General features: G+C 39.1%; 1 protein-coding gene and 1 non-coding gene across 2 annotated transcripts; both read left to right on the forward strand.

Annotated features, from left to right (window-relative positions):
* The first annotated feature begins 70,817 nt into the window (after nucleotides 1-70,817).
* GADL1 (GAD like acidic amino acid decarboxylase 1) lies at nucleotides 70,818-228,877 on the forward strand. Its single transcript, XM_019745229.3, has 15 exons — nucleotides 70,818-71,038; nucleotides 96,342-96,514; nucleotides 100,968-101,094; nucleotides 103,373-103,463; nucleotides 107,078-107,184; nucleotides 107,938-108,053; nucleotides 113,806-113,885; nucleotides 114,008-114,062; nucleotides 119,152-119,268; nucleotides 124,249-124,313; nucleotides 124,562-124,643; nucleotides 155,130-155,329; nucleotides 165,062-165,113; nucleotides 174,506-174,595; nucleotides 227,390-228,877. The coding sequence occupies exons 1-15, from the start codon at nucleotides 71,002-71,004 to the stop codon at nucleotides 227,561-227,563; spliced, it is 1,566 nt and encodes a 521-aa protein (XP_019600788.3). The 5' UTR covers nucleotides 70,818-71,001; the 3' UTR covers nucleotides 227,564-228,877.
* Nucleotides 171,890-171,994, forward strand: LOC141567399 (U6 spliceosomal RNA). Its single transcript, XR_012489983.1, has one exon. It is a non-coding gene; the product is annotated as a U6 spliceosomal RNA (small nuclear RNA).
* Nucleotides 228,878-254,284: the final 25,407 nt, after the last annotated feature.

Genomic DNA, 254,284 nt, shown 5'->3' on the forward strand with positions numbered 1-254,284 from the left:
TTAAATGATTTTGCCATATATACAAATGCTTTGGGTGAATGGAATTTCACAATAGTTTAAATCTAGGTTCATTTTGATAATAGAGCATTGTTCAGCTATGGAATGACTAAGTATCCTTTTCATATGCCCTGTGAGAAACACAACAAACAGAACGTTGTGTTTACATGATGTCTGTTTTCCTGAGCGGGAATCTCAAAGCAGGTCATGGGCATTTCATTGATCTCCTCAGCATCCTCAGGTTAATACAAAAAAAAAGAAAAACCAAAAAAAAAAAACCCTCCGACTTTTGGGGGTAGTTCCCTCCTCTTTTCTCAATGACCTTTTCTCCTCACTCCTGACTCTCTTCCAGCCTCCACTTCCCACAACTAACGTTCATAGTTTTCCCCTGCTCACTTTCCTCCTTCCTTCCTTTGTCCTTTTATTTTCAGAATGGGTGTCTCCTTTAAGAGGGTTGGATTTACTGGGCAGGTCCCGTGCCAGCACAGCAGCTGAGGATCACCAGCTACATAAGCACTGGCTTATGGTGGTAGCACAGCTTTAATAGCTAAGTTATCCACTGGAATGTATGGGAGGGAGGGGGGAAGAAGGAAGGAAAACTTAGCATAAGAATCTAAATATACTTTACTATATTTGTTTTTAGCATCAAAAATCATTACAATAGAGAACAAGTTTTAATGAAACGGTACCAGATACAGATTGGCACAGCCTCTCCAAAAACTCACTGTGATTTATTCCTTCCCAACTTGCCTTTGATTGTATTTTCTAAGTTTGCGGGAATCTTTCCCCAGGGCTTTTTGTTAGGTTGGCCCTCTGTCTCTGTGCCCTCATGGCTTCTGAAGGACTGTCCACAGTAGAAAGACCTGTTTGGCATGAGGGTTTGGCATTTGTGCCCTGTCCTTCATGCTTCTGCTAGTCTCCTCTAATGACTTCTGGGCACCAAATCCTCTTCCCTCCATCATTTCGCTTTATTGGAGGGATGGCCTTCAATCTCTCTGCGAGTTGGAGTTGCTATTCAGTGTCCACAGTGGTGTTCAGCCTGCAAGGGAGCCCCTCGACTAAGCTTTTTTCTGAAGCCAGATTAATGCCTCAGCCGTTCTGTCCTGCTTTCCCCTTCCCATTGGTCCATATATTCCCAGGACACCTTCTCATCATGTACACACACAACTTCGTATTTTTCCCATTCGAAAAACTATTCTTTCTCATCAGCACCAGCTTTGAGAGGCACTGCCTTTGATTTTAAAATGGTTTTGCATAGAATGATGGATGTCCTTTCATTTCAAAGGACAAGCAAACACATTTACTGACTTTCTCAAATTTCTTAAAGGGACCCAGCCCCCAAAATATTAAAACCAAACAAAACCCAATTAAATTGTGGTTTCCCATTACACACTTTAAAAAAGAACACAAGAAAACTATAGTAAGTTATAGGTAACAGGAATAAAACATTCTAACTTACAAATTTGTGACTCCTTCTCCCTTCCACTACCATCGAAGGATAGGAGATTTTATCCTGGGGCTCCCTCGGTTGCACAGAAACCAGTGTATCTGTGAGGGTATCTTTGCTTCCGAGTAAGAGAAACCTGATTCGAACGGGCTTGAACAGGATTTGTTATCTCACGTTTCTGGAGCTCCGTGAGTAGGATGGGCTCCTGGGAAGGGACTCAGGGCTCCAGCACCAGTCCTTTGGGCTCTGTTCTTCTCTGCTTCAGACTCTCACCCTGTTACAACATGGTCGTCAACAGCAATGGTGGTAACTGCTTCTTCCTTGGGGCTGGAAGGTTCTGCTTGTTCTTCAATGGAGGTGTGAGGCAAGAAGAACAGTAAGACAAGTTGTGGGGAGACTAAGTGGACTGATACAGTAGAGACCAGAGAGTGGATGGCAGAGGAGAGATGGGAGGCTGCACAGATGGAACAAGAGAATTTTCTGGACTTAGGATGGAAGAGAAGAGGCACTTTAAGGCACCAGCCCTAATGCTGAAGATATTGGCAAGCCAGAGACACAGGAAAGGAAAGATGAAAGAAGTTTAGCTTTGTGTTATACATGTACGTTCCTTTGGTATTTTCCTGAGAGACTGTAAATTAAGATCTACATTGATTTTCAATCATTCTGGTTACTGGAGTACGACAGATACTAAAGGTTAGTTTGCTCGGCACATCTCTTGTCATTCTCCATTTTAGAAAGGTTAGCAATATAATTTATCCCCCAAACAGAGACACTTGAAGCTGAAAGAGATTCTTATTAATGGTTGTGTTGGTACTGCTCGTGCAAACCAAGACATGATTTAGTCCAACGTTTGATATAATGTTTTAGTTAGAGATGCTGCCATAATAATGGAAAATGGGATACTCAAATTTCCAGCCTCCCTTGTACATAGGGCGGTCAGTTTTTACAGTTCTGTGCACAAGATGGAGGCAGAAATCCCTGCAGAAGACTTGCCGTCCTAGATAAATCCATACCAGGGAAACACTCTGGCTTCTGTCCCATTCCTCCTGCTTGGACTACACACATGGTATCTGAAGATGCTTCAGTATTGCATGAGCACTAGGATGAAAGCCAAACACCCAGGATCATAAAGAGAAAGATGGAAGGGACCTGGGATACTGATGGTTTCATGACCTGCTGCACAGGCCTGGCCTGCTTATCTCCAGACTTCTTGTAACAGGAAGAAAAAAATAACCCTAATTTGTTTAAGCCAATCTAATAGGATTTCTGGTCTTCATACCCAGATGCAATTTTGCTGATTAATGGGCTTGTGTGTTTTTTTGTGTTTTTTTAAATGTCAGGTTGTATTAAGATGGAGTTGAGTTATAAGGCAAGTAGATTTATATGGCAAACATTAATACTTTTTCTGTTGTAAAGGAACCACACATTGGTTGAGAAGATAATCTAAATCTTTGTGTTGAGTTTTATTAAATTATGGGCATTTTCAGACACACACAAAACTAGACAGAACAATAGAATGAACCCTAAGGTACCCGTAATTGAATTTTAATAATTCTTGTTTTATTATTATTCTGGGTGTGTTTTTGTTTTAAGCACATTAACATTGTATTGAAGGATACATATTATAAATTGGATCATTCCCTCTCTTGCTAAGGTAACAAGGAACTACCATCAGAAATTAGAAATTGATCAAAGTCTATTGACTCTAAGTCGTGCTGGGCCATGTGGAATCTCTACTAAAAACAAACAAACAAACAAACAAACAAACAAACAAACAAACATTTTCACAGGATCGGTCCTATAAATGAGAAAGTAAGGCATGGTGCTAAAAAGCCCTGAGGTCACTCCTAGTCATGTGGTCTTAGACATTTTACTTAATCCCTCTAAATTTCAGTTTACTCATTTGTGGCATAGAGATAATACTCACCTCACAGGAAAGTTGTGAGAGTTAAATAAGATAAAGTTCTTTGTATAGTTAATGGCATATAGTAAGTGCTTAATAGTTGGTAAATATTGTTATCATTACTATTAGTTGTCTTAACTTGTATGAGTTTCTTTTTGTTTTGTTTTTTCTTCTTGGCCAGGGGTAAGTGGGGAAGGCTATAGAATGACAAGAAATACAAAAGCTTTATGAATGTAAGCTTTATGAATGATTTGTTATATAGTGGCGGGGGGTGGGGTGGGGTGACAACCCGAATTCCATTGTCTATACTTGGAGACCAAGCTGCTTTTACCAAATAGAGACAGGTGGTCACTATGGGTCAAAATGGATGACTGGTTGCAGGTATATTTGTTCCAGATACTAAGGTTGTTTAGATTGCCATAGCCATGAGTGCCTGTGGAGATGCTGATTTCTCAGATCAGAAGAAAGTTTCTTGTAATTGGATCCCGCAAAGTTTTTGGAAATTTAAAAATATTTAAACGGAGTCATTTTGGTTTTAAGATCTTCACACAAACTACGAGTTGGAAATCCTTACATTTCATATGCTAGAGTTCTTTGGTTATTAAATCTCATTTGGGGATATTTTCCAACATGTTCTGGAGAAGGAGATATGTGTCTCCTACTTGTGGTAATGGGGAGAGAAGAAAAGAACCATTTCCACAGAGACTTCATGTGTGCCCTATTTCAGTGCCAAGTGGGTTTTCTGTGGATTAGAAGGGTATCTTAGGTGTGGCTCTCTAGAAACAGAGACTTAGATGGGAATTTGGCTGTATGGTAAGTGTGTGCTCTCAGGAGAGAAAGAGTGAGGGAAACAGAATAAGAATGAAAGACACTAAGCAAGGATGTAGTTTCATCTGGAGTCTGGCTTCTGCCTGATCCCATGGGGAGCTCCACAGCGTGGAGTGTGCCGTAGAATTGGATCCATCTTGAGGAAAGGAGACTGGCCTTTGGAATCCCCAAGTCAGCCAGAGAGTGGCTGTGGGGATGCCCCCAGTAGGCAGAGGAAGGTCCAATTTCTCACACGTGGTCATAAACCAAAATGCAAACACAGGCATTTAAATGTCATGGCCATCCGCAGTGAGTAAGTCATCCATAACGTACTCATACAGTTTTATCAAAATGAAAGTATAACATGTTAAACTTTAGTCTGAAGGCAGTTTCTCCAGAGAAGGAGGCAGCTATGAGCCCTTAGCAGCCGTGATTCACAGCAGCTGGGGGACAGGCCTAATAAAGCAGATCTGGTAGAGACACCAGCAGTCTCCTACAGACAATGCCTTCATTTGAAATGCTGCTTTGACTGAGGATTTATTTAGAACAGAGTGGGTAACATCTCTAAAGAGGATGTTCATTGTTTCTCAAGCTTGACTAACACATGGGTCCTCTCTCAAGAGGAGAACATTTTTATAGTTTCCAATATTGGCTTAAGTTGTTTTTATTGTAACTTAAATATAGTTAAACCTAAGAGTTTCAATAAATTTCTTATGCTTGTTTCTTCAAAAGGCATGAAATCAAAACAAATTGAAAATTAATTTTTTTGAAGTATAAGACCATTAAAAATCAAATTGATGACATAAATCCAATGGGATAATGATGCTTTTTTCCTGAAATGAAATTGCCATGTCAAAATAAATATGTGACTGTGCAGGCGCACATTGCCTTCCATGTGTCACAGGGCCTATGTTACAGGATGCCACGTGAAGGACCAACATCCCCCCACTCTATTTTAATAGAACTTCTGCAAAACCGTAATTTGTAGAGATCATGAAGTTCTCTGACCTTTACTTGGCAAGAAGAAATTATTTCGCATTTATATGCGGTAGGTCTGTACTCTTATCATTAGCCCACAGTAATCAAAGCACATAGTGGCACATTTTGGTTTATCGTGATCATAAACCAAAATACAAACACAAGCATTTAAATGCGATGGCCGTCCTCAGTGAGTAAGTCATTTATAATGTACCTACACAATTTTATGAAAATGAAAGCGTAATATTTTAAACTTCAGGTAAGGCTGTTTTGGAGCACTTTGGGGCCCCGGAGACTATGTCTTCACATCCTTTGATAGGAAGCAGGAGCTCCTTCCTTTTGGAACGGGAATATGTATAGGGCGAATTCGCCCAAGTGATGACACTTGGAATACTCAAGAAAGCACCATTCTGACGCCTGCTGGTTGGGACAAGAGGAGGGGCATAAGGAAGGTCAGCAAACGGTGGGGTGAACCACTGATAACCTGAGAGACCATCATGCCCCATGTCTAATTACAATGGTTATGATTTAACGTAAAGGTAGTGTCCCTGGCTAACCTGCTGGTTTTGCATTTGGAAGCTGCTCCTCGTGCTCTGTATCCTCCTGCTTCTGCCACTGACTGAAATCAGTGAAAACAGCAGACGGCCATGACCTCCTGCCCAGGAGAGCTCAGCCAGTGAGCTGGGACCCTGGAATTACTGGTGCATCCTGGGTGATTATGGGCATAGCCATGTTGCCTGCAGGCTGTTCCCGCTGGGGAAGCTCAAGGATCAGAGTGCCCAGGCCACTGCTAAGGACAGTTCCCAACTTTCTCGTTTCCCCCTGCTTCCTTAGAACAGAACCCTGCTTCCTTAGATTCCCTGAGGCAATCGAAGCACCACCTGAGCAAGGAACTTAATGGGACACATAGAAACGGTAGAAGATTCATTGTTTAGGTGAGATCTGCTCTCTCAATTCAGGAACAAGACCTGCATTAAATCAGAGAGCCCAGTGTGAGCCGCAGCAGATTAAATAGAGTCTTGGGGTAAAGGAGACAGGTGTTAAAACCCATGTTTTAACACAAAGTCAAAGCTAAAAGAAAGCCAGGTGGGCAGCTACAGCTATAGGTATATTCTGTTCCAAATCATCCCCTAATTGAACATGGGAAAGAAAGAATTCAGAGAAGTGACTCGCTCAAAGGCTCATTCATTTACTGAATACATATTTAGTGATCAGTGTCCACTAAAGCCTGGATACTCTGCTATGTGCCAGGTACACAGAAACAGTCAAGAGCAGACCAGTCCTCAGGAAACTCGGGGTCTAAAAGGGAGCTAGAGGTGAGAGAACAGATGGTTATAATGCAGTGAGACCAGTGCCATGAAAGGAGAGGGAGGCATGGATGCCTGGCAGACCTGCAGGATGGTCACCTCACCTAGCCAGGCACAGTTGGAAGGAGCTTCCTAGAGAATGAGATGGAAAGAAGGCAGTGAATGCAGGTGTCCTGTTCTGTTTCTGTGCTGGTCACACTGCCCAAAGTTTGGCAGGGATTTTTGGGCCCAAGGCCCACACTGCCTCTCTGTAGTGGATGAGCAGCAAGAGATCCCAGGGGAGGGAAAAAAACAACTGGCTCCACCTCCATGTTCTTTCAGTGCCATTGACTGAAAGAAGGGAACTGCTGGAAACACTCTCGGACAGTTTCTTCTATTCCAATTTGGTGCGAACGCCGTGACAAGACTGCTTCCTAGATCTCCCTTCACAAGCATCTATAACTCTCAGTTTTCTTCCATATAAATCCAACCCTCTGCTATTTTTTATTAAATTTATTGGGGTGACATTGCTTAGTAAAATTATATAGGTTTCGAGTATACAATTCTATAATACATAATTTATATATTGCATTGTGGGCTCACCACCCAGAGTCAGTTCTCCTTCCATCACCATATATTTGAACCCCTTTACCTTTTTCTATCACTCCTTTCACCCCTTCCCCTCTGGTAACCATTAAACTGTTATCTGTGTCTATGAGTTTTTGCTTGTTTTTTGCTATCAGTTTTATATCTCTCATATGAGTGAGATGATATGGTTCTCAACTTTTTCTGTCTGACTTATTTCACTTAGTATGATAATCTCAAGATCCATCCATGTTGTTGCAAGTGGCAGTATTTCATTTTTTCTTATGGGTGAATAATTTCCACTGTATACGAGGTCTGACAATTAAGTTCATGAACTTGTTGCAATGATGTTGCTAACCTTTTTTGATATCAGAGGGATTATTCATTATGAATTTGTACCAACTGGACAAACAGTTAACCAAGTTTACTATTTGGAAATGCTGAAAAGGCTTCGTGAAAAAGTTAGACGACCTGAACTTTTCGCCAACAATTCATGGCTCTTGCATCATGACAATGCACCAGCTCACATGGCACCGTCTGTGAGGGAGTTTTTAGCCAGTAAACAAATAACTGTATTGGAACACCCTCTCTACTCACCTGAGCTGGCCCCCAATGACTTCTTTCTTTACCCAAAGGTAAAGGAAATATTGAAAGGAAGACATTCTGATGACATTCAGGACATCAAGGGTAATACGATGACAGCTCTGATGGCCACTCCAGAAAAAGAGTTCCAAAATTGCTTTGAAGGGTGGACTAGGTGCTGGCATCAGTGCATAGTTTCCCAAGGGGAGTACTTTGAAGGTGACCATAGTGATATTCAGCAATGAGGTATGCAGCACTTTTTCTAGAACGAGTTTGCGAACTTGTCACACCACATCTCATTTATCCAGTAATATATTGAAGGACACTTTGGTTGTTTCCATGTCTTCACCACCGTGAATAATGCTGCAATGAATATAGGGGTACATATATCTTTATGGATAAGTGTTTTCAGATTTTTTAGTTAGACACCCAGGAGAAGGATTGCTGGATATGGTAATTCTATTCTTAAATTTTTGAGGAACCTCCATACTGTTTTCCATAGCAGCTGCACCAATCTATATTCCCACCAGTAGTGTATGATTTTTCCTTTTTCTCCACAGCCTCTCTATCACTTGTTATTATTTGTCTTGTTGATAATAGCCATTTTAACAGGGGTGAGGTGGTATCACATTGTGGTTTTGATTTGCATTTTCCTAATACCTAGTGAAGTTGAGCATGCTTTCATATATCTGTTGACCATTTGTATGTCTTCTTGGGAGAAGTATCTGTTCATGTCCTCTGCCCATGTTTTAATTGGATTGTTTGTTTATTTGTTGTTGAGCTGTATGAGTTCTTTATATATTTTGGATATTAGCCTCTTACCAGAGGCGTTGCTTGCAAATATCTTTTCCCATTTGGTTGGTTGCCTCTTTTTTTTTTTTTTTTTTTTGATGGTTTCTTTTGCTGTGCAGAAGCTCTTAAGTTTAATATAGTCCCATTTACTCATTCTTTGCTTTTACTTCCCTTGCCTTTGAGGTGAAATTCATAAAATCCTCTCTAAACCCAAGGTCCATAAGTTCAGTACCTATCCTTTCTTCTGTGCAATTTATTGTTCCAGGTCTTATATGTAGATCTTTGATCCATTTTTATTTAATTTTGGTACATGGTGACAGATAGCAGTCTAGTTTCATTCCTTTGCATGCGGCTTTCCAATTTTCCCGGCACCATTTATTGAAGAGGCTTTCTTTTCTCCGTTGTATGATTTTGGCTCCTAGGCATTAAAACCATCCTACCTGCTGGTGATCTCTAACATTCATCTGAGAATGACTGAATCCCCGTGGGGGGATGTGAAGTACACTAGAAGGGCCTTCCTATGCAAAGCGTGGTCCCTGGATCAGTGCCGTCAACATCACCTGGGAGTTGGTTAAAAACTTAGGCCCCCACCAGAACTACTGACTCAGAACTTGAAGCTCAACAAGGTCCTTTTACATATTAAAATTTGAGAAATTTTTCTAAAGACACAGTGTAAGTAGAGTTTAATTCTAAATGACATACGGGTAGACTATAGTAGCTTTATTTGTAAGCATAGCATCACTTTGATCATTCTTCTTACCTTAAGTTAAAAAAACAAACAAACCCAAAACCTGGATTTATCAAGCTTTTCATTGTTGCTGATTGATGAATGATTACAGCATTTCGGCAATTAACTTGCGTAATACTGGCATTATTACCACCTTTCCAAAACATGTTCAGGATTCATACAATAACCTACAAACAGCAACTGAATAGAAATACATTTCCAACACAAAACGTCTAAACACATTATAAAATGTTTAGAAAATTGTAAATGTACTTAAAATATAAAAGCTAAATATATATTAACAGATAAAATTAAAAAACGATGTATTATTCGAAAGCACATTACATGAGAAAGAAGAAATGATAAGCATAAAAAATATTAAATGTAATTTGACTGTTTTTAAAAAATTTAAAAGTTAACTCTGAAAATAGTATAGAGGCAATGTGTATTAATACCATAATTGGGGAGTTGGGAGCATATTTTTGCACAGGTTTTTCTGGTGTACTCATCAGGGAATATAAGAAAGAAGACTTCATTTTCACATAGTTTTATAATTGTATCACCTGTTTGAGGGGAACTTTTTGAATAACTTTCAGGAACCGAAATTATATATAGATGTGTGTGTGTGTGTGTGTGTGTGTGTGTGTGTGTGTGTGTGCGTGTGTATGGAGGGGGGAAGATATTGACACTGAGAGAGTAAAAAATAGAGAGAGGGAGGGAGGGGAGAGGAAAAGAGAGGGAGAGTGCTGTATTTTTTTGTTTTAAAGAAAGCGTTTCTGGTTTATCTCTGTCTACTTTGGTTTTATCTTGTACTGCTGACACTCCAAGCAGAGTTACCTGTTTCAATTTCAAAACTGTCAGATTTATATGCCACTTGTTCAGGAAGGCTTTGAAACTAGATAAGAATTATTCTTATGAATGAAGCTTTACTTTATCAGTTGTCATTTTCTTCCTCTTCTTGAGGATTCTGGAGCTTTAGAAAAATACTTTCTAAACACAAAAGCTTTGTTCAATAAAAAACTTTAATGCAGCAGAGAACTCTTTAAGGGTGCAGTCAATATGCAAATAATTTTCAGATTTATTTAAATTCTGAAACAATGATGTTACATCAATAAGAATGTGTCACTTTTTAGTATCAGAGAACGCCAAAATGCCAAAACCAAGAGGGTAGTCAATAATAACTATAGCAATCCTGACAGATCAGATAGAGGTCATTGTCCACAGAGTTATTGAAATGGAAGAGCAGGAGATCATTTTAAAAATGACATCATGGAAACTGTCTTTCTCCCAGCTTTTACTGTGCAAAAATTATCCATTTATTCATACTGAATTACAATAAAATTTTCGAGACAGATCACTCTAATTTTGAATTCAAGCCTAAGATGCCTAAAGCAGTGACATATGCCTCTGCTTGCTACAGGGAAATCTGCTAGGAAAAGGCATTTATCTTCAATCCAAACTTCGTTGATTCATAGTTTAACAAACTTCAACAAGACTAGTGCATGAAGCCAAACTTATGTTAAATGTTTTTTAACATGAGAAATGCTTACAATAGCTTATATTTGTGTCCCTTTCGTGTATTGTGTTTATTTTGGTATTTTAATGGAATTGTTTTTCAGAAATAAAATGTTACCCCATTTACCTGTAGGAAATAGCTTAACTTGTAATCGTATGACTTGTAGGTTTCTTCTAGGATCAAATTTAGCCCAAAGTGAAAGGTCTTGTGAAGACATTGTGTAATGGGGTAAAGATATAAACCTCCACTTTTCTCTTCATAAAGTCATAGTGAAAACCTTGGAGTGAATAGGAAAAGTCTTTGTGGATTCTGGAATGTTATTTTTTTTTTTTCAGACTCTGCTGGTCTTTCAGTGTCTCACGTTGGGGTGATTGGAGGCAGAAGAGCCAAAGGCATCGATTTGGTGGCCACCTTGCCTGGTTTTGAATCCCGTATCTGACAGTTACTAATTGTGTGGCTTTCAGCAAGTCTGTGAACTCTCTGCACCTCTGTTTTCTCATCTGTAAAATGAGGAGGAACAATGGGATCTCCCTCGGAGGATTTGACGTGGATTCAATGAGTATATACAGAACGCTTACAACAGTGCAAACTACATTTTAAGTGCTACACCTGTGTTTGATGTTATTATCATGATTATAATAGCCAGGAGATGGTGACCGTACCCTTCTATTCTTTTCCCTCAGTCCCAGGAAGAATTGAGGAAAAAAGCATAATTTCCCATCTCTATCTTTAGAAGCAACATGGCATGGCAGAAAAGTGTTAGAATCATACACACCTAGCTTCAAATCCCCTCTCTTACTAGCTGTTCAGGGTGTATTACTTATGCTTTCTTAGCTTTAGTTTCCTCATTTGGAGGAGACAATAGTACCTACCTCAGAAGGATTTCAGGAATATTCAATTAATTAATATGCCTTAAGTATGTAACACTTACATGGATAGTGGGTCAAATTTGTCAATAAATGTCAGTTTTTATCCATTTCTGTAGTCACCAGCGCATTCCATGACTTTTGTTTTGTTTTGGCTTTTGCTTCTGCAAATAACTTTATGTCACCTTCCAATTTCCTTTGCTCTTCAAACTTACTCATCCTTGTGAATGCAGCTTTTTATTTTAAGATTTTTATTAAAAATATAGCTAACATACAATATTATGTTAGTTTTGGGTGTACACCAGAGTTATTCAACATTTATATACTTAAAGAAATGATCACCACGATAAGTCCAGCAACCATCTGACACCATACTATGCTATCACAATATTATTGATTATATTCCCCATGCTGTATATTACATCCTCAGGACTCATTTGTTTTATACCTGGAAATTTGGACCTCTTATTTCTCTTCCCCCTTTCCAACATTTTAAATCTATCAATTACAGTTGACCTTCAGTATTATTTTATATTAATTTCAGGTGTACAGCATAGTGGCTAGACATTTATATAACTTAAGAAGTAATCCCCCTGACTACTCTAGTACCCACCTGGCATTATTCATAGTTATTACCATATTGTTGACTATTTTCCTTGTGCTTCATTTTATATCCCTATGACTATTTTATAACAACCAATTTGTACTTTTTATAATTCCTTCACCTTTTCTATCCTGCTCCCCAGCCCCCTCTCATCTATCACCTCAAGAAATCTAGTACCCATCTGACACCATACATGTTATTGCAATATTATTGACTATATCCCTTATGCTAGACCCTGCATCCCCATAACTACTTTGTAACAACCAATTTGTACTTCTTAATCCCTTCCCCTTCTTTCACCCACACCCCCAAAACGCTTCCCATCTGGCAACCATCAAAATATTCTCTGTATCTATGAGTTTGTTTCTGCTTTATTTGTTAATTTTGTTCATAGATTCCACATGCAAGTGAAACCACATCGCATCTGTCTTTCTCTGTCTGATACATGCCACTCAGCACAGTACCCTCCAGGTCTGTCCATGCCACCGCAGATAGCAAGAACCCACTCCCATCCATCATGCGGGATGTCATGCGGGGTCCCGAGGCCACCACTCACTCGGACACCATCCATGTTCGAGCAATATTCCATTGTGTGTATGTACCACCTCTTCTTTTTCCATTCACCTATCGACAGACACCCAGGCTGCATCCACATCTTAGTCATTGTAAACAATACTGCAATGAACGTACGGATGCACATGTCACCTCTAAATAGTGTTTTGGGTTTCTTCAGGTAACTATCCAGAAGTGGGATTACTGGATTCTTCATTGTCTCTTCTTATAGACTTTGTTTTAATGTCTGTTTTGTCTGGTATAAGTATTGCTACTTCAGCTTTTTTTTTTTTTTTTTTTTCATTTCCATTTTCATGAAATGTCTTTTTCTATCTCTTTATTTTCTGTCTGTGTGTGTCTTTCACACAGTAATTCACAGGAGTAATTCTCTTGTAGGCAGCATATGTAAGAGTCTTATTTTCTTATCCATTCAGCCCTCTTATGTTCTGATTGAAGCATTTAATCAATTTAATTGAAACTAATTGTTGATAGATATGTACTTATTGCCATTTTATTATTCATAATTTTGATTTTTTTCCATCTTAAAGAAGTCCCTCTAATATTCCTTGTAATACTGGTTTGGTGGTGATGAATTCCTCTTTCTCATTTGGAAAGATCTTTGTATCTGCCCTTCGATTTTAAATGATAGCCTTGCTGGGTAGAGTAGTCTTGCTTGTCAGTCCTTACTTTTCATCACACCAAATATTTAATGCCAATCCCTTCTGGCCTGCAAAGTTTATTTTGAGAAATCAGCTGACAGCCTTACAGGAGTTTCCTTATAAGTTACTAGTTGCCTATCTCTTGCTGCTTTTAGGAGTCTCTCTTTGTCTTTAACCTTTGGCCTTTTAATTATAATGTGTCTTGGTGTGGGCCTGTTTGGGTTCATCCTGTTTGGTACTCTCTGCATTTCCTGGACTTGTATGTCTATTTCCTTTGCCAGGTTAGGAAAGTTTTCAGTCATTATTTCTTCAAATAGGTTCTTGATATCTTGCTTTCTCCCTTCTCCTTCTGGTACCCCTATGATACAAATGTTGGTACACTTGACGTTGTCCCAGAGGTCTCTTAAACTACGCTCAGTTTTTTGGATTCTTTTTCCTTTTTGCTGTTCTGATTGGGTGTTTCCTGCCATGTTGTCTTCCAAATTGCCGATTCAATCCTTGGCTTCATCTAGTCTGCTGGTGATTCCTTGTATTGCATTCTTCATTTCAGTTATTGTATTCTTCACTTCTGACTGGTGCTGGTTCTTTTTTATGGTTTCTATGTCCTTTTTTTATGCATGCTATCTCTTTGTTGAAATTTTTACTAAGTTCCTTGAGCATCCTTACAACCACTGTTTTGAACTCTGTCTCTGGTAAGTTGCTTGCCTCCATTCCATTTAGTCGTTTTTCTGGATTTTTCTCTTGTTCTTTCATTAGGAACACATTTCTTTGTTTTCTCATTTTGGTGTTTGTTTAGGTAGGGCTGCTATGTCTCCCAGTCTTAGTGGGGTAGCCCTATGTAGTAGGTGTCCTGTTTGGCCCAGTGTCAGTCTTCCTGGTCACCTGAGCCAGGTGTCCAGGATTGTCCCTTGTGTGGGTTGTGTATGCTTTCCTGTTTTAATTGAGCCTTAATTGCTATTGCCATGTCAGTGGGTGGGATTGACCCTCAGGCTGACCAGCTGTGGGATTTGGCCACATCCACAGATTGTGGACTGCTGTGCAAGATGCTTACCCCACTAGTGGGATTTACCCCAGTGGGCTGTGGTGCATGTTGAGACCACCCGTTGTATGTGCCACTTCTGAAGCAATTGGAAGGAGCTCTGCTGTGGTCTGAAGCCCACCTCCAAGTATGTAGGTTCTCGGACCTCTTTGGAGGATCTCTGGTGCAAGCTCAGGTTAGCCTGCTACTGAGCAGGGGTTACCTGGTAGGAGCTACAATGACATCCACAGTTGTTCACTGTCTGTGCTAAACCTAGAGGCATTTGGGAGAGGCCACACTGTGAACCGAGGACAGCTGTCACCAGTACCAGGTCTGGGGTAACTCTGCAAAAAGCCAGGACAGCTGGAAGCCTTCTACCACCTGCTGGCTCCCTTAAGGTTTAGCCACTGATAAAGCTTCATGCAGTACCGTGTTTCCCTGAAAATGAGACCTAGCCGGACCATCAGCTCTAATATATCTTTTGGAGCAAAAAGTAATATAAGACCTGGTCTTATTTTACTATAATATAAGACCGGGTCATATACTATACTATACTATACTATACTATACTATACTATACTATACTATACTATAATATATATAATATAATATATAATATTATAATGTATTAACTTTTGCAGAGTCTCAGGGAATCAGTAGAGTAGGAAGAGTTGTAATCATCAGGTTAATGTAGGTTCTGGTTTGGTGCCAGTGCAGAAGTCTCAAAGCACCTAGAGGTCATTGCCACCCACCTGGGGCCCATGGACTCTGATCGTTTTCCAAGAAAGAGTGAAATGTGGGAGGGGCTGGCTGCTAACAAAGGAAGTGCCTCCCGGGGTGTGTGAGTTGGGTGGAGTGGGGTCCCAGCTGAGTCCGCAGGGTGGAGCAGCAGAGCTCATCAAGCCAATCAGGTCCAGATTTGGCCTGTGGGGGCGGGGTCAACACAGGAGAGCTGGTGTCCTCCTGCTGGCTGCACAGGAGGAAGACCTCTCATGGGGAAGATGCCACCTGTCCTCCAGTCCTCCCCCCGAAGGCACACACCTCAGTCTGTCCCCCGTATGTCTCCAAGCTCCTCTGAGTCACCCACCCATCGCTGGAGCCCAAGGTGAGTGCCTATGAGCAAGTGAGTCTGTGCGCGGGGCCGTGTAAGTGGACGTCTGGGTTTCCCGCAATTTCCGTCCCACCTGGAGGGTCGGAATCCTCACTGTTTTTCACAGCCAGAAATTGTGGGTGCTCCTCTTCCTGACACCACTACTCTGGGCTGGGGAGGCTATTGTGGGGGTTGGGGTCCCTTGTTCTTCCAGGGGGAACCTCTGTGGCCGAGATTTCCTCCTGATTCTCAAATGTTACAGAGAGGTTTGGGGCTGGTTCTGCGTCTCTGATCCTCCTACCAGTCTTAATGTGGCTTCTTTATATTTGTAGTTATAGGGCTTCTGTTCACCTAGACTTCAGGTGGTTCTCCATGTTGACTGTTCTATCATTTAGCTGTAATTTTAAAGTGCTCATGGAAGGACACAAGCACAGTGTTTATCTATTCTGCCATCTTGGATCTCCTTCATTCAGCTCTTTAAATCTCTCTTTTTTCTGGGCAGGCATGTGTATCAATTGAGTTTGGGACATTAGCTAGTATATACTGTCCAGTAGCATTTCCTTAATCCCTCAAGGGTGGAGAGAGAGAGAGAGAGGTAGGGAGGTAGGGAGGAAGGGTGGGAGAGAGATAGAAAGAGACTGTGTGTGTGTGTGTAAGTGTAATAGTATATTTCAACTATCCATGCATTCAACCAAAATTCATTGATGTCTCACCATTGAAACTGTGCTAGATTCTAGAAATAAAGACATGAATTAGGCCTGGTCCTTGCCTTGGCAGAATTCCTATATTCTAGTGGGGGAGACAGACACGTAAATAGGTACTTAGAAAGCAGTGCAGCGAGTATGAAGGGTGTGAAGGAAGCATTAGAGAGGGATAGTTAATCCATCTGTCAGAGCAGCTGGCAGAATCTTCAGAGGAAGTGGGGCTTCCTGAGACTTGCAGGATAAACAAGAGTTAGCCCAGTGGGAAACGGGAGAAAGAACAGGGTGAGATGGATATTTTGGGCAGAAAGGTCAGCGTGAGCAAAGCACTGAGGAGAAAATAGCTTAGTGGCAGCATGGTAACCATAGGCTAGAGATGAGAAAAGAAAAATCTGAGATTGCAGACAGATCAGGGAGAGCTTCGAGGGACAGGAGCTGAAACTATTCCTAGGAAGCCACAACATAGGATTTTAATCAGAATGGTATAGCTAGGTTTGAACTGCAGAATTCTCTGAGGTTTGAGGGGGCATGATTGAAAGCCCAGGTAGAAGTCAGAAGGCTAGGGGTATAGATGAGTCAAGAGGTGATGAGGGCCTTGATTAGAACAGTAGGAGGAAGGACAGAGAAGAGGGGCGCGTTAGGTTTCTCCAGAAAAGCAGAAACAATATGCAGTGATGTACTGCTTAACAACGGGATACATTCTGAGAAATGTGTCGAATTCATCGTTGTGTGAACATGATAGAGTGCAGCTGCACACACCTAGATGGTCTAGCCTACTGCACACCTAGGATATACGCGTAGGGTACAGCCTGTTGCTCCTAGGCTACAAGCTTGTACGACACGTTACTGCACTGAATATTGTAGGCCATGGTAACACAATGGGAAGTATTTGTGCATCTAAACATGGAAAAGGTACCGTAAAATACAGTGTAAAAGATACAAAATGGTATCGGGCACTTACCAGGAATGGAGCTTGCAGGATTGGCTGTTGCTCAGGGGGAGTCAGTCAGTCAGTCAGTGATGAGTGAGTGTGAAGGCCTAGGACATAACAGTGCCCTACTGTGGGCTTTATAAACACTGTACAGTTAGGAGACATAAATTTATAGAACAACGTGAGATTAAATCAAACACTGGAGGAAATACTGCAGTCAAGAGGACGGTAAACGTGAGATGTATGAGGCTGCTGCTGATCTAACACGGCATATTGTTTTATGGCAAACTTTTTTTAATAAGTCAAGTACACTCTAACAAAAAAAAGCATAGTAAGTAAATGCATGAACCAGTAACATAGTCATTTATTATTATTACCAAGTATTATGTACTATACATAATTGTGTATGCTATGTTTTTATATGACTTGTAGTGCAGTAGATTTGTCTCCACCAGGATTGCCACAATCACGTGAGTCATGCTTTGCACTATTATGACTTTATGACAGCTATGACATCATAACAGCCTCGATGTTATGACAGTTATGACAACTCTGATGTCACTAGACAATAGGAATTTTTCAGCTCCATTATAATGGAGCATTATAATGGACCACCGTCATACATGCTGTCCATTGTTGATTGATATGTCAGTATGTGGCACATCGCTGTATATATGAGGAGGTTCCCTATGGGAATTGGCTGATGTGGTTATGGAGGCCAAGAAGCTGGCAATCGCCTTCTGAAGCTGGAGAACCAGGACAGCCCGTCTGAAGGTTTGAGAACCAGGGAACCTGTTGTGGGTGCAGAGGGCACTGCTGGTGTAAACCCAGGAGTCCCGAGGCCTGAGAGCCAGGAGCTGTGATGTCCAGTGTCCCAGCGCTGGTAAAGCCTGATGCCCAACCTCAAGAAGACAAGCAGGGCTTTCTCCCTTCCTCTTGCCTTTTCTGTTTGGGGCCTCAATCGATTCTGTGATGTCTGCCCACCTTAGTGAGGACGGGTCTCCTTACTCAGTCTGTTGATTGAAAAAGCTAATCTCTTCTGGAAACACCCTCACACACCCATCCAGAAATGTTTTACCAGCTATCTGGGCATCTCTTAGCCCATTCAAGTTGACGTATAAAATTAATCATGACAAGGGGATAAGCCAGAGCAATCATATGTGGTAAAATCTGAAGGACTTTGTAATCATCAGATAAAGAAAAAGTAGAGGTGTTGATTCACAAACTGGCCCATACAAGAAATGCTGCATTTTTTTCAAAAGAAATGAAGACTGTTTACATGTATTGAGATAAGGAAACGGAGCTATTTCTGGCAACTGATGGATGAGATGTCATGCCACCAAATGTATATGTATTGGTTAAGTGCTTGTTTTATATTTTCACTTTTAACATTTACATTTTGACAACTAAAGCCTCAGGTGAGTGTTAACTTCACTTATATGGTCTGATGACCCATGGTCCAGTAGAACAAAGATTTCATTCTATTTTGTAAATGTTTTGGATGATTCTAATTCCAAGACTAAGATTAGTGTTTTCTAACTGGAGAGCTAACACTGAGAGAATTTAAATCTCTCTCTATAGTCTCATAAGATGACGAGAAGGTTGGGATTCAGTTCACGTGAGGGTGTATATTCACTCTGAGTATCATTATTAAGTCACACTGGAAACCATTTGTATTTGTACTTGAATTGCAGAAAGGCTATGGAGTGGAGCCAAGAGACCCAGTTTGTAGTTTTGTTACTGAATTAAAGGGAGTTCATTTGCCTTCTCACATCAAAGCCAAACGAGACACGAATCGGTTTGCAGCAAAGAAAGTAGGGGTTTATTTAAGGAAATGGCTCTAAGCCCATAGACACAGGTGAACTAGCGCTCAAAGACTTGGCTCCCTGATGGCCTCTAAGGGATGGGTTATGTAGGTAAAAAAAATCATTAGTCATGGTAGCTAAGGGAGTTGGGGCCATGGGCTCTACTGATTGGTTGGGGCTGGGGTGGGAGGCAGTTGATCTTTGCACCAAGACCTGTCACTCAGGGTGTCATTCTGTCTGGTTTCAAGGGGATGTGGCCATTTAGGTCATTCTGTTTTCATGAGTCTGAGACTGAAATAACTGAGGTCAAGATGAAGTCTGCTCTATTCACGGTCGATAGACATGAGGCTTTATTCCTGAGAGAGTTTGACACTGGCCAGAGCCTAATGTCCTGAAGGCTTAATGATTAAGGGAGTAGAGGTACGGTACGTGCAAAGGTGGAAGGAGCTGGTTGAAAGAAAGCTAGTGAGTCAGTCCTATTAGACTGAATAAAGATAGCTTGAATTAGGGAAAAAAAAATCATACTAAAGAAATGGAGTTTGTGAGGTTACAGTTTCATTCACCTCCTCTAATCTGTATATTAAAAATAGTCAAATTCCTGAATTTCTCTGGCCTTGGTTCCCTCATTTAGATCAGGGGTCAGAAATACAGATACCTGCATGGACAGCCCAGGTGACATGAATGTTATAGCATCGCCACTTATTGTTTTCTTCACACTCACAAAAACAACTGTGTTAAAATTTCAGTCCCTTTTACAGATCATTAAGCTTTTCCTCAGCATCCTTTCCACATACTGGTCATGGTTTTTCTCATGGTTTGTTTTCCTAATGGCAGCTTAAGTTGTATTTTTTTGCTACAGACACACTTTGTTGGCATATTAAACCCAGAAATCTCCTTTATGTTCCGGAAAAGCATGTCTGGCTCACATGACATTTTTTTTTCTTTTTTCTTTTTTTTTTGGAACACGGGCCTTCGTTTCTTTCCCTCATTTTGGAAAAAGATATGGGTGTGAGTATAATTTTTCTTTTCTTTTCTATTCTACTATGAGAAAAGCAACAATGTTAAGGGAATAATATCTGCCAGTTGACACTCAGCCTCAGGATGGGGATAAATAGAGAAGGGTGGGGACTGTGACAAACAGAAAGCATATGCTTTGTGAAAGGGGTAGAGACATCCACCCTTCCTGCCGCAGGCAGCTACCCCTTAGCCCCTCTTGATTGTTGGCTCTGAGAGTGCGAGTCCAGTACACAGATGTCTTCCAAAGTATTTTCAAGAAAATCTGCTTTTTCAAGAAAACCTGATTATTTTGCAAGGAATTCTCCTGAATTTTAGATGTTGGCAACTAAATGTAAATTTAAATTAACATCAGCCGTAGCAGCACTTAATAGTGGTTCAAGTCAAGCAAGATTAGATGCCCACAAAGGTTTGACACTTTTGGGCCAAATGATCTTAACATTTCCTTTCCTCTAAAACTTTTTTTTAAAACAAATATTTATATATCCCTTCCTACGCTCTGGGCACACTTTAAATCACTTTACATGTCCCAACTCACTTAACCCTCACCACAGTGTTACGAAGTAGGTGCTGTTGTTATCTTCATTTTACAGAAGAGAAACTGAGTCACAGAGTAGTTGAGTGACTTGCCCAATGTCACAGAGCACATAAGTGGGAGAGCCCAATTCCAGCACTGGCCCTCCGGCATCACAGCCCAAAACTCTCTTCCTTTATTCACGTAAACTTCTAATTCTCATCTTGAAGAAAATGTCTCCTTAGCATTATTTTATGGAATTTGTTGTTGACAATGAGCATATACATATGGATTTGTTTAAAGTTGGGAATTTTGAGTACTTTTATTTTGTATGTGGGGAAATGATGGGCTTACTAGGTAAAGGAATATTTGCATGGGTTAGAGCAACACTGCCTACTTTAGTGAGATGGAAGAGAATAAGATGCTGGTTAAAGTCAGTCTCTTCCAATCAGATCTCATATGTAAATAAGTGGTTGCCCTTTGATTGACTACTAATGATCCTCAGAGGAAGTGATTAATGTTTTGCTTTTCTAGCTGCCTCCGTACTCAGTGAATGTTAATACAAATGGAAATTCAGCCATATTTTTAAGCAATCTGTCACAGCAAAGAGATTTCCAGAGCTTTCTGGTTAAAGAGGTTTTTGAATGTATGTATGAGCAATATATGGGCTGACTTTTTATTTCAGCAAATATAAAGATGTATTATCTCTTGAGGTTTGTTATTAACCTCAGTTTCACCTCCGTTAATATTTACTTCGCAGGTCAATAAATCTTGATATTCACTTCAACGGAAGCCAATATCTTCAGATTATGAGTTATTAATCTTGGTCAAACTGTAAAAAATGTGAGACTATTTTTCTTTTACTGGAGAAAATGAGGACTTTTTGGTCTCCTTTATCTTCAGGCTCTCTTCAAAGGGAAAGTTAATTTTTATCTGAATCTTCAAACTGTCTTTTCAGATTTAGTATTTGGAGCTGAAGGTATGCGTCTTTAGTATGAGTTTTGGAAAGCTCTCTGTCCCATTGAAAGCACTGCAGGAAGGCAGGGGTTAAACAAATCTCACCTTAAACCCTCCTGTGAAATACCGTCCTCCATCAGTATCTGGGGTGGTAACTACAGACCCTCTCAGATACCAGAATTTACAAAACTCAAGTCCCTTGTGTAAGATTGTGTAGTGTTTGCATATAACGTGCACACATCTACCCTTATACTTTAAATCATCTCTAGATCATTTATAATACCTAATACAATGTAAATAATGTGTAAATGATTAATATACTGTATTGTTTAGAGAATAGTAACAAGAAAAAAATCTGTACATGTTCAGTTACAGACGCACCCATCACAGGTCTAACTACATAGTACACACCAGCAACAATGTAACATTTAAAAAATATTTTTGATCCATGGATGCTGAACCTGTGAATACAAGGGCTGACTGTACCCTGATTTCAGGGGGAATGAAGAGAGGACCATAGCCAAATTACAGCTGCCCATAAATTACTTTTCAGTTATTTCTCCTTAATGAAATAGGAGAAATGAAAGAGTGAAGCAATGAGAACAACTTTAAGAAGCGTCTGTAAAGGGTTCTGTCTTCTTTAGTAGCCTTGTGATTCCTTCTTTCCTTCCTTCCTTCCTTCCTTCCTTCCTTCCTTCCTTCCTTCCTTCCTTCCTTCCTTCCTTCCTTCCTTTCTTCCATTTTCCCTTCCTTCCTTCCTTCCTTCCTTTCACAAACACTGACCATCCATACTATGCTAGATCCTGGCTTAGGTTCCGAAGCAGAACAAATACAGAGGCTTATGTTCTTGAGTACTTCCAGTGTAACAACGTCCTTCTCGATCTGTTGACCCTCAGAGCAAGACTTTATTTACTACTCGTATTAGTTGTATCTTTGGCCATAAATTAACCATGACTTTTTGTCTTGAGTGCAGTGTGTGTGAAAGCCCTCTACATGCTGTGGGCTGGGGTGCTGTTTGCATAACGTATTCACTATGCATATTTAAACAACACCAAGGGGATTTCTTAATTAATACCAGGTACAGTTACTGAAATGAAGCCCCTGAGAATTTCTTCCTTTTGTAACATAAATTGTGAATTTTTGAGCCTTTCCTGCAAGGAAATGCCTAGTTTTCTTTTTACCTCTATTTTTAAGTTGTTTAAACCTTTCAACTAGTTAGAAGTGATTCAGCTAAGGCTTCTGAGCCATAAACGCAATATTTTCTAATGCAACGATGCAAAATCTGAAGAAAAATCCCAACAATAGGAAACCACGATTTGCTGACACAGAATGTTCTTTATCAATAAAGCAATTTAATAGGATTGTTGTTAAATGTAGCAGTTCTATGATAAGTGCAAGGTGTATGGTTAGTGCAGTCATACATACACAGCAAAATTTTCCTGCTGCCTTCATAGAGAATGTCCTCTTTCCGGGCCTTAGTTTCCATATCTCTAAAATGAGTTTGTTTGCAATTTAAAACAGAAAAGGAAACTGGTACTCTATTTTATGACAGGGGCTTTTAGGATGCCAGCAAAACTATTTCCTTCACCTGCATGCTCATTTTACAGATCTGTTCAGTCTGTGAAAGCTTATTGGGCTATACGTACATAGTACGTACATGCACTAATCTGTATGTATATATAGTTAATGAGAGCTAGAAAGTGAACACCTAAAATAATTAAGACAATTTTGAAAATAAATAAGGTACTCTATCAGATATCAAGACTTATAAAATAAGTCTTATAAATAAGACAGTGTGGTAGTGAGGCGCAGAGGGCTAATAAGTCAGAGTAGAAGCTACAAATACACACGCACGTGCACACACACATATGTATGTGTAACTTTGATAAGTGATAGGGAAACCATTACAAATTAGTACAGACATCATGTAAATGGTGTTGGGAGAGCTGGTTTTCCATCTAGAAAACAATAAAATTAGATCCTTGGTTCACATCATTCACAAAAACCAATTCAAGATGAATTAAAAGCTATATGTGAAAAGGAAAATGTTTAGAGAATATCTTTATGGCTTTGGAGCTTAGGAAGAAATTCTTAAAACAAAATCCTAAAACACAAACAAAAGAAGAAAAATGGTTTAATTATAGCATGTTAAAATGAAGATGTTGTGTATACTAAATGCAACCCTGAAAGAGAAACACAGACTGGGTGAAATTATCTGCAAAGGATATAATAGGCAAAAGATTAATGTGCAAATTTTAAAACTATTCAAGCAAATCAATAAGCAAAACCACAAATAAGTGAACAAGATATGTACAGAGGAACGATGCCAGGTATGAAAAGATGTTCAACCTACAGTTATTGGAGAAAAGCAAATTCAAACAAGGTACAATTTTATAACCTTCAAATTGCTGACATATAAAAAGTCTGAAAATTCAAACTGTTGGGGAGAATGTATAGAAATGAAAAGTAGCATATGCTGCTTCTGGGAGTGTAAACAGGTTCAACCTTGAAGAACAATTTGATTACATCTAATAGTTTCGAGCAATTTCACTTCTATGGTCTAGCCATGCTTTTTAAAATGCAGTTCCCGGACCAGGGCATCTGTATCACCTGGCACATTGTTAGATCTGTAGAATCTCAGGCCTTCCCGGAGTCCTACTGAGTGTCCATTATGACAGCATCCTCAGGTGACTCGTAGGCTCATTAAAGGTAACAGAAGCACTGAGATGGCGGATTTCTCACACAAGTACACAGGGGGCACATATAAAATTCCTCACTAAAGCATTGCATGATTTAGAGAAAAATGGATAATAGCCTGAATTTATGTTTCATGAGTTATCAAGAAAATGGAAAAACGATTAATTGATGTGTGGTCCTTCAATGAAATACTATATAACAGGCTTTGACCACTGTGGTTTTGGGCTTTTCTAGCCCACCATCTGTTTTTGCAAATAAAGTTTTATTGACGCACAGACACACCCACTTATTTGCATAGTACATGACTGCTTCCGCAGTACAACAGCTGAGTTTAGTAGTTGTAACAGAGACTATATGGCCTACACAGTGTCGAATATTTGGTTCTTGACTGTCTAGCCCTTTCCAAAAAATGTGTACTGACCCTGCTTTATAGAAATAACACCATATGAACCAGGGTGAATACATCACAAAAACTTACTGTTGAGAGAAAAGATAAATATATACATGATTATACATTTCCTATAGAGTTTGAAAGCATGTAACAGCAAAAACATACAAACATGTAATGAAACAGCACAATGCTGTTTATGCATACGTGTATGTGCACTAAAAGAATAATGCATGCATGTATGGTAAAAGTATGAAAGCGTGTTTGGAAAGGTTATACTCTCAATTAATCAGAGAGGGGAGAATGAAAATAGGGAAGAGATTGTAAGGAACTTCTACTTTTTTCTTTAAAATAAAATACTTGCTGCTAAATATTAGTATTTGTGAAAACTTTGCTGTGGGTCCACAAGCCTTTAGTTATATTATTCCTTCTACTTCCCTATATTTGGAATATTTCATAATTTGAACATTACATTAAGCATTGCCTCTGCTTATTTAGAACCATTCGATTTTCTTGCCCTCATTTTCATCGTCTGGTCTTTTTCTTAAACCAGATATTCAGACTTTGATGCCTATTGTAATACTAGCTTAGTGGTTCAGGTATGAAATCTCAGCTAGTAATAGATTAATACATTTATTGAACAATTACTATGTGCTTGGCACTGTGCTAAGCAATTTTTGTTTATATACTCATTATGGATGCTAGCATCCCAGATTTTACAAATAAGCAAACTAAGTTGCCATGATGTATTAAGTTACTAAATAAGCTGGGTAACTTGCCCATGTCCTGTTCTAAATATTCTAAAATAATAGGAGCTGCAGCAAAAACCAACAGGTTGGTTTGGGGTATTCCAGCAACTGCAAGTCAAGTTCACTGCTTTCAATACCCCCCCTCCCCCAATACTGCATGGTCTTTATTACTATTAGCTTAAAAGTAAACGTTGAAGGAAATATACCTTGTCTTCTAAAATGCACGAAGATCTGGTGTGGCCTTAAGGAGAAGTTTTAGTGGGAGTGTGGATGGTAGGAGAGTCAGCAGAGCTAAGACTGTGAGGCCAGGTTCAGGGTCGGGGCTAACCAGAAATGCATTGCACTCCCACGCTGCCATTCTCAAAACTGGGAGGGTCTGTAGGGTGAAATGTTTTTGCTTGACTTGATAAGTTACTTTTATTTTCAAATATTTATTTACTTATTAAGTTTATTGGGGTGACATTGGTTAATAAATTTATATAGGTTTCAAGTGTACAATGCTATATCATCTGTATATTGCATTCTGTGTTCACCAGCTAAGGTCAAATCTCCTCCATCACCATATATTTGACTGTCTTTACCTTTTTCTACCTTCCCCTTCCCCCCTTTCCCCCTGGTAACCACTTAGCCAACAAATATGTGTTGAAGGTCTACTGTATGTCAGTCATTGTTGTAAGCTTGGCATGCAGCAATGAGCAAGACAGACACAAAACCCCCTGCCTGTGTGGAGTTGGCATTCCAAGGGGAAAGAAAATAAACATGGAAAATAAGGAAAGGTTTTGAACGCTGCAGAAAAATAAAAAGTACAACGGCATAGAGGAGAATCTAGAGCGTTGAGGTGGGGGAGTAGTTGAGATATAAATAGGAGATAAAGGTCAGCCTCGCTGAGAAGGTGAGGTTTGAGCAAGGCCTTGAAGGAGGTAAGGGAGTGCGCTAAGGGGATAACTGGAAGAAAGGGCCATTTAGTCAGGGGACTGACTAGAACGAAGTCCCTCAGGTGGAAATGTCTTGCCTATTCCAGGAACATCAGGCAGGCCTCAGGGGCTTCAGAGTGACAAGGGAGACAGTGGTAAGACGTGAGATCCCTTGGGCTTTGGAGACCGCAGTGAAGATCCTAGCAGTGACTTTGAGGCACATGGGCAGCCACTGGAGGCTTCTGGGCAGAGGGAAAACGTGATGTATGTCATGTTTTAAAAGCATCACCTTGGCTGCTCTGTTGAGAGTAGACTGTAGTGGATACAGGCAGCGTGGGAGGATATTGCAAAAAGGAGATGGTGGTTGGTACCACGATAATAGTGGTGGATATGGTAAAACGTTGTCAGATTGTGGATCTATGTTAAATATGGAACCAAAAGGATTTTCTCACAGATTGGATGAAGCTCTGAGAAAATGAGAAGAGTCCCAAATTGTAATCCAATGGAAGGACTAAATAACTGGAAAGATGGAGTTGCCATCAACTGAGATGTGTAAGCTGTACATGGTGTAAATATTCTAAAGATTCAGTCTTGGACATTTTGAGATTTCAGTATCTATTAGACTTCCAAGTGGAGACAATTACATACATGAATTTGCAGCTCAGTTTGGGCTAGAAGTCTGAACTAGATATGTAGAAAGTCCCTAGAAATTTGGGACTTACGTTTATTTTTTTTCTCTCATTCTTCATTATCATTGCTCCCATTGCTATTCTACTTAATAAAGAAGTAGAAGGAGAGGAGGAATCTTTTTGTTGTTGTTGTTTGTTTGTTTGTTTTTGATCCCATCTTCCTAAAACTGGCAGTTTGATTTGAGAAGTAACAGCTATTTTGACAAGAGTTGCTTTGCTATAAAAAAGCAAACAAACAAACCTGTTTTGATATTGGCTCATGGAAAGGAAAATTAGAATTATTGGGCAGCCACAGTTTATGTGACAGCTGCATTACTGAGAACATCTGATAATTCATGTCATTCAAGATTCATCCTGTCCAAGAACGACAGGTATTTTGTTTTACCAGATAAACTGATAGCTCCAAGTGGTAATAGTATAAACACAGTTGACAAGTCACTTTGTCCCCATCTGTATAGAAGAAACTCTCCTGTGTGTCTACTTTACACAAATACTGCTACCACACTCACACGTTGCTGACACCAGCTGTGTGGGTTTCTCCCCACACCAAGCAATTTTCTGTGACACCAGCTGGGTGTCCTACGATTCAATTCAGTTCTGACACTAATTGGAGTTAGTGCAGACTCCACAGGTTAATGGCCGAGTCTCAGAAGATTGCCCTCCTCACTTTAGATGCCAGTTGCATGTCCCAGGTGGTCACTGGTGCTTCAGACCAACTGGTCATAAATCAGAGGCTCCTGCAGCTCCCTCCTCAGGTGCTGTCACTTGCTAGAGCAGCGCACAGTATTCAGGAAAGCACATCCTTACATTTCATGGTTTATTCTATACTACAGCATATGATCGAGGATACTGATCACCAGCCAGATGAAGAGATTCACAGGCTGAGTTCTGGAAGGTGCTGAGCACAGAACCTTCTGTCTGCATGGACTTGGGATGAGCCAGCTTCCTGGCACGTGCATATGTTCACCCAACCCAGAAGCTCTCCAAACCTCAGATTGGGATTTTTATTGTGGCTTCATCAGTTAGGCAGAGTTAATCGTTAATTCTATCTCTTGTCCCTCCCCTTCTGGGAGGATGACAGGTGGAGCTGAAAGTTCCAAGCTTCTAATCATGGCTTGGTCTTTCTGGTGACCAGTCCCCAACCTGAAGCTATCCAGGAGCCCGCCAGGAATTGCCTCCTTAGAACAAAAGACTATGAGCACCCAGGAAATCCCAAGGGATTTGGAAGCTCTGTGTCAGGAACTGTAATCAAAGACCAAATATTGCACCGAAAGATACTCACTAGTGTTATTATCACTTATGAAATTACATAGGTTTTAGGAGCTCTGTGCTAGGAAACAAAGGCAGAGGCCTATATGTATATATATTTTTCCATTATCTGTCTTTTGACATACCATGTTTCCTTGCAGTTTATATGAAGGAATTAGCATTTAAAAAATTCATAGATACCTTGAGATTTTAATAATATTTTAAAATTCAAATCTACCTAAAGTAAACTCGTTTCATAAGCATTCACCTGAAGACATTAAGAAGAGATTTATTTAGCCCAACTTGTAGGACAGATAATGCTTACTGTGCTCTGATTCCTCTTCTCCCTTTTTCTCTCAAAGTATTAGAAGCCCTGATTTTTCAGCTTGACATTTGGTTGCCCCAAATTAAGACAGTATTTCCAAGCCTGCCTTGCTACTAGAAGTTGCCATTAGACTAAGTTTTGGCCAGTGGGATGTGACTAGAAATGAGGTGTATAGTTTTCAGATTGGGCTTTTCTCCTTTCCTCCATCCTGATTTTTGGATCATGGTCATGCCAGTCAACTATCTTGATACATTGAGAGAAAGGAGCTATCATGGGGATGGTGAGCAAAAAGACGGAAGGAGCCCGGGTCCCCCCATGGTCCTGAGTAAAGCTGCCACAACAGTCCTGCACTACCTATTGTCATTCTATTACATAAAAAGAGAAATAGCATCAATGATTTTGTTTCACCACTGTTATTTGGGTTATCTGGAACATGCAACCTGTATTTTGATTAACGAGAGTAGGTAAAATATTCACTTTTCTGAGGTGTAAAAACATACAAAGGATATTTGCTTGGGGCAGCATAGCTTAGCAGAAAAAAGGCATGGACTTTGGTTTGGCATCTGACAACCTGAATTTGAATTCTAGTCTCTCTATCGGCCAGTTGCATGACCTTGACCAACTTGTTCAAATTCTTTGATACTCATTATTTATCAGCTATACCGTGTCATACAAAACATAATAAATATCTAACGATAGGTTTCTGTGGAAAATGAGGTAAAGAATATAAAGTACTAGAACCAAATAGGCACTCAATAGGTATTAGGTCTTTCCCCTACCTCTTTCTTCATATATTCAACTGCCTACTCCCATCCTCTACTTACAAGTCGAGTGGATATTTCAAACTCAACATGTCCGAGATGAGCTTCCCTCTCATAAATTTGCTCCACCCATAGGATTCTCACTTTATGGTGATTCCATCTTCCATTTGCTCAAAGTCAAAAATCCTGAGGGTCCACCTACATGCCTCTTTCTTTCTCATAACTTATTTGTCAAAAAATCCTGTTGGTTCTATCTTCCAAACAGATCCAGAATCTAACCTCCCACCACATTCACTGACCTAGACAACCTAACTTAAGAATGTTATAGGTGTCGTCCTAGTATTATGGGCTATACAGATGTTTACCAATTAGATATTGAGGAATTTCTTACATTAAGAATGGTTTTAGTTTAATTATATGTATCTATCTATATATCTATACATCTCTCTATAATCTATGTATACCTATATCATCTATATCTATATATATTTGAGTATGAGAATTGTGCACCATAATTTTGCCTTATAATTTAATTTCCAACACATTGTAAATGCTCTGTTTTGCTGAAACACGAGTGGCCTCTAAGTGGGATGGATTTTTATTGCACTCTTGGCACACCCTGCACTTTGTAAATTAATTAGTCTGTTTTTCAGTTGTGTTTTTAAGCTGTAATTGTTTGCAGCTGTCTGCTGTGGCACTTCTCTCACTCCTGGAGGCTTCATTTTGATGCTTTTAAAGATGAAACTGGCTGGGAAGAGGGCAGATTCTGTATTCTGTCATTTGTCCAACCTAAAGAGATTTCTAAAAGAATCAGAGTGAGGCACTCTTTTGTGATTAGAATGGAACTTTAGTTGTTTCTCTCTCCTTCTATTCATTTCTTTTAACTCCAGAAAGAGGAGCAGTTCTGGCTAGGTCACACCACCTCTGGAGCCTCAACCATTGATCAAGTGAATTTAAACAGTCTCTTAAATAAATCACCAAGGTTCTATTTACTTTCTTTGGCAAGAGTCAAATCCTTGAGCAACTCATTAGGAATATCCTACATAATTCATCTAATGCATCCAGCAGTTTGAACCATCACTTTCAAGTTTTGTTAATTTTTGGCTTCTCCTCATCATTGATCAGCTGGTTTCTCATTTACTTTCCCTCCAGGAAAGGCAAATGTTTCTATATCATTGATGAAGTTAATTTCTAGGATGGAACTTCTCAAAACATCAGGGCACATAATTATGCAAAAGAGTGAAAGATAGTGGAAGGAAGAGCAAAGCTAAAGCCGATTTTGAGGCGCCCTTTGGGGAGGATAGCTGTTTGGTCTCAAAAAGACACCACCACCATCCCCTTCAGATTTCTGAGTGATAAAGAGTTTTAACTGCCTTTCCTGAAAATGTTCTGCACCTAACTCTAAATAATTCTTTGTTTCCTTTTAGAAATGCCTCTTAAAATAAAAGAACAGAATTACCCATAATATGATGGTGTCAAAAGATCGAAGACCCGGAGTGATCTAGGTCTGTGTGCGTGTCTGTGTCTTGGGTGAGGTTATTTCACCTCTCTGAGCCTCACTTTTCTAATCTTTAATTTAGAACAGTGGTAACCAATTCAGTGTTACTCTCAGTATTAAGATGGTGAGATATATATATATATATATATATATATATATATATATATATATAGTAGTACAGCATAGTAGGTTTTCCACAAACAATGACCTCCATGACTGAGTATTTTTCAAAGATAAGTATTCTATTCCACTGTAAGAGTTGTTCAAAGTGGGAAAGATATCATGCTATATGGATCACATATGTGTATGTACAGTTTAAAGAACAGTGGCAAAATGAATATGTACACTATGCACTCTGTGTCTGGTTTCTTTCATTCAACATAATGCTTTTTGAGATTGATCCATCTTGTTGCATATATTGAATGTACCACTCAATTCACCAATTGAGTATTTCTTAATGAAATATTAAATTGACTTAGCTTTCTAATCAATAGAGCTGATTAAATGTATTTCTTACTGACTTACCTCATTTCTCTCAATTAATAATTTTCATATTTGGGAAGATGAAGAAAAAACATAGGGGACACTCCTGACCCCTGTTCCTTTCTCTACTACTTCAATACTGCGTTTATTCATCCTGGCAAAACTTTCATGACATTAAACGTTGGTAATGTCTTCCCCAGTCTTCATCTTCCAAGACAGAAGATCTTATTCTATTACTAGTCTTAGTTTAGGATAGTGGGAGGGGCAGCTTCTTGACAGAAGGTGGTTACCTTATGGGGAAGTAGCTTTACTCCTGTGTTAATACAAACCTCTTCTTGGGTATTTTCCTGCTTTGGCAAAGATTTTCTGAGTAGGATGAACAGAAATGCATGTGGGGTCTGAGTACAAGAATGCAGAAGCTATGTTTAAATGGTGGGTGGACATTTCCCTTTTTTATCTTCGTTTTTTCCAAATCTTTTCAAGGGCTTCCCAGATGTTGTCATTATAGAGCCAGTTGGTTTTGTTTGCTTCTGCACAGATGATTAATTTTTTCTTTGATCATAATAATGGGTATCATCATTCCAAAAGTCAAATGGTTCCACCACAATGTTTATCATGAAAAATTGCAGTAATCTACACTATCCTCTACCCAAGAGTCCCACTCCCTAGGGGCAGCTGGTCTTATTTCTTTTTAGCTCTCCCTCCTCATATTTACCTCTATTTTTCTAAATTTTATGCCTAAATTGCTATTTTTAACTTCATTAATTTATGTTTCTTTTTACTTCCTAAACTTCTCTCACCCATCTTCTTAATATGATTATATCACAATTTCTGGTTAAATTAACATTTTACATTATTATAGCTTTGTAAATATTGTTCATAGACTAGCTATGGATTATCATGTATTATTTATCCCTTTTCATACAAATTTTCAGGTTTTTTTTTAAAGAAAATAATAACTGTTATGATTTTGTTGCTTGTAAAGTATGCTATAGATGTGATCTAATTTTCTCTGTGAGAAACTTACAGGATCTCTCAGGATAGTCATATTCATCAGTTCCATAGTCTTTGCTTAATCCCATCTATGCTGAAACACTCTAAGGTTCTCTTATACGCCTGATTGGATGCTCTCTAGGTCTAGAGCAAAACTGATGTCCAGAGAGTTCCCTTTGTCACTATCCTGAGAATACGGGATTTTGTGTTTCCCAGTTCTCACATTTTCCCCTTTCTTGCTTACTCCCTCATTTCAATAGGGAGCATCTAGTGAACTTGTGGGAAAGAGTGAATGAACAGTAAATATTTTGAGTCACTTCATGCCTGAAAATGAGTATTCCTACCTCAAATTTGATTGACAGTTTGGCTGGGTACAGAATTCTAGGTTGAGTGTAATTTTTTCCTCAGATTGTATGACATTTTCTCTTTGAATTCTATCTTCCATCTTCTACTGTTGCTTGGGGAATCTTTTAAAAATTTTCTTTCTGGAAATTTTACCTTGTCTTTTTGGTGTTCTGATATTTCATGATAATGTACCTTGTGTGAAACTTTTTATTTTATTGGCTTCACTGAGCGCTATGAAACAGAAACACATATCCTTCAGAAGATGGAAAATTTCTAATTATTATTTTTTTAACCTCCCTCAATTTTCTCTGATAGCTCTTTCTTAAACAATTACTGCTATGATATTAAGCTCTCTGGACTGATTTTATAGTTTCCTGCTCTTTCCTATTGTTCTATCTCTTAATCTCTTTGTTTTTATTTTATGTGAGATTTCCTCAACTATTTTTTTTTTCAATTCATTTCCCCTTTTCTTGTGGCTATCATATTTTAGATTTCATAGAGCTCTTATTTTTTGTCCTTTTTCTTTTAAATTGAAATATGTTCTTGACTCATGGATGAAACATCTAACTTCCTGAAAATATTACTTTTTGAGATTTTCTTCTCCCAGCATATCAGCCCTGTTTGCTTCCAATTGATTTATTGTGTGTGTGTGTGTGTGTGTGTGTGTGTGTGTGTGTGTGTGTGTGAGATTGCTAATTGTCTACCGGAAATCTACTCTCTCCTTCCTTCTTAGGACAATGGTTTTCAGGACAGGTATGCACCTTGATGAAAGACTGCACGTACCAGTCTCCCTTGTAGTTACATATATGAGTATTTTCTGGCTAACGAAAGGCAGGTAGAAGTGTTTTGGAGGGCTCCTAGGGAAGCTTCCTAAAGAGAGTCAACTCAACTGTGAAGTTTGCTCTTTTGCCCTTCTGCCCTTTTCCTCCCCACTGCTTGGGGTTGAACATAATGGTGGGAGCTCTAATAGCCATCTTGGACTATGAGGTTAGTTGAGGTCAGAAGCTAGGTGCTAGCTTGATGAAACAGCTTTCTGTTATCTTCATAGAAGGCATTTGTGTCCCTGATGACTCTGAACCACCATACCCATCATGGAATGCCTACTTTCAGACTTCTTTTACATAACAATGATATTGATTCCTTTTATATTTAAGGCATTATTATTTTTGGCCAGCTGTTACATGCAGCCAGTCCACTCTGAGTTAGATGTTGAGAGCTTGATTGACATGATTACACATATCAGGCGACCCTTGGAGATCTAGTCATATTTTATATGAAGTACTGAAAAGCTGATTGGAAGCTCTGCATATATGAGTAAGACTTACAAATCTTTGTATTTCACTGAAGCCAAATCAGGGAGAAAACCAGTCTTTTCAGTAGGGAAATCTGTGGACCTTTCTCATACACTAGTTTATACTCACAGGAAACAATCTCCAGTCACCTGCCTAGTGTTTATAAGCCTGTAGTCTGCTATGCACTAAGCAAGTAGAGGAAGGAGGATGGGGGTCTGCCTGTTACTTATGTAGATGCTCTCCTAATTCTCTGTTTTTAATATAATGCTTCACCATACATGAACTAGAGCCACCTTTGTGAAATTTCTTCAGAGGAAAAAACTTCCATCTCTTTCCTGTGTAGGAAAATAATTGTCATTTTGTGGTTTAAGGGTGTAGGAGAGGAGATCTGGCTGTCTAACTATTCCTTATTTATATATAAACTTTATAACGATCCTTCTGCTTTTTGCTTTATCCTTCCCCTGGAAGCTCCGATATCTGAGTTTTTTTTGGGTTCTACAATCTGAATCCCTTTGCATATTACTGCCACCCTTTTCTGTAGACCTTTAGCATTATTGTTTCTCTTTTCTGATGCGTTACTTACAACTTACCTCATTTTTCCATCTTCTTCTAACATTGTCTTTCCGATATTTTTTGTCTTCATGGATACACCCTTCTTTTTGATCATCTATAGTTAACTATCTATTGAGACACTAGTGATGCTTTTTTTGTGTGTGTGGGAGAACACCATTTTTTTGAAACATTTTATCAGATTTTGTCAACAATGAATCTCACCTGCCACATTTTTGCCCTGTCTTGTGGGAACATTTTTCAGCTCCCTTATACTTGTTATTTATTACCCAGAAGACCTTAGTGTCATCCCAGATGCAAAGATTTCCCTGTGCAATGTTCCCACTTTGGACAATATCAAACACAATAGGGACTCAGGGATTTAATAGCTAACACTCATCAATCCAGAAAAGATCCCATTTACTTTGTCTAAGCCATATTCCCATTGCTCAACCTTAGCACCGGGTCCTGTGGTCCATCACTTTTTACACTCCTTTTCCAGTCCCCCCGAACACTTCTGCCCTTCTTGCTCTCTCAGTACTTCCTTGTGCTGAAGTGCAAGGATTCCATGGGATGGGATGCAGACCCATCTTCTGTTTTTACCACCCATCACTGAAGTGAGTAGGTTTGATGAGGCTGCTCTAAGCCCATCTACCTAGATAACTCTCTCAGTCACTGTGAATCTACTAATAAGGGGGCCCACTAGATGTTTGGATTCCCTGTGAGAGTTTTGTACCCTTTGGATTAAACAAAGAAAAAAGAAGAAAACAAATCATAAATCAATCTTATTTAGGCTTTTTCCTCATCTTTCTTTGTTGGATTCAGCTGGGCCTTTAAAGATCCCATGCATCTAAATTCTAGTCACTTGCCCTCATATTTTTTCTTCTTCTATCAATTATTTATTTGTAATGGGCTATCCTACTGTAGCAACGTAATTCCTTAGTACATGTTGCATAGCATAAAAGCTATGTTCTTAGTCGTCTAGGCAACTGCTCCTTAGAAACCACAAATTATTTCCTGTCTCAACAAACTTGACTCTTGCAGCTAGAATTGTTTTGCCATTGGATGTGTACATATACATTCAGCATATCAACAGATCTCTTTGTTCTTATCTGTGTCTTTCTTCGTCTCTAAGGGCAATGCTGACAGAACGCTATCCCCCTTGACAAGGAAGAGAGTAATGGGTAAAGGAAGCTTGACAGGCTATATCAGGTAACTGTGATACAGATTCCAGCACCACACAGCAATAACCACTTACTTAGTTCACAAACACATATACTGGTTGGCTAGGAGTCAGCTGTCTAGGTTGACCTTGGCTGGGGGTGGCTCTGCTTTAGGTGTTTCTCCTCTTTCTCCTGGGACCAGGTGATTAATATAATCATGTTCTTCTCATGGCTATGATAGAAGAACATGACAACAAGCCCAACAATGCAAGTATTTTTCAAGCTGTTGCTTGCATCATGTCTGCTAATTTCCCATTGACCAAGACCTGTTACATGGTCAAGTGCTGAACCAAGGTGCTTGGAAGTAGGGTCTACCTACTAAAGTGAGGAGGAAGAGGCAGCATTTAAATTTAAGTCTAAATATTTCCAGAACCTATGCTTTTGCCATCACACAACTGATGGCAACTCATTTTGAGATTTTAGAAGCAAAATAATTGGAAAGAAAAGACAGCTTAATACACCTCAGCAAAAATTTAACAGCTTTGTCTGAAATCCCTAAACTCATTACTAGTGGCTTAACTGCTAAGAAAGTTAAAAAGTGACAGGAGAATAAAAAATGTTTCTTTCCCATTCTTCCATCGCCCACCCCAATACAAAACAATCAACAAAGATAGAATTTACTAAAATTTTGTTTAATTATCCAGGAGTTTGATGGGAGAGAATGTTTCATAATTTACAAGCCAATTCTTGTTTAGCCAAATTAGGTCTTTAATTCTTGGATATTATAGCATCTATAAAATACAATTACATGTTACATAGGAAACAAACCCATAAAACAAAATGAATCAATCAATATAGCTCATTCCCCATAAAACTCTGTTTGGTATTTTAATGAGCCAAACTCCAAAACTAAGAATCAATATCCATTATGATCCTTTTAGAAAGGAATGATGGTCACATCTTATTACAATGAGTATTATTAACAGAAAGTCCCCTCTAGCCTGTTCCTCTAAAGCTGAGGCAGCAGCCCATGGCAATAGTACTTGGTTGATCTCATTACTGTGACATTTGCTACTACAAATAATTTAGTAGGTGCCCATTTATCTATGTCAGAATCTTTCACTTTGATAGAGAGAAAGGATGAAGTCAGTGGAAAGACGAGCTTAGCTCTCTGACTCACAAAAATGGGTTCTCTCCAAAGGGTGGTACGAGAGTAATATGAGCCCTCAGGCTCAAATGCAATAGTGGCACTGGGATAAAAAACCTAGAGAGACAGGGTATTTTACTAGGAAAACAAAACAGCAAAGGTGCAGTTATCAAATTATGACAAGGTGCCAGGAAAGTCTCTGGTGATGCTTCTATTTGGGAGAAAGAGATGGAGGCAGAGAGAAAGGGCAAGAAGGAAGGAAAAGGAAGAAAAGAAAGGAAATGGAGGGAAAAAGGGAAGAAAGAAGGGAAGGGAGGGAGGGAGGAGAAATGGGAGGATAAAGAGAAGAGAGGGCAAAGAGTGGTTGGGAACCTATGATTTGTATTTGTCTCCTAGAGGGAGATATGACTGAAGAGTTACAGATCTGATCAATGAACCTGAACCTATTTGGGCCTTGGAAAAAAAAAAAACTAGCCCTTAATCAGTACTTACTAAGTGCTCAGGCTGTACAAATTTCTGTGGAATGGAGATGTCTCTTCTGTGAAATGGAAATGTCCAATATGGTTGCCACCAGTCAGACATGGATATCAAGCATTTGACATGTGACTAGTGCAACCAAGGAAGTTAATTTTAAATTTATTTAAATTTAATTAATTTTAATGGAAATAGCCACATATGGCTAGTGCCAATCCTATTAGATAGCACAACTCTATATTAAGACTTTATATGCCATTCCTTTAATCCTCACAATAACTATTATCCTCTCCATTTGTACTAAGGAAAGTGAGGCACAGTGAAGTTAACAACTTGCTTGAGGTCACACAGCTGGTAAACATCAGAGCCAGGAATCACATAATATGCTTTATATTGATCTTCAGTCCCAAATGAAATAGATTCTATAGGAAGGGGCAAAATCTTGTTTTATGATGACAAAAGTGGAGCCAATAGATATTTACAACATCTTTGGAATTTGAATGGAAAAAGCTATGGTGGCCCTCGGGTACCATCCATGAAAAGCACCTCAGAAGTCCCGCCTACCACTGGCTTGTTTATGATCAGAACTGGCCACCGTGAATGGATTGGGCACAGGTTTTCCCCCACAGTATTTCTTGGAATATAAGCCTTGCAAGAATAAAAAGAGGGTGGTGGAGAAAGGGAAAATCAGTAGTTAAAAATATTAGAGAAAGGCTACATGTTATATTGCTCTCTTTGAGGCACATACAGAAGTAATTATCTTAAAGGTTCTGATTCAAAACTTTTTTTGCTTTTATCTAGTATTTCTGCCATTTACTTGACCACTAAAACATTTTTTTTTGGGGGGGGGGTTGGTAATATATCGATTGGCTGAACATACATCACGGAAAATTGAATTATTCTGACTCTGAATTCTGCCCTGGACCTGAGGGTAGGCAGAGGTGCATGAATATATATGTATGTACACTTTATAATAAGAAACTAGCTCATGTGATTATCAAGGCTGAGATGTCCCAAGATCTGTAGTCTGTAAGCTGGAGACCTGAACCAGCAAAACAGCCAGTGGTATAATTCCAGCCCAAGTCCAAAGACCTGAGAAACAGGAAAACTGATGGAGCAAGTTCCAGTCTGAGGGCAGGAGAATATTGATGTTACAACTCAAACAGTCAGACAGGAGGAATTCCCTCTTAGCCTTTTTGTTCCATTTGGGACTTCAACTGATTGGATGGCTCCCACCCACATTAGGGAGGGCAATCTGCTGTACTCAGTCTGCAGATTCAAATGTTAATCTCATTCAGGACACCCTCACAGACATACCCAGAATAAAGTTTGACCAAACAGCTGTGTACTCTGTGTCCTAATCAAGTGAACACATAAAATTACCCACCACACATTAAGATAAACTTATTTGTAAACAGTACAGAAATTACATTTTCTTCAACTTCCAGCCATCTTTGCAGATAAAATCCCTGTAAATTTAAAGCAATGGGTTAAAATGTTAATATGAAAAAGGTATAATGAGTAGACTATTTTCTTTGTGTGCAGACTTTTTGGATGCTCAATAGTACATTTTTAATTAGACCCATTGTTTTAAATTTAGGAGCAGTTTACTTGAAAAGATGTCTAGAATTTAAAAGAGAATATGTTGTGCATATTATTTGAAGATGAAGCTAACATTATTTAAAGATAAGTTTGCTTTTTGTATCCTGATTTTGCAGACACCCTGTCAGCTTTTTTCTTTTCTGAGCTCCTTCAAGGCCTTGATATAATTACATTCTCTGTCCGCTAGTTTTCTTGTTCTCCTTTCTCCTCAATTTGTCAAAACCTGCTCCTGGGGCAGTAATCTGATAACTACATTAATTTGTTCATTTAGACTGTCAGGAAGCATCAGTTGGAACTTCTCTCCGTGCCTGGTCCTGTGTCACACACTGGGATCCAGAGAAGAGTCAGACTTTATCAGCCCTGGTGGCCTAGTGGGGACAGAACTGCTGCAGTCATGGAGAAGACATCTCAGGCAAGGCTACCCCATTAGCTCGGAGAATGAGAAACGGAAATGAGACAATTCTCTCAGTAGCGCTTTGATTAAAACTGCTCAAGGGTTTTGAACGAGAATTACCAGGGAATGCCAGCTGGGGCATCCCTGTGTGAAATCCCTGGGAGCAACTGGTATCCGGCCTGCACTGCTGGCCTAGAGCTGCAGGATGGGGGAGGTCAGGGTAAGGGGAGGGAGAGAGAGGCTCAGGGCACTGGATGCACTAGGGGTAGATCCAGACTTGCTTGGTTCACTGAGAAACTCAAGAGAGCTGCCCAGTGGGGGTAGAACCTCTGATGCTTTCTTGGGAGAAACCCAGCCGTTTCCTCCCTAACACAGGTGACCATATAATTTATCATCCAAACCAGAACACTTCTGAGATTCAAAGGAGGAGCTCTTAGTAATCGTACCAGGGCAATGTTCATAAACCAGGACTATCCTGGGGACATTGGATATATAGTCACTCTGCCCTGGGGAGAGTTAGATTTTTATGCTAGTGGCCTTCTGTCACCTAATTGGAAAGGAAACAGCGTATGTAAATAGAGGGATTCAATTTGTTCTCAGTACAACGTGCCCAATTCCCAGGCAAACTACTGAAATACAGGTTTCTATTAGGTTGGTGCAATGGTAATTGCAGTTTTTACAATTATTTTTAACCTTTTAAACCGCAATTACTTTTGCACCTTCCTAATAGATCCCAACACCAGAGAATAAGATGCAATATGTCTGGGCTGATACCCAGAAATATGTATTTTAACAAACTTCCCATGTGATCACCTGAGGTTCACATCTTAAGAAATGCTGGGCCTTGGGGTTAAGATTGGGTATAGATCCGAGCTTTTTGTTTGTTTTAATTAAAGTTTATTGGGGTGACAATTGTTAGTAAAGTTACATAGATTTCAGGTGTACAATTCTGTATTACATCATCTATAAATCACATTGTGTGTTCACCCCCCAGAGTCAATTCTCCTTCCATCACCATATATTTGATCCCCTTTACCCTCATCTACCACCCTAGATCTGAGCTTTTTATTGCTGGCTGTGTAACCTTGGGACCCTGACCTTACTAGGTTTTAATTCCTCAGCTATAAAATGGACTTATTTACCTCATGGAGCATTTTGTGGATTAGCATAAACATTGCCAAAACATTTAACACAAAGCCTGGTGAATTACAAACACTCACTACGTGGTAGATAGTCCATTGACAGAGGAAATGGCCATTTTTGTAGTTTGAAAATGTTGAGTAGCAGTGATTTCATACAGTTCAAAGTAATAATTAAGGAAATATTCTGAAGGCTCCTTGAAGTTTGTTTTATTGGGTGTTTATCCTTGAGTGTTTCAGTGGGTGGAGCCCATGGCAGGTTCTTTGATGGAGGAAAAGGGAACTATACACTGCAAAGTGGAATGACGCATCTCGCTGAAGATCTCAGCCTGCCGGCCTGATCTAGGGCAGTTCCTCCAACCTCAGCCGGCACACAAATCACCTGGAGCCATTGTTATAATGCAGATTCAAACACTGGGGTTCGACCTGAACTTCTGCAATTCTAACACCTCCCAGGGATCAGCAAGGATCTAAGAAGCTTAAAGGGAGATCTATGTTTAAAGCTGGCCCCAGGGGGCTTGACTTCCCCGTGAAAAACAAGAAGAACTCATCTTCCTAAATTAAATGATTTGAATGAACATCTCAGGGGCGTCAGGGCACCCTTAAATTGATTTTTTTAAAAGTATTTCTAGCAAAATTACTGTGCATTTATTGTAACAAAAATCCAGGAATTTGAATATATTTATATTCTGATAGATGAAGCAACTTCCGTTTTCAAGAGGGCGTCCTCTGGGTTTGTTTCTTCTTCTTCTTTTTTCTTCTTCTTATTACTATGTAGAGAAGCATGGCATTTTAGAGCTTAGGTGCATTTATTCATTCATCAAATATTTCTTTAGCATTAACCACGTGCTCTGAACTCTGATGGGTTCTGAGATAAAGAGAGAAAATCAGAAAGGGACCTGAGAGAAGGTTCCAGAGTTAGTTAAGATGTTGCTATGGTAAGATCACAGAATTCTTGACCCACAGTGTTTCTTTCTTCCCATCAGGTCGTGCTGCAAGGGTGACAAAGTGATACAGCAAAAATTCTATGGCAGGGGTCAGAAAATAACGTTCTGCAAGCCCAAAATCTATTTTTCTCATTCTTTTTCAATATTTACACTGGAGAAATACTCTAATGTAGGAAGAAATGACGAAGAGATACATCAATTTTCCTCTATGACATCAGTTTCCCCACCTATAAGATGAGAAGTTGGTTTAGATAATTTCTAAGGCCACTTCTAACTACAAAATTCTGTAATTCAAAGCAGCAGTGGGAGTTTGGGTCTCAATCTACACCTCTTCTTTGAAACTGTGGGCCACTGTTTCAACTTAGGATTTCATTGATTTTTTTGTACCTGCCCTCATAACGGCATCATTCTCTCTCTAGGAAAGTGAACATCAAGTAGTAAAGGATAGCTGTCGTGTTGCTCGAGAGGTTTTAACCAATTCATAAAACCATGAATTGTATTGCCCATGTACTGAACAGTACCTGAATATGGATTTACATTCATGCATCTGCTCCTAGATTGTTGTACTCTGTAACTTAGGATGCAGCACAGCAGGCCACTCCATAAACAATGGAAGAACCAGAGCCCGATTGCTTATGGTGAATGTCCCCCGCCTGAGGATTTAGAGTGGCCACCCATTGCTTTCAGTACAAAATGGGGCTGCTGGCTTATTGGCCAAACTGTGTCATGCTGGGTCTCTGGAAGATCACTACAGTTTCATCTCTTCCACCTATTTTGTTCACCCGCACATGAGGCCGATTGTACACTTGACTCATTGGCCTGCCACACAAGCCAGCTAGCACGTTTGTCCTTTTGGGGTCTAGGATGAAGTTTCCTTTATTGATTCAGATCTGTATTTGCTCATCACCAGTTATATCTCAATTTCTTGTCTCTGTGTTATTTTATCTAAAGGTACCTAACTTTCCAGAAAGATAGCTAGGTAGCTGGTTAGATGGATCAACAGATGGATGGATGGATGGATGGATGGATGGATGGATGGATGGATGGATGGATGGATGGATAGATAGATAGATAGATAGATAGATAGATAGATAGATAGATAGATAGATAGATACATAGATAGATAGATAGATAGATAGATAGATAGATAGATAGATAGATAGATAGATAGATAAATGTAATACAATTGTGATTTCTCTTCTATGTACTTAAACCCAGTTTGAACGAAGACATTTACCAGGCCTGCAGGAGACATACTGTGACTCCTTGGTGCAGGGTTGTTCATCAGACATGAATTTTGACTATGAAATAAATGAACTTTTTCGGAACCATATAGTGAGCTGACATGGAACTGTGATTCCCTGCCCGGGTGTCATTACAGCCTGAAGATGGCATGCAGGGACTGTTGTTCATTAGAAGTTATCAGAGGGCAGAAAACACTTACTTTGTCAAGACTCATATAGTACCCAGAGGAGCATGGGTAGCACTTTTGATTTGTTAATGTCTGGAGACTGGCCACGATTTACCACCCGTGAGCACTGAATAGTCTGAGCTTCAGGAGGCGCCGCACAGTTCATCCTCATCGAAATCCTCCTTGTGACGACTACATCTTCCTGTCTACGTTCTATTCTAGACCAGAATCACCTCTTCCTGGCAGTCCCTCCTCCCCCTCCAAGACGCCTAACACCCCAGCTGACACGTGAAACACGCTCTGATCACTCCAGGGTGTGCTTTACTGCTCAGGTCATCTCTGCCATCCTTCCACCACTTCTCCAACCCTTTAGATCCACGTCTACGTTACTTATGCTTATTTGCTCCTCCCTGGTTTCAAACTCTTGTTTCCAACCCCCAGCTTGAATATTCATTTGCAGCCTCTGCTAGACTCAGTAAACTTACTAATCCCGTTCCTGGCAGCCGGGGCCTCATGCTCCTTAACTTTTTTAAATTTTTTTATTTATTTTAACTTTTAGCTCTGCCCAGTCCTTTAGCCTTTCTGACTCTATGAAGGCTTCCTGCTCTAGTCATTGCCTCCTAAGTTGGTACTCTTGGCAGATTTCTGGATATACTCAGCCAGAGGGATCACACACCTTACTGTATCAATCCCTAGAAATGTTCTCACAGTCAATACTTCAGTGGCAGAAAATCCATTCTACCTTAAGAGACTCCATCACCTTTAAAACATCTTCCTTTATTGAATCCAAATCTGTCTGTTTTACTTTTTTCCATAACCTAGCTTACCCCAACCCTCTGTCCACATAGAACAATTCTCTAGGTGAATGTGACCAACTGTATTTTACAAAAATGGCTGCAACAATATTTCTGGTCCAACAAACTCTTCCAGACTCTTTCCTCTCCTCTTTCAAGAGGTTGAGTGTATGTACCCTCCCCTTGAAAATAGGCAGGTTTGTAACAATAGGAACGCAGTGTGTGACACTGTGTGACTTGCTGGCTAGGTTAGAAAAGGCAATACAGCTACCACTGAACTCTCCCTCTCCCTCAGAACTTGGACCTTTCAAGCCCCGAGCCACCATATATGGAGTCCGACTACCTTGAAGCTGCCTTCCTGGAGAGACCGCATGGAGAAACCACCTAGAGAGAGAGGGAGATGCCTGAGGACACCCAGGTCTTTGTGTCTAAACTCAGGCACCAGACAAGTGATCCAAGAAGCTTTTGAGATGATCCAGCCCCCACCGCCACATACCTGCCACCACTTGAGAGATGCCGAGTGAGAATGATTCAGCTAAGCCCAGGCAGCTCCCAGAACCAGGAGAGAGAATAGTCATTGACTGTTATTATTTCAAGCCAGTGTTTTAGGGTGGTTTCTTATGTAGCAATAGATAACCAAACCTCAAGACACTATGAAACTTTGGTCAAGTGAAAGCCAGCCTTTCAGCAAACATTTACTAAGCATCTACTGTGAAAGGCGAACTTGCCTGTTCCTCTCGTCGGGTCTTATATCATGTGATTGTGCTTTCACCGGCTCTCCACTGACACTGTGTTGTGGACACAGGCTAAATTTTACTAATGCTCTTCTAAAGCACAGCCACCAGAACTAAACCCTACATTTAGCATTTTGTTGGACCATCCCAGACAGTTTGAAAGCAAGCATTTGTGTTACTACGTATCAATAAGGGTTCCATTTGCATCCCAGGTTTGATGCTCACTAGCTGTATGACTCCAGCCAAGTCACTGAACCACCCTGGACCCTAGTTTCTCCATCTAGGTAATGAGGTTCTTAGCCCTCACCTAGAAAGGACAAGGTGGCTATTGAATGAGCTAATGTATGTAAAATACCTGGCATGATGCCTCCCTGTAGTAAATGCTTACTAAATGGTAAATGCAGTTACTGTTTCCATTCCCTCTTCTCTTCTGGAAAAGTAATTGTTTTAATGTACCCTAAAATCAAATTAGCAGATCAAATTAGCTTTGGCAGCTCTTCCATTATCGATCATATGGAATTTACAGTAAGAGAAAATCTTTAAGTCACTGCTTCTCAGACCAGGACAGGATGCTGATAAAATTCAGAGGAAGAGTCCCATTCATCTGGGGCTTACAAGTGCCCTTAAGTGCACTTGGTCCACGGACACGTCTTTTCATCACAGGCTTTTTTATTAGTACATGCTTTTGCCTTTTCCTCATCTTGACTTTCTTGGTTGAGTGTTTGATAATAGACACTATTAAATGTCAGCCTGCTAACACTGGTTTTTGTTGTAGAATGTTGAGATGTCTTTAGATAATAATTCTGTCATCAAAGATATTCAAAGATAGTCCTTTGAACTTTATGTCCCTCTCAATTTGACCAAGACATTTTGTGTATCTTCATCTATCATCAATAAAACACAGTGACATGTTGACTTGGAGTCCTTCAGCTTTCCGCTAAAGAGCTGCCCCCAGCCTGATGTGGGCTCCTAAGCCATCCCTTTGGGGATGGATGTTCAACTAGTCGTAAATCCACCTTGCCATGCTATCATCTGAGCCACAGTTTCTACTTTTTTAAAAAAAATCGAGAGGCTTTGACAAATGCTGTGCTGAATCCAGAGGCCTTCTAGCTCCAGGATCTCTGCCAGGCCTGCCAGGAAGCGTAATATTAAGGGGAAGGGTCTGAGTCAACTGCCCGTAGGGGGGTCTGGTGATCTCAGCTTCCTTTTTTTTCAAGATTGACTTTCATCATTTCAATAATATGTCCTAGAATCTAACCTGGTATTGAAATTAGAATCACCAGTTTGCTGAATCTACTTATTTTGAACAGTAATTAGATGAGAAACTGTGTTCTCTGAACAGTTCTCTTTTCCCTCTTTCTCTCTTTCTTTCTCTCGCCTTCCTTCCTTCAATCCTTCCTTCATTTTTTCTTCCTCTCTTCCTCCTTCTCTCCATCACTTCTTTCTCTTTCTTTCCTCCTTTCTTTAAATATTTATTTACAACCTTGTACTGGGAAACTTTAAACACATAGAAAAACTGAGAAACTATTCAAATAACACCCCTCCCCCATTCACATCAGCAGCTTCAAGGATTATTTCTCCGGATAATCCATTTTTCCTGTACCCCCATAGACTCCTCCCTGCACCACTTCTGAATTACTTTGAATGCTATCAGATTTCCATTGTAAATACTTCTGTATGTATGTGCAAAACCAGGTTTGTTTGTTTCTTTAAAAAATAACTACACTGCCATTTTACCATTAAAACATGATAATTTCTTAATATCCAGTTAGTAGTAACATTTTCTAGATGTCTCATAAACTTTTTTTTTATGGTTTATGTGAATCAAGATCCTGACAAAGTTATTACATCCCATTTGGCCAATGTGTCTCCCTTCTTGTTTTACCTTTGCATAAATTTTGTTGAAGAAATCAGGCCATTTGTGCTGCAGAATTTCTCATGTACTGGTTTCTTGTACTTCATGGGTGTTTAACATGTGTGCATATTTGTAACAGTATTTATGTATCTCATGTACCTAGATCTCTGAATGATCTCTGATCACAATTTAGGGTTTTCCTTTCAGGTTGTCTCACATTCTTGAGTGGAATTTGTATCAGGGCCTTAGATCTTACTTGAAGAACTCAGCTAAGGGCTCTAGATCCTTACTACTCAAAGTGTGGCCCACAGACAAGCAGTGCTGGCATCACCTAGGAGTTTGTGAGAACTGCAAAATCTCCAGCCTCACCCAGAACTTCTTACCCAGAATCTTCATTTTAAGAAGATCCCCCAGTGGTTCATAGACACACTAATATTTGAGAAGCTCTTTCCTCGTCCACCAGACTCCTCCACATACACACTAAACAAAAACTGGAGTCCTTGAAGTTCAGGAATCTCGTGTAGATTTAGTCTGTGAGTGGGACAGCAGCTGTCCCACCGCTACTTACCAGTGAGTCTGTTCTACTGTGACATAACTTGAATGTCTGTGGACCGGGAAGTCTGTCACTTGTTTCATTCATGTTTCCTTTCTCCTCTCTACCACTCTTCCTATTAGTTGCCAGTCCTGGGGTTTGAGATTCAGAGCTCAAGATATCTCAAAATTCTGAACCCCTTTGGAAATAAAGGTGTCCCTGAATTTACATTTCACCTTATCTGTGTGGTATACAGGAAAAAAATACCAAACTGATGTGTTTTCTGGTCCAGACTCTACCACCAATTGTGTGATTTTGAGAAAGTCATGTAAGTTTCTTGGGCCCAAATGTCCTCGTCTATAGAAATGGTTGATCTAAGTACTGTGTTAGTTGTGATGATTTTTAGACAGACAGCCTAAGGATATGTCAGCACAGACTTGTGAGCCAGACTGCTGGTTCTGCTACTGACCAGCTGTGTGTCCTTGGGCAAATCATCTAATGTTCTATGCCTCAACACTTCATGGGGAAAATATTGATAAAGTTCATGCCTATCTCATCTGGCTGTTAAGAGAATTAAATGAATTATTATTTGCTAAGTGATTAAAAGAGTACCAACCCATAGAAAGCACTATATAAATATTTCTGCTTTTTCTTTTTTCTTTTTTTTTTTTTTTTTAAGTAGTGGATTCTATGATCATTTGGGCATATATTCTCTAGGAAGAAAGCCCCATGCTTTTTGTCTACTCCGCAGCAGAGGCAGAGAGGCAGGTCGTCACATGTATGAGTTGTCAGGCTGCGTATTCACTCTACGAATATTTCTTGAGCTCCTCCTGTGTGCCAGATGCTGGTAAGTGAGCCAAGCATGGTGTCTGTTCTCCTGGAGCATACAACTAGCACAGGACACAGCTACCGAAAAGCCTGCCTTTCCTCGTCTGGTACCTTCTGCATGCTTTCCACTCATGAGCCCCCACATGCCCTCTGAAAGAGTTATTGGTATCTGGTATTTAGGTACTATGCTTACGACTTATGTTTTGCATCTGGACATGCTCTGGTTCTATTCTCTGTTCTTTAGAAGCTTCAATTGTAGCACGAGAGCCAGAGAATTTGAGACCACGATCATTCATCTGGCCCATAGCCTGAACTCTCCCAACTCTTAGTATTGGGGTCAGGACACTTACCAGGCTTCCCGCCAATAACAGAATTCATTCTGAGATGGTGTGTCAGGTACCTATTGTGCATGAAAAAATCACCAGCCTTAGAGGCTTAACACAGCAATCATTTATTTAACTCATTCTGAGTCAACAATTTAATTGAGGCTTAGCCAGTAGTTCTGGTCTTTGTAGAACTCCTTGCCCCTGTAAAAAGCTGCAAGCCAGGTGGGCAGTTTGCTAATGTTAGCTGGGCATTCTCTTATCTCGGAGGCTCTCTAACTGGGACAACTGGGCTCCTTTGGCCTGGGTCCACGTGGTCTCCCGCCCTCCAGCAGGTCAGCTTGGGCTTACTCTCATGGTGGAGTCAGGGGCCAAGGAAGTGAGTGGAAGAGAGCAAGGTGCTTGAGGCTCAGGCTCAGATAGCACAGTGTCATTTCTACCATATTTTGTTGGTAAGGCCAGACACAGGTCAAAAGGAGGTGAAATAAACTTTGTCTCTTCATGGGAGGAGCTGCAAAGCCACAGCAAATGGAGGAATAAAAGGATTGTGGCCATTTTGGCAAGCAATGTACCATAGATGGTTTATGTGTTATCCTATCTGAGGACAAGGGCCTGGGAGTAAGCACTTCTTGTGATGTCCTACTGCCTGCATTGAAGCAAATGACCCGTCAGCGAACAAATGACCAGTTGCTCTGAGGATGAATCACTTCAGAGTGGAAACCATTCTGAAATTTAATATGCACAGAACCCAGGTGAGAGGGTTTCTGAAGCTGTAGACTCAAAACTGAAAATTCCCATCCTTGCCTCTCCAGGAGTTTCCAGACAAAGTTTAGAGCAGAGATACAAGACAACGTCTCTTTGCATTGATCTTGGGATAATTTTAAGCAAGTCACAGAAATTCCCATATGATAGGTCCCTAGGTGGCCCACCTGCCTTTGTGTGTTATTTTCTTCTAACATAACATGATTATCAGAGCAGCACAGTATTACAGAGAAATGGGCTGTGCAAATGCATATGAAATAGCATTTTATATTTTGATGCACCAGGAGTCAAAGTGAACATCATACCAGCCATTTAATTTTGAAACCAACTCCTGTGAAACTTGTTTCATTGCTGTTCAAAATTCAATTGCCCTCCTTTTGAAAACGACTTCTCCATCTAATGTTTTTTTTCCCCACTTAGTGTGTGGGGACTGGTTTAGTGGAGGACATACATTATGACCTGAGAAAAAAATCTCTCCAGGTTGTTGGGGAATTGATTCTGCCCAAGAGCCTTACTGTTACAATCTTTTCTTTATGATAGTCTTCTTGATGCCTCCCGATTGAGAGCAATGGTCATTTTATTATTTTTTATTTCAGTTTAGTGAGAAGTTGTGCAAATTATGCCGTTCACTTCTTCCTTTCTTGTTTCCCCCTCCTCCCCTACCCAAATCGGCAAGCAGATTTTGTCCTGGGGGTGACTTTCGCTTTGCTTCTATAAGGCAATGTTATCACATGTGGACCTGTTTGGGTTTTGTGGATTTTTAAATAAATTTTAATGATCAAAGTTGATAGGTCTGTCTCTTTAGGATCTATGCTGCTATCTTGTGTGCCTCTTGGGCATGACGAGGTCCAGAAGTTCCTTTGAGATGCAGCGGCATGTGAAGGTTAGAAGTTTAGCTTGAATGTCTCAGGGCCTGATTTGGAATCCCAGCACTGCTGTTTATGAGCAGAGCAGGGTGACCTTGGCAAGTCCCTTCATTGCAAAGCTCCAGTTTCCTTATATGGAAACAGGAATGGTATCTGCTCATTGGGTAATTGTGGTGATTAATGAGGTAATGCACAGAGGATGCTTAGCATGGGGCCTGGTACGTAACAACTCACTAAGTGTTAACTAGTGTTGTCATTTCTATTCTGGCGACCACGATGGTGGACTTATTCCTTCCATCTTTGAGTGAGGTCATTGGCTGGCACCGAGGCTTAGCCAGGAGCCACCTAAAAGAGAGTTTTTGGAGATGTTCTAAATGTCAGATGACAAACTTAATGTCATTCAGATGATATAATGTCATACAAATGGCCAAAAGAGAGACAGAGGACACATTTCCTTTCTTCCCCCTTCTTTTATCCCTCCCTTCCTCTTTCCCTCCATTCCTGCCTTCTTCCCTCCTATCCTCCCTCCCCAAATGTTTATTAAGTGCCCACTGTGCAGCACAGCGCTGGGCCCTGGGACACACACTAATATAACATGGCCCCTGCAGTCCGCACGCTCCCAGTTCCTATAGGGAGACGAAAGAATCAGCCACTGTAGTCCAGTGCTAAGCCAAGCACAGTGGAGGCCCATCTCCTTGAGCCTGACAGGAAGGGTGTATCAGGAAAAGCTGATGCTAAAGGTGAAGACAGGAGGGTAGCAAGATCTATCCAGGTAACGAGTGAAGAGTGGCCTTATGGGGAGGAGGAGAAGACACACAGAGGAAAGGAAGGGTATTTAAGAAAGACAGATGACATGCCCTGCTGAGACAATAGGAGGGAACCAGAAGAGCTGTCTCTGTAAGGGTGGTGGCCTGCTTGTGTCTCCCAGTTAGAACGGAACTGCCCCAAATCTGGGGAAACAGACATTCCCCACTTAGAGAACTTACATGTCCCTGTTTGACCAGGAAGGTGGGCTCAGGAGTGGTGGTGCTGGGTCCTGGAACATGGGACACTGGTAACAGGTCTAGAGTTTGCTCTTAGAAGCTAAGGTGAAGATCAGAGGACAGGGAAGTGACCCAAATCGATCAGCATTTAAAGGAATGGGCTGGAGCTGAGGAGACTGAGTTCTGAGGCACAGGGACCTGAAAGGGAGCAGGGAAACGAAGCCCATCACAGAGTGTCTCAAAGCATGTGAGCCGGAGGTGGCGCATAGCAACTCTGGAAAAATGCCACCCCACGCACAGGCTTGTTAGAAAGTTAAGGTCCTTTAAAAGGGGCAAAATGCAATGAACAGCCAAGGCCATGGAGTTGAGAAAAGTGCTTTTAAAATCAAAGTCCCTTGAGGACAAGGGAGGTGGGTCCTTTTCTACCTAGCATGAGACAGAGTACCCAAAACATAGCAGGTACCCGCCTGCTGCTGGAAAAAGAAGGAAGTAACTAACGAATAAAGATCTGGAAAGTTTTCTCTTGTGCCTGCAGGAGATGCCATTGCAGACAGGAACGAGGCTTTGGACCCACACATAGGGGTTTACGCCTCAATGGGAGCACATACCAGCTGTGTGACACTGGGCAAAGGATTTCTCATCTCTTCATTTCCTTCTCTCTAAAGCAGGAATGAGAATGCTAACCTTGCAGAGCTCTTCTGAGAATTAAATGTGATGTTTGCTTGTAACGTGCTGATACTCCAAGAGTGACAGCTCAGACTTTTTTATGTTAACCATATATAGCCTTATGGCCACATAGCCATATGGTTAATATAAAAACATCTGAGCTGTCACTCATAGGGCTGGCGATTTCTCTGGCCTCAAATTGAAAACCATTTAAAGAGTGCAAGAATAACTTTAGGAAAAAAAAAGAAAGAAAGATTTGAAGGTCATAAGCTATTGAAAAACCTCTTTAAAAAAAACAAAAAAACTTCTTCAAAGAACTCACACTTCAATTTTTAAGATTTAGGTATTTTGCCACTCTCTTAATTAGGGTCCTATCAGAAGACAGAACAAGGAAAGTTTTATATAAAAAAATATTAAGGGGGGAGTAGAGTAACAGGGAATTGGCTAAGAGGTGGGAAAAAAACTCTTAAGGATACCCTATGGCTGAGGGACGGTACCCAAGGAAGGAACAAACTTGGGAGGGGAGTATTCTTCCAAGGCTGGGGTTCAGGCCTTGTTGGAAAGGGTGTGGTGGAAACCCACTGGATGGTGGAGAAGTTGGCTGCATCGTGGTGCCCAGCGTCAGTGGGATGAGGCTGCCACTGGCAGGCAGAGAACCCACCTCCTGGGATGCCAAGGAAACTCACCAGAAAGCTTCCAAGGAGGGATGAGTGTTAGGTGCCACTGACTTTCTGCAAAGCTAGCTGGGATAACTGATGAATTTGCTAGAAAGATTCTGTTCTGGGCTGTTCTCTAAAATCATGCTGATATACTGCTTGCTCGATGGGAAGAAGCTGTCATTAGGAAGTTGCCAAGAAATGAGGTGGTGCCCAGGGAACCGGGTAGCCGCCTTCAGTGGTGCTGCAGAACTCCAGCATAAGTAGGTGACTCTTGCTGCTGGCTCTGGGGAAGACTGCCACAAAAAGCTACCTACATTGCAGGAAATAACTAGGACAATAAGAGGAGCACACCAGAACCAGGAAGCGGAAAGCTTCTCCTTCTCCAGTGTTCTCTCAGTGCCCTCTATTGACAAGGCTTTACATTATTCTGGCTGTCATAGGAGAACTATTCATAAAGTCCCCCTCCTTTATCACGGAGCAGGCAAAAAGGGTAACTTTGGAGCTGAGAGGCAATATATTGACAACTGGCATAGTCACATGGAAGGGAGAATAGTTATTGGAGATTTCAGCATCATTTGTGTTTTCTTCCCCAGGAAAGAAAGGATGGGTTTACACAAAGATAATACGTGTATGTCTTTGTCTTCCTGTATCTCCAAAGAAATTTCTCAGAAACTGCTTATAAAATTTCTATAACGTCAATGACTAATTCTTGTGAAATGATAAAGTTAAGAATGTGAGTAGAGAACATAGTTTTATATTAAAATTATTTACATGATTTGTGTCTAACATTTATGAATAAATGTTAGAAAAACAATGCATTGAAGCAAATGTTGCAATTAAATTTCTTAGACTTTATGAACTGTAACAAAATAATACTTTCCAGAAACAACATTCTAATTTTTAGAAAGGTAATATATAAACCTCAAAAGCTGTCTTAATGCAGCAATATGTCTTAAAAGATTTATTAGGTTTAATCCAATTTCTTCTGTCTACCAAATATTTATTACCCAATTGTCTTACCACTGATTCTCCAGAAATTTGCAAGTGATTTATTAAGGAAGTGCTCTCAGCGAAGACCAGTAAGGAAATGAGAAAACAGGGCAGGGATGGGGAGGAAGCGAAGCGGAGGTGTGCTCTCAGGTGAAGTCCCAAAGAGGGTAACTTGAGCCTGGTCCCATTGGGAGCTCTGGGTTATGGGTCACACCTCAGTGGTCACTTTCTGAGGCAAGAGAGCTCGAGCTTTTATACTCTTGTACCCAGGGGGAAAGACCCGTTCTTCTAGCACTTTCAGTTCTCTGTGCATGCAGGCAGAGTGGGCCCCAGTAGGTTGAAAGGAGTCCTCAGAAATAAAACTATTGGACGTGTAAGCACATTCATGCCCTTGCATGGGTATGGGGCCGTGCACATACCTATTCAGTAAATAATATATGCGAGAGAGAGATTTGAGGAGATCTGGACAGAGGGTGACATTATCCTCTTCACTATTTTATCTTTGTTCTTTTCTCCTTCCTAACTAGCTTTAAAATAAAACTGTTGACTTTGAAAAGCTGAGAGGTTTGATAAGGCCTTTCAAATACAATTCAGTACAGGGAAATGTGTACAAATGTGGTAAATCAAATAGGGAGAATCAATGAAAAATCAGGGAAGTCAATAAGAAAGGGACTGGTAATTGTCTGTTGTATATAACAGGTATACAGTAATTGTTTAGAGATAGATTATTTATTGAGTGGTGGAAACCAGATGACAGTAGTTGAGAAATTGCAACTGGTTATATAGACACCTACAGTAGAGAGGGCTGTTTGTTTGTTTTTTTTACCCAATATCCATTTTTTTTTTTTTACTTTTATAAGAGAACCCCAGTATTGTTAGAAGAAACACAAGCCCAGAGTAAACAAAACAAAAGCATTTTCAGTTTCCTTTGAACTTAAATGTGGTCTAAATTCTGGCCAAATAAGATATAAGAATAAATTGTTGGCTGGTGCTTTGGGGAAAGTCCCTTGATAATAAGGCTGCCATGGATCCTTTGCCTTTTGTCCATCCATGTCTGTTCTTCCTTCCTCAGACTTAGTGGTGATTGAGCTGTTTGGGGACCACAAGGTGCCTAGGACATGGGAGTAATGACTGTGTAGAGAGACAGAAGGCGCCTGGGTCCCGGATGACGTTGCGGAGCTGTGATAGCAGTCCAGGAATTCATACCTCTGATTTTTGTTTTCTTTTTTGATTCTCTGTACTAGTAGGAAAGGTAATTTCTTCATGATATAATTATTTCTTAAGAACAGTAGCAGTGATGGAGTGAAAGGGTGTGTGGTACCTAGATATAGACAGAAGGTCAAGGGAGGATGTCTTGGTTTGGTTTTCCCAGAAGCTGACTTTGAAATATGGGTTCAAATACAAGTAGTTTATTTGGGAGGAACTAGTTGTAGAGAAGTACTAAAGCGAGATAAGGAAAGAAGGAAGCATGTAAAAAGCATGTGTTTTGAAGCAAGTCACAACTGGAGTTGAGTTCTGTGGGAGAGCTCTTGGTTAAGCATGTTAAACATATGCCTTAGAGTTTATCCCACCTGATGGGTTAGGGAGTGTTTATGCACCAACTGCCATTAATCACTCGTGAAAAAGGTAGGGGGCGGTCATTCATTCCCAGGAACTTTTGCAGCTTACCGAAGAAAAAGAGATGGGCTCTGGTGGCCAAAGCCCTCGGACAAAAAAGATGCAGATCTCAGCAGTTTGAAGTCATGCTGGTGTCCCCTGACATGGAAAGAGTTAAGGGCATATGGATGGCATGCTCGCACTACCTGTTACACAAGGGTATTGTCTGTTTTGTTTTTGAGCATGAGAAACTTGAACATGTTTGTACATCAAGGGGAGGGGGCCAATAGAAAGGGAGAAATTTAAGATTTAGGAAGAAAGGAATTGATTCATGTAGCAGAATGTGTCAGAGGAGAGGCGATCTCTTGAACTTGGACAGGAGGATGGAACAGGTGTAGACACAATGGGCCATGCCTGGAGGTGGAAAGGAAGGAGAGAAAGATGGAAGGAGATGTAGGCAGTTTTTTAGGGTGAGGGTTGAGAGACGGAGGTCTGCCTTATGTCATGATTTCAAATTATCAATGGACTATGAAGTCGTTGTGTTTAATGGGTGTGGGGATTGGGTCTTTTCTCGGTAACTTGAGGCTGGTTCTGAAGGTTGGACATAACCAGTGATGGGAATGAGAAGAGACGCTGACCAACAGCACCGCCACATTGTACAGTCCCAGGGGCATCACTCACATGATGAAAAGCAACATAGATGGAGACAGTCACATCAGTAGGGCTCAGGCTTTAAACAAACAAACAAACAAACAAACACACACACACACACACACACACAAACGACTGGTTGGATTGATTCCCAGTAGGAAATGTTCAAATAGAGTTTAGTAAATTGACAAAGGAGCAAAAGAGTTTAGTATCTTATAAGGCTAATTGAATTAGTGGATTGTGGAGTCAGGCAGACTGGCAAGAAAATGGTGAAGCAATTGGGGGTGTTTCTGAAGAGAAAGGACAAGGGTGGAGGGGGCAAAAACTGAGGAAGACGGAAGAGGGGGTTGTAGACACAAATTAGAAAACAGGAGGCGTTAGATATGGTTCAGTCCTGAAAAATATGGTCCAGGAAGTGACCATGAGATTGGGTTGATGGAATTGGGTACAAGTGAAGGTTATGGTTAAAATGGAGAATAAGGACCCTGGGGCTTCCAGAGTTGGAAAATACACAGCATGTATATTTACTTGCCACTTTCCTCACCCATGGCAGATATTACCAACCTCTCACGACACTGATAACTTCATGATCTTTCTCAAACAGCACTAGTAATTGTTGTATAGTCATCTCAGAACCTGGGTATTTCATACAGATGGTGACAAATGCAGATTTTTGACTCTTAAGTTGCTATTTGTGCAAAGTGTGCTTGGACTAGTCATCTGGAGACTTAGGTCCTTCTTAAGTCGTGTAGGTGTGACTTAATGGATCTGTACATGTGAAAGTGTGTGTGTGGGGGGTCATTACACTTACTTGGTATACCCTCTTGGGAAGTTGTAAAAAGACTGCTCTTAGGAAAAGTTGAAATGCTATACACATATTTGTCACTGGTATCGTTAGCCATGTAGAAAGCTACATAAGTAGTGGCATAAAATGAAGCAAATATGGAACTAATTGAAAAAGACTACCCGTAAACTCAAAATACAAGGATAGATTCTGTATTTTGTTTTTCCTAATCTCCATTTCCTGGGTATTTTTAAATTCAACCTAACGCATTTGTTTCAATGACTGTAACAGTTATTAAAGGAAAATCAAAAGCTCCGTTATTTAAAAAAAGCTGTTTAAAAGAATGTTACAGGTTAGAGGGATGACACAATATTGTCCTATCATGCAGAATGGGATCATTCTGATATTTTCTGCTTTTTATTTTTCTACAAGTTTCCCGTCTGCCACAGAGACCCAGAAATTCCCATTGCTCAGATGTTCATGGTCAAGTGTAAATTAGACCTTTTCAGTTTTATGGTTTGGCCCCATTTGACTATTGCCATGTCAACATGACCACTCACTATTACATTTTTCCAAAGGGAAAGTAAATGCTATTATTCACTTCTCTCCTGCCAGGAACTCACAAATAGGGGGAACTTCTTTCCTGTACACCATGAAAGGATTCAAACGCCATGCTGATTTCCCCTGCTATGGTCTAAACAGAAACTTGCTTGTTTTCTCTCAAATTTATTTGAAAAGGGTGTAGTTACAACGATGCTGTTTGAATTATTATAGCTAACCTTTCCCAGTGTACATGCCCAGAGGCTTAATTGGATTCCCGAAATGACCTCCACTAAAGACACGTACAGACAGATGCTTCAGCTTGTTTGTTTTTAAAATTAATGCATTCATTCTCTCTCTCGCTCTCGCTCTCTCTGTCTTCTCCCCAAAATCTAGTACGCAGGTCTTAGTGAATGGCACATTTGTTATTTACAAAAATAATAACTAAAGGAGTACAGATATGGTAACCAAACTGACTCCAGTACGTGCCTTTCTTGCCCCCTCTCCTTTCATAGTGAATTTACTTGGATAATGTGTGTAAGCGGGTAAAAGAGTCCCATATTTCTCTTTGTACTATTACAGAAATCTCTTGCGACCTCTCAGATAAAATTTAGTGACATCAAGCTCTAGTAGGCACTTCTGCTCCTGGAGCATCATTGTTCTTACAAATTGTGCACCGTTATGCTTTTATGAGAGGGCTATTATATGTTGCAAATAGTACAAGCCCAGCAGCAGTGACCTGCTAGGCCACAGTGAGGGCACTGCCAGCTGAGTGGACAGGAGGATCAAGAGAAAAACAGCTCTCTGCCCTGAAATGCACATACCTGGTTGCTGATGGACAGGTGCCAATCACTTTGGGAGGCTGCGTATTAGGGTGGAAAATGCACTGGCTTGGAAGCCAGGCAGGTGTAGTTTGGTTTTCAGCTCTGTCACTGGTGAGCTTGAGCACATTACTGACCTTCTCTGCACTTGAGCTTCCTGGACTTTAAGAGGGAGATAATGGCCCTGCCTCATGGGAATGTGAAGTATTATAGCCACTTTGGGAACCAATGTACAGCATCTACTGAAACTAAAAATATGTGTGTACTTCAAACCAGAAACCCCACTTCTAGACTCTATGCCATTGAAATAAAAGCACCAGCGCACAAGGACATGTGTCCTCAGGTGTTTGCACAGCATTATTTCTAGTTCCCATAAAACGACCAGGGGAAGATATGAACGACTAGGAACATTTACACCCTGGAATATTGGGCAGCCCTCAGAGTGAATGAGAGTTTTTCAGGGAGATGTTTTTATGAAGTACGGTTGAAGAAAAAAAATCAAGTGCAGACAGGGATGAATAATACATGTCATTTTTGGTACATTTCAAAAGCCCTTCTATATGTATATATGCATGCATATAAATTGATGTGTATGTGTGTTTCTAATCAATATGAGTTGGAAAAATAACATAGAAATTAGAATATGCATACATAAATTACCTGGGGGGAGGAGAGAGCTAGGTGAGGACAGGGTCATGAAAAACAAAGTAGGGAATTAAGAAAAAAGGACAAAGCAAGAAAGGAAAGACCAAACGAAAAAGTGTTTATGATATTTAATGGGCTGAATAGTATCCCTCCAAAAATATTCACGTATTGAAGCCCTAACCACCAGTATTAAGAATGTAACTATATTTGGAGATGGAGCTTTTCGAGAGGTCACTAAGGTTCAGTGAGCTCATATGGGTGGACCCTAACCCAGTCTAACTTACTAAGAAGAGGAAAGCAGGACAGACACACACACAGGAAAGACCATGTGAAGACAGGGGAAGGAGATATTCACCTCCAAGCTAAGGAAAGGGGCCGCACAAGAAGTCAACCCTGCCGACACCTTGATCTCAGACTTCCAGCCTCCGTAATAGTGAGGCAATCAATTTTTCTTGTCTTGTGGTAACTTGTTATGGCACCCCCAAGCCAACCAATACATGGCCACTAATACACATTTCTTTGTAATTACGTGTATGAATGTATGGAACTAAATTAAATATATGGAAACACTTCTGGTTCACATATGAAACACCAAGTAGTCAATAAAAAGTAAATAAATAAAGTATTATCATTGCTGTGATTATTACTGTCATCTTCACTTAGCACTATCTAGCTAGTGTTTTCCGTATCATTATTTTATTTAGAAATTCCTAATTTTGATTTGTAGTGCAGGAGTTTATAGAGATTTTCCATTTCCAGGGTGAAGTATCTGCTTTGTTCTTCTATTTCATTGTTACAATTTATTTCTAGTGTTACTGCAATGAGCTTAGAGAATGTTCAGAGTCTTTCTGCTTCGTAGAATTTATTGTGGTTTATTTGTAAACTAACATGCCAATCATTTTTTTTCACATGTGCCTGGGAAGGTGTATTTTCAACGATTCAGGTGTCAAGACTAATAAGTCCCATAGGATCTATATTAATGTTACAGTGTTTTAAGGTCACCCTTACTTACATTTTGTCCACTTGATGTTATTTTGTTATATATGTTTGTGAGGTTTTTTTTTTTCCTCTCTAGGTAGCCTGTTTTTGTTTTTTTAAAAACATTTTTTTGGTGTTTAGAAAGGATTTGCATGTTTGTTTGCACAGTTTTTGATTTTGTGTGACTGCAGACTCAGCAACCATGGAGAAGCACAGACAAACAGGCAGGGGCAAAGTGGGAAACTTCCTAAAGGTAGACGGTGGATGCTTGGGGATGGGCAAGAAAGTGCCACAGCTCATGGAACACGAGAGTTCCTCTTGGGCCACGAGTCTGCACAGCTGTTGCTGAGCCTGAGACAGTCACTGCTCTCATAACAGATTACTGCCAATGTCTGACCTGCAGGTGACAGCTCAGCTCGCTACCTTTCCCATAGCGCTCCATTGACACCCCTGACATTCCCACAGGGAACTGGCTGTGATTGCAAATTACTGTGGGGACAAACGAACTGATAGAGAATCTGATTCTAGTAATCCAGTTTGTATGTATAAGGTACTTAATGATAACAACAAACATGGAAATGGAACTCCATACTCTGTAGCTAAGGCGTGAGCCTTGCTGGTTTTCTAGAACTGTGAGGTGCTGTAGGTGGATGTCTGCTCCTGGCTTCCTGGCTCTTTGTCTGTCTTAATCTGTTTGAGAGGAAGAAAAAAGCCAAAAAGTAATCAAGAGTTCAAAGATCTGGATTCTAATTTGTGTCCTGACTCTCATTAACTGTGTGACTTTGTCACTTCACCGCCCTGAACCTCAGTTGAATTAGACGAGCTCTCAGTTGTGTGATCCCACCTAATTTAAAAGGAATTTACAAAATGCAAAACTTGATTTTTTAAAAAAAATTCTGAGTGTTAAGCACCTTCTATATGTCACAATAATTAGGCGGGGTGACTAAGTGTTGATTTAATTCCTAAGCTGTTTCTCAGCCACAGTTTCCAGAATTCTCCTTCCTCCCATTAGGTGTCTTTCCCCTTGACGTATTTACTTTCTTACCTTAGCACATTATTTGCTCTTGCCTCCCTCGCATTTCTGCCTCTTCATTAAATACTGTGACTGTTCTTGTCCTTCTTTGATTAATGATTTTACAGGGTGCAAAGCACAGCTGACTTTCCTGAAGCAGAGAATTCGATACAGGCATACCTTGGACAGCTCTCTCCACTCTGCACCGCCACATTCACCTGCTCAGTGGCCACATGTGGCCTGTGGCTACCAGGTGGACAAGGCAACTCTGCTCCTTCACTAGCAAGTTCATTCTCTCCTATGTAGACTTTCCTTCACCTTCAGTTATGTAGAAACTCTCCCTTATACTTGAAAACCCAAACCTGTGAGCTCCATGGTCCAAAGTGGGGGGTGAAGTGAGGAAGGGCAGGGAGACTCCTTGTGACCCAAGACAGGATTGTGGTGCAAGCACATCCACTGAGGCATTCTTTGTTCTTTTTTCTGTTCTTACTGAGGTATAACTGACGTAGAACATTGTATTAGTTTTAGGTGTACAACATAATAATTCAACATTTGTATATATTGCAAAGCGATCACCTCAGTAGTCCACCCAACATCTGTCACCACACAGTTACAAAAATAGTTCTGTTATGTTGAGAACCTTCAAGATCCCGTCTCCCAGCTACCCTCAAATATGCAATACACTATTATTAACCATCATCAGGATGCTGTATATAACATCCCCATGACGTGTTCATTTTATGTCACCCATTTCACCCACCCCTAACCCCCCTACCTCAGGCAACCACCAATCTGTTCTCTGTATCCATGAACTTGAGTTTTATTTTGTTTGTTGTTTTCTGTTTTATCGTTTTTGATTCCACATATAAGTGAGATCATACGGTATTTATCTTTTTCTGTCTGACTTATTTCACTTGGCATAATGATCTCAAGGTCCATCCACGTTGTTGCAAATGGCAAACGGCTGGATAATTTTTAAGGCTGAATAATCCATTGTGTACATATATCAGATTTTCCGTATCCATTCCTCCATTGATGGAGCATTTCTTTTTTCTTATTACTTCGGGGTAATAGTAGGCAAAAGTTCATATCAATTAATATTAATTACTTTAAAAAATTTTACCACTAACATTAAATATTTTCATTAACACATTACTTAATTTACCCCTTACCACTGACTGAGCATTTCTTATCAGATAATGATGGAATCAAATCCAATAACTTACCCAAAGGGACAGGCTTCAGAAAAATTTGAAAGGCCTGTTCTTTAAAGCAAGATATAAGTGGTAATGGGTACCATAAAGTAGGTGAGTTTACCAGTCTGGGTCTTGGCCAGAAGCCAACACCACATTCACTCTCGAGCAACTGAGACTTTAATAAAGGGACTGTTCTCAGTGGTGCCAGCAGATGTTAGGGAAACCAGTGAAGGATGGTGTGGTATCCGAGGGCTGGCAATAGTGGGCACCCTTTGTCATCCCTTGACCTGCCTGAAGAGGCAAAGCAGGAAAGCAGTTACTGGAACTCAGAGAGAATAGCTGTTGGGAGAGGGCCATGTGGCAGGAGACACATGAGTCATTCATTGGTGGGGAGACAACCAGCCTGCAGTAAATCAATAGGGAGGGAGCACAGGAAACTCACATTTGCCCTCTCTCTCTGATCTCCCGCCAAAGCCCTTCATTGGCTGAATCCAAGTGGACACCAGACAACCGGGAAGCCCAATGAGACAGTCCTCACAGGTCAGCCTCCCTGGGACACAGAACAGGGTCAGGAAAGGTGAAGAGGGGAAGATAAATGGAAGATACCCAGCACAGTAAGATAGGTCAGTCCTTGGTGAAATGCAGCACCACCCCAGCTGGTGCAGACCTTTCTCCCTGCAGTTGGTTGCTCAGGCCCCAGCTTTTCCCACATGGCTGTTCTTACTAGTTTTTCATGGGAACGATCTTGTCTTGAACCTTTTGTTTATTCCCTCTTAAACACATCCAAAATTGTTTGAGGTTTTCTAAGGGTTTTTACTACTCGCAACTACAGGTGAAGGGACAGAGAATAAAAAAAGGGAGAAATCCAAAAGCTTCAAACTGGCGCTGCAAACTTTAACAAGGAAAGTATTCTGAGGTCTGTCATGCATTACACATTTGGCTTTTTCATGTCTTTTCCTCAGCGGATAAGTGTTGGTCCTCCTGGGATCGTAAATTACCCAGAGCCAGTAGTTTGGGACAGGAAGATACTAGCTCCCTTCGATTTCCTTTGCTTTCCAGAAGTTTCTGGATCTACTGTCTTTTGTGTGGCTTACAGAAAGGATCAGGAATGCAAATGCAAATGAGGAGCCTGATAGGAATTTTAATAAACTGGGCTGGGTGGAGACTGTGACACTTTTTATGTGTCAGGCACTGAGTGTCTTACGTATATAAGCCAGGCATAATTACCATCCCTGTTTTTCAGATGAGGACATTGAGACCCAGAACAGTTAATTCAGAGAACACATTTCCTATGTAAATGGAGCCCTGAGTGTTTGGCTCCTCATGGTACTCATGCAGGAATATGGGTCATAACCCTGTATTGTGTGTGTGTGTGTGTGTGTGTGTGTGTGTGTGTGTGTGTGTTTTAAGAGCTTGAAGTCTGAATTTAATGTGAACTCTCTCCATTAAAAAAAAAATCTGGCAATTATTTAGAAATTTTAAATCACAATACAGGGCAAGGAAAACACCTCTGTGGACAGCTGTGCCTTCAGATAGCCCATTTGCAACCTCAGGTCAATGATTGTGGAAGCCTCTTCAGCAGCAAAGCTAAAATGTTTTTAATCAAAAATTCAAAGAACCCTGATGAATAATTATGAATCTCCTATGGGTTGGGGAAGAGCAGAAGTTGACCCTCTAGGCCACTGCTTTCTCTCAGCAGGAGGACGGAGGATGCCCTCTTGTCTCCCAGGAACAACGTGAAAGCCAGCTCTCACAGGAAGTTAACTAAAAGTTGCCCAGGAAAAAAAAAAAAGAAAGAAAACAAAACTGAGCAAGTTAGCTTCATTTGCATTGCACACAGGAGACCTGACACCTGGCTTCTCTTTTTCAATTATCCTTCTTTACATACAGTTGCCAGGAGGAATCTAATTTCACCTCCAATCATTTTTCTATTACTTTTATTTAGGAAAATAAATAACCATCCCTTGTGCTGAGTATTCAAGTTGAAATTATAAAACCACTACCCAATTGGAAGAAACTGTTTGGTTTGCTGAACCCATTTACATTTCTTACAGTTCTTATTTTTTATAATGTCAGGTTTGAAAGCAGCATTCACAGTAAGGACTGTGCTATAAATACATCAAAAAAATGCCTCATGTCTCTGAAAGTTAATTCCTACATATACATCTCTCTCTCTCTCTCTTTTAATAAAATATATTGGGGTGACAATGGCTAGTAAAATTACTTAGGTTTTAAGTGTACATTTCTATAATACATCATCTGTATATCACATTGTGTACATACTGTGTTTCCCCGAAAATAAGACCTAGGCAGACAATCAGCCCTAATGCGTCTTTTGGAGCAAAAATTAATATAAGACCCGGTATTATATTATATTATATTATATTATATTATATTATATTATATTATATTATATTATATTATATTATATTATATTATATTATAATGTTAGATAAGACCCGGTCTTATAGTAAAATAAGACACATTAGGGCTGATTGTCTGGCTAGGTCTTCTTTTCAGGGAAACGGGGTATATCTCTTTTCAAAGTGCTTACTTCTCCACCCCCAAGAAAACACCAGTAGCAATTAAGGCAGACAAATGACTCATTTGGGTGAAAGTAGTTTGAGGGTCAATGGTTTTTTAAAGCAAAAGTTGTTTTAAAAATCTTCACAATTAGCTCTAATTGGCAACCCTTTTCCTTCTCATTGGATACCCTTGTGAGAGCCTCAGGCATATTGTCCATCTTGACTCTCCCCTGTGTGGGAACAAGGCACAGCCAGCCTGGTGGGCTTAATCCTACAGAACAATGATTCTGGAAGCGTTTTCCTGGTGCCCATTTACACCACAATTACCCGGGAAAAAGAGGTGCTTGTCTAAAATGCAGGCTTTAGGGCGATACCTCAGACCAACTCCATCAGAATTCTGGAGTTTCAGTAATGGATCTGGTATTTTAACAAGCTACCCCAGGTGATTTGTGGGCAAACAATAAACCAAGAACTATTGTGGCGGAAGGTGTGGAATAAAAACAATAAATGTTTATATTTCTTGTACATTTCCTACATTCTAGGCACTATTGTAAGTGCTTCCCATAAGTCAACTCACTCCTCACCAGTACCCTCTGTGATGGAGGTACTATCACCCCCATTTTTCAGAAGGGGAAACTGAGGCACAGAGAGATTTAACAGATTTCCCACGATCATATACCTGTTTGGTGACAGAGATAAAAGTTGAACTCAGGCAATTTGGCCTCAGAGGTCATTCTTTACTATTATTTCATAGACTTTCTCATAGATACTGGTTTCCAGAGATGCTGGTTTAAAATTCAGGTTCTGGGGTCCATCTCCCAGAGATTCTGATATGGTGGGTCCTGGGGAAGGTCCTGTCAGCCTCCTGAAGCTTAACATTCTTCTCCAGGGGAGCTCTCCCCTATACCGTGGGGCCACACCTTCAAAGACTAGGTTTTTCATGAGACATCCCCTCAAGTCAACTTCCTTCCCATCACTCTAAAAATGGCTGTGGTCTTTCCCTCACTCCCAGATGATGACCTCCCTTGGAGCGTGATCCAGAATTCCCTCTCTCCTGTGTTGTCAGCCCTTCTCTTCTCTAGGTCCTTCCCTCTCCCGCCAAATATGCTCAAGACATCCCCAGTCTAAAACACAAGACAAAACTGAAACACCACAACCACAGGTGACCTCATGCTTCTAGGTTAACTGTCTCCTTAGTGTTGACGTCAAACTTTTAAAATTCATAGTCCACCTTTTCCACAGACCTTTAGTTCACTCCTCAGCCTCCCACATTCTGGCTCAGGCCACCACCATCCCCCCGTCTCCTTGATGTGGCTCTAACCAAGTCTCCTATGACATCTTTATGGCACATTCTGGTTGTTTTCCACCATGTCCTCTGCAGAGCACAGCAGACCTGCCCACTTCTTGGCTCTCCTCTTCTCTCTAGGTCTCTATTGCTCTAGTCTTTACTTTTCCACTTTTCCAATTGTCTTTCCTTTCTCTTATTGCTGGATCTCTCCTCTGTTTGCTTCTTAAATTCAAGGGCTCCCCAAGATTCTTTCCTGGGTTTTCTTTTCTCCATATTCTGGGAGTATCAGCCTTCCATGTGGCTTCATCAACCATTTGTGGAATCTCTGTCCTGTCTCGTTCTCATTCTCTTTGAAATTCTAGTACCTTACGTTTAAGCATCTTTTGGATAAACCTATTTGAAGGCCCCACAGTTGTTTCAAATGTGTCCCAAACCACTCATTATTTATGTATCCTCCTAGCTCTTTATTTTGCATTTCTGCTGATGGTTTTATCATCTATCCAGTCTCCCAAGTCGTAAAGCTGAGTCACCCTCAAATTCTTCTGTCTCACGCCCACATTTAATGCAAGTCTTGAGCTTTCTAGGAAATGCCTCCCCACTCCCTTACTTGGCTCAGGTTTACAAACAGCCTCAGAACTGGGCTGTCTCTTTTCAGTTCTTGCCTAGTCCATCTTTAATGTATCACGAGATTTGACTTCCATAGAAACAAAGTTGATAATGTCATACCTCTGTTGAGTCAATATTCAACCTGCAAGCTCAAGTCTGAATATCCCAACCCTCTTCCCTGATCCCCACCATTCCCTTCACTCCTCTGTTCTTTTTTTTTTTTTTCTTTCAGTTTCAGGTGTACAAAACAATGTAATAGACATTTATCATTTATACCCCTGACAAAGTGATAACCCCCCTCCCCCAATCTACTACCCCTCTGACATTGCATACAGCCGTTACATTTCCACTGTCTCTATTTCTAATGCTGTATTCCACTTCTTGTGTGTGCACGTATGTGTGTGTGTGCATGTGTGTGTGTGTGTGTGTGTGTATAAAATATAGTTGACATTCATTATTATTCAGCTTCACTCCTCTGTTCTTGCCACCGGAAACTGCAGCTCATTTCAGAGAACCTCCAGGCTTCTCGATTTGCTCAAGCCAGTTCCTCTGGCTCATGACTTTTTTTCTTTTCTTCATCTGGTAAACTCTGCCTTATTTTCTAAGCCACCTCCTCTGGGAACCCTCAGTTTCTCCAAGCAGAGGCTAAGTTACTTACGCTTTGGCTGCTCCAGGAGCTGACTCACCCCTGTGAAATAGCACTCACATAATGTGTCCTAATTATCTTTTTACACATCTGTCTCCATCCCTCAGCTCAGAGCATCACAGAGCAAAGACCACTGATTGGCCTGATCTGTCTTTGGAGCCTCAGAGCCTGTGCACAGTAGAGACTCACTAAGTGTTTCTCTATCAGATGGCTGTGGCTCCCTGGCACTCAGAGTGCAATCAAGGTCACAGTGACTTATTTTCCTAAGGTCCATTGAGTTTGGCTCAAGCAGTCACTGGCCAGGTTGGTCAGGCATTCTCTAGTAGGGGATTCTTATGTCTTACAAGACCAAGTCATCGGTGATGGCAGAGGTCTTGGCCACCGGCTTATGAGGGTCATCACTGCCCTGGCAGATGAGAATCACCGTGGGAAGTTAGCTTCCAGTGGAATATCAGGAAGATCAGGCATACGGGGTCTGTACCCACATATACAAGTGCCCACCCTGCCAGCCCCTTCTGAAACCTGCCTCTCTCCATGGCCCACAACCTAGTTACTGCAACCATTTGACCTCTGACCTACCCTCCCCCAGGATTGGGGAGTCCCTGGCCCCATGTTCTTCTGCCCTCAAAAGTCAAATTCTCTGTCCTCTTCGTTTCTCCAAATATCCAGATTTTTGCTTTATGGGCTTTGGCCAGGCACTAACCACATGCCTGCATGTTCTAGAAAGTGAGTTGTATCAGGGGACAGAAGAAGAAGGCTAAGGACAGTCGCAGCTTTCAGTTTTGGCTGACACCATGAGGGAAGGCAGGCCCACTTGGCCAAAAGGTTCAGATTTTTCAGGAGATGCTAGGAATGGGATTTTTATGAAAAATAGTTTGGTAATTGATTAAAAAAAAAAAAAGAAACCTGTTTGTAGCCAAATTCAGCCGGTGGCTAGGCAGTGTGTATCCTCTGACCTAGGCCTTTCTGCCACAAGAATTTTAGGGTTTGTCTCTGTTGGCCCACCCCCTCCCCAGCAAATTCTCACCTGGGAAATACAGGAGAGCTGCTTACACTCACTGGAGGATGGAAAACCTAGTTCTGGCTGCTTTTTCTTTGTAGCAATGGTGGGAGTGCTGTCAGCTTTTCCATGGTGGTCTGCATGCAGGAGCAAAACCAAAAAAAGAAAAAAAAAAAAGGCTAGTTAATTTCTTAATAAGTCACCTTGTCATGTTTTGTACCTTGTTTTGTCAAGGTTGTACCGTTTCTTCCAAGGACCACTGTGTATTTCAACAGTGACCTGTATCAGTGTATTTTAAGCTATCTGTGGGGAAGGACCATTTTTTAAAAATCCGTCATACATTAACTGTAAAATAGGACAATAACAAATTACTAGAAAAAAAATGGAATAAAGAGGCATAACAATGTAAGCCCCAATTATATTTGTATATTATTGGAGACAACAGACCTAAAATTCGTCTATCAAATTGCTGTAAAGCCGTGATTCTCAACCGGCAACATTTTGTGTCATGGGGACATTTGTCAATGTCTGGAGATAGTCTTGGTTATCAAAACTGGGAGGAACTTGCTGCTGGCATCTAGTGGGTAGATGCCAGGGAAACTGCTAAACATCATACGATGCACAGGACAGCCACCTCCACAGTCACCAGACCCATGATGGCAATAGTGCCGAGGCTGTTTCTCTTCCAGTTTCTAAGTGACTCCCTCCTTTTCGATCTTTACCTTTCCGCGGACCAGTTATGAGCACTTCCCAGACTGGTACTGGCCTGCAGATCACACTCCAAGAAGTAACATTCCAGAGGTCGGGCCACCACCTGTCTAGTCAAACCCCAAGTGTGAGCCAATGGTGGGATTTCCAGAAAATTTAGCGTATTATCCAGGGATCCTAATAGAAAGTGGAAACCACACTGTTTACAACATAGACGTTGATTTATTTAAATGACATAAGTAACCGTGATGCAAGTCCTCTCGTAGACAAATGTGAATGCCTAGGTATGTCTCTAAAAGGAAGAGAAGAAGGAATACACATACCCAGATCCCATCACGGTACCTCACTGACACACAGCACCCTTTGTCCTTCTTGGCTAACAGTATTTTAATCAATTTAGCAGGTTTTTCCAAATTAATAATTAGTTTCTCACTACTTATCAATAGTGCTTGTTAAAAATATAGATTTCAGGTTCCCACAGAGACCTGGGAATTGGAGAGCAGGTACTAGGAATCTATACTTTTAGTAAGTGCCCTAGGTGAGTCTAATGATTGGAGCGTTCTGGAAAACAGTAAGGGAAGGGATACCCTGTTAGACATCCTTCTACCTTGTTAGACATTCTTCTACCATTTCCAAATGTAGTCACAACATGAGTCCCATTGATGCTTCCATTTAACAACTCTATTCAGTGCCTGATACTCTGTGTTGTGGCTTCTGCACTGGAAGAGGCAGATGGGCCCCTGGCCACACACAGCTTTTACACACTCCCCATTTACTGTCTCCTGTCTGTCTCTCCTCTCAGTTCTTACTGTCCCTGCCCTGGTGGCAGCACTTGCCATCTCTCACCTGAATTATTATGACTGGTCTCCTTGGGTCTGTGGCCAACCCTGCCTCCGGCTATCTTCCATATGCTACTGCCTCTCTCCTGTCCCCAGATTAAAACCCTTCACTGGGTCTTCATTGCCAGCAGGAGAAAGTCTAAGCTTCTAAACATGGTTTATAGGTCTTTCAGGACTTGGGGCCTGCTCCCTTCTTTACCCTTATCTCGGGACACCCCCAGCTCCCACTTTAGCCCTTCCAAGAAACACTGACCCAATTATTGGTGCTGGTTCAGATGCCAACACTTGGCCCATGTTGTTCCGTCTGCGTTGGAAAACTAATATGCTCCCTCATGTCCTCAACCCATTAATACGATCAGCTTGTATTCATTTTTCAAATACTTATGCTCTCCCAAGTCCCACTTTTCTGAAAAGTTTTGGTGAAAAGCTCGTACTACAGATTGTGGAAAGTGTCTTTGCTAATCAGTACCATCCAGTGTAGAAACTGGACACAAGTTTTGTGATTCCTACATTCCAATCATGGGTCTGAAACTCCTCCCTCTGTGTTTGTGGACAGGTAACTTAAGCTGAGCCTCTATTTGTCCATGTGTAAAAAGGGGACAAAAATTCTGCTACAGGTTATAGGAGGGAATGTCTGAAAAGCATTTGGCCTAGTTCATAATATGTGTTTAAAAATGATAGCAACTACCATTAGTGAGAATTGTCAGTTCTAGTTGGAAACATTTTTTAATCCTTCTAATAGAATTAGCCATCCCCTCAGCTGTGGCTCCTCAGTGCCCCATATCTTTCACGGAACGTAAAATATCTAAGACAGGTTAGTGGCTCTAAGCCTGTTTCTCTCAACTACACTAAAGTATTCAGAGGGCAAGATTTTTCTTTAATTCCCTGGTGACTGGCACAGGGGAAGTGCCCAGTAATTGAAGAATAAAAGCAAGAAAGAATATAATACAATGCCTTTGTTTAGGAATAAATATAGAAGTTGAGATAAGCCACTAAGAGATGAGTTCATAGAACAGTTTCTGGTTTCCAATCTAAGAAATTTTGAATGGCATATTCCCTGGTTGGGGCTGGCAGGGGAGGGCGCAGGAGGGTTCCTTGCCCAGGTCTATAAATTGACATTTCTGTAATGCACTGTGTCCCAGCTGGTCCTGGTTGGTCTCACACAGAGAGATATATAATTTAGCGGCAGCTGACACTCGCCATTGTTCTGTGCTGGAGTAGAGAGGGTTCACTTATTATAATGCTAAAAAAAAAAAAAAAGAAAAAAGAAAAACTTGCCAGAGCGTATACTTTCAGTATATTTAAATAGAGTTACCAAAGGTTAACTCCTGAAGTTCGTATTTATGCTTTCTTCACTAGATCTCAGTCCTTTGTTTGATGAAACTGGATACAAAAGAGTAGACGGGGAGGGGGATCTCAGAAACTTCATAAAATTTGTCTGCCGGGTCTTAATTTTAGTATTTTAAGTAACGTCAGTTGTACGTATATTAGGAATAATCAATTCTCATTTGCAAGAAAGGGTCTGCACTATCTTCACTGATAGCAGGACTTTAATTATGCTAGCCAGAGGAAATAATTCACCTGCTACGGAATGACACTAGGCTCTGTGCAAAAGTAAACCAGGATTTTTTTTTTTCCAACCTGTTGAAGGATCTGGTTACAAATGAAGTTTCCTAATGCAGTTGTCATAAATGTGCTTTGAAGTGGCATTCACTGATTGCTCCTATCATATCAACAGCCTCGGTTAAAAGCTCCTAAGGGAATTTAACTTTAAACATAAAGCTTGTTGGAGGAATGACAAAAAGCAGCACTCGCTGATTAAATTTAAATTTACAATAGGAACACAGCTAACACCCACCTTCCCTGGGCTTGCTGGAAGAAGCACAGCATTGAGAAAATTTAACTCTCAAATCCAAACAAGTATTTCTCCTTTCAACCTCACCACCTCCTTTTGCTCATGACCACCTTGCAATAAGGTGCCTGCCCCTTTCTTTTCTCCAAACTTGAAATTATGCGGAGGCAAAGTCTGAAATCTGATCTGGAGAAGGAATTTGCTCTTAGAACTCTTAAATGTCAAGGCGGTGTTGAATGGATAGGTAGGAGCCTCGTTCACCTCAGATGCCCTAAAATAAGTTCCCTGAGCTGGTGGCCCACAGCAGGCGTCATATTTAGCTTAGGGCTTCTCAGGCCAGATCAGACCCTGCGAGGTGGTTACCTCAAAAAGCTGGATGCTGGGAAAGTCAGGGCCCAAGTCTCACTCACCTGCCTTGCCTCTAGGAGGGCTGCTGGGGCACTCCCTGACTATCGCTACCCAGGTAAATTACCCATGGTAATTTACCTTCCCATCGACAGCAGAGGGACCCTGGCCCTCGGTCATGTCTGTGGCACGCAGCCAGTCACATACCAAGTATTAATACCTCTTCAGGAGGCTGGCAATGGAGCCTCAGATGGCAACGTGAAAGGAGCACCTAGAGCGCGGACAGGTCCCTCCCTTTCCCGTGGCGGGTGCTCAGTGGCTGCCGGGTGCACCTGCTGGTGGGTCCCCAGGGGGGTGGCGCTGCCCCAGCAACCGCAGCTGCTGCCTAGACTGCAGGAGCCCAGCACCAGCGGTGCAGCCCGGAGTTTGGGAGCAGAGATGAGCAGCGACCCGGACCGCGAGTACCCGGTGGACGGTAACGAGTAGCCTGGCGCGGCTGCGTTTTTTAGTCTTTAACCGCCCCCACGCGGGTTTTGATCTCCCTGGTGCTGGTTGGCCCGGGAGGACGAGGAGGAGGGTTATTTCCCTGAAAGGCGGCCAGGGTGGGTAGGCAGCCTCCCTCTTCAGGGATTTTTGCACCGCTTCCTGCCTCTTTTAGGGCTACTTTTAGAATTAAACACGTTAACTTATCTAAAGAGCAGAGAACCGCACTTGGAGCATAATGCACATATGCAGGTTTGTTAAATAAAATACTGCTTGGTGCAGTGTTTCAGCTGTTTGGTGCGCTGCTGCGGGTGTCCCCAGACACCGTGGAAGGACCTTCCCTGAAACCAAGATGACTTGCTTGTACTTTGGGACATGCGCAACCTCACCCGCTCCTTCCCACCTCCAACCTATACAAACTGGCCTTAAAAGAGGCTGCCTTGATCTTACAGAGTGAATGGTGCTGTAACGTACTTCGGGTTCGGGGCCAGGATGTTAGTTGCTTAAAGAAGGCATCGTGGCAGCAGCATTCCCCAAACTGACTTTATAATTCAGGTATTATTTCATCCTACTCTAAGACCATGGCCACCAGCTTTTGTGAGGGAAGGGTCTCAGAGAGCTTTGAACGTGTGATGAAATACGCTGAACCCCTTCCCCATCCAAATCTCCCTATACATATACGTTTGGATGTCTGCTGAAGGGTTTCAAGCTGGACTCCTTCGATGCCTCCTGTGTACCCCTGGTTAAGAACTCATGCTTTGAAAGGTGATTGTTACAGCTGGTCAAGCATTTTCACGAAGTAGTTAGTTGTTGATCTTTTAGGAGGTACGCTCCTCCAGGAACACGTCCTCTTGGCATCAATAACCCTTTCCGACCGTACTGAACACGGCTTAATGAAGCTGACTTAAGTTGAAACTCTCTGGGGGCTTGGGTGCCACAGGTGTGTCAGGTGCACTGGCTCAGCGTCCCTGCAGATCGGTCATTTCCAGAGCAGGGAATTTGCATGGGAGTTGGCAAGGCAAGAACTATTGTGCTGCGAGAAATATTTCTTTCATTCCTTTTGTCGTCCCAGGGAATGTTCCCACTATAACTGCCCTGGATATTTTCCAAAAATACATATTTTTTTAAAGTTGCATTGCTGTTGTTTTCATTATATGGCATAAAAAACTGGCACTTTTAATTAAACTACTGGAGCTTATTGTAAAACTATTACTTTAGTGTTCCTAGGGTCAGCAGATACTGTAATTTAAGACATCTGACTATTTGAGAACTATAATCTAGATTGTTGATTTAAAAAGTTCCTCATAATACGTCAGGCTTCTTTATTTGAGGCAATGATGGGCAGGATAATTGTATTTAACTACCTTAGCCCTGCACTGTTTTGTTTGCTTTACAAAACAATGTAATAGTTAGACATTTATCGTTTATCTCCCTCACACAGTGATGACCCCCCTCCCTCTATCTACTACCCCTCAGACATCGCATACAGCCATTACATTTCCACTGTCTCTATTCCTATTGCTGTACTCTGCTTCCTGTAACCATACACACACACACACATATGTGTGTGTGTATATATATATAAAATTGTAGTTGGCATTCATTATTGTTCAGCTTCAGCTTCAGGTGTACAGAGCAGTGATCAGGCATCTATATCATCCCTGAGGTGGTCTCCCTAATGGGACACGTGTCCATCGGATGCCCTACAAAATCTTTACAACATTATTGATAACATTCCCCAAATTGACTTTCGTATCCCTGTGGCAATCTTGTGGTTGCCGATTATGCTTTCTAATCCCCTCACCTTCCCTTTTATCCCCACCCTCCCCATCTAGCAACTCTCAGTTTTTCCTCTATGTCTCTGAGACTGTTTCTGATTAGTTCATTTGTTTATTCTTTTCTTTAGATTCCACATATAAGTGAGATCATATGGTATTTGTCTTTCTCTGTCTGACTTTGTTTTGAATCTTAATTTCTGTTTTAAACTCACATACCCTTTAGAACTCTGATAGAAACTTAAAAACAAAACAAAACAAAAAAACTTGTTCTTCCTAAATTAAGCATGTGTCATTGTAACCAGGTGTGTCTGTACCTTATGAAGACTTCAATAGTTGCTATATATGAATAGTGGAGTGTGGAATTTAACCTTAAAACCGAATTCCGGAGGGTACCAGAAGGCCTAGGCTACTATTACTCTTGAGCAGGTGATAAGGCAATAACATGTTTGGTAACACCTAAGTGGGCCAAATGTTTGCTATGACATCTTAAAAGAGTATAGGATATATATCTGTCAGACTTCATACATTTCCGAGTCTGGATGACAAGATCATGTAAGGTGACATTGATGAGTATGTTCAATGATAGGCCTGTGTTAAACAAATTCTGTTGTAGAATATATGTTACACACTATACATATGTAATAACATCATAGGGAATCCCGCTGCAGAGAAGCAGTGCTTCTTCTACTCTTCATGCTTTGATATCGTTTATGATCTTGCAATAGTACATCCAAGAGAAGCTTAGTGAAGTTTGATTCCACTAAAGTAAAGAATTCTTTGCCCTCTAATAATATTTCCCCTGTGGTTTGAAATAATAGCACAAACCTTCCACATAATTTACCCTGCAAAGTCATTGTTATTTTATTCACCTTTGATTCTTGTTGAAACACTATTAAAATGGAAGCAAATTTCAAGTCTTAATGGAGGAAGGCCGAAATTTTTTTCTGTTGAAAAACTGACTTTAATATTCTATCATAAGGCTGGTATATATTGTAATAAAATTAAAACCAGATGGCTCCCTTTTAGAAGACAGTGCCATGGGATTCAGGAATAAAATTCAAGAATAAAATTTCTAATTTTTTTGCTTCTTCTTCATCTTTCCATTTTCTTTCTCTCTGTAACCTTTTCACTTTTTATTTACTTCTTTTGATCAACATTTAAATGAAACCCACTGTGGGCAAAATTCATCACCCAGTGCATCTTCCCTCATTTAGGATAGAATTGCTATCATTTATTGAACACTTACTATCTGTTATGCTGACCTACAAGCACTCTTATCTTACCCTCCCTAATCAGTAATCACTAACAAGTTATTGAGAGGGGAACTAGCAGTGTCTGCTTGTTTTGTTTTGTTTTGTTTTGTTTTGTTTTGTTTTTTAGAAAACTGAGGCTCTGAGTGGTGACTGAGCACTGAGCATTGGACCCAGGTGTTGTAACTCCAGAGCCCCCTGCTCTAACACCTAACTCCTGGCCCATGCTGTCTCCTGCCGAGCCATATTGGTGAATGTCCACAGGGACCTGGAGCAGCATCTTTCGCCTGCCTTTGCAGGGGCCACAGGAGGAACACTGGAGAGGACCCTGGAATGTGGCTCTAAGCAGCATTCTTTCCTCTTCCTTTTGGGTGGGAAAGATGGGAAGAAAGACTGTCATTATTTAAAGGTCCATAGCAATGGCAGGCCTCAGGCTCACACTGCCCTTTCTCAGGGTAAGAACCTGTGCTTTGCCCTGTGGCAGGAACCCTCTTGTTGCTAGGAATGAAAGGCAGCTTGGCCTTTCCGAGGGAAAAGGGCAGCGTGTCCTGTCGGACATGCTAACAGCCCTTCTCTAGGAGCAGATCCCAGAGGTCGTGGTTCTCTAAGGCCAAGGCAGATGGGTCCCTTTTAGAGGACAGTGCCATGGGATCAGGCAGACAGGAACACCATGACCCATAGCTGTTCTTGTGACCAACTGTGGGAACAGAGGAGGAGAAGAATGCATAGGAAATACGCTGGCCTATGCCTGTTCCGACTGTGTGTCTCTAGACACGTCATGTATACTCTGAGTCTCAGTTTCTTCATCTGTAAAGCAGGGATATAAACATCCACTGTTTAGGATTATTGTAAGGATTAGGAATAATATACAGCATAATAATACACTGCCTGGCAGGTAGTAGGATCCCCGTAAATAAAATCACTATATTCCAAAAATTGGTTGTAGAGGTTAGTGAGATCATTGGAATACCTAATTTGTAAGTGTTTTCTAATTGTTTTGTACTTAAGGTACTTTCACGTGTCTACTGTTGAATATCCTTTCTTTGTTTGCAGAATTAGCTCCAGAACAAGACGCTTTTTTTGTTTTTAACTCACCATTCTTTAGGAATAGATGTGTGAATTAGTAACCTTTAACCTTACACATTTATCTACTTCACAGAAATTGTAATGCTTCTACGCCATCCCCGGGGGCATTTTCTCATTTCTCATTACTTCCGTTTTCTGACAGAGAAGTGGGATCCCTGGCCTCGTTTTCCAGGATCTGCCAGCAGCACTACCTTTCCCTTCCATGTGGGGAAACCCTTTTCAGTCTTGAAGGAAATCTCTACCTCATTTTTGAGATTTTCACTCACAGACACTCTGATCATCTCATCAAGTGTCCCTGATACCCCATCCCCTCCCTGTTATCCAGACCTGCTGTACTTCTCTAGAAGTCCTAATCTCTTGATTTGCGGATGATACCCCTATGCCATCCCACTGTGGTAGAATGGATATGGAAAGGGGAAAATACCTGAAAGACAATATCTTAAAGATAGAACCCCTCCCATTAAATTTGCTCCTGACACTCATGGATTGTGGCACTGTCCCTTTCTCTCCCCTTCCTACATTCTCTTCACCTTGAGCTTCTGATGATTCCTGAGACTGAAACTCCATGGTGATTGGTTGGTACTGTTTTGTGTTCACTCAAATTATTTTCGTATTATGAGGAATTGATTACATAGAACACATAGCTCTGATTTTGTATGCTTGAAACCACCACCCAAATGCAGAAATATATTTTTTCCATCATCCTAGGGACACATGTCCTGTGTGCTCATTCCGATTATAGCCCCTTCCTTCCCCTATAAGTAACCATTCCTCTGATTTTGATTGCAATTACTTTCATGCACTTTTTATAGTTTAACCATCCAAGTATGCATTCCTAGACATATTTAGTCTTACCTGTTTGAAAAAATGTGATGTGTATTTTAATTCATAGATTTACCCTCTTGTCTTTCTTTTCCCCCCATTCTTATAATTTATCTGTTGAAGAATCTGAGCCATTTGACCAATGGAATTCATCACAAACTGAAGTTTGCTGCTTTCATGCTCATGGTTGAATATTTTTTTGAGGACTGCCTTCTTTTGAACTCCAGTTTATAGCACCTTAGCCTTTCCTCCTTCTCGGTCTTCTTGTCTAAACTACATTTCTTAGTCTAGTCCTTAAATTCTAGAAAAAACATGAAATCATTTAATCTATTAGGCTTTTTATTATTAGACAGTAAAGCATTTTATTGAGCTTCTTGCATTTAGCGCCTTAATTTCTGCATTAACTTCATGAAGCATTGTAATGAGTTGGTTAAAAATTGATGCTCTCATTTGCCAATTAGTTCAAATATTGGTAATTTGGGAGCATTATAGGACAATGTTGCAAATTTTTAATATTTCAGCCTTTTTGGAACTAGTATCAGAATTGTTCATATTTTGTTGTATTTTATTTTTGATCTCTTAATTTAATTTTCAAGCAAGTATTTCTTCTCTTTACCATTAGTAATAGTAAAATGTTGAAGTACATTAAATGTTTAGAAATATGGTTTATTTGAAAAATATAAATTCTGGGTTACTTAAATTATAGTAGATTGCAGAATAGTTTGTACAGTAAGATCCCATTTTGTTGAAAAACAATAATTCATTTATACATATGAACTAGAACTGAAAGTATATATACTTTGGGATTAAAAGTAGTGTATGATTGGATAGATAATAGAATTTTTCCTTAGGTTCTTCTTCCTGTTTGTATTTTCTGTAGTGAGTCTGCATTGCTTTGATAGAAAAAAAAGAAGAAAATTAATTTGGTGGAGAAGAGGGTTGGGTATGGGCTTTGGTTTGGCTTCAATGTTTTTCTCATTCATTTTAGGCCAGGCTTCCCAACTGTATTTATATGGTTTGCTTTTTATCATCTTACATAGGCATGAATGCCATTTCTATTATTCAAACAAATTCTTACATTGGAATCTAAATGTGTTCTTATTATCCCACTATTGCTGAATACTCAGGTTATTTCAACATCTTTTGTCACAAACAAGATAGAGGAAAAAATAATTGACTAAAAATTTATTAAAAGTATAGAAGCAAAAATAAAATGGGGAGAACGCTATAATTCTAGAAAAGGATTAACAATGTCTTAAAGCATGATTAGAGTTGAAAATTAGCCCAGGAGTGCATGAATGACCAATCCTTGGTAATCCAATGACTGGAAATATTTATTTTTTAACAAATGGTCATCTTGACCAGTTTTCACTTGGTCAAATTGCTGTTGGACACACAGCAGGCTGCTGTCAGAGCAGTGAGGAGAAAGAAAAAGGGTTGAGCTTCGCTCCTGATAGACTAAAGCTCAGTTTCTGACTGTAAAAGCCTTGAGGCCCCTTTCTGAGTATCAGTTCATTCCCTGGTACAATGGAGGTGATAAGAAATAACACTGCTAACCTCATGGGGTTTTATGAGATCATATGTAAAGTACCTGGCACATTGAAGATAAATATTTCCTACCTTCCTTCCTAGATAAATATTTATCACATTGAATTATATGGGTAAATATGTATGACATTCTATGGGGAATACAGTTTAAAATAAGATTTGGTTTAAATAAATCCTCCAAACCAATTAACAGGTGTATTGTAATATAAGGAAAGGAGACCATGGACTTCTATCAGTCCTAATAGAGTAACTGAAAAGGGGACAATAATTTTTAAGATTCTTCCTGCTGAAAACTCAAACCACACAAATGGAGAATAGAATGGAAAAATACAGTGTGGGATATAGATAGATTTTTTTTTTTTTTTTTTTTTTTTTTTTTTTTGCTGCTACTGCTGATTAAATTATGATGGTTGAGCTCAACTTCTCTCTCAGTCTGTGCAGGCACGGAGCCTATCTCTGGTGGATTTAGGGAACTAAAGTTGGTCCTGCTTCTGTTACCATCACTGCTTTAAGGACCATCCATTCAATAGGCACTGCAAACTTACACATAGGATGAATCACAGCAAAATCCCCACCCCCGTGTGGTTTTTCAGCTGACACTCATTTTATGAAAAATGCATCACAAAATTGTCATGCAAAGGAATTATCACAGTAGGCATTCCGTTGCCCTAGCTGAGCTTTGTTCCAAGTACCCAGATGTGGCTTAAATGCTTTACTTAAAATTGGCTTGTCTGTGATTTTTGTGTCTGGGGGTCTTCAAGTTGGCGATGGGTCCCAACAAGTGTTGGACCTCAGATTGAAAAGAAAACCATGGAATGTATTTTTGCTGTACCCTTCCTGGTCCTTATTGGTGGTGAATGGTAAAATTTTACAGACTAAGATATGGAAGCATTTGGAATTGGGTGAGCAAATTGGATATTTAGAGTTGAAGGGATACTAGATGTCTATTCCACAGATGACTGTTTCACTGCTATTCTTTTCAAAAGCCAAACACTTAAAATTTGTATTAAGAAACTTTTAAGATTTATAATAGCATTAAAAAGAATACTTACACATAAACTTAACCAAGGAGGTAAGAGACTTGTACACTGAAAACTACAAATATTACTGAAAGAAATTTTAAAAAGACACAGATAAATGGAAAGACATCCCATGTTCATGGATTGAAAAACTATATTGTCAAAACATCTGTACTACCCAAGGTGAGCTACAGATTCAGCACAATGCCTATCAAAATTCCAAGAGCATTTTCTACAGAGGTAGAAAAATTTATCCTAAAATTCATATGGAATCTCAAGAGACCCCCAAATAGCCAAAACAATTTTGAAAAAGAACAAAGTTAGAGTACTCACACTTTCTTATTTCAAAACATATTGCAAAGCTACATTAACCAAAACAGTATGGTACTGATATTAAGAGAGATAAACAGATCAATAGAATAAGTTAGAGAGCCAGGAGATAAACCCACATGTATGTGGCCAAATGATCTCCAACAAGGGTGACAAGGCCACTCAATGGGAAAATGATAATCTCTTTAACAAATGGTATTGAGAAAACTGGATATTCACATGCAAATGAATGAAGTTCCACCCTTATTTTACATGCTATACAGAAATTAACTCAAAATGACTTAAAGATCTAAACTTAAGAACCCAAACTATAAAATTCCTAGAAGAAAACATAAGGGAAATCTTTATGACATTTTATTTGGCAGTGGTTTCTTGGATATAACACAAAAAGCACAGGCAACAAAAGCAAAAATAGACAAATGAGAATATATCAAACTTAAAAACCTTTTGTTCATCAAAGGGCACAACCAGCAGAGTGAAAAGGCAACCTATGAAATGGGAGAAAATATTTGCAAATCGTATATCTGATAAGGAGTTAATATCCAGAATATATTAAGAACGTTTACAACTCAACTACAAAAAAAAAAAAAAAAATCAAATAACTCAGTAAAAAATGCCCAAAAAACTTGAACAGACATTTCTTCAAAGATGATACACAAATGGCCAACAAGGGTCTGAACAAATGCTCAACATCACTAATCATCAGACAAATGCAAATCACAACCACAATGAGCTATCACCTTATATCCATTAATATGGCTACTATTTAAAAAACAAAACAAACAACAAATAACCTCATAAAATAACAGGTATTGAGGATGATGTAGAGAAGTTGGAACACTTTTACACTGTTGGTGGGATTCTGAAATGATGCAACAGCTATGAGAAACGTATTGAGTTCCCACTAAATAAATAAATAAATGAATGAATGAATGAATAAATAAATAAATAAAACTACCACATAGTCCAGTAATCCCACTTCTGGATAAATATCCAGAAGAATTGAAAACAGGGTCTCAAGTTCATACCAGCGTTATTCATGAGAGCCAAGAGTTGGAGGCAACCCAGTGTCCATCAATAGATGAATGGATAAACAAAATGTGGCATATACACACATTGGAATATTATTCAGCCTTAAAAAAAAACAACAACAAATAAAACAATCCCATTACATGCTACAACATAGATGTACCTGGAGGACATTATCTAGTGAAATAAGTCAGTCACAGAAAGACAAATATTGTATGATTCCACTCAGATGAGGTAGCTAGAGTAGTCAAATTTATAGAAACAGAAGTAGAATGGTGGTTACCAGGATCTGGGGGAATAAAGGGAGGAGGGTACATATTTAATGAGTACAGAGTTTCAGTTTTGCAAGATGAAAAGATTCTGTAGATCTGTTTCACAACAATGTGAATATATGTAACATAGTGAAGTATAAACTTAAACATGGTTAATATGGTAAATTTTATGTTACCTGTTTTTTTTTCCACAATAAAAAAGAAAACCTAATGTAAAAACTAATGAGCAGATAAACAAAAAAAAACCTTTTAAGGATAGGAAAATGTATAAAATAATTTAAAAACTTACTTGCCTCCCTGAACGAGGTTACTCTTTTTTTGTGTATCTTGGCATTGCCATTGGGAGCACTGAATAACATTGTAACATTTCTCAAGAGATGCCGTGGGCCCAGCTGTTTGTTTGTCTCTTTACTGACTGATGTCAACTTGCTGTTCTTGAATTCTTGCATCTCCTTCTGTACTGTCGCCGTGTCCCTCATCACGGTCCCCCATGAGTGCCAGCTATATTTTGTTTGCTCTCATAAATCCTAGTAGCATCATTCATCATCACTTGTCACATTTCCTCCAATTTATTGCTTTTAACAAACTCAGTTATTGTCTCATCTTCTTGGGTTTTTATCTCACAAAAATTGGAATGATGTAAAGTAGATTACCTCTGAATGAAGTGTGAACAGGTCTATATGAGTTTATAAGTACCTGTTATATTGACATTGTTCTATTTATTTATCTATTTTGCATTCATCTGTAGTCTTGTGTGTGTTCTGGATATTGTGTGTGGCCAGACAGCAAGCTTCTATATATAGTTTATGTGAATGAAACTCTATTTTTATATAAACATATACATGATTAACTCCAGTTCATGCTCATGATTTGAAGACACCAATAACATTTTATTGCTCAAGAGACACACATGTAAACAGTTAGCAGGTAAGACGCAGTTTAAAGGAAAAGCATAGCTTTCTCCTCATTGAACTGCTCTGAGAGTATGACTGGTCTCTAACCTTTATGGAGAGGACAATGCTTGCACATTCTCTCCTTGTTCTATTTCAACTGCTCCCATCGGCAGCACCACTAAGACACCCGCAGTACAGCTGACAGGATGCTGAGCAACTATACTTCCCTTATTTTTAACACTGCACATGACTTTTTAAGAGCTCTAGTGAAGTACGATTTACATATCATAAAATCCACCTGCTTGAATGTGCAGATCAATTTTTTTGTAAATCTACAGAATTGTGTATCCCTCACCACAATCCAATTTTAGAGCCGTTCCATGCACATTATACTAAAAAAAAAAAAAATATTACTGTGCTTCTCTGCTCTTTCTGAGCACCTACTCTTCTTTGCCAGGAGCTATATGCCTGAGAGAGATTGTGATCTTTTCAGGTAGAAGGCAAAGAGAAAGATGATTCCTGTTTAGATTCCAGTGGTCAAAATAAGAGCTTTATAGCAAAACGGTAGTTTTACAAGCCAGGCTATTACCTGTGAGACAGAGCTTTTTAAATTTTTTTCTTTCCACTTTAATACAATCTACTAGGTATAGAAGACAAAATCATGGAGTTTTATCCATAGTACAGAGAAGATACCTTTATGCACCTTTTGAGGTTATCCATGAAGTGAGTGTCAAAAAAAGGAAAAAAAATAATGTAGGAAAAGTTAATGAAAAATCTCCACTTAGGACATGAGGTGATAATGAGGAGAGAAAAAGATGGAAGTGAGAGAAGTAAGTGCTGAAAGACATGGTCTTGATTTCTCATTATTTGGGATCAGAGTCCAGGTGCAGGGAGGGGCAGCATGTGATTTATATGGTAGTTTTATGGAAACACTGAAAGCAACAACAGAGATCTCTACCAACTTCTCTTGGAGGAGGCCACTCTTCCAAGCAAAAATGGTGGCTCACTGAAGCTGGATGGAGAGGGAAAGGCAAAATTCAGCTCTTCACGGACACTGATTCAAGGACCCTACCATTCTTCCTCCATCTTAAAGTTGGGTAACACGTGCTTTTGTCCCTGTGTGCCTAGAAGCCATCACAGAGAGTATTTGTGTGTGTGTGGATGGGGTGGCAGGGGGGAGAGTGGAAATCTGAGACATCAAACATTTTACGCAGTAAAACTGAGCATTGCCCAGAGGAACTGTCTATTGTGTTTTTAAGTAGGTTGGACTAAATAAAGTAAATGTTGTTACCTCTTTCCAGCAATGGGGACTCATGGGAAAGACAAGATTAATTAGGGACCAAAGTAAAGATACTGTATTTTCTCACTATATCTGAGTGTCATAAAGATAATGATGCCACAAATAGCCTTGAAACAAATGGAACTGGTTGCTTCAGCCACTGCCATTGACACTGGCACTGTCTTTGGGGAGTGTAGGTGTCAAAGATAAATAAGGGCAAAGCTGGGTCTCAGGTCTGCTGATGACGTGTCCCATGGGTAGTGAGGCTAAGTAGGTACGTTCTCCATTTTTTAAAGAGGGGAAAGCAATGGGGCCCAAATGTCAGTCAGTCATATGGTGATTGGAAGCTGAAGTGTTCCTTTATTCATTCCTGCCCAATAGTACAGAGAGGCTTGTGGGATGAAGCAGCTATGCTGTGCCTGAAGTAGACTTGATGGGCCTAATGACCACTTGCTCATCTTCTCCACCATTTCCTGCCCTGAGCCAGCACCATGCTTCAGGTCCTGAAGCATTGTGGGAATTCACAGGTCCGCAGAGCATTGATGAGGACCGCTTTTAGCAATGCTGGAATGTGATTCATGTTCATTACATGAATCAGAATTTAATCGAAAAAAGGGCTTTAGCTGTGGAATCATTGACAGAGTGGGAAGTCATCTCAGAGGGCATCGTTTAACTGAGAGCATCATTGAACCAGAGAGGTTAAATACTACCTGCAGCCACAGAATGAAGTAGGGTTGGAGTCTGGCTAGGACGCCCCCACCCCAAATTCCTCAGAGCTCTGTCTGTGTATGTAGTCAGAGCAAGTAATTAAAAGGAAGAAACCAACTCTGCAAAAGACTGAGTAAATCAAAGTTGTGTTTGATATTTGTTTGCACCAGCATCTGAGGTGTCTTGGTGTAGGGCTTACGAATTTCAGCATTCAGGAGCTTCTCAATGGGAAATATTGCAGAGCAATTATCTAGATTATTTGATGTCAGCAAGCCATCATTAAATATTAAAATCTGTTTTGGTGATTTAGCTGCAGCATTGACAAATCTTAAATTTCCACGCTCCAATTTTTGCCTATTAAATATATTGCTAAGCTTTCCCTTTGTTTGAGTTTCTTAGCTGAGAAGTCTATTCCCAATTCAGCACTCTGGATGCTGTGTTGTTTGATCTCCTAATACTTTGTATCGACTTACAAAATCAATAGATACTTAGTTGGTATTTTATGACATATCTTATCTGTACTTTCAGATGCTACGTGGGCCAAAAAATACATTCAAGGAACATATTTCCTTCATATGTATTTTCATCACGGTATATTCTGTTATGCCATCAGCTCAGTTTTATTTCAGTACCTAATTTGTATGAAGCAATGATAGAAGAGAAAGAAAATCTATGAAAAATTCAATTTTCTAATATTCATCTGTGGCCTTTATTTTTCACATTGATGGCACAACAAAAGAGAATTTTAGAAAGTAATTGTGGAACATACATATGATGACAGTTTTGCCCAGAACTATTCAATACAATATGTCAGCTTAGCAGTTAATTGTTCTTTTATTGTTTCACGTGTGTTAGTCCAGTCTCCCTGGTGAAAGAGCTGCACGGTTTAGTGGAAAGAGAAACGATGTCGCATCAATCACAGTTTGAATTTCAGCTCTGCTATTTACCATACCAGCTACGTGAGCGCCATCAAGCTCACTAACCTCTCTGATCTCCATTTCCATATTTGTAGAATTGGGTATGATTCTTGTGTCCTGAGGTTTTATGATGATTTGTGCAAAAGTAAGTAACGTAAATACCTAGTACAATGTCTGTCTGGTTTATAGACGTTCAACAAATGGTAGTCATTGGTTTCAATTTGAGTTTTCCAGAAGCAGACCCTGAGTCAAGGATTTGGGTATAAGCACTATGGTAGATCGTCCCAGGGAGACCAGTAGAGAATGCATTATAAAGCATGGTGGATATCATTGTGGATAACTAAAGTATAATTTTGTTGGGTAATTCAGGACGTTAGTGAAGAATACACACCTCAGAGTTATAAAGGACAAGAGTGCTGCATGTTTATACATTAATTTCTATAATTTATTGGTTGAGGGTGGCTGAGGTATGGAGATTAATTTGTCAGAGCTTCAGGCTTGTCATGTAAGTAGGCAGAGGAGGTTTGGCCAAAATAGAAAGGTCAGAGGCAAAGGTGAAGGTGCTCGCACTTAGAAATCAGGTAGCTTGCACCTGGGTGAGCTACCCGAAGAACCACCAGACCCCATTTTTGTTACCTATTAGTACCTTTCGTTATTGAAGAACTTTTGCTTTCCCTGCTTCCTATCCTATGGTACACTGACGCCACCTCACACCAGCTCATGAGAGTGTTAAATATTCAGAAATATTGTAAGCCAATTTTTAAACTTGATACTTTGAAATTAGTCTGATGGGAGTCTTTATAGCATAGCAATAAGCAAATGCTATCAGGGTCTTTTTCCCACTGCCCATGTCCTTTATCTCCCAGAAGATGGGGAATAGGAGTTACATTCACAGGACCTGTAATCAGATAGATCTAAGTTCAGATCTAAGCTCTGACACCTTTTAACTGTAGCCATGGGAAAGTGACCTAACATCTCTGAGCCACACTGTGCTCCTCTATACAACAGGGATGCATATATCTACATATCTGTGGTAAAGATTAAGCACACTAACATATTTTATGTAAGGAACGCTATGGAATAAGGAATTTATTATAGGAATTAAACCTGCTGCACAATTGTGGGAGGAGCTGAGGAAGGAATATTCCATAAGGGGGAACTGGAAATCAGAGAAAAGTCACCCACCAGCCCTCCTGAAGCACTGGCAAGAATGGACAAGTCAGAGCTTGTAGGACAATCTGGGAATGCAGGCGCATATGGTTACCAAAGTGTGACCTGCTACAAAGCATGAGATCCGGGACTTCAAGTCTATTTCTGTAGTGGTCCTAGGATGGGAATGAGCATATTGTGTGGATGGGAGGAATCTGAATAATTTGTGGTCAGAGGGTGGACTCTGATAGATTGCAAAAGTGGCTTCAAAATTCTTCCTCCTAGTGTTCATAACGCTTTGCAATATGACGTTGCCTTCCGTAATCAAGAGGTGAACTTTTTTTCTATATCATTGAATCCAGTTGTGCTTGTGACTTGCTTTGAACAACAGAGTAGGGAAGAAGTGATGTGGGACGACTAATCCGAGGCTCAAGAGACTTGGCAGCTTTTGCCTTCACTGTCTTTGAATCTGCTGTCACCTTGTGAGGAAGATCATGTCATCTCTTTGATAAGAGATGAAAAGGAACCTCTACATCACTCAGCAATGTGTTTCTGACCCCAAATTTGCATGTCCCATTTGCCCTGCAAGTAACAGAGTCCTCCCTCCTAAGAAGGAAGTTTAGAACATTTTTACTTCGAGATGCTTCTTGGAGAGGTCTCGCTGCTATTCCAAACAGCTTCTCAGTATATCCGTTGCAATCACATTTAATAAACTCCATAAAAGAGTTTTGGTTAAGTGCAGTTTTCTGCATTTGCGCGTGGCTACATGCGAATGTCACAGCCTGTGTGCTGAGGGGCTAAGGAGCGGAGAGTAATTGCCCTCATTCATCTATAAGATGATCTGCCCAAAGCCTAGGCTAGGAGGCACAACCCTGGGCACAGATGAGACTCCTAGCAGAGATAGTCAACAGATCATGCAAATGAGGCAACCATTTAGAGCATTTATTTAAATTTTCATTTAAATTGCTGGTTAAGTGGAATACATTTAAAATCCTGAAGTCAACACTTGAGCAAATTGGTTTTAAAACTATATATTAAATTGTAGCACATTGCAATTTCATATATAATTCCAAGATAATCACTTATTGCTTTAGGAGTACAAAATATGTGTTCAAATAATTTAGTGCGGTTGATGAGACACAAGAAGCAATATCTTCTTGTTTGATTTTACGTGAAAAAGATAACATGTAGTAATAATCAACAAAAATGTCGGAAATCAGGCTATCTCACTTTGAATTCTGATTCTACCACGTCCTAGGTGTGTGATTTCAGCAATTCCCATCTCCCTGGCTTTAATTTCCCTATCTGCAAAATGGAGTTAATAACGACATCTTCATCATAGGGTTGTTATGAGGATTAAATAAAGTAATTCATGTGAGTTGCCTAGATCAGTACCTAATCCATTCTAAGTAGCTAATGAATGTTAACTGTTGTTATGGTTTTGTAAGTGCAATTGTATTTTTGTATCTTTTATGCCACACTACTACTAGAGAGCTACTAGAAAAGATAAAGTCACACGAATGGCTTGCTTTGTATTCCTTTTTTGAAAGCAGTATTGTCTAGACTCTTTGTGCTGAGACAGTATTCTACCCATTGACCTCAAGTATCCAGACTTGTGTTTAAGTGGAATTTTTTTTTTTTAAAGAGAGAGGAAAACATTCTGTATTTATTTTCTAACCATAATTGGATGGCCTCCACGTTTTGGAGAACTATACAAACACATGGGAAACTCAGAGGGTCCAGAGAGTATACTTAGTAAGGTGTATCTCGTTGGTTTTAACTTGCCTCAGTTGAAATGGCTAAAGAAGCCAAGTTGTTCGGGTTATTAGTTATGGTTCTCTAGTTTCGTAGAACACAACATGATTCTTGCTCACTAAGAAGGGGAGGCTCTTGTAAGGATGTTAGAGAACTCACAGAATTGGAGAGAGAGCCAAATAATTAGGGCTTGGAAAAGACCGAAGCCAGGAGGTCTGGACGACTTGAGACTTGAGAGCCCCACACAGGGGATGACATTAACAGACAGTGCTGCCAAGACTGTGTCCTGGGAGGAGGGCAGTTCTAGTTCAGATGCTGGTTAGACCAAAAGTGCCCCAAGCAAACTAGCAAACTACGAACAGGCATTCTGCCTACTCAGCCTGAAACCTTGGAAAACACAGGAGTCACTGATAAAACAACAAGTAAAATCTGATGTCTTACAAATAGATGTAGACAAGAAGCAAGATGAAGAGTCAGCAAGGACAAGGAGCCAAGATGGCAGAGGAGGAAAACGCCAATAGGAACGGGCCATGACTAAGGACGGAGAACGACTCAGTGAGCTCAGCTCCTGGGGACACACTGCACCGAGGTGCAGTAGCTCTTTCTGAGCCAAATGAAAGCACATCATTCACAGCCAAGTTCTCCAGCCCAGGGCTCATATTTACAATGTGGGTACGCCAAATCCAGTTTTCTCCTAGAGCCCGGCTGCATTCAAATCCACCCAAACTGAAGTGGGTACCCATCTGAAGTGGTACCCATCAGAGACTTTCTTCTGAGGAGCGTGTCTTCTCAGAGAATAGATGATGTCTAGGGACCCAGATCTTTTGTTAAAGGAGGTGTTTCAGCAGAATCTGAATCATTTGACCGGCATCCCAGATGCTAACACAACAGGACCTCATAAAATAAAACCCTGGGTGATGGAAACATGTCACTTCCCAGAAATGTTATATTTTCATCCATGCTTTGCAAAGGAGGAGCCTATCATGGATGCACAAAATGACTTTTTCCCTATCTTATGTTGTCTGTCACCTTTTCATCCAAAGATCATTTTAGAACACAGGCTTACTAGAGGATAGGAAAGCTATCCAACCCATGGGCAGTTGCAGGCCTCATTAAAAAGACATGGGATTCCTAGTTTCAAGTTCACTACTGTAAACTTTTGTAAGGGAGATGTTACAAGACATATAAACCAGCGTCTTGACTATTATCTCTCTCTCTGGCCTGGATAATTGCCATTGTCTCTTCTCAACTCCAATTCTTGATTTCCCATCTGAACTCTGCACCAGTGCCCACTTCATCTTTCTAAAGCACTCTTTCTACCCCATCAGAAGTTCATGATGGCTTCCTATTGCTTATGAAGTACCATCTAAATTCCTCAGTCTCTATTCAAGTTCCTGCAAGATCAGTCTCCATGCCAACTTTTCAACAGGCACTTTTCCCATTTATAGACCTGGCCCATGGACAAACAGTAGTTCTTGAGGATTCCTGAACACAGACACACATTTTTCTGCCTCGTTCCTGTTGCTTATTTTTCTGATCCTGCATATGCTTGCCATGACCTTTGTTTCTAACCTCATCATAACCAATTTCTACCAATCAATCCAAAATCTTGATTCTCCATCCACATTGCACATGCCCCATATTCAGCTTGCCCTTTTCCAGTGTCCTCATTTTAGTACAGGCCCCCACCATTCCCCTGGTGGCTCAGGCTCCAAACCCAAGAGTCACCTTATATTCTTTTGTTGTCTTGACCCCCTACATCCACTTCATCAGTAAGTCCTCTTGGCTTTACCACCAAAATGTCTCCCGTATTGTAACACTTTGCTACATCTCCACTGCTACCTTCCAGATCAAAGCTGCCTCCTAAGCAGTCCCCCTATTTCCACATCTGCCCTCTGATAGTCCATCTTCCACCTGATATCAGAGGAATCATTTATAAATGTAAACCTGATCACGTTACCCCGCTGTTTAAAACCTTTCAGTGGCTTCCTGTGGCTTTTAGAATAAAATACCTTTTCTGATCTTCTCCCTATCTTTCCAAATGTCACTTTATTCCTTCCTCCTCTTTGTCCTCACACTTGAGCCACGTTGATTTCTTTCTATTTCTTTAAGAAGCCAATTTATTGATTCCTTCTTCTTAGACTATTCTCTTTCCACGTCTTTTTACATCTGGCTTCTTCTCCTCTTTCACATCTCAATTCAAATGTCTCTTTTTCAGAAAGGCTTTCCCCTGACTGGATCTAAAATAACTCCTTGTCCTTATGCTATTAGGTTAGTGGAAAAGTAATTGCGGTTTAAAAGGTTAAAAATAATTGCAAAAACCGCAATTACTTTTGCACCAACCTAACATCAAGTCATTCAGATAATTTCCTTTAGCGCATTTATTAGAGTCTGCAATTATTTTGATTATCTATCTGTTTCCCTTTTTATTAACTGTATTTCCCATCCAACCCAAGTAAATGTAAATTTGTGTCTTCTTGTTCATTGCTCAGCCTCCAATGCTGTACAGAGTATTCTAAACACACAGGCACTAAATAAATATTTGCTAAATGGCTGAATGATGGGCCGTCTTGACCACCATCTAATCCAAGAGGACTTTCTACTTCTCACATTCAGAAGCCCTTCTCATGAATGTCAGTGTATGTTTTGTCTGACCTCAAGTATCATACCTAATACCTTCTGAATGGGATTCTAGGTTTCAGAAACGTGTCTAATTTTCCTTTTTGGATTTTGAGATCACCATCTGTGTGTCTGATTCATCTTTGAGTCTCCCATGGTGCCTTCTCCAATGTCTCACACATTGTATTCAATAAACATGTCAGAAAATATAAATAAAAGACATATCAACTCACTGTGGATTTCAACTAAGGAGAGACTTTAACCGCAAAATGAATGAGATGAAACAAATGATTTAATTTATTATTATTATTATTATTATTATTATTATTATTATTATTATTTTGCCTTTGGGTACTCATCTCTAGCTGACTAAAGTTGTAAGCAAAGTTTTATCATTTACATCTGTGACTTCATATTTGTGTGTTGCACTGTGGAAATTCTTCTATCTCTAAGTAGGCTCTATGATTCTCTCAAATCGTAGTGCTACCGTGTTTCCCTGAAAATAAGACCTAACTTGAAAATAAGCCCTAGCATGAGTTTTCAGGATGACATCCCCTGAACATAAGCCCATATGCGTCTTTTAGAACAAAAATTAATATAAGACCCAGTCTTATTTTGGGGGAAACACGGTATATTCAAAAACCAAATCCCTGTATTGGTTGCCATTACCTAAACCTTCAGAGCTTCTCTGGCCACTGCCTTATATTATTGCTATTTCTTAATATTTATATATTTACCATAGTCTTCTTTCTTCTTTCTAGTAGGTTGTCCTAGTTACCCTCTCATCAGCATGTTGTTTCTAAGACAATGGCTTAGAAATAAAATGTGCGTGGAATTTTAAAAGGATGCAAACAATATGGGACTCTGGCAATAGTAGCTACTTTTTTGAGCTTAGAAGAGGCACTTAACTTAGAAAACTGTAGAACAGAGGGATGTCTCTGCAACTTTTTTTCAGCTCTATTTTTCTTCCCCCTGGATCCCAAAATATTCTCTTCCTAAACTTTCAGCAACTTGAAAACGGAGGCCCTGTGTTGTTTATTTCTGTATCCCCAGGCATCAAGCTGGTTGCTTGGCGTATATTGGGTCCTCATTAATTTGTTAATGAAGACAATCCTCTTTCCCCATGCTTTTCTTCTCAAATCTATCTTGAACTGGCCTACTGACTCTCCAGGTTCTGACCCTCGGGCTTCCCTGGGTCCCCAGCATCTTTGGCACAAGTTTTCTGAAGAGTCTCTTGGCCTCCCAACCAGATGGCTGGATTCACTTTCGGTCCATTGTCCCTCATTTCTATTCTTTGGAAGCGAGCGTTATGTTCTTATCGCTAATTTGCTCTTAACAATAAGAGTCTTGGATAGGAAATTTGGCTCTTACTGGCAGACTTTATCACAAAGACTTAAGTCTATTAATTCAACCATTTACCTGAGCCAACAGTGTAATGCGGGCACCAAAAGAGAGTTCACATAGACTGAGTCACTTTAATACCATGTTTCCCTGTAAATAAGACCTAGCTGGACCATCAGCTCTAATGCGTCTTTTGGAGCAAAAATTACTATAAGACCCGGTATTTTATTTTATTTTATATTATGTTATGTTATATTATGTTATATTATACCCGGTCTTATATTAAAGTAAGACTGGGTCTTATATTAGTGTTTGCTCCAAAAGACGCATTAGAGCTGATGGTCCAGCTAGGTCTTATTTTCAGGGAAACCCGGTAGTTACAACTTACTGTGTTCTTACTCTGTTCCTGGCACTTTACTCCGCAGCTTGCAATGTATTGCCATATTCAACCCTCCCAAACACTCAGTGCCATAGGTATGGCTATCTTTCCCATGTGCCAGATAAGAAATCTGGATCATGTGGAAGTTAAGTAACTTGGGAAAGGTCACAGTAGCAGTTAGAATTTGGGCCAGGATCTGCCCAGTTCCAAAGCGAAGCTTTGGAATCAACCAGGGTGCTAATGGTAGCCTTAATGATGGGCTATGGTGACCAGAGCATGGGAAATATAGACTCACTATATTTAGAGCTGGTGAGACCACACCTGGAGCTCTATACTATGCCTTATTTTATAAGCTAGAAATAAACTGATCCAGACTAGCGACCATGGGCATCAGAAACAATGGAAGAAATAAGAGCAGTTTTAACTGGGGGAAAAAAAAAGAATTTAGGTGAGAGTTCATAGACGTGTTCGTATATTTGGATTAGAGTCCTGTGGAAGAGAAATTAGACTTGCTTTCTCCACTCCTTTAATGTAAAAGCCTGTAGATATGATAGGAAATGCACATCTGCAGTCAGTGTAAGGAGAAGCTTGACAGCTCTGTCAGTGGAATTGCTGCTTTAGGAAGTGATGACGTTTTAAAATTATTGTCATTATTTATTACTGCAGATATTCAAAGAAAAGGTGTCTTCTATTTCAGAAGTCTTCCCTGATACCTCAATTTCTGCTGTAACCCTAAACCTCAATCCAGAATGTGTTTGTTTATATTCAAAACACGTTAACATGATCTTAGAGGTCACCCAGAACGGTGATTCCTAAATCCACCTGCATGGTGGTATTTTTCCATCCTATTAGTGTAAGTTACAGTGCTTGCTAAAATTTGAGATTCTGGGGCTCAGCTTGGAACAAAATCTTTTGGATAGCTACCCAGGAATCTCAATCTTAGTCAGTCTTCCCAGGTGTTTTCTGGCAGCCAGCCCAGGTCTTTCCTTAGATTGTTTCCTATTTTATAGATGAGAAAACTGAGGCACAGGAAGGTCATATCATGCCAGGATCAGACACTTGGGGAGTGATCGAGTAAGACTAGAAATTAGCTCTCCTGAGGTCTAGGCCACCGGGTTTGCAGGGGGTTTTGAATTGTATGAAAGGGTTAGATAAGATAACTTCCAAGAGAACTATCTAGTCAGGCAGTCAGTCCCCAGAGAGTTGTTGAGTGCCTGCCTACTAATACCAACTGCTGAACTGTTTTCTGGGATGTCCGGAAAAATGAGACATGGATGCTTTCCCTGTATAAGTTTATGATCTGGTGCAAGAAATAACACCTCTACACAGTAACCACAGTGCAGGTGAAAAGTGACAAGGTAAGGGGTCTGAGCAGCTGCCCCCCAGTGTGGGCTAAATGGCCTGACTGTGGTCTTGTGTCCTGAACATGGAGGCAGGAAGTTCTACTCTCTTCACAGGAGCAATCACCTACTTGTGGCCACCTCTCCCCACTCCTCCACAGGGGATCACTCACCAGCCACTGGTCTAAGTTCATTACCTTGGTCATTCGACAACTCCGAGGAGACCTTCCTTTCTAGTGGCATAGCTTACCATCACAGCTTTCTGTCTTGTGTAAATGGCACTTTACTCTTACGCATTTAGGTATTTAATAAAATTATTGATTTTCTACTACTTTTAGCTAATATCGATTGAGTTAGCTAATATTAATATTAATAACATTTATTGAGTGCCCATTATCTACCAGGTGCTATTTGAAATCTTTATATGTATTAATTTATTTAAACCTATGTCAAAGGAAGAGGCCACCTCTAGATACTGGAAATGATATTTGAAGCTGACTTTATTGTTTATGAAGCAAGGGAGGGCTGTACAGTTCTTTGCACAAAACAAAAGTTGTGTTTATGTAGAGTGTTGGAGGATGCAGAGTTGAGGAATTGGAATAGAGTCAGAAGTCAGAGTGTTTAGGGGTTGACTGACTTTCACATTTGGAGTGAGACTTGGTGATGGACTGATTTTCAGAAGTCAAATAACTAACTGCAAAATAGAGAAAGAGATCTCATTGAAAGAGACTGGCGGCAGCAAAATGAATGGAGAGGAGAGGAAAGTGAGTGCCTCTCACCTCTGGTTTCCTTTGATAATCCAGAGAACGTGGACTCAGTTTCGCTTACTGAACCGTTTTCCACAGGTTCTTCTTTCCATCCCTCTTCTATAGCCCATGAATTGTGTTCTGAGTCTGCCCCCTCCCTAGCCTCAGGTGTCTCCTGCTCAGTTAGGTCTGGCAACCTGCGATGGCATCTCAGAGGAGGGGATAGTATCACGGGCTGGTTGGCTTCTTTGATTTAATAGCCAACAGATATTTATCAAACTCCTACAAACAGCCAGGCACCTTCAGGTGCTGCAGAAACAGAAGTGAAACCAATAGACACAAGTTCCTGCTCTCATAGAGCTTAACCTCTGTTGGAGAGACAGATGTTTAAACAAATAAAGGAATAAATGCATATTGGATGTCACATGGTGATCACTGCTCTTCTGCCAAATTAAGCAGAGAAAGAAGGTGGGGGAGAGAGATGGTCGCAGTTTTAAATAGGGTTGTCAAGGAAGACTTTGCTGAGAAGCTGATGTACAAGGAAAGAGTCGAAGAAGAGTGAAGAGGCCAAACTGGATGCACTTTGGTGAACTTGCAGGATCTTAATAAAGGATGAGACTTGAGATCCAAGAGATAATGGGGAAAAGACCTCATGTAGGGCCTTAGAGGTCATTATAAGGACTTGGACTTTTGGTTTAGTGAGATAAGTAGCCACTGGATGGTTTGAGCAGAACAGTACTCCTGTGATCTGACTTATCTTTTCCCGGGAACACGGGAGCCACTATGCTGAGAATAGACTATATGGCATGTAGGGTAGGAGTGGGGCTGCGGGTTAGTTGGGAGGTCACTGCACGAACCTATGCATTTAATGGTGGTTTAGACTAAGCATCAGATGGTTGTAAAGGACAGTGTGATAAAAAGCAGTCAGATTCTGGATACATTCTTCACGAAAGAGTCCTCCAACTGAAAGACTTTATTAGTCTAACAATTGTCACCCCAATAAACTTTAATTTTTAAAAAAGAAAGACTTCATTATTAACCACCATAAACTAGCAGTTAGATTGGAAGTCCTGGGTGTGCAACCCCAGGTCACAGCTTGACCTACTGTTCAATCTGCAGAGGGTCTTGCCCAATTTCAGCAAATGCATGGGAAGAAGAGGCACATTATCACTTCTGGAATAGAAATAACACATATCTATCAAGAAAAGAAATAAAATGTACATCTATCAAGAAAAGAGGTGTGACCTACACTCAATTTTTTATACTATTTTGTTCTAGGTAATTGTATGAATTATGGGCATTTCTTTAATTGATTGCTGTGAAGACAGAGATGGTTTTAATTTCAATTCCACTGCTATTCTGGTTGCAAGTGGGTGTTTGACATTTTTTAGAGAGAGAGAGAGAGAGAGAGAGAGAGAGAGAGAGAGAGAGAGAGAGAGAGAATATGAAGGGAGAGAGACTCTGATGGGAAAGGGCTAAAGAGTGGCTTCTATTCCCTGGGCAATAAAAACCTGAAATCCTACTAATGAGATTTAAAAAACCTAACTTTTCCTGTGTGCTTAATAATAGCACTGCCTCCTGACATAACCAGGGTTCCCTGAATAATTGCCCTCATTCCCAATTTATTTTTAGGACCTAAAAATTGGGTGGAGGAAAGTCCCTTTATGTGTAGAGCATTTCCATCTAAAAGCACAATTCCAGGGTCTCACCGTTTGGCCCCAAACCATGTTAAACACACCCTTTCAAGAGAAAGATAAGTGAAAGTGAAGGATGGAACTAAAATTCAGCACTGGAGCTCTGGATGGTTTACCCTTCAGTGTGAGGATAAAAGATTGATCCTTTGCTGCAGATTCCGTCTTTCCCAAGTTGAGGAATCTTCCTGTGACATTTTCATCTGCCTTTGTCGACATCATTTGAGTTTGCCAGAAATAGAATTAAAGGGTTTATAAACCACATAATTTTATCAAAACATTTAACTTTGAGAAGAAGATGGACTCAACAGCACAATACATGTTGATACTGTTAGAGCCCTCAGTAAGTATAACAATATTTGATATATGTATGAGCCATCAGCATATTTAAGGTTGTTTTACAAAGTATAAGTAAGGCACCGTGCTAGGTGTGGTGCTGAAAAATACTTTAAAAACTTGTTTCTGTAAATCTTAACTAAGGAACAGAGAGATATTGATTAGAAAAAGAAAATACAATCGAATCAAAGCCTGTAGCAGATATTGGTTCAATATCTGGATTAAGTTGCCAAAATTACTTTTGTGAAGAGCTGTTTGGGGTAGGCAATAACCTTTATTCTCAGATAATACACTTTCATGCTGACTTTGAACCTCTAGCCACTGACCAGCAGTTGTGCAGTCCTAAAAATTGTTCTTGTCCATCCTTCCACCTGTGCCTGAACTGTAAGTTTGAAAAGTTTAAAGACATTAAATATGGGTTTACACAAACCACCATGCTGGTCACTTTCTTTTATCCTCCTTTCCATAGGAAATGGCTGAGTAGATTTAAGGAGGAGCTCTTAGGAAAAAACAATGTCTGTAATATAGAGGGCCATTTAAACATAGGCTTAAACGTTAAAGGAAAGAGAAATGACATGTTGCTATTGTTTTTTCCTCTTCAGGAATGACTTATTAAAAGGAAATATATAGCAATACTTAAAAAATTACAAGAGAATGTCTGTTCATGTAATACATATGGGCTTGTGTTTACAAAGACCTTGCACATTTGTTTGAAAGGTGTTTGCAAGAGTGAATAAAATGGGTTGAATTTATATTTCACACTCCCTTGAGCTCTACCACACGCCCTCATGCTAAACAAGATGCTGTGGGAATGGAAAATAGAAGTTTTTTTCCCTAATTCTATCATGCTATTGAGCACCATAAGAAACTGTCAGCTTCAGTTCTGTAAATGCGTTAAAAGAAAGAATGCCATTTGAATTTGAGATGGTGATCCAGTTTTGACCCTGTGTTTTACTGTGTGATCTAATTAGATTCTCTCTCAGACACAATTTGTTTGTGTGCTTCCAGGAGATGTGAGTCAACAAGACATGGTTCTCAGTAGGAAGAGTGCTGTTCTCGTGAATGGGGTCTTACTGAACGGTCCCACAACAGATGCAAAAGCAGGAGAAAAATTTGTTGAAGAGGCCTGTAGGCTAATAATGGAAGAAGTGGTTTTGAAGGCTACGGATATCAATGAGAAGGTAAAAAAACAAAACAAAACAAACGAACAAAAAAAAAATTACAACCTCATAACAAACCTATAAGAAATCCCAGGAACAGGAAAGATGTGCGTGTGTGTGTGTGTGTGTGTGTGTGTGTGTGTGTGTGTGTATTTTTTTTCAAATCTGGATGATTAGATGTAAGAGAAATGGGGAGCACACAGTTTCATTTCCTGTATACCTTTGTTTCAAGAGGCTAACCACATACTAGTGTTTGCACCTACCCCCTGACCCCCACCCCACATCTATTTTCCTGGAAGCATTGACTCCTAACTTGCCAGCCATCACTTGTTGGGAGATTGGCTGGGACTCCAGAACTTATGCAGACAAGGCCATTAAGCAGAGGGATGAAGCTTTCTGCTCTAAATAATAATATAGACTATACACATGATGATCTGATTTACACACTCTCTAAAACACACTTTGCTCTCCATTTTTTTGGTACCCATTCTTTATGGAGCTAATAAAAACCAAGCAGAAAGTAGAAAAGGGCGTGAAAAGGTTTAAAATTTATCTGAGGGTTCTTACCAGGAGCTTGTCTGAACTTAGGTTAGAAATCTTGGGTTAAGTCGGACTTCTGATGGGTACCAATTATTGGTTATCAGTTTCAAATTCTGGCTCAAATCTGATTCAAAATGATATGGGAACTACTACTAATAATGTCTACTCTTAAGAGTACTTACAACGTGCCAGGTATTGTTCTAAGGACTCCTCCATATATATTTGTGCATTTAATCCTTAAAAACTCCGAAGGAGCAGGTACTGTTAGGTTGGTGCCAAAGTAATTGCAGTTTTGCAATTATTTTTAACCTCTTAAACCGCAGTTGCTTTTGTACCAACCTAATATTTATTAACTCCATTTTAGAGACGAGGTAAAAAAGAAGACAAATAGTTTGCCCAAGATCACCTACTAGTAAGTATCAGAGCTGGCAGGAAAATTCAGGCAGTCTGACTTCAGTCTGTGCTTTTAACTACTACTCTATATGTCACTTAAAATCTCTAAATTTCCCTTTCACATTGATCGCCTTTCATTTTGGAATTGGATTATCAGCAAGCGGATGTATAGGGGAGACTCTTATTCCAATTCTATTAGTCAGAGATAAATGTCACTTTAAAAAACATTTTGAATATGACGTGGTAATTCTGAATTCTTGATCACATGCATTTGGGAAAATTAATAGAAACATAGATTGAAATGGCCAGTGAAGTTTGAATAGTTATGTTCAAGGCAAAAATCACTCATGATATTTCCTGATTATATATTTATAATTGCATGTTTTCTGGTCTTTTCTGTACTGGTGAAATATTTTGTACCTGCTTTACTTTGGAGCACACTGCTTTTCTGGTTAAGATTTTTTTTTTAATTGGCCTTTATTCAGGCATTAAATATTAACTGAATGTTAGCTCTGGGGAAGACATTATATTTGGCCCTGGGGGATGTAAAGGAAAATAAGATAAAGGCTCAGCTCTGAACTGAATTTATAATCGAATTGGAAGGATAAGTGTTCATGGGAGAAGAGAACAGGGGGTCCCAGTAAGAACGTGATAAATGCTCTGTGACTGGCTGGCTTTGGGAACTTCACAGAGGAACGGGCACTTCAAGCTTTGATGTGGAGTTAAGTAAGATTTTGATGTGCAGAGAAGTGAGCCCATGTGTGGTAAAGAAATTAGGGAGGTAAATAATGGAAAGAGAGTTGCAAAAGGGCAAGATGTATTTAACATAGTAAGGCTTGGATCTTTTTGCCTAGAAAAAAGTGTTCGTATAGGGAACCAGTGGGAGATTAGATGAGAAGGGGAGGCTTATGATGCTAAGTTTTCAGTTAAGGAACCACAAGTTGATCACAGTACAGTAGATGTGCAGGCTTTTGTGAAGTTGGATTGAAAGCTATGTTGAGTATCACCGAGGGGGTGACATTTTTATGCCACTCACTTAGCTTACTTGTCAGAGAACCAACAGCGCACCATTAGAAGGTGACCTGCAGATATACCCCCATAGTTGGTGACGTGATTGTTTCTACTGCCCTCTCGGGTCGACATGCCTTCTCAGCCGCCTTTTATTTTTTTAGTTAAATTATAACTTACATTCAGTAAAATTTAGTCCTTTTGGTGTGCCGTTCTATGAGTTTTGAAAAGTCATGTAACCATCACCACAATCGAGATATAGAACGGTTCCATCACCCCCCAAATTTTGCTGTGGCCCTCTGTTGTCAAATCCTCTCCTCACCTCTAGACCCTGGCAGCGATTGATCTGTTTTTTGTCCTTGTAGTTTCATCTTTTCCAGAATGTCAGATAGATAGACTCATATCACAGGTAGCCTTTTGTGTTTTGTTATTTTCCCTCAGCAAAATGTATGCGATTCATCCATGTTGTTGTGTGTATCAAGAGTTTTTCCTTTTCATTGTTTCAGTCACTTTTAATTTTCCTCTGCCTATTGTAGTTCTAACATCAGAGTTTAATTTCATACCTCTTAGACAACTTGGTGTTTCCTCCTGCTTTCCCCCAACACCCCACCTCCTAGTCTCACTTCCCAAATACTCCTCTGTCTCTCTCCTCCCCTCCATAGACCAACTTTTTAAAGATTGTCTACACTCCCTCCCTCCTTCTATTTCCTCACCTCCTACATTCTCACTTCATGGCAATCTGGCCCCCGTTCCCACCTCTAAGCCAAACTGCTCTTGCCAAGAACACCTCCTTGCTGATGAAGCCCATGAGCACGTCTCAATCTTTATCTCATTTGGCTTCTCACCAGTGATGATTATCTCCTCCTTCTTAGAACACTCTTTTTGCTTTGTGCTAATAGCACTAAACTCTTCCAGGATTCTCCGTGCCTCTCTGACATGTCCTCAACCTCACGGTGCGTGCTCCCTTTTCCTCTTAGCTGTAGGTTCTGTCTGAGCCATGTCAACCATGTTGGATTATCGTAATATATGCCTGAAGCTCTCTTTCTGATCTTTCACAAGAGCTTCAGACCAACTGCTACACCCCTTTTGGATGCCCCGAGAAGCCTTAGACTAAATATTCTCAAAACTCATCATCCCCGCCCCACCCACCACCAGACGCTTGTGCCGTCACCACCGATGACCCATGTACGCCAGCAAGTTAGAGACCTTGGGATTGTCCTCAGTCACCCCTCACCCTCCTCCTCACTATGCAATCCATTTCCAAGTGCCATAACCTCTTATTTCTAATTTTACCTGGAATCTCCATATGGCAATTAAAGCTATTGTCCAAAACACAAATATGGTCATATCATTACCCTGTCCAAAACATTCCAGTGGCTTCCTTTGTGCCAAGTTCAAATTCTATAACTTGTCACCTAAAGCCTGTCATGATATGAGTGTCTTGTTTATTTCTTCATTCATTTATTTATTCATTCATTCATCACATCTTTATTGAACATCCCCTTATGTGGCAGGCTCTGTGTTAGTCACTTGGGACCAGTGAGCAAATAGACTGATGTCTCTGCTCTCATGGAAATGATATAGGACATAAGCAATGTTGGAAGGTGATAAGTGCTATGGAAAATTAAGAGTAGAAAAGGTTAGTGGGAGATTGGTAGAGATGGGGTAATGTGTAGCTTGTGATTTTAAATAAGGGAATCAGGATTGCTGACATAAAGTGACATTTGGGTAGCGCTTTGAAAGAAGTGAGGACAGTTAGCTATAAGACTATTTGGAAGAAGAGGGCAGAGCCAGGGCAAAGACCTTAAGATGGGAGCATGTGTGGTGTGTTTCAGAAACAGCAAGGAGGCCAGGGTGGCAGGGCAGAGTCAGCCAGGAGGAAAGGAGTGCTAGAGGAGACTAAAAAGGAAACACAGCTGGGAAAGCAGACTACATAGGATCATTTTAGGCCATTGTAAGGATTTTGGCTTTTACTTTGAAGGATATGGGGACCCACCAGGAATATTTGAATGGAGGAACGGCCATGGCTTAGGTGGAAGAGGACTACTTTGTGTTTGGTTGAGAGTAGACTGTGTGGGGCCTGGGTACAAGCAGAGAGACTAGTTGGCAGTTAGTTATTTGATGTTCCAGCCTCTCCCCTCTTCAAACTCCATGATCCAGCCATACCAAACGCCTTCATTCTTCCCATGTGTTATGAGCTCCTTTGTGTGTATTTCAGCCTTTGTTAGTTCCGTTATTTCCACCTAGACTGCCCCTTGCATTACTCCATCCCCTAATCTTTGCTTGGCTCACTCCACTCTTATTTTATATAACAGCCCTGATATCAGTTCCTCTAGGAAATCTTTGACCTTCTATTCTAAGACGGACCCCTCATTTGTTCCAGTAACTTCTACTACAGCTCTATTCATGCTGAACTATGCACCTCCCAATCTCTGTCTCTCCCACTTGTCTGGAAGCTTCTTAAGAGTAGGGTTCATGCTTCTGACATTCTTTCATGGGTGCTCAGTTGAAGGTGCCATTGTTTAATCTCCAGGTTTGTGAATGGCGGCCTCCTGAACAACTGAAACAGCTTCTTGATTTGGAGATGAGAGACACAGGAGAGCCACACCACAGGCTGTTGGAGCTCTGCCAGGATGTCATACGTTACAGTGTCAAAACTAGTAAGAACTTTATTTCCTTGATCTGTACCTCTGTCAAGCTCTGACATTTTCTTACCTCATGGGAAAGCCGAGTATGACAGTGTTTATGGGATGAAAAACCTGGATCAAAAAATAGCGGTTCTGATATTTTGTAAATTGTCCATTTAATCGTTAGTTCAGATTTGTTGTAAAACCCAAAATTAAATTGATAGAAACATTGTTGGTGGTAATGGTCACATATGTTATCTGCTCCTTGGCAATCCCCATTCTCCATTTATAACCAAGACCATATATTATAATTGCTACTTATTTCTTATGTTGGTCCAAACTGTCAAATAATATTTTGATTACATAATTTGTGAGAGATTTTAAATCTCGATGTCCTAGAATATACACAAAAACCAAAAACCAAAACCAAAACAAAAGTTCAAGATTATATCTTTAATATAAATAAGAATAGATTTGTTTGGAAGATACTTATTAACTCTTGACAGTTGGTAATTACCAAATTATTTTATGACATCTAGCATGATCAAAATACAAAAAAAAAAAAAAAAAAAAAACTTTAGGAAGGTGTAAGAAAAATGAAGACTATATACAGTAAGGTTTTGCTATGATAGTTTTGAAGTAATGCTTTAACCAGTGTGATCTTTATAAATGCAGTAACATGATATCAGTCTTGTTTTAAGTACTATTCCAACTGATTGTTAATGTCCTATATACTCCTGTATACTCAGTGAACAAGTTCCAAAAGTAGGAGAATAACGTTCCAAAATATGCATTTCTCAGTGTGATATAAAGGTAATCTAGTGCTTAAGATAGCACAGGCATTATTCTTTGTGAATTCTGACACTGAACTAAATTTAGTGGAAGGTACATAATAAAATCCTGGCTAAAAATAATGAGTTTATATTCCCTTGGGAAAGTCTTGTGTATCAAAAACCCACTTAGCATTTCAAAAGCGGAGATACATATCTTATTATTGTGTGCATGTCAGAAATGGAAAATGACATTTAATACAGTAGATTTTTCAGTTTATTGGATATTTTCCATAGTGTTCCCAAGGAAATCAATTGTAAATTAACATAGAACTAAAACAATCTGATTAAAATCAGTTATAGCAATGTCTGGTTTCTTTAGCCATATTAGAGGAAGTTTTCCATGTTTTATTTTAAAAGACATTTTCTTTTGAGACTTTTTTCATTGAACCCCTAGTTATAAGAGGAAAACAAAACAAAAAAAAACCCTAAAACTAAAACCCAATGCTGTAAGTTGTAAAGAGAAGTCACTAACTGAAATGGTTCCTAAATATTCAGAGTTAGAAATAGACCTCCTGCATCTTTGTTCTTGGTCATGCTGAGCTGCCTATGATTGAGAATGTCAAGCCAGTTAGCCTGGTGTTTGGTGTGAATATTCACACTGTGTAAAGCCAAGAACCTTTATGAGACTTTTTATAGGAGGAAGAAAAATAGGAAGTTGGAACTGAAGTAGTTTGAGTCTTAAAGGAGACTTGTCTTTGCAAAAAGTTGAACCAGAAAGTTTATGTAAGCTGGACGATGAATCAAATCTTACTCCATCTGCATAACGCCAGTTGCATTATGAAAAATGGTCCAATCTGAAAAATAAAAAGGCCACACACTGTCAGTAGTCTAAAGTGAACCCTGTTGGTGAGTGAAATGCATTTAAATTTAAGAAAGTTAATATCGATATTTTCAGAGGATAAATGTAGCAGGCTTTGATACATGTACCCATTTCTTAAGAGTTTTGGTGTGGGTCAGGGTTGTTGAAAGAAAGGAGCAGGTAAACCAAAGTTCTTAAAAGATTGTTCAAGTTTTACTTAGAAACATATTATTTTTCTGTAGAAAGAGCTACGCGATGGGTTTTTAAAATTTGTTTCCTTTGTGCATGGTTAAGTTTCGAATGCTTCTTTTTTTAAAAAAAAAAAAAAATTGAGGTATAATTTACATTCAGTAAAATGGACAACTTCTTAAGGGCTCAGATCGATGAATCTGTACATATCTGTATGGAAGATAAGATAGAGACTATTCTCAGCACTCCCAGAGGCTCCTCAAGCCCCTTCCTAACCAATATCTCCTTCCCCAAAGTACCCAGAATCCTAACTTCTATCTCCATACGTCAGCTTTGCTTGATATTATTTCATATAAGTGGAATCAAGCAGTATGTACTCTTTTGTGTCTAGCTACTTTATTGTCTGAAAGATCTACTTATATTATTGCTGTATGGATAGTTTTTTTCTTTTTTATTGCTGTGTAGATGAATACTCTGTTTAAATTTACAGACCATCCAAGATTTTTCAACCAGTTGTACGCTGGACTTGATTATTACTCCTTGGTGGCCCGATTTATGACAGAAGCATTAAACCCAAGTGTGTAAGTACCATTTTACTGGAATTTTACACTAGACGTGGATTAGAGATGTTTTTTTAAGTAGATGAAATTTTATGTCATGAATTTCTAGTTAATGGTTTCATTTGTGCACTATCATCATAAATAATGCATTTATGACAGCAGCATTCAAAGAGCTGTTTGAATTGATAGTGGTACTGTGAAAGGGATAAGGCAGGCATTGTTATCTTCACTTAACAGGTGAGAAAATTGACTATGCAACTTTTAATTCATTCCTGCATGAAAGCCACATCTGTGTTAAGTGCTGGAAAGATACTTTGAGTAAAAACAAACCTTGACTTTGCGTTCGGGAAGCAAACTATCTAATGAGATAGAGATGGTCCATGCAAATTAATCAAAATGATCCACACTAATTCACCTAAAATTCTAATTTTCATGTGAAGGAGAGATGTATGATACTATAAATATAAATGGGACAATTTTTTCTAGTAGGGGGCTCTAGGAAATCTTCTCTGAGGAAGTTATAGCTAAGAGCTGAAAGGTAAATAAAACTCACTAGGAGTTCCAAACAGATAGAACAGGGTGTACAAAGGTCCTGTGTCTGGAGATAGCATGACACTTCTATGACCTGAAAAGTCAGTGTGGATGTAGCTGAGAGAGCTGTGGGGACTGTAATGAAGGATAAGACTGGAAAGATAGATAGGAGCCAGACATGCAGGACTTGGTGGGCCCTGTTTATGAGTTATTCTATGTACAATGGAAAGCCATTGAAGGTTTCTAAATCATGAGGTGTCTTGTGCTTATTGAAAAGACCACTGGAAATGTGGAAAGAGGATTACAGAGATCAATTAGGAGGGCATTTCCTTTGTGAGGTGAGACGTTATAGTAGCTTGGACTGAAATGGAAATGGTAGGAATAGAGACAAAAATGTGCTGAGATAAAACAGAAATGACTGGATAATATATTGGATCATGGAAATGAGGCCATGAGGGAAATGAGATGATGCTTGGGTTTCTGGCTTTCATAGCTGAGTTGATCGTCATGACACTCACTGAGATAAGAAGCATTGGAAGAAGGGACCCGTTTTGAAGTATATGGTGAAAAAGACAAGAGTAAGAATTCAGTTTTCCATTGTGAGCATTTGAGTTTGCAATGACTTTGAGAAATCCAAGAGTATATACCAACCAAGTTAAGAAATATAGGGGATTGAAAATTCTGATATCTGTATGAAAAGTATAAATTTAGGAGTTATGGGTGAATGATGGTAATTGAAATAGTGGCATGGATGAGAGCCCTTAAGTCAGTGATTTTCAACCCATTCTGCTCATTAGAATCAACCTGGTAACTTCTTTAAAAAAAAAAAAAAAAATATATATATATATATATATATAGCTAGCCATGGGTCCCAACCCAGACCAATTAAATCTGAATTTCTGTGAGTGTGCCTCAGACACCAATTATATTTACAAAGCCCAATAAGTAATTTTAATGAGAAAGATGGAGACACTTTGAATAAAAACAAACCAGGAGACACAGAAGCACTACCTATGGGACAGAGTATAGTGTGAGGAGAGAAGAGGTCTTAGGACTCGGCATTTAACTATTTAACAGTTAGAAAGAGGAAGATCAGCTTGTAATGGAAAGAGAAAAGAAGGAGAAAATAAGCTGGGAAGCATGGAAGCCATGGAGGAGGGTGTGTCCAGAGTCACGTGTTGTTGACTGTTTAACTAAAGACAAAGACTAAAATGCGTTCCCTGGATTAGCAGCATGGATTTCATTGGTGACTTCAGTTAGAGAGTTTGGGGTGGAATAATGCAAGATGATACCAAGTTATAATGCGTAGAAGAGTTACAGTGGTAGACAAGTCAGAAGAGACAGTAAGATTATACAATTCTGTGAACCTTTCCTTGTGTGTCCTGGATGTTCTAATTTCTCATCTGGGTTCTTTCTTTCTTTTTCTTTTAACTTGTATTAAATTTATTGGGGTGACTTTGGTTAGTAAAATTAATAGGTTTCAAGAGTACATTTCTATAGTATATCATCTAATTATCTATATATTGCATTGTGTGTTCACCACCCAGAGTCAGTTCTCCTTCCGTCACCATATATTTGACCCCCTTTTAACTGAAATCTTAGGAGGTTTTTGAAGTATTAAATCACTGCTAAGCTGAACAATCCACTCAAAATGTGACTAAGCAGTAAAAGTTTTCTATATTGCCCTCTCCTCCACCTCCTGGCCTATTGCCAGCTTTACAGTTGAGCTAGTTTTCAGAGACAGGGCTCATATTAAATTTTCTTACAAAAACGTGAGTGAGTATTTCACTTATATTTGTAGGTACACATAAACACATACAATTTTTCACATTTTCGATATATGTAAACTGGTTTCCTAGCATGGTTGAAAATAGAACCTAGACTGTGTACAAAATGATATAATATCTGCAGAGGGCTTGACACATAAGGAGGTGACACATAGTAGGTGTTCTGGGGTTTTTTTTACCCCTCCTTCCCAAAGTTTTCCCTTCCAGATGTTAAAATAATTGCATTAAATTCTGTGACTGTAAATCTACATGTCTGCTTAGCTTATGTATTTAGAGGACATAGAGATACAGATACAACTTAATGTAATCACGTAATTGTTAGAGAAGGTGGTTATAGATATTCAGTCATCCTCAAGTTATCTGGAGAAAGAAGAACTGTCCCAGGTTGGGTTTCCTGGAAAGCTGCTCTAGAGGAATTGAGTGAGAAAGATGATTTTTAAGGAATGCCCTTGGGATCAACATGGGTGGCGGGAGGGAAAGGAAGCAGGAATGGGCAGAGATAGAGATAGGAGCCAAGTTTCCATGCAGGCTCCATGACAATCTCAGTTGACCCCACAGAGGTCTCTGGAGCTACAATGGCACTTTATAGTGTTCTGGAGTTGGGCCCACACGGCTAGCCCTTTATATCTCCAGCTGCACCAGTCATCAGGTGTGTACCAACACAGGAAGGTGTGACCATAGGGAATGTGGCTCCCAACAGCTGAGGCAGTTCCTAAAGGGGCTAAAGTAGTGATGCTCTCTGACAATAGCCTTCCAGCCCAGAGTACCAAATCCTTCATGCACAGGGGATCTGGGTGGTGCTTTGCAGTAAAATCGTCCCAGAATATGACATGTCACACAGAGCACAGGCGTATGGAGAAGGAAGCTCTAATTCAGCATGAGTAGTTTCCATTTAGAGCTGACTGTTAGGTTACCCACGGTCGTAACCTAATAAAATCTCGTTGCCATGACAGTGGTTTCTCTTTAGCCAGCATCCAAAGCATCCAAAGAATAAAATGGCCACTGCTCCTGGCTCCTACAGAGCATCCAGATGTACTGCCTTTATCTCTCCCAATGGAGTTGAAGCTTGTCTGTAAATTAAGATTGGTGCGGTGGCTTGCATATCCCTAAAGCCACAAGCTATTGGCATTTACCTAACCCCAACTAGCACGATCGCTGACTGCATATTTCTCTATTTCCAATGGATACGTTTCCAAAGCTTCTGCCTACACTTTAACAGCCACCTGGTTTAATAAAACTCTATGTGCATTTCTTGGGACACCAAAGGGATGGTTTGACTCTAGTCATAGAAGTGAAGTATTTTTTATGTCTATCTAGTTATACGTATGAGGTGTCCCCAGTGTTTCTGTTAGTGGAAGAAGCAGTTCTGAAGAAAATGATTGAATTTATTGGCTGGAAAGAAGGGGATGGAATATTTAATCCAGGTAAGTACAATTAGTTATTTCCATCTTCCTTCCATTACAAGCATCTAAAAATGTATTCATGTGTCATGTGAGGAACAGCTCTTTGCACATTACAAAAAGTTGGATATTAACAGTGCTACTTGTCTCTTACAAATAAGAAATAAGAATTATAAAGCTACTTGGGGAGTTGCTAGCTTGTGCCTTTCTCCAGAGTGATAATATTTTGCATAAATCCGAAATAAGTGACATAGATGCTAAACAAATGAGATATCTACAATTTAGGATTTGTACCTAATGCAAATGAATTTATCTCCTGTTGGGAATTTGGAAGGGCTATAATAATTTTTTTAAGTTTTTAAATCAATTTTACTTGAGAAGGTCCTAAGTCTCATTTTGTTTATTCTGTAATCCTTTTTTGGAGCCAGAGATGAGCATGTCTTGTGATTTTATTGATCAGATGACAGACAGAAAGAATATTATTAACTATGAAGACTTAGGAACAGAGGTCATAGATTGAAACTTTTAGTTTGGAAAAACTCTGGAGTGAGAGACTAGACCAAAACTTCTCACTTTGCTGAGATTGGAAATTGCTGGAATTGGAGACTCGGAAGTGTGTAAGAGTAATGAGGTAGGGGGTTGAGGTGTTCAGATGACTCACAGTGATTTGTCATTAGACTAGAGCCGCCACAGCCATTTACACTTTCCACTATAGTCAGCACTTAGGGAGCTATAACTTCATGCTATAAATATGCCATTTCAATTTTGTTTTTGCAGGTGGTTCAGTGTCCAATATGTATGCCATGAATTTAGCTAGATACAAATACTGTCCTGATATTAAGGAAAAGGGGCTGTCTGGGTTGCCAAGATTAATCCTTTTCACATCTGCAGAGGTAAAAAATTATTTTGATATCAGATATAGATTTTCTAAGAATGCATTATTTAAGAGAGCTTGTTTGTTTGCAGGACTCCTGATGTGCTTTTATCCTCTCTGTATGTGACTAATATACCAAAGTCTAACACCATATTTCATTCCAAAAGAAATTTTGATCAGTTTGATGCTGGCCGCCCAATTTTGTACATCACCTTTATTTAAAATTTATAGTCCATAACATTTTCTTTGGGAAAAGAGAATGTTTAATTTGAAAGTGTGGACTCATTTCTTAGAACTTAGATGATTGATACTCATCTCAGCTATGTCTTCTGCACATTTCCATATAAAATCTATTGCTTTGAATGGCTAACACAAGGGTTTTTCAAGAGAAACAGGAGATATTCAGTAATAATGCACCACACACACACACACACACACACACACACACACACACACACAATTGGATGTTGCCACAATCCCCTATCGCATTTTACTCCATTAAAGTAGGAGTTCTGATTGTGGATAGATGCATTGATTCTGAACTAGGCGGCCTAGATTCATTTCCTGTCTCTACTACTTACTATCTGAGTGATCTTAGGTAAGCTGGTTAACTCCTCTGTGCCTTAGTTTTCTAATTTGTAAAAACAAGTATATCAGCTCTTGTATCTAACAAAGTATCCCCAAACCCAGTGTCATAGAATATAACCATATAGTATTGTTTACAAGTCTTGAGATAGCTGGCCAGTTCTGTTGCTCTTGCTGGGCTGCCTTAGCTGTCTGGGTGTTGGCTGGCCAATGGCTGATCTAAGAGTGGCTTTGGCTGGGATGATACCAACAAGTCCTCTCTGCTCCGTTGTCTCTCATCCTCCAGCAGGATAGTCCAGGTATGTTGTCATGGCAATGGTACAAAGAAAAAACAGACATGGAGGACTTGTGAGTTCTATGCTCAGAAATGGCACATTGTCCTTTCGACCTCATTTTCTTGGCAAACAGTCGTGTCTAGGAACGCAGATCCAAGAAGTGGGAAAATACTCTACTCTTAAGGGGATTTGCTGCAAAGCCATCTGGCAAAGGATGTGGATACAGGGTGCAGTAAGCAGCCACAGAAGTTTAGTCGGCACCAGTTAGTGGGTTGTTGCAAAGATTGAGCACGTTAATGCATGTAAAGTAGCATCCGGCACATAATAGATAGAAATATTAGCTATTATTAGTAGTAGCAGGAAAATGATCCAGCTATAATGTGTATAGAATAGATGGGACAGCTTATGTGCAGTCTTACCTAAAAGGGATTATTTTTTTCCTTTTCTATTTTTGTGTGATTCCAGTGGGAACCTCTGTCCATTCCACTACTGCTTCTTCCCCATGTCCCTGGAAGGAAGAGTTTAGCTTCTGTAACTTCTGAAATAATCCTAGGTCTCCTGTCAAACACACAAGGCAGACAAAAATTTAAAAATTCTCTGTTATTTCCAGCTGGGCTTTCCCCATCTCTGTTATTTACTTTCAAGAGGGAAAGTTACTTTATTATTGCAAAAGGACAGATTGTTCACTAAGAGGTCAGCAGTGGAAGAAAACCTGGCCACCCCCATGTTTTCCTCCTGTCCTGTCTGACCTTTGCTCTGATTAGTTTAGCGCCAAGTGCAAAGTGGGCACTAGGTGTTGGGAGGCCACTGGGAGGAATCACCTGCCTGAGGTTCTTGACTCAGCCTCCCCGAGGCCCCTCTTCCTGAGACATTCTTTCTGCAGCAATGTTTGGGAATATGGACACGGGGAAAAATACTTGGTTATTTGGGATTATTATGGAATAGAGTTTTACTCTCTGGGTTCCAACCCTTGGTATTTCAGTTTGAGGAACCCTAGCATATCAGAAATGCAAAGTCCCTCCTCTGTTTGAATTCCAGTATCCGTGCCTAGGAAAGTAGGGTCCCCGCGATCAGCTTAGTGATTTTACTTTTGCTTTTTTCCTTCTTTACTTGATTTAAAACTAGCTAAAGTGCTTTTCTGGAATAATTGCCCTGGAAAGGGGGAAGAAATTCTATGGAGGCCTGGAATAAAGATTGAGCCTAGGAAAGAACAGTGACACAGGTGTAGCTGGAAAATTGGAAATGGAAAGAAATTGACACCTCATACAGTTGTGAAACCCGAACTGAAAAGAAATTGACACCTCATACAGTTGTGAAACCAGAACTAAGTATTTCTTTTTAATCTCTAGTGGAGATATGCATATGCAAAAAAGGTGAAATGTACACCTTGGCTAACGTGCCAGCAGAAGATGGAGCCAGAAAACCCAGAACTAGATGTGCGTTTTAATCAGCTCCCGCTGCTCTAACAAAATATCACAGACAGGGTGGCTTAAACAGCAGACATTTATTTCTCACAGTTTCCGGAGGCTGCGAAGTCCAAGATCAAGGTGCTGATAGAGTCCGTGTCTTGTGAGAGCCCACTTCCTGGCTTGTAGACCACTGCGTGCTCACGTGGCATTTCCTCTGTTCACGCTTGTGGTCAGAGTGAGATCTCTCTATCTCCCTCTTCTGATAAGGACACTCATCCCACAAGAGTCTCACCATCATGACCTCACCTGAACCTAATAGCATCACGCTGGGGCTAGGGATTACACAAGTGAATTTTGACATCATGTGAATTCCACAGAAAAATTCTGTAACTTTGAATACACTGTAGCGTTGATGTTGTATTTTCACCGCCCCCCTCATCCAGACTCCACTTGGTAGCTCATTCCTTTCCCTGCTTTGCCAAAGAGACTCATGTCATAGCATTTGCTTTATTTTAATTCACTTTTTATGACCACCTTCACCACTTAGCATAACAAATCAATTCATCATTTAGTTAACAATAAAGAATTAAAGGAGGCTGTGTTTGCTAAATGGTCTGAAACCTGAATGTGAATCTTTTCGCTGTACTTCCCTTGTTTTCTTTTAGGTGTTGGCCCACGGGCCCTGCGGTTATATTTCTGTATGGTTTATTAGGTGGTCTTACCGCTCTAGTTTTTATGCTGCCCCAGATTAACCAGGTAATTACTCCATCTCTTCCTGGTACCATCAAATGCAAAATATATGCACCCACCCCTGAAAGTGCCTTTGCAAACTTCAGGTTTCGACTATAATTCAGCTGTTGATGGAGACCTGGAAAGTCATGCCAGAGACCCCTATACTGTCAACATAGCCAAGGTAGCCTCTCCAGGCTAAATGGGAACCAAAGAGAAAGGGATTTTTGGAGAAAATAAAGTAATTCAAGTAATCAATGTGTGGCTTGATTAGCAGTTAAATATGAATTCCTTGAATTTATAGAAATCCTCAATTCATAATTCAAATAATTTGGGGAATCAGTATAAAGTAGTGATCACTGTCTGCCACTAAAGAGTTAGAGGATAAAAGAAACTCTTTTTGCTTCTAGGCCAGTGATCAATTGTCCCAGTTCCTCTCTGGCAGGATGGAGTCTAGGGTGGGGTGAATGAGGACATCTCCAGATCGTGTCTTCTTAAATGCTGCACCCGAGGTGCCTCATTCCCTCACCCTATTGCTGGCTCTGCTTTCTAGGTGAGACTGACCCAGGTTTGGATGTTATTGCAGGTGTTCTCCACAGGGAAGCAGGTGCTCTTAGGATGTCAGTCAGAACATAGAGTAGGCCGCCCAGACTCTCTGGCTCTGCTTCTTTCAGAACTGAACCAGCTTGGTGTTCTTGGAGAATTCCCTGTACAACCTTTTTCTTCATTCCCTAACATGTAACATTCACACACCTTGCTCTCCCCACCACCCAAGCCAATTTGAGCATCCAGCTAGTGAGCACTAGAAGCACTGTAAGAGTCCAGAACACAGTCGATGGGAGGGGAAAGCAGTGGTTCATTAAGAAATCCAAGGTCACAGAAAAAATCCTTGCTGGACCCAGAAAGGAAACCATCAGTGTCATTCTATCTTTTATGTAGGCGCTTACTGTTTTATCTTTACAGAAATGGACAACCGCTGAGATTTTTGCCTCTCCTGTAGACGAATGAAGCCTATGGGGAGATAGGGTCTTAGAACAACTGATTTATCTTCTGTCGATGATGGGAGCGGCCACTGTTTGTTTCTAAATGCAGCTGTTACTTCTGAACTCCAGCCTTCTAGGTTTTTCCTTTCCTTGAAACTCCTCAGCAAGTCTGAAGCATTGCCCTCTTTCTTTTTTCCCCCTTCCAGGCTCTTTTCTTCCTCTGATGCTTTCAGATGTTTAGACTTCAGTTTTGCAGATTGTTTTTAATCTGTCCCTATGCATTTGAGATTGACATTGGACTACACTTTGCCCTGAGGTATCCAAAGATAGCTCCACTGAAGCCATTCTTACTCTGATTACCAGTGTTTTATTTAGCAGATCTGTTGGTTGGGGATATTTTGCCATTTCTCAGGGCAAAGCAATGTGATTTTCTTTATTGACAGATGGCAGTGAGGTAGGCTATTACTTATCACTATGAAATCAATAGCTGTTTGGTTGCCAAAGCCAGAATCTCCGGTGAGAAATAATTGGCCTTAGCTATGTCACCTTAGCTTTGGAAAGCGAATGTGTCAAGTGGAGAATTAGTTACATTTTCATGTACATTATTTCACCTCAATATGCATATATTCTTGCAACAATCTGAAATGAATGCATCTTACAGGCATTTTGGACATGTTCTATTTGATATTTGGAAATTAATTATTTAGAATGGTTTCATTTTTCTTGATGGTGTTACTTCTGCATTTATTTTTACAAAGTTAAAAAAAGAGCTTCCAATAAAACTCTCTTGACAAAAGAAGAAAAAAAATTACCACATTTGAGGGAATATATCAAGTTAAGTGTGAAGGCATGACTACTCTTTTAATGTATTCATACCTACAAATTAAATTACTCAGTTTTTCCAGTACAATAATGTCTTTTAGCACCTTCATTTTTCTGGCATGAGAAAGAATTAATTGACCACCTGTCCACACTAATGTGTAAAGACTGACATCTCCAATGTTTGAATGCTAATTACTTTATAGACTTTATGTAGTGGGGGGAAAAGGCCCAACAATCTTGAACACATACTATTTCCAATAAGAAATAGACCAGACCTAATTCCAGAGCCATTAGCCTCATTCATGCCAGGCTGCAGGAAGTATTGTGTTTATAAAGTATTATTGCTTTTGTTATTATGACTTTAGCCACATTGCTGTGTGTCTAATTTCAGTCTTACATTCAGTATTAAACAGGATTGGTCAAAGGGTCTGATCAGAATTTCTAACCCATTTTTTGCTCTTGAAAATAATGAAATTCTTCTGTGGTCCGTGATACAATTTATGAGACAGAGTCTTACTCAGTCCTTAGAGGATTTTGAGTTAGCAGTGGACCAAGGGAGACGTTCTTCCATGTTATGTAAACAACAGTCTCCAGTGACGAAGTGTTTTCCATAAGCCAGGCTTGTGCTATTAACCCATTTAATTCTGTGACAAACATAGGGTAGGCATCTACATGCCCACTTTATAGATCAGCAAATTGAGGCTTGGAGACTGTATATTATTTGCTCGAGGTCCCATAGCTGTAACTTGGAAAACTTGGAATTAAATCCTGGTTTCTCAGACCCCAACCAAAGTCAATGTTCTGAACCACTAAGGAGCTCAATTAAGTTACTACTTTCTCTTTTTTTTTATGCACTAGTGTTCCAAAGATTGGGTTCATCCCTATGGCAGCCATTTAGATGATAAGCAATAGTTTTTTCATGCTACATATCCATGTCTCTCTCTTCCCCCTTGTCCCTTTTAATTTAGTGTCATTACTCCATGAAGAAGGCAGCATCCTTTCTTGGAATTGGTACTGAGAATGTTTGCTTTGTGGAAACAGATGGAAGGTAATGGGGAAAGGATTCAGAAGCCTGGTGGGTGGAGGGGGAAATTCATACTTTTTAAAGAGAAGTACCAATATCTGTCCACTACTAAGCACAACTGAATGTGTTAAATCTGTGTCTCTTAGGGGTAAAATGATACCTGAGGAACTGGAGAAGCAAGTCTGGCAAGCCAGAACAGAGGTGAGAGGGGAAAGAGAAAAAGGGGGAAAGAAAATGTGTGCCTGTGTCTGACTGTGAGGGAGAGGATGCCAGGGAGGGAATGCAAGCAGCCAGGCCCATATCTATGTGTGGGACAGAGAAGAGGATGTTAGAATTAAAATCAGGTAACTCATTTACAGATGCCCTATTTCCAGGTACTTGGCTCTTCACGTTCTGTGGAGTTTCTCAGATGTTCTCATCCCATTTGGCCGGAGCCTGTTAAAACACTGACACCACTGTATTCAGGATTCTTGTCTAGAATTAGCCTTAAAAGGTGAACCCAGCCTCTCTAGCAGGGACCCTGCAACCACTCTCCTACATAACTCCCGACTCAGAATTCTGTAGGCCAAACCGTTGTCTCTGGGTTGCATTCAGAATGATTCCTGAGTTCTTGACCAACCTATCCTCCCAGTTTGCTCCTACGTGACGTCCATCCATACCATCACCCTGTATTGGGTCTGGGTCTAATAGTTCAGGTCTGGCAAAATGGTCCCTCTTTCTTAGCTGCCAGAATGTATGAAAGCTGACACATCTGTTTCTGGGGAAAGCAAACATGGCCCCGATCACCTGCTGTACTCCAACTAATGCTGGCCCTGACACCTGCTTTTTAGGTGTGTCATTGTCTTGGTGCCACCCATCTTGTTTCTTGGACCCAAAGCTTGCTGGGTTAGGCGTACCTACTCAACTGTTTCCCACCAATCCCACCACAGTTCTCTTTGCTAAAGGAGCTTCAGACTATTCTCCCACAACTTTCCAATAAATAGTGACAAAGTCAAGTGTGACTGCTGGAAAACCAAAAGCCCAGCTTCTGAGCTGGGATGTAAGTATCTCTTTCCTCACAGAATTTCACAATCTTAGAAAGATGGATTTCTTTTATTTCTATTTTTTTAAGTTTTGAGCATCCTACGGCATGCTACATTATTGTATTTGGTTTAAAATTCTGTATTTAAAAATGTTTGCCTTTATTGCAGATTTATTGGCTTCAGGTGTGTCCTTAGATCTACATTTGTCCTTATTTTTTAAAAAACATTCCAATAACAAGTGGATTTGATCATTGTCTGGTGGTACAGATTATCAGATTTCTTTGACTCTGGGGTAAAATTCTACATTACAACTTGTTTGTTCTGCTCTGCACTACAGATACCGAATTCTAGTTTTATCTTTTTTAAATCTAGTTTTATCTTTCTGTGGAAGTTACTATCAAAAAGAACTTTCTTAATTTCATTAATGATTGTTTGTGGGAAATATTGATTATGCTTTTTGTGTGGTTCATTTGATTGCTTGCTTGCTTGATTGATTCCTCCCTCTCTCTTTTTCCCCTTTTTCTTTCTTCTCTCTCTCTCTCTGACTCTCTCTCCCTCCTTCCTTCCATCCCTGTCTCCCTCCCACTCTCTTTCTCTTTCCCCTTCTTTCTTGAATTTTGAACTTTTCCTTATGGAAAATTTCAAATAAATACAAAATTAATATAATGAGCATCCATATACCCAGCATTCAATTTCAACAATCATTAGCTTGTGCTCCATTCTGTTTCATGTAGACCCTATTCCTTCCCACCACCACTAGATTAGTTTGAAGGAAGTCCCACTCATTGTATTATTTGATCTATAAACAATTCAGTATATATGTAAAAGATACGTATTCTCTTTTTTTAAAGTAATACCATTATAAGAAATATTTTCTTAATATCATCGAATATCCACTCAATATTAAAATTTCTCCCATTGCCTTTAAAAAAATGTTGGCTTATTCAAATAAGCTTTCATACAAGGTCTGTATGTTACATTAGGTTGATTCATCACATAATCACATAAATCTTTTCTAGCTTATAGCTTCCTTTCCTCCTCCTCTTTTTGTTGTTGTTTTTTTTTCTTTTCGATTTTTGTTTTTTTGTTTCCTCCTGAAATTGATCTGTTGAAGAAACCAAGTCCTTTGTTCTGGTAGTTTTCCACATTATGGACTTTGTAGATTACATCAAGAATTTGAGAATCTAAATTCCCCCTGCCTCTGCACCACCCATCTGTTCTCTTTATTTCCTGTAATGTGGCAGTTAGAGCTTGACACTCAGATTCAGATTGGAATTTTCACGAGGAAGAACTCATGGGTAAAGTCTCTCCTTTCATCAGGAGACATTCATATCTCTTTCTGTGATAACATTGATTGGCAGGTTCTGGTTTTGTCAGTCCATCTGTTAAAGAATTCTGCTTCAGCATCTCACCTCATGGATTTTGCTGCCATTAATAATCATTGTCTAGAACCATGATTTCATCAGGTGATGTTCCAATTTATTCTCTCATTCCTCATTCATGTATTGGTGGGCATACTACTCTAAAGAAAAATGTTCTCTCATCCCTATTTGGTTTCTCTAAGAAAACAGTTTGCACAGGCAGAGTAGGATAAATGCTTTCTTTTGCCCCCTTATTTTTCTAATTTTCATAATAATGAGTTAATTGCCTAGCATCCCCTAAAGACAGTCAAAACTTTTTTTTCTTTTCTAATGTCATTAAGAATTCATGTTCTAGCGTATTTAATGGGTTTTATCCCACTGCAGTCATTATTATATTCACTGTGTAAATGTTTGTTTGTTTTAACAATGAGAGTACATGAAACGGACATATTCTAAAGTTGAGAACTTGAAAAGAGAAGTTTTTAAAAAGAAAAAATTGCTGTAGGCACATTTAAAAGTAAGGCAACGAAGTGAGAGTTGTTACGTTTGCTCAGTTTTCTTTCAAGTCAGTTAAAACTGGAGCTTGGATTCACCAAGGACAAACCTCGCATCCATTCTGAGATAATAACTGATGACTAGTTTATTTTTCTCAGTAGCTTCAGACCTAGTTGTTTTGTTTCAAGCTTTTAACTTGGTTTGTTTCAGATGTAGGAAATAGTACATCAACTTTTTTTTTTTTTTTTTTCTGCTGGGATTCGATTCCCTGGCCAACCACAATCCATTAAAAATCTTTTAAGCAGTGACCTTTACTTGATGCCATTACAAAGATACTGAAAACCACAGAGGCATCCGAGGCTCTAAAATGCTTATGAAAAGATAAAAAGAGTACAACTACTGAATATTTGGAAGTGTTTTTGTGTATGACTGCTTGAAATTGCAAACTTTCTTAGGGAATACAGCTCATTGGCAGGACACCATCAATGCCGTTTCCACTGGATTTTCTTATTAATCACATGAGATATGTGAAAGGAAAAAAAATCTGGAAGGTTAAATCCAGGTTGCAAAAGTTTAATTTCTGAGCCTGATATTTATAGCTAGATTGTTAAACAGGTGAGGAAAAGTCATTAATAAGCTAGAATAGCTTGCATAGGTGTTTTCTCACAGCTGTCAGAATGTCATATAGTTTATGAGGAAAAGCTCAACCCTTAAAGACACCTTAAATGGTTTTAGTAAATTACGTTTTCTATTGCTTTTAATGATTGATGTAAATCTGGTCTCATTTCCTTTAAGTCACTGAGATGATAAAATAGAATCTGTTGGTTGGTGAGCACAGAGAAGAAATCTTCAAACCCATGGTTCCCTGAGGGCTCTGTCATCTGCTGGCCCCACTTTAAGAAGTTTGGATGCACTAGATTCCATGTGTCACAACCATCTACCCAAATGGCAACTGCATTCATTGCGTACCATCACTTTGATTCATGTGCATCTCAGATTTGAGATGTGGACCACATGTCCATGCTCTGCCCCCGTTTCCATTGAGAAATAATGTTTCTGTCTGTGCTCAGCTAAACTGGAGTGAGTCTGGTTCTAGTGAAACAACCCATGGCATTAAAATGGGACATAAACGTATTTTGCAAGAACAACTGCACTTCATGATAAAACTGAGGGGGAAAAAATGACTCTCTCCTAAATGGAGGTAAAAATGAATTTCAGAGGCGGTAAATATTCTTGTCACTTATTCCTCAGGTGCTCTAGAATCTTAGGCTTCATTGCTTCCCACACTCCTCCCTCCGCGCACTTCCACAGCCAGCCACGCATCTCTGCTGACCTGCTGGGATGGATCTATTCCACCTCATGGACTCTCCTCTCCTGGTTGCTGTAAAGTCTCTTACGGGGCCCAGTTACCTTGGCTGGAATTACCATTCATCTCTGCATGTGTTCCCACCCTCTCCCTTTTCTCTCCATTTCCCTCTGGCACCTGTCCTCTCTGCAAGATGCAGCCATGAGCTGTACGAGGAGGAAGACTCTTGGTAGGAGTCATACAGATTCCCTCTTCCTGCACATTCTAACCGGTTTTCTATTGCAGCTCCTGTTTTGGAGAGTGTATCCCAGTGAGATTACCTTATCTCTCTGATGCCGGACTTGTGCCTAAGCACATTTTTTTGTTTTGTAACTGCACTTACTTCACAAGGAGACAACCAGACAGGCCTTCATTGTTTGTCCCTGGCATTCACTGTCTGTCTTCCGAACGCATTCCTTTTTGTTTTGGAGAAGTGTAACAATGATGGCACTCTAGAGGCCCCAGTGAGTCTCCCCAAGAAGAATTTGGAATCATACAGAGCACCAGTTTGCCAATGTGGACGAGGTTATTCACTTTCTCTCTAGGAAATCTAAGAACAGAAAATATTACAGAGAGAAAATGAGACTGAAAAATAGAATACATATAGAGTGTGCCAAAAAATATGTATAAACATTTTAAAAAAGGAAAAAAAAAACTATTAAAATTGTAATACTCAATATGTACCAGTAACAAAAGATGAATACCGGTAACGTTTGACTTCTGCAATTACAAGAAGTGCTCCAAGTGGATACCATCAACCTCCAGCCACTTCTGATAATGGCAAACTCCTGCTTGAGCATTGTTGACCAAAGTGTCTACTTGTATACATTTTTTTGGCACCTCCAGTATTGAGTTAGGACAAAGGACTACTAGTGTCATAGAATTTTCTGTTTTCTTAACCTGTTTATACTAAGGGGCTACATAGTGGAGAAGTATAAAAACATTCACTGAATGAATGATTTTCTCCAAATAAATTTCTGGATATATAACCTTTACATTTACCAACCTATCACAGGACAAATTTAGAGGTGATGGTGGCAATTCTTATGTGTGGGTCCTTCTCACAGGGAGCAGCACCGTTTCTTGTCTGTGCCACCTCTGGTACAACTGTGTTGGGAGCATTTGATCCTCTGGAGGAAATAGCTGACGTCTGTGAAAGGCATGGCCTGTGGCTTCATGTGGATGTAAGTTCATCTGTATGTACACATCTGTTCAACTCTCTAGTCTTTTTGCAGCTTTGGTGGGAAGTGTTTCATATTCTCAGAAACCACATGTGATGGGAGGTCCCCAACTACTTTTATTTAAATGTGTATTTCTAATTAGGGCACATAAATGTGTCATTTTGTGTGAGGTATAAAGAAGAAGATTCTAAGACTTGATGTAAATTTTGTGGATTCAATTTTATTTCTTCTTCTCCCATGAACCATTTTCTTGGTCCCTTGAATCTACTGTCATTGAGGCAGCATGGTGGAAGGGACACATTTTGGACTATGGAGTCAAGAAGCTTTGATTTTTTTATTCTATTGGCCTCTTCATTATTGTGACGTCAGCCGTCTGGGCTTTGGTTTCTTCATTTGTGAGGAAATGGCTTATGTGGTCTGTAAAGTATCTTCTAGCTTTAAAATTATGTGGTTCCAATCAGCCAGAAAATATGAAAAGCTGAACTACATAATTTTATGCTTCTAATTAAAGCAGGTTTTATCTAGATCTATTATAGACAATTATTTGAGAGGGATTGGGATCACTTATATTTTTTATAATTTTCTAACTTGAAGGATTGGCTTTTTTAAAATTAATTTTGTAAGTCCTGGGGTTGTTCATAATAAATTTTCCTTAATTAAAGGTAACTCTTAAAATTCTATTTATCTAGCGTTAAAAAGTTGAGTTCAGCCAGTTATAAATACTTATTGACCATTTTGGTTTTCTTTTTTCTTTTTCATTCTCTCTCTCTCTAATTAGTTTGATTCCACCCAATAGAAAGGACTATTGAACATGTTGGTGAGTCTTTAGGGAACTCTCCTCTGGTGAGCGAGTGTTTCATAGCCTCCTTATCAGAGAAAAAGAGAGGGTGATATTTTTGACTTACTGAACAGAAGGTAACTGAGCATTCGGAAGATATACCTATACATAATTTTATAGTTGGGATGATTTTATTCTTTCAAAGGAAAACGTCTATGATATGATTTGGAGAGAAGTTTTCAGCAACTCAAAGCTTTCATTAAATGTATGCTAATGTTTGGTAAAAGCAGCAGTAATATAAACTCACTAGAGTTATAGGCCCTTTTCATATGCCAGTGGATAGATTATTTGTGACATCTTTCAATGGAATTGTAATATTTGTATCTGTTTGCATTTCAACTTATATCTTATTGATTTCATAGACTTTAAAGCATAATAAGACGTTATGTCCTAAAAGACAATATAAAGTGAGTACTTCTGTGATTGTGGAAATAAGGAGAAAAAATAAAATGACATCAGCACTTAAAAATTCTACTCTCATAAGAGAAACGTCAAATATGGATTATATCATTTACATAAAACAGTAACTACAGCAATTTCTGAACTGGAAATGATATTAAGAGATTTATGGGCCTTAGAGAATTGTGATTTGTACATATGAATACAAACCTCTAGGTTTTCTAAAAATTAAAGATCAAATTTTTGAAGAAAACACTTCTATAAGGAAATATGTAAGACACACAAATTGTTCTACTCACATATAGTAGGCATATAGTGAAAGCCTGTATTAGATTAAACTGGACAGCAACAGCATTGCTGACCTATTAAAGAAATTAGCTCTAACACAGAGACAGTGTTCACCCATCCTTTAAATTGCAGGCATCGAATCTGTTGATAAAATTTTATACAGAGCATGTAGCTTACCTTGAAGAAACTTTTTACGTCATACATAGTTTATTAATTTTAAAGACAAAAAATTAACAAAATTGCACTAATTACTTTGACCTGTTGGAAATTTTCTAAAGAATATTTTAAAGATCATTTAATACATTCAAAACTGGTCTTTATTTCTTTTTAGAAATGCATATATGATTGCTTATTTTTTTGGGTTTTCCAAAATACCAAGTCACCTTGCATATATATCATAACTTATTATTAACTTTAAGATACAAGTACACCTTTTTTTTTAAACATTTTTACCATCTCTGAGATTGGTATGTTGGGGATGTTATTTTCTTTCTTAGTGGCACACAAAAAAATGGTGACTCTTACATTGGATAGTGTCTTAAATTTGGTTAATAACAATGCATTTTAAATAAATAAATAAGAAAAACTTTAGTTTTGGCAATTTTTTGCCGCCACTGCTATTGTTCCTCCATGAGAGCAAATATTATTCCAGCCTCTGCCTCAGACTAGGATGTCAGGCTGGTCCAGCTCTTCTCCAAAGCAGAGGCTGTGGCTGCTGCAAAGCTTCACACTCCCAGAAAAGCTTCCTAAAGTCTCTCACCACTGTTCATTCCAAGTCCTGGGGGCGGGGATGGGGTTGGGGGTGAAGGAGGTAGTAAACATAGTGTCTAAAATCATGGGCTTCACCAGCTGCTGGATCTTGAGTCCAAGCCTGGCTCCACCTCTGTTTCGGGATTAGTTCTACTATTCATTTATTAACTAAGTAATTAGAGAAGAAATGTAAGTAAAATGGTAACTGGTGCCTAATAGCTCAATAAATGATGGTCCTCATTGAGCTGGAAAACCAAGCTCCTTCATCATTTAGGTAATTCATTTGATGTTTCTGCAAGTTTTAAAGTTAGAGTTTAGAAAGTTAAGCAAATAGAAGCAGGCATTGACATCAGAGGAGTTGCTTTGCTCCTTTCATTTCCTTTGAAGAATACATTTGTGGATGAGCTGTTCCTCACTCTGCCAGATCACTCTGTAAACCTCATACCTTGAAGGAGTCATGTGATTTGAAAACTTCAATCCAGCTCCGTAGGATTGGGGGAATATTGTTAACTTTGGGGAGAAGAAGAGGAGGCAGGGGGGTGGTGCAGGAGACACGAAGAAGTGCAAGTGTAGTGTGTGAGGCAGGTGGGAAGAGGAAGAGTAAATGGGCACGTCTGAGTCTTACTAATTAATCTTTCCCCTCGTTGTCACTGGTAGGTTCTCAATGAAGTTGGGGATAAAAAGATTGAGAAAAATGGACAACTTAGTGTTTAGGGTGCGTAATGGAAATAAAGGAACTTAATATGTAAGTCATCTTCGTGTTGGTGAAGGTCAAGATCTCAAAATCCAAAACTGGGCATCCTCAGTTAGTAAGCCAGGATAAAGTTTCTCTGGATGCTGAAGGCAGTGGATTTTGTAGCTCAGCCTCAGTCACACATGGTCCATTGTGAATGCCAGTGGGGAAGAGAATGCAACAGGAAGGGGACTTGGTTGACAACCCCAAGTCATCAGTCCTGTAATTGGGAATCTTCGGGATTTGCCTGCACATCACTTTCAGCTCACAAACCTTGGGGAATTCCATTGGATTTTTGGAGATTCCAGTCCATGGAAGCAGGGCTGGAACTAAGGTGATACAAGTGAGGTGCCTAAGGCTCAAATTAAGGAGGCATTCACTCTTAGGCTCATGCAAGAGCCCCGCTTGAGAGTGAGTTCCTCTGTAAATTGTGCACCCTAGGTGACTCGCTCACCGTAGTAATTCCAGCCCTGAACAGAGAGAGCTGTTTTTAAGTGGGATTTAAGGTCCCTCTTTATTGTTCACCAATGGGTTCAGCTTTTGATACTCATTCCTTTCACCTTCCACATTCATGCTATACATAATCATGCCACTTCTTTCTACATGCTACGCTCTACCATTTGGCCAACTGGTCACCTTCCCTAAGTTATGATGCTGTCATGAAAAAAAAATGAGCTTTGGCTTCCAGATCTGGTTTTCATTACCTGTGAGACCTTGAACAGTTTACCTACCACCTCTGAACCTTAGCTTTGCTGTAAAAAAATAAGTAAGTAAGTAAGTAAATAAATAAATAAATAAATAAATAAAAGTAATAATAACTCTATTCTCAATGCAATGTTGTGTGGTGTAAATAGCCTTGGAGAGCATTCAACACAACCCAAGCCAGCCCCCTCATATTCCCTTGCTGTAATCACCCTTCACGACCCTAAAATTAAACTAAGAAGTCTGTTCCATTTCAAGGGCCAAACTGACTTTCTTATTCCTCATCTCGATTCTTCCTTCCTCTCCTCCAGTTACTGACAGGGATAGCCTTTTACCTTGTTAGTGTCTGTTTCCTTTCCCTTTGCTCATCTTAATCTCCCCACTGAGTAACTTCAGTAAGTCCTGGGTTTTCTTTTTCCCACTGTTACATTTTTGATTTGCAAATATTTCTGAAAGCTGTTTGGCTGAAAAGATCTACTTTTTCAATAATAGGATCCATTTCCACCTAGTGCATGCAAGTTGACTATGAGTTCCTATAGTACCATCTGTGCACCTTGTCAAGTCTGTGCCACATTTATTATTCAGAATGCCAGCCCTTAGCCCTGTCTCATTATCAGCATTTGTACCTTGTGTACGATAGAATCTCAGCATTATAAGGACATTATCTATTTTATTTTGTTTAAATGATTATTTTATTTTTCCATTACAGTTTCACGTGTGCAGCATAGTGATTAGACATTTATATAACTTATGAAGTGATCACCCCAATAAGTCTAGTGCCCGTCTGTCACCCTACATATTTATTATATTACTGATTTTATTTCCTTTACATCCCCGTAACTATTCTGTAACTACCAATTTGTACTTCTTAATCCCTTCTCCTTTTTCACCCACCTCCCAACCCTCCTCCCATCTGCCAACCACCAAAATGTTCTCTGTATCTATAAGTTTGTTTCTGTTTTCTTTTGTTTATTTTGTTCTGTTTTAGATTCTAAGACTTGAGAAGGTGTGCACTGTGTCCTTAAACCTCTTTTTGACCACACGCAACTCAACGGGTTAATGTAACACTTTAAGATGTGTGAATTGAAATCCTAAGAGTCCATGGGAGCCCATCTGTTGTGAGGAGGCTCTGATTGCCTGAGTAGAGCCAGTGATGGAACTTTCCTGACAACAATGTATTAAGATTGATGCTGTCACTCAGGGTTTTCTGTGATAACTGGCTGGTAAGCCAATGACACTGGAATAACATTTGGTTATGTAAATTTCTCAACAGGCTTCTTGGGGCGGCTCAGCTTTGCTGTCAAGGAAGCACCGCAGGCTTCTGCACGGCATCCACAGGTAACTGTAGTTTCCCACACACAGCGCCTTTCCTTTCGGCAACGGGGTCTCTTTGGACTAAGTGACATTCTGAAAATAGAGAAACAAAGCAATTGTTTTACTTGAAGGAAAGAAAAACCCCAAACTACTCAAACAAGGCCTCCTGTTGTGGGCTACCTTGGGTAGAGTACCAAATGTGTGTGCTGCTAATTACAGCAAGCTTTCCTCCGGTAGAAGCTAATTGGTTCTTTTCTCCTTTTACATAACAGAGCTGACTCTGTGGCCTGGAACCCCCACAAGATGCTAATGGCTGGAATTCAGTGTTGCGCTCTCCTTGTAAAAGACAAATCTGTGAGTTGTTTTTTTTGTTTTGTTTTGTTTTGATGACCTTTGGGCGCTGAGGTGGGTTAATTGCAGGTGCTTGCAGATCATTATATTTTTGTGCCTTGGGCCAAATATAGATAAAGGTCTTTGGTAAATGTGGATGGTATCAAACGGAAGCTAAATCGGCTCAGATAAAAGAACTAGTGTTTTTGCTCAGGTAATTGAGTGAATTTGATTCAGGTATTATATAATCTCATTAGTTACAGCAAGATGGTCTCTCTCGTCCTCCTTTGGATTATATTTTAAAACTCAGTTTTCAGCACTGCCAAGATTTTTTTTCTCCTTGATTAAATCTGGGATTTAAGTTAGTTTGAAACTTCTGCTCACTGAGAAAGTGGAACAGATGTGTGTCATACATTAAATTGAATGCTTAATATGCTTAGCTGGGGCTTAACAGCCCGTTTCTATGGGAAGATGTTAGTTCAGGGCTAATCATCGAACACTGATTTATTAGAGGATTGTAGGTCTCAAGTGGTTGGTACTTAGCTTCTTTTGAAACATTGGGGAGAGTTGGAAACTACTCTGGATCACTGTGAGGCAAGTGGGAAAAAGAGTTCCTCAGATTCCTCTTGGCTAGAGGTATAAACTCTGTGTTTTCTGTCAGTTAAATAAGGATCCCTGTGGGAAGTGGCCCAGGCTGGGAAGTGCCACTTCATTCTTAGAAATGTCTCCTCAGGAATGTGTGCAGCATGTGGGTGATCTTTCTCAGCCATCTGTTTACTTTTTTTTTTTTTCCTTAGGGGACTCCCTTTGCTAAATGCTAAAGTCATTTTCTCTTTTTAAGGAATTTTATTTCAAATGAACGCCACATGAAACTCTGTCTTGCATATGTGGATAGTTACAACTCTCTTTAAAAAAGAAAAAAAAAAGTGAGGTATTTGTATGTCAGTGCCCTTCGTGTTTGGAGATGACCAGACAAAACACCCATCAGAAACCGTATGAACAGGTTGTGCCGCTGTAGATAGTGACACTCTTGGGAATATGAATCTATTCCGTAATGTTTTCTTAGGCTGGCTACCACTAACTATATTCAGTGCCATTTAACGTTTTTTCATTTAAGTTTTTAAATTGCAGAGTCACTGCATGTTGTAACTCAAAGGTAGTTTTAAGAGTACTGTATCATTTGTGAACCAAAGAACATACTCAGCTTGCCCATAGTTACATATTGAAGACAGGACAGAGTTAGGAGGAAACCCAGGTTTTTCTTTGGTCTAGATATAAGAACAAAAATATGTCAAGCATCCTTTATGTGCCAGGCATTTTATATCTACTTTCTCTCTAATGAACCAATCGGAATGACATGCTTATCTGTTGGTGTGATGCTCTCAGGACTGGGAAATTGAGGCCAAAATTTTCATGACTACTCCTTTGAATAATTTTCTAGCTTTTATACATTTCTCTTGTTGAATGATATTTGAGGGATTTAGCTAAGAATGCATTTATATTTATATGCTTGAAGCAATTTAAAATTTTCTGGATTATCTAACAGGAGTTAAAATTGTGTTTTTTGAAAAATAATTCATTTCTGGATCTCAGTAATAATAGTACTACCCATGTCTACTCATTTGGAAAAATTTAAGAGATTAGAAAAATTGCATTCATTATGAAAGGAATTGAGCACTTTTAAAAATTGCCTTTTAATTCATTCATTCATATTTTTGATGAAAGACTGTTTTCAAATTAACTGGAATGGAGAGCTGAACCGTGAGATATGTGATATGACAGTTAGCTTAAGAAGTTTTGTTTAGGTAGTTTTGGTGTCTCTTTTGTACCTATTTTCTGCCTCTGTTGTTCTCTTTCATATTCATTTATTCATTCTTTCAACCAGCACTAACTGATTTCCCATGTAGGCCAGGCACTGTGCAGATTCTGCGCTTATAACGCAGATACATCCCCCATAGTGAAAGAGTTTATTATCTCACAGAGGAGACAATGAACAAAATATATACCTATTTAATTCTTTAATTACTATTTCGATAAGTGCTCCAAAGCATGTGTCGGACACTGTTGATTAGATATTCTCAAGCCATTCCAACCTCCTTCTCTCTGTCTCCCAATACTCATCTCCCTTACAGCTAAGAGTCACCATATGACACAGATCTGGCTAATATGATGTAGGGGGATGTGATGGGGGCTCCTGAGGAAGATTTTACTCTCTGCTAGAGGTGATACACACAAGAGGAGAGCCCTCATCCCCGTTTCCTATCGTGAATGCAGTTGTGTCACAGCATGATGCATGGAGCACTGATAGCTACCTTGTAACCATAAGGACCATTAGGCAATGGCCCTAAATCAAAAAGTGAACATGCACAGAAAGGAAGAGCAGAAAGGAGAAAAGTCTTGGTCTGGGATAATTATTATACAATGTTGTATTAACCCTGGAAATGCCTACTTCCAGACATTTTGTGGTATCAAGTAATTAAATGCGTTTATCGCTGAAACTACTTCCATTGGGTAATCTGTTACTTGCAGCCAAATGCATTCCTCCTATCTGATAGAGAGAACAGTATGCTACTCAGCATATACAGCAGGACGATCTGAGATGTCTCAGGTGGAAGAAACAGCATGTGCAAAGTCTTTAAGAAAGAAAGGTTCTTTTTTTATTTTAGAAACTGAAAGAAGTCCATTGTTGCTGAAATGCAGAAAGTAATGCTAAGACTGGCATAAGCTAAGACTAAAAGTTTAGGCACTGGATAAAACATGCGGGATCTTAGAGATAAAATTAATGATTATAGACTTGACCTTCAAAATAGTGGAAGAATTTTAAAGCCAGGGAGTAATCTGAAAGGATTTTCATTTAAGACAATGAATTGGAAAGGGGAAAAAATGGACGTAAGAGTAAGTAAAGGCTTATAGTATCCAAGCAAGAGTTGATGGCAGAGGAGATGGAATTATGTGATGAATTAAGATATAGTTTAGCTATCAACAAGGCAGGGCTGAATTACCAGTTGTATGTGGGAGTTGAGGAAGAAGCAGGTGTCATGGTTGATTCCCTGGTTAGTGATACCTGATCATGTTTAGGGGATGGAGATTGCTAAAGGGCAAGAATATTTGAAAATGAAATATCTTGATTTTAGCATTGGCTCTGTTAAATTTGAGATTCATATGAGATATTCAAGTGAAGATGTCATGTTAGCAGTTGACATATGGATCCAAAGTTAGAAAAAGAGGTCTAAACTGGAATAGTGTATATGAAGGAATTGTTTACATGTAGATGGGTTTTGAGGCCATAGGAATGGAATCATTTGCCTTAGGAGGGACTTTGGAGTGAGAAAAGAAGAGGATGTACAAATTAGCCCTGAAGAACGTCAGAGTCTAAAAATTGGATAGAAGAGCAGAAACTCGCAGTTAAAGCTGAATCAGAATGGCCAGGGAGATAGTAGGAAAATCAGGAAAGAGTGATGCTAACAAAATTGAAGAAGAATATTATGGGGAATGTGAATGACTGTCATCCATTGTATCAAGGCTTAATTGTCACCTTCTTAAGGAAGAGTTCTCAGACTCACCAAGGTAAACTGACATCTCCCTGTTATTCTTTCTCTGACCTTCATCATGATTTGTAATTATGGTTTCTCATGTATTCACTTCCCCCCACCCCCAGAATTAAGCTGTATGAGGATAGGGACTGTGTCATTGTATTTACTGTCCTATCCCCAGTGCCCAACACTTCAGTATTCACTGAACAAGAAAATACTAAAATTCGCTGAAAATTTTAATGATTAAACAAATTAAAAATCCTCAGCGATACCTGCCTTCCTGTCAACAAAAATTAGGAGTTTCCAGTTTCTCCCCTCCCCCAAATTGTTCCTTTTGAGAGCTCTGAGATAACAGTGATTAAAATTATAGTTGATGAACTTTATTGCGTAGGTCCACACGCAGGCTTGAGCATGCCTCCAGCAGTAATTGATAAACAGTAATTTTAATTTGGACTTGCTTCCCCAGTTAATGGAAGGGGATAACTCCAGTTAAAAGAAATCAAATTACTTACTGAATATACTTCTGTTAAGGTAAAAACTAATTCCCTAATTTGTATCCTCAAAGCTGTAACATTCACAGTGCTGCTTTCCTGATTGACTAGCTTATGGTGTTTGCATTTTTAATTTCCTGTATTAGTAAGAAGTCTGCTTCAGAAACAAAGCAGAGTTGTTGTTCTTGAAGGTGTACTATCACTAACCTTCTTTGCATCATGGGGATGAAAAAGAAAATGAGGGATGTTAAAAAAAATCTGTGATTATAAATAGGTTGACTTCAGATGTAGATGCTGAATCTGCCTGGCTGTTTTGGATCAAAGACAATTTTGATGCTTTGATCTAAAATAAAAGGCAATATATTCGAAGAATCAGTTGCGTGGATGAAGAAAAATCTCAATATTGGCTTTTTGATTTTTACTGTTTCTTAGGAGAAGTTTTAGTTGAAGAAAAACCTAACAGATATATGAGAATATGAAGCATGTTAATCAGATGACTTGTTGTGTATGGATTATCTCTCTTCATTTTTACCTACCATTATCATCCAATATTAATTCACAAGGACTTTCTGTTTAACCTAGTATCTACTGACAATTTAAGGGACATTTTTTTTGAAAGACTGTGCTGATACTATGGATTTTTTTAATTGTGTCCATTTTTATCTGTTTATTTCTGAAGAAATGCATGTTCATTATAGACAAATCAGAAAAGTTAGATATTGGAGCAAAATGAAGAAAAAAATATAGAATACACAATAACTGACAATGGCCTTTTCTATATTTTCTTATGCTTATATATATTTAAATGGATACATATTGAAACATACCTAGTATAAGAGAATTATAACATGTTTTGCTTTAACATTATTTTTCTGTGAACATTGTTCCATGTCAACATGCATGCTATACGTTTTTAATAGCTGCATAGTATTGTATAGTTTCGATATATATATAATTAACTTGACCACCCCCTTATTACTGACCAATTAGATTGTTTTCATTTGGGCCTATTACGGATTTGACTGCCATTTTTGAGGCTAAATATTTGTGCATATCCTGTATTCTTTCCTTAGAATAAGTTCCTAGAAGTAGCAGAGTCATGCTATCTTTGATGATACTTTTTTATACTTGTTTCCTAATTTCCTTCTTAAAATTGCTTAAATTCTCACTAGCAGTGTGTGTGTGTGTGTGTGTGTGTGTGTGTGTGTGTGTGTGCGTGTGTGCGTGCGTGCCTGTGTGTTACGTGGATCCCTTTGACATCACAGGGACATTTAACTGTCCATTTAATAGGCAAGTCACTTGTACATGCACACTTAAACACACACATAAACATTTTCCTTCTAATTTTATCTGTTGATGTATTTTACCTCCTTCTCCAGGATCATCTTTGGATAGAAGTATTTACATGTAATTCTGGGCTACCTAGGTTTCAAATGATAAGATAGAAAAGAGATAAGTTTGCAGTTCTTTTCCTTCACCTTCATTCTAAAGAAGGTTCAGAAGGTAGTCACACTCTTTCTTTAGGAAAAGGAGTTGCAGGAAGAAGAGGAATAGGAAGTTCATTCAGTACTATGGGTCGTGCACTGCAATGGAAAGAGAAAAGAAGAAAAGGAAAACTAATATCATCTCCCAGTGTGGTCCTCTAGGAGAAGGCAGAGAAATTTCAATGGAATACCACACCTGAGACAGATGCTATCTCTCAGCCCATATAAATTGCTGTTCGGAATGATGATTGATATTGCAAATGACAATTATTAAATGTCCTTTAAAATATGTACAAGGAAAGAAAGAAGAGAAAATATTTTTATCTGAGAAGCAAAAACAAACTGTATCTGCTCTTGTGAGGCTGTCCCTTTTAGCTCTTGTTTTTCCTCATGGAGTTCCTATGGAAGGGCCATTAGATGGTTTGAAAATACTGAAAAATCTGATCATCAAAAAAATGTTTTTCTCTCAGAGAACACTCATACTCCCCCTATACAGGTAATTATACATTTCTTTGGCATGACAACCTCCTAACTAATGGAGAAAAAAAAAAAATGGCAGGGGAGGGGATGGCATGTGTTTAAAACTGATTAGAAAGAAGACGCATTTGACTTGTAGGAGAGACATCGACCTCCTGTTGCTTGATACTGCCAAATTTTTTCTCCATATCTTGGATGCTCTTGCTTGAGCTGAGAAAATTCTCCTTAGACTTTTCAGCAAGGTTAGGTATTGCATAAACCTGGCAGAACTTATCAAACTTGTGGTTGGTAATTAGCCCTTTAATTTTTTTCATTTTTTAAAAATTATAATAAAAATTAAATTTCTATTCATGAGACCTTTGGAAATTTGTGCATATGCATGGTATATGTATGCATCACATTAAAAAAACTCACATAGTATTACTAGTCATAACAAAGACTCCTATTATGTCTGCCTCCCTTCGCCATGAAGAGATAATAGTGTTAGAGTTGCACGTGTTAAGAACCCATTATGTTTTTCTCCACCAAACAAAACAATAAAATTGGGCTTTAGGGTTTATTTGTTGTTATTGCAATTGTTGTTAATTTTAATAAGGGAATTTGTACTTTGTTTTAGATCCATGCTCCATATAGCCTAGTATATTAAATCCTTTGCGGACTGTGGCTCCAAGGGGTGTGTTATTGCATAATCGTTACTACACTACTTGATTTCAATTAATAGTTGCCATCTTGTCACAAAGGGGCACAAGTTCCAATGCAGGACCCAGTCCACTCTTCTTGTAATCATCTATATAGTTGACCGTGAACTACTGGCGAGTAGCAGGGGACTTATTCATCGCTGTAGTCCCACGACTTAGTACAAAGCCTGACGTTCAGCAATGCTCAATAAAAATGTTTCCTGAAGTGAACTTACTTTCTGTCATTTTCCAATACCATCAAATAGCTACGTGTTTTAAATCTGTTACCTGCAGTCTGAGGTAGTGTGTCTATTATCATCGCAGCCTGATCTCTTTCAAGTCTCAAAGAGTATCCTTTCTTGCTAGTATGTAGAATTTTTTTTTTTTTTTTGCAGGGTGTAGAAATTGTCTTAGCCATATGGTTTGATACATCCATTACCCTTTCATATCCCGTTTCATGTTGGCACTTTTTAAAAAAGCCTTTACTCTAAACTGTACCAACATTTGGCCTTTTATCTATGTGCCTCAGAGACCAATAATACATCAGTGACTCATGCTTTCCTTTTTCAGAAACCATATTGTCTTTCCCCTAGGAAGTTATTTTCGTTTTAGTGTCTAATGATGCTCTTCTTTTTTGGAGACTGGACAAACGGAAGAGATACTTGCTTTTCTAAGGTTCCCTGGGTCCTCGCTTGACCCCTTCTAATGAACAGAATGACATTCACAATCTGCTCGTTTGCTGGCCATGGCTGCTTGTAATGTTGGATGCAGCATCTTGGCCAAGGGTTTCCCAATTTTATCCTTGAGTTCCTTCAAACCTTTGGGTGGCTGCCATTTGGTCCTACTGATTAAGCTACATTTATTTAATCAGTTTGACTGAGATGAATTGGGGTGTTGTCCACTATTGGATTTAATATCTTCTGCCTGTCTGTTTCTGGAGAACGCTAAGAGTGTGTGAATCTCTCTGATATCTTTCCAGGTAAATAATTCATTCTTCATGACAGCCATCCCATTTCACTATGAGACCCCCACCTTTACTTCTCTGCCAATCATTACAGAAGACTGGATTTTCTAAGAAATGGCTGAAAAGGAAAAAAAATGAAACTCTACCTTTGTGTCCTTTTTGTCATCTCTGATTCAATAAAAACTAGCAATTGAAAAATATCCCAGAAAGAGGATTGTATTTACAGATCAAATTTTTTCTATCCTTCCTTGTAACAAAACTGATTAGGGTCCCATAACAACAGGAAAATTATATAAGTTAAAATCTAAGAAAAATGAGAAACATAAGGGTAAGGGCATAAAAGGAAACCTAGAACGAAACCGATGGAAAAATCCATGCCGTAATTAGTGTGCTGCACATGCTTCAGTGGGTAAACCAAAATTTGGTTTTAGCCTTTTTAAAGGATTCCAAGCATCGGCCGTTTTCCACCTTTTGTTTTACTATTAATTCACTGAACCAAGGCTTTCTCTTTTATTTCTACTTTCTGTTATGACACTTGGGACCCTTTTGACTTCTTGGAATAAATTGTTCCGTTTGTTTTTCTTTGAACAATTCTAGTTGTCATACTTGTTGTTTTCCAAGGAAGATATCTAAAACATCCCTTCCACTCCTAACTAGGTTGTCTAGCTTTGCTGTTCAAGGCCAAAAAGATTTCAGTCAATTTTTTTCAGGGTTTTTCTTCTATGGCATTTCAAAGTGTCAATACTTTGTGACAAGTATTGACACTTTGTGAGTAAGATAAGTATTCTAATTTTGTAGATAACCCAGAGGTCGTAAATCTATATTTTATATAGTTTTTTTTATTTTTCAATTACAGTTAACATTCAATATTTATATTTTTAATAATTTTATTTAAATGGTAGTTTGTACAGAAATTAAGCATGGACAGAGTAGAAAAATGAAAACTGGAAAATAGTCACCACATCTTTTATAATTAAGGTACATATATAACTCATGCATGCAAACACATGTGCATTCATATAGCAAACATATCTGTCTTTATACCCTTATGATGCTGATGGTAAATCATAGTTAGGGAATTTTGTTACATGCAAAAGGGATTCAATATCTTCTCTGGTAGTGTATTCTGAGGGTTATTTGGGAATTTGGAAGCTGTTGGTCTTTCTTTCAATTTATTATTATGAAATATAAGAAAAATGTAAAAATATCCATAAAATGTAAATGCAAATCTTAACTTATTACCATAATAGGAATAATCAGGAAATTGCTACACAGATTAAAACAAAGGACAGAAATTCCCCATGTGGTGCTTCCTATTATTGACTTTCTTGCTTTTCGTTTTCGTTTTGCTTTGTTGTTATGCATCCTCAAATAATGTAGTTTACTTTTGCTTTTTGAAATTTGTATAAATGGAATCATACGGGATGTAATGTTTTTGGTTTGGCATTGCTGTTGCTTTGCTCACAGTTAGCTTATGTCCATGAGATTCATCACAATCTGATGATCAGTTCTTTTCACTGTCTTATACTGTTCCATATGAGTATAGCACAATTCGCTTATCTAGTTTATATTGATAGACATATTTTTGGCTTTTACAAGAATTTCCTATGAATACTTTTGTGTACATAGCTTTACTGCTTGGTATATCTCTAAGGTTTCATCTGGTACGATTTTCCCTTTCGTTGAGATCATATTTAGGAATTTCATAGTGGATCAAAAATTGGGTACACTATTAAATTTCTCTTCTTTAAAAATACCTTTACTTCAATTTTTCTAAGGATAAGATTCTGTCACTAATTTTCTTTCAGAGCTTTCTTTTTCTTTTCTTTTTTTTTATTTTAACCTGTTGGTGTTGTGTGTTAGAAAGTTAACTATTTAACTGTCATTCCTTTGCTGGTAAAATGACTAATTTGTTGGCTTCTTAATATTTTCAAACTTTCCTTAATTTTCTACTATTTCTCTGTAATGTTCTAAATATGGATTTTGGTTAGTTTATTTTGCCTTGGCTTAATTGGGCTTCTTGAATCTGTGATTGATATGTTTTATAAGTTTTAAAAACTATCCATTTAATTATTGATTCTGTCTCCTTTCTCTCTCTCTTTATGGCACCTCAATTAAATGTATATTAGACCTTCCCACTTTTTTTTTTCTGTCTCTTACTGTATTTGTTACATAATTTTGTCTTTCCATGCTTCATTGCAGATAATTTTATTATCTTAAAATTCACTAATTCTCTCTTCAGCTATGTCTAATCTGTTGTTAACACCCTCCCGTGGGTTCTTTATTAGTGTCTTTACAGTTTATAATATTTAGCTGAGTCTTTTCCACAAAAATATGTCTTTAAGTTCCTGGTGATATTTTTAAGATCAGCTTTTATGTCCATGAACATGCTAAAGATAGATTTATAATCTCCCTCTGTTAACTCTAATGTCTACTCATAGATTCCCTCTGGTGCTATTCCTATTGTGTGTGTGTGTGTGTGTGTGTGTGTGTGTGTGTGTGTGTATGTGTGTGTGTGTGTGATTCCTGGTTCTCATAGTGTCTAGCCTTATACTCTTTGATGGTTTACTGGATATTTTATTTGAAAAATTACCTTTGGGAATACTATGAAACCTGAAATTAATTTATCTCTCTTCAAAGAGGATTTGATTTTCATTCTTCTGGGCATCTGGGGGAGGAGTGGGGAATTAGCAATCCAGACCGAGGCTTCAAGTTTTTTCTGTATCTCCAAAGTATAACTTTTACCTCTATTTCCGGGTGGAGACTTTCGAGTCTTAAACAAGAGAAAGTGTTACTTGATGGCCCTTGTTTATACTGAACACTTTAGAACTCTGTTTCCTGAAGACCTTGGAATATCTGCTAATGAGGAGAAGCACTGGTGACATACCAGGTCTCCACTTGTGGTGCCACCATCCCTGTTCCCTCACCTCTCACCATTCTGACTCTTGTCTTAGCTTTCCTCCCTTGGCCTGAAAATGTCCCTGGTGTAGAAACATCTCTGGCTTACCTTCTTGAGCTCCATTCCTCTACTTGTTCCTCCTGTTAACTTATTTCTCTCTTGTGTAAGTCTGCTATGCTTTTAATCAGATGCATTTTTTATGTTTTGTTCTAGTACTTTTTGTTGTCTTCAGCAGGAACATTTCCAATGTATCTAGTGCTTCACTGAATTGATGTGTGTTTGGTTTGGCCTTGTAAATAATCAGCTGTGCTCAGTGCGGCGATTGGGGATAAGCGTGCATTAATTTATTCATCTTTCATTCAACCTGGAAACATGTTCAGCCTCCTAGGTGTTAGTTGAGTATGGTATAATCAATGGCTAGTAGGAGAAATAGATTTCAAGGAAATAATTAAAATATAATTTGTATGTAATAGAGTAAAAAACAGGTGTTTGGGAATGTAATTTAGGTAAGAGAACGATCCTATTGAAGAAAACTTAGTTATAACAGAGATGAGTATTAAAATATCAGTTATTGGTATTTTCTTTCCATTTTTAAAGCAACATTGATCACAATAGTGTAGAGCATAATGAGGAACATAAAAATTACTTTCTATGTTCTGGCTCCACCAGCCAGAGTTAAAGCATTTAAAATTTTCTTGATACATATTAATGTTACTATATCTATGCCGATAGATAGAGATTTGTATATTTTGCTTCTACAACCAGCATTTTCCTTTCTTTACCCTCTCCTACCCCTTCTTATGATCTAAGAAACAGAGGTACTTGGGTTTATAGAAACTTAATCATATTCATTTCTTTAATAATGGTCATCATTATTATGGAAGCAGCTTATTTGGCACCTTGAGTCCAGTTCAGGTTGCATTCATGAAGCTACACGTATGTTTTACGAAGCCTTTCTTCCATACAAAATTTACAGTATCTCTTTCCCCACCCCATCCAGACACCTCTTATATCATGAGTGCTCAGGTAATCAGTGACCTCATTGGAAAGACAGAAAGCTAATTCTGCTGATGTTAGCATCTTCTTCAATTGGTATCGTTAATATTTGGAAATCTCATTCAGCCATCTATTCTTCTATTCTGTTGACAACTTTTGGTGGCACACGGTACCTATTTATCTACATACAGAATTTTTCAAGTGAAACCAGACTTCCATAAGTTATCTCATTTGACCAGACAAGACCCAGTATTGCACGAAGCCTATGTATCAACTAGAGAAAATGGGAGATTTTCTAAGGATTTTCTTGTTAAAAAAAAAAAAAAAAAAAATTGAGAAAGGTGGGGGGGGATTGCAGAATTCTACCGGTGCATAAACCAGAGGAGAAGAGGTGGAGGAATGTTAGTTAAAAGTCAGAGGAAGAAAGAGTGAGGCAAGAATCTGACTTGATATTCCATTTTCAGAGTAACCCATTCATTGGAGCAAACTTTGCTAAGTCCATATTGCTGTAATTATTACAGCATCAAAATATGTTTCATCTAGAATTCACCTAACTCTTTTTAACAAAATCATTTATTTTCATCTGCTTATTCTTCCAAATGGATTGCAGAAGATTTTTTTTTTTTTAAGACAAAAACATTCTACTGGCCTTTTGCTTAGGGTTTTCTTAAACCTATGAATCAATTTGAGAGGATTTATTATCTTTGCATTATTTCAGCCTTTCATCTAGGAACATGATATATCTCTTCATTTCTTCAGATCTCTTTTATGTCACACAAATATTCTTTTTAACTTTTTATTGTGGAAAATTTCAAACATATACAAGATCAGAGATAAACTTCTATGTGACCATCAAGTGCCTTCAAAAGGATCAATTCATGGCTAATCTAGTTTCATATCTATCCTTTCCTACTCTCCCCTATATAGTTAAAAAAAACAATCACAGACATTATGTAATTTTACCTATAAATATTTCAGCTTTCGACTTTGGTTTTTTCTTTTTTACTTTTTAAATTAAAATTTATTGGGGTGACAATGGTTAGTAAAATTACATAGGTCTCAAGTGTACAATTCTGTAATACAGCATGTATATTTCACATTGTGTGTTCACCACCCAGAGTCACTTCTCCTTCCATCACCATACACGAATATTTGACCTCCTTTACCCTCATTTACCTATCCCTTCCCCCCTTTCCCTCTGGTAACCACTAAACAATTGTTTGTAACTATGAGTTTTTGTTTTTTTGTTTGTCTTGTTCCTTTGTTGATTTTTTTCTCATAGAGAACCTTCACGTGCTTTATTAGAGTTATTTATACATTTTTATATTTGTTAATATTAGGTGTAGTCTTCTTTAAAATCTTCTGACTGCAAATGCTGGTAGAAAGGACAATTTAAATTGAATATTTATTTATATTCAACTACTTTACTGGATTTCTTGTAAGTTCTGAGAGATTTGAAGATTTGCAGTTTCTCAATATATAATTTTATCTGTATATAACTGTAATTTTGTTTTCTTCTCAATACCTAAGCTTCATATCAGTTGCAATTATAATGCCCTGATAGAATTCCCAAAAATATGTTCAGTAACAATAGTAAATAGAAAGCACTTTTGTCTTCTTTGTGAGTTTAATAAAATTCCTTTAAGATACACATTCTTTATAAATCCACTTGAGAAATTATTTAAGAATGAGAATTTTACCATATTTCTTTTTATTATCTAATAGGTAACTATCATTTTACTTCTTGAATGAAGTTAAATGTGTTAATATGTTTTCTACATTACTGGTCAACCTCATTTTATTGCAGTAAATTGCTTTAATGTATTGATGGATTTGTACATTTAGATTTTTGCCTTTATATACATGTGATCAACCTAGTGTGTGTGTGTGTGTGTGTGTGTGTGTGTGTGCGCGCGCGTGTATGTGTGTGTGTGTGTTTTATCTTGGTTGTATTGTATTTTGAGTGCTATTTTTAAACTGTCTTCTTTGCTTTAGAATAATTACTGTAGCATAGAGATCATCAGGTTTTGGCCATGCTCAGAAAAATCAATCATAAAACTCTTTCTCAGAAATTTGGGGGCAATAATTCCTTAATTGAGTGTTCATTTTCCCCATCTTTAATAAACTAGTAAGAATTTCCTTGAGTCAATTTTGATAACTTATATTTTGTCATATATTTAATACATAGAATTGAGATTTTAAACATATTAGCAGAATATATTCATTCCCTTATTGTTTTTATCACATTTTTGTCTTACATCTTTGTCTGAAAAGTTCATTTTAAAAATATTGTTTCTGTTTTCTCTGATTTCATTTGTTTATCTTATCTTCTTCGAATCACGTCTTGCATTTACTTTTCAATTCACATCTTTATGAAATTTATTTACTTGTTATTCTTTGTCTCCTGCTTTCTTCATATTTTTATTCTGTAAGAATGCTATTTCACTTTTGAGGGCAGATTTGCCTCAACTCCCTAAATTTTGTTTTGGAGTGTTCTCATGTGTATTATTTTCCAATTAATCTGTAATAACAGTTTTGATTTACTCTTTGAGCCAAGAGTCATTTATTAAAGTTATTTTAACCTTCCAAGTGCCTAAGATATGTTATGATATTCTGGACTGTTTGACTGTAGTCAGTTAATGATCAGCATGAAACCAGAGGTCAAGAGTGATACATTTTTTACTTTTTAGAATCAACAGTGACTTTTGAAAAGATATCTCATCATCCAGAATCCATTTTAAGTTTGCACCTTCTTTTCCAAGTAAAGAGTCCTCAGGGTTGGGAAGGAGAGAAAAGTGTTTGAAGAAGAATGAAGTGTTAAATATGAGTGTGTAAACCCAGGGGGATAAAGAATTGAACTTCCCTGTGAGAGTAAAACACATAGGTTCTTCCATCTCTTGGTTCAAGTTCTAGGTGAGCCTAGGAGAGTTGGGAATGTTCTCTCCTCCCCCCTCTCTCATGTCAACATGGTAAAGCAGAGATTAAATAGGTGGCAGGGGGGTTATAACCAGGCATAAAGGTTCCTGAGACAGCCCCCGGTTTTCCCACAGGCTTCGGAGTAGTTGGCAGGGAGATCATCCAAAAACGACTGAAAAGGAACGAGAAGACACAAGGGAGCCTAGAAACAGGGGCAAGAGCAAGGAGCATGACTCATGTAAATGACAGCCAGAGGGCATGCAGGGTCTTCACATGTAAGCAGGAGGACAGAAATGAGCTAAGCATGGAGCAGGTGGTCAGCGTAGGGACGGTGGTGATCACCCTGGAGTAGCAAATGTTCACTCTCCAGCTTCAGCATAGGGTTGGCAGATTTAGCAACTGAAATACAAGATGCTCAGTTAAATTCAAATTTCAGATAAACAATACTGTTTTAATATAAGTATATCCAAAATACTGGGTGGGATATAGTTATACTAAAATTAATGGTTTTATAAATGCATATGTAATTCAAATTTAATAGGATGCTTTGTATTCTATCTGGCAACCCTCCTCAGTGGCATTTGTGAATGACCCAGTAATGTTAAATAAAGAGGAAAAGGCAGGAAAGTATCAGAGGAAACGTGTTTCATGTCTGAATGATCTGGAAAACCACTCGTCTGAGTTTTTCTGGAAGTGAACTGATCAAACATTTTGCATTAGAAATAAATATAGCTCCGAATCAGACATTTTTTTCAGTTATAGGAAAATAAAGTGTCATTCTTATACATCCAAAATGATATCATTTTGAAATTCATAATAATCGTATTTGTTTTTAAGTTCATGTAACAGGTAAAATACGGCATTTCACAGTGTGATGTTTCCATCTTTGTGCAAGAGACAAGCACAAGCTGAATTAGCATCTGTCAGTGTTGATTCCAAATTCCTTGTCTTCTCCACCTCTGGTCCAATCAGCTGAGACCAGGGAAATGGGGTCGGGGAGTGGTGTAATGTCAGCATCTCTATGAATGAGAAGGGAAGTAAAGGGTCATTGTGAACAGGGCCAAGAACCTAAGTTGTGACTACTACAAACGTCTTCCATCTCTTGCTGTGACAACTTACTAATGGATTGCTGAGCTTTAAACCTGGTCCAGGAACTGAAAAGAACCTGGAACATGGGTTGTATCTTCCCCACCTCTAGCTCCAAAGCAATTGTTAGAAAGAAGTTCATAGCTTGCTTTTTATAAGACTACTGTCTTCCCGCACATTTCATTATGCCCTTGTCACAGGGTAGCATATGTCACTATTATATGTCCTTTGGATCTTATCTCGACATTTTATTGCTCTGTTTTAATACCAGTTTTAGATAGCACCATAGTGCAGATGAAACCCTTGATATCCAGTTAGAGAAATATGGATGCATTCATTTAGAGAATCTTTGTGCCATTTCACAAAGAGTCAGAATCTTTGTGCCATTTCAATATCCAACTTGCCAGAGATGTAGTGAAATGCAATGAAATACATAGCTTTTGAAAGAGTGAGAACCAGTAATTTATATACAATAAGGGAAAGGTTGTTTTCTGCCTATGAAGTAGCAATGGAAAGCATTACAGGGTTAGTCTCTCGAATAATAGATTGTACTTCCCAATTATTAAAGTTACAGGGTCCCCCTCACTTAAAGGGGACCCTGTAACATTGCATTGAAATCCAGGAGGAAAATCTCCAGGTAGTTCTTCAAATGTCTCCTTAATTTAAAAAGATTGTGATTGGGGAAATGGCTCAGCCATCATTGGTGTAAATTCATGGAGCCAGGAGTCGTAAGTAAACCCTAGAATCTGAACTTGGCTTTACAATTTAACAATGAATTAATGTGAGCCCACGGAGTTTAACTTTCCCTATATGGGGATTTCTTTTACCCAATGCTCTATTGCTTGAGAAAGGTTGTCACTTATATTCAAGGCATTTATCATAATTATTTAGAACCAATAATGTCGTCCATTGGTGCCACACTAGATGAGCCCATAAAGAAGACATATCATCCCTCATTATTGTACTAATTTCATGGATTTTATGAGGCATGGGAGAATGAAGATATTTACAGTTAATTCTAGGTCACTGTGGGTCTGGGTCCCTGTACCTGTCAGCCCATAGTGTCTTCCTAGAGTGTACACTAAGCAATGTTAGATTTGAGGACAGGAGTAGGGGTAAAGGCTTTGTCCCATGATGTATAATATAGTTATTCCCTGATTTCTGGCAAGTGCTAAATGGTCAGAAATTGAGAATGTGTGATCTGAAGGTAGAGCAAGGCAATGCTCAGGCAGTGACGTGCCAGGTGCTAGAACTGGTGCTAGAGATGGTGCTAGGGAGCAACCTCAGGCTGCATATGAAGAGCTTTGGATATCCCATTAGGAGTACATTCATTTTTCCTATAGGCAAATTGTTGCCTCTGTGTGGAAAATTAGGCACTCTCTTCTTTGCCTGCCCAAGTCCTACTTTTTCTCTCATAAAACTCTGTGTAGGGGTCAACTTTTCCAGTGGGTCTTCTTGCTTTCCTGGCTGCTTTAGAGGTCACTTTTCTATCCAAGCATTTATCCAGTATATATCACAAAGTCCCGCAGGGTCAAACCAGTAGTCTGACATCTACACTGAACCAGAGGCTCCTTAACTGTTCTTATCCCCAAAGCAGGCCTTGTCAAGTGTAATGGACAGATAAATGAGTGGATGAACATAGTGACCCATTTAATCCCCATATCTATTCTTGAATTGGGGACTATTACTTTGCCCACCGTACAATTGAAGAAACTGAGTATAGAAATCATAAATAATATGCCCAAGGATACAAAGCTGGTAAGGATGGAACTGGGATTCAGAACAAATCAGGCTCACTCCATAATCCATGCTTTTAATCACACAGCTCGTTGGTTCCTAAATCAAGATGACAAGTAATGGAGCAAACTCATAGCCTAACTAACACTCTGAATTTTAAAGTCACAATGATGTACAGAAATAGAAAATGATTTAGAAAGATAAAATTTGAGTGGCAAACCCTCTTAGAACCAACACAAAATGAAATACTATTGCTAATGATTTTTCTAATTCTAACTCTTTTCCGCAGACCTAGCCAGGCTGGTTAGGCTGACTTGTAAACCTCCTCCTAATTTAGTTTGGTCCCTGGACATTGCCAGTGGGTTTTTCTCATTGACTTCTCCTCTTTCAGCTCAGGGTGTACACAAGTTCTGTAGATATAGTCACTCTCTCCCAGGATCTGCAGCTAAGATTGTTCTAAATGTCTCCTTTGGGAATTTGTAGTTCATCAAACAAGAGTTTTGTTTGGAAAATATGCTCATACTCAGAGACAAATTGAGCCAGAGAATCCTAGAAGTTACCTCATCCCTCGGCTTCTAACCCACCAGAGAGCCCTTCTTTCTGCCTTCCTCCTCTCCCTCCCTGCTTTTTTGCTCTTTGACTTTGAGTAGCTTCGACTTGCTGTTTGTACATAATGAGCTTCCAGTTTGAGATTCATATCCCTTCCTGCCACATTATTTCAGCAAAAAATCCATTACAAATGACAAAATGCAACCTGAAAATAAAGCAGAAAGTGAACCCAGATTTAACCAGTTTCATCACAGAATAATTGTTTCTTTTCCCCCTTGGGGTGTTGGAGGAACAAAGGAAATGAGAAATTGTAAACTAGCATAAGTCTGGATCATCAAATGCCATTCCCTACGAAAGTTACATAAAGCATTTTTCAAAACCGAAAAGGAAAATAAACCGTGGCAACTTTATTTTCCAAATTAAGTGTTTTCTTTTAGAAGCTGCATATTTACTGTCTAAAAAGATTAAAAGCTTTTGCCTTAATAAAAATGAAAGACAATGGGTTGGAGCCTTTGTGTAAATGTTTAACTCTTCATGCCTTTATAGATCTGGAAATGGTTTTCTTCTTGAGTGTGTCTCCTCATAAATACGTCTTAGAACAGGAGTCTGCAAATTATGGCTCATGGGCTAAATCCAGCTTGACATCTATTTTTGTAAATAAAGCTTTATTGGAACACAGCCATGCCTATTCATTTAAGTATCCTATATGGCTTTTTTCGTGCTACAACCCCAGAACTGAGTAGTTGTGTGACACAAATTGCATGGCTTACAAAACTGAAAATATTTTCTATCTGGCCCTTTTGCAGAAATTGTCTGCCCATCCGTGCTTTCAAACATCTAGAGGAGAGGGCTTTGCCTTTCCCAGTCTCTGGGACAACAGTCTAAACTAAAAGTTCTGGGATTAAATATGATTTAATCAGTGGGTTAATCCACATATGGACCTTGAACCCCAGCAAGCTTTGTGTTCAAATTCTGCCTCTGCTTGGGATTACCCTGTGAGACTTTGACAAATTGCTTAACTTTTCCGAACCCCAATTATTTTATCTGCAAAAAGGAGACAACTTCTTATTTTGAAGAACTACTCTAACATTATATGAGGTAATGCTCAAAAGTGTGCCAAACGTTGCTAACCACGTAGTGTGCACTCAGTGAATGTAATTTCCTTTTTCCTTTTATGTCCAAATTGAGGAGTGAACCACATGTGAATGCACAGATTCTTCTGTGTGGACAAATGTCCATTAGTATAGTGGAAAAATTCTTTGTCATTTTAGTACATTTCTGTATTTTATTAGGAGTCTTTGAACAAAATGCTTTTGTCTGCTACATCTTGGGTTCTATTCAGGGGTTTTACTAAGTGCTTCCTGATTCATTTTAAACTATTATTTAAGACTAGTTATAAGTAGGGTTGTCTGTGGTTACGGTATTATCAACAATTTCCAACAAGCATTTAAAGGGATTTATACAAAGAAGAACAGAGAACTTGCATTTCAGAAATTGCCTTCCTGCATAGCATTTTTCCTCTGTATAAAAATCAATCTCTTAGCTATACTCCAAGCCTCAGAGGCCAGACCTCTGGAGGATGCTCAAACTCCAAGAAATGTAGGCCAGTGGTCTTGCTACTGAATGTATAAAATTCCATTTGAAAAGGAACCAGGCCCTTGTTAAAAGCATCAAATAAGCTGGAGACATAGATTGATTTTGTTAAAATGTGCCCCTGTTGTGAAATCGCTCTTCTAGCTTCAGTCCAAAGCAACACACTTGCCCTGTGTCTTTCCTGTTTGAAAGACACCACTTTCATACGCCTGTCCACCTATTTGGGAGAGATGCAACTAAGCCATCTAGACTGAAGAAATATGTTCTGTATTAATAAGTATTTTTTCCAGACATTTCATTTAAACATTGTGCCATGAATATTTATCCCCAGGAGGTGGGCTCCCATGCAGTATCATTCTCTTCAATTTACAGATGCATGAAATGGTGATATGATGAGGCGAAGTCATGTAGTAATACAGTAAATGCTCAGAGCTCAGAAGCAGCCCATGACTGCTGGATGCTTTTCTGTGCACACGTTACCAGGTGTGCCAAGAAATCAGCAAATAATCTATCCCCTTGCACCCTCTTTCATCATGCCATTTGGGCACAGATATCACTCCAGTCTTCACTGTATTTCCCCATTGCATGTTCTCGGCCCTGACCTCCTCTCTTCTCTTTCTTCCTCCTTCCCTTCTCCATCACCCTCATCTCTTCAGTGTTCCTCGTCCTTCTTTCCCCCACATCCTCCCTTTTTCTCCACATCCTACCATATTGTATTTTTGTAAGCTGCCTCAAACTCTCTTTTGCAAAAAAATACGTGGTAATAAATATATATCAGATAGACTCATAGAAGCTCAGAGTTGGAAGTGATGCAGGGAGAGCAAGATCTGAATCCCTCCGTTAGAGTTGAGTGAGCCAAGTTTACTTATATCCGTGTTGATATGCTTGAACTTCCAAAAACAAATGATGTTTTGATTTGTATCACAAAAGCATAGCAAATCAAAAAGTTGAACATATTAGGGTTATGGGGCTTGTTTTTCACATCACATCCATGTAACAAGCCTTGGACATGTTTCATAGATGATTACAACTCTAGTATTATCCATATCCCACCTATACCCTCTTTATTTAGGTGCATAGAATAAAGTCATTCTTCACTTGTGTTCATACACAAATAAAAGTTTGATAATGGACACTAATAGCAGAAAACGAAGTCAGGTAATTACCCTGGTTATATTCTCTTATAAAAATGTGATTCTTCAGAGATAACTAGTCTCAACGTGAATGTAACGCTGACTGAAACTTCTAGATCAGGATTTTTCGACATAAGGTCAAGACCTATCAGAGCAGTGGTTTTCAAACCTGGCTGCACGTTAAGATTACCCAGGAAGCTTTAAAACAAAACAAAACAAAACAAAACAAAACAAAACAAAACAAAAACTGCCCTTACCCCATACCAGAGATTCTGATTGTTCGGTCTGGGAAGGACTGTGCTTTGCTATTTTTTTTTTAAAAAAAACCTCTTCAGATAATTCTAATATTGTCAAGGTTTAAGAACCACTGTGCTCATTGGTCTTAAGTTATACAGTCAATTGTAAGTCATATCAGCTTTTCATTTTCCTTTTTAATGAACAGTCAGAACAGAATGGAATAGAACATATCAGTATGCATTTCAAATATTAAACTTCTGTTTCTGTTTCATGTATATTAGGGTGGAGACTGTCACTATTGAAAAATAATTTCTCACTGTGAGTTATACTTAGGGTTTGAACAGCATTGTTTTAGATTGTCTTTAACTAAAAAGGTATGTTGATAGCTGCCTAAAGAAAACTGGAAAGTCTGCCCCATCCTAAGAGAGAAGCCCAATTGCACTATTTTTAAATGCTTGTAGGGCATGCAGGGGCAGTGCCGGTGATCTCCACACTATCTCATATTTCTTACCTATTTATAGAACCACTTACATACTAAGACACTGAGCCCAGCATTCCTCTCTCCTATAGGTGCCCATCCATCACTGCTTAAGCTCATTAAGTTGCATTTCTTAAAAATATCTTTTAGCTCAGTTTCCTTATTTTTAACTCAGCTCATCCTAACCCTTAGGTAGGGGTATGTGAGGAAGATTTACACTTCAGGAGAAAATATCGGTACTCAGATTTGGCACTAAAGGACTCTGTTAGTTTTCCGAAACTCCCTATCTGGTCCATAGGCCTGGAAATTAACAAAATATGCTGCAATCTTCTGGAGGCTTTCTGAAAGTAGAAGTGGGGACTGGTGTTCAAATAACCAGTGGTTTTCACACATCATATAAAACTGTTCGGCCCCTGTGATGTTTTAGCAGTTCACGTGGCGGTAACGTGAAAACCCCTCTCTGGAAAGCTCTGCGTTCCCGGGCCTCGCTGGCCCTGCCCCCTGGGTGAGCAAGGCCCTCCCCTTTTTTCTCCCGCTCGTAGTCACGGTTTAGTGCTGTTGCGCATGCGCTGCAGGGCTGCTGTTTTTTTCCCATCGTTTTGCTGGGAAGTGTCTGTGGGGTGACTGGGAGGAAGGAGCAGCTAAGGAGACAAATGGAGAAGGGAGGTGAGCCAGGTGAGCCAGGGGAGCCTTGAGAGGCCTGACGTTTCCTCAGTTAGGGATTCGCCAGGGATGGGACCTGAACAGTGTGCCCACTGTTCATGCGGCGGCGCTCCTTTGTGCTACTTCTACCCTGAGCAGCGGCACAGGCTGCAGGATCTGTTTGCTAACTTAGAGCAATGCACCCAGTAGAAGAGTGATGGTTTTTAAAAATAGGTCAAGTGCATTGAAGTAAAGCGAGACTGCACTCAGCTATGAAACTAACCTTAGAAATTAAAATAATAATAATAGTAAATAACCTGCAGCCCAAAGGGCATATCACATAAAACTTCCTTTTCAAAACATCGTGAATGAAATGCTGTCTTCTCTAAGAGCATACTTCAGAGTACTGGGTAGTTGAAAAGCATACATACGAACTGAATGAAGCAGAAGAGGAAATCACATTTTTTGTTGGAAACAGCACACAGCATCCAGAAGCTTTTGGGAAACAACGAGAGACAGGCGGGCCACTGAGCAAGTGGCTAACGGGACGGCAATATTTGGAGACAAGGGAAGTTGATGTGAACTTTGCAAAGGAGATGTTGAAATGGCAAGGCAACAAGCTCAAATATGTCACCACATGATAGAATACAGCAGGGCAGACAATTCACCAGTTCTTCAGAAATTCAAGCACACGTACCTTAAATATCAGCAGACTTCTATATCTGCCATCTTCCAGAAGATGGATGTGATAGAGAAAGGAAAGGAGTAAGAATTGGAGAAGTATTTGAAGACATAGGCAGAGGTTGATCTACAGATGACACCAGTGACTGGGAAATGCTTGAATGGCACAGGAAAGAAAGTTGAATCAATTGAACAAAACTTGATTCAGAGCTGGTAATGAAAGCCTATAAATCAGGATGTGAACCTCTGCAAACATTGAAACAGCCAATGAAGCATGATGTATCTGCAACTGGCCTTTCAGATGGCAGAGGGGAAGGTAAATAAAAACTCAGATTTGGTGCAGAGTTTGAAGAAAAACTCTGGTCACTCATCAAAAATAATCTTTCTCTTGAGCTGGATGCAACACCAGATAATTGTAACAATTTCAACTCCTTCCTTCCTTCCTTCCTTCCTTCCTTCCTTCCTTCCTTCCTTCCTTCCTTCCTTCCTTCCTTCCTTCCTTCCTTCTTTCCAGGCTATTCATGGCTCAGCCTAATACACCAACTTTTTCCATGGTTGAGTCTGATTTATTTCCTTTCGGGGAAAATAACACTGACATTACTGTCATTTGCTTACCTCTACTTCCTCCACCCCACACCAACTATTTAGCAGTCATTCAACATATCCAATTCCCACTGTCTGCATGAGGAAACCGAGGACAACTAGACAAGTTACACTTGGTCATTGATGGATCCTTAGCCCTTCGTCCACCTAGTGCATGCCCTTACCCACTCTCATTTCATACTCAGCTGTTTGTGTCTTCCATACAAACCATGCTGAGACTTGGAAAGACCCACAACTGCTAAGAAGACCATCAAGTATGATAGCTGAAACAAGGTTAGGCTTGGCTCCAGTTGGGGGAATGAAGACCATGGATAATTTTTCTTATCGCTCTAAGATTTCTTGTATTCGCTTCTATAGGGTTACTGGCAGATACATCCCATTAAAAGGGGTGTGGGGAGGGTGAGTATAATATGTTCATTTCATAAAAAGTGAGGAAATCTATAGCTAGCATCCTATTCTGCAGTTTGCCTGGGAAGAGAAGTTAATCCAAGGAAGAATGGGTGGTGACAGCTGTGAGGGGTTGAGGTATAGGAATACGTAGGAGAGAAGGAGTGTCAGAAGGATTTTGGCCAAACACTGAGAAGTGTTCCTAGTTAACATTATTTCACAAGATTTTCGCAATATTCCCATATGGTGGGTAGAGCAAGTGTTATTATCTCCATTAAGTGGATGCGGAAAATGAAGCCCAAGATATTAAGTGGCTTGCGTTGAGCTCTGACAGCAAGTGACTAAATCAAAAGCAGAATCCACATCTTCTAATTCTCACTTTCTTCTGCCCGAGCAATAATGACGTTGAAGTTGTAATATCTCTATGAGTCTGTGGAAATCCCATGACAGTCATTCTTACTGTGGCATTTACGTCCTTGGCATCTTGGCTATTCTTTATCTTCACAGCCTTCCCGGCTATGCCCTACCTCATTCTTTAGCCCCAGTCATACTGATTTCATTTAATTTTGTTCTTCTACTTAGCTACTCCTTATCGTTCGGCTTTCCGGTGACACATTTCTTCTTCTGAAGAGCCCTCTGTAGCAGCTCTAAGTCAGTGAAAGATGACCCCTCTTTATGCTCCTTAGACTTCGTTCTTTCTCCTGTATTAGCGCCATACTCTAATTGTCTGTTTTTCTGTCCCTATTTTCAACTTAAACTTCTTAAGGATAGTGACTTTCTTATTTTCATTACAGCACCAGTGCATAGCACAGCTTTTGGTATATATTAAGGCTCTCAAAATGTTCACCCAGTAAATAAATAAAGCCAATATCAGAAGGTATAATCATTTCCAAGTTCACTTTTATGAGTCTATTATAGATTACAACCAAACTTTTCTGCCATTCACAACCTAAATTCAATCCACAAATGGTAGCCTAGATGGGTAGTACTTCCATTGGGGTTGCATGCCCACCTCCTAGCGTTATAGTGCTTGTTAAAAAAAAAAAAAATAGGTCCTCAATACATAATTTTGGAATGAATGGTTAGAAGGTTAATATACCCATTTTCTAATGCATTTAGTTTAGACAATTTCTTCCATGTGAATAATGGTGATATGGGACAGAATATGGGAAGAGCCATATGGGACGAATTCTTGGTAGCTTTTGTTTGGTGAGCTGAAAAACATGATTGCAAAGAGTGAGGACTTAAAGTTGGCCCATACGGTCACTGATTTGATTCCTGGCAAAGAAACCACAAGAATCTGATCTGGCCTGTGGAAATCAAAGATGATTTAACTAATCTTGAGAAGGAAAATATACAGCCTACTGATTCATGATGTGTTTTAATGATATCCTTAAATATCACCAGGGTCACACGTATTTAGAAATATCTCAAAATGCTTCATAGACAAGATATTACCACTAACAAGACCAGAAGTCACATTTACAGGAACAAGGTCAGAGCCTGAAACAGGATGTCAGTTGTTTTGACCTTCAGTTCATTGTGTTCTCTGTTGCCATTTTCCCTTTTCACCGACCTCTTCAAAACCTCTTAATGAGTGTTTATGGAGCGCTCTCTCCCACATGTATTGAAGTACCCACTGTGGAGAGAGTAGAGCATAACAGGTAAAGAGTTCAGGCCCTGAGCCTTGGTTTGAAACCCAGCTCTACCACGTCCTAGATACATGGATTTGGATAATTACCAAATCTTGATGTGTTACGGTTTCTTCACAGGTACTATGACATTGACAAAAATAATAGAACTTGAGATTTAAATGAGGTTATACATATACTGTATCTAGCACATAGTAAGAACTTTATAAATGTTGGCTCTGGCCATTTTATTATGTGCTAGGTTAGGTGTTGTGAACACAAAGAATGAAGAAGAAAGTTGTGGTTTCTCTACTTATGTAGTGTGCTTGTCATATGTCTGTTTCTCTTTACTGTATGATTTTTTCTTCAGCCTTCCTCTGCCTTGCTCTGAAAGGGCCTGACTCCTGAAAAACACATTTCCCAGGCTCCCTTACTAATTGACTTCCCACTAGGTTTAGACAGCGGGAAGTTTAGATAATAGACTGAGATGGGGGGGAGAATGGTGTCTCGCTGCTTCGGTAGCATTACCGGCAGAGGCCTTCTCTTTGCTCTTTCCCATCTCTCTCCAGAGATGCTCACACGCCCCACCAGAAGCTCTAGGTCCCAGGCTTCTTACCAGATTTCTGCTTTGGGAGTGAGGCAAATATACAAGAAATTAGAACTAAAAGGAAAAAGACAGTTCACGCATTTAATCCTGGATCCAACTGTGCCTGAAGATTATATGTCTGGAGTTTTAGAAATAGGGACCTATGAAAATTCCCCGTTTTGCCTAGGCTACTTTGATTGCATTTCTTTCATTTGCCCCTGTGAGAGTCCTAATACATCGTCTACTAATTCCTGAAAACTGTTTGAGATGGTATCACAATATGTGTAAAGCACTTTGTATTCTCATTGAACATTTGTCTCTGGAATTCACATAACTCATATTTATTGGCCTGCTAGGATTAAGTATATAAAGATGAGCAAGATCAACATGGCCTTTGATAGCACAATAATGGCTATTTAAGTGCTTTACATTTAAAAAGTAAATATGTTAACTTTTACTACATTTATGCCAAAATGTTTTCTCTGGAGATCTGAGCATCTTCCCTTGGTTGATGTGTATCTTAAATTAAAGACATCACATCAATTTTAATATAAAAATATAAATCAAAATGCAAAGCAAACACTTTTGGGGAAAGTTTTAGTTCATTTTCAATAATGGAAATTCCAAGCTTCTCATTGTTCTTTATGAAAGCTTCCCAAGGCAGGAGGGTTTTTCAGTGCAATGAAAATAACAGTGTCACTGCTGCAGGAGTCACTCATTCTGCTATATGTGTTCGTGGCCCTCCTCTTTTCCATTTGCCTAGGATGATGCAATTTGTCTTCTGATAATGAATGGGCTTCCTCTCCCTTTCAACCACCAACATAAGTCACTAAAACTTTCCCAAGATATGTCCAAAGTTCACCTGCTTTGGGAATGTTTTTGAATCTTCCATGGTTGATGAAAGTAAATTTACAATCATGATACTACTCTGTGTGTGTGTGTGTGTGTGTGTGTGTGTGTGTGTGTGCGCGCGCGCGCGCGCTTTGTCCTTAAAATATATGAGTGGCCTTTTAATGTTATCATGTATGGTCAGGCTGTAGTTACTATGGAAACAAAAACCAAATTTCCTGACATTTGAGGGTAGAGAGATACAGTGGTGGCATCTGCGATCAGAGCTGAGAAATTGCTGATAGAATTAAAGTAGCTTTAAGAGTAAGGGGCCTTTTCTACCTTAATATTCAGGTCAGAGCAATCTACTTTTCCCCAATGTCCACCATTAATATCCATCAGAGTCAGACTGAAGGCTTGCTGATTTTCCTTTAATTATTATATTATACTCAGTTTATTTTGGCTACTGCATGAGTGATAGTTCTTGGGTATAGTTGGTATATAACTTTTTGCATAATATAAAATCATGATTTATGGTAATGGAACACATATCTAGATTAATGTTCACACAAGACAATATTACTATTAAGACAGCAAATACATACTTTTGTTTGGAATGTGATATCTTGAGATTTCTTTTTATTCTTATTTTCTTCACTTTCACTTTTTAATTTTTCAATTACAGTGACATACAGTATTATATTAGTTTTAGGTATACAACATAGTGATTAGACATTCATATAACTTATGAAGTGATCACCCCAATAAATCTAGTACCCGTCTGACACCATACATAGTTATTACAATATTGCTATCTTCTTTATGCAATACCCTCCATCCACATGACTATTTGTAACAACCAATTTGTACCTCTTAATCCCTTACCCCAGTTCACCCATCTCCCCAACACCTCTCCCATCTTGCAGCCATCAAAATTTTCTATGTATCTATGAGTCTGTTTTGTTTGTTCATTTATTTTGTTTTTTAGATTACACATGTAAGTGAAATCATATGACATTTGTCTTTTTCTGACTTATTTCACTCAGCATAAATACCTTCCTGGTCCATCCATGTTGTTAGATATGGCAAGGTTTCATTTTTTTTTATAGCTGAGTAATGTTCCATTATATATATGTACCACTTCTTCTTTATCCATTCATCTATTGATGGGCACTCAGATTGCTTCCGTATCTTGGCTGTTGTAAATAATGCTTCAGTGAACATATGGATGCATATATCTTTTTGAATTAGTGTTTTGGGTTTCTTCAGATAAATACCCAGAAGTGGAATTACTGGGTCCTTCTTTGTCTCTTGTTATTGTCTTTGTTTTAAAGTCTATTTTGTCTGGTATAAGTATTGCTATCCCAGTTCTTTGTTTGTTTGTTTTTTTCATTTCCATTTTCATGAAATATGGTTTTCCATCTCTTTACTTTCAGTCTGTGTGTGTCTTAACATCTGAAGTGAGTCTCTTGTAAGCAGCATAAGTAAGGGTCTTGTTTTCTTATCCATTCAACCACGCTATGTCTTTTGATTGGAACATTTAATTCATTTACAATAATTGTTGATAGATATGTAGTTATTGACATTAGATTGTTCATATTTTGATCTATTTTATACTTCTTCATATTCTCCTTAATGAAGCCCCTCTAACATTTCTTCTAATACTGGTTTGGTGGTGATGAACTCCATTAGCTTTTTCTTGTTTGGGAAGCTCTTTATCTGCCCTTCAATGCTAAATGATAGCCTTGCTGGGTTGAGTAATCTTGGTTGTAGATCCTTGATTTTTATCCCTTTGAATATTTCATGCCCATCCCTTATGGCCTATAAAGTTTCTATTGAGAAATCAGCTGACAGTCTTATCGGTGCTCCCTTAGAGGTAACTAACTGCTTTTCTCTTGCTGCTTTTAAGATTCTCTCCTTGTCTATAACCTTTGGCATTTTAATTACAATGTATGTTGGTGTGGTCATGTTTGGGTTCATCTTGTTTGGGACTCTCTGTGCTTCTTGGGCTTCTATGTCTATTTCCTTTGCCAAGTTAGGAAAATTTTCCATCATTATTTCTTCAAATAAATTTTCAATTCCTTGCTCTCTTTCTTCTCCTTATGGTACCTCTATGATGTGAATGCTGGTACACTTGATGTTGTTCCAGAGGCCCCTTAAACTCTCCTCATTTTTTTGGATTGTTTTTTCTTTTTGCTGTTCTGATTGTTTTCTGCTACCTTATCTTCCAAATTGCTGATTCAACCCTCTGCTTCATCTAATCTACTGTTGATTCCTTCTAGTGTATTCTTCATTTCAGTTATTGTATTCTTTATTTATAACTGGTTCATTTTTATGTTTTCTATTTCCATCTTTATGAAGTTCTCACTGAGATCATTGAGCATCCTTAAAAACCAGGGTTTTGAACTCCACATCTGGAAGATTGGTTGTTTCTATTTTGTTTAGTTATTTTCCTGGAGCTCTGTTTTGATGTTTCATTTGGGACATGTGTTTATTCTGATCGTACTGTATGTCAGAGGAATGTGAGAGGAATATGGAATATGGGAAGAGTCATCATCACTGAATTGTTTCATGAGGGTCCTCTGTGCCCAATATAGTGTTAAGCTCCGTGGATGTGGACATGAATAGGAAATGATTCCTTCCCTCGAGAACCTACTTGGCCACACGAGGAGAGAATACATGCAGACTGCTCATTGAGTAGGGGCAGTGCAGGAGCAAAGCCAACAAATGCAGCCAAATATAAAAGGAAAATATGTGTCCAAAGGGATGGGCAGATAAAGAACTTGGAAGGGAAGCAAAAGTTGAGACGAGACCCAAAGGAAAGGCAGACCTAGTTATAGAGGGAAGACTATATTTGGTGTTAGTAAACTGCGAAACTTATAAATATGCTGATATATTCTTTTGAATGTGTCAAATATTATATTAAAATAGAGACAAAGTAGAGTAAATGGTGGGAGCAAAGATACAGGTGGGGCATGATCTAGTGGTTAAGGCACATTGAGTAGCTTGGTTATGCTGCTGGGGCAGATAGTTCTAATAGGTATTTTCTGGGAATGAAGATGCTCAGGGAATTATGAGGCTTATGAAGGACAGGTTAGAAAATCTGGGATTTTGTAGACATGAAATGACATCGAGGGCAACAGGGCTTAAACTCTAATAACTTGAGTTCAAAGACTCTAGAATGGTAATAAACAGGGTGAATTTTCGTCCACTGCTTGGTGAGAAGTCACCAGTCAGTAAATGCAAATTGAATTTGGTTGCAAATAAAACTAATCTGAGACCAACTCAAAAAAGTCTTTGGAGTTGTAGCTGATATTGTGGTGGTTAAAACTTGTTGGTACTTGTTTAACTCTTCCATAGTTTTACTCAGATTTTTTATATCTGAGTTATTGTCACTTCTGGCCTTTTCAATATGGATATGAATTGAAAAGGTTTTAAAAGCTTACGGTTTTTTTGCCTGTGAAATTGTATAAAGTATATACAATATGTTAGGTTATTTATTTATTTATTTATTTATTTATTTATTTATTTATTTAGCATTCTGAAGGCTGAGTGAGTTATAGACAATTTGTTTCATCTTGAGAAACTGGCCCACCTTGATGTCTCGAAGCTTCTCGGTATTCATCAGTGAAATGGTTGAGGATGGACTTAGCGTTCTCAACTCTGAGGGGTGTTTTTCTTTTTTAGAAACACAATGGATAATCTGTGTCTCCAAGTTAATGCATACCTATTGCTTCTGATGTAGGGCAGTCATAGAATGAGACCAAACACCATTGGCACAAAGTACTAGAATATTATATAGGTAATATTTGTGGGTGTGTTTTCAAAATCGAGTGTATTTTAAAAATGGACAGTCTTATGATCTTTCTTTCTTCTTTCTTTTTTCTTTTTTTCCCCAAAAGGATCTTCTTAAGAAATGCTACTCTGCCAAGGCATCTTACCTCTTTCAGCAGGATAAATTCTATGATGTCAGCTATGACACAGGAGACAAGTCTATCCAATGTAGCAGGAGAGCTGATGCATTCAAGTTCTGGATGACTTGGAAGGCTCTGGGCACATTAGGCCTTGAAGAAAGAGTTAATCGTGCTCTTGCTTTATCTAGGTACGTGTGTGTGTGTGTGTGTGTGTGTGTGTGTGTGTGTGTTCATGTATGTCTGCAATAGACTCAAAGAAAGTAACATTTGCATGGTCTGTACATGTTCTTTCATTTGTGCATTCCTTCTTGCATCTGATAACTGTTTTTCTAGTATCTATTATGTATGAGGAACTGTAAATAAAGCTCTTCAGGGTCCTAGCCTAATAAGAGATACATTCAGGTGCCAGAGCAGACAAAATACAGGTGGACCTACGTTTTGGGAAGGGGAGGTACATGGTGCCTCAGACCATTCAGAAGGGTTCTCTAGCACATTCTTGAAGGGCATGGGCAGAGGCTTCCTGGGGGAAGTGACATTCAACTAAGAGCCAATAAAAAAAGGAGAGAAGAATTATCCAGGCAGAGGGAACACCAGACCCAAATCTCCAGATATGAGAGAGATCATGGTGAGTTCAAAGACCCAAAGAGTAGGTCTGGAGAATGTGGGGCTGGTACAAAGGCACAAAGGTAAAGGTAATATAGCAGCGCCATGTTACTTGTCTTGTTGTACCTTAAAGACAAAGCTTTTGAAACCACTCTCAAAGACATTAGAAGAGCTCTTGAAACACAGGTGCTGGACATTTGCTGCCTTAACAGGACTCTGCTGCTAAGCTTGGATCAGTGGGTGCAATGGGCACCTGTGACCACATTTAGTTTTAAATGTGATTTCTTGGGCCTGAGCTGCATAGGGTTAACCTTTGTGGTGTTAAAAAAATATAAAATATTTAAACATTTAAAATATTTGAAAATAGAGAGATTTGTCAAAAGTCTAGATTGTGTGGAAAGATCAGAATGCTCTCTATCGTCACACGCGGTGACAGGCCGCTGATCTTGACGCTTGACTCTCCAGAGAAGCACAGACCCCTCCACTTCCTTCTGGTTTTTATCTGGACTATTTTACTATAGCATAGAGGTGTGGACTCTAACGTAACTCTACCATTTACAAGCTATGCAACTTGGGCAAGTTTCTTAACATTTCTCTAGCCCGGTTTCATCCCAGTAAAGGAGAGATAACAACAGCATCTAACTCAAATAATTGTTATGTAGATTAAATGAATTGATATTCGTAAACACTCAGAATAGGGCCTGACCCATGCTACATGCTATATGAGTTTAAGTTATTAGTGTTTCACTTGCTTGGCCACTGCAGGCATCAGGGTTTGTGATCTCTGGTTTGGATCTTCTCTCCTTCACTTCCTGTTCACATTTCACTTGCAAAAACCTGAAGTGTCTCCTTAGAGATTTAAAACTATTTCTTTTGTGTATACTGAGAGTGGTAAGGGTGATGCTCTGTGTGACCCTATGCAACAGTGATGATCTTCGCATCACTCCAGACTGTCTGAAAAGCTGGTGTCTTAAAACAATTATTTATTCTAAGAGGTCTGTAAGTTGGGTGGAGTGGCTTTATCTTATACTATGGTGGCTGTGGGTGGAGGGAAGGGTCTGTGTCTACTCGCCACATGCCTTGCATCTTCTTTGGACCCGCAGGCTAGTGGAGTGTGTTCTTGTAATGGTGCTGACAGAAGCCCAATAAGGCAAGCCCAATTTAACGTTCTGATTGCATCATATCTACTAGCATTCCAATGGCCAAAGCAAATCCCATGGCCAAGCTCTGTCAAGAGGCAGGAAGTACATTCTGCCATTTTTCAGGAAGAACTCCAAAGTTACACAGCAAAGGGCTTGGATGTAAAGACAGGGAAAGAAACGGCTTTGGCACTATCAGAAGACTGTTAAGTTAGCAGTTTTCGGTGATTATGGCTTAAGAAATAGTTTGGAAAATCTGTAAATATTGTATCAGGACTCTTGATGGTGAGCCACAGAAACCTTCACCCAAGGTATTATAAACAAAGAAAGATCATTTATCATCTCATGTTACTTCTAAGCTAGTGTAGTGATGACTTCTGGAATGGCTTATTCTACGGGCTTAAACAATATTACGAGGCCTCAATCTCTCTCCATCTATCAGCTCTGCTCTCCTTCATGTTGAGTTTATTCTTATGTAGGAAGGTAGCTCCCAGGAGTTTCAGATCTATGTCCTTCCAGGCTCAAGTTCAAGGTCAAAAGAAGAGAGTGCTCCTCTCTCAACTATCCCAAAGAAAGTTTCAATTATTTCTGGATGAGGCAAATGTCCATCTCTGAGTCAGCCATTGTTGCCAGGGAAATGTGATACTCTTATTGGTCATGCTGAGTCCCATGACCTCCTTTGGCACTAGGGAGACTGTCAATTCCCTATAGATTATATACTGAAACTAGGTGAGGAGTGTGCCTTTAGTAGAAGTAGAATTAAAATGCCTTTGTCAGAAGTAGGGCGATAACTATCCGGTGGTGAAAAAATAAAACTATGTGCCATAAATATCCATAGTTGCTCATTAAATTAAAAGTTCAGAAAGCTCTGTTCACCTCTGTGTATTTTCCAATACTATTTAAGCGTGGTAGAATCTCTTCATTATTTCACCTAAGCTGCTAAGTAATTCTATGACAGGTATCTTGAAACAGACTAGATAGAAATATTTGATAATCCTATTTATTTATTATAAAGTTAACATTCATCTCAGGGTGGAATTTAATTCATAGTCAAAGGATGTTTTCTAATTTTTTTCAGAGAAATATCATAGGAGAATAACTGTTAACATTTCAATTCAATTCAACAACACTGATTGTTTATAAATGTTTGTCTAGTTGGATTGAATAGAATTAACATTTCAGTGAGCACTCTGCAGACTCTGTGACTTATATTTAAATATTTGAAAAATAATCCCTCCTCCTTCATGCTGTTCCTCATAACAGTTTTTTTTGTTGTTGTTGTTTGTTTGTTTTTTGTTTTTTTGTGTGTTTTTTTTTTCCCCTTAACTTTGCACATTCTTGATATCTGACATTGTATTCCTAGGGTGAACAAAAGTCTTCCTGTTCTTCCACCCCAATACCAAGCAGAAACAGTCTTTTTACACACGTCACTTGAAATGAATGTGAAATTATAAACTTGGTGAAAGTTTCACTAGGATTAAAATTATTAAGTTAACAACATAAGGTCTTTATTTTCATGATTTTATTTCCTTTCAAATTGGCTGATTGGTTTCTGGTTCTGCTCTTTGGGAAATATGGAACATTTTCTCAATTCCGGGAGCTATTCTCTTTGCTTGAGCTCATGAGGGGTATACTGAAACTGGCTCTCAGGAGGGGAAAAATAAGACCCAATTTGTAATATCTGCTAACTTCCATGGTGTAAATTCCCATCGTGGAAAATTGCAAGCTATCAACAGTTGTGGTTGGCAAAATTCCTGCATACTTAACAATTGGCTTTTACTAGCCAGTAAAATCTAGCTCTAGAACGTCATTGATGATGTGAGCCAGTATGATCAGTTCAAACCACTGACTGATGAGAGTTAAAATGTCATTTCCCATCACACCCACTGACCCTAGACCACTTGCTTTAGAGTGAGCCAATAAAAGGGATTCTCATCTGTGGGCAGAAGGTTCTACCTGGCATAATTTCTGTAATTTCTGAGTAATACTGTTTTATTTCCAGAAAGTATAACGTCCTTCAGTAGATAAGAACTCTAGCAAAGTAAAGCTGCAAATGAAGATTGTGTTATTGTAGGAACTGCACATCTATCATTAGCAGCCTCGCGTAGCTAAGATATCCAGAGTGCTCCAGGAAGACACTTAGGCCCTAGGTCAGGTCTCTTAAATACTGGAAACGCTGTGCAGCTCTTCCCCTGGCATATTGCAGTAAGGATTACACTGACTCCATAGAAATAATGTTTCCATGTTCCTGAATCAAAATGGAGCTTAGTTTTGAAATTTAAGGACCAAATTTTGACGTACCAGTGGATTGCCATCACGCTGATCAGACAGCTCGCTCCCTCTTACTTTGGGAAAGCAAGAACAGCCATTTGCAAGAGGACAATGATCCTATTTTATAAGTTGTCAGAAATCCAGCAAGAAGGAAAAACATATTACTTGGAAGATCTTGAAGGCTGTCCGAATTTCCATTTGACCCTTGTCATTCCAGTTGACAAGAGCACATTTCTTTCAAGAAATATTAATGACTAAATACTGGTATTCTCCTCTGGTTGTTTGAAAACCCTGGCATTGGGAACCTAAAGCAATATGCAATTTTAAGGCTAATTGAAACCTAGAGGGTTGAGATTTTAAAACTGCCACCTCCAGCACAAGGCAGGCAATTGTATATCTCTGATTTCTGACTAGGAAAGTAGAAAATGTTTCACAAAACCCAGGGCTGCCTGTTAATGAGGGCATCTTCTAGGCCTTTGTTATGACACTCAGGTTAAATAGATATTCACTAAGGGGTAATTTTTAGAGCAAATCCAGAAGAGTCATGTGTATAAGTCTTTTCAACAAAACAAACAGCTCATGAACTCCCATTCTGGTGCTTTATTAACTCTCCAGTGTATCATTTATTTATTCCCTTGACACACAATCTCTGTAATCTCTCTGATGGAATTCATTTCATCGACTTGCATGAATACTGAGGGGTATATTGTTAGCATGGAAAAGGTGAGCAGTTACACAATAGCACTTTTGTGCTAGTGTATTTCTCTAGGTGACAAAAGGGAGAGAGTCTAGAAGACTATGGCAGAGCCAACGTTCTCAATTTTTCATATTGGTAATTTTTTAAAAAATCACAATTGCAGGAGAATGTCCATGATGACTCACACAGCCGTGCAGTATGTCTTAATATATGCAGAGCATACAGAAAGCAGATGGGAAATAACCCCCAGGAGTCCTCCGAGGCTCCATGCTTCAGAACAAATTTCAAATAAGGAGATGAGACTGGGAGAGAAACTTGGTCCAGAGTCCTCCAGGAGACACTAAGTGGCTGGTGAATTGGGAAAGGGACTGGAAGGGCTGTTTCCAGAAAGGAAAGAAGGTCCTGCAAGAGGACAAGTGACAAGAAAAATATTAAATAAACTCATTTAACAAGTCAGAGAGTTGAGGGTCTCTAACGTTGGAAGCACACTTGTAAGCAAATGAGGATAAAGTGTGTTAGAGCAAGACTGTCATTAATATATGCCTCAAAATCAAGCCAGAATCTTAATATAACGAGTTGTTTTACCCAGTAGGATTGGTGAAAATGCTTGCTAATGTTTGTTTGTTTGTTTTTCTCTTTTTTTGCTAAGATTAGTGGGAAGGAGAATGATGAGTTTTGTGAAGCTTTCGTTGCTTTCTGAACCTATTTACCTGTATGCCTTTTGGTACAAGTGGTTTTTGGTTCTTATATTATGTCCCAAAACTCGATGTACATCTTTTTCTGTCTGGCATCAGATAAGAATAGTTTTTTTTTTTTTTTTTTTTTTTTTTTTTTAATGTATTTTATCTTTAGGCTGTTTCCATATATTGAAAAAGAAAAGTTGTAAAGAATAAATCATCCCTATGAATGTAGGCAGAAGTGACTCAAACTTTATTTTGTTTCCTCCCCAAGCTCATTTCATTTAAGCATTTATTTAAGAAGAGGGTAAGGTACCCTATAGAAGGGGCCCTTCTAAATCAGCATTTCTGAAATTACGCTCTATAGGATAATAGACTTCCAGAAAATTGTAATAAATGTTCTTCCAAAAAATGTTTTCATAGTCAAATATGCTTGGGAAATGATAACTATACTATAGTATTCCTCTCTTGGAGATTCAATGTTCATTAGCACATTAAAGGCTCTGAGGGGCTTGTGATAGAAAAACGTTTTTAACTTTGCCTTAACCAGTATGCAGACACTGTTAATTGTTCCCCCAACAGCCATTCTCCCTATTTCCTTGCCAACAGAACCTTGATTTTGTTTAGGTAGTGATATTCTAGCTGGGGACATTGGTCCAACCTAATCCCCAGTGCCAACAATTAGTTAAGGAGTGGATATATGACTCAACTTTAGTCAATACGATATAGGAAGAATCCTGTGAAGGCTTCCTGGGAAAATATTCTTACCTAAATAGAGAGAAATGAAGAGAAAATGCTTCTGCTCCAGCTTCCTCTCTTTCTTGTTGAGACGCTGTTATGTAAGGATGTGATGTGTGGGGCTGTGGGAGACATGTTGACATGAGAGAATTCATTAACACTGAGCATATGGGAGGCTGAAAAGATGGACAATGCCTAGTTTTTGATGACAGTATTAAACCATCTAACCAGCTCAATAAACAAACGTTCTTATTCATTAAGCTGAGTATACTTCTCACTCTAGACAACAGCAATCTAACTGATATGCCCAGCATGGCTCAAATTTATTTGGCAAGGTAACCCTTTTTTTTTTTTTTTTTTTAATTTTTAATCATTGTTTTTATTATTATAGATAGCTGTTGAATTTTATTTGGTGTTTAATCTGCATTTCTTGAGACAACAAACTTTTTTTTCTTTTTCTTTTTTTTTTTTTTTTTTTTTGGCAAGGTAACCCTTTTATGTGGGAAAACTACTGAGGCTGTATATCATGGAGCATGGTTTGGGAACTCTGGCAGAAGCCTTTATTGTTGTTATAATAGTCAGTCTTCACCCAAATCACCTCTAGTAGCCTCGACTCTGTTGGAGTGATACCCTGGGCTTTACAGGCTCTCAGAGTGATTGCAGTGAGGACATTGCCCCTGAAACAAAGCCCAGGTCTGCATGGTTAGCAAAAGCAGAGTTTAAACTGAAATGATTCAGCTGGTTTAGGATGCCATTCTCCCAGGAGCAGCTGTAGCCAGTTAGACAGAAATATTTTAAATTGAGAGGATAGGTCGTGTGCGTAAGTTTCATACAGTCATAACCTGTTCGGGAAGGATTTGACCAGTCTAGTTTCACATCTTCATTACGTGCATGAGGAGACTGAGGCCAGCTCAGGGAGGCCTAGTGACAAAGTTGATTAGCTACATAACTAGAACCTTCTGGAGTCATTCCCAGGATTTCTGGAGATGCAAAGCTTTATTTTCTAGAGACCCATAGCCTTAGGGTGTCCAGGATTAGTTTGGCCTCTTCAGGATGAAATCATGGAAGTGGCTTTTGAGTTAACAGCTTGCCTAGACATTTCTGCTTGAGAAGGTGAGAAAAAGATGGTCCACAAGATTTTTGTGTGTAGATAGAGATTGTATATGTCTATTTATTTTGTTTTGTGCTTTACATTTTATCTTTTATTAAAATCCTGTTCAAAAATTGCACAGGTATCCGCATCTATGAAACTTTGCAAAGAAATATTAAAAAAGAGTGAATAATCTCTACCTCACCTTTGCATCTTGTCTTTTCCTTCCTTAGGTGAGCATTAACAATTTGTTATGTATTCTTCTGTACTTTACTCCGTGATCACATAAAATTGTGGATAGGGATTACTTTTGCCTTCATTTTTTTAATATAATTTCTTAAAAGGTAGAATCCTATCATCCATATTGCTCAGTACATACTTTACTTTGCTTTTTACCTTTTATTAATATATCATAGGCATCCCTGTGTTTTAATCTGGTAGATATAATCCAATAGCTGCATCACATAACATTGTGTTGTTATAATGTATTTTATTTTATCATTTGCCAATTTCTGGATATTAATCTTGTTTCTAGCTATTTTCTATACACACACACATGCACACATCGACTTAGGTACAATAACGTGTCTATACATATATATGTATGCGTTTGTGTACATATATACACATATATGCATATATATGTGTATATATACATACTCGCATGTACACACACACGCACACACACACATACACACACACACATATGTCTTTACTAGTGATGATATTTTTCCTGGTAGGTCAGCATCTCAAAAGTGGTTTGCTGCCTCAGGAGATATGATTATCATTAATTTTAAAAGGTTTGTAGCAGCTTTCTGTCACATTTTTACTAGTTCTAGGTGTTGTCTCCTTTCAAATTTGTTTACCGTATCACATGAGCAACATGGTTTAGTATTGTTTTAATTTACGCTTCCTTGATTACCAGAGATCTTGAGCATCTTTTCTGATATTTATTAACCACTGGAATTTCTTTTTCCAAAAGTTAGTCAGTGTGCTAACGTTTCAAAATTTTACAGCTACATAACAGCTCCTGAAAAAATAGTCAGGAAAAGGAGTATGTAGACTAAAATACTTTGCGTGTGTTTGTATGTGTTTCTCGTCACAGTATTATTGCTCAAAACAAAAGCTCTATATTATCTAGTTATAATGATAGAATTTTTATAAGATTTTGTATAATTCAAAGATGATATATATGCTCAACATCAATATTTAGGCTTTTGTGAAAAAACTATATAAATATGTTTGGGAAAAAAGAACTGAGTTCCATGAACGGGTATAGTCCATATTCACATTCTAGAATGGCCTTTAGCAAATGAACATAATGATAACCCCTTCCCCCATTTTCACAGATTCTATACCTCATAATTTTTTTACAACGACCTTTTGATATTGGAAAAGCAGATTATGTTATTTCAGTTTTACAGGTAAGGGAATTGAGGCCCAAGAAGAGCCTTTTTTGTTGTCCTTAAATATTAATTAAACATACATAATTTAGTGACATGATCATATTCTATATGGTTAGACCATAATTCTGTATGACTGGACCATAGTTTTTAAAGCCAGTCCTCATTGCTGGAAGTGATGTTCACTTCCTTCTTTTCCTTCCTTCCTTCCTCTATTTTTTTTTTTTTTTTTTTTTTGCTATTACTTAGAAAATCAAAGTAAATACCCTAGCAAGTATATTTTTGTCAGTAGCACAATCACTTCCTTACATTTGACCCCAAAATATGAAATATTAGGTCAAATGTTATGAACTTTTCAAGGCTCATTCATGGTCAAATCGTTAGTTTTCAACGTCAACCATTTCAGAGAGCTTCTCTTTTTATATAGACAATAATCAAGCCTGGGGGAAAGGTGCCAGTGTTAATTTATTCTACATTCTCAATGTAATTTTAGTCTTTTCTTGATCATATTGCTTATCTTATGTATCTGTGCCCTTTGCTTATGGCGTGATCGTTCTGTTTTCCCTGCGATTCAAGATGACTTCACAGGCATTCTATCAATGGCTACAACCTATTTACTTTAACATGATACCAATAATAAGTTCTCCTTCCCTCTGTCCTGGCCTTTGAAACAATGACACTGAGCCTCCTTGATCTTGGATGAACTTCCAAGCAGGGCTACTCATTAAAAATTTTCCCTCCAAGCCAGCTAGGTAATGGAAGTACCTAAACTCAAGCCCCATCAAGAATAAGAAGGTAAAGCCCACATGGTCAGAGATGTATATCCAATCTACTTTGTGTGGCTTTTATAATGGGGTTAAAGTTTGATGCTAACGTGTGAGATAGATATCATCTCATCAAAAGAAACATATGGTGATGGAAGGAGAACTGACTCTGGGTGGTGAACACACAATGCAACATATGGATGATATATTATACAATTGTACACTTGAGCCCTATGTAGTTTTGTTGACTATTGTCACCCCAATACACTTTAATTAAAAAAAAAAATATATATATATATATATATATATTTATTTATATTTATTTGGGCCCCAGGGAATTACAGAAGGTTCGGGAGTATCTGTCTGTGAGTAAATCCATACCTATTGCCTATATTTGTACCCTTACTTATTTCTAAGCCTTGTATTTCTAAGCCATGTCTCTGCAACAGAAATAACAGTTTTGTTGTATGTCAGTCATGTTCTTGGAATTTTTAGATTGCAGCTTATAAATACTATTGTGGCTTTTTCTTTTTCTTAGGTACCTGGTAGAAGAAATCAAGAAAAGAGAAGGATTCAAGCTACTGATGGAAGTAAGTAATTGCGGAATTGTGCTTGTGATTTTGTCAGTCAGTAGTGGTGAAGGCGGTGATTTTCTAATCTATTATATTTCATTGGTTTTTGTGTTGCAGACTTAGAAACAAGTCATTAGCTTAATTCATAGAGTCCATTATGTTAATTTACTCTATTAGTGAGTATTTTTCCTTTGTTGGATTCAGAGAACACACTTGCCTTTAAGTATTGAAAATTAAAGTGCTCAATAATAATTACCAAGGATAATACTGAATAAATTATGACCTCTATCTTGAGATATAAATTGCATAATGATTGTACTGCAAATATTCAACTGTGCTATAGTGGTGCCTGCATGTGAAAAATCAATTAAGTGAATGTACAATAATGCATATAGCTGTCTCTTTTTATAAAATAATGAGAGCATATTAGCTTTGGAGCAATGGGAAAAAAAATCATTTTGTTGTTGGATTGTTTGGTATACATAAGAAATAGGTGGTTACATAGATAAAGAATATTTTATTTCCTCAAATATATGGTTAGAAAATAGGAAGACGGTTATTAATTCTGACTTTAAAGAAAAACAAACTATGAGTTTCTCTTAGATCTTCTTATAGCATATACTCAATAGCAATGTTTAACCTAATGTGAAAAGCGTCTCGAGATTGCAGCCTAGGAGCCTGTCCTGCATGCAAGCAATCTGGCTGTTTTTTTGGTATTCATCTATTTAGCAAGTTCTATTGAGCAGTTGCTGTGTGGCAGGCACAGTTTTAGGCACTGGAAATACAAGACAGGGAAGTTCCCTGCTCTCATGGCGCTTACATTCAAATGAAAAATGACAAGCAATAAATAAGCAAATTAATACATAGGAAATACCAGGTAGTGAAAAATCTTAAGAAAACAAACAAGTTCACGAGAGATATACATATTAATTAGTATACATATTAATGATTAGAAAGTGACAGACCTCGTAATCCCTATCATGGAAGTAACTAGGGTGAAATGCTAAAACAGGATGTGGATGGGGGATGGCTTGTTTGGTCTGAGTAGTCCAAGTAGTTTATCTTTGAGCTGAGACATGAATAATGGTGAACAGTGTGTCATGCAGATGGCTGAGGGAGGAGCTTCTAGGTAGAATCTGTAAACAATGGCAAAAGATTAAAGCTGAGGGCCAGCCCGGTGGCTCAGGCGGTTAGAGCTCCATGCTCCTAACGCCGAAGGCTGCTGGTTCGATTCCCACATGGGCCAGTGGGCTCTCAACCACAAGGTTGCCGGTTCCATTCCTCGACTCCTGCAAGGGATGGTGGGCTGTGCCCCCTGCAACTGGACCTGGAGCTGAGCTGCGCCCTCCACAACTAAGATTGAAAGGACAACAACTTGAAGCTGAGCTGCGCCCTCCACAACTAAGATTGAAAGGACAACAACTTGACTTGGAAAAAGTCCTGGAAGTAACACACTGTTCCCCAATAAAGTCCTGTTCCCCTTCCCCAATAAAATCTTAAAAAAAAAAAAGGATTAAAGCTGAAAAGAATTCTATGTGTTTGAGGAACCAAAGGAAGGTAGGTAGGTTGCAATAGTTAAGAAGTTGAAGAGGTGGGCAGAGACCAGATCAGTAATAGCAGTTGGCTTGTATTCCAGTTGTAATCATTAGAAAAATTTTAAGCAGACAGGAGACTGATTTCCAATTTAAAAGATTATGCGGGATGTCATGGGAAGAGAGGAATGGGGTGGGGATGGTGGTGAAGGGAGGACAAGGAAAGAATAAATGAGAAACTGGGAGACTGTTGTAGTAGTCCAGATCCTCAGACAAGTTTGGGAAACCCTGCTCCAGAGAATTCTGACTTTGGCTTCCACTACTATTTACAAAGAAGTCCCAAGTTCATGACAAATAGGGATGTAAAGGAACTTGTAAAGAAAGGAAAAGAATCCATATTTAAATGACTTTCTGGTAACATTTCAAAGAAGCAAGAAGACAGATTTTGAATGTGTGACATTTTACAGGACAGCTGATCTGATTTCTTCAACAGGTTAGTGACATGAAGAAAAATAAAGGAGAAGATGGTAATCGTTACTTTAGGTTCAAAGAGACAAAAGAGGCATAACAACAAAATGCAACACATGAAGCTATTGGGATCCTAATTTGAACAAGCCAGTTGTAAAAAATTAATTTTAAAACAGTTGGAGAATTTCTAATATGAACTGGTTACTGTATAATCTGAGGGAATTATTAATAATTTTCTTAGGGATGATACGGCATTATGATTATGTAAGAAAATGTCTGTATTTTTTAGAGATGCATCTGTAAACATGTAGAGGTGAAACAACATTTCTGTAACTGGCTTGACTTTGACTTTGAGTCACCTTTTTCATTTTCTTGAGTCTGAGTTGCCATCTTTATTTTCTTGAGGTTGCGTCACCCCTTTATTTTTGTAAGTTTGAATTGCCTTCATTATTTCTCTGGCTATGGGAGCTAAAGTGCTTATGGAAAGTGCTGGACACCTGAGAATGACAGTTTTTTGATAGAGCTAAGAGAAAAGGTGGTAAGAAAAAAGATCAGTTGATTTAAACGTTATTTATATATTCTTCCTAAAGCCTTAAAAATTGAGGCAGGAACCTCTTACCGTCATTTTTAGGGGACTGCAAACATTCACATCCTTGTAATGGAAGTTCAGGTAGGTTTTAATCATTAGGTGGTCTTCTGCACGGATATTTCATCTGTGGGAACCACACGGCTCAAAAGCAGCAAAGGTGGCTTTCCAGAATTCCTACATATAAGGATTTTTTTCCCCCCACTGTTCTCTGTATTCCCTTTGGAGAAATAGAGTAAATTTAGACCTTGAATTTCACATGTAAGTGTCAGGTTGATTAGCCTCTTTTTGTTATAACAAATGCTTTCTTTCAATTGATTAAATATATCCCTAATGCATGCTCAAGAGATACAAAGATTTGTTTGAAGCTCAGGTTTGTGAAACTGCAATTCTTTCAGTTCAGGAAAAACCAAAGTCTATAATTATATATACAGTAGTACTTTCTTATCCACAGGACATATGTTCCAAGACCCCCAGTGGATGCCTGAACTGCGGATAGTACCGAACCCTATATATACTATGTTTCTTCCTATACATACATACCTGTAATAAATTTTAATTTATAAATTAGGCACAGTAAGAGATTAACAACAATAACTAATAATAAAATAGAACAATTATAACAATATGCTGTACTAAAAGTTATATGAACGTGGTCTCTTTCAGCACAACTAGCATACATTTCTGTTTCTTCATAATTTTATGGATAGAAGATTCGTTCTTACTGTAGAGCTTAGTCGCCTCAGAATAGAATTGATTTTCTTTCCTTATTAAGTCAAGAACTTTCACCTGTTCACTTAAAGGAAGCACTTTACAGCTTCTCTTTAGTATATCCCAATTGCCAGCATCATTCCTCTTTCATTTGGGGACCATTATTAAGTAAAATAAGGGTGACTTGAACATAAACACTGCAGTCCTATGACCATAGTGTGATAACTGAAACCGCCACTAAGTGGCTAATGGATGGGCGATGTATTCAACATGGAGACACTGGACAAAGGGATGATTCACATCCTGGGCAGGACTGAGCGCGATGGTATGAGATTTCTTCACTCTACTCAGAATGGTTTGCAATTGAAAACTTACGAATTGTTCATTGCTGGAATCAGAATGCAGTTGACCATGGGTTACTGAAACTGCAGAAAGTGGAACCATGAATAAGGCAGGGCTCCTGTATGTATTATCACTGTTTAACAGATAGCAGTGAGAGCATTAAGTAGAACATTGCAAACAGTAAAGGAACGCAACAAAGCAGAGTGTCAGTCCGTGAATATCCTTTCCTGAAAAGAACAAAAAATAATGCATATCTTCTTGAAGATGATTGAAAGTTATCAGTTCAAATGAATTATTCATAGGCCCATGAAAATCATATCTCTATTTTCCTGTTTTGGATGGAGCTCAGATCTAATAGATGTTTTCCTAGAGGTATGTTCATTTTTATACTATGATTCATATATTTTATTTTGATCTTTTGGGAGAATCCTAATTATTCAACTTTTTGCTTTTCTTTTCCTGAGTTCTACATTAGAGTCAGTTAGGTTTCATAGACTTTCTGAGTTACAAAAGCTTTTCAAGGATATTTAGTTAACTTTCTGCTCAATGCATGAAACCTCTCTTGACAATATCTGTAACCGGAGGTCGACCTCTGCCCGAACACTTCCTGTATCAGAGAATTCAGTTTATTCCACTTCCAGAGAACTCTAATTATTCATATTCTAATACTTATTGAACCGACTATTAATATGTATCAAGCACATTGCAATTTATAGCTATCTTTCTATATATTTTATTAGATCACAACAACCTTCTAATTGCTAAATCCAATGCACAACCTTGATTCTTCGTCTGTCCTTCTGCAGCATTTTATGCCATTATCCACTCCCTCCACCTTGAAGTGCTCTCCTGTGTTGGTTTCTTTGACTTTCTCTCCCAGTTTTACTCCTTTCCATGTGACTTTTTCTTCTCATTCTCTGTGCGAAGCTCTCTTCATCTGGGTACCCCCTTACATGTTCTTCTCCACTCTTTTGTATTTGGCCCTTCATGTCTTCATAGACTCTCCCTGAAATATTTTTATCTAGAGTTGATTATCAATAGCCTCAATAATGTCTCCATTTTTCACTTGTTTCCTAAACTGTAGTCCTTTGTGTATAAATGTGTCCTAAAATTTTCAATCAGACCCCTACAGGCACCTCAAATTCAGCATTTCCAAATCTGAAGTGTAGCTATTTTTCTTACCAAAATGCTATATTCTTCACGTAGTCATTAGAAATATGATCCATCCAAACTAAAATCTTAACGTTTTCTTTACTGTCTCCATTTCCCATCAGCTACCTGTATCTTGTGTACCTTCTCCACTCCTGAAGCCATGACCTTAGTTCAGGCTCCTGTCTCTCTTCTAACTCATCTTCTTCCACTCTCCACTCTTAGACCTCTCCAGCCCATCTCCACATGGTGGCCTTTCTAAAATGAAGTCTGTTCTCTAGATTTAAACCCTCCAGTGACTCCACATAGCCTCTAGGATGAAGCCCGAACCCCCAAACATGGTTTATAAGGGAGCCCTTCATGAAGTGACCCCTGTCTTCATTTCCAGCATCACCTCTCTTCAGTTCACCTTGTCACCCATTCATTCCAAGTATTCTCCTTCCTCCTAAATACACTGGCTTCTACCTGTACACCATTCCTTTTGCCAGGAATATTTCTTGGATTGTGGGAAATTTCTTCTTTTGTAATGCTCAGTCCATTGCAGTTGAACTGCCTGTATCAGTGCCATTTCTAGTTTCTGAATTCCTGGAGGTATGCATATGTAAGTGTATGTCATTTTTCTCATCCCAATGTCTCTTCCAATGTCTGGAACATAGAAAAATATGTGTATTAAACTGAATGTTTTGCTTGCCCTATTTTTGGACATGCTCTATTTTTTTTAACGTTCCCCTTCAAATATGGTATGCAGAAATTAACACAGAAATGTGTGTCACAGATTTTAGTGTGGCTGTTTATTTTGCTTGGAAAGGTTGTCTCTATCAAAATAGCCCCAAATAATATTCACTACACTAATAGAATGCCTGCTGTATGCCAGATATTACACTAAATATTGCAAATCAATGATCTCTTTATGCATAAAAATGACTCTGTGGGGGCAGCAATATTATCTCCATTTTCTAGAATAGGAAGCTGTAGCATAGAGGGCTTGACACTTACCTAAACAGAGACCTGGTGACACTGGGATTTAAACCACGTCTGTGTAACTACAAAACTCAGGCTTTTCGTGCTACTCAGTGCTGCCTCTGAAATTTTTCAGTAGTCGAATGAGATTTTTAAAACTTAGGAGTTTGAAGTCAATTAAAATCCACCATCCCCCCTTTCTCCATTCTCCATTTACATGATTGTTTCCATCTGTATGCTAGATTCTGCATTTATACATATAAAACTGTATAGTGCCAGTTTGTGTGTCATTACTATTATTGTGATTTAATGACATTGTAAACAAAGGAGTTGAATTTCTTTTGCTATGACTCAGTTTTAGAGAATGCAGGCTCCTACATGAGGGTGACCACTGACTTTTACCCTCAAGGGGTCTCACATCATTTGCTCAAAAATCCTTGCTGGAATTTACCCCAAAACACCTGCTTTATTTCTTGAACTATATCTATTTTTTTTTCCTCTTTGAAAATCAGAATAGAATATATCCATGTTTTATTTAGTGGCACTTCTCTCCCTCTCCATGAACTTTTAAAGATTATGACAATGCTTTTACTACTATAGGTTTTTTTGTACCCTTCACTATCATCTGTTTGGTCTAGACACTTGGATTCCCTTTTATGCCTTCTCAATTATATGGTGCTGGAGAACATAAACTAAATACGTTCCTAAGAATGAAATGAGTGTCAAAAGGGCTTCCTTCATAAGTTTTCAAATATAGCACTGAAGCCATACCATTCTAAAAGAAATCACAGATATGTCACTTCTGAAATATCTAAACAGAAACTTACTAAAGGAAGCAAATATAAAAGATGATTTGAAAGGTCTAGGTCCTAACATAAAATATAGAGCAGATCTGGCAGCAGATGAAACTGTTGCAAAGTGATTCATAATGTTGCCATGCAAATGAAAAAGAATAACTAATTTAATGATGTGTTAGTCATGGTCCAATAAAAAGACAAAAACTGCTCAGTAATTTGAAGGGGGAAAGTACAATATAAAGAATTATTGTGCTCGCTTAGGCAGCACATATAGTAAAATTGGAACAATACAGAGAAGATTAGCTTGGCCCCTGCGCAAGGATGACACAAATTTGTGAATTGTTGCATATTTTTAAAAAGTTATTAATGAGATTGGAGTTAAGGTAGATTGCCTCATAGGAATGAAGGAGAGCTGTAAAAAAATACAGGAATGGTAGATATAGAGAGCAACTACCACTTCTAGAAATGAGATGGAGCACCCAAGCCAGAGGCCATGCCCTCCCAGGGCTGAGATCCAAAGTTGGTTGGAGAGGGCACAGAACGGTTCACCAGATGGTAGAGAAGATTCACTGACTTATCACACCAATAAGATTCTCTAGGAATCCACCTTGGAAGTGCTGGAGGAAGCTGTTTTCAGGGCAGTGCCATACTTTGCAACTTACTCAAGCTACCCACAGTGGGGCCAGGAAGCCATCCAAGGCAAGGTGCTTCAACGGAAGCACTTTCCTATGAAACCACCTGAAGGGAGTATGCCAGGAAAAGTCATTCACGGGTTCCCACCTGCTGCCAGTCTGCTGTGAAGCCACCCAAGGAGGTGGAATTGAGGGAAACTGTCAGGGAGCCATTTGCTGCTGTCACCAATACTGCTGAAAAGAATCACACACTCTGTAGGAGACCCCATGAGATGAGCACACCAGAACCAGGAAGAGTTACCTCTTCCATCTCAGAGTCCCTCAGAACCCTCTGCTGATAAAGTCTAAGATAGGACCACATGGTAAGGATAAATATTTATAGAGGCCACCTCCATTATTGCAGCACAGAGAGAAGGGGTGGCTTTGGAGCTGAGAGGCAATAAATTGATAATGGAAATAAATGGTATCCAGAAAAATATCTTTGTTGATATAAAGACATGAATTCCTAGAATCTGGTGACCGGCAATAACTATATTTTTCTTCTACTTTCTAATGAACCACATTTACTTTATTTGAAAATATTTTATTCACATTAAATGATTAAAGAATTTGGAAGGCCAGTATACTCTAAAGAAGCCAAATCAATTATAAATCAGGAATCCATGTATAAATTGTGTAGATTTGTAAAGACTGTTGTAGTCTCTGATCAATATTTGTGAAATTTGAGTTGAATTACATAGTGCTACTTTATACTTTGAACTACACTGAACTGTTTTATATTTTGAAAATTTGTAGCTCTTTTTTTTTTTTTTTTTGTCAAATCCAATAAGAATGTTACAAATTTCAAAGGTGAAAGGATGAACAGATCAAGAACTTATCTTGCTGAGCTGGGAGCATTTCTGGGCATTCACTTGTGATTTAAAATCCACTAAAATCAGAACTCTATATAGTACAAGTCTTGGTTTTAAGATATGAGATGGTATCTGTTTCCTCTTTCTGAAATACTTTGAAAATTTCTAGACCTTGGCACATAACTCTGATGGTTATTGAGAACTATTATAACATTGGTTATTAACTATAAATTGTGTTTATCGAGGAGAAGTGGAAATCGTTTCAAACACTGTCAGTGCCAAGAATAAAATGAAGAAGGTGCTGAGTTGGTGGGCATGACTCAGAACCTCTTCTGAATGCAATTCTGTGTATATAATTTGGGAACCCTCAACATAATGTCCCAAATCACCTGGTCCTCGAGTACAAGTCTCGTGATTGCCTTAGGCATGCCTTATGTTTTTGTCCAGTGAGGATGAAGGGTGTGGTAGAAAAGATCTTGTCTGTATGACAATGGCTGGACTAAAGCCTGCTCTGGAATGTTGTCACATATTTAACCAAATTATGTCTGATAGAAAAAAAAAACAGATGACTGGAGAAGGTAACTGGGCTATGACCACTTTAGATCAGAGTTTCTCAAACATAGACCTTGTACTATCCACCTCAGATTCATCTGGGATGCTTCTTAAAATGCCAGTTCTCCAGACTTTTGTATGGTGGACTTAATCAGACTGGGCATTCTAAACACAGAGGCTGACAATGTGCATTTTTAGCAAGACCCCTTCCTGATCCACATCCTTACTGATATTGAGACTGATACTGACATTTGAGAGCTGGGAGTCCAGATGCAGGGTTGTTTTGTTGTTGGTGTTTTTTCTTTTTCTTTTTCCCCAAAGCTGTATTGGCGAAGGTCATGACAGGGCTGGTTAAGTGAAACCCAAGTATGTCAGATGTTATCAACTCACAAGTAATCAGGGATTTTGCATTTGTCAGGTGTAGCAGGTAATAGAAGACCATGTTGGCTACCTTAAGTAGAGAGGGCTTTATTGGAAGGATATGGGGTATAAGAACTTAACGATTTGGGTTGCAGAGGGAGGAACCAGGGCATTTCTGGGCATATGTGTATCAGGTGCCTACAGTCAGAACTGAGTTGAGTCAGCTTCAAACTTTATTATGTTTATTCTTAATCATGTGCTCATGCCGTACCTAGAGGGTGCACCCGACAGAGCAGAAAAATTCCCAGTAGGCTGTTATCAGAAGTAAAGCAGAATGGACGTCTATAAGATTTTGATTTTTTATCGACATAATACACACATGATAACTCAGACACTAGCTAAGAGCTTAATTGCATTCTAAGATTAACCTTAGGTTAACAAAACAATTTTCAAATTTTCTTAATCCTCAGCCTGAATATGCCAATATTTGCTTTTGGTACGTTCCACCAAGCCTCAGAGAGATGAAAGAAGGACCTGAGTTCTGGGAAAAACTTAATTTGGTAAGTGATAAGTAAATTGTATTTTTCATTTTGATGAAAAAGAGTCATTGCCGTTGTCTACTGATCCTATTATAGATTCTGTACTTGCAAGAACTTGAAGAATTAAAAAGGTGGTTCCGAGTCTATTAAACACTAATGACATGCCGAACCGTTGCGAACATTGTTTACATTTAACAAGTTAACATATGACACATACAAATTCAAGCTAATTATGCTATTGGCAAGATATAAAATTCATCAAAGGTTCTAACTTGTAGTTCACATCGGAAGGTGTGATCCGGTAATTGGACACAGATTGAAGTTGCTCAATGAACTGCTTCTTCTTTCAACTATGCTAGTGCATGTCTATGACTGTTTGTGTCACCTCACTTGGAGATAATATGAAAAGTCTAAATCTGGTATCTTTTGTGAGTGCGAGACCTTCTGTTCTTTCTACCAACAAAGAAAGGCCTTACATCGTATGCCCACGGGGCTTATGTGATAAAAAAGAAAAGTGATGCCAGCAGTGGATTTCAACTGATCATTGAACAAAATGTGCACAAAAGTGTCTCCACACAGAGCTGGTGTGGGCTGACAGTCCAGAGTGAGGGGAAGCCCCAGGCTGTAGGGACGCCATGTGTCTCACCTGTTCCTCTCTTAGCATGGCCCTGCCAGTTAAATCCTGCCTGTAACCCAGATTTCCAGGTGCTATGAAGTCTCATGGGCCAACACTACTTGATCTCACGCCACTGCTGCTTGGACATAGTGTATATTGAAGTGGACCAGTGGGAGTCCCCTGAGGATTCTGTGGCCATGACACCTAGAGTGAGAGCTCACTACAGTTGGTACCATCATGTTAGGTGATCTTCCCTGTCAAACACACTAGCTCCATGACTCTGGCTAGAAGAAGCTTTGACTTACAAACCCCTCCCTACCCTCCGTGGGAAAATCAATGGTAGTTTTAACAGCTTCTATAGGCAGAGCCTTTGGACTTGCCCTTTAGAAGAAAAAGAAAAACTTCCCAGTTAGGCGAGTGACAAACATTTAATGAATGCTCACTGTACTGTGCACCAGGGACACAAACATCAAAAAGACTCAGTTCCTGCCATTACAAAGCTCATATTCAGGAGGACCAATGAGTAAAAAGACAATCACAAGGTAGCTAATAGGTGCCTAGATGGAGATAAACCCTCTTTGCAGTGAAAGCGGAGAGAAAGGGTAGCTACCTCGCTGTGTGACACTAGTAGAGCAGAGTCTTGAGCAGTAAGTAGATTCCAGTCAGGGCACAATTGTAAAGAAGTGGATGCCAGGAAGAAATACCACAGGATGACCCAGAGTCTTAAGAGAGGCGGGTATGACTTGAAGCCCACAGGGGTTACAAAGGGGCAGTGGTGGGAGGTGAGATGAGCGCAGCCGGCAGAGGGTGGGTCGTGGGGTCATAGTCTTCCATGACGAGGAGCTTGGGGTCTGTGCCTAATTAAGCTGAAGAGGAAAGACCATGGCCTTTAAGCTGTAGCCACCTATAACCTCACCTGTAGCATCTCCTTTTAGCCTTAGGTGATTTTCTGTTTATATATGGTTCATTAAACTTCCTGCATTGTAGCATAATACTCACTAACTGTATGAATATTCCCCGTCTTGTCAGACCTGAGATCAGGCAGCAGGGATGGGGAGAAGTGGATGCTGCTACCTGTGCCTTTGACTACAGACGCCCTTCATTACCCATTTTCGGCAGTTAGCATAGTTCTTGGGATTTGTCTTGCATTGTTGTCACACACTGCAAATAGGAAAGCGCTGAAGAATACATTTCAGGTGGTAAGTAACCCATAAAAAAGAAACAAGAAGTGGACAATGTGAGAATTTAATGGTGAGGTTTCTAGGGACATTTTCCACTTTGATGGAATACGACTGACATTTTTTTGTATAGTGGGAGAATAATTGCTTATAGTTGAGAAGGAAATGGTGGCCATTTTTCTCATGTTTCAATTGTTAAGAAAAGCAACCAAGAATGCAATACTTGTGTTTTACTGACTCAGTGCTGTTACACAGACACAGGTCAGGATAACTAAATAGTTCCATTATGTTCGGAGATACATTCGACTCACAATTCCATTATTTAAAGAAATATTTATATATCACATTGTGCCCAAAATCTATAATTAAAAAAAAAAGAAATTATTTACATTATTATCAGAAAATTCAAAATTGAGAATGTGTATAGAAGCTAACAGCAGATAATTAAGTATATAATGCATTTTTATTCTTAACTGAAAATTGAATGTAAATCAAGACATTCTCTTATATCCCCAGTGTTTGCCAGCATTTGTTCTCTTATGGTTAATATCCATGATTCTCTAGCCCTTCGTTTTGGAAATGCTTTTCTGCCATTTGCAGCCATGGTTCCTTTGTCCAACCTAATATTATTCTATTTTTATTTTTATGGTTGCTTCTGGTTAGTAAACATGTACACTGCAGACAAATTATCATTGGTTATCATATTCTTAGTTTCCTTTTATTCTCTCTCTTTGTGTGGGTGTGTGTGCATGAATTTGGCAAGAAAGGGAGGTATATGTATATATCTATTGTTGATCTATGTGGTTTTGTGCTTACTATAGTATGAGAATGCAATATATGATTTACAACCTGGAGAGTGCTTGAGCACACTCGAAATTTATTTCCGGGTTTATCTTGGATGAAGAATCACAAACACATAAATAAACCAAATAAGGCTTTGCCCCTTCAATTCAGCCTACTGTCAGGTTGAGCTGTCAGATTTCAGAATCAGTGGTGTGATAAGTCTTCCCTTTGATAGCAAAAGGGGAGAGGGATTATTTGGTAATGAATCCGGAGTTTCAGAGTATGTAAGTGTGTGTATGTGTACAGGTTGTATGTGTGTGTATGAGCTTACAAATGTGAATGCACATGTGTGAGACTATTTTTGAGAACACAGTCACTCTGCATTCTAATAACACTGTGACAGTCACTCTGTGACACTATATTCAATCACTGGGTTCCAACGACTTCTCTTTTTAAGATGTCCTCCATAAAAGGCTCTTCTTTCTGATTCTTTCAGGGAAGCAGTATTCTAGGTCTTCATTATTTCCCTACCCAGCTTGTATTTGCCTCTTTTCTGGTCTCTGCCTCCTACCATCTCCTTTTCCCATTGCTTTTCTTACTTTCTGCACACTCACACCTCCTGCTCTGCTTTATCACGTCACTGTCCTGCTGGAAGCTTCTGAAGAGCTTCCTGTTCTCTGCAGCAGCAGTTTTCAACTGTAGAGACCCAATGACCATTGTTTACAATAAATATTCTTAATGTTTCTTTTCTTAAAATGAAACCAATAGAAACAATGACCTACCTACATGTAATTTTGTGAAAGGCAATAGAAGGTCTTACATGTAATAATAAGAAGAAATAAATCAGTTTATAATAATGAAATGTATTTCATTACATAAATGCTTGGGCATGACAATATTAGAAGACATAAGGAAGTGATAAGATCCTCACACATACTCTTAGAATCACAGTGAATATAAACCACATACAAATGCAGACTGTTCTGAGTAGGTAATTGTGGTGATACAACTAACAGGAATGGTGTGGTATTAATAATGTAATTTTTAAAAATGGTGCACGACCCTTGGTAAAACTCTGAATTTGTAGGACATTGTCCCCTTGGTTTACATGGTAGCAGAAAACAATATTTATTAAAAACTGGCACAGACTATTGCATTGTAAAATAGAGTTATGTTGTAGGCTTGGATAATTGTATTCGGGCTTCTCCCCTCATGCATTTCCAGTAGGACATTTGAAAATTGTGCAAAGCATGAACAGAATTCTTCATCGCTCAACACTGCTCTGTACATTGCATGGCAGCTAGCATCTCGGGTCCCCACCCACTAAATACCAATAGCAACCCCCAGACATTGTGAAAACAAAAACATCCACTCACAGTTCCAAAATATACTCCCTAGGAGGATAGTTCCATTCCCTGGGGAATGACTGATCTACAGGATAAAATCTAGTCCCATCTTCTTGGCATCCAAAGGCCCCCATGTCTGATCCTCAGGTATTTCCAACTCAGTCTATTGTGGCTTCCAGGATTGAGACTCCTGCATGAGTAAACTGAGCCAGAGGAGTTTCACCAGTTTTCCAACTAGTTAGGAAACTGGTTAGTAACTCGGTAATGGATAGCTTTCACTAATCAAATCAGCAAATTACTGTGGTTTTACTGTTAATACCTAGAGAATATCATGGGACTCATAACTGCTGATGGGCACAATAATTTGTACAAATTGTATGAAGACCAATGTTATAAAACATATTAAATATCTTAATTTGGCACATACTTTCTTCCAGCGATTCCACTTATAGAAATGTATCCTTTGAAATAGTTATAGAATTGTGGTGGCAGAAAAGCCACTTAGAAGTTCATAGCCATTATTTAAAATAGCAAAAAATTTAAAAGAACCTAAATATTCAACTACGAGAAATGGTTAAATTTTAGTATGTAATTCAATGCAAATTTCTAATGTATAGGTAATTAAAATTCTGTTCCAAAATAACATATTCACAATTTATTATTAATTAAAAATGAGTTATAAAACAGTCACTATAGTTTGATAATTTTGAAAAAGTATATGTTTACATGTACTTATATACATATAAAATGTATGCATGGTTAGATAAGGAACAAACAATTGGTACCAAAATATAGTAGAGTTATAGGTGATTCATCCTTTCCTTTATAGTTTTCTCTAATTTCATTTTACAATTAATGGATATTGCTTTGTGAAAATAGCAACAACAACAATAATAAACCAAAATATAGAGTTATTGACCTATAGAAGCCATAGGTTTCTTTGAGTGCTTTTCGAGACAAAGGCTATCCAGGATTTGACCACGCACTCCTAACAGTTAAAAAAAAAAAAAAAAAAAAAAAATCGAAAAAATAATTGAGCACTTACCCCAATATATGCTTATTGTTTTGAAATTATCTATATGCATTACTTTATAAATATAGTATGTATATTTAAAAAGACACAATATAAGTATTGCTAAGAATGAATTTAAAATTGTTTCGCTATTAGGAGATGTTTTAATATTTTCTTCCTATACTACAAGGGATAGTTTTGTTTGGAGATCATGATTATAACTATTCAATCAATTAGCTTGCAAACTATTTTCTCTCATGACTTGTTTCCAGACAGAGTATATAATTTGTCTTCCCTCCCATTTCTCTCTTTGTCTTTCCTTACTCAAATTTCCACACTATCTGCACTGATTTTAAGATCAGAGACATTGCCACTGGTGGTCTATAGTGAGATCGTCAAACAGGCTTCCCAGGGCTCCCTGATGCTTCCAGCACTGTGGTAGAATTATAATTTGCTCTCTAAAGAACCGCCTACAATTAGTTTATGTGTTTGTTTCTTCTAACACCTCACCCCAGTGATCATATGTGGAGTGTGAGGAACTTGGGGATAGACTGCAGAGATAAACTGGAAAGCGTAAGACCCAGGGAATGTAATTGAAAATTTCATCAGTTTCTTTTGTCTCGTCATTACTCAGTGTTCTGAAGGAGATTTCCTCTTTTGTTGACATTTCATAAATCACTCTACATTTTGCCAATTTACATTCTTAAAAGTAATTAACAAGTTGTCTTTCTGTACTTAGTCATGGTCATTTCAAAAAAAAAAAATTTTTTTATTTGCTGACCTGCAGATTTGTGATTAATGTTAGTCATTTATAACAGGCTCCATTCTCCTCAATAGAAGAAGAGGGATAAATCTTTTAGAACCTAGTTGATGGACTTGTTGTTTTATTGCTTATTTGACATATAACTTGATATGGTACTCAAGATATCTTTAGGGAGAAGTTAGTATTCTCCTTGGCAGGTTTCTGATTAACAGCACTTGAAGATGAGACTGCATAAACTGGGCAGGGTGATGTGCTTTCACGGGAGCCTCACAAGGGAGACATCCAAACAGACCATTTCCTGGGATTGTAGGTGGGGCTTCAATGCCACTTGCTGTGCTCCAGTCATGTATGTGTGTGTTCACAAATGTGCATAAGAACTCATACACATTTGGAGAGCTTCTGTATATTCTTAAGGATTCTGATTCTAATTTTCTTTCCATCACCATCTGTGCCGTTGGTATATCCAATCATTCACTTTTGGATTATGAACTAAAAACACCCATTTTTTTAAAGGTGCAACAGTGTGTTTTGTTTTGTTTAATTTTCAAAGATGAGCTTCTTTTTTAACCCCATGATATAAAATTGATAATATATTCTCCAAAAATCCTATTTCCTAGCACATATCACTCATTTTAAAGCTGCACTTTCTTTAAAATTTGTGTTTAAGGAAAATCAAATATAGAAGTGCTTTCTAAATAAAATATGTCTGAATGTGACTTGAGAGGTTCTCCTCTGATAGTGGTTGGGATGTAGATTTCAAAAATGCATAGCTAGTGAATTTTCTATGTCTTGTAGCTACCGTGTTCTCTTTCCCCAAACTATTAAAGACCTGCGATAAAATGCTGTTATTTTATGTATTCCCTCAGGCAGTGTTATTATTATCTACAATTTGTCAGGTACATACTACTAGTTGTAATCAGTTTCTTCTTGTGTCATTCAGTGAATAAGGATCAAGGAGCCACCTACATCCATCCCATATTGGTATGGCCTTCTTCAGAAATCAACCGGGAAGCTGGGGTGTCCCTCTGCTGAAGGACAGGGGATATTCTGAACATTTTATGATTTTGCGCTCATCTCTCTTCCCTAACTGTTTAGTCATAGTCTTTCCAAAGAGCTTTACTCCATTGAATGTATAAAGTTTCAACCAGCCAAAGATTCCAACAACATTCTTGTTGGATATACACGCACAATGGAAAAACATGGGTTTTATGAAACAATACCTTTCAATGCATAGAATAGAATGTTTAAATTGCTGTTATTAATTAGTTGATTGACTTATATAGGTTTTTGGGTTTTAAAAATTATTTTCAGGAGCATAGAGAGGGATTTTCATGGGTGGAAACTTGAACTCACCAGGAAAACCATACGACTACAGATGTCCTTGCTAAAAAATAACTTTTTCTTTCCTTTATTTTTCTCTCCTAAGTTTAACAGACTCCCTCCTCTTGTTTCTGTTGGACTTTTCTAATTTGCTGTGAAAGCATTCTGCGCTTGGCCTATGTGTTGAAAATTAACATTGAGCAAAACGAAGCTGGGTGTCTCTGTAGGCTGAGGCTGAGCTCATAGGCCCAAAGTCAGGGCAACACTAGTTCTGAATTGGATTGTCCATGTGTGAGCTTCTTGCAGCTCAATTACACCAGTGTACACTTGTCCACTGGTGACTGGCTGATCCATGGGGAACTCTGGAGAGCAGTGATGGAAAATGAGGCCAAAGAACAGAACTGCATTTCATCATATCTATTTCACAAATATCTCTTTGTGTTTATTGTTCAGCCCACAAGCATCAGTATACTCAGCTCGATGCCAGGAGTACAGCTGGCCTTGTCTATAACATTTGCAAATGAACTGAGTGGATCGCACTTAAATATGCCAGTTTCTTTAGTCTTTGCTCACATCTTAAGGTCCTTCTGAAATAATTTTGAATTTCCAGATATGCCAGGGTGCGCATTGAGGAAAGGCAGAAGTTCAATTAATTTTTATGGAACACTTAACCACTGTGTCCTGACTATTATTTTGTTTACTCGGTCAGGGGTTGCAAACCCAAATAGCTATAGAAGCTAGACAAGGAGCATGAATGAGGGAAGTAGACTGGGCACCACACAATGGAGGACAGTGGTAAACTGGAGAGCAGCGGCCGAGCTAAAGGGAGTAGCCTCTGCTTAGCTCCTGATGATGGCGGCCATGTGGGAATGCAGATCTGGGTGCTCAGGTCTTATTTTCTAAGAGATGCTAGATGGACTGATTCGAGCGTACGTTTGTCAGTGGGATCTGGCCTTCAGGCTTTTAGTTTGCCATGCTTACCTAAATTCACCAGGCCACCATTACCTGTTTCTGTGCATGTGTCACTGGAAGCTCTTTGAGGTGAGGGTGTGTCCCTTCTCTGTCTTTGTTCCTCCATGGCAGCTAACCTGATGGTCATTCCCTGGCCCATCATCAACTTGGAGGGATGCCTCGGTCATCTACCAGAAAAAGGAAACTCACTGTCACATTCTGCCAGACTTGTAAACGGGATTTTAAGTACTACAATCTTGTGGCAAATGTGGCTACACAGTTAGGATATATGAGTGTATTCTGTCCTTAGGTTTTCTCCTTTCCTCATCCCGAGAACAAGACAGGGCCTCTGGGCTCCAGGTCTGTCTTGAGCATGTTTCTTGAGGACATCTGTCTTCCTACATCTTCGGAAAGCCTCCTCTGGCCAATGATGAGACCCATCGAGGAAGGTGAAGATTTTGAAAGCAGAGAGGCAGGCACAGGAGGCACAGGGGAGAGAGAGCTGAAAGAGGGGTGCAGGAGGCGAGTTCCACAGAAAGGGATGATTCCCAGCTTCCCTTCTTTGAGAGCCCTAAGAAGGGGTGTGTGTGTGTGTGTGTGTGTGTGTGTGTGTGTGTGTGTTCCAGATGTTGGAATCTGCCCACTGTTACCAGGGAAGGACATAGCACAGTCGCAGCATAGCAAGGGATCACGAGCATTTCATATATTGGACCTCACTATTAGCACGGGCTAAGACTCGCAGCACCTCCGTGGGACCCTCTGGGGCTGTGGGAGCTATAACAATCACTGAGATTTTAACCTGGTCTAGTAGGAACAGTGGCTTAAGGCTAGATTTAATTGTATTTAAAGCATACAAAGTACTTATCCTTTCTTACACACCTGAGTTTATGGAGCAAAATTCATATCCATAACACAAGCATTAAGGAAATTGCTCTGGACTCGATGCAGTATTTATTGCTGCAAAACAAAGAATGGACCTTGTATTGAAGGAAAATACTTTTTTTTTGAGGGTTTTTTTTTCTTTTTTTTTTTCTTCTCATAGCTTTGAAGTCCCTTTGCCAGTACCAAATCTGCCCCCTGGTGGCACTTTTGCTCATTTTTCCTTTCGTACCTGGGATGTGACACACTAGATACACTTATAAAATGTTACAGGATTCCTGGTGTCAGGGCACCCGGATTCTGCCAAACCAAGAAAGGCTCACCTGAGTAAGAAATTCTCAAAAGATCGAATTGACCCTCATCTTCACTCTTGGCGTGTTTCTGTTTCTCTCTCTTCATCTTTACTCCAGAGGGGGGAGGCATTTCCTCATTTCCACAGCAGTCTCTTCCGTGTTTATCTTTGAGTGTCCTGCCTGGGACTTCATCATGTCTGCAAGCTCACCGCTCTCTTCCCTCTCCTTCCCTTCCCTCCTTCCCTCTCCGCTTTTCTTTCTTCTCTCTCTCTCACACACACATTTTCATTTTTTCTCCCTTAATATATTGCTCCCCTCAAGTGCTAAACACACCCAGGCTCTGATAACCGTAAAGGAAATATTTTGTGATTTTTTTTTCTTTCTTAATATTGCTTCACTTCAAGCTACCTGTCTCTGTCTTCATCCCTTTGGACTTAACTTCTGAAAAGAAAAGCTTCAAATGTCTTCCCCTGTATATCAGTCTGTGTCATGGCTTATAAAATCATTCCCTTAATTTCAGGCACTCATGTTTCCAGATTTCTCCCATTATAAACAACAAGGGATGACTATATCATGCCCCCCCTTTGCTTTTAGGATATTTAGAAGATAAATTGCTCAGTGTGTGATTGCAGATTATGAAAATCAATGTGGTTTAGAGACTGACTCTGGCTATGTGTCGTGGTACTGATGTTTAAGAAGGTTGTATCCATTTACAGTGCCACCAGTAAGGAATGAGGATACAGGTTTTGATCCAACTGTGGCAATATTGGGTGTTGCCAGTTTGGGGGAAATATTAGTTAGAAAGGTGAAAAATCTTAGAAAGGTGAAAAAATGCTTTATTTTTGTTGTCTTAATTATTGGTGGGCTGAACAATTTTCTTCTTTTTTTTCTGTACTGATTTTGCTCCTCTTATGTATTCATTGTTTTTTTTCCATAGCTTACATATTTATATTTTGAGATCTGATGTTTGCCTTATAAATTTGAATGAGGTTATATATAGTCTGAGTTTTAAAGCCCTCTTTGTCAGACGGAATGCAAATATTGCCCTCAGTATAATGTCCTTTTTATTTTAGCCTTGCTGTTTTTTCATTGTACAGAAGTTTTAAATTTTTTATGTATTCAAATCTGTCAGTCTTTTCCTTCATGATTTATTCCACTGCTTCAAAGCTGAAGTTACTGGTCTTTCATAAATCTGATAAATATTCTATTCCATCTCTTGCTGTTTTTCTGTCATTCACTTTTTTTGTATTTAACTCCTTAATCCATATGGAGGTTATTTTTGTGTATAGTATAAAAATATATATCTTACCTGATCGGTTCCCCAAATTATTATCCAGTTATTCCAATTTGATTTACCAAATAATTCTTCCTAACGCTTTTTATTCTGGGAAGCTTGTTTATCATGTGTTACATTTTTTAAAATGCTTTATTCTATTTATGGATTTTCCAGTCTGTTCTATTGATCTGGGTTTTTGTTTTCGTGCCAGGAACAAAAGATCTTAAATGTTATTGCTTTATAATTGATACTCAAAGCTGCTAAAATTCTACCTTCCTAATTCTTTTCTTAAAACAGTGCTGCTTAATATTATATTCAAAAATTTTCATATGTATTTCAGAATTTTTTTTATTTATTTAAAAAGATATCTGGCTAGGATATTTGTTGGAGTTTAAATCACTGGACATGGAAGTTAACCAAATGACACCTTTGCAGCTCACTGGCTGTGTAACCACGGCCAAGTTATTTAAACTCCCCTTTGCCTCCTCTGTTTTATCAATAATATGGGGATAATAAAAAGTACCTACCTTAAAGGGATTTGATAAGGATTGCATAGTGTAATTCAGGTACGGCATCTGACACAGAGTAAATGCTCGTTAAACATTAGCTGCCATTATTATTAATCCTGTTACCCCGTGTTTGAAGGAGTATGTGAACCTCAAATGTCTTCTTCATGCCTTTTTGTTTGTCCCCCTACAAATAACCGTATACACTATTACAATAATAAACTTTCTACTATAACCCTGATCATGTCACTTCATGTTTCCCTTTGTCCCAAATAAAAGAGTATATAATCATTCAGGGACTGCAGTGATCCAATTTATTTCAACCTTCTTACTCTGTCACCTTCCAATCCTCCTCATGTCCCCTACACTCCAGCCAACTGAGCCACCTGCTCCTGTCTTTACTTGGAAAGTCAGCCTACCACCGTTTTTAAACACATCAACTTGACAGAAAGACTCAGGTTCAAATCCTGGCTTCATCACTTCTTTATGGTGTATAGCTTGGAAAGTACATTACCACCCGTGCCTCAGTTTTCTCAATAAAATCACAGTAATAATGCTATGTTACAGATTTGCAAAGCATCATTATAATAATGCCTTTTTATAGATTAAATGGATAGTGCATGTAAGTAAGCCATTTTACACCGTACTACTAAGTAGGACCAGCTTCATAATTTGCAGAGTCCAGTGCAAAATAAAAATTGGGGGCCCCTATTTCAGAAATGATTATCAAGAATTTCAAGACAGTGACAGCAGAGCATTAAGCCAAGCATGGAACCCTCCTAAGTGTGGGGCCTTGGGTGACTCCACAGGTCACACACCCTTGAAGCCAACCCTTGTGCTCAGTGTTGAATCATGGAGATGGACATTGGTGTTCTTACCATCTTGCATTTTCTCACATTGCTCCCTTTGTCTCTGATGTCTTGCTTCTATGTTCTTCCACCTCTGCATTCTTTGTGGCTTAGCTCACATGCAGTCTCCTCCTCGAGGCCCCAGAGATAAGTACTTGTTTCCTCCAATGAAGGAATATGGCTATGATCCAGTCTTCTCTAAGCCACTTACAGCTTTTCACCCAGTATAGAGGGACTTCTTGTATCTGACTCTACGTTAACATTGGGCTGTCAACCCCTCAACTTACCCAGGAAGCATTTCCTGATACTTGAGTATGAGTACCCTTTCCATATACTCCTGTGACAGCTTTGTTACCCTGTGTTGCAGTTACTGTAAAATAGCAACATTTTGGGGGGAGGGATAGAAGAGATAGCGCCAAGCAGGGAAGAGAGGCTCAAACAAGGAGAATTACCCGTAGGAGGAAATAGCTGATAAATTTTATCACCAGGATGATGCATTGAAATCCCCCTGTTATCAACCAAGATTCACTCATGTGTATTAATGATACTGTTGGTGGAAGGGGAGATGAACAAAGTGGGGTAGTGTTTCCCACTGGGGTTAGCCATCTGGAGCTTTGATATTCCAAGCCTGGCTAGTGCAGAGCCCAGTGCAAAATGAAAATGCAGAGCCCCTTGTTCCAAAATTATCAAGAATTTCAAGATAGTGATAGCAGAAAATTGAAGGCAACATGGGGCTCAGGCCCCCTGTGCCCCTGCACCGATTGTACACCCATGAAACCAGCCCTGACACTGTACTGAGAGTGTTTAATAATGAGGGTGGTTGTTAGAATTCTTACTTCTTTGCATTTTCTCACGTTGTTACTATCACACGGCAGATGCATAATAAATGTCTGCTGAACAAATGAATCAATACATAAAGGCATGAGCTGACGTGTTATCCTTTGGGTGACTTACACGTTAATAGGGAGATCCTAGAGACGTAGTTGTTGTCTTCTTTGCTCATTAACTCACCCATAGAAGTTTTTGTTTTGTTTTTTTAAGTATGACTGTTCAGAGAATTGGAGCAAAAAAGAAAAAGACACACACTTTTCTAGCATTAATGAAAAGCATGAGTTCTTGGATTTATAAAACATAATGGATCCCAAGGATAGTAAATAAAATAGAATCCACTCCTAATAGGAAAAGCATAGAACACTAAAAAAAAAAAAAAAAAAGCTTGAAGGCAAGAAGTAAATACCAGATTGTAGGAATGATAAAAAAGTGTTCTCAAATGCAAAAATAAAGGTTAAAAGACTTGAATAGTATCTCTAAAATTATGAGGATCATCAATCTGAAATGTTATGGCAGAAACATTATTATTTAAGACTAATAAGATATTCTCAGAAAAATCAAATATGTATATATATATGACTGCTCATTTTGAAAGTGTGATTGGGTTAGTTTGGACTGAAGCCCCTGGGATCATCTTTTCGATCTGTCTTCTGCTGTGCAGCCTGTTTTGATGCGCAGGAAGGACTGAGAGCCATCACATCTTGTGAATGTTCATCTGTGTCGGGGCGCAACTTAGGGAAGATGTTTTAGGGGAGGTGAACTTTTTAATTGCTCTTCTAATTTTGTTGTGGAGGAGGCCACCTCCTCTGTCTCTGTGTAAATCTTGCAGAGTTGGCGTTGTGTTCTGTTGGTCGAGCATCATCAGTTCAGAAAGCAGAAAAAAATTAAATTGTCAAAATTTGTAAGTCTGATTTCAAATGGCGAAACCTCCCTTCGTTCTAGTTCAGATTTTTCCTACTAGTATCTATCTGAATCATGCTCTCCTTCTTAGGAAAGTGATTCCCTATCTAGGGTGTCCTAAGAATGATAGCAGCTCATTGTTTGGAGGAGTAGGAATAATTTCAATGCTGTGCTTGCAGTGCTTGCTATAGTCAATTGTGCTATCACCTGCCTAATTGAGAATGGAGACTGTCTTTCAGTCTACAACCTGAGGGTGGGGGTGAGCCAGTTATCCAGGTGATACTAAGGGGGACCAGACTATTGCAGCTGGTGAATTGGGTCCTACTCATGTCTGTCATATGAGTTAACGATGCGTGAGTGTAAAGTCAATCAGGGAGTCAGAATTCTCGTTTGAATCTGTCCAGTCATTAAAAAAAACCCACATACATACACACACACACACACACACACACACACACACACATATATGTATATTGAGAGAGAGAGAGAGAGAGAGAGAGAGAGAGAGAGAGAGAGAGAGAGAGCACCTACTATGTGCCAAATACTCTTCTAGGTGCATCCCTTTTGTTGAGTCATTTCTCTGATAAAATGTTGATCAAAGGGCTTAGAAAAATTATAGAGACTGGAGTTTCAGGAAAGATAACAGGAAAGATAAAATATATAATTAAAACTGAATTACTCTCAGTTTTTATAAAAGAAAGCTCAGTTTGGTTTTCAGTTTATAAATCAGTGGTTCTGCAGTTTTATTTTCCTTACACGCGTACATTGTTAAGTGTGGTCTAACAGAAGTAATGCAGAACTGAGTTATGATTTCTGTTATACTCTAAATACCAGAATCTATCAGACCACATTTTAGAAACTAGTTTCTATCGTGTATCTTCTTATAGTTTAAACAGAGAAAATGTGTTGGATCTAAAAATCTCATATTATAACTCGATTAAGAGATTTTCTTCCCCCCTTCATATCCTCAATTATTATTTAAAAGAACTAAGTTTAAAACATTTTAAAGGCAGTTTTATTTATTTTTTGGTACGGTGTTTAAATATAAAATAGCTTCACTGATTACTTTATTAAAGATAAATATGAATATGTTAAATATCAATACAATATACACACTTATGTATTAAATATAAATTTATATCTTTGTAAAATTCTTGTTATATTAACATTTTTATGCTATTATTGTAATATTAGTATTTAATAAAATATTTTATTGCCTGGTATCCTCATTCAGAAACTTAAAATTAAAGAGGAATGCCCTATGAAATTTTGGTTCTTTTTTTACAAAGGAAAAAAAAAAAATCAGTGGAAAAATAGTGTCTTTTGTATTATTGAACTTATTTATAAAGCCATGTTTTCTCCATATAGATAACCATATTCGATATCATTTCAGAAAAGGTATTTTCTGATACCTGCCCATGTCTTCATTTTATAGGTATATTAACTTTGTTACATAATTAAAAAATTTCTGGTCCAAAGCTGACTAGAGATTATATATGTATATCTACATATAAACACACATACACGCATATAATGCATACATAATTTGAATGTGTGTATACATATATTTATACACACACAGATTTTTAATGGAAGTCAGAGGCTAGAAAATATGTTGAATAAAAAGTTTATAAGCTTGTAATATATTATTGTTAAATTTCTAGTCTCTGATTTCAGATGTCAGTTTAGAACTATAGAACTCAGATATGCTTTGTATACTTTTTTTGTATTGTGCAATTCAGAAAAATCACATGAAAACTTTGAATATTGCTTTCCAAAGGAACCTTCTATTAAAGTACTTGGTGGAAAGGAAGCTATTTTAAATACATGTCCTTCTTATGGTTACTGACTGTGCTTTCTAATCCCCTCACCTTCTGCCTTAATCCCACACCCACTCCCATCTAGCAACCCTCAATTTTTCCTCTATGTCTCTGAGACTGTTTCTGATTAGTTCATTCGTTTATTCTTTTCTTTAGATTCCACATGTAAGTGAGATCATATGGTATTTGTCTTTCTCTGTCTGACTTATTTCACTTAGCATGATGTTCTCTAGGTCCATCCATGTTGTTGCAAATGGTAAGATTTCATTCTTCTTTATGGCTGTGTAATAGGGAATGTAATCAATAATATTGTAAAGATTCTGTAGGGTATCCGATGGACACTTGTCCCATTAGGGAGACCACCTCAGGGAAGATGTAGATGCCTGATCACTGCACTGTACACCTGAAGCTGAAGCTGAGCAATAATGAATGCCAACTACAAGTTTATATATATATATATATATATATATTAGTTACGAGAAACGGAGACCAGCATTAGGAATAGAGACAGTGGAAATGTAATGGCCGTGTGCGATGTCAGAGGGATAGTGGATGGGGGACAGGGGTTGACACAGTGTGAGGGATATAAATGATAAATGTCTAACTATTACATTGTTTTGTGCACCTGCAACTAAAAAAAAAAAAAAAAAAAAAAAAAAAGAAACGCATGTCCTCACTCCTCTTGTCTTATCTAGAGTACTGCTTCTAACTGTCTCAAACTACTACACTTGCCTCTAGCATTGCCTCTATTGCAAGCCTCTCTGTTCACAGGGTGCGAGGGCTATGTATAAGCAGCTGTTGAATCATTTTGTTCTACGGTTTAAAGACCTTCCCATTACCTTCTCCATAAGATACGATTCCCTAAGCAGTGCAGTCAAGGCATCTGATAATGCAGGCTTTCTCCCCTCCTTCAGCCACATCTTTCACGTGTCCAGGCCATGTGAGCTTCTTTCAGATCGCCAAGAGCTCTGTGCTCAAGGCTTCTTCTCTCTTTTGTATCTTAGTTCCAGATACTCCCTTATCTTAGAATGTTATTTCTTCCATGGCCACAAATATTACATACATATACATGTATATGCATGTGTATGTACACATGTATAAATTTCATGTTATAGCTGTGTAAAATACAACATGTTGATGTCTTGTATTGTTTCGATGCTGACTTAAAAACATTAACCTTAGGCTTTACCCTAATTGGTGTGTGAATGCGTGCTGTATTGTGGGGACAGTGTAGAAATAAGCATTTCAGTATGATTTTTTCGCTTAATGCTGGTTCAGTAAAGTCATTTTCGCTTAGCCTACCCTTCTCCCTGCTGTACACACCTCTGAAAATCTCATTCTAGTCCCCTTTTATAGCACTATGGTTTGCTACGCATTGACATTTTCAAATGGATGAAGTTTAGTCTAGGCTCAAAGACTTTTTGGGGTAAAGAACAAGGGTCAACTACAGTCAGGAAGGAAGCTTACCAACTTTCCATCTGCACAAAAAGACTTAGCTAGAGCAAGAGCTAAAATATACCATGCAGTAAAAATAAACATATAAAACTATAGATTCTGCAGTTAATGGAATGTGAAAGTGTGTGTGTGTGCTCCTGACACTGGGTGCGTGGAAGATGTATCAGCCACTTGTTTTGTCAGTAAACCCCACAGATACTTGGTAAACATAGTCAGCATGCATTCTTAGAATTCATCAAATAAATATTCTCTGAGTCAAATTTAACTCAGCAACTTGGTAAGGTGCTCTGATAGGCTCCAACTGTCTCTCCCGGGAGGCTTTGCTCAGAATTTTCATTGCTATCCATTATAGAATATCTGTCAATAATGTACAATGAGATAGAAATTCAGCCAGATTTGAAAGAAAGCTGGAGCTTTATAAAATGATTAATCAGGCATACAATATGAGATCTCTTCAGAGGTCCTTTGTTAAATGCCTGTATAAAAACTGATAGTGTGATATCCTTTTTAAATGAAAAAAAGAAATCTAGTTGCAAAATTTTTATGGTCTTTGTTCTGCGTGATAAAATTTAATCCCTGTTTTGCCAGTCGGGGTTAATATTGCTTACATTTTTTATTTGCTATTGATTTTTGACTAGGACAACACAGGCTATTAGCCTTTAATTTTGATAGTGAAAATGGCTTCCATTTCCCTATGTCCTTTCTCCCCAAGCAAAGGACTCACTGATTCCCACTTTCTTGTTTTATTAGTATAGGTGAAGGTCCACCTTCTGTCCATCACAACCCTGCCTTTAATTCAAGAAAAATATCAATAGTAGAAATCCTGAAAATAGAAAACACATTCTAGTGCAAAGTCCCCTTACCAAAGTCACTCTTTGCTTTATGGAATTATTCCAGATAGTATTCCTTTACTTACAAACTCCACGAACCTACAAAACTCCCTTGAGGGCTTATCAAACCCACGTCTAATTTACCTGCTAGGTATTTGGCAGTTATTAAATTTGTAGTTTGGTTTGGTGAGAGGCAGATAACTACTAATACTAAGACTTTTGTGTATGGATGACCTGGGAGAGGGTCAATAGAAGAAAGAGGAAACAGAAGACTGCCTTTGAAGAAGTTGCTGGCGTGGATTTGGGAGTACCATGTGAGAGATATTAGGAGGAATGCCAGCTGGAGGCAGTCGGGTGGCAGCTGGAACTCAGTGGCTGTGACCTAAGGAAAACTTCAGGACTGGGTGGGGATAGAGCTTGGGAGTTTTCCATAGAGAGTGATACAAGTCCCTGAAAATGATAGTTAAAGGAGAGAAGAGGACTTAATGAAGAGAAGCAAAGTTCCCATGTAACATCTATTGATAAAGCACAAGAAGAGTGGGGCAGGAAGGTAAAGTGAGAAAATAGCTAGAGCCCTACCAATGTATATGGTTATGGTGATGAAGGAAATGAGTCTCAATGAGGAAGATGGGTGTGAAGGGAAGGGACGTGTTAGAGGGAAGTATTGAACTTCATACAAGATGCACCTTCTCTTTCTAATACATCCAATCTTTTTTGAAAGGAAGAATTTCCTTGTTTGCCTTTCTAGGAACATGATTTATGGCTACAATAATACTGTGTAATGAACAACCATAAAATCTCAGCGATATAAAACAGTAAGCATCTGTAGATGAGCAGGGGAAGTGGGAGATGTTGTGTGGCTAATTTAGGCTGGACTCAACTGGACATGGCTCTGCTCCGTGAGTCCCTTATCCTCTCTTCCTTGAGGCAGTGGACTGTCTGGGGCATGTTTTGATGGCAATGACAGAGAGCCACGAGCACAAGCCCAACTGCACAAGGGTATTTCAAGAGTCTCTGTCATATCATATGATGTGATTGGCCAAAGCAAATCACATAACTGAACCCAACATTAAAAGATGGTGGAGACTATACTCCACCCCAAATCAAGCCATATGGCCAAAATCAATATCAATGAAGCAAGGAAGTATTACCCCCATGGAAGTGAAGAGGTGAAAATGCATATTTCTGAAGAGTTATCTAATTTACCACAAACAAAGATGGTTACTTTTAAAGCTAGCAAAATTTAGACATAATTTAACAAGATACAGAATATGGAACAATAAAACCTAGTGATAATTCACAATCAGTTTTTTTTGTCTGCCACAGTGTTAACTGTGAGTACCTGTCTCACTTTGATTCAGCATATGCTTTGTGCCAAGGATTGCGAAGCACTACAGGGAAAATCAAGGATAAATACGACATAACATCTTCTATCAAGTATCTTTCAATTTGAAGAAGAGACAGATATATTAAAAAGTCATTACAATGAAAAGCCAAGTGTAACAAGAATTAGGGGCAGGAACATAGTATGGACACAGAAAAGAGACCAAGAAAAATTCCTCTTCTAAGTGATTGCTTAGGGATCAAGTGTAGCAAATAGAATATACTCTGGTAAATTTAAAAAGAAAGGGATTTGTGGAGAAGTAAAGACTTACATAGTCATTGGAGGGCTAAAAAGAGAGATGTTTGAAAGCCGTGCCCCAGAACTGGGCTGTCCAGGGGGCTGCTGCACCTGTGCCAGTCTGAAGTGGCCTGTTAAATTTGTAAGTGTGCCACAAAAGATGCCAGCATTAGAACTAGCTGCCTCCATCATGATCTGCCGAGCAAAAATGGATTTCTATCATTATGCCTCTTCTCTCACTGAAGTCAATTCTGAAATTATGGCTTATATGAGTGCATCTGATTGGCTAACAACTCTTAATCACATTCTCTAACTCCCAGACACCTTAGCTGCAAGGGAGTCTTGGAAATGTACAAACCTCTGCAATGTAGGAAGGGGCTTTATTTAGAAAGAAGTTAGATTGATGCTGAATCAATCCCCAACGTTTTCTAAAGGAAGCACAGGGAAGACTTCCTGGAGAGGGTGGTATTTGTACCAGGTCTTAAAAAGTGCTGCCTTATGGCAAGGATGGCATAGGATTCTGTTTATAAATTGTAAAGTGCAAACAAAGACAAAGAAGGCTTGCTTTTTGGATCTATAGTGGAGTCCTCTTTAGTGGTTTCACTGTGGACATCTTTTTCTCAGTAATGAGAATCTAGGAATAGCTTTAACTTTCTCCCTCCATCAAATCTGTATGTTTGTGGAAGGCCTGTACTTATTTTCCCATAACACTTTTTGAGCATTTACTATGTTATCTTCACTGTGATAACTAAGCCCAGGACACATAATCCCATTTAATCTTCTCTATGAAGTAGATTCTGTTATTACCCTCCGGGAGGATAAGTTACTTGCCCAACATCTCATGTTAGTTAGTTAGTTAGTTAGTTAGTTAGTTAGTTAGTTAGTTAGTTGCAGAGCCAGTCTGACCCTGAAGTTCTTAAGCCCAGGCAGTGTGGTTTTTGATAAAGGGAAGGGAGAAAAAAGGATGAAAGGTGAAGTAAGTAACAGTGATATGACAAAAGGCAGAGCTGGGAGAGTGGCCTAGAGAAAAATCTTCAGTTTAGGAGGAGCTCTGGAGGGATTTGGACAAAGCACTGCCAAGTAAAGGGGTTCACTCAGAATTATGAAACATTTGGTTCATGCAAGTGGCAACACTTGGCAGATTGTAACACGCTGAGTAGGTGTACTTTCAAAGATGGCTGGGTGGAGCCAAAGCTTGAGGTTCAACTGGTTGTGGAGAGTTCTTTGGTGTCTTCTTGGCTTTGTCAATAACTAGCTATGAAACTTTAGGGACAAATTATTGTATCTTGCCAAGTCTCATCTGTAAAATGGGTTTAATAATATCTGACTCATGCAATTATTGAGAAGACAAATCTGAGCTAATGAATGAACACCATGGCGCTCAGTACATAGTAAGGTACTCAATAAATGTTATCGGCAGTCATTGTTGATGGGTACCTTACCTTCTTGTCTTGAGTGCAGATGTTTTTCTCAGTTTTTGCTGGTCTGCTGGTAGTTTGGGCAGCTTTGCTGCTGGTGTATTCTGATAACAAAGAAGAAAGAAGGAAGGCTGCATATACAAAAGGTATAGTTTACACCCTTAAAGGGTAGGAATATGTTTATAGGAGTTGTAGAATTCCTTCAAGTTCTCATAACTTTGTGAATCTGATCTAATAATTATGAGAAATATTTGAATGACTGGAATTCTAGGCCCCCATCCATGTTTATGCATACTCTGCAGGAGAGGTTAAGCCCTGGGAAATAAACAAAATGCAAACAAGGCAGAAATAAAGGGAAATATTTATCCATGGGCCAGTAATTATCCTCAGAATATTCTCTAATAGGATCACATTACCCTTGTTTGTACGTGGCCAGAGCTCCGTGAGCAAGGATATACATGGTCATAAAGCAGAATTTGATGGGTTACCTTTCATTTCTTTTTTAATTACCTTTCCACTTTAAATGCAGATTTTCCTGAGCATTTATGGTTTTTATAGGCTTCTGATGCTCTAGCCTCTGATCTATTCCTTTTCCACTTTTGCTAACTAATCCCTTCCCGCTTTCCTGTATCAGCTGGTTTTTAAATGTCAGACTGGGTAAGTTGATTTCAGAAGCTATATTTAAAAAGAAACCTGCTTGCATATTTGGCTCTTTATTGAGGCCGCATACTTAAAGAGGGATTTGATAGGATGTAGGAGGCCATTTCTTGGTTTCTTTTTAGATCACATGTTGGAAGCAGAAGCACAGCTGTTCACATGGTGTTCTTTGAGCTCAGGGCCATCTTTCTGCTGAGATCAGAAGCTCTCAGCCTTAGTCCTGAGGTCAGCCAGGAATTGTGGCTAAAACCACCCCGGAAATGCTGAAGGAAGTGGAATGGAAAAGCTGAAACATACAGTTGTTATTGATTCGCAAGACTCACACATTTTATGACCACGTTAGCCCTCTTTTCTGGACACGTTCCTCAGGACCTTGGTAGGAGCCTACAGGCGTACCTCATTTTATCGCACCTCACTTTATTGCACTTCACAGATATTTTATTTTTTACAAATGGAAGGTTTGTGGTAACCCTGAGTCAAGCAAGTCTATTGACACCCTTTTTCCAAAAGGCTCAGATGATGGTTATCATTTTATATCAATAAAGTATTTTTAAATTAAGGTGTCTCCTTTTTTTAGACCTAAAATAATTGCACATTTAGTAGACTACAGTATAGTTTAAGCATAACTTTTATATGTACTGGGAAACCAAAAAGTTAGTGTGACTCCCTTTGTTGCAATATTCTCTTGATTGTGGTGGTCTGGAACCAAACCTGTGATATCTCCAAAGTATGCCTATATAATGCTGTATCAGTTAGCTATTGCTATGTAACAAACAACCCCCAAATCCAGGGGTTTAACACAATAAGCTTTGATTATGCCTGATGAATTTACAGATCATCTAGGTGGTTCTGCTGCTCTTGGCTGAACTCCCTCTTACACCTGCAGTCAGCTATGGTTCAGGTAGGCAGGTCTACTGATTGTGGCTGTGATTGCTTCTGTACACTGGAGTAGGATGGCCTCAGCTGGTACAGCTGAGCTCTCCTCCAAATGATCTCTTATCGTCCATCAAAGTCTTCTGGGCTCTTTCTCTGGGCAGTGGTCGGGTTCTAAGAGAGCAAATGGAAGTTTACGAGTCTTCTTGAGGCTGTGCCTTAGTACTAGCATACTATCACTTATCCCATTTTTTTACCAACCAGAGCAAATCGCAAAACTCGCCAGATTGGAGTAGAGATATGGTAGAGGAATAGATTCAAAGATTCTACCACAATCAAAGTCACATTGCAACAAACAATAGAGGGATAGATTCTACCACATTCAAAGTCACATTGCAACAAACAGTAGAGGGATAGAAAATTGGTAATGTATTTGCACACATTCTACTACAAAGACAACTGTCTTCACACCTTTATATATTACAGAGTGTTTTATGGCTTCACAAATGTGTCCACATCTGCAATGTCACCTGAATTTCCTAAGAATCTTAGCAGGTCAGTTTCATTCTTGTTATCCTTCCCGTCTTACGTATGAGGAAACTGAGTTCCAGATCAGTTAATTATGTAGAGTTTCAGCGGAGCCAGGATTTAAATTTTATTCTTATTGTCACCAAGCTCCATGTTGTTTTCATGGTCCATGAAAGAGGATTACATGAAAGGACAGAGGGAAAAGAAATGCTTCTTTATGTAGCTGGATCCTGTGTGTCAAACGAGCAGTGAGTCATTTTGTCTCTGCTGCTGCTGGTTCCATACTGCTAAGGCATTTCATGATGCTTTCTCCTGTTCCTGGAAAGGCAAGTGTCTCCTATACAGTTCTGGTCTCTGCTGGTGGGCCTAGGTAAGATGACTCTGTGGATGACCTAGAAACTGAGGTCTTCATATACCTGCAGGAGAAGCCTCGTGGAAGTGACTCAAGAAAGGAACCCACCATTGAAGGCTGACTTGGGACTATATATATGTATATATATATGAATGTTGGATATACTGATGATTATTTCCACACTCTTTTAGTAGGAAAAGAGGGAGTATTTTGGCACATATTTAAATAATTTTCTATTATAACATATGTTTCTGGACATTCAGTTTTGATTTCACTCATTTAACAAATATTTATTGAGCCTTTTTAATACACTGGGCACTGTTCTAAGAGGGCTTTCTGTCCTCAGTGAGCTTAGAGTCTAATGGGGGATACAGAAAAACATAAATATACTATATAAACACATATATGTACATGTGTATGTGTATACGTATAAGCATATAAATCCATATATACAGATAAACTTGTAAGTCACTGTAACATTACCATCATTCAACAAGTATATATTTCCTACAACTGCCACACCCTAACAAAATACCTGACAATTACCTGTCTTAACAGTACTGCGAATAAGGTAGCGCTTCTAGGACAGACCCAAGAAATGCCCTAAGGAGACGAGGGATCTTCCCCTAGACTTTAGCTTAATGTATTTTTTAATGTGTGAGTAACACTATTTACTCTAGTGTTGGCTTAGAGAAATTTTTGACTTATTCAAAGTTTTACTATGTAGAAATTTTAAATTATTTGGAGTGGTTATCTTCTTCCAAGAGTTAAATTGGAACTGAGCTCTTTTATTGTTGCTGTTTAATACCAAGAAAGAAACATCCAGTTTCCTTATAAATTGGGCTGATGGTTTTATCATGTAAATATCCCTGTATATACCATCAAGTCAATAAATAATTATCTCCTATTATATACAAGACAAATCTAGTTAGGATATAATTTATAGTAAGGTGAATGTTAGTCTTTGGTCGAAGTTCAAATCTTCTTGATATTTCGCTAGCTCAATCAGTATTCTTCATCCAGGAATTCCTCTTCAGAGATGCTCTAGTGCTAAAGAGGTTCACCTTTTGTCAGCAGAAGTCTCTTGTTCTTTCCATATTTGACCATCTTATTAGTTACTAAAAAAATTTTTTAAATTCTTAAGCGCATGAGAGACTACTTTTTAGAAAGAGAGAAAAAAAAGAAAGAAAACAAACCAGTGCCCTGCAGAGTTGCCCCCTTATAGCACAGAGTTAAGATTCATTTTTAGGAAAACATGCTGGGTTATTACACCTTCTACATGTGCCAGTTTATCTCCGTTAAACATGGTAAACATCTCACTGCTTAATTTGCTCTGTCAACCACGGCTTTTAAAAAACTGGAGCTCTTAGGCAGTCGAGATTTTATGTCTGTAGTATAATTTCACAGGCTGTTTTTTTTTCCTTCTAATTTCATATTCTTGGCTTATTTACCGTCAAATATCTTCCACTCCATGAAGCTTAAATGTGTAGCCATTGAGATAATACATGCTTTATCATCTGTCAGCAGAGCTGCAGAAGCTGGACTCCATGATCTTGGTGCTCCCAGGCGGCTGTAGATTCAGTTTGTCACTGGCATGCCTATGGAGCTGGCCTCCTCCGTATCCCTGTAGGTCTTGGGCTTTATAGTGCTTATCACCGTGGCTGAATGGACTCTCAAAATGTAGCTGCAGCATACTCCATTTTCCTTTACTGAAGGAATTTGTCCGATAATATTACTTGATAACTTTCATTTCACCAGTTGGGGAAAATTATAGTTGGCTCCCCAAAAGGCTTGCATGTCTTGATAAAAATAAATGGTGGACATCCTGCCCCATATACTATCCTGGGCTTGCAACCCATGGAGAAAGAGAAAAAGGATGGATGGAGTCATACTTCAAATGCAAACCAATATACCTCCTTTTCTCTTTTTATTTAAAGTGTCTTTACTCATCTAGAGGCCACATATCAATCAGATGCTTTTTTGCAGGAGCCTGTGTGTCACTACTCGAATTTATCACTGGAAGGTGGAACATAGAGAATAAAGTTGGTGGTGCACGTGACCCTCAGCCCCTCTGGGGATATTCTGTGGATGGCCATGACTTTTAGTGTGCTCCTAATAGAACGCTGATGTCATTTTAAACAATTGCTTCCTCTTCTCTGATTACTCAATGTTCCAGTTACCTTTGTCGCAGGGTGCTGAGTGAGGGATCTCATAAGGTGCTGAGTGAGGGATCTCATAAGTGGATTAAAATGTACCAGGAAATTTAGCCTATTTTCTTGCAATTTATGACTTAGCTAAAGCTTACAGAGGAACCCATGCCCTTATAGGTTTAATAGTTAAGCAAATGAGGTTTTCATTGTGTGTTTTTTATGGTAGTTTTAATTTGGGCTACTAGATTCACATTGGTTTCCTCAAGTTATTACCAAGTATCAGTTGGGACCTCCTGTAAGCCTCACCCCACAGTTAAACATGGGGTTAAGAGGTTGTATTTAAGTACTGCTCAGGAGAAGGAATGACAAGATATCCTTTAAGTTCTGTTGGTCTTTGATTGTTTTGTTGGATGAACTCAATGGTGGGTGGGGAAAACGGTTTCTCATTAATCACTCTTCTATAAGAAACCACACACCTTTAACAGAAGTAATTTGGTTTATTTTTAGATTTAAAAAATGACTACCTGAGAGTATCATACTCTCATTTCCCTAAAAATTAAAATTAAGAAACTATAAAAATGAACAATAAACAACCTCCCCATTAATTAAGATAAGTAAGCAAAATGCATACTGTATGCAAACCTGTCACTGGTGTTTTTAAAGATATATTTGGAATTAGGAAGCTGCTTTTGAGGAAGGACTTCTAAATCAAAGGAATAAATGTCAGAGAAAAAAAATGCTGTAATGTATACAGCATGTAATGTAAATTGTAACTGTCTCCACTCACACATCTGAAGGCAATTTCCTTCCACTTGCATGCAATCATGGGTGGGGCTTTGGAATATGGTTAATATTTCACAAGATTACTTAGCAGATTGATATCACAGAGGCAGTACATCACTGTCTCGCCAATAAGAGAAAACATTGCATTTGTCTATTGTCAGTAACAGTTGTTTTTAAAGAGAAGTTGGTTTAAGAAGGTGTCTACTGTGACTCTCCTTTAAGAATCTGAATGTACTTAAAACGTAAATCCTTTGGCATGTACTGTGATGGAGTGTCCTGAACTAGTGAGAATGAAGAGTCTCCCTTTTCAGCTGAGTTCAAGGACCCTACCAGTTTGTTGTCACCCACTTATCCTAATTTGATTTTAATTTACCTTTTTTAGCACTTACTTTTTGAGACTTTAAGAAAGAATTATTCTATTAACTTAAATAGAGCAAACACCAATCTCCCAACATTTGAGTTGTTTCAAAATGTCATTAACATCTTTCAAAAGTTAGCAAACAAATCTTTGGGTTCCAACACTTTCTAGAAACCCACAAATGAACTAAAGGTAAGGGAAGTTTCTTCTAGAACTTTCATGCTGCCCTTCCGATACTGTCATCCCACTGTGGAGTGTGCCCCAAACATCATTTTCTTGCAGCTATCAGACGTTTAAGGGGAAGTGGTTAATAGAGAAAGGATAAGGAAAGAGTCACTTATAACTTCTTGAGACTGTATTTCTGAGTGGTTCTGGGGGTTTAAAGAACCAGGTAGTGTCCCGTGTCGTCCTCATCTCCCAGGCTGTCATAAATTCACAGTAACTATAGTAATAGATACAGGGCGTTATCTAAAAGCTGAGGCTGGCTGTGGCACAGACTCCACTGTTATCCTGTCATCTTGCACCACAGATTTCTACGTTTCCATGCAAAGCTCCCCACGTAAATGGATTTTGTGCTCAAATCACACCCTGTAACTGTCAGATAGGCAGAGGTAGGCCTTACCAGATCTGAAATGAAAGAAAGTTAAGTTTTGTCTTATGTTAGCCTGTGCTAGTAATCAGTTTGTGAACATTTAAAAGGAGAAAGAGCTGTTGGTAATAACCCTAAAATTATCTGACAAAGCCCGATAAGCAGCACCGCATCAGCGTGGATCTTTTGCTCCAGTTTCTCAGTGAAGCACTCAGGCAGGTCCCTTTGTGTGTGTGGAGTGAGAAACCATCACAACGCTTTAATGAAAGAGGTTTCAGCAGACGGGCCTGGAGGCCTGTGCGAGCTTTCTGCCTGCTGGGTTTAATTTCAGAATCTCAGCCTATCTTATTCAGAGAGCCACAGCGAGTCTTTTTGTTGTTTTATTGTTGTTGTTTCATCCTTGGCCTCATTACCCTTTGCCATTCACTTGTTGGAAAGAGAGGGGGACGAAGTTGGTTGGGAGTGAAGAGGGAAGCTAGGCTTAGCCTTGCCATTTAATCCTACACCAGCCTGTGAACAAGTTTTCAAAGGGCTTTCCTCTGAAACTCTGAGCAGTGAAATGGTGAGACCGTTGGGGGGCGCCAGTGCAACAGAAATCTAATTGAGTTTCTTCCTACATATGTCCATGCCCATGGGACACAACTGTAGTAAAAATAGATTGGGGAGGGGGGGAAGATAATCAGTCCCTCAAATAATTTCTCTTTAAATTTTTATATTAGCCTATTTTCCACAGATACCTCCATTCAAAACCTGGAGGGCTTTTTTTTTCTGTTCTGCCTCGTGTATTCAGTTTGCCTAAGAAATAGCTCTTTACCTCTTTCTCCACCAAAACACACGTCTTCTTACATTTGCTACAAAAGTTGACCTTGTGGTGCAGATGATGTCCTGGGTCTTCCCAAAATATGTAAAAAATATAATGTTCTATTTATTACAGGCTCCACCAGGGCCTCATTGATGCTCACTGTAAATAAAAAATGAGCTCTCTTAAGTCAGGCAAATGAATTAGCCCTTCTTCGGAATCAAGCTGAAAATAAATGAGTTTGAAGAGGATACTAATTTAAATCACGTAATATGAAATTGCACAAAAAATACATATATGCATTGTGTGTGTGTGTGTGTGTGTGTGTGTTGTTAACATTGGCAATTAGTTGTAACAGCTGTGGCAAAAGATTGGTGTCAGGGGGAATGGAAGGAAGAGATGGGGGTTTTTATCCAGTGAACTTTTCCATCATTTGAAAACATAAATCAATACCCTCTCAATGGCTACTATGAGATTTCATACAGCTTCCCCTTTGAAATGTTGTTGGGTCTCTCAGTACACCTCGCATTTTCAAAACCCAAACAGAGACCGACAGCGCTAGTGATGCCAGCAGATGCTGAAAACGCATCACACACACTGGGGCCACTCTAGCCACGTTCATCGCATTCATAAAATAGACTGGTCTATGTGTCTAGTGATCAGAAAATGCACTGCCCAACTCAGAACACTTGAAAGTGAAGTGAATGCTATTAATAATTACACCAGAAAAACACACATAAATCAGGATTCCTCTGAGCAAACCAGCATCCCTAGTGACGTGCTATTCTGACTGTGATTTTAACTCTTTCTTTCTTGTTCATAAAAGTATGTCAGAGCAAGCGTGAGACAGGAGTTATATGGACGCTCCACTTTGAAGAAGAAAGAGGAGGAGAGGGAGGAGGACGTACTTGCAAATTATTGTGCTTCAACTTGATTAATAATAACTTGCCTACATGCCACACAACTCATTGTGTGCCAGCAATGTCTCTGGACCCTTATCTAAAGTCCAAGATCTCCCACCCAAAGCATTCTTTTCCTCCATTCCTGATCGTTGGCTATGCAACGCCATGTCTTACATCCCCGTCACATCTTGTTCTTCAGTTATGGCATTTAACACATTTCGTTTCATATGATAGTTGTTTTCATGTTTCCTTACCCCTCTCTGAGAGGTGATAGGTTTTTCCTAGTCATTCCTCATTAGAGTGCCTCCGTGGCATGTTTGTGTAAGGTGCTGACCTAGAGCAAGTGACAATGGACTGTGGAGTTCTAAACCACTAAGTAGAGGCGTCCTACCATTCTGCCTGCCTGCAGGTGCTTCTCAAGTAATGTCTAACAGACTGAGGATTTATTGCCAGGTAGAAACCTTCCCTCTCTGTTAGTTAAAGGATCGCAAATATATATGAGGTGTGATCAAAACATACGGTGAATGTTTAAGTTAAAAAAATTTCATTACAGTAAAAGACATTAATTGCCATTAATCCCCCTCAAAATACTCCCCCTCGCTTTGAACACACTTATCCCATCATTCTTGCCACTTTCTGAAGCAATTTTGGAAGGGCTCTTTTATGAGTGTCTTTAGTCACACTGTCATGGCTGCCTCAATGTCCTGAATCATTCCAAAACATTTATATTTCATGGTCGTTTGGACTTTGAGGAAGAGCCAGAAGTTACGTAGTGCCAGATCTGGTAAATAAGGTAGATGAGCACACACCATAATGTTTTTATTTGACAGAAATTGCTGTACCAGAAGCGATGTGTGACATGGAACGTTGTCATGATGGAGGATGATTTATGGCACACGTTAAAACACACCTTTTCTCAACCGTAGCTTATACCTGACTGACTGCACTGAACAAGTTGAAATTGGTCACACACTGTTACTAAGGTTCGACATGCTGCTTCCGTTGGATGACACTTGACAGCAGCGTTCACCTCATGTGATCAATAGCACAGTTGAAATAGTTGAAAACTATTCTCTAAGTTCAAAGTAAGTCCAGTTGCTTGAAAGTGTTGGCTTCTTGGAGAAATGTCCTAAGAGTTACCTGTTCCTAAAAATAAGCATGGGTTAGTCAGTGCATGGCTGGATTTAGATAATAATAGCTAATTAGCCATTTGTCAAGCAATGGAAGAGTCAGAAAGAGAAAGTGAAAAAGCCACCCACCATGCTGTGTGGTCTTCTTTTCTTTTGATGAGAGAGAGAAGATCACAGGGATGATGGAAAGTCACTGTCTTTCTAGTGGCCGCAAATTAATACTTGGAGATCTGATGGAGGCTTTTTTCTTCATCTAAAAAGGACAACCCAGCAACATAAGAACACAAATACAGCATTTGTTTCTATTTAGAGTAGCTAGAATCAGTTCTTCATAGAAACCGTGATGGCAAACTCACTGTGTGATAGCTAGAAAGGACAAAGTAGACGTCCCATCCAGATGGTGCAGTGAGGTTTTCTGAAAGTCAGAATAAGATGAATGAAGATTTGTTAGAAACTATTGGTAGTTAATTACAGTAAAAGCACCACAAGGTTGGGCTTGGGGGCTTTGTTGTTGTGCTCTCTTTCTTTTCCCCCACCACTGTAAGTTTAGAGACAGTCACATAACGTTTATTCAATGCCAAGAGCACATAAATCAACATACCAAGGGGTGTAACACTGAAAGGTAGAGTTGAGAAGTTCAAAATAAATGAACGAATGAACAAATGAACAAACAATTAAATAAATAACACAGTTTTATATCGAAAAATTCAAAATTTAATACTTGAATTATATTCAACTTTCTTCCCAGGTTAAACGTTCTAGCTGTCACTACGAGTTATTAAACAATGTTATATTACTGAGCACTTTTTCTGTGCAGCACACTGTGATATAGTTATTGTTGGTACTGATTTTATGGCAATAAAAGCTATTGAGATCCAGAAAAAAATTTTAATTTGTTGGTAGCTGAGACCTCTGACACTTATACTGTTTAACTGAAAACACCATGGCTAAGAGATGCATGTCTGAAAACTCTGGTGCCCTTGCATCATTCTCCCCAAACCCTTTCGTGCCATTTCCAGATTCTGACTTTCTGACAGATGCAGACTGTTGATTGGGCTGATTGCATGGAGGCTTTCTTACATTCTTACTGTTGTCAGTGGGAGAATACTGCTAGAAGACGCTACCTGGCCATTCTATCCCAAATGGCCCACAAGGTAATGTGCCACTTGATTTTTGCTGGAGTATACACCCAGTCATTCTGTTTTGCTTTTGACCCAGCTTTTAAAAAAATCACACCATCATTTATTTCAGAACCATTTAAAATAGTTGGAAAGAAAGCCTTTAATCAATTGAATCAGAATTTGACTTGGGAATTTTTCTATGTTCATGCACTTCCTAAAATCCTTCACTAGATGGTGTTCCATATCAATCCATAGTCTCTATTCCATCGTTTTGGTCCAGAAAAAAAGTGGGGGAAACACAAAGCCGTCTGTGACTCACCTACCTTCCTCTGACTTCAAGACTGACTGGCACTTTCACTACCCACTGAGTGATTAGGTCTGCCTATTGTTGAACTTTTTTTGCCGGCCACACTTGTCAATATTTTGGGAGTGATTTTGACAGGAAGCATTTCTGCGTGATTGGCAGGCAGCTTTGCTAGACCCATCATTAGTGGCCCCAGTGAACTAGCTGGTGCTGTGAATCGAATTGGGTACAAATTTATTTTAACTTCCTGCTGAAGACAGTCAGTTCAAACCACAGGCCACAATCCTGGCAGAAACTGAAATCCAGGTTCAGGGAGTGGGATGGACAGACGAGTAATGAATAGAAAATATTTACAGACTATGGTAGACCAGTGGAAATGTATACACCCTGTGCCTGCTTATGTAAACCTTCAGTCCATGTTCCCTTAGATATGGCCATGTCTAGAGTCTTTATTACGCAGGAAATGATACATTAATGTCATTGTTTTAAAATACTGAAAAATGCGTTTGGTTCACAAAAGATACTGGAGATTATATTTCAAAAAGAAACTAGAGTTGAGGACTCTGTAAAACTGTCCAAAGAGATATATGAGTAGATAAAATTTACCCTTTACCACAATTATCGAGTGTATTTAGTTTCACATTGTACTTAATTTCACAGTTCTCTCACTTTCTCCTCTTCACCCTGATAGATTATTCACATAGCTAAACATACCACCATTTTGACAGCTATATATGCAGTTAATTCATTATCGTCAGTAGCCAAGGAGATTGCATTTTTTCATGACATGTTTGAGGTCTGGAGGCAGCTTCAGGAGAAAAAGAACTTTCAGACAACCCGTGAGTTGGGTGCTCAAATCTCTGAGAGGGAACAATGGCCTGATTCTACTCATGATCATTTGGCTGTCAACATAAACAGAGCAGAGCCAGATTCAAATTGACTGATCGGATATGTTTCATGTGCAAGGCTCAGTTCTGGCCTGTGATAATGAAAATCATCTGAGGAGCAGAGAAAAAGGCAGGAACCTGAAAGATGCCATGTTATAGAAAAATCCCTATATAGCTGCCATAATTTTACAACGTACCAAAAGTGCCTGTGAGGATGAAGAATGGAGAAAGTTCCTGTCCTAAACTGCATTTTTTTCATTGGGGGATTTTTCAGCATCCTTCTGACTGTTAGTGGTCAAACTCACAATACGTCATTTTCATTCCCTTTCATTGCTGGCCCTCAGAAACACCGAAATGCAACACCGATTTTATAGAAAAGGATTCCATACATGCAATGTATCTGGTTCTTTTTTTTCCCAAATATTTTAGTGGCAATTTTTATTGACAATTATATGAGTGACTACTGTTTTTCCCTTACCAAAATCAGACCTCATTTTTATCTGTTGGTGTTCCTGAGTTTGAGAAGTCTAAGGACCCAGGTTTAGATACTTTTCTCAGTTGAGAGAAAAGTACGAAGTAAAAAGGGAAAGAAGCTTCTCACAAGAACTCTTAGCCCACCTGTCACCTTATTGACCAATGAGATATACCCTGGTGCTATTTTCCATGCCGCCATGAAAATACTGATGGTGAAGAATATTGGCATCTCTCGTGATCTTAATATTCCTTTAATGAAGAGATTCCCATACTTGGCTTCACATTGGAATCATTTAGAATCATAGGGGGATTTTGTTAAAAATCATGTTTCCAGGCTCAACTTCCTACATGGAGGTTTAGTAGGTCTACAGTGAGTGGTACCCTAAAATCTGTCATTTTAATAAGAAACCCCAGATGATTCTAAGGCAATTTGTCCACATTCCAGAAGCCCTAGACAGTGTGAGGCCAGTGTAAAGGCTACTGTCTTCACTTACCACTGTACTTGAGTTATGTTAACATCAGGATTAAATGAATATTAAGGCACTTCTGTGTTCCATACTCCTTTCCCCACATGTTTACTCAAGCACACACCGATACTATCTATCACCTCAGAGCAATTCTACTTGCCTTAAAAATCTCCCCTACTCTGTGAATAAGGAAGAGGTCTCCATAAGCACACACCCACATTTGACAGAAGAATATTTCTACCTTTATTTTTACAGGAGGAAGGTATTCGTACCTGCCTTGGTGTCTTGTGAGGGAACTATGTGATGCATCTCAGCTTATCCATCTAGTGGGGAAAAAACAAAAACACAAAACTTTAAGTGGTTGTTAATGAATTGGTCATTATTTTGGTAGTAGAGGAAATGGAAAGAATGGAGCGGAGGGTAATTTAGTATTTCAGGACAGGATGAACTCCAAGAGGAGGACTGGAAGATAAATTTAAGATGTTAAATTAGGCAGAAAATGGTTTGGAAAATTAAATATAATTTCCTCTGGTGGCATTTAAATTTACAGGGAGAAAAAGGTGGTGCAGTTTTCTCAACAATTATCACTATGGCCTATGGTGAATATTGTCCAAGGGCTCCTTGAGCACGTGTCACACTCATTATTTATGACAGGAGACATTTAACAGAACATAGAGCACAGACTGAGATTCATTGCTTTTTGAAAGAAAACTTGACCTCCCAGTCTGAGTTCAATAATTCACAAAATTGACTTCTGTTTAATTTAACAGATAGCACTGAGACTTTGTTTTCTATCCTTTGTCCATGTAGGACAGAGTTCTAATGCAAGACTTTGGGAATTTCATGACTTTGATGTAGAACACAGAATTATTATCCATCATCCAAAATATACCCCTGAATTGTAAATAAAGCATTTCCATGTCAGGTCCATATAATTAGGAACCTAATTAATAGATATGTAATTCATGACATATATTAATATTTATTCTTAGTTATCATAAGTTTGTCTTATCAAACCAACTGATCAGCAAATGTTGATTTCAAGAATTCTCTGCTTTGCCTCATTGCTGTTTGACCTCATTAATGAACTTGGCATGCATTAAATAGGCCTTCATTGAGAATCCACGCTGAGTTTTGTGTAGCAGGACAAAGAAATATGAGAGGAAATGAAATTCCTTGAGTGCTTACTCACTGGCAATTTATATTTCATTTTAATTAATTCCTGCAAAAACCTTAGGAAGTAGCTTTTATTATCTCTATTTTATATATGGGGAAAAACAAGGAATTATCCATCTCTTTCAGTGGCCACTGTGTAGTTTTTAATGTTAAAACAATATAATATGGTTGTAAAACATTAGGCTTGTTTCAGGATTTTTTTTTTTTTTTTCTTTGTGTGTGTGTTTAAGTTTTCTTATGCTATAGCAGAGGTCAGCCTGTGGACCAAATCCAGCTCATTGTGATACAAGTTTCATTTTCGTTGTGATACAAGTTTCAAGCTCATTGCCTAGTTTCGTAAATAAGGTTTTATTGGAACACAGCCACACTCATGTGTTTTCTATTCTCTGTGGTTGCTTTCACTTACAACCGAAGTAGTTGCAACAGAAACTGTATGGTGTTCAAAGACTAAAGTATTTACTATATGGCCCTTTACAGAAAAAGTTTGCCAAGTCCTGTGCTGTAGATTGATACTCTCTCTGTATACGACTAAACGGCTTTTATGATGGTAGATACTCATTGGCTAATAACTTAGAATCATCAAGTTGTTGCCTTGACTTTGCCTATGGAAATCCAAGTACATGGTATCCTCAGGGTTGAGTGCTTTAGTCTCCCATGACTAACGCAAGGAAGATTAGCTAGAGCCAAACTTCCAAACAAACAGGAGTGACCTGGGTTTCTCTAAAGTGGGACTCATCCTAGAGCTAAACGAATACACTTTAGTTTGAGTCATATTCATTAGGTCTCACTTAGTTATGCTCCAGCAACAGATGAGCAACGCCCCCATCCTCCCAATCTCAGTGGTTTATGATAAAGCTTTATTTCTTGATCACATTTCATGGCTTTTGTGGGTCAGTGGCAGCTCTACTCTGCCCTATGGTCTTCATCCCCGCATCCAAGCTGAAGGAGGTGCCCCTCTGGGACATGCCATCCTCACAGCAAAGGCAAAAGAGAGAAAGGCTGGTGGAAACACACACACACACACAGCAGCTCTTAAAGTTTCCGCTCAGAACTGGTCACATGACCATAGGACGGTGATGTAGAATCCTGCTATACAGAGGCACTACAGGTTACCAGGCAAAGGCAAGGATGCATGCTCTTACAGCAAGGACATTTGAATAATTGAGAACAATAGTAAAATCTATTATAGGCCATCATAATCAATCCTCCATCTGCCAACTAGGAAACCTCCATCCTCCTAACCATCTCTTAGGTAACCAGAACGTGTCATAAAATCTCTGCGTTACTGCTTTCCGTAAGCACTTCACTATCCTGCTCCTCTTCTGGGTGGGTTATTGTTCTGTGTTTTGTTCTGGCAACCCAGCCTTACCTCATCGTCCACACATGTGTTTCTGTTTTTCTTTCTGGGGTGAGTGCCTATGACTTGACAAATAATCAGTGGTGAGGTAAAAGCAGGTCCCGTCAGCAGCTTGTGATTTACACACTATTCTGAGGCACTTCATTTACTCCAGATCCGTACCTTCTATTTGCCAGGGTTCTAAAGCAGAAAGTAAAATCACCTGAAAAGCTGCCTGGTGATACAAGTTTCAATTTCCTTTTTACAGAAAGCTAACCCTTTTGTGAGGCTGAAGATGAAAGGTGTCTGTTAAATGCAGATATTCTTTGGCTCTTCTGCCTGGAGGTCGGTGAAGCAGAACAAGATATTAAAGATATTTCCCCAAACTGGGTCAGAACTGTGTTAAAAGATGAGAGGATTATTTCAGGAAGCCGCACAATAATCCACTTGCACAGGTTGAAAAACATAATGTATGGAGCATTTTTGGGCTCCTAAATACTGTCAGGGAGATGGATGAGTCAGCCAGGGTAGCTGCTCGGTGCTGGTGCACCTTCCATTTTTAGTGCTCCATTCAACAGAACTTCCTCATTTCAAAACCCAAAGCAAGAGCAAGTTTTAAAAAACATTTTCATCACTTTCTACCTGTCTCTGAAGAAGTAAATCAAGAAAGGAATCCAGAATTATTTCTCCCACTTAAAATGGAGGAAGAAAGAAAAAAAAAAAACTTAGATATTAAAAAAATACATACGCATGTCAAATGGCCCTCAAAATTAATGATAACGCATAGAGGTTACCTTGTGGGTATATTCTTTTGTTTGCTTATGTGATATATTCGATGAATATATATATTAAACATGAAACTCCTTCTCGTTAAACTCAGTAACAAATTATGAACGCCTGCTCTCACTGCTGTGAGTTTATGGTGTTCTGTAAGTGCCAGCCAATGCAGTGACCAGAAAGGGACATTAGCTTTAAATATTTAAAAGGACAAGACCCAAATGCATTCATTTTAGATTGTGTGATTATGTATCTGTAAAACCCAAGGACATCAAATTAAAATCGTCTAGAAATTTGTTATAGCAGGTGTACAAAGCGGAATATCGAAGAAAGTTTTTTTTTTCTTACATAAAGACTAAGAAACTAGGAGCTAGAAAATTGAAATTGATGTCAGAAGGCAGCTTTTCAGTCAGAATAATTTCATCACCACAAGGGCAAAATATATATTAAATAACTAAGAGTTAACTTCAGCATAGAACCTATAGAAGAAAACTATAAAAATTTTAAGGCCACACACAAAAAATTAATGTTCCAGTAACAATTTCTGTTTTGCAAATTATTCCAAATGTAGCAGCTTTAAAGAGCCTTTTTATTATGTTCATGGACTCTGTGGGTTAGAAATTCAGACAGAGCACAGAGGGAAGGGGATGTCTGGAGCCTCATCTGGGAAGACTAAAATAGCTGAGGGTGAGTCAATGGCTGTGGCTGGAATCTTCTGGAAGCATCTTCACTCACATGTTTTATGATTGATGTTGGCCCTTGGCTGGGACAATAAACCACAGCACCCACATGAGGCCTCTCCAGATGGCCTGGGGTTTAATATATAGCATGGTGGGCTCAGGGTAGTTGGACTTCATAAAGTGAGAGTCCTAAGGAACAGCTGGCCACTGCTCCCCACCTCTCCTGACCTCGCCATGGAGGCCAGGCAGCCTCCCCTGCATCCTACTGCTAACTAACCTGCCAGTTCAGGAAATCTCTTTGAGGGAGTGCCAAAGAATGTGCAGCTGTATTTTTTAAAACCACTTCATTTAGAAATTGAAAGCCACCATAATTCTATAGATGAAAAGACCAGTTTTCCCTAATTAATATATAGGCCTAATATAATTCTAATCATATGAACAGAAGGGTTTTTTTTTTTTAACTTTTCAAAGTGTTTCTAGATATCACTTAAGAGAAGACGTGAGTAATAATAGATAAAAAGATTTTGAAAAGGATGATTATTAACAAAGGGATTCCTTTGTTATCTTATAGATTTCAATAAATAAACAGCTTGGATTACTCTAAGAATAGACATATCAATTTTACAGGATAGATATCTGAGATCCAAGTATTCATAGGAATCATACCTGTTCCCAATACATGCTGGGGAAAGAGGCTTATTCCATCAAAAGTGTTAAGACTACTGAGTTGAATGTGGGAGTATGAGGAATATGTCTCTAATTTATGCACGATTCAAATGGAATGTTAAAATGGATTAAAAGTTTTGTGTCAAAATCAAATCAGAAGAAAACAAATGATTATTTAATCTTTATGTGGATAAGGCTTTGTAAGTATAACACCGATATTGGAAAAAAAAATATACATATATGATTGATAAGTCTGATTATATAAATAGTAAAACTGTACATGAAATAACTAGAAACAAAATTAAGAGCAGATAAATAACTTGCAACATGTAAAGTAGTCAGATGGCTAATGTTCTTAATAATAAAGTGTTCTTCTAAATCAGTAAGAAAAAGATGATCTCCCAAAATGGACAACGTAAACAAACAGTTCACAAAAGGAAGACTTTCAAATGGCCAGTGGCTAAGTTGGAACCCTGGGGACTTGGTGTAAGAGCACAGGAATGGAACAATGATTGCCTAAGAGAAGCAAAGGAGCCCTTTGATTGGAAGGCCATATGGCTTTGTTACGCAGCTGTACTTGAGACAGACTTGAGATTCAATTATGCAAAATGGCTATTTATTATTATTATATTTGAACGTAATTTGACTTTATGATTTATTCTTAACTCTTAAGCAAAAGAAGCATGGTTTTAGCAAAGCAGCATGCTTTTCTGTAACCCCTTTCCCCAACTTGTTCAAAAATGGCAGACTCCAAGAGCCCCTTTCTTCCCTTAGACGGGGCACATAGGAACAATTGCCTTAATCAGCATCTTGAGGGCTATCTTTCAGATATTCCAAGATGATAGATCTTGACTAATAATAATAAATACATTTTCAATCTAATTCACAGTTGGTCTTTTAAATGGCAGAGTCCTTATTGTCAAACTCTTACATAGAACTCCAATATATAGGGTAGTGAAGTGGAGCTTGGTTTAGGCCAAATAGGGCCCTGTCCCCTTGGCCTCCTTTGTGCCCCCTGTGGCAACCCCTCTCCCCACTGCAACACTCTGTAGCCTGTCGCCCCCTGGAACACAGTTGGGACACCATGCCTTTGAGGCAAAAGCAACTTCCAGTTTTAGGCACTAGGTAAAAAAAGTGTTGAGCACGCTCCGTAAGGAAGAGTATATAATTCACTTTTGTTACATTACTTAAAACATGCAAACCTAAAGCGTTTTGTTACTGAAGTAAACTGTCTGGGTTGGTGTTAAAAGCTGTTGCTTACTATTTACAGCATTAATTGTAAAAACCCTTTATGAGTATTTATACAGATTTCAACGAGGAACACCTAACGCTTAACATTTTCTCAGTATTTTTATGAGTAATACAGGAACAATAATTATTTTTAAATATCCTCATGGTAGGCCTGTTTGACTCAGTTAAAAAAAAAAGTAACGTAAGGTACATGAAACGTGACTTTAAGAGTTCAGGCTTTGGCCTCTGTGGTTGAAACACCAGGCATTTTAGGATGCACTAGAGCTGCATAAAGACATGCAGTGATATGAGAACTACTTATAAATTGAGACGTAAAACAAAAGTCATAGGGAAAAGTGGGAGTATATCCTATATGTGCAGCTAACCCTTGGATGCACAATGGACATCTGTATTCAACCCACAAAGGTCAAAAAGACAATTTGGACTTCAGTTTACTCTGGAAACAAATAATCAATGCAAAAAAAAACTATAAACAAGGCAAAGATGCAGGTAGGAGTTTGCAGGTAGATGATTGCAGGAGGGTGGGGTTAGCCTGGTGGAAACCTCACGGAGGCATAATTCAAATGCATTGGCAGAGAAAGATGTTGTCAGGGTGTAGCAGCATGAACCGTGGGATTATTTCCTTTTTTACTCCTTGCCTTGTCAGGCCCCAGAATGGACTCTAAAAACCAATAATTCTGCTACTCAGAAAGCCAAGCCTCCCAAATCTAATACACAGGTTCTGCACCTTAAAATTATTGCTGTGCCAACACTGGGACCGCCTTCCACATCTGTGCCTGTGCCGCTATCGGGGCTTCGCATTTATGCCCCAAACAGCCTCACTGGCTGTTAGAGACTTGTTGGCATGGAATGAGTCCAAAGACAGAATTTCAGCTTCTAATTGTCCATTGCCAAATATTGAAAGAGGATAGTATTCTCCGGGAAAGTTACCCTGAGAAAACCTGTGGGAAAAGAAATCAGAATTTTCATCATCTTGAGAATGCTTCTCAGGTGCTTCTTATGTCACTGAGGGTGTGGGTGAGATGTGAGTGCAGTGTCTGTGTGGCTAAACTCTAGGGAACCGGACCCACACCATAGTCGGCAGTTGTGCTGGGACCATCCTGAGGGCCTCTAACTCGAGTCCTTGCTGAAATGTCCGGATGTGTAATTAGAAACACTGGACCACAGTCCAGAGGACCTGGAGAGAAGCCTGAGATTGTCCCATTTTCTCCTTTGGACTGAGTGATACTATTTGAACATGTTAAGGGTCTTTGAGTAAGCATTTCATAGTGTATATGAGGTTGGACAATTAAGTTCACGAACTCATCCTAGAAAAAGTGCTGCACACCTCATTGCTGAATATCACTATGGTCACCTTCGAAGTACTCCCCTTGGGAAGCTTTGCACTGATGCCAGCGCCTAGTCCACTCTTCAAAGCAATTTTGGAACTGTTTTTCTGGAATGGCCATCGGAGCTATCGTATTACCCTTGATGTCCTGAATGTCATCAAAATGTCTTCCTTTCAGTATTTCCTTTATCTTCAGGTAAAGAAAGAAGTCACTGAGGGCCAGATCAGGTGAGTAGGGAGGGTGTTCCAATGCAGTTATTTGTTTACTGGCTAAAAACTCCCTCACTGACAGTGCTGTGCGAGCTGGTGCCTTGTTGTGTGCAAGAGCCTTGAATTGTTGGTGAAAAGTTCAAGTCATCTAACTTTTACACGCAGCCTTTTCATCACTTTCAAATAGTAAACTTGGTTAACTGTTTGTCCATTTGGTACAAATTCCTAATGACTAATCCCTCTGATATCAAAAAAGGTTAGCAACATCATTGCAACAAGTTTGCGAACTTAATTGTCAGACTTCATACATATATCAAGACATCACATTGTACACTGTAAATACGTACAATTTTTATTGGTCAATCATACCTCAATAAAGCTGGGAAAATAAAAAATACAAATAAAAGAACAAAAAGAATCTAAGAGAAACAACAAAAAAAGTATAAATACTTCTTGTCTCTACAGGTCCCATTTACTTTGCGGACCCATCAATTTAGTCAGCAATGCAAGGTTGATAACTTGTGAGAGACACTGAAAGGATCCAGAGGTGTCAAGGCGAGGTGTAGACCACATGCCTGGAGCACATGGGGCTCCTGACTGGTGTTTCTCAACAGGGCCACCGTAGCATTTTGGGCAACATGAGTCTTTCTTGGGCATGTTTAGTGTAAGCGTTGTGAAGTGTTTGGCACATTTGATCTTCACGCACGATGCATAACCCCCCCTGTAATCATTGTAACAATCCAGAATGCTTAGACTCCTTTTCAAATGCCCCTGGAGGGTCGGTGCCACCCCGGCTGAGAATTTTCAAATAATTTGTCCCTTAAAGGAACAAGGTAGGAATCTCTCAAGGAGGGCTAAAATTTGGGAGTTGGCCCACAACAGTTAGTGAGATGCTATTAGCAGAGATGGCTGCTGTGACACAATTGAGTATTAAATTTTTGCTTTATAGAGTGTGTAAAATGTTTATTGTGTCCATTCTTCAGCTAAAGCGTTCAGTTCAGTTTGGTGTGTTTTTATGACTGTTCATTTCGGCTGCCTTGAATATATGACCGACATTAGGTTTATTGGAATTGCTGTCATCGTCATTTCTACGTTGTAAACACCAAATGTGAAGCTGTGTTCTTTAGTCTTTCTGGAATTTTAAACTCTGTTTTTGTGGCTTTGCTCTTCTGCATTGGAAAGGGTAAAACAGGGAAGCTCTATTATGTTGAAGCACTGTTCTATTTTGTGCGTGTCTGGTTTTGAGATATATTCTGGAGGAAAATAAGGGGGAATATCTGTACTTGAGAAAAGGTATGTCCAGTCAAAGTGCAGTCTATTTCCCTATGATCTATCAAGCTGAAGTGATCTCTTAGATACATATGATTTCATGGGCTATAGACCACCAAGTTTATATGATTTAAGCATGGGAGACTTATACCAATGCAGCCTCACCTCTAAATTATAGGGGGCATATATCAGGGGAAATGACTGAGAATTTTGCAAAGGAGTAAGAGACAAATTGAACAGGTAAGGGATGGTGGAAAATATATCGAAAGAGGCAAATTGATTCTTCAGGCAATCAAAGCAAAGAGTTTTATTGTTCCCTGAGCCATGGTTCAGTGTTGTGAACATTTTATCAGGTTTTATGATTAACAGAAAAGTTGTCCAGCAACTTCTTTGAAGGTCACTGTTTACTTTATTGTAACATTGACATAAGCGGTTTGAGAAAGGGAGATTCCCAATCTTCTCTTGAAATTGTGTTTCCTGTCTAAAACACCCCTCATCTCCCACCCCACCATGACCCCTTTCAAAGTTGTCATTAAGAGGCTGTCGTTCTCCATGTTCCTAAACTTGCATAATGAAAACAAGAACGTGAGGTGTCTGGTAAAAATATATAGACCACCAGCACTATCCCACTGAGGTTCACTCCAGTGGATGCTGGAGATTCGCATCTTCAGGCACTTTTGGGAAGCACCTAATACTGCTCGACAGGGTTCCTTTGATAAAACTGTAAGTGCCAGAATAGCACAAAGAGATCGTACAGTTTTGGTCACAAGCTCATGAATATTGGGAGAAATGACTTTTTCAGTATATGACTTTTCACATATCCAAAGAAGTGAATTTTTAATTATAAAATATTTCTGTATTCTGGAAAATACTTACACTTACAAAACACACAACACAGACATTTCTAGAATACAGTAGAAACTCGCCCCTGCACACAATATGTTTCAATAGAAAGCTTCACTCCCCTCCTCTGGCCCCTGCCCCCCACCAAACTGCCAAGATGATCAACAATTGTCTTACATTTTAAAGGGAAAACAAGTTTACTTTGTCAATGTTGGGAAAAGCTTGGAACTTAAATAGAAGATTAATAGAGAAGTGGCATACATGAGGTACAAGATTTGATTTCTAAAGCTGCTAGAATTATCTAAATACAGTTTAGATGCTTTTGAGAGAAAGAATAAATCACAAGTCATGTTTTCACAACACTTTCAAATGCTCATGTCTCAAGAGATAATAATGAGTAGTGTAATAAAAGACCAGGGGTAAATTGATTAAAAACAAATTTGTTTTAAGAAATTAGTAATACCAGTTCATATTATTAGGTACCTAGCAGATGCCAAATGCTATGCTTGCTGCATACATATATAATATTTGATTTAGTCCACATAACAATCCTACAAGGGATTATCCATTCTTAATAGAAGAGGAATGTTAGTCCCAGAGGAGTTAAATATTTGCCCAAAGTCACATAGAATTTCAGGAGTTGGTGCCCTGGTTTGTTGGTCTATATCTGGTTAGTCTAAACTATATAACTTAACATCTAAATTCACTTATAATAGAGAGAAAGGATTCTATTGATAATTGCAGGTATAAATTTAGTCTGTCCTGAGAAAATTGGATATTTGGTCACTAGTATAAAGCAAGCTATTTTATTTAGCTATCAGGAAAAATAAGCACGGGGGTCATAGGAATTGAATAGGGGCATATAAAAATATTTGCTAGTTTTAAAAAATGGCTCTGAAATATAAAAGAAATACAGCAAAATCAAACATAATGAAAGATTATATTAACTTAGTCACCATAGTTCAACAGAAATCTTCTACAATTACATGTGAATTACATTTAATATGTATGGTAGGTGCATTTGAATATTTGATCTGATGTGTTGTAGAGCCTCCAAAAAGCCTTGAGGGGTACAGTTTCCATTGGTCCACACTCCCACCATGAAGAAAAACTTCAAGTGTCACCGTGTCCAAAATACCATCATTCTTTGCACCTAAGGGTGGACCCTTATCATTTCAGACCTACAGAGAAATTAAGTGTTTTGCTTAAGGACATGCAATTCGTGGCAGAACTAGAAAGAAACATCCCAGTTCAGAGCTCCATGTCCTTTCTAGAGTTTGTGCTCTAGACTTCTCTTGAATAAGAATATTAATCTCCATAATGTCCTATCTGTCCACAGCATTACATGCTGCACCTCCAATATCATAGTCTATATTTTATCCATCTTATGAAGAAGTAATGTACTATTATCATTATCTCCTGCCTAGAGATAAGGAAACTGGGCACTAGGAGCTCCAGTTATTCATCTGCTCTCATGTTCTCTCAGGACCTCTTTTGATTTTTTAAATCAATTCATCTGTTCACTTTAAAATTCATATAGAAGTAAAAGCCACCTCTTAAGTTCTGTGAGTTTTGACAAGTGCATAGCATTAGCTACTGGCAAGGCTTTCTATCAGGCTCTAAGGACTACAGAGAAAAATCAGGTAAAGGCCCAGCCTTGGACAGAATTTAGGGTTCAATGGTCATGAATTCACCGCCGCAGTAACACATGGCACAGTTCCATCACCTCTAACAGTGACCACAGGCTGCTTCTTTGTAGTCGAATCCTCTCCTCAAGCCCTAAACCCTGGCACCCTCTGATCTGTTCTCCATGCATGTTGTTTTGTCTTTTCCAGAATGCCACATGCATGGAATCATATGGTAAGCAGCCTTTTGCGTTGGTCCTCTTGCACTTGGCATAATATATTGGAGATTCATCCATGTTGCGCCAATAGTTTAATCCCTTTTTATTGCTGAGTAATATTCCATGGTAGAGATGTACCTCCATTTATTTATCCACTCAGTAGCTGAAGGGCATCTGTGTTGTTTTTGAATAAAGTTGTTATAAACATTTGCATCTCTTTTGTTATTAGGGCTATATGACCAAAATACTTACTTTAAAAAAAGTAAGAGAAACAACATATTTAATAATTTAATTTTATTTTGGATTTTAAGAAAATATTCTAAATCCTGCATCAACAAATATTTGCCCCAGAAGGTAATGCATTAAATTGTATAATATGATCCCTGTTACACAAAGCAATGAGAAAATCAGCCTCTACTGCACTTGTCATTATCCACAAAAGACAGCATTCTTTAGCTATTTCCTATTCCAAAAGGAAAATGTGTAACTTGATGAAATGACAGAGAAATAGGATCATTTTACCTAAGACACAATCGGGAAGAAAAAATAAAATAAATAAAAGCAGCGATTTAGAAGGTACCAGGACATACATGAAGAAGGCTATAGTTTTCCCCTTTTATACTGCCAAACACTCTAAAAAATGTGGAAGGGCTGTAGCATTGTCTGGAGGGTACTGCTTTCTTCCTTGATAAGAGGTGGAGACTGCCTATATATTCAGGCATAACCAAAAAAATTTAAAAATTGTTCTGTGACCTCATAACAATTTTAGACGAAAGAAAACTGTGTTGGGAGGGCAAATGCCTATTCTATATAGAATGTCACATTTGGCATGAGACAAATTATTCAAACGTATTTGGAAATACAAAGGAAAGGTTTCTGTATAGTGAGGTGACAACTGTTTCATTTGTGTCGAGTGATTCCATTTACTACATTTTAAAGATGTGAAGCTAACCATTACCACAAAGAATTTTTTATATATGATTAAAAAAAAATCATTCTCCTTTGGACTTTAGTATGTTTAGACCATAAGGAATGCTTTATTTCAACAGCTGTTCATTTAACAACCACCACCCTGGGTAACACAGAGGTTATAAACTGGAGGGTATGCATTTAGCTGAATTCAAAACCCACTTCAACTCTCCATCTTCTGAGTCACATGTGTAATGGAAAAGCCACTTCTTATGTGCAGTTACAGGAAACCCGGATACCTGGTTCAAAGATAAAAATGTCCATTTAAGTTTTAGGAAATCCCCATTATGTGTCATATTATTGAGCTCTTTCATGATCAGAAATTGATGAAATACACTTTTCCACTGGAGGATATACTTTCTTTAAACTTTGATGCTAAAAGGAAAAAGATGTAAATCTTTGTTTAGACTTTATGATCCAGCATGAGTATTCTGATGACCTTCCATTCACTGGCTCATGAAAGGACCATCATGATGTTTTATTTATACAGATAAATATCAGGGGAATTAATGAGCAAATAAAGGAATTACATCTTTTTTTCTCTATATCTGCAGCTCTGGGCATTTTTTCCAGGGTAGCTTTTCTCAGATAGCTAATGGTGTGGACTGTCTCCTGAGCTCACTGAGGCAGGGGAAACTCTGTTTGCTTCCTAGACTGCTACTGCACTGAACTGTACCTGTCTCAGAGGAAGGAAGGAATGTGGAAAGCCCCATCCAAGGTCTCTGACTGGTTTAGACATGCTAATTGTGCTCTTGGACTGGAATCCTTCCATTTAGGTTCTGTTCCTTGATGCTGTTTATGCCCTGAATTCTGACCCCCACCTCGATTCACATTGCATCTCTATCTGACCCCAGAACATCTGAGAGGTTCCCAAACTTTACAAAAAAAAAAAAAATGACTTAATGAGGAAATGAGTTATGTAGTATTTTATGTCTCAGAAAACAGTTTTGGGTTGGGTGCCAGGTGTAAAATGTGAACACTTCATGCTAACTCTTTCCACGAGCTAGATTTTAATATCCTACTCAGGAGACCCCTCCTCAAGTTAACATGGAGGGTGGGGCTTATTGGAACCCAGTTGATTTCGGAAGAAAGAATATAAAGCAAGTTACTTTTTGTGATTGTTCAAGAGAATAACTGTGCTGAAAGAAAGTCATAGCGGCAACCCCGCCCACCCATCTGTGGCTCTAGTTTCATGCTCTGCTGGAGAAAAAGAGTCAAAAAGGCCTTTATCATTTCTTGGCTTAATGCAGAATTTCTGAAAGAAGCCCAATGAACATAATTTTCTATGTACTTTTTCCTTTGAGTGGGTGCATTTTACATATCACAACATATTTTTTTCATCTTGACCAGGGAGCGAGTATATGGTATCCAAAGCAAACTCTGGTTTCTCACCTATTCATGTGTAGCCTAGGAGCTATAAATGGCCTTAACATTTTTAAGTGAATCAAAAATAATCAAAAGCAGTATAACATTTATGACATGTGAAAATCACATGATATGAAATGTCATCGTCCCTAAAAATTTTATTAGAACACAGCCATGCTTAATCGATTATATATTGTCTAGGGCTGCTTTCTTATTATAGTGGCAGACTTGAGTATTTGCAAGAGAGATTGTAGGACTTACAAAGTTTAAAATATTTATTACCTGATGCTTTATAGAAAAATAAAGTTTGCCACCTCAGATGTAGAACAACTAACATTCAATTATAGCAGCTGAATTAGCCCCCACTATACTGCTTTCTCAGTGTTTATTTGCTTAACCATGTATTGCAATGAATAGCTTTGGTATGGCTATAAACTTTTGGAGAATACAGAAGAGGCCAAATATGTATGAAGTTTAGTGTAGATATGAGGTAATTAAAAACTCTTTCAAGTGACTTTTTATAGGGAGAAAAAATATTGTACATAATTTTCCACATTTGATACAACTCTCTTTTGGGCAAGATAATCTTAGAGAAAAATGTTAATTGTAATCGAACTCTAATAATTTATTCTTCAGTTTTTTTCTCTGCCTGCCCACCCCATGTTCTACCCACAAGATTTGCAAATCGTTATGAGTTTAGCCTCCTACTCCTCAAAGAATCATTGCTTCCTTGGAGAAAATGGCATGTAGATTAATGAAACTGAAATTGAGAGGACAACTCTCAAATCTGTAGTTTGAGGAGCATGGTTTATGGTTTAGAGGAGAATTTAGTAAAACACAAATCTCTCTGGATTTATCAGAAGCTCTGAATGGTATTGCTGTCTAAAGTCATGGTGGAAATTTATGTAGTCCTTTCCCTCGTATTTGCTACAAAAGCAACACCTCCTTTAATTATGGGATTGTATTCTCAGCCACCCTGGATATTATGCTGCCTCGTGTTTACAGATGAAAAATGTGACTGTTTCACCCTCATAGCAAATGATGGGAAAAGTTGTATAAAGATCCCGAAGTTTCGGACATTTTGAATCATTTACTGTTATCACCTCTGAACTAGACTTTGAAGAACTGATTTAGAAGTTTCATGACTGGGTCCATGGATTCCCTGAAATGCCACCATAACTGAAGCAGTTCCAAGATTTAACCATTGGGAAATGTTTCGGTAAACTCTGGCACAGGGATGTGGTGCGATACAAAACACCATTCAAAATGGAATGGAGACCATGCCAATAAGCAGAAATAAGTAGGCAAAGTAACAAGATTCATGACTCAAATAATATACACCCACAGGGAGCCAAGGCAGTTAAAAGAGAGCATCACTCCTCAAAGTGTGGTCTCCAGGCCCATACAGATCCATAAACTGGGCGATACCATTCTGCAGTAAGAAAATAAGAAAAGCATGGACAGCAAGAGTTGCTATTTAGAAACTTTTATAACAACAGAGTCACTTTACTGTTGAATTTAAAAATAAAAGAACAAAATCGGGCTCGTATTTTTTAATGTCTTTTATTTCTCTTTTATTTAGTAACTCAATCTCATTTAGTAATTCATGTTTATTGTATTTTACAAAACGATGTACGTAATGCCTTGGCTAATTTGAGAAAACACTTTATATATCAAAAGAAATGTGTTGCTGTTAATATTAAGTATGTAACACATTTTTGAAAAGAAATGTCATGTTGTGAACATTACAATTTTATTTTAATAAGAGGCTATGATGGTCCCTGGTCAGTTACTTGTTATCAAATTACTGCACTTGGCCAGAATGAAAGAGTTGTTTTATTTTTTTCCCCCTGGGTTGAAGCAACTTTTAAATATCAAATGCTACTTAGTGCTTTAGGGGTGTGACAACAAAATTCTGTTTAAATGACTAAATCATTGCTGGAGCATTACTGAAGGCGGAAAAGCAGCAATCCTACAGAAACGTGTTGATTAAGTTCCTGTGCAACCAAACAGAAATGTCAGGATCCTCCTCCACTTAAGATGCAGGGAACAGTGCACTGAGGTATGAGAAAAGAACTTGATTTACAATTTGAAGGAAAACCAGCAGTAAAATAATTGAGAGCTGGAAAGAAATCTCACTCCTGCCAAATTGCTTTCCTTCATGCATGCTCCATTTAAGGACGCTATTTGGATACTCACATTTAGTTTCTGCATATTTTCTTTCCCCTGTGAATATTCCATCCTGTCAGATTAGGACTGTTCTCTGCTGTGATCAGCAAAAGAGAATCTATTCAAGTTGCCTAGCACGGGATTGTGCCTGGACCTTTATAAATGGGAAATCGTTGATTTTTTAAGTTCAAAGGTGATAAGCTGGCTGGTAATGAGAACATTCTTGGTCCCTAAATTGCAAAAACGTGGGTTTCTTTCAAATAAGCTTTAATTTGAGTTCATGGGAATCAGACATTGGAAGGCACATTGCAAACTGTAAAGAGTTGATTAAATATTTGTTAATAACAACTACCACTACAGTTATAATTTGTGACAGAGATCCAATGAATGTCAGCCTTGGTGTTGTTTAGGCTTTTTACCCCTATGAATTATTCATAGGCCTTCCCTTCTCACCTCCGAGTAAAATACCTCTAGGAATTACACTTATATTCGTAAGACTCTTATATACATAAACAAAATGTGTGCTGTATTGTTCAACAAACCCTCACTTAGTTGGTTCTCTGAGTCTCATAGATATTTAGTCATTTATTTAAAAGTTTTGAGAGTCAGTGACAAAATTTGGCTTAAAAGTTTGGTTTTTATGCCATTCATTGTTCTGTCCATGGAAACACATTCTTATGCCTCACACAAGAGGAAGACTGTAAAGGCCAAAAATATCTCTATATTGAAATATTTAGGGGCCCTCTTTTACCGTTTTTATTCACATTAGAAAGTATTTTTTGGTTTGCTTACAAGAAAAGCAAACCTAAGAGATTTATTTTGAAAATTGCCTCATGTGAGCCTCTGACACCTTATAAGCTGGAATCAAAATTCTAATGCTCTCCAAAAGTAAGGCATAAAATACCATTTTCGGCGAACAATAGAGATATTGAAAAGTAAACAGAAACAGACAATGCAAATTAGGTTTGAGCCAAGAGCATACCTGTTTTAAATTTAAAATTGGCTATAAGCCAGAGCCAGTTATGCCCTGGGTACCTAGAAGAGGATGAAGATAAATATGAAAGGATTGTTGATTTAAAAAAAAAAAAAAAATTACAGAACCACAGTCTGTAAGCTCTAACACTGATAGTATGTGACTCTCCTGGCCAGACATTTGTCCCAGGTGAACCAGGCCCAGGACTGGCGCTATTGTTTTTCTCTCATTCCTTCAGTTTACATCAATAGACTTCTTGTTCTTTGAATTTAAAAAAATGTGCCTTTGCCATGAGCCTAAGTTATACCACGGTGCTGCATTGCTCTGTGACCAAATAGGAGGATTTTAAGAGCAGTAAACGATAAATGGTGGTTTGAAGTTTAAATCACATGTGGTTGTGCACACACAGGCATATACACATATGTGAACCTGCGTACACATACGTGCTCATATACACGTGCACACACACATACGCACGCACATATACGTGCACACACATACATCCATTTGTATCCACATCCACTCTAGAAGCCCTCCTACCTAAAGTAATAAGGATTGATCAGTTAAAGCAAATGGTCCTAGAGAAACATGTGATGCATATTTAAATTAAACATTTTCACTTAAAACACATCTATGTGCCTTTATTTCCCCACCTTCTGATGGAAAGGTTTTTTCCCATCAAGTGAAGATTTCCAAATATTTTCCAAAAGCAAGTGAGGCTTTTCTTGAGTAGAGAGGTCTGATGATTAGAGAGAAAGCCTCCGCTGTGCTTGCATAAACCACACTCCTCAGGTGTCGTCGGTCCTATCCAGCTCACTTTCTTTAAGTGGGTGAATGAGCAGGCCCTGGATAGCCATCTGTGTGCAGAACCAGTTTGGACTTTCAAGGTTTTGTCTTAAAGCTTTTGCAGGTCTCTTACCACTCCTAACTTGCAGCAGTGGTTAGCAGTTCCCCTTTATCTAGTCGTTCCAAAGGATTCAACTTAGTTTTTATGGAAACCACTTTCTTTTTTTGCACTCACCTTCCATTAGCTTACAGATTATTTCACTAAATTTTATAATTGTAATAACCAGTGATACTTGCAGAAAGGGCTTTGGAAGGAAGCTCAGCTGATGCTTGGAGCATTCAAATTCAAGAGTTTCAAACAGATATGCATAGGCACAGCAGAGAGTCACCTGCTAGCTACCAGCTGGCAGCATCCACTGAATAGGTGTCGCTAAATTTTGCAAGGAGATTGGAGATGGCGTTTCTTTAATCTCTAAACAGCTCAGAATAAAATGTCTGACATTTCCAGATATTTATAGAACTTGGTTCACATTTTTTCCCCAACTTGACCTCTGACTTCATCTTCTTTTCTACATTTTATTTTTCTTTTATGCTCATGTCTTTTCATGTCTGATTATACTCGGAGAGAACTCCATCCCTTTGCTCCAATGGCAATAGATTCTATTCAATCTGTGTTTGTTCTGCTGTTGTAGGCATAGCCTCCACGTTCTGCAAGATTTATGTTCCAAAATTAGCACAGAAGGAAAAATGTACTTAGTTCAAATTATCCTTGAACATCCCTTGAGAAAGCTATTGCTGAGTCCAACACATCTTATCTCCAGAGGTCTAAAACCCCCAACTTTTCCATGAGCTTTGGAATACATCAACATTATGTTGAATGTCAAATGAAGTAGTTTGGCATGTCTTCAGGGGGTATCTGACAAAACATAGGTATGTTTAAAAACTAGAGCGGTGTGGGGTGATCACACTCAGGAAGAGGCTCATGGGAACTGACTGACGTTTACGCCTGTCACTTAAGGAATTTTAAAGCACGTTTGTGCCTGGTGTTACTTATGTATGCATTTCTTCTTTCTGGGTTAGCTAAATCTCATCTTTCTGAGAAGACGAAGACAGAAACGCATTATATTTCCTTTCCACATAATTCAGTAGGACATGCTCAGAAATTTTTAAAGAGTTAAAATGAAAATGGAAAAAAACTTTTCTTGCGTTTCCAAGCCAGGAAGAGTGCTCTCTTCATTCTTTTTTTCTTTTTTTTTTAAGTTTATAACCTAGTTCTTGGGTGGTCACACTACTGATTTGAAAATTGACTCATTTTTTTCATGTGGTTCTTAAACTAGACTAATTTCTTTGAACATTAAACTTTCAGAAAAATGTGTGCATTTGGATTATCAGGGCCATTCTTCTCACGTTAGCTGGAAATCTTTAAAATATGGGCTCCCTAATTTTAGGAGTAACATTACGCCTCTTAATAACAGACAGAGTATTTATATTTCACATATGTCCTATTAATAAACTAATAAACTGTTAGTCTTCAAAATAGAACTGCACATAATACCTGTATTAGTGTTTTTTTTGGTAGACTATCAATACAAGGCTGTTATTTTGTGGTATTTTCCCTCATTTATGGAGGTTTTTGTTGTTGTTGTTGTTTTTCACGATACTTGAACCGGAGTATTTTTTTAGTTCAGACAAATTTGGGAATATACCACTTGAGAGTGTGACCCCAGAGGACACCTGATTTATTTTTAATGAGGCAGCATTGCATGACGGTTCAGGTTTCAGAGTGTGTGCTTGGGGGAAACTGCCTGGTTTTAAATCTTGGCTGTCCCACTTACTGAACACAAAACCTCAGGCTATTCATATAATCGCCATGCCCCTCAATTTCCTTATCGATAAATGGGCATTTTAATAGTATCTCCCTCTTGGGGTTATTGTGAAGATTAAATGAATTCATATTTTATCTAAGGTACTTGAATCAGTCCTCATATGTCATAAGTTTTCAATAGATTATTATTATTAATGTTGACCTTGTTGTATTCACAGGAATGGAGCCGCGCCGGTGGGCACCCAGTACATATCAAATGACTGGGTAAAATGAGTTGTAATTCCTCGCTGTTCTGGTCGTTCACCTCCACGCATCCTCTCACCCATGCAGGTGGCCCCCGCCATTAAGGAGAGGATGATGAAGAAGGGGAGCCTGATGCTGGGCTACCAGCCCCACCGGGGGAAGGTCAACTTCTTCCGCCAGGTGGTCATCAGCCCTCAAGTTTGCCGTGAGGATATGGACTTCCTGCTGGATGAGATAGACCTCCTAGGTAGAGACATGTAGCTGTGGCTTTTGGTCCCCCAGAGTCACGGGTCCTGTCGTGGGGAGGGTTACAGATCCAGGGCATCTGGGGACACATAGGGAATTGCAGCTCTTCTGGTGAGAAATAGGAAAGACGTCCCATCCAGGCCCCACAAAACCAAAACGCTAAGTGAATAGTGTTGAGGATTCTTTAGCTGCCTACACACTACTGTTTCTATAAAAGAGGGAGTGAAAAATGGGTTTTTATCAAGGGTTGCCCCTGGGACAGGGAATGGAGGAGAGTTTAAGTATCATGTGGGGCCTGTGTTTTCAGTGGTCCCTGAGCCAGTCTTTGAAGATATAGCTGTAGCATTGGTAGCACAAATGTTTAGGGACATCAGGAGTGTATCAAAGCTGTTTTTTAAAAGAGAAGCTATATAAGATGTTTACTTTATAAAGATGTATCTTTTATGCAAGATAAATGATTATTCTCGAAAGTTAAAATTAACCATTATCTACTCTAAATTATTTAGAGATAAGATAAAAGTCAGACACTTTGTAGCATGGCCCTTTCAATCAAAGCAATAGTCCTAATTTACTTCTCAAAATTATCATGTCATTAGTTGGGCAAAGACATTAGACACATACGTCTCTAACGATGTACCTCTTTTAGCTTGAGAGGCCCATTGCTTAGCTTGCTCTCTGCTTGTAGGAAATAACCAGAATGAAGTCCAAGGTGATATACAACATTCCCTTTCTCAAGATTTGAAATTTCAGTGTAGACTATTAAGTAGTTTATATTGGGCAGAGAATCTGGGAATTAGAGGCCTTTCGGTGCAAACACCTCCTCCATTTCGCCTTGGAGTAGATGATTGTAATTCTGTCTCTGATCCTGGTTGTGATTTCTAAGAGAATCTTATTTGACTAAGAAATAAACATAATTGAGAGTTGTGGGTTCAGAGTTCAACAAGGTATACTTATGAGTGTAATTAGAGCTCTGACTTGGAAGGCAAATTATTGAAGAGTGTTCAAGTATTAGACTTAGCTCATTCAATAATTGTTTAATACTTCATCATTAACTTGTGTTGTTTAAATTTTGAAGAGTAAAAAGTAGATGTATGCTCTTTAGCCATATTTTCATTTTGAGTGTGCGATTTCTTAATATCTCCATTGGTCAAAGAACATTTTAATCTTTCTCTGAATTACTTCAGTTTCTGGTAATAGGTATTTGTGTGTGTGTGTGTGTGTGTGTTGTATTTCTCATTGCCTTTTTGTCTTAATGTCTTTCTAAAATGTTCTTGAAAGTGATGTTTGCAATAATTTTGGTTTCATAAAATAAAAAACAATATTAGCACACAATGAGTGTTTTCTTTTCCTGTTATCTCCTCTTTACTGAACTGTACCAATCAATACATTTTAGGTGAATTGGGTGTGGTTGGCATTTTAGCTAAATAATTGAGAGATCAGGTTACCAGCTGTTTTTTTAGTAAACACCTTGAATAAAATGGAAAAAGCAGTTATAGTATGGATTTGCCTATAGTATGGATTTGCCTCTTGTTTAGTCTTTCTTCATCTACTAGGCAAGCCATGGACAACTCAATAGCCACAGCTCACTTTCAGTTGTACCTTTTTTTTGAGAGATGAAAGTTTCTTGATCAATAAAAAAACAACTGCTACCAGATACTTTGAAAATCTCATTCTTTTTTTCTTAAAATGTCAAGATATACCATACCCAATCAGATATTGACTGGTCAAGAATAATTTTTTTGATAAAAGGTTAATTATAATTCATTTACTCATTAAATACATTGATAGTTGTGCCTACTATATGTTACAGACAGTCATCTAGGTTCTGGGGATACGCAGGAAATAAAATAGAAAAAATCCCTGCTCTTCTGAATCTTTCAACCTAGTTGGAGCAGACAATCAACAAATCAGGTGGTAATACGTATTTTGAAGAAAATTAAAGGGAGTAAAGGGATATAGTATGAAAGTGAGAGTGAGGTGTGCTGTTGAAGAAAAGTTGGTTAGTCAGGGTCTCTCTGTAAGGTACCATTTGAGTGGAGACTAAGGAAATGAGGGAGAGAACCATGAGGATATCTGGGGAGAGGGTGTTCCGGATGGAGGGCATGGTAAGTTAAAGGCCTGAAGAGCTGTAATCACGGTACTTCCAAGGACCAACGTGGAGGTAAGCATGACTCGAGAAGAGGGAATGATGGGGTGAGTGGTAGATAAGGAAGTCAAAGAAATATCTGGGAGTCAGTACACTGGGCCCTGTAGGTGGAGACTTTGAGTTAAATGGAAACACATTAGAAAATATGAATAGGGTATTGAGTGAGTCAACTTATACTTTCAAAGGCTCACTCTGATTTCTGTTTGGAGAATAGGGTGTATGTGGGCAAGAGTAGACTCTAGGTTGTCAAATAGGCAATAGCAACAGTTCAAACAAGAAATCATGATAGTTGATACTAATGTCGTAGTGAAGGAAGTGGTATAAAGAGGTCTGATTCTGGAGGCATTTAAAGGTAGGTTGATAGGGTTGGCTAATGGAGTGCACGATTCAGAGAGAAATGAGGAATTAATAATAGTTTCATATACTCTGAGCCTGGGCAGTGATAAGAAAGGAATTGCCATCTACTGAGATGAGGAGTGCAGAAGAGTAGTTTTACATGGTTTTGGTCAGGTAAATTTGACCTGTCTATAAGTCAACCAGATATGCTGTAAGTAATTGCTTATGAGTCTCAACTTCAGGGAGGAACTTGGGGCCAAAGATATAAATTTAAAAGCCATCGTAATAGGGATTTTATTTCAAATTATGGGATTGGATGCTATCGTCTAGAGAGTATTTGTAGACATCAAGGAGAAGCCGGCCAAGAATTGAGCCCTGGGATACCAGATCAAGATGAAAAGGAACCAGCAAAGAAGACTGAAAAGGAGCAGCCAATGAGAAAGAGAAAGAGCTGAGAGAGTAGCTGCCATAGGCCAAGTCAAGAACATTTTTTAGGAAGGCGGGACTGACCAATCATGTTAAATGCTGGGGATGGTTCAAGTAAGAACTGAAATTTACTTTAGAATTGGCAATGTACAAGCCATTTATTTGTGGGAATTGTTTGTTAAAAATAAGCATTTAGAATACCATTTTCAATATTTCTTCTAGTAGCCACCAGACTTCATTCAACCAAAAGACTTTTAAATTCCTCTTCTGGCTTTTGGTATTCAACAATAGTTCTTTACTGAAAAAGATCCAATAACATAAAGGGATTTAAGCTTAAGGAAGTATCACATTGCTAATTGGAGCAGAGAGAATGAGGTTTAATGCATATAACAGAAAACCCAAATAATCGTGGTTTCATTACAGTAATTTATGGTTCTTTATTCAAAAGAAGTTCCAAGATACACCATCTAGAGATGATGTTTTACATCCAGTTACCCTGTAGGCAGATATAGACAAGGATTTGAGAGCAAGCAGCCTATTTACTTGGTAATCTCAGGAAACATTGTTCGAGGAGTAAAGTGAGACAGAGAAAGGAAGGAAACCAGCATGATGAACATTAATGAGCAAATTAATGCTATGGACAATTGAGGCTGGATCCTGCCCACGATCTCTTGGAAAGGGTGTAGAACATAACTGACAGATTACCCAACAGCGGGGTGAGGAAAATGAGATAGTAATCCATTGGTGAATTAACTGGTTGAGGACTGGCCGAAGGACAATTATTAGCTGCCTGATAATCCTGACCACACTTCCATGGCCCAGGAAGCCTTCAGATAGAGTAAGCACTTTCCACTAAAGCCTTCAGCAGGTTTGGTGAGTGTTGAGATTTGGGAGGGGCACTGATGACTTTTGTAACAAATGGATCGATAGTACATCCATCGTGTTGTCAGGAACCCAGATCCTTCTGTATTTTTACACTGCCATCCTTAGAAAGGGATGCAATAATCAAGTGTCACTCATGGTTTCAATTTGGCACTGTGATTCTAACCATCTCCTCCACACTTCAGGCATCAAGAAATAGGAAAGAACTTTCCCAGAAGCCCATTCACCAACCCGTTATTTGCCACACTTCTTTTCAGGGGAGACTGAGAAATGTAGTTTTTAAATATTTATTTATTTATTTATTTATTTATTTATTTATTTATTTATTTATATTTATGTATTTATTTAACTGCATATATCAATGTTCATGACCATATAAGCAGGTCTGTTAGTAATAAAGAAAAATATGAGAATGTATGATGGCAGGTAACTTGTAGTCTTTGCCACTGTGACACATGCATTGGGTGGCACCAATTCTTAAAGCAATTTTTTTTTCCAGGTAGCTCAGAAATTAACCTAGATTGATAAAGTTTGATTCCATTTTTAAACTGCTTGGAATCCAGTTTAGTTCAAGTTGATCTGGTTCAAGCTGAGCAGTTAGTTTTGCCCCATTCACATTTATCTGATCCAACAAGAAATTGATTGATGCAACTTAAAATGTCTCAGTCCCCTTAACTCAATTAGAGCCAATTTTGAAAGGGAAAAAATTTACATTAAATTTAACCTCTTCAGGACCAGTTTGAGTCCTCTTACCTCAAACTGGTCTGAACTTACCTAACATAATTTGAACTGGCCTAGTTACATATTGAAGCAATTTTATGTCTCTCTGCTTCAATCACATTCCATTTGAGCTACCTTGATCTTGTGGAAATTCATTTCAACCATTTAGAACTGGTTTGATTTGTTCCAATTTGTACAGGATTGATTTTATACAGTTTAACTCAAGGAAAATTGGATTAAACTTGCTTAATCCAACTGGATGCATAAAAAATCCTCCTTTTCAGAAAGTTCCTGGCCTTAGGGACTACAGTCTAGTGGAAGGACTACAGTAAGGGGACTCTTGACTTGCTCTTCAGAGAAAACTCATCTAACAGCACAAAGGAAACCCCAGGTTAAAATGGAGTCACAGGTGGAGAAAAACGAGAGCTCTCAGTCCTCATTCTGTTTTCCACTTCCTTCCTAACTGGAAGGAAGACAACATATGAAGCATTGGATACACATACCATTGAAATAAAGGCCTGGAGGGTGGGGGAGAGGGCAGGGAATGGGGATCTATGGAGTATAGCCAAAAGTAGAAAAATAATATACGTTTCCTGTTTCATTAGTCCTACAGTTCTGATGATTCCTATGGCCACATTCCACATCTTTGAGGATCCTCTAATGCAGAAAACCGAGGATGATTGTAATAATAGCTGACGTTGACTGAGTCCATACTACATGCCAAGTACTGCACCAGTTGGTACATTTACATCATCTTATTTACATCTCACAAAACCCCAACAGGTAGAAGTTATTACTATGCTCATTTTACAATTGAGGAACCTGAGGTTCACATAGTTTAATAAGAAAATTCCCCAAGATTATCAAACTAGTGAGTGCTGGATCCAAGAGTCAAATCTAAATTCACCTAAAATTCTTCACTTTTCTTTAACTATATGGAGAGAAAAGAGTCATCTTGGACTAATCCTAGCAATCTAACTATGTCTGGCATCCCATAGTGACTTAGCAAACAAAAGTAGCAAGAACCAGGTGGGTCTCAGAGGGCAATAATTAGGCCAGGGGTGTCCAAACTTTTTTCAACAGTTTTCACCAAGGGCCATATGCGGTAAAATACACAAACGGCCAGGCCACTCACTCGAGGTGAAGTACGTATTGCCTCACCTGGTTTATTTAAGTAAACTAAATATATTTTTGGAATTTGCTGCAGGCCAATTAAAAATGGATTGCGGACCGCAGGTGTCCCGCGAGCTGCAGTTTGGCACCCCTGGATTATACAGTCATGGCCCTTTTCTCAAAACCAGAATATAGGAATTTTCTTATCTGCTTTTTGTCAGATAAGAAGTTGGAGGGCAGCATTATAGAGAGCCTTTGAGTTGAAATAATAAGAAATTTTAACAGGGACCATAGTGGAGGTGAGAATCATTATTTTCTGAGTATGTGGCCATTGCTTTGTTTCCAATCTTTCTGAGTTCTACAGCCACATGTGCAAATGCGTACTTGACAACTCCATTCGGGGATCTCAAGGACACCTCAAATACAGCATGTCCAAAATTAACCCATGATTTTCCCAACCCCACCTCCCTTCTCAAACCTTGTTCTTTATTCATGTTTCCCCCCCAGTGAATGATGCCATTTCCTGTCCAGTTTAGCAAACCCAAATTTATACACGTAATTTGTACTTGACACCTTTGTCTCCCTCTCTCCCCCGCTATCCAATCTGCTGGCAGGCCTTGTTGGATTTACCTCCAAAACGCATCTCTAATCCATCCATTTGTCCCATTTCCATTGTCATGACTAAATTCCAAGCTTCTATCACCTCTCCTCTGGACTACAGCAATAGCACCCTGTGCGGACAGAACCAGGAGTGCAGTTTCTAGGCTCTTGGCCTCACGTGGAAAGGTGCTGGCTCAGGAAGTAAGTGGTCATCAACTGAGATTGGATGGCCATCAGCTGTGGCTAGTTGGCCGTCAGCTGTAACCTGTGAGCCACTGGGCACTAATATAACTGCCGTGGCTACGCTAGCAGAAAAATGGGGGCTAGCAAGAAGATGGTGGCTGAGCTAGCAAGCAGTGGAGTGAGGGTTGCGGATCATGTGGCTTCTGTTTCCTGTTTCTCCAACCCAGCTGCCAGCGAGACTATAGTGATATAACTCCCCTACCTATAGCTCCATGGGTGTTCCTTTTTGGCTTCACCATGTCCTGCGTTCTTATGTGGGGAGCGGGACCAGAGACCCTGCATGAGACCTTGCGTGACACACCCTGACTGCACCCACACACTGATTCTGGGCTTCATCCAATCTACTCCCCAAACTGTCACCACATTAAAACACAAAACTGATCCTATCTCTCACTTTCTTAAAAACTTTCAATGACTTCCTATTTACTATTAGGATTGACAACTGAGAACTCTTCAAACAACCATCAGAAAGCCTGTTGGTCAAGCAAAGCTAAGTGAATTAGCCCTGAGTCCTGGAAGCGCACCACCTGGGAAGGCCCTTAGTGGTGTCGCAGAAGGGGGAAGTTGGAGGAGGATGTTTACAGGCTTCAGGTCTGTGCCCCAGTGGGTTAAGGTGGGTCTCTCAAGGCCAGCTGACTGGGACATAGTCCATCAAGTAATAGTTTCGGATTGGTGGGCACACAAGGTGAGAGTCTTGACTCAAATCCTGATGAATGAACCGTTGTGCGATAAGCAAGCTGTTTCTGTAGGTGAGCACTCTTTTGTCCTGGTGGGAGAGATGAGTCAAGTGTTTGTCTGGATAAATTCGTTGGTAAGAATGTGCTAAAGCAAACAGTAAAGGTGTTCATTGATTTACAATCTTAACTTTCTGAGCTAGAATCTCCTGAAACAAACAGTTAAATCATGTTGATGTTCAGTGATCTCAGTCCTGATAGTTACGCTACACAGAGGCAAGTGATTTCAATTCTCAGGATAAAGATCAAATTCTGCAAGGGGCTGCCAGGGCCCAGCATCCTTCCAACTTGCACACAGTTTAGATTTCTGTTGTGCTGTCTCCTCCTGCTGAGGGCCAGAAAAATGAGTCTTCTTTCAGATCCCACCCTCCTCTTAACCCTGCATGTCGGAACCTTTGGATGTAGTAGTCCCTCTTCCTAGAATGCTCTTTCCCCCTAATTACATTTCTGCTACAATTCAGATTTCCATTTGATTCTCAGTTCCTTAGGGATGCCTTCTATGCCTGCCCTTCATCTTGCCAAAAGGAGATCTGCACCAATATAAGCTCTCTGTCATTTTCTTAAAAAAATATATATCACTATTTGCAATTATATATCTCTGTGCATTATTTAAATTCAGATGTAACATCCCCTAGAGACTTAGCACATAATAATCACTCAATAAATAATTGTGAAAGTAAGGAAGGTTGGCAGGTAGGTACAGTCATTTGCCTTTGGAGAGAACGTCTTTATTTAGGGGAACACTTAGATACAGAAATGTAAAACCACTAACCCATGCCTTAGAGAAAACGCCCAAGTAACCTTTAATCTTAAAACACATGCTACAAACTGTGATGTTAAATGTTCTGGTTAATAAATGTGGCCTTGAAGAAAAAGAAAACTTTCCTCTTAACAATGAATTTAGATTTGACTTCTCGCAGAAAAACATTTCTTCTTTGGATGAGTATGATTTTGATTTCTAAGTATTCCCTCAGGAGAGTGTAAGGCTAGAGCCATAACCTAACCTTAAGTCATCACAAGTTATGGGTTGGTTAGCTTTTCACTAACACTGCCTAGAACACTCCCATTTGACACATTCTGCCATTCCTACTGATAGCCGATGACAGTGTAGAACTCTGCAGACTGCGGTTCATGTGGCTGGTGAGCTCTAAACAATTTTTATTCTGCTATTTGAAGGCTTTGAGGTGTCTGGGTAAGCCATACTCTGCTGGAGAACAAGGGATGAGAAAGCTATTAAGCCATAATGGAAACACAGCTGTTCTCTCTGCAGGTGGAATCCCTTTGTGCTGGTGGCCTAGGTGGGGACAGGGGTGAGCAATGTACACTTGAGGACACTTCATTAGCTCCTTCCCTTGCTGCTCTTGGAACAGGACACTATTGTCAGATTTAAAAACCTATGCTAAATCTAGAAAGATGTCCTCCATATCATGCTTAACTCACCATGCGAGTTGAGTTTTTAGTTGAATGATTAAGCCCAAGGTTCAAGAACCCAAACACTGTGTTTCCCTAAGGTTTCTCAGACTTGTGTCTATATAGGGGAATTTTGTCATCCAGGGACCAGCAGCTCCAACTTACTCTTTAACGACTGATACCCTGCAGCTTGTGCATAAATGTTGGTATTTCTCACATCCTTAAGGCAGAGCTACACAACCCAACCTGCATGGCTTCCAGGGAGGTTTTACATTCGTATTATAGAGACACACTGGTCTGCTAGGCAAGAGCACACATATTCCTCCTCATCTGGTGTGCAAATTATAAGGATCTGCTTGGAATTCTCTACTATCTTAGAGCTGCAAACACTTGACTTCTAAATGTGATCAAGTTGGTACCAAGGTAACTGACCTGAATATTAGCTGATGTTTGCGTTTCATCTTTTCTAGGCAGCAGGTTAAGGTAGGTGATGTCTGTGTGGGCTGCTCTCTTCTAAAGCGCCAAAGTCAGGGTGCATTGTTACTAGGAGTGACAGCATTTGTGGAAGATTGATGCAAGTCTCTAATTTTGAGTAAAGGGAAAAATGATGGGCATTACCAGAGAAATTTGAAGGGGAGCTAGCTTGGCAGGCAGGTATGTGAATCTGACTTTGGATAAGCAAGTAGCTTGCAATAAGAGGAATGTAATACAATTCAGAATACTGAAATATGCCAACAATCATAAAATTACCATTGCATACAAAAACTGAAGAAAAACTGGGTTACCAGCCCCTATGCCAACTGCTGTCTTCTAAAACGTGGTTGGTAATTAGAAGCTCATGATTGACATTTGTGCCACTGTTACTGATCTCCAATTCCACGTTAGCTGAGTATTGTGCGGTGCTGCCTGCTGTAATAATAACTGAATGGCTTCCAGTGTTGGACCTAATCCTATCTGAATGGATTGCCTTTGGTTCTTATTTTCAAATAAGAAAAGATCCAATGAATGTTCAACAAAGAGATTGCTGAATTCACAGCAGGAGCTGTATATTTGGATGACTTTGGACCCATTGTGAGCTTCACTGAGTGCTAAAGCCTTTCCCTAATTTTAAGAGTAATTGTTCCTGAAATCCCTTCTCTGTCTTGTCCATAAAAATAACCATTAAATTCTGAAAATAAGGAAAGAGCACTCAGCGATTGCTGCTCGGGATGGTAAGAGTCAAGCATATTTTAGATCTAGTAGGCTACCAAAGCATTGGGGCCACCTCAGTCTAATGGCCTTTTTGTTGGATTACTTGAACATTTGATAAACACTGCATAGCAGTTAAAACGAATATATAAGGTAGATATGTGTCAACATAGATGGATCTCAAAAACAATCTTAAGTAAAAAAAAAGTGGGGGTTAGAGCAATATGTACGGAGTTCCACTTATGTAAATTAAAAAGAACACACACAAAAGATAACACCCTAGATTGTAGGTACACGTATAAATGGGAAGGATTCACATTTAAGCCATAAGAGGTGTGGACTTTGGGAAGGTCGGTAGAGACAGGAACTAGGGACTCAGTACAGTGCCACAGATGGTGATGATATGTTTGTGATGTTTTATTTCTTGTTAAATGAAAAGCTAATTTCTGAATCAAATATGATGACACACATCTATTTACTCTGGATATATGGTATAGGCCTGGATATGTGCTGGATTTTTAACCCTTTTCATAATAAAATAATTTAGGATGAGAACAGCAACAAAAAAACATGAGAAAATAAGTCAACAGCAACAACAAAAAAACTATAACATTTTTAAAAATCTGGATGTGACAATTATAAACATTAATTGGAAGTAACATTATCTATAGCAGACTTATACTGAAATCTGGATAATGGAGCAAAATAGTTCAGAAGTAGTTTCTATTTCAGGGACAAATCTACTGCGTCCTTAAAGAAGTGACACAAGTCAATCATACATGAAAATTTCTGACCCTCATGCCCACATTAAATGATGCAGGGGCATCTGTTTAGCAATTAGAAAACATATAAACGATCTTTCCTCAAGCCCATGCCATATGCCTGAATACATTCTAGAGAGAACATACATACAATTAACTCATAAAAATAATGCCACAGAAAATCTTTAAGGAAATAGAATCATTTATTGGATCTTTAAAAAGACAGTTATTTTCTAAATATGAATGCAATAGGAGAATTCATAAGGAAATAATTTGATTCCATACATATTTTAAAATCTGGATGTATTAAGTACACATTAACAAAATGAAAAGGCAAATAAAATCTGGAAAAGTGTTTGTGGCAAATATATAATTCATAAAATCATTTAGGTGTAATAGATAAATAGGCATTTATCTAAATGATTTTATGCAATAATACTACAATAGCTAAACAAATATATGAAAAAGTTCAACCTTTTATGACTAAAATAAATTCAAGTAATAACAATAATGATGTATAATTGTGGAATATTAAATTAACAAAGAGTGGTGATATTCAAGTTGGTGAATGTGCTATGAAATACATGTTCTCGTGAATTGTTTGTGGGAAGAAAACTAGATAATCCTTCTGGGAAATCATTTGGCCAACGATGACAAGAACCATAAAAATATTCATAACTTCTTGTAATCTGTTTTAAGGAAATACAAAATGTACAAATACCAATTTATATATATTCATTGCAGCAATATTCATAATGCTGGAAAATGGGAAACAATTGAACAGATTAATGTTGGAATGATATTAATAAATTAATGAGCATAGATACATGTGTAAGGCAAAATATTTTTAAAACAGGGTAAAAATTATATGTTTTCCATGATGCTTTTCAACTTAATATTAGATCACACACAGTAGTCTGTATAACTTGTCTACATGATTATCCTCTGAGTAATTAATCATTTCTGTATTATTGATTTTAAAAATTTTGAGATATGTGTGTGTGTGTGTATGTGTGTGTGTGTGTGTGTATCAGTAAGTTTCTTATTCATGATATTTCTTCATTTGTCCATTGAAGCTAGATCATGGGGAATGATCTAGTGGGGCATGTTGATTTCTAGATAGGTTTGTTAAACTGAGAAGAAAAGGCCATTTTGAATTACAAAAGCTTGCAGTGAACTCAAAGCAAGGAGGAAGACAGGTCATATCAGAGCAAGGCTCCTTTGTCCACACCACTATCTAGTCAAAATTCCCCAGTGGAAGGGAGATAAAGGGACTACAATGAGGGAAGATGTCCATCGGTCTGGGGACCAGTGTGCTATAGACTTGGAGGAACCACGCAGGCTTAAGCTAAATCATAATCCAGAGAACACCCAGCCCCCAGTAGAGTGAAATTAACAGCCCATGGGAACAATGTGTATACTAATTCAGAAACTCTTGAATTCCAGGATCTACTCAAGTGAGCATCACATGTCTTCTGTGCCAAGAAAGTACATCAATAGTCTCACATTAAGCATGGCGAGAAGCTCCCATCCATAGGAGCTTATTGCACACCGAATTTCAACAGGGAGTGCCCCCAGTGTCCCAAGAGACTTGTCTCAGACCTCATCTGTTGTGAATTAATCTAAGTCAAGATTGCTCATCTTATTTATCAGACTCTTTTGGGAATCAGTAGCTTCCAATTATGAGAAGCAGGTTAAGACTACAGTTCTCCCCAAGAACCTCACCAGCAGGTTTGAATGAAAGCAATTCTCAGATTGCACAAAAGCAATCACACACACTATCCCATAACTTTGAAGAAGTCCCAAATCTCTCCTTAGGTGATGTCACCATATTTCATATTTGAGACAAAATCAGCAATATTCTAGAGGTGGGAATTGTAGCAAATTTACAGTTGAAATCAGACAATCAGAATCTTTCAAATCAGCACCTAGACACTGTTTTAGGAGTAGACCTAAAATACCATTCTGAAAAATCCATACTTCTGGATCAGCTTGATTCTGTTCATGTGAAGATAGAATCTTCATAATATTTCTAGCCTATTCACATGTCTTGAACCCAGCAATTTCACGATTGAACACATATAATAAACAAAATCTCTCCTATTGATAAATAAAAGTAGGTGAAATACTTGTAATAAAGGTCACTGGAGTGTGACTTTTGATTATATATGAACTCACCATCCGTGGAACATTGTTCTATATTGGAGCAGCTATCCATTTTAGCAATGTATATTAAAGTCACCATACACATATACATATGTTAAACATATATGCTAAACTATTTGAAAGTGAAGTACAGACTACAATTCATTATTTGAGGTCTTGTGTGACCTCAAATAATTCAATTTCCCAGGGCACTCAGGAGCCCTTCAAGTTGGAGAGTAGACACAGGATACCTAGAATGATAATAGTGGTGGTATTTAGCTGAACTCCTTTCAGATTCTCCAGCTCCACGCTTGAACTTGTCTGGGATGGAATGGAAACAGCTGAAAATATCTTCCAAAACCGAGGAAGCAGTATGTTTTCTCTAGCTCTTTCTGGTCAGGGGAAGAGACCCTACTTTTGGAACAGAACTGGTTTTGTTAGATTGCTTCTTCACTAGGGCTCCCCTAGGGACTATACTAAGTCATGATTACTGCAAGGAATGTTTCTGCTGTTGGCACAAGCAGTGCAAGAAAAAGCTGTTAATGAAGGCAATACCTTGTGTCCTCCATTTTGTTCTCTTTTGGGTATTTCCTTAGCGTCTTCAGCTGTGAAAGAAGCTGTTCTCCCAGGAGACCCAGGAGATTTAGGAAATGGTTGAACACAGACTCAGGAAAACTATCAGATGGAAGTATGATTCCCTTTATTATACTGGAGGATATGCAATGCATATAAATAAGCCTGATGAATTATTTTGTGGCAGGATGTGAACATTCGCTATTATTATGGAACAATAATCAATGGTTCTCCTTCCCTTTCTTTGAAACAATAGAATGAGGGAATGCACATATTTCCCTCTCCAGGGAAGGTTTGAAGATTAAATGAACTAGTTATTTGGTTGCTAATAATTCATGTTTCAAATTGATAGGCTAACAAAACTGTTGAGGAAAGGACAGGAGCAGAGCTTGGGCAAAGGAAAAGGTGGGAGGTAGAGACTTTCTCAGACCTGAAGGAGCGACATTTGTGGAGGTCTCTAGAGAGGAGGGTCCCTGCTTATTGCTCCCAGACAGGGATCTGAGGGCATCATGGATTTTAAGTGAATAGCCCCTGGTGTACCTGGAAGCAAAGCTAGACCTGTGGCACCCAGATTCTCCCAAGAATAATACCAGGCCCCCAGCACAGCAAGGAAGCAGAGGAGAGGCAGACCTGAACAAACCTAGCAAGTGGGATAATGGGCCACTCAGGGGGATCAGGCCTCACTGAGACCTAGCACCAGAACTCCCGAACCCCTGGCACCTTGTTCTCACTGTACAAAACCTGGAACAATGGTAAAACCTCAGGAGTTAGTGGGGAAGGTGGTCCCAATAATAAGGACTGAATTTTCCCCCAGCCCAGCAGGATAGGGGTTCAGAATCAAAATTAAATAGGTTTATAGAAAAATAAGATGCGACATTTCTTGCACACCTGAGTTTTATAATCTGAGGACTATCACCACGACAATTTAATTAGAATATTAAATTTTATAGCTACATAGCATGTTTAGTTATAATGACAACTGATGCCTCTTAAACAAGATTCCAGAATGTCTTTCTGGCTCTTTTAATTCTGAGAAAAGGATTCCAAAATGGTGAACTGGTGAGATCATCACACTCACACACACAGACAAAAAAACACCACACATAAACACATACGCATAGAAAACAGCTCTAAAGATGTATAAAAGAATCGGAAGCATATTGAAGTGGAAACCTTTTTCTCTGTTGATTTTCCCCCTAATTTTAGGTGATGCAGCCATTTTATAATATAAAAGAAAGGAAATAGCATATCAACATTGATGGGAATAAATGAAGATAATTAAAGGAAAATATTTCAAGGTCTTTAAGTACTAGTGGAGTCTTGGAAATGATGTAGTACCATTTTACAGATGAAAGACAGAGACCCACGTATTGTAAAGTGTTTGTGGTGGTTTTAAAGTACTACCACAAACCCTGTCACTCTTCCCATTTAGAGGTGGAAGACCATGTCCTCTTGCTTTGAATTTGAATGACTTGCAAATGCTTGGTTAAGTAGAATATGGGAGAAGTGATGTTATCTGACTTTCAAGACTGTCATAAATGTCCATGCAGTCTCTGCCTGGTTCTTTTGGTATGCTCTCCCTAGAGGAAGTCAGCTGTCTTATAGGAACTCTATTGCCCTGACACAGCCAGCTGGAAAGTTCATGTGCATGTGCTCTAGATGATAGCCCCAGCAGAGGTCTCAGCTGACAGCTAGCATTAACTTCCAGAGATAGGCATCATGCACATCCAGCTCAGCTGAGCCATTAGATGATTCTAATCCCAGTCAATATCTGAGTTCAATGACAGAAGAGACCTCAAGTGAGAACTGTCCAGCCAAAACTCTTCTCAAATTCCTGACCCACAAAATTTCAGCTAAGTAAATTGGTTGCTTTAAGCCACTAAGTTTTATAGTGATTTGTTATGCATCAGTAATAACTAGAATACCCAAGATCACGGAACTAAGGGGCTTAGTTAGTAACAGGACAGACTAGAAACTAACCTTCCATTCTCACACAGGTTATTCCTGTGTTTCAAGGGAATGAGATGGGGCGTTGGAATAAGACAAATCTGTATATCGACAGTCATAGTTTACATCTAAGTTTGGCGTAACTGGTGTGGAATTCCATAATATTGTTTTAGTGCCATGGCTTGCTCCCTACATTATATCAGGGGCTATTAAACATAGGGTGGCATCAAAAGAGGGTACAGTAGGTGGGGAAAAAATTTTTACCTTCATCTCATTCTCATATTCCTGGAGGGAAAAAAATGGAACTGCTAGAGAAGTGATGTGCAAAAAAAAATATGTGAAGTCATTGAAATAAACAATAATCCTTACATGATGTTTTGTTGTACAATGTAAACATCACCATTTTGTTGTTGCTAAGGAAGAAAATGAAGCCAGATAAAAGTCGTGAAGCTGTCAGAGTCATTTTTGGGAATGCCTCGAGTGAACAAGGGAGAGAGTCTCAAGCTTAGTATTGTTTCTTCTTAGAAGAATTCCCTAGAGGAATTGGCCAAAGTTCTGTCGGGGGTTAAACAATGGTCCCTGAAAAGACATGGCCATTTCCCAATCTCTAGAACCTGTGATCGTGACCTTATTTGCAGAAGGGGTCTTTGCAGATATAATTGAGCTAAGGATCTCAAGATGAGATCATCCTGGATTATCAGGTGGGCCCTAAACTCAGTGACAAACGTCTTTAGAAGAGACACATAGAGAAGAGGAGAAGGTAATGTGAAGATGGAGGCAGAGAAGAGAGTAGTGTGGCCACAAGCCAAGAAACACCAGGAGCCAACAGCCACTGGACCCATCAAGCTCTACGTTACCTAATCCTGATTATTCCCTAGAGCCTTCAGAGGGAATAAGGCCCTGCCTTGATGCTGAGGACCTTGATTTTGGACTACTAAATGCCAGAACGATGAAATAGTACATTTCTCTTAGTTGAAACCACTAAGATTGTGGTAATTTATTGCAGCAGCAATACAAGTGCCCAGGAACCCAATACAAGTGCCATGAGAGAAATGTGTAAGAGAACTGGAGAGGTAGGTCTATCCTGTCATGGGGAGCAATGCTGGCTGGAGCACCACGTCCACATGGGCAGATGTGGGACAGCAGTCAGGCTCTCACTAGGAATTCTCTGCAAAAGCCAGACATGTTTGGCTTCAGGCTGTTTCACTCCAATAGGTGTTACCTATTAGGACATCCCAAGGACGTACTGTTTATTTGTATGTTTCTGTCTCCTCAGCTAGATCATGGACTTCTAAATGCCAAGAGCCTTCATTTCTGCCTTCACTAAAAATTTATTGATGACTGTTATGTGCTCCATTCTGTGCTGGATGCCTGGATAAAATACTGAGTAACACAAGTTCTTGCTTTCAGGATGCAAGCAGACCTTGGGTGGCACACCACTTTTCATTCAACTAAGGTATGTTGGATGAAGGAAAAAAATATGGACAAAGCAGGTTGGAGGAGTGGAGTACAAAGAGAGACCTAGGTTCAAATTGCATAAACTTCCATAAGATACTTATCTCAATTGTATAACACAAAATGGAGAAAATAATACATACACACACACACACACACACACACACATATATATACACACACATACACATTGACACATTTTAAGAAAGAAAAACTGTATTAAAATTGTAATACTCAATATATACCGATAACAAAAGATGAGTACAAGTCACGTTTGACTTCTGCAGTTGCAAGAGGTGCTCAAAGTGGTTACCATCAGCATCTAGACACTTCTGAGTATGGCGAACATTGACCAAAGTGTCCACTTGTATACATTTTTTGGCATCCCCGGTATATATAATATGATACTAATGAATGAGGGTCTAGTGTTCCAGCAAAGTTTCAGGGTACATATCTGTTAAAAAGCTAATAAATTATGTCTTACATTAGTAATATGCAGTACTTCTCCCATGTGTTTTTACAAATGAGATATTTGATCTTTCTCCAGCTTTCTAATGTAGGCAGGATGGGGAGGTGTCTCAGATGAGGCAAAAGAGCAAGAGATCAAAGTCATGGAAGAGCAGGATGGTACATTGTGCAGCTGGACTCACACCAAAGTTTTCGTGTCTCACAAGGCCCTGCATTTACCACCATAGTCATGCCACTCACACTGGGTGAAACAGCACCCTCAGGCTACGGGGCGGTCTGCTCACAGTTACAGGTAAACATGAGTCCATTTTACCCAAGATTTTGGGAACAATGTCTTTAAAATAGTACAACACAGACTCATTTTCGAGTATAATGTAAATACTTAATAATAATAAAATAATAATAATGATGATGATAATAACTGTTTATGTGCACCAATCCCTATTCTAACCACTTTTAAAACAGTAACTCTATTCTTTTTTTTTTTTTTTTTAAATCTCATCACTCAGCTTTAATAGTGATCAATGTTTTTCCATTCTTGGTTCATCTACTCCCTTCCATTTTGTTTAGCAGTATTTTTTTTTTAATTATTTTTTAAACTTTAAAAAAGTTTTCGATTACAATTGACATACATTATATTAGTTTCAGGTGCACAGCATAGTGATTAGACATTTATATAACTTACAAAGTAATCACCCCAATAAATCGAGTACCCATCTGACACTGTACATAGTTATTACCATGTTATTGACTGTATGCTGTACTTTACACCCCAGTGACTATTATGTTACTATCAATTTGTAATTCTTAATCCCTTCCCTTTTTTCACTCATCCCCCCTTCCCCTCTCCCATCTGGTAACTCTCAAAATGTTTTCTGTATCTATGAGGCTGTTTCTGTTTTGTTTGTTTTTCTATTGTGTTCTTTAGATTCCACATATAAGTGAAGTCATATGGCATTTGTCTATCTCTATCTGACTTCATTCAGCAAAATATCCTTTAGGCCCATCCATTTTGTTGCATATGGCAAGATTTCATTCTTTTTTATGACTAAGTAATATTCCATTGTATATATGTACCCCCTCTCCTTTGTCCATTCACCCATTAATGGATACCAGATTACCTCCATATCTTGGTTATTGTAAATAATGCTGCAATGAACATATAGATGCATATGTCCCTTCGAAGTACTCTTTGGGTTTCTTTGGAACAGAAGTGGGATTCCTGGGTCCTTCTTTGTCTCGTTATAGCCTTTGTTTTAAAGTCTATTTTATCTGGTATAAGTATTGCTAACCCAACTTTTTATTTTTCTTTCTTGTTTCCATTTTCATAAAATAACTTTTTCCATCCCTTTACTTTCAGTCCTATTGTCTTTCGATCTGAAGTGAATCTCTTGTAGGCAACATATGTACAGATCTTGTTTTCTTATTCATTCAGCCACCCTATGACTTTTGGTTGCAGAGCATTTAATCCATTTACATTTAAAGTAATTGTTGATAGACATGTAGTTATTGCCATTTTATTATTCATAATTTTGTTGGTTTTTTTGGGGGGTGGCGCTTAAAGAAATCCCTCTAAAATTCGTAATACTGTTTTGGTGGTCATGGACTCCTTTAGCTTTTTCTTGTCTGGGAAGCTCTTTATCTGTCCTTCAATTTTAAATGATAGCCTTACTGGGTAGAGTACTCTTGGTTGTAGATCATTGCTTTTCATCACTTTGAATATTTTGTGCCAATTTCTTCTGGCCTGCAAAATTTTTATTGAGAAATCAGCTGACAACCTTATGGGGCTCTCTTATAAGTTGCTAGTTGCCTTTCTCTTCCTGCTTTTAGGATTCTCTTTGTTTTTAACCTTTGCTGTTTTAATTATGTGTCTTGGTGTGGGCCTGTTTGGTTCATCTTGTTTGGAACTCTCTGCACTTCCTGGGCTTGTATGTCTGTTTCCTTCACCAGGTTAAGAAAGTTTTCAGTCATTACTTCTTCAAATAGGTTCTTAATCCCTTGCTTTCTCTCTTCTCCTTCTAGTACCCCTATGATGAGAATGTTGTTATACTTGATGTTGTCCCAGGGGGTCTCTTAAACTATCCTCATTTTTTTTGGATTATTTTTTCTTTTTGCTGTTCCCACTGGGTGTTTTATGCTACCTTGTATTCCAAATCACTGATTCAATTCTGTGCTTCATTTAATCTGCTGGTAATTCCTTCTAGTGCAGTCTTCATTTCAATTATTGTATTCTTTACTTCTGACTGGTTCTTTTTTATGGTTTCTGTGTCCTTTTTTTTATGCTTTCTATCTCTTGTTGACGTTCTCACTAATTTCCATGAACATCCTTATAACCATTGTTTTGAAATCTGTCTCTTGTAGGTGGCTTGCCTCCATTTTGTTTAGTTCTTTTTCTGGAGTTTTCTCCTGTTCTTTTATTTGGGACATATTTGTTTCCTCATTTTGGCTGTCTCCCTGTGCTTTCTTTATATGAGGTAGATGTGCTATATCTCCCAGTCTTGGCCTGGTGGCCTTATGTAGTAGATGCCCTGTGGGGCCCTGGCACAACCGCCCTGGTCACCTGCTTCAGATGCTCCAGGAGTGTCCCTTTTGTGGTTTGTATGTACCCTCCTAGTATAGTTGCACCTTGATTGTTATTGTCACATCAGTAGGTGGGATTAACCCTCAGGCTGACTGGCTGTGGGTTTTGGACATATCCACAACTTACAGGCTGCTGTGTGGGGGACTTACCCCAGTGAGTGGGATTTGCCCCACTGGGCTCTGGTGTTTGTTGAGACCGCCCTTTGTATATGCTGCTCGTGAGACTAATTGGGTGGGGCTCTGCTTAGGTCTGAAGCTAACTTTCAGGTATGTTGGTTCTGTGGCCTCTTGGGAGGGGCTCTGGTGCAGGCCTAGGTCAACCACGTCCTGTGACCAGCCGGGAACTACCTGGTAGGAGCTACAATGTGATCCACAGTTTTTTGCTGCCTGTGCTAACCTTGGAGGCAAGTGGGAGAGGCCACACAGTGAATCGAGGATGGCTGCCACCAATACCAGGCCTGAGGTAGCTCTGCAAAAAGGCGGGACACCCCAAGGCCTGCTGCCACCTGACAGCTCCCTTAAAATTCAGCTGCTGATATGACTTCGTTTGGTATGCAAGTTGGGTGAGGCAGAATCTTAAGGAGTCACTAGAATGGGAAGAGTTATGTTCACCAGGTTAATGTAAATTCTGTTTTAGTGCCATTGCTGAGCCTGGATTGATTCAGCAAAAGTCTCAGAGCACACCAAGGCTAGTCATTGCCCACCTGGGTCTCGTGGACTCTGATAGTTTTCCAAGAAAGGATGCAATGCAGGTGGGGCTAGCTGCGCTCAGAGAAAGTGCTTCCGGTGTTGGGGGAGTTGGGCTGGGCGAGGACTCAGTGAGTCAGCAGGGCAGAGCTTAGGAGCTCACCAGACCAATCAGATTCAGATTTGGCTGTAAGTGTAGGGGGCAGGCTCAACACATTAAAGATTGCGGCTACCTGCCGGGCTGCCAAGGACCCCATACAGGGAAAATTATTATTGTCCTCCAGCCCTGGGCTCCAAGCCACACACCTCAGTCTGTTCTCCATATGCCACTGATGCCTCTCGAGTCACTGTTCCTCCGCTGGAGCCCAAGGTGAGTGACTGCGAGCGAGTGAGTTGTGCGCGAGCCGTTTAAAAGGATGTCTGGGTTTCCTGCAGCTCCCAGCTCACCCCCATGGTTGGAATCCCCACTGTTTTTCACAGCTAAATATTCTGCAGGCTCTTCTTCTCAGCACCAATACTCCGTGCTGAGGGCCTGGAGTAGGACTGTGGTACTTTGTTCCTCTGGGGGAACCTGCGCCGCCAAGGTATCCCTTTCTACAATATTTTCAACCACCACCTGCAGGTTTGGGACCAGCTGGGTTCGCGTCTCCACCCCTCCTCTCAGTCTTGACATGGCTTCTTTATATCCTTAGTTATAAAACTTCTGTTCAGCCTTACTTCAGATGGTTCTCCAGGTTGATTGTTCTATAATTTGGTTGTAATTTTAATGTGTTCACGGAAAGAAGCAAGCGTCTTTGATGTCCCTCAATTATCATGCATCTTGTGGGCCTGATTGGGTTTGTCTTGTTTGGGACTGTCTACACTTCCTCGGCATGTATGTCTCTCTGTCTTTTTTTCTTTTTGCCAGGTTAAAAAAGTTTTCTATCATTTTTCTTCAAATAAGTTTTCAATTCCTTGCTTTTTCTCTTCTCCTTCTAGTAACCCATGATGTGACTGGTATGCTTGATGTTGTCCCAGAGGACCCTTAAAGTATCCTCATTTTGGTGGATTCTTTTTTGTTGTTGTTCTGATAGGATGTCTTCTGCTACCTTATGTTCTAAATTGCTGATTCAATTCTCTGCTTCATTTAATTTATTGTTGATCCCATCCAATGTATTCCTCACTTCAGTTATTGTATTCTTAATTTCTGACTTTTGTTTTTGTGGGGTTTTTTATGTTTTCTATCTCCATTTTTATGTTTCTTGTCTCTTTGTTGAAGTTCTCACTGAGACCATTGAGCATCCTTATAACCAGTGTTTTGAACTCTGCATCTGGGAGATGGCTTGTTTCTATTTTGTTTAGTTACTTTTCTGGAGGTTTGTTTTGATCTTTTGTGTGGGATATGTTTTGTCCTCTCCTCATTTTGGCTGCCTCCCTGTGTTTTATTCTACGTATTAGGTAGGGCTGCTATGTCTCCCGGTCTTAGTACAGTGGCCTTATGTAGTAAGTGTCTATGGAGCCCAGTTGCACAGTCTCCCTAGTCACCTGAGCTGGGTGCTCCAGGTATGTCCCTAATGTGGATTTTGTGTTCCCTCCTATTGTAGTTGAACCTTTGTTGCTATTTGCACATCAATGGGAAGTATTGACCCACAGGCTGATTGATTGTGAAGACTGCTTGCGACTATAGTGGAAGAGCTCTTGTGCAGGGTCTGACAGTATGGCGAGGAATTGCCTTTAGTGGGGTTCTGTTCCCTGCCCCATCTGCCCCTTGGGTGTGTTGTTTGTGGAGGTGGTTAGGTGATGCTGTAGTGTGGTCTGAGGCTGGCCACCAGGTGTATTGATTTGGGGGCCTCTTGGGAGGGGTTCTCTTGCAGGCCAAAGTCAACCACTGCCTGTGCCCTACCTGGGGCCACTTGGTATGATCTACACAGTGATCTGCAGATGTTGCCCTTTGGAGATGCCTGGGAGAGCCCAAGCTATGAACCGAGACTGGCTGGGGCTAGAGCTGGGCTTTAGGCTATTTAGCAAGACATATGTGGCATGCTGAGGCCAGATGTGGCTTGTTTGGGGTTTGTGAACCTTTAAGAGATTTTAGGAAAGTCCCCAGCATGAGTCAATGTAGAATATGTGTATGGAAAAGCCACTGGAAGCAGTTTGGGTGGGCCTGCAAATTGGATGAGCCAGAGTGTCAGGGAATCACCAGGGCTGGGCAAAAGGTGTTAACCAGGTTGATGGAGACTCAAATATGGTGCTTGCCTATGTCTGCACACTGGGTGAGGGGCAGGCTCAACAAAGGACCAAATGCTTCTGCTAATACTTTTGTCTGGGACAAAGCTGCTCCTCTAGTCCTTGCCCTGATACCCGACAATTCACTTCCTCCTCGTATGTCCCTGGCACCTTTCAAACTGCTGCTTCAGCAATGGAGCTCAGAGTAAGTAAATCTTTCAGTGAGTAAGTCCACGCGTGTGCCCATTAAGAGTAGTGCTTGGGATTCCAGCAGCCCTCTGTCTCACTCAGCCACAATCTCTGCTGGTTTTTACAATCAGAAGTTGTGGGGACTTTTCTTTCCAGCACTGGAACTCTGGACAGGGGAGACTAATGTGGGGCTGGGAGCCCTCACTCCTCAGGGTGGATTTCTGTAGCCGAGGTATCCCCCCCCCCCCAATTTTTAACTGCCACACGTGGGTATGGGGACCAGCCAATTCTATGTCTCTTCTCCCCTACAAGTCTCTACATGACGTCTTTATGTCCTTAACTATAGGACTTATGTTCAGCTAGACTTCAGGAAGTTGTCAATGATGGTTGTTCTGTAGTTTCGCTATAATCTTGAGGTGGTTGTGGGAGGAGGTGTGCATATTGTTTACCTAGTCCGTCATCTTCTTTGTGACTATTTTTATAATTGGCAGTTTGTACTTCTTAATTCCTTTACCTTTTGCACCTATCCCATCACCCCCATCCAATCTGTCAACCACCCACTTGTTCTCTATATCTTTGAGTTTGTTTCTGTTTTGTTTGTTCATTTATTATGTTTTTTAGATTCCATATATAAGTGAAATAATATGATATTTGTCTTTTCTAGTAAGTCTATTCTTAGTAGTAATTCTTACTAATCTCCCTGGTCAGTCCTATCACTGTCCCATTTTACACATTAACAAACCAATGGAATAAAATGATTAAGAGGCTTGCACAAAGTCATATAGCTCGTCAGCAGCAGAATTAGGATTTGAACCAATGGGGTGTTGCTCTAGAGGTCCCAGTTTTAACAATTTTGTTGTATTTAGACAAGCATGAATTTCAAAGGCAGTTTATCTTGTTTGATGACTCTAGGGCACCGGGGCTATGATTATTCTGTTGTCTACCACTGCGGGCATGGGTGGAGAGAAGACTTTGAGGACAATCTCAGAAGCACTGTACTGCACAGGCTGCACACAGAAGTGACTTTTTAGGATCAAGCGTGCATGTGTGTGTGTGCGTGTGCAAGCATTTCATAGTGTATGTAACGTTCACTTAGTTAGAATAGGAAGACTATTAACACGCTATTTTTAAATACACCAAAGTTTAGGAGGTGTATTAGAATTAAATTACACTGGTTGAGGCTGATTGGCAAGCCATGTAATGTGGGAAAGTTCATGATCTTGTTTTTATCAGCACAGTTTGCAAAGTAGGCCTGAAAGCCATGTCCCCAAACACATAGTTTGGGGCTATAATTATTCAAGTAAAAAAAAAAAAAAAACTAATTGGAAATGTGATAAGGAATGATTAGGCAGCCTATTTCAGGAAGAAAATGAACAAAATGAGCAGATGCCAATTGCTGTGACTTTTACGAAAAAAGATGGACACACTTTTTAAATGAAAGACTTCCTGTCTGTCATCTTGGGGAGGGATTTCCCTCAGGCATGCACCATTAGCATGCCATTTGCCTAGAAAGTTTAAAACAAAAACCACTACCACAAAATAGAAACTCCTGGGTACAAAGAGCCTGCATTCCAAAGCTGCTGACTGGTGCAAGGGACGGCGTCCCCATACAGGGCTCTTGGAGACTTACTGCCACTGGAAATGCTTCTGACCTTGCAGTAGCAAGAACTGAAATAACCCTGGCAAAATGGAGCCGCCAGGGCACCAGAAGATCTTGGCTTCTGTTTTGGCTGAAGTTCTTGGGCTGGAGCCCAGAGTCCATGTGCCTTTGAGGAATTACTTTCTCTCTGTGGGCTCCGTGATGGTCAACCCCTCTCCTCCAGTGCAAACTGCATCTTCCTCCTCTTTGTTTTAGGCTAAGGGGTCAGACCCTTGAGTAATCCAGAGGCTCCAACTCACTCTCTAACATTAGCTTCATCGCCTTTTCAAGTGGGAGTATGGGCTCTGCTGTCTGACTGCTTCAGTTCAAACCCCGGCCTAAAGATTGCGAACTGTGGGACTGTTCGCGAGACCTCGCTTTCGGCCTCGGTTTCCTCACCTCTAATACAGAGGTATCACCTAGGTGTGTGGTGAAGATTAAAGCAGAGAAGGAAAGTAACACAGAGACTAGTGTTTGGCACTTACTGAGTGATCACTCTATGTTAATAATTAATATGGATTTGCAGAGCTAACTTTGGTCGTTCACATGCACATCTCCTGTAGTTGCCAAAAATAAGAACCATTATGTACTTAATGAATTTAAAAAATCAATTCGAGTTTTCAGACTCAGCTATATTTCAGGTAATAATATTTGTGAAGGCCCAGGATTAATGTGTTTAATTTTTCTAATACACATGAAAATAGAAACAGACCCACTAAAATAATGTTTTTAAAGGTTGGCACATTCCAAAATCGTCTGAAGTACCAGTGCACATTTCACATGTTAGGCAACACTGTCCACACGTATTCATTCATCTTTCAGTGGTTCTCTTAGCAAGCATTTAAACGACACTTATCATGTGAGTGGAGAGCAAGTTGGGCAACAAAAATGAAAAACCATCTTCCCTGCGATCATTGAGCGGGCAGATGCACAGGGGAGTGATAAGAATGATGCTAGAGCCCTGTGGATGAGTAGTAGGGGATAGCATCATGGGAGGGCGCTCTAACCCCGCTGGGCAGGCCAGTGCTCTCAGGAGACAGCAGGAAGTAGAAGAAGAACCAAGCATTATTCCAAATTCTCGTTCCAGGGCAACTTGGTTTTGCTCCCAGATTCTACCTTGAGGCTTCTTACTTGGGTTCTCTGAGCATGATTTGTCATCTGTGAAATGGGCATGCTATCTAGCTCACAGAGCTAGTGAAGGATTAAATTTGCTACCACAGCAGGTACTTAGTGAGAGTTCACCTCAGATTATCAATACTCACTGAGGACAGACACTTGCCTATGCTAGATGCCTGTAGTATGTGCCCAGTTCTCTCTGGGTTCTGAATGTGCTCTACCGTGTTTCCCCAAAAGTAAGACCTAGCTGGACAATTACCTCTAATGCGTCTTTTGGAGTGAAAATTAATATAAGACTGGGTCTTATAGTAAAATAAGACCCGGTCTTATATTTTAGCAAAATAAGACCGGGTCTTATATTTTAGCAAAATAAGACCGGGTCTTATATTTTAGCAAAATAAGACCGGGTCTTATATTAATTTTTGCTCCAAAAGACGCATTAGAGCTGATTGTCTGTCTAGGCCTTATTTTCAGGGAAACACGGTAACAATTACCCCAAAATCTGCCTCTTTAGGAAAGCGGCCCTTGGCATACTAAACCAACTTAATATTGGCCAGTATGTACTGAAGGCTTTCCAAGTTTAAGACACAACTCTAAGAGCCTTGTATGCAAGGCTCTTGCATACAAGAGCCTTGTCACAGTGCTATCTTAATTAGGATGAGATCTGTAAAACCCCATTTTATACATAAGTAAACTGAGGCATGGAGGGATTAAGTGACTTGCCCAGGTCACATAGCTGATAAATGGAGGAGCAGGTAACTACTAAAACTAGGAACCACTAAAATTGTCAAGTTGTTAGTTAAGACAGGACTATATCTAATACCTACAGTAGTACAGGTCCATCTCATCCAGCTCAGTGATTCTCCATTGAGAGCAATTTTTGCCCCCCCCCCCCCCCCCCGGAAGACATTTGATGATGTTTGGTGATGTGATATTTTTGGTTGTCACAGCTGTGGGGTGGGTGCTGCTGGTATCTAGTGGGTAGAGGTAATGGGAAGCTGCTACACAGCCTGCAATGCAGGGACAGGCCCCTTCCCAAAGAATGATCTACCACAAAGTATCAGTAGGGCTGAGGTTTAGAAACCCTGACGTGGGTACTACCGTATTAACTATTTTTAACCCAGCTGATAACTCAGAAGATAACACAGAATTTCTCAGATTCCTGAACAGGTA

This window comes from Rhinolophus sinicus, chromosome 5 (assembly GCF_057876585.1).
Source record: "Rhinolophus sinicus isolate RSI-liver-muscle chromosome 5, RSI-T2T, whole genome shotgun sequence".
Lineage (NCBI taxonomy): Eukaryota > Metazoa > Chordata > Mammalia > Chiroptera > Rhinolophidae > Rhinolophus > Rhinolophus sinicus.

Coding starts and splice junctions, on each gene's coding strand:
- GADL1 (XM_019745229.3), top strand. CDS start 71,002: ATGAGCAGCGACCCGGACCGCGAGTACCCGGTGGACG. Junction 71,039..96,341: donor CCGCGAGTACCCGGTGGACG/GTAACGAGTAGC, acceptor GTGTGCTTCCAG/GAGATGTGAGTCAACAAGAC. Junction 114,063..119,151: donor TCTGGCAAGCCAGAACAGAG/GTGAGAGGGGAA, acceptor TCCTTCTCACAG/GGAGCAGCACCGTTTCTTGT.